Source organism: Pristiophorus japonicus, chromosome 17 (genome assembly GCF_044704955.1).
Source record: "Pristiophorus japonicus isolate sPriJap1 chromosome 17, sPriJap1.hap1, whole genome shotgun sequence".
NCBI classification, from domain to species: domain Eukaryota; kingdom Metazoa; phylum Chordata; class Chondrichthyes; family Pristiophoridae; genus Pristiophorus; species Pristiophorus japonicus.
In genome coordinates, this window is record NC_091993.1 from 9,963,958 (window position 1) to 10,218,269 (window position 254,312).

Genomic DNA, 254,312 nt, shown 5'->3' on the forward strand with positions numbered 1-254,312 from the left:
GGGCTCATCTTTTGACCAGCTGCGGATCAAAGACTTACGCGCTCATGAAGGACTTACTAACACCCGAAAAGCCGGTGGACAAAACCTTTGAAGAAATCTGCCCAGAAACTCAACCTCAGGAGCTAAGAACACACATTTAGACTTCTTGAGTCGCAGGCCTACCCGGTCCAGTCGGCGTAGCACCTCCTCCAGGTTGTGGAGGTGTTCCTCAGTGTCTCGACCCGTGATGAGGATGTCGTCCTGGAATACGATCGTTCCAGGAATGGATTTAAGCAGGCTTTCCATGTTTCGTTGAAAAATTGCGGCCGCTGATCGAATGCCAAATGGCCACCTGTTATAAACGAACAGTCCCTTGTGCGTGGTGATGGTGGTCAGTAGTTTAGATTCGTCGGCCAGTTCCTGGGTCATATAGACTGAAGTGAGGTCCAACTTGGTGAACAGCTTGCCACCTGCCAGCATGGCGAAAAGGTCCTCCGCTCTTGGGATATTGGTCTTGTAGGGACACCCGATTGATGGTGGCCCTGTAGTCGCCACAGATCCTGACAGAGCCATCCGCTTTTAGGACGGGAACGATGGGGCTCGCCCAGTCGCTGAATTCAACAGGCGAGATGATGCCCTCTCTCAACAGCCGGTCCAATTCGCTCTCGATCTTTTCCCGCATCACATACGGCACCGCTCTGGCTTTGTGGTGCACTGGCCTGGCGTCCGGGGTGATGTGTATCACTACTTTAGTGCCTTTGAAAGTCCCGACGCCAGGTTGGAATAGTGAATCGAATTGTTGTAGGACTTGTGAGCACGAACTTCGCTCCACAGATGACATTGCGTGAACATCCCCCCATTTCCAGTTCATATTGGCTAACCAGCTCCTTCCCAACAGTGCAGGACCATTGCCCGGGACAATCCAGAGCGGCAGCCGATTCACTAACCCATTGTGTGTGACAGCCAACATTGCACTGCCTAGCACCGGAATGATTTCTTTAGTGTAAGTCCGTAATTGTGTCTCAATATGTGCTAATTTGGGTCTATTGGCTTTAAGTGGCCATAGCTTCTCAAATTGCTGAACGCCCATGAGTGACTGGCTGGCCCCAGTGTCCAACTCCATGCGTACTGGGATACCGCTTAATAAAACCCTCATCATCATTGGTGGAGTTTTGGTGCATGAGGACTTTACATTGACTCCAAAGACGATGACCCTGCGTGGGACCTCCCTTTTTATACCTGTGTGATCAGGTAAGGAGTGTCTCACACAAGTTCACCCCTTGCGGTCAAGGTGTGCATCTAGGTTGAGTATATACAGTAATACAGTGGTGTTACATTGTGGTTACATACATGACAGAGATTAGTTCCTTGGTGTAAGTCCTTAGTTTGGTGTGAATGGGACTGAGCTTGGGCCTGTGTGCCTTTTTGCTCCACAGCCTGTTGAAAGCCATTTTACTCATTATGGACTGACTTGCTCCTGTGTCCAGCTCCATAGATACTGGAATACCGTCCAGTTCAACTTTCAACGTTATTGGTAGACATTTTGTGGTGAATGTGTGTACCCCGTACACTTCTACCTCCTCAGTACGAGTCTCCAATTCCGTCTGATCCATTGTGGATCGAACTTCCTCTGCAACGTGGTGGTGTGCAGGGTTTGCAGGGCTTGCAGCTCGCCTGCACATTCGTTGGAGGTGTCCCATTGTTCTGCAGCCATTGCACGCATAGTGCTTAAAGTGACATTGATGGGGCCGATGATCACCTCCGCAGCGCCAACAAGGTGTTACTTGCCTCGCATTAACAATTGATGGCGGACTCTGGGTTATCTGAGGTCGGGCCGCAGCAGCCAGCGTGTACATTCTGCCGTGTACATTTCTGCTCAAGACCCACAATACTTTATGCACAGTACTGGCCGAAGCTTCTTTATTCTGCGAAATCTGCTTGGTGTTATTGCTGGTGGACATAAATGCCTGGGCTATCGTTATGGCTTTACTTAGATTCAGGGTTTCTACAGTCAACAGTTTGTGAAGGATTGTCTCATGTCCAATGCCCAGTACAAAAAGTCTCTGAGCATTTGTTCTAGGAATCCCTCAAACTCACAATGTCCTGCGAGGCGCCTTAGTTCGGCGACGTAGCTCGCCACTTCCTAGCCCTCCGATCGTTGTCATGTATAGAACCAATATCTCGCCATCAAAACGCTTTCCTTAGGATTTAGGTGCTCCCGGACCAGCGTACATAATTCTTCGTAGGATTTCTCTGTTGGTTTTGCCGGGGCCTGGAGATTCTTCATGAGGCCATAGATTGTTGCCCCACACAGACGGTCAGGAGGATCGCCCTTCGTTTGGTAGCATTCTTGTCCCCTTCCAGCTCGTTGGCCACAAAGTATTGGTTGAGTCTCTCCATGAAGGCCTCCCAATCATCCCCTTCTGAGAACTTCTCCAGGATGCTGACTGTTCTTTGCATTTTCGCACGGTTGTTTGTTACCTCGTCACTAATTGATACACTCATAATAAAGGGTGAAACTTGGTACTGTGTACAATGAGCAAGTGTGACCTTAGCTCCTTTAATAAGATTCCAGAGTGCAGGTACCTCGTGGGTGGCCTGCTTATATACTGTGCTTCCAAGGGATGCTGGGATCCCTTGGGACTCCAACAGGTGGGCCCTCTGGTGGTCAGGTGTCATGCAGGTTACAAAGGGGTAAATACATAACAATAGTTCCATTGTATTTACAGCACAGAAACAAGCCATTCAGCCCAACAGGTCCATCCTGGTGTTTATGCTCCACACGAGCCACCTCCCATCCTTCCATATCTAACCCCATCAACATATCCTTCTATTCCTTTCTCCCTCATGTGTTTACCTAGCTTCTCCTTAAATGCATCTATACTAGTCACCTCAACTACTCCTTGTGGTAGCAAGTTCCACATTCTAACCATTCTCTGGGTAAAGAAGTTTCTCCTGAATTCGTTATTAGATTTATTGGATTGGACTATCTTATATTTATGGCCCCTAGTTCTGGTCTCCTCCACAATTGGAAACATCTTCTCTATATGTACCCTATCAAGCCCTTTTGTAACCTTGAAGACCTCTATCAGGTCACCTCTCAGTCTTCTCTTTTCCGGAGAAAAGAGCCCCAGCCTGTTCATTCTTTCCTGATAGGTATAACCTCTCAGTTCTGGTATCATCCTAGTAAATATTTTTGCACCTTCTCCAGTGCCTCTGTGACTGTGACCATGGTGCACTATCCCTCTTGATCCTGCTTGACCTGTCTGCAGCCTTTGACACGGTTGACGACAGCATCCTCCTGCAACGCCACTCCTCCAACTGAATGAGACTGCCCATGTCATACCTATCCAGTCATAATCAGAGAATCTCCTCAAATGGCTTCTCTTCCCACCCCCACAACATTACCTCTGGAGCCCGCTAAGGATCTACTCTCCTATTTTTCATTTACATACTGCCCCTCGGCAACATCATCCATAGAATGACATCAGATTCCATATGTACGCTGATCTCACCCGACTCTACTTTACCTCTTGTGACTGCCTCCGTGTTGTCAGACTGCTTGTCTGACATAAGCCCTGGATGAGCCAGAAGTTCCTCTAATTAAACATTGAATAGATTGAAGCCATTATTGCCGAACCACTGATTCCATTCCCTCACTGGCCACCAACTCAGGCTGAACCAGTCATTTTGCAACTTCACCGTCCTATTTGACTATAATCTGAGATCCCAACCCCGTAGCCTCTCTACCACAAAGACCAACTACTTTCACCTTTGTACCATCACCTGTCTCCACACCTGTCTCGGCCCATCTGCTGTTGAAACCCTCATCCATGTCTTTGTTAGCTCGAGCCTCAACTATTCCAGTGTTCTCCTGGCCAGACTTCCATCTTTCATCCTTCAAAAACCTAGCTCGGCCATAACTGTGCTTCCCATATCGTAACTTCTCTACTTCTTCTTAGGCAGTCCCTTGGAATTGAGGATGACTTGCTTCCACACTAAAATGAGTTCTAAGGTGGCTGATGAATCCAATGCGGGATCTACAGACTCTGTCACAGGTGGGGCAAGTGATGGTTGAAGGGACGGGTAGGTGGGGTGCTTGGGTTGTTGTATGCTCCCGACGAAGAGACTCAAAGTGTTTGGTGCTTTCCCAAATGCTTCTTCTCCACTTTGAGCGGTCATGGGCCAGTGATTCCCAAGAGTCGGTTGGGATGTTACATTTTTTCAGGGAGGCTTTGAGGGTATGCTTTAAGCATTTTCTCTGCCCCCCCTGGGGCTCGCTTGCGACGGAGCTCGGAGTAGAGTGCCTGTTTCGGGAGTCTTGTGTCAGTCATGCGGACCACGTGGTCCGCCCATCGAAGCTGATTGAGCGTGATCAATTCTTTGATGCTGGGGATGTTGGCCTGAGAGAGAACACTGACGTTGGTGCGCCTATCCTGCCAATGGATGTGCAGAATTTTGCAGAGGCAATGTTGGTGGTACTTCTCCAGTGCTTTGAGGTGCCTACTGTACATTGTCCATGTCTCTGAAGCAAAAAGAAGGCCGGGAATCACTACTGCTCTTTAGACCATGAGTTTGGTGCCGGGTTTGAGATCTTGGTCTTCAAACACTCTTTTCCTCAGGTAACCGAAGGCTGCACTGGCACACTGAAGGCAGCATTGGATTTCGTCATCGATATCTGCTCTTGCTGCTAGAAGGCTCCCAAGGTATGGAAAGTAGTCCACGCTGTCCAAGGTCTTGGATTTGGTGATCGGGGTTCAGTACTGTGAGGCAGGGGCAGTTTAGTAGAGAACCTTTGTCTTATGGATGTTTAAGGCCCAGACTCTCGTACGCTTTAGTGAAGGTGTCAACGATGGTTTGGAGTTCAGCCTCCGAGTGTGCACAAATGCAAGCGTGGTCTGCATATTGTAATTCAATGACAGAGGTTGGGACAACCTTGGTACTCGACTGGAGGCGACAGAGATTGAACAATTTCCCGTTCGTCCTGTAGATTAGCTCCACTCCAGTAAGCATTGCAGCGAGAAAGATTGAGAAGAGCATTGGTGCAATGACAAAGCCTTGCTTGACCCTGATCTGTACTTGTATTGGGTCAGTGGTGAATCCGTTGGTAAGGATCACGGCTTGCATGTCATTGTGAAGCAGGCAGAGGATGGTGACAAATTTTTGAGGACAGCTGAATTTGAGGAGGACACTCCATAATCCCTCTCGAAGGCCTTTGTGAGGTCAAAGAAGGCCATGTATAGAAGTTGGTGCTGCTTCGTACATTTTTCTTGGATTTGTCGCACGGTGAAAATCATGTCCATTGTGCCTCCACGTGGGCGGAATCCCTACTGCAGCTCTGGGAGGAGCTCTTCAGCCACTGGGAGGAGATGATTGAGGAGGATTCTTGAGATAATTTTCCCTGTTGCAGACAGCAGGGAGATTCCTCTTTAATTACCACAATCGGTCTTGTCACCTTTCTTGAAAATGGTCATGATTACGGCATCTTGGAGATCCCCCGGCATGCTCTCCTCCTTCCAGACAAGAGTGATGAGATCATGGATTTGCTTAAAGAGTACTTCTCCACCATACTTTAGTGCCTTGGCGAGGATTCCATCTGCTCCTAAGGCCTTGTTGTTTTTCAGCTGCCGGATGGCCTTTTCAACCTCATGCCGGGCTGGTGTTGTGCCAAGATGGTGGCGGGTAGCATGCTGTGGGATGGAGTCGAGAAGGCACACATCAAAGACAGAGTCTTGGTTAAGGAGATCTTCGAAGTGCTCCTTCCAGCGGGCACTGACTGCCTCTCTGTCCCTGATGAGTACCTCTCCGTTCTTAGCCCTCAGTGGCCCTCAGACTCCCATCTTCCACCCTACATAAACTTATCTAGTCTATAACTCTGCTTCCCATATCGTAACTTGCACCAACACCTGTTCACCCATCATCCCTGTGCCTGCCGATTTACATTGGCTCCTGAACCACCAATAATTTGATTTTAAAATTCTCATCCTTGTGTTCAAATCCTTCCATGGCCTCGCCACTCCCTATCGCTATAACCTCCTCCAGCTCCACAACCATCTGGCCTTCAACTCTGCCCTTTTGTGCATCCCTCACTGCCATTGCCCTGCCACTGGCAGCCAGGCCTTCAACTGTCTGGGTCATAGGCTCTGCAATTTTCTCCGTAAACCTCTCCACCTCTCTTTCCTCCTTAAGACATTCCTTAAAATCTATCTCTTTGACCAAGCCCGTCCTAATATCTCCTTTGGCTTTGTGTCAAATTTTGTCTGATTACGCTCATGTAAAGTGCCTTGGAATGTTAAAGGTGCTTAACAAATGCAAACTGTTGCAGTTTCAGATATCCAGTATCTGCACCAGAATATTTTGCTTTTTGTTCACTTTGCAACTCTATTTTTATGCATATCTACATTATACAAGATAATATTAAAATTATTTAAATTAGTTGTGGTAAACTATTTGATTAACTTAAACGGGAAGGAAAATGGAGTGGGGGAACTTTTTGTACAGTAGTGTTATTGGACAAACAATCCAGAGAATGTAAATTCAAAACACACGGTGGCAGTTTGAGAATTTGAATGCAGTTTAAGTACATATGGAAATGAAAAAAATTGTTATCAGTAAAAATTAGCATAAAGCGGTCAGATTGTCATTAAACACCCAACTGGTTTACTAAAGTCCGTTAGTCAAGGAAACCTGTTGCCCTTACATAGCTTGGTCTATATGTAACTCCAGTCCCATACTGTGGTTAGGACTGAAATTTCCCCCCTCCTCAAGCTTAAGCGGATAGGCCTTAATTACTGGGGCAGATGAATGGGCCAACCCATCCTAAATTGCCACTGGGCTGGGAGCGGTGGGAACGGGTTTCCACGCCACCCGTGCTGCCGCCCATTGGGTACACGCTGACACCATTTCGACTGGCAGCAACCCTCTTTCCACCCCGCCCAGGAAATTGCCCCGTGGGAGCGGTGCTGCCGCTGGTCGGTGTCACTGACAGATTTCCCCCGCGGGAAGCTGTGTGTGCCTGAGCGGCATGTCCGCCTTGAAAGGGGAGGGCGCGCTGCCGGCGCCTCCATTTTATTTTAATTGTTAGCCAACTCCGAGGTCGGCCCGACAATGGTGGCCATGGGTTCGGCCGGGCCGCCAACAGGCAGCCCGGCATCCCCTCTTGGGTACTGGGCTGCTGGCCCGGCCAAAACCCTCCCTGCTGGCCCAGTGGGCCTAACTAAACCCCATACAGAGCTCGCAGCGGCCCCCGCCTTTAACTGAAGGGGAGACACGTCCATGTTGCGCTGGTGACTCGTGGCAACGCCCGCCCCTCAGCACTGCCCCCAACCAGAAATGTACAACAAAGAGCTGAATAGCGGTGCAATCTCTGCCCCATGGATTGGGGCGGAGAAGAAACTACAAGATCGGTGAGTGCGCTTTTCTTTTGGTCGGGGGGAGGGCAATTTTGTCCCCGTTGGTTCTTAAATGGCCTCTAAGTGGCCTAGCAAGTCACTCAGCTGTATCAAACCACTACAATACCACACAGACTACAGCAGTTCAAGAAGGTGGGCCACCAGCACCTATTCAGGACAATAAATGCCCACATCTTGAGAATGAATTTTAAAAACTCCCCTTTTTACAGAAGACAATAATTGATTCATCTTAAATTTCTTCAACTTTTAAAAAAGCTTCTATTTTCTTGCCAGCAAGGAGATCCACAAGTTGGCCCTACCTCTCCTTTTATACCCCTCCAGTAACATCAATTGTGGTGCACGTATGGTTATGGTTAAAACTGCACAGAGGCAGGAAGGTTTGCATTCCACTGAATCTCACCTTCTAGTTAATGTTTGGATTTTCCGGAGTGCTTTTCCTAAACATGTGCAGGTGGCAGCAGGTCAGTGTCACCACTCCCTTCACCGCCAGATGATTGAGAGCTCCAGGACTTCTGACATCTGAATCCACCATCCACAGTACCAGTGAGACTGAACTGTTCTCCTTGATTGTCAGGTTTAGTGCCTTCAAGAAATAAAGTATTCCACTTCAAAATAATTGAGGAAAAACTGAAATTGCAGACTTCATGTACCATTAGGAACAGCTATGGAAAAACTTGTTGCCTACACTGATTTACACCCAAAGATGATGAAGGATGCAGGATGGTGAGAGGCTTTGTGGGGGACAACACAGAATAAATAAAGAACTGGGCAAGTCTGCTAATTATTAAACTTTTTGAGAACTATGGCATTTTATATAGCAGAAATGAGTTGTGATAAAAGACAGGTTGTGAGTTTTTGCTTCATAGACACAGATGCATGCTTAGGACCATAACTGTGTGTTAAATCCTGATGTGAACAGAAATTCAGTTTTCACATGCAGCACACTGCAAATTATTAAGCAGGCAATATGAATACCCCAGTGTTTTAATATACATTTATTTCTATCTATAATATATTAAAAACCTTCTGCACATATTTCCTGCAAACATTTTCCATTATCTATGTCCATATTTACAATGGAAACTGCTTATGATAACATCTCGTGCTGTATTTATAACTTCCCCTCCCCCATTGGAGATGCTGCATCATCTGCAATGCCATAGCAGATCAACTAATATATATTGTGCTCTATTAAAAACTGTTGTGTAAACATTTCCTTTGGAAATTCCCATGTTAAAATGTCCATACTTGCTTGTTGGAGTGAGCTTTTGCTTCGTGGTAGCAATACTGCCTCTGAATCACAAGGTGAAGGATTCAAGCCCCACTCCAGTCAGCACCAGTGAGGGGAGACTAGAAAATAGTCTTTAAATATTGGGTTGGCATCCAGCAGGGTACTTGTGTTCAGACGGAGTGGCCAGTGGCTCGGTAGTAGAATCCCACCACTGAGTCTGAAGGGTGGGGTTTGGGCCCCACTGAAGACAGCTCCAGAAAGCAGCGACTGAAGTGCCGGTTCTGAATACTGGATAGGCATCCAGTATTGGCACTTGTACCTGATGGGTGCGGGTGTCCCACTCATCATAAAGGGTAGATGGGGCTCTCTAGTCTTGGTTGCAGCCTACCTAAAAGAAGGTACTCCAAAGATATAGGGCTGGATTTTCAGCTTTTGAGATTTCGGGGCGGTAATGGCAGCACTGATACCGACTGGAAAAAGTTTGCACCCTCATCTGCAAAATTTGGCAAAAAATGAGGTTCCATGATCAGGAGCGTAAAATCAGCCGATACACAAGGAAGTTTTTGCGCTCCAGCCGAAAATCCCGGTGTTAAAAAAGTTTTGTTGATTTAAGGAACTTCATTGCTGTTCGGTGCCCTGCAACATAATGTTGTATATTGTATGGTTTTCTTTTGGTGGGGGGAGTTTTTGTTACTTTGTTGCAATAAAATTTATGATTCATCCTTTGCCATTGGTGTCCTTGTGTATCATTCCAACATTCACTGGAGATGTGCCTTTATGGGGGCACATAGTGTGTCCAGTATTAGCTCCATCCCTCAGTTTCCTTCATTTAGCAGAACCGGTCCATTATGAGCTGGCGACATGCAGCTCTTGGTCCGGCAGCATCTCCACGCTGCCTCCCCCGCGGATGGTGTGGCTATCCAATGGGGGCCTCGTCAGGTTCCTCTTCATCGTCCTCCTCCTCCTGAGGTGGGCATGCAATCCCCACTGGCAATGCCTGGCCCCTCATGATGGCCAATTTGTGCAACATGCAGCACATGACAATGAATTCAGATACCTGTTGAGGGGAGTATTGAAGGCTGCCTCCAGAGTGGTCCAGGCATCAGTCTGAGCGTCAGAGACGGCATATCTCTGTCAGCACTTCATTTCAGAAGCGCAGCCTTCTCACACACTACTCTCAGAGAGCTGGGGGTATGAACATTGGTGCATGTAAACCTATGCTGGGTAAGTCCTCCTCCCCAGATGTCTTCGGCTTCTGCTCATCCATGGGCCATCATGGCCAAGGGCCCTTCTTCTAGCTTGACGTCACCTGACAATAGCATGGCGCATGATACGCTGTCGAACTAGTGATGCCCCCATTAAATTCTCTCACTGAAATTGTAAGGGTACTGTAATGGCAGATAAAAGTGCCGTTTGCAAGTCGGAGCTTCACACAGCGTGATGTGCACAACCGTTGCAGTCAATGTGGCCTGCAATGTAGGAGTCTCATTCCTCCATTTAAATACGCTGCCAATACTGCCTGCTGTACCCTGGGAACACCTGTTTTTTCAGACGTTTCCTGGGATGGGCTTTAAATGAGACGTTAGGGCCGAATTTTGCATTCGAGGCGGTAGCAGAGCGTTGCATGATGATTGACGTCATGATCCCAGTGAAACTAGACGGCGGGGTGGTAAGTTTTTGCGCCACGGCAAACCATGAGCCGAATTTGCCAGTTGGGCGGTAAAAGCTGGATGCCCGGCGTTACGCCTGGACACACCATTTACCGCACCTTCGGGGTGCAAACTGAAGCCCAACCAAGCCGAAAATCCATTCTATCTTTGAGTAAGTTAACAGGAAACCACCTCAGGTATTCTTTCTTGGTAAATGGGTCAAGAAGCTCACGTGAGGATTACTACATCCTCAGTAAATGTGACCAGTTATTTGTAGATGACAAATTATTAGCGGTGTAATTTCTTCCTGGTGGACATGAATGAATTGAAACTGTCCACAGCATCTTGTGACTCCCCTGAGTCCAAGATCAGGGTGCTGCCCAACAGGCCTGATTCCTTGCATATCATTGTTTTACCTTGGGTCAAATCAAACAAAAAGAAAGCCTGCTGCACCACCACTGAGGGCTCTTCTCTGAGGAGCATCTCACCTTTGCGCCACACAACAACAGTGGTTGCTTCAGGGATGTGCAATTTGATGCCTGAATAAGAGGCAAAAATGTGACAGGAAAGATAACATTTTAGCAATTTCATAAATTACCTTAGCAGCAGAATAATAAATTCTGCATTGCATAGTGTAACACTTCTGTCCTTACAAAATAGCGTTAGATTCAACTTACTGTGAAAAATAATATAATGGTATATGGTGCATTTCCATGCCAGCCACACTTTCCTATGTCACACTTTTTTACAACAAAATTTTCTGCAGCTGATTTCTTCCAACAAACATTTCGAAAAAGAAAACCATTCATTTGGAAAGTACAGAGAATCCCCGTCCACCAACACAAGATATCTTAGCACAAGGAATCACAACGTCAGTACCCTGCAGCCCCGATTTTACAAGGCTCTGCTGACATCATGAAACCTTGTTGGTACAGGTTGTGGGTTATGAAATTGCACACAACCTCACATACTTAATTCACAGCACAGCAAAATTTGCAAGGCAGGGTTTTGCAGGGTCGGATGAAGCAGAAGCTTCATTTTAATTGTGTAATTCTTTATAGCAATACGATCATAGGCTGCATTTTACAACATAGCCCAAAGCTCCACCCCCAGTATGCACTTTGTCATATATAATGGGTGCATGGCTTTAGCATAACCTCAAAGCAAGGTTACTGTTATTGGAGTTCGGAGTGACCTTAATTTTTTGACGGTGAGTAATATCTTCTGAATTCAACGTACTGCATAACAGTTTTTTCTGTATTTTTTTTTTTAACGAGGCAAGACTTTCCTGTAGCCTTTTCATTTGCAGCTAAAAAAAGCTGTGAGGATGGGTATCCCTTTGGGTTGCACTGCATGAATTAAATGAGTAGGCCGATGTCACAAAGGTTCAAAATCTTTCTGTTGAACGCCTCAGGTGATATGTTCACTCTTGCCAACAATTAGGGACCAATATTTATAGACTGCACCATTCTGACCTGGGTAGGTCAGAAACAACATATCCTCACTGACTCCGCTTCACTGCAGATGCTGTGACTGAGCTGTGCTATTTGCTGGGGGGCTAACTTACAGACAACTTCAAGGATTGGGTTGGCTCTTCTAGTAACTGTGAAGGTCACAACAGCATGAAGCTTCTCTCCTGCAGGATCCTTCCAGGCCACTCCACTGCCAGATATGCCATTTTACAGTTTATGTATCTGTCTGAAGCAAATGAGTGACATCCCATTTCCCAGAGGAAACACCATGATAACTTGTAAAGGAACAATCTACTGGACAAGCACAGAACTTTTACCAGCTAGCAGGCTTTCCAAGAACATGACAGATGGAATCCATGTGACCATCAGAGATCCAAATATCTATCCCAATGCCTAGACAAACAGAAACAACATAAATGTTCAGCTGGTTTCCATCCATAGAAATCTGGCCCTGTATGTTTATGCCCATTATCCAAGAAGCATTCATGATGCTTTTACTGTGAAGCAGTCCATGACACCCACATTATTGGAAGATCCCGAGAGAATAAATGAGACTCCACGGCTGATGAGTCCAATTGCAACTATGGCTGATGACACTCTGCACATCAGAAAAGCACAAATATGAGACTCTTGCCACCACATGAAATACTGTGAGGCATACCATAAAGCAATCATTCTGTTGCTTAGGCTACTCCGTTGGGTTGGTGCGGTACTATGCAGGCAAGGTATCCAAAATCATCAGCTCCTGTGGTATGCTGGGCAATATTTCTATGCAATGACGAGTGAGAACATAGTATGGTTTTATATTATCTGCTCTACAAACTTTTGAGTACTCAATCGCATATATAAACATTGGAGTGCGAACCTTCGAGTATGAATCACATCACGCAGGCAAACATCTTAGTTTAACACAAACTCAGTATGACTGTAATTATTTACCTGGAATATCAGAACGCAGGGCTTTGATTAATTACAATAGTCTATAATCAAAGAAATTCTTTAACCAGTTTTAACAGAATTGCTGCTAATATTTCTTCCAACTGCATTAATAATACCCCATAATACACAGGATTGATATGGTATCCCTTGTCCCTTTCTAGTAAATGTTTTTTGGCCTCATATTAATCATTATGTGGGTCAGACTCTGAAACATATTGAAACATAAACAAGATTAAATAATATAGTAGCAAAACATCATACTGGGCCATGTTTAGTTATTAATCTTAGTCTGCATGATATCTCTGGGAAGAATGTTGCTGTCTTTGGCTGTACCGCAGGTCTTCTGTAATACTGTCCTTGTCTGTCCTTAGAATTGGAGCATCCTTCTACAAATAGCCTCACAAAGGAATCCTGTTATCCCGAGCAGGTATTTCAGAATCCCATCAGATTTGTGTTTTCTTGGCTCTACATCCCTTGATAAATAATCAACTGAGCTTTGGTTTGGTGTGAGACAATTTAGAAGAACAAAGTTAAGGCTAATCATATATGTTTCTGCATCTTGTGGATAAAATTGCTTGATCATTTGATGAAGTCATATGGCCCATCCTATAGTCATTGACATTTGAGACATCGTCCACCTTTGATTTGTATCGCAAAGCTGCTTTTTTTTGTATCATTAAACTGTTTTGTTGGAACTATACAAGTCTGTTAAATGATCTTTGGTCATAAGGTGATGGCTGTGACTGGCTACGGCTATGATTAATAATTGAAGCCGATCCTTGGATGTATGCAAGATGTCTGATCTATCCATGATCTTCAAGAGACTTAGAGATGTGATCCAGTTTGAAATTACATTTTTATTCCTGTTTCTTGCTGGCTATATAACAAATCAAACATATACCTCTGGCATTTCTTGTATCCTTCTCTCCTTAATCTAGTGGCATCATCTTATTTCTGAGGATGTTGAACAGGTCACCTGAAGGATTTCCAATCTGCAAATACACCTTGGCACAATGGTGATAGAATCAATAAATTTTGCAGAGGATGCCATTCATCTAATTGTGTCTCTGCCAGCACTCTGAAACTTCTCTCCACTTAGTCCCATTTCCCATGTTCTTTTACATTTTTCTTTTAAAAATATTGATTCACTTTCCTTTTAAAAGCCAGTACGGATTCTGCTTCCACCACTGTTTTGGATAGGACATCCATCTCCTAGCAAACTTAATTGAAAAAAGATTTCTCTTAATGCCTGATGCCATCCTTTTCATGATGATTTTAAATTTATGCCCTCTAGTTACTGACTTGTGGAAAGTTTTTCCTGAATTTACTTTATCAAAACCTCTCCAGATGTTTAATACCTCTGTCAAATCTCCTCTTTTCTGTTCTGATGAAGAATCAGATTTCCTCTAGTCTCTCCTCATAACTAAGACCTTTCATTCCTGCTGTCACTTTAGTGAATCTCTCCTGCACTTTCTCGATGGCCTTGACAGCCTTGCTAAAGTAAAGCATGCAAATCTGGATGCAATATTCTAACTCTGGCTTAAACAATGATTTGTATCGGTTTGGCACTACCTCAGTTCTGGCAACAAACAACAGTATTCATGAACCGACCCTGATTCTTCCCCGGGTCCAGAAGGGACCACTATGTTTACTTAATGAATTGTTTAAGCAACTAAAATTGATGGTTTCACCCCTGAGGAATTGGATCCAGAGTAACTTCGCAATATTTCTGGAATGTTTCACCTTCGTCCCATATGGACTTCCAATCAAGAATACACTATTTCTAGGAGACAAGGACGCCCTGATGTAGTCCACCCAACCCAAACCTATCCATTAATCTGAAAGGTATTAATAATTGCCTGAACATTTTGAGATGAAAATTCCTTTAGGCCTGTTTTCAGGCCTGAAATGAGCACCGTGGCCATGCATCCCAACGGGGAAGCCTGAGGCAGGCCTGAAATTGGACCTCAGGTCTCATTAATATTATTTGGGCACCTGATGCACCTCCACAGACAGCTTTCCTATTTTATTAAGATGAACATTTGGCAGTGACATGTAAAGTCCCAGGAGGGTGTGTGGAGTGGCAATGGGGGAGGTGCTGATCGGAAGTACTGTGGAGTCGGGGGCACACCTGCTCCTCCTGGGTCTGTGGGAATGATTTTTTTAAAAGTTTTGAAACAAAGAAAATGAACCTTTTTATGGCACCCGCTGCTTAGGCTTCAAGAGCTGCTGAAGAATACTGAGTGGAGAAGGCCTGGCTCTTGTTCTACTCGTCAATATCCAATTTCCCAGAGGGGGCCTGCACAAGCACTAGGCCCCTTATTTACACATGTATGGCGTTTAACACCTGTTTTAGGCCGCCATTCTTTGGGCACGGGACATTAGTCCCCAAAATTGGCCCCTGTTGCACCCATTTTACACCCGTAAAACAGATGCATCGAGGTCCAGTTTCAACCCCTTTAACTTTTATTTTGTTGGCTTATTTTCTATCCTTCATTAGATAACCCATACAATGAATTATTCCCTGACCCAGGTGCAGGCAAGCAACCTGCTCCCAGGCTCAAACAATAGTCCTAAAAATTCTGTCACAGATACTTTATTATTCTGCACATCTGGCTAATTGCAGTCGACTTCATATGGTCTGGGGTACTTTTAGACCTTACACTCTTGCAAACACAGAAGAGGAACATTCCAGCAGGGATTTCTAATGTTTAACCATGTGGAAATAAATTGGGTTATCACGCAAACAATTAGGCTCAGGAAGCCTTTATTTGTTTGCCTGCCTGGATTATCAGAACAGATTATCAGGCTATAATTAATTATAAACAACTATATAGAACTAAAGGAACTAACTAGTTTGACCAAAGAAGCTATTAATATTATTCACAACTGCAGTAAACAATGCGCAATAGCATACATTGATGGTTAAAAGACTTGAATACAGCTGCCATATCTGTGCAAGCTTTTTATAGCAACTCCCTCGCACTCTTGAACAGAATACAAGGAAACGAATTGTGCTTTGATAGATGATCTCTCTTCACTTTCAGTCTATAACCACCCTCCATCTCAATCTCTCTTGCCTTTCTCCATTTTATGTTCAGTGCTGCTTTGAACTTTGAAATTCTAAAAACGAACAAGTGTTGCATGTTTAAAATGGAACTCTGCTGCCGCAGGCTGAAAGGAACCCTTTTGTCTTTAGGGTTTGGGTTTAAGGCAATGCACAATATTGTCCAGAGTCAGTGATTAATCAATCTGCCTCTGCTAATGCCATTGTCTATAAACAGAATCTAATTAGAATAGGTTCTCTAGCTAGTAGCTCAGGTTTATGAAATGATTGTGTGTGCAAGTTTGCAACTGTAAGGTGAAGCATAGTTTGTTGTTTGTGATTGTCAGTTCCATTAAGGGGTGTTATGACTTACAGAAGTTCCAAAAGGCGTTGTTATATGCGTAGCCTAGTAAACATCTTTCCAGACAGCAATGGGACTGTTATCTACATCCTTTCAGGTAGCTTGTTGTAAAATAATTGCGGGTTTCTTCAAAAGGAACAAGTCAAATGTGTACGGTCTCCTTTCATCTCGAGTGTTGAAAGCTTTCTTGGATGGTATTAGTATGGCTTTTCCCCCATATTCTGAAGTTCTCTCGATTCTACCATATGTTTCCACATCATAGCAGTGAAGCAGAACTTCATGAGGGCAGAGGTGTGCAGCACATAAGGAGTCAAATACTCAAGTTTAAAGATTCTAAAATTAACTCCGACATTGGAACATCGTTATTACTGTCAGTTTAGCACTGAATTTTGTTCTGCTCTATTCACTTTGTTTCCATATGTATTTAATTCTTGTAAGAAATGTATTTTATAGTTTTAGCCTAAAATAACAGCCTGAGAATGTGGTGCTTTCTGCCCAATGGAGAGCAAAGGTGTATATGTTGGGCAACCTTTATGATTTCCAGTGGAAAATATTTCAATTGAAGAGTAATGTTAGCCTTGATGCACGTTACTCGTTAACGGCAAGCCTAAAGTTATAAGTTTAATTCATGGGGGATTCTGGTCAGTTTACAGAACTTGCAATTCACTATGACCATGAATAAAGAGAACGGAGAGGCAACCTGAACTGCAATGGTCAAGTCACTTTGGAATGTTCTCATATACCTCATGGGCAGTAAGAAATAAGAAAGAAAGACTTGTGTTTATATAGCACCGTTCACGACCTCAGGACATCCCAAAGCACTTACCAGCAAACAAAGTACTTTTGAAGTGTAGCCACCATTGTGAGGTAGGAAACACGGCAGCCAATCTTTACACAGCAGGGTCCAAAAAACAGCAATGTGATGATGACCAGATAATCTGCTGTAATGATGTCGGTTGAGGGATAAATATTGGTCAGGACATTGGGAAAACTCACCTGGTCTTCGGGGAGTGTTATGGGATCTTTTAAGTCAACCTGAAAAGATGTATGGGTCCTTGGTTTAACGTCTCATCCAAAGGAATAAATGTTGCTTTCGCCCTGGTGCCCAAAGAAGTGGTGCATGACGTGGAGCTGACCTTTAAAAAAAAGTATCCATTTAAAATAAGCAGAATTGATATAAGTAGTGTTATGTATGTAATAACTTGATAGACTGAATACTGTAAACTAATACAGGTACAAACCTGACTCTGCTTTATTAGGACCCAAAGTGATTACATTGCATGATGACTGGCCTTTTATACCTGGGCCACACACATGTGCGTACAGTCCAATAACCTCCGACAGTGGCACCACCTGGTGGTTAGTAACCCCAAGCATATATACATGACAAGTAGCATAGCTTATTTTAAATGGTTGTGAAATTTAACTAACTCACTAATTATCTTCACATAGTCACATGATACTGACAGCGATTACATCAAATATATATCTAACTTACTGTTGTCAAAAATTGGTTAAATGTTTACAATGGGTTATTGTGGACATCATCATTGTGCTGATATAGTTTTGTATTTGGGATTTTAATTGTGAATTAGGATGCAAACAGCACTGAATATCAGATTAGATGTCATTCAATTAGCTATTTGATAAGATTTTAAGCAGACTAAGATAACAACAACAACTTGTATTTATATAGCGCCTTTAACATAGTGAAATGTCTCAAGGCGCTTCACAGGAGTATTACGAGAGTTTAAAAAATTTGACACCAAGTCGCACAAGTAGAAATTAGTGCAAGTGACCAAAAGCTTGGTTAAAGAGGGAGGTTTTATGGAGCGTCTTGAAGGAGGAAAGAGAGGTAGAGAGGCGCAGAGATTTAGGCCAGGAATTCCAGCGCTTAGGGCCTAGGCAACAGAAGACATGGTCACCAATGGTTGAACGATTATAATCATGGATGCTCAAAAGGGCAGAATTAGGGGAACGCAGACATCTCGGTGGGCTGTGGGGCTGAAGGAGATTACATAGATAGGGAGGGGCGAGGGTCATGGAGGGATTTGAAAACAATGAGAATTTTGAAATCGAAGCACTGTTTAACCGGGAGCCAATGTAGCGAGCACAGGGGTGATCGGGACTTGGTGCGAGTTATAAGATATATGATAAGGTCTCATTATCATGTTAAAGCATTTCACTTCCATTTTTATGATATAAATATATTGGCCCAGATTTTGCTGTCAACATAACGGTGAGCTGAACGACCCCTGCTGTTATTAATGTATAACTTGTCAAGCAACTTGTGGCAAGGAAGAGATACCCTGTAAATTGCAAATCACCATAAGTTGCTGGATGATTTGCCTCCGTCATTCGCCTCGTAAGAACGGCGCTCGCTCTCAACCTCCCCGTGAGTTTCAAAAAATTGCTGCATTTGCAAATTGCCAAATAAACTCACTGCAGAAAGTTAGGGCTAGTACTTAACAACGCAAGTACCTTTTTAATGACGAGATTTAAGTTCCTGCAATGCCACTCAACCTCTCCGGCCCAGAGAGGGAACAACCAAGACTGTGGTGTCTCATTCCTACAGGTAGTAAATTGTTCTTAAAGATTTTTGATATTTAAAATTTTAAATGTTTTAATTTTTTTCTTCCTTTTCTCTCTCTCTTAATCCAATCGTACTTTCCCTCTTTCTCTGTACCTGATTTGACTCTAATTCACCCTATTTCCTTCTCTGTTGTTCCTCTGTTTCTTTTTCAACCCTTAAACCTAATTGGTTATTTGTAATGACTCAAGAGTCTGGTTACTGTAAACTCATTCAGGTGCAACCTGATCCATCTCTATTCCAGCCCAAGAGTGCCAGCGTGACAAAGACACCCAGATTACATACAGGTGACCAAGCACACATGCCACATGCGTACAGCCCGATGACCTCCGACCGCGGTGTCTGGTGACCCCCAAGCATTAATACATAACAACATCCCCCTTTTAAAATCTTAACAACAGTCTTTTTACAAATTAAGACGGTCTGTGGCTTTCCACTCACGAATTGATCGTCTCAGTTCAACTTTGTCACTGGGCGAGTGTTCTGAGTCCATTGAGACTGAGGGCTGAGTAGCCGATCTGATGGGAGTGGTCATGACCACATCAGAGACTGAAGGTTCAGAGTCAGTAATGTCAACAGAGTCCACTGGTTGGTTGGTCACTGACTGCATCTTCCTCACTCGGTTCCAGTTCATCCATGCGGCGCAGTTTAACCTGGTCAAGGTGTTTCCTACATGTTTGCCCATTCTCGAGCACAACAATAAACACTCTGTTACCCTCCTTGGCTATAACAGTACCGCCGATCCACTTTGGACCTTGACCATAGTTCAGTACATAAACCGGATCATTGACCGAGATGTCACGTGACACGGCAACACGATCATGACACCATTGCTGACTTTGACGTTTGTTTTCAACACGATCATTCAAATCAGGATGAACAAGAGAAAGCCTGGTCTTGAGATTTCTCTTCATCAGTAGTTCAGCAGGAGGAACCCCAGTAAGCGTATGAGGTCTTGACCTGTAACTGAGCAATATACGTGACAACCGTCTCTGCAGTGAGCCCTGAGTTACACATTTCATACTTTGCTTGATCGTTTGAACGGCATGCTCTGCTTGACCATTAGAAGGAGGCTTGAATAGAACTGATCTCACATGTCTGATGCATTTGAGTTTCATGTACTCCTGGAACTCAAAACTTGTGAAGCAAGATCCGTTGTCGTTCACAACAATGTCAGGCAAACCATGAGTAGCAAACATGATACGAAGGCTCTCAACGGTAGCTGTAGATGTGCTGGATGACATAATAACACACTCTATCCACTTAGAATATGCATCCACTACGATAAAAAACATCTTTCCTAGGAACGGGTCCGCAAAATCATTGTGGATCCTCTACCATGGTTTGGATGGCCACGACCAAAGACTCAGCGGAGATTCCGCTGGTACTTTACTTAGCTGCATGCAAGTATTGCACTGATGCACGCATGATTCCAGATCAGGCCACCATACATGAGACCTAGCAATGGACTTCATCATGACAATACCAGGATGAGTGCAATGAAGTTCACGTACAAATTTTTCTCTATCTTTCCTCGGTATGATTACACGATTACCCCACAGTAAACAGTCTGACTGAATGAACAGCTCATTCTTGCGACGGTTGTAAGGTTTGGTCTCCTCACGCACCTCCATAGGTATGGCAGACCAATCACCACTGAGTACACATCATTTCACAACTTTTGACAAAATAGGGTCATGGCTGGTCCAGATCCTAACTTGTTGAGCAGTGACAGAGGTTCCTTTACTCTCAAAATCATCCATTACAAACAGCTGATCTGCAGGTTGAGGTGTCTCCATTTCAGTTGTGGGTAAGGGCAGACGATTCAGTACATCGGCACAATTCTCAGTACCAGGTCTATGATGGATGACGTAATCATAGGCAGACAATGTAAGTGCCCACCTTTGAATGCGGGACGATGCATTGGTATTAATACCTTTGTTTTCCGCAAACAATGAAATGAGTGGCTTGTGATCCGTTTCTAGTTCAAAATGAAGACCAAACAGGTACTGGTGCATTTTTTTTACCCCATACACACAGGCAAAAGCTTCTTTCTCTACCATACTGTAAGCTCTTTCTGCTTTAGACAGATTTCTGGAAGCATACGCAACAGGTTGTAACTTGCCCAATTCATTTGCTTGTTGGAGTACGCAGCCAACCCCATATGATGAAGCATCACAGGCCAATACAAGATGCTTATGCGGATCATAATGAACAAGCAACTGGTTTGAACGTAGCAGATTCTGGACTTTCTCAAAGGCTCTATCTTAAGATGCATCCCAGACCCAGTTGTCGCCTTTTCTTAGTAACACATGTAGTGGCTCTAGTAAAGTGCTCAATCTGGGTAAGAAATGACCAAAGTAGTTGAGTAGCCCAAGGAACGAACGCAGCTCTATCACATTCTGAGGCCTGGGTGCATTTTTGATGGCCTCAGTTTTCGAATCAGTGGGCCTGATACTATCAGCAGCAATCTTCCTCCCGAGGAAAATCGACTTCAGATGCCATAAATACACACTTCGAGCGTTTCAGCCTGAGTCCCACTTTGTCCAGATGCTGTAGGACTTCTTCAAGATTGTTCAGATGTTCAGCAGTGTCGCGACCTATGACCAGACTGTCATCTTGAAACACGACAGTTCGAGGAACGCTCAGTAAACACTCCATATTCCTCTGAAATATGGCTACAGCCAAACAAATCCCAAAAGGACACCTGTTGTAGACAAACAGTCCTTTTTGGGTGTTGATGCAGGTGAGTTTCTTCGAAGTGTCGACAAGCTCCTGGGTCATATAGGCCGACATCAGATCCAGTTTTGTGAATGACTTTCCAACAGCTAGCATGGCGAACAGGTCATCAGCTCTTGGTAACGGATACTGATCCTGTTTCGAAAATCGGTTAATCATAACCTTGTAGTCTCCACAAATCCTGACAGGGCCATCACTCTTCAACACAGGAACAATGGGACTAGCCCACTCGTTTAACTCGATCGGTGATATGATCCCTTCATGCTGGAGTCTGTCAAGCTCAATTTCAACTTTCTCCCTCATCATGTATGGAACAGACCGAACTTTATGATCGACAGGCCTTGTATTGGAGTCCAGGTGAATCTGCACCTTGGCTCCTGTAAAATTACCAATGCCTGGTTCAAACAAAAAAGGAAACTTTTTCAATACTTGTGCACATGAAGTATCATCCACCGAGGACAACATCGTGACATCATTGCAGTTCAGCTTGATTTTCTCGAGCCAATTCCTGCCGAACAACGTTGGACCATTACCTGGGATGATCCATAATGGTAGCTTGTGAACCATACCGTCATATGACACCTCGATTGCTGCACTGCCAAGCACCGATATGAGTTCCTTAGTGTAAGTACACAACCTGGCATTGACTGGATTCAGCTTTGGTTTCACAGCCTTAGTGTCCCACAGCTTGTCGAATGTCCTTTGGCTCATTATCGACTGGCTCACACTCGTGTCCAGCTCCATTGATACAGGCACGCCTTTCAGCTTCACATTAATGACTATCGGCTGGCTCTTGCTCAGGAACGAATACAGTCCATTCATTTCCTCAGCGGGTTGCGTATCCGGGCCATCACTGAACTGGTCCTCATCAACCACGTGGTGAGCCGCACCACGCTTGCTCCATTGTGGACACATCCTGTGAAGATGCCCCACTTTTCAACATCCATTGCATGAGTATTGTCTAAACCGACACTGATGAGGCTGATGATTGCCCCCACAACGGCAACAGGGTGAAATCTGGATTGAACCAGTTGGCGGGCTCTGAGCAGCGGCAGGTTTCACGTAAGCGGCTCTGCCCGAAGATGACGCCATCTTGTTTACAGTACTTGCCGTGGAACTCCGACTCGTCGATGATATCTGCCTCAAATTATCATCCATTATCATGCATGCCTGGCAGTCGCGATGACCTTTTTCAAATCCAGCGTCTCTGCAGCCAACAGCTTCCTGAGGATCGCATCATGGCTGATGCCTATCACGAAGACATCACGAAGCATGTCTTCCAGCATGTTCCCGAACTTACACGGTTCAGCAAGACGTCGCAGGTCGGCGACAAATCCCGACACGTCCTGGCCCTCAGCACGAACATGCGTGTAGAAACGGTAGCGTGATATGATGATCCCCTCTTTTGGCTTCAGATGGTTCCCCACCAACGTACACAATTCCTCGTACTCTTTTTCTGCCAGACGCACAGGCGAGAGAAGATTCTTCATGAGGCCATAAATTTTCGGATCACAAACGGTGAGGAGAACTGCCCTGAGCTTAACTACATAGGCCTCTGCCTCCATGCCGTTGGCCACAAAATACTGAACCAGGTGGTCGACAAAATCCGCCCAAACCTCACCCTCCGCGAATCTCTCCAGGATTCCAACATTGCCCATTGTGCATGCGAAGGTTCTTAAATTACTTTGTCGCCAATTGTAATGACTCAAGAGTCTGGTTACTGTAAACTCACTCAGGTGCAACCTGATCCATCTTTATTCCAGCCCAAGAGTGCCAGCATGACAAAGACACCCAGCCTTATATACAAGTGACCAAACACACATGCCACATGCGTACAGCCCGATGACCTCCGACCGCACGCCCTCTGGTGTCTGGTGACCCCCCAAGCATTAATACATAACCGTTAAGGAGTTAGACTATTGGTCCCAGATGCTCGGTTGCTCTCGGTGTGCTGTTATCAGCTCGCACTTCCAGCAACTTGCAGGGTGAAATGTTTTGAGCTAGGGGGTGAAGAAAAAGCCTAACTAAGAGGGCACACCGTGAGATGCCCCGATCCAGCAAAATTTGGGCCAATGGCTTTCTTGCCCTGTTAAACCATCAAAAATATATGAAACAAAAATATTTTTTTTTTCTTATGACTAAGCTAATTGTCTCTCCTTATTTCTGTTCCTTTAGCCATCTGTATGTGCAGAACAAGTCAGTAAACATTTTATTTTAGGAACTGAAACAACTATGAAAGTGACTTGTCTGCTATGAAACCTTATAAAAACAGATTACAATATGTAGAAGTTATGATCAGCCAATAAATTAAATTCCTGTGTCATTTCTGCTCAAATTCAGGTTGTGTATCCCTCAAAGACCCTAAGTGTACCTTCCAGAGCAAAATGCACAGCGCCAGAGCAAAGGTGCTCACCTCGAAGTATCTTTAGCTAGTTGTACAGGGGAGAGACTTAGAGCATGGATACTGGGGCTTTGGCAAAACCCTGATCATGTTTGAGAGCTGGCAAGTTATCATCCCATAGAAAAGCCTTGCTGCAAGCTAGTGTTGATGCTATTCTATTTCTAACACTCAGAAGTAATATCAGATCATAGACTCTTACTTTGAATTCAGGCAGCATACCCTGAGGACATAGTTAAGAACCAAATGGAGAATAATACCTACATTAAAATATAGGAATGTTCAAGGCCATTGCAGTTGTGACTCATGCAAATCCCTCAAGAAGCCCTGTAGCACAATTGCAGATGTCTGTTTATTCCATGAGATTAATGAATGTAAATTCACAAATGCACTAAAGGTTGAGCGACAACACTTTCTAAAATGTTTGCTATTATTTCAAATGTGGCATTTATGTAAATAAATGCTTTTAACATGTTTGGTGCAATCAGTCCATTGCTAAATGATGCAATGGACTGATTGTGCATCTCCAATGGCATTGCTCATAGCTGGGCAATAATGATGTCACTCTTTCTTGAGCGCTTAATCTAGGGTGACACTATAATACAGTACTGAGGGAATGCAGCATTGCCCTTCAGATGAGACATTAAATTGAGGTTCTGCCTGTCTGTTCCTGGTGTTCAAGTGGATGTTTAAGATCCTGTGGGAATACTCCAAAAAGAGCATCCCTCCCTTAACCAATACCATCCAAAAACAAATAACTGGTAATTCATCTGACAGCAGTTGTGGAACACTGCTAGTGCAGCATGGCATTTGCTCAAATAACAACACTGCACTGCAAATATAACTTATTATGCGTGACGTTCTCTGAGACATTTCAAGATGATAGGGTGCTATATAAATCCAAGTATTTCTGGAACTATTTCTCTGCTTCTTTCCCATTATGTGATTCTTTCTATGCCCCTCTTTCTGTCATCTTGTTTGTGTTCTGCTCTCGTTTCATTTTCTTTTTATTGCTATTGTACACTTCATTTGCTATGTTTGAATGAAAAGGCAGCCATTGTCTTGTTTGAGGTCTAGAACTGGTGCTTTGGAGGTAATTTTAAACTAACCCATCTGGCGGGAAACTAACAGGAGTGGAACGGTTGGTATTGGTTGAGGGGGTGGCGAGGAAACAGAGGGGGTGACATCCTGAGGGAGGCCAACATGTGCCCCTCCTACTGCCAATCCCATGGGACTAAGGCTCAGTACTTCCACTCATCTTTGGGAGAACAGACTGTAGAAGATGAGTGATCCCTTCAAAGCCCTTATCCATTTGTTACATCAATCTGTCCAAGGTAGGCGCCTGCCTCTACAAAAGCAGAACACAAGTTTGAGCCCAGAGTCTGCATGGAAGCTGTTTGAGCTTCCACCAAAATGTAAAATTGATTCGTTTTGCGAGGGCCCAGTTTTATGTCAACTTATTCCATTATGAATTTCTATGTTCACATTTGTAATGGAGGAGGACGCTCAATAATTCCTCATGGTTGACAGTGTCAAAAGCCTTTGTGAGGTCAAAGAAGACCATGTACAAGGGTTGGTGCTGTTCCCTGCATTTCCCTTGTAGCTGTCGCGCAGTGAAGATCATGTCCGTTGTGCCCCTTAGTGGACGGAATCCGCATTGCGACTCTAGGAGGAGCTCTTCAACCACAGGGAGAAGACGATTGAGGAGGATTCTTGCAATGATTTTCCCTGTGGCCAACAGCAGGGAGATTCCTCTGTAGTTACTGCAGTCAGATTTGTCCCCTCTTTTGAAGATGGTCACGATTACGGTGTCCCTGAGATCTCCTGGCATGCTCTCCTCCTTCCAGATGAGAGAAATTAGGTCATGTATTCATGCCAAAAGTACTTCTCCGCCATGCTTTAATGTTTCGGCGGGAATTCTTCAGCTGACGGATGACCTTTTCTACCTCGTGCCGGGCTGGGATTGTGCTGAGATGGTGGCGGGTAGCATGCTGCGGGATTGAGTCAAGGACACTCGCGTCGAAGACAGAGTCTCGGTTAAGGAGATCTTTGAAATGCTCCTTCCAACAGGCACTGACAGTCTCTCTGACCTTGATGAGTACCTCACCGTTCTTGGCCAGTAGTGGGGTAGGGCCTTGGGTGCTTGGGCCGTAGGTGGTCTTGACTGCGATGAAGAATCCTCGCACGTCTCGGTTGTCGGCTAACTGCTGGATCTCCTGTGCTTCCTCCACCCACCAGGTTTTTTGTTGAACCTCGGCCTACAGCTGTCTATAGAGCTGCTGTCTTGCTCTCGTGTTGGGTTGCTGTTTTAAATTCAGAAATGCCCTGTGCTTGCGGCTAATTAGCTCCTGGATCTCCTGGTCATTCTCGTCGAACCAGTCTTGGTGTTTCCTGGTCGAGTAACCAAGCGTCTCTTCACAGGTGCTGATCATGGAGGCCTTGAGGGCAGACCAGGCACTGTGGGCACTCTGCGTCTCTGGGTTATCGAGGGTCGCCAGGTTGGCAGTGAGGCCCTGGCTGATTTTCCTGCGCATTGTTTTTGTTACCGTCGCTGTTTTGGGGTTACATTGATGTTAATGATGGAGCGGATTAGGCGGTGGTCCATCCAGCAGTCGTCAGCTCCTGTCATGGCGCGGGTGATGCGCACATCCTTGCAGTCCCTCGCTCGGACGTTGATCTAGTTGAGCAGATGCCAGTGCTTGGAGCAAGGGTGCTGCCATGATGCCTTGTACTTGTCTCTCTAACAGAACAAGGGTGTTGGTAATGACAAGGCCATGTTCTTGGCATTTCATCAGGAGCAGGAGTTGGAGTTGGTTTTCCCTTCCCCCTCTCTGCCAATCACACCTCCCCAGAGGTCTGTGTCCTTTCCGACTCTGGCGGTGAAATCGCCAAGAAGGATCAGCTTGTCATCCGTTGGGACTCGGATCAGGGATTGTTCGAGGCTGGAGCAGAACTCCTCTTTGGTCTCATCTGTAGTGTGAGGGATTATGGAGCATCCTCTTCCATTTCGGCTGCCCTCAAAAGTTTGTCACCATCCTCCGTCTGCTCCACGATGACATACGATCCTGATCAATGGATCCAATCCATGTCCGGACCGGGTCATCGCACCAATGCTCTTTTCGATCTTCCTTGCTGCAATTTTACATCTCACCCTTAGCAAGCTCCCCGCTGGAGTGGAGCTAAATTATAGATCAGATGGGAATCTGTTCAACCTCCGCCGCCTCCAGGCCAGATCCAAGGTGGACAGCACGTAGATGACGCTTGCGTCTGCGCACACTCGGAGGCCGAATTCCAAACTGTCGTCAACACCTTCACCAAGGCGTACGAGAGCATGGGCCTCACGCTAAACATCCGTAAGACAAAGGTCCTCTACCAACCTGCCACACAGCACTGCCCTCCGATTATCAAAATCCACGACGAGGCCTTGGACAATGTGGACCATTTTCCTCGGGATCCTACTGTCAGCAAGCGAAGACATTGACGACGAGGTCCAACACCGCCTTCAGCGTGCCAGCGCAGCCTTCGGTCACCTGAGGAAGAGAGTGTTTGAAGACCAGGACCTCAAATCTGGCACCAAGTTCATTGTCTACAGTGCAGTAATGATAACCGTCCTACCTGGCTCAGTGGACTATATACAACAGGCACCTCAAAACGCTGGAGAAGTACCACCGGCGCTGCCTCCACAAGATCCTGCAAATCCATTGGCAGGACAGACGCACCAACATCAGTGTTCTCGCTCAGGCCAACATCCCCAGCATCGGAGCATTGACCATGCTCGATCAGCTTCGTTGGGTGGGCCACATTGTTCGCATGCCCAACACAAGACTCCCAAAGCAAGCGCTCTACGTTGAACTTCGACACGGCAAACAAGCCCCAGGTGGGCAGAGGAAACGCTTCAAGGACACCCTCACAGCCTCCTTGACAAAGTGCAACATCCCCACCGACTCCTGGGAGTCCCTGGCGCATGACCGCCCAAAGTAGAGGAAGAGCATCCGGGAGGGCGCTGAGCACCTCGAGTCTCATCGCCGAGAACAAGCGGAAACCAAGCGCAGACAGCAGAAGGAGCGTGCGGCAACCCAGGCTCCCCGACCACCCTTTCCTTCAACCATTGTCTGCCCCACCTGTGACTGAGACTGTAGGTCCCGTATTGGACTCTTCAGTCACCTGAGAACTCACTTTTAGAGTGGAAGCAAGTCATCCTCGACTCCGAGGGACTGCCTATGATGATGATGATGTCAACTTACTCCATTATGAATTTCTATGTTCACATTTACAATGTATTTGCTTCATGGGTTCTTTGCTATCAAGAGCTAATTGGTTTATTAACAAAGGTTTAACAATCACACTACACATTACCAGTTCATCCACAAGGCTCACAGCTGCATACCTCATTGTGGATGACCTAGACCCAACTGACTGGGTAAGCCACTCACAATGCAACATCTCGAAACTCTTGTAAATTATAACTTTAAGCCACATGCCCCTTTACCAACGACCTGATCCCACAAATTAATAAACATTAAAGGGAACCTTAACAAATCAAATTAAAATTTTGTTCCCTGTTGTAATGATGCACTCCAGTCCCTCCGGAGCCCACCTGCCTCAGAAATCCTCGAGCGCACTGGTAGACACCGCGTGCTCCATCTCCAGAGACACCCTGGCGCGAACGTGGCCACAGAAGAGCAACAGGTAGTCGGGCTGAATGACTCCTTCGACCACCCGCTGCCTGGACCTGTTAATGGCCACCTTGGCCAGGCCCAGGAGCAGGCCCACCAGTCCTCCGACCTGCCCACTCCCCTCTGCACCGGGTGCCCAAAGATCTGAAGCGTGGGACTGAAGTGCAGCCTGAAATCGAGGAGCAGCCCCTTCAAATAATGGAAGAGGGGCTGCAACCTCACACACTGTATAAATACATGGAACACGGACTCCTCAGACCTCAGAGGCTTGGAACTCCATGAACCGACTTAAAAACTTATTGCACGGGACTGCCCCGTGTAACACCCTCCAGGCCACGTCCCCAATAGATAAAGGGAGGACTCCCGCAGAGAGAGCAACAGCTGTACAACTATTTTGAGCATAACGTTCAATCAAGTGCCCCCTTTTGGTAAGGGCATGAGAACCCACAAATTTCCGAATAAAACTTTAAAGTAAACTTAATTCAAATTAAAATTTGGTTGTCGGGGGTAACGATGCACTCCAGTCCCTCCAGTGCTCACCTCTCGCGGAAGGCCGCGAGCGTACCGGTGGACACCGCGTGCTCCATCTCCGGGGACACCCTGGCGCGAATGTAACCGCGGAAGAGAGGCAGGCAGTTGGGCTGAACGACCCCCTCGACCGCCCGCTGCCTGGACCAGTTAATGGCCACAATGGCCAGGCCCAGGAGCAGTCCTACGAGGAGGCCCTCCGACCTGCCCGCTCCCCTCCGCACAGGGTGCCCAAAGATCAGGAGCGTGGAACTGAAGTGCAACCAGAATTTGAGGAGCAGCCCCTTCAAATAATGGAAGAGGGGTTGTAACCTCACACATTCAACATAAACATGGAACACGGACTCTTGCAGACCGCAGAAATTACAGGCGGCCTGGGAGTCCATGATCCGACTTAAAAACCTATTGCATGGGACTGCCCCATGCAGCACCCTCCAGGCCAAGTCCCCAATAAATAGAGGGAGGACTCCCACATAGAGAGCACTCCATTGGGGACCCCCACCTCCTCCCCATCTCCTCCGGACGGCAAGATGGTGGTGCCATGCTGTGTCCGGACAGCAGATGAGGATGGCAACGTGGAAAGTGTGCAAGAGCAGCCCGTACAGGAATCCCCTCTGCGCAGAAAAAGCAGTCTACAACTATTTTAGCTGTATCAGTAATCAAGTGCCCCTCTGATTAAAGGGTGGGGGGGCTCACTGCAAAACCTTTTCAAGTGCCCCCTTGTTTTTTTTTTGAGGGCACGAGAAACACAAATTATACAAGTGCCCCCTGGCGAAAAGGGGTGGGGGGTGGGGCACTAAAACCGACAACTTAAGCAAATAAACTTTAGACATTAAAATCAAATTAAAATTTGGTTGCCGGGGGTGATGATGCACCCCAATCCCTCTGGCGCCCAACTCTCGCAGAAGACCGCGAGCGTACCGGTGAACACCGCGTGCTCCATCTCCAGGGACACCCTGTCTCGGATGTAACCGCGGAAGAGAGGCAGGCAGTCGAGCTGAACGACCCCCTCAACCGCCCGCTGCCTGAACCGGCTGATGGCCCCTCTTGGCCGTGCCCAGGATCAATCCTACGAGGAGGCCTTCCGACCTGCCCACTCCCCTCCCCACAGGGTGCCCAAAGATCAGGGGTGTGGGACTGAAGTGCAACCAGAATTTGAGGAGCAGCCCCTTCAAATAATGGAATAGGGGCTGCAACCTCGCACATTCCATAAAAACGTGGAACACGGACTCTTCCAGACCGCAGAAATTACAGGCGGTCTGGGAGCCCGTGAACCGACTTAAAAACTTATTGCATGGGACTGCTCCGTGCAACACCCTCCAGGCCAAATCCCCAATAATGAAGGGGAGGACTCCCGCGTAGAGAGCACTCCATTGGGGACGCTCGCCTCCTCCGGAGGGCAAGATGGTGTGCCATGGCGTGTCCGGACGGCAGACAAGGATGGCAAAGTGGAGAGGGTGCAAGAGCAGCCTGTACAGGAATCCCCTCTGTGCAGAACTGAAAGGACAACCACTCTACAACTCTTTTGAGTAAACCTGTGAGCATACTCACAGGTGCATACATTTTACAACATTTATAACAGAAACTGCCTATCACACCGCAATTACCCCTTCTACCAGTTTTGCAGCGACCAGATCCTCAGCTGGTAGTACAAAGACACTCTTAGGATCCATCTAAGTCTACTTATCTCTTTCCCAAATTGTTATTTAACAATAAATGATAATATAAAATAAAAGTATTATGTAAAAATAAGGACAGAATGTATGAATTTAAAATGGGGATTGAATTACATCTATACACTGTGGTCCAATTATCCCCTGCCCTGTAAACCTGCTTCATCTAAAGACTACACTTGTTCTTGACTCCCTGATCGTAATGCCATGGGAGATGAACTAGTGCATGTTAATTATGAATCATGAGATTCTGGTTATTTCTCCCTTTTTTATTAACCAGCTATTTTGCCAAGTTTCTTGGTTCCAGAAAAAAGGAACTGCTTGCAGAACGAAGGGCGTTAAAGTTCACACAGATAATTTTTTTTGCAGAAAACGGAGAAATATGAAAGGCTTTTTTCATGTTTGTGTTGCAATGGTGTTCTACATCTGAAGATAATCTTCAAATGAAAGAAGGGGCCAGCAAATTTTCCATCAGTCCAGTTTTGTTTCGTCTGGTCAGTTATCTCATCTGGCTTTATTCAGTGTGGTCCAATAAACTTCTAAATAGGCATACACATGCAAATTGCAAACACCTGAGACACAAGCAAATTTCATTTAAAGCAGTTGATTATTTTAATTAAACATTAGACACTTAACTGATCGTGGCTGTTGGTAATTTATTGCTAGAAGTGCGCTGGCCTATAGAAATGCTTATTTTTCTTTCACTTTCTATGATTTTAAAGGTCTTTATTGGCAGGATGGCACAGTGACACAGCACTGATTCACCAGCACACTGCACATACAGATGTGGGCATGAATTCACCCTACAGTTCTCTATACTTTAAGCTTGCATGAAAAAGAAGTTTGTTACCTAAGCCACTCACAACATTTGGAAATGGAATCCTTTTAGGTTCTCTGAATTTCACAGAACTCATTGGTCTAGAAATTCCTCGAGGAGATCATCCTGTTATTTACTCACATTTGCAGCCCTCCCCGCTGCCCCCACTCCCCTGCTGAAGGTACTAGAAACGCCGATCAAAGAATACCAGACGGAGGTGAGGGGAAGTTGCTGGGTCTCCTCGGAGAGGGTAAGGTGGCTTACTTTGTCAGAAGGCTTCTTGCAATATTTTCTTTTAAATTCCTCCCTCATCTTTGAGAGTCCAGGCTACAACTTCAGCCAATTGTCGTAAGAGCATGAGAAATAGGAGCAGGAGTAGACCATTCGGCCCCTCGAGCCTGCTCCGCCATTTAATAACATGGCTGATCTTCTACCTCAACTCCACCTTCCTGCACTATCCCCATATCCCTTGATTCCCTTAATATCCAAAAACCTATTTGTTGTGTATCTGTAAAGCATGCACTCCCATGTTCCATCACCAGGGAGCTCATCCCCTGAAGTCCCAAGGGATCCAAGCATCCCTTGGGAGCACTGTATATAAGCCAGCCCCTAAAGCCTGTTCCTCACTCTGGAGTGTCTTATTAAAGACTGAGGTCACTGTTACTTTAACCTCCCTGTGTGCAGCCTCATCTGTGTTAGGAACACAATAACTGGCGACGAGAATACGAATCCAACGCAAAGATGCAGCAAACTGTGGTCATCATGGAGAAGTTCTCGGAGGGTGAGGACTGGGAAGCCTATGTCAAACGGCTAGACCAGTACTTTGTAGCCAACGAGCTGGACGGAGAAGGAAGCGCTGCAAAAAGGAGAGCGGTCCTCCTCACGGTCTGTGGGGCACCGACCTACAGCCTCATGAAGAATCTTCTGACTCCGGTGAAACCCACAGATAAGTCATATGAGGAGCTGTGTACACTGGTTCGGGAGCATCTTAACCCGAGGGAGAGCGTGCTGAGGGTGAGGTATTGGTTCTACACGTGCCAGCAATCTGAAGGTCAGGAAGTGGCGAGCTACGTCGCCGAGCTAAGGCGACTTGAAGGACAATGTGAGTTTGATGGCTACCTGGAGCAAATGCTCAGAGACTTTTTTGTACTGGGCATTGGCCACGAGACCATCCTACAAAAACTTTTGACTGTAGAGACACCGACCCTCAGTAAGGCCATTGCGATAGTACAGGCGTTTATGTCCACCAGTGATAACACCAAACAAATCTCTCAGCACACAAGTGCTAGCAATGTTCATAAATTAACTGGAACTGTGTTTGCGAGCAGAAATGTACAGGGCAGAAACCACGAAACTGCAACTGCCAGCAGGCCTCAGGTGACGCAGATGACTCAGAGTCCCCAACAAAGGATGAATGCAAGGCAATTCACACCTTGTTGGCGTTGTGGAGGCTTCCATTCAGGCTATTCATGCTATTCAAAGGGTATGTTTGCAACAGCTGTGGAACAATGGGGCACCTCCAACGAGCTTGCAAACGAGCTGCAAGCTCTGCAAAACCTGTAAACCACCACGTGGCAAAGGAAGATCGGTCCATGGTGGATCAAAGCAATTTTGAGCCTCAGAGAGAGGAGGCAAATGCTGAAGTACACGGGGTGCACACATTTTCGATGAAATGTCCACCTATAATGTTAAACGTAATAGCCAAGACAGAGGCTATCAGGAACGCGCCCGGGCCACAGAACATCACGGAGCTGCGGTCGTTCCTGGGATTCCTCAACTATTTTGGTAACTTCTTACCAGGATTAAGCATCCTTTTAGAGCCCCTACATGTGTTATTGCGCAAAGGTGAGAACTGGGTATGGGGAAAAAAAAACAAGTGATTGCTTTTGGGAAAGCCAGAAACAGTTTATGCTCCAACAAGCTGCTTGTATTGTATAACCCGTGTTAAAGACTTGTGCTCGCATGTGATGCGTTGTCGTACAGAGTCGGGTGTGTATTACAACAAGCTAATGTTGCGGGGAAGTTGCAACCTGTCGCCTATGCTTCCAGGAGCCTGTCTAAGGCTGAGAGAGCCTGCAGCATGATTGAGAAAGAGGCATTAGCGTGTGTGTTCGGGGTAAAGAAAATGCATCAGTTCCTGTTTGGCCTCAAATTTGAGCTGGAAACCGATCACAAGCCCCTCACATCCCTGTTCGCTGAAAACAAGGGGATAAATACTAATGCCTCAGCCCGCATACAAAGGTGGGCACTCGCGCTATCAGCGTATAACTATACCACCCGCCACAGGCCAGGCACCGAGAACTGCGCGGATGCTCTCAGTCGGCTACCATTGCCCACCACGGGGGGTGGAAATGGCGCAGCCTGCAAACTTGTTGATGGTAGCGCAGCCCGCAGACTTGTTGATGGTCATGGAAACGTTTGAAAATTATAAATCACTTGTCACGGCCGCCAGATTAGAACTTGAACCAGCCAGGATCCTCTGCTGTCCCTAGTAAAAAACTGTGTACTGCATGGGAGCTGGGCCAGCATCCCCGTTGAAATGCAAGAGCTAATCAAGCCGTTCCAGCGGTGAAAGGATGAGCTGTCCATTCAGGCAGACTGCCTGTTGTGGGGTAACCGCGTAGTGCTACCCAAAAAGGGCAGGGAGACGTTCATCTCGGATCTCCACAGCACACACCCGGGTATAGCATGATGAAAGCGATAGCCAGATCCCACGTGTGGTGGCCCAGTATCGACTCTGACTTAGAGCCCAGTGAACGGCAATGCAGCGTATGTGCTCAGTTGAGCAACGCGCCCAGAGAGGCACCACTAAGTTTGTGGTCCTGGCTCTCCAGATCATGGTCGAGGATCCATGTTGACTATGCGGGCCCGTTTCTCGGTAAAATGTTCCTGGTGGTGCTGGATGCTTTTTCAAAATGGATTGAATGTGAAATAATGTTGGCAAGCACCGCCACCGCCACCATTGAAAGCCTGAGGGCCATGTTTGCCACCCACGGTTTGCCTGACATACTGGTCAGTGACAACGGGCCATGTTTCACCAGTGCTGAATTTAAAGAATTCATGACCCGCAATGGGATCAAACATGTTACCTCGGCCCCATTTAAACCAGCCTCCAATGGGCGGGTAGAGTGGGCAGTACAAACAATCAAACAGAGCCTTAAACGAGTCACAGAAGGCTCACTCCAAACCCGCCTGTCCCGAGTACTGCTCAGCTACCGCAGGAGACCCCACTCAATCAGAGGAGTGCCCCCGGATGAGCTACTCATGAAAAGGACACTTAAAACCAGACTCTCGCTGGTTCACCCCAACCTGCATGATCAGGTAGAGAGCAGGCGGCAGCAACAAAATGTAAACGATGGTCGCGCCACTGTATCACGGGAAATTGATCTGAATGACCCTGTGTATGTGCTAAACTATGGACATGGTCCCAAGTGGATCGCGGGCACGGTGATAGCTAAAGAAGGGAAATAGGGTGTTTGTAGTCAAACTAGACAATGGACAAATTTGCAGAAAGCACCTGGACCAAACGAGACTGCGGTTCACAGACTGCCCTGAACAACCCACAGCAGATACCACCTTTATCAAGCCCACAACACACACCCAAAGGATCAACGACACCAAGCCAGACCAAGAAGTCGAACCCATCACTTTGGTGGTAAAAACAGAGAGACAGACTATTATCTGAATGGTGACAGATTAGGAAAAGGGGAGGTGCAAAGAGACCTGGGTGTCATGGTACATCAGTCATTGAAGGTTGGCATGCAGGTGCAGCAGGCGGTTAAGAAAGCAAATGGCATGTTGGCCTTCATAGCAAGGCGATTTGAGTACAGGGGCAGGGAGGTGTTGCTACAGTTGTACAGGGCATTGGTGAGGCCACACCTGGAGTATTGTGTACAGTTTTGGTCTCCTAACCTGAGGAAGGACATTCTTGCTATTGAGGGAGTGCAGCGAAGGTTCACCAGACTGATTCCCGGGATGGCGGGACTGACCTATCAAGAAATACTGGATCAACTGGGCTTGTATTCACTGGAGTTCAGAAGAATGAGAGGGGACCTCATAGAAACATTTAAAATTCTGACGGGGTTAGACAGGTTAGATGCAGGAAGAATGTTCCCAATGTTGGGGAAGTCCAGAACCAGAGGTCACAGTCTAAGGATAAGGGGTAAGCCATTTAGGACCGAGATGCGGAGGAACTTCTTCACCCAGAGAGTGGTGAACCTGTGGAATTCTGTACCACAGAAAGTTGTTGAGGCCAATTCACTAAATATATTCAAAAAGGAGTTAGATGAGGTCCTTACTACTAGGGGGATCAAGGGGTATGGCGAGAAAGCAGGAATGGGGTACTGAAGTTGAATGTTCAGCCATGAACTCATTGAATGGCGGTGCAGGCTAGAAGGGCCGAATGGCCTACTCCTGCACCTATTTTCTATGTTTCTATGTTTCTATCACGCCCAACAGCCCAGCAAGGCCAGGCTCACGTAGCAGCCCTGCAGGGCTAACAACACGCCAGCCCAGTGAGGGCACAGCCAACACACCAGAACAGACATTTGTACCGAGGTGGTCCACCAGGGAAAGAAAGGCTCCCAACCGCCTCACCTTGTAAATAGTTTTCACTTTGACTTTGGAGGGGGGAGTGATGTTGTGTATCTGTAAAGCATGCACTCCCATGTTCCACCACCAGGGAGCTCATCCCCTGAAGTCCCAAGGGATCCCAGCATCCCTTGGGAGCACTGTATATAAGCCGGCCCCTAAGGCCTGTTCCTCACTCTGGAGTGTCTTATTAAAGACTGAGGTCACTGTTACTTTAACCTCCCTGTGTGCAGCCTCATCTGTGTTAGGAATACAATACTATTGATCCATAATAACAATAGTCTAGAATTGTGGCATGCAATATACCCATCCTGCATACATCCATGTACAGAAGAACACAAGACGATAAGAATTAGGAGAAGGAGTAGACCATACAGCCCTTCCATAAGGTCATGGCTGATATTCAACTTCAACACTTTCCTCCCCGATCCCCATATCATTGATTGCCCTCGAGTTCAAAAATCTATCTATCTAAGCCTCAATGTACTCAACGACTGAGCCTGCACAGCCCTCTCGGGTAGAGAATTACTAAGATTCACCACCCTCGGAGTGTCAGGGAGGTACACCTGGTGAGAGGCAGCAAACCTCTGCCAACACTACGTTATGTTACATAGAAACATAGAAAATAGGTGCAGGAGTAGGCCATTCAGCCCTTCGAGCCTGCACCACCATTCAATATGATCATGGCTGATCATGCATTTCAGTACCCCATTCCGGCTTTCTCTCCATACCCCTTGATCCCTTTAGCCGTAAGGGCCACATCTAACTCCCTTTTGAATATATCTAATGAACTGGCCCCAACAACTTTCTGTGGTAGAGAATTCCACATGTCCACGACTCTCTGAGTGAAGAAGTTTCTCCTTATCTCGGTCCTAAATGGCTTACCCCTTATCCTTAGACTGTGACCCCTAGTTCTGGACATCTCCAACATTGGGAACATTCTTCCTGCATGTAACCTGTCCAATCCCGTCAGAATTTTATATGTTTCTATGAGATCCCCTCTCATTCTTCTAAATTCCATTGAATACAAACGTAGTTGATCCAGTCTTTCTTCACATGTCAGTCCTGTCATCCCGGGAATCAGTCTGGTGAACCTTCGCTGCATTCCCTCAATAGCAAGAATGTCCTTCCTCAGATTAGGAGACCAAAACTGTGCACAATATTCAAGGTGTGGCCTTTCCAAGGCCCTGTAGAACTGTAGTAAGACCGCCCTGCCCCTGTACTCAAATCCCCTTGCTATGAAGGCCAACATGCCATTTGCCTTCTTCACCGCCTGCTGCACCTGTATGCCAACCTTCAATGACTTATGTACCAGGTCTCGTTGCACCTCCCCCCTTACCAATCTGTCACCATTCAGATAATAATCAGCCCTCTTGTTTTTACCACCAAAGTGGATAACCTCACATTTATCCACATTATACCGCATCTGCCATGTATTTGCCCACTCACCTAACCTGTCGAAGTCACCCTGCAGCCTCTGAGCATCCTTCTCACAGCTCACATCGCCACCCAGCTTAGTGTCATGTGCAAACTTGGAGATATTACATTCAATTCCTTCATCTAAATCATTAATGTATATTGTAAATAGCTGGGGTCCCAGCACTGAACCTTGCAGTACCCCGCTAGTCACTGCCTGCCATTCTGAAAAGGACCCATTTATTTCTACTCTCTGCTTCCTGTCTACCAAGCAGTTCTCTATCCACGTCAGTACATTATCCCCAATACCATGTGCTTTAATTTTGCACACTAATCTCTTCTGTGGGACCTTGTCAAAAGCCTTTTGAAAGTCTAATACACCACATCCACTGGTTCCCCATTGTCCACTCTACTAGTTACATCCTCAAAAAATTCTAGAAGATTTGTCGAGCATGATTTCCCTTTCATAAATCCATGCTGACTTGGACCGATCCTGTCACTGCTTTCCAAATGCGCTGCTATTACATCTTTAATAATTGATTCCAACATTTTCCCCACCACCGATGTCAGGCTAACCAGTCTATAATTCCCTGTTTTCTCTCTCCCTCCTTTTTTAAAAAGTGGGGTTATATTAGCTACCCTCCAGTCCATAGGAACTGATTCTATAGAATGTTGGAAAATGACCACCAATGCATCCACTATTTCTAGAGCCACTTCCTTAAGTGTTCCGGCTGTGGGACAGAGCGCTGAATCTCCTGATCTCAGGACTCCCTGCCCCAAGCCCCGACCCCCTAACGTTGATGACCTTTTAGGGCTGGTGGAAACACCATCCCCACAAAGAAATGCTGAAAACATTAACACAAGACCAGGGCCCAGCATATCCTAGTCCTGGTGGAGTTTGTGGCTGTTTCGGTGGATGTCCACTGATGTTAAGGAGAAAGTCCACCAGAATGTGCCAAGGAAATTAAGCACCTAATCTTAGTCCCCCTCCTGTAATTGATTGCTTTTGTTGCCGGTGCATTTCAAAGCACTGCTGGCATGGGGAACCCTTCCGAGGGAAGGTAGCAAATAGAAAATTGAGGAGAGGCCAAAGGAATCTCTCAGGAAGTGTACTCATGGACTGGCTTTACCTAAATTTTCCCTTTAAAATCTCTACATTAAAAAACATTGTTTTCAAAAATGATGTTTAAACATTGAAGCAATTTGTTCATACTTCCAATGATATTTCCAAGAAGTCCCACCCTCCATTCAGTTCAAGGTCTATTAGCATTCAGAAAACTCCCACATCCTCAAAGAAAACAGAAAAAACTGTAGCAGAGAGTTTAAGCAAAGGCAAAACATATTGTTCGATTGTTTAATTTATTTGAGAGAAAAAAGGCAGTGAGCTATTGCGGCATTATGTTTCTTCACAAATGTCAGCTTGCCCAACCTCCGCACTGTTTCTTGCCACTGAGGCCTCACATCAGTTCTAGGCCTTAAACAAGACAATAGCTGCCTTTTCATTCACTGCAATGACATATTTTTGTCTGAGCACTAGAGGGAATGATAGAGAGAGTTGCAAAAACAATGAGCACTTTTGAGCTGCAGAATGGAATATATCATGTACATTCTAGAATCAATGAGTAATTTTATTAATTTTTATTTCCTATTTCAAAAATACTCATTAAAATGAGGTGCTCCCAAAAATGTCAAGGAAATATAGTTCAGTTTTAAATGTATATAATTTTAAAGCAAAATATAATCATATTTTAATTATCGTAGATGGGTAAGAATGCCTTGGTTAAGTTTTGAAGAAACAAAGGACTATGGTGTACTCAATATGTCTCACAACCAACAGGCATTTGCTCCACATTTAGTGACAAACATATTCTGGTACAATGTAAATCTAATCAGCGACAGGCACATTTCTTGCAGTGGGCTATGAAGGAAGAGCTGCATATCTTTTATCTTAATGGGGGGAGAAGTTCATTACCGACCCGTTTCGGATTTTAATTGTGAATTAGGACACAAACAGCTGCCGTGTCCAAGGGGCCCTTTCCTCGCTGAAAGGAAAGGGCGGACACTGCAGGCTTTGCAAATTATAAAGGACCTACCTGGACCACCTAGGGAGCGGGGGTGCCGTGCGATCAGCCCAGCACTTAAGCAGAGCGCCGGGCTGAGCGATCGCAGCCAGAACCCCGCGAAGAAAATGGAGCAGCACCGTGAAAACAAAGGTAAGTTTTTAAAAAAACAAATCTTGGACACCTCGCCTTTAATTATCGCCCCGTTAGTGGCTGGCCACTCGATCAGCGCCTCCTACAGCTGCCGGTGTAGCAGGGGACGCAACTCAATTTTGGGACCAGGTGCGAATGGGGCGATGTGCACGGTGGTGACGTCACGGTCTCCCGGTGCAGGAGATCTGGGCGCAAAGCCTTATCGTCTCCTCTAAACACCTGTCCAATATGGCAGGAGTCGTTGTCAGCACCGCGCCTGGTCGGTAACGCATTTGCGCCTGCGGGGCGCTAACGGGAGACGCAAATGCATTGGATTTTTTCCCCCTTGAAATATTAACCCAAGAATTTAATTATTTAGGTTTACCCATTTTCTACCATTTCTGCTCCTCCTCTCTTGAATGGAGTGATTCATGCTGGCTTTCTAAGTGTCAGTCATTATAGGTGGTCCCTCAAACGAGGATGACTTGCTTCCACGAATTCACAGGTGTTTCGATGAAGGACCCGATGTTCCAGTCCTGAACTCCAATTGAAGGGGTAGAAGATGCCTGTGCATGAATATTTTTAACGTGTGGTGGCCGTTGCACACCAACCACCACACGGGCCCACTTGTAACTGATGCAAAAGTTGCCGCTCTTCATACAAGCCTCGATAATGAGTGTTGGCTGGCTATTTGACTGGGGGGCACCGCAGCTAATCCCAAATTTGTCTCCATGCAATGTTCACACATGAGCACTTCTTCGCAGGAATCTGTGACTAATAATAAAAATGGGGATCGCAGGCAGATTTTTCTTTCTGTTTCTAAACCAGGGCCACCGAGGCCATTCGTGGCATCCCTACCACCATCGGCTGAAATGAGTTCATGCAGGACACAGCGCTGTGAGAGATTGCGTGAACATTTTCATGTCCACTGTGCTGCAGAATATGGTGTGGATCAGTGGAGTACTTGTTACATATGTATGTTATGAAAATGTTTGTAGACTACAATAAAGTGAGCTGTTCTCCATGGCCTTACATCAACATATTTGAATTAAATAAGTAAAACAAAGTCTTGAGGAACTGAAAGTCGCTGTTCACTAATAATACCTTTATGCTGGTTTGCACACATACACATCGTCTCAATTATGTTTGCACACATACAAATTTCAGAGTGAAGGACAGCCTACAAGTTGTCCATGTGAACCAGGTTGGTTGATCTGGAAGTTAATTAGGATACACGGCTTTCTTCTCGGTGTAAGTGGAATTGTACCTAATCAAAGTAATAACAGGTACTCAGAACCCTGACAATGTGTTAACACCTGCACATCAACATTCTTTTCAATGATTCCTACCATTATGTTTTTGGATTTTGGATGATTTGCTTGCTCTGATTTCAGAGGCATTTGAACTGAATAAGTACAGTCCCCATCATTTACACCGTCCCCATATATCCCAGACAGCTGCCTATATCGGGCAAATCATTTACAATTAAGAACATAAGAACATAAGAAATAGGAACAGGAGCAGGCCATATGGTCCCTCGAGCCTGCTCCACCATTCAATAAGATCATGGCTGATCTGAACATGGACTGAGCTCCACTTCCCCGCCTGCTCCCATAACTCCTTATCTCCTTATCGTTTAAGAAACTGTCTATTTCTGTCTTAAATTTATTCAATGTCCCAGCTTCCACAGTTCTCTGAGGCAGCGAATTCCACAGATTTACAGCCCTCTGAGAGAAGAAATTTCTTCTCATCTCAGTTTTAAATGAGCAGCCCCTTATTCTAAGATCATGCCCTCTAGTTCTAGTCTCCCCCATCAGTGGAAACATCCTCTCTGCATCCACCTTGTCAAGCCCCCCTCATAATCTTATACGTTTCGATGAGATCACCTCTCATTCTTCTGACCTCCAATGAGTAGAGGCCCAACCTACTCAACCTTTCCTCATAAGTCAACCCCCTCATCCCCGGAATCAACCTAGTGAACCTTCTCTGAACTGCCTCCAAAGCAAGTATATCCTTTTGTAAATATGGAAACCAAAACTGCAATTACAAAGGCGGCACTTTAACCATATTCAGCGGTCCGGCTATTTTGACCGGTTAAAGTGCGATTACCTGTTATTTAGTCCCCACCCCATCCCCACCCGTAGCCTCTAGATCTCCGAAAAATTAACTCGAGTTCCTCCTCCATGTTACTATGTAGTGGGAAACTCCACTTGTACGGATGTCAAGTGAGAACACAATTAGGATCTACTGTGCTTTCTTTAATAATTAAGGCTTACACAGGAAGAAAGAACTTATATTTGTATAGTAACTTACATAACCTCAAGATGTCCTAAAATATTTCACAGCCAATTAATTACTTTTTCAAATGTAATCATTTTTGTAATGTTGAGAAATACAGCAGCCAATTTATGCAGAGCAAAGGCTCACAAACAGCGATGGGATAAGAATCATCGAAGTTTACAGCATGGAAGGAGGCCATTTTGGCCCATCGTGTCCACGCCGGCCGACCAAGAGCTATCCAGCCTAATCCCACTTTCCAGTTCTTGGTCCATAGCCCTGCAGGTTACTGTTGTGTATGCAATAATTCAATAGGCTTAGTATCATGAACTCAATCAGGTGCGACCTGACTCTACTTTATTAGCTCTCAAAGTGAGGATTAAACATGGAGGCTTTCTTTATATACAAGGGCTGCACGTGTGTGTCTGTGGCCCAATGACCTCGAAGGCCGCTCCCCCTGGTGGCAGGTAAACCCAGGCATACATACATTACATCATTCCCCCGCAAGATCTTGGTATCAGTCCTATTTACAAATTGAGACGATCCGGGGCTTTCCGCTCCCTAGTTGATCATCTCAGTTCAATTCCAGATCTGGGTGAGCTCTCCAAGTCATTCATGATTTGAGGCTGGGGAGCCGATTTAATGGGAGTGGCAGTGTCCATGTCGGGGATTGAAGGTCCAGATTCATTGACAAGCAGGGTCTTCTGATGGCTGAATATGAAACGGTTGGTCACTGATGGTGTCTTCTTCAAGCTGTTCCGGTTCGTCTGTGTGCCGCAATTTTGTCTGATCAATGTGCCTCCTGCATGTTTGCCCATTAGTGAGCCTGACAATATGCACCCTGTTACCCTCCTTGGCCATAACAGTGCCAGTGACCCACTTGGGGACTTGACCATAATTTAGCATATACACAGGATCATTAATAGAGATGTCACATGACACAGCAGTGCGATCATGATCCCACTGCTAATGTTGACGTTTGTTTTCGACGTGATCGTTAAGATCAGGATGGACAAGCGAGAGCCTGGTCTTGAGACTGTAAAGTCCTTACTCTACAATATGAAACCACAAAAGGCACATTCTGGGGACAAGGTCACTCTGTGACCTTAACTCTTTATTCACAGGACTCCAAAGACGATGACCCTGCGTGGGACCTCCCTTTTTATACCTGGGTGATCAGGTAAGGAGTATCTCCCACAAGTTCACCCCTTGTGGTCAAGGTGTGCATCTAGGTTGAGTGTATACAGTAATACAGTGGTGTTACATTGTGGTTACATACATCACATCACCTCCCCCCGAAGTCTTATTGGGATCATAGGTTTAGTCTTTCAGGTGGTCTACGCTCCGTCGTGGAGCGCCGCAGTTGGGGCTCTGGTTGTTGGACACTGACTTGAGTGTCTGTCACCTGTGGTGATTCCGGCCTGTCTGGGCTGACCGCAGGGACTGTGCATTCTTCTGATTGCTCTTGTTGTTCGTTCACTGGCAGTGTTGTGAGCTCCATCTCATGGTCTTCTTCAGGTTCCTCCGTGTTGAAGCTGAACCTTTTTTTTTTTACTTGATCCAGATGCTTACGGCATATCTGATCATTGTTGAGTTTTACCACGATGACCCTATTCCCCTCTTTGTCAATTACAGTGCCTTCAAGCCATTTGGGCCCCATGGCATGATTGAGAACGAACACAGGATCATTTATTTCTATACATCTCCCCCTTGAATTACGGTCACGGTACTCGTTTTGTGACTTGCACTTGCCCTCAACTATGTCGGCCAGGACTGGGTGGATGAGGGCCAACTGAGTTTTGAGTGTCCGTTTCATTCGTAGCTCTGCAGGCGGGACCCCCGTGAGCGAGTGCGGTCGGGATCTGTAGGCCAGCAGGAGATGCGATAGGCGGCATTGTAGGGAGGGTCCTTCAATCCTGAGCATACCTTGCTTAATGATTTGGACCGCACGTTCCGCCTGGCCATTGGAGGCCGGCTTGAACGGTGCAGTGCTGACGTGGTTGATGCCATTGCCCGACATAAACTCTCGGAATTCGTAGCTTGTGAAACATGGGCCATTATCACTAACCAGGATGTCCGGCAAGCCATGGGTTGCAAAGATCGCACGTAGGTTTCCACGGTAGTGGATGACGTGCATGAATTCAGAATTCAGAATGATGCACTCGATCCATTTCGAGTACGCATCTACCACGATAGGAACATCTTTCCCATGAACGGGCCCGCGTAGTCAACATGAATGTGTGACCATGGCCTGGTGGGCCAGGGCCACGGACTGAGCGGGGCCTTCCTGGGGGCATTACCCAGCTGGGCACACGTCGTGCACCTGCGAACACAGTGTTCCAGGTCTGAATCAATTACAGGCCACCAAACATGTGACTGGGCAATGGCCTTCATCAGCACAATGCCTGGGTGCTCGCTGTGGAGTTCCCTGATGAATGCCCCCCTGCCCTTCTGGAGCATAACTACCCGGCTGCCCCATAGTAGGCAGTCGGCTTGGATGGAGAGCTCATCCATCCGTCTGTAGAACAGTCTGACCTCCTCAGGGCATGCTCCGTGTGCGGGCACCCAGTCAGGACACATTTCTTAATCAGGGATAGGAGGGAATCTCTGTTTGTCCAGATTTTGATCTGGCGTGCTGTGATGGGGGAGCCTGAGCTGTCAAAGGCATCGACAGCCATGGTCATCTCAGCGCTTTGCTCTGCTGCCCCCTCAGTGGTGGCCAGTGGAAGCCTGCTGAGCGCGTCAGCGCAATTTTCAGTGCCGGGCCGGTGCCGTATGGAGTAGTCATAAGCAGCCAGCGTGAGAGCCCATCGCTGTATGCGAGCTGATGCGTTGGCATTGATAGCCTTGCTGTCTGACAACAGGGTGTTAATGCCTTGTGGTCCGTCTCTAATTCAAACTTCCTACCAAAGAGGTACTGATGCATTTTTTTACACACCATAGACACATGCAAGCGCTTCCTTCTCGACCATCCCATATCCCCGTTCTGCTTGAGAGCGCAACCTGGAGGCATAAGCCACAGGTTGTAGTTGACCCTCAGCATTGCCCTGCTGCAACACGCACCCAACCCCATAGGATGATGCATCACGTCAGAACCAATTTTTTGCAGGGGTCGTACAGGGTCAACAACTTGTTTGAACAAAGTAGGTTTTGCACCCGATCAAAAGCCCGTTCCTGACAGTTCCCCCAAAACCAATCGCAATCCTTACGCAGGAGCACGTGTAGCGGCTCCAACAACGTGCTCAAGATGTGTTGCAGGGCCTGGGTGCTCGTCGAATTGCCTCTGTTTTGGATTCGGTGGGCCGAATCCTATCTGCAGCAACCCTCCGGCCCAGAAACTCAACCTCAGGAGCTAAGAACACACATTTAGGCTTCTTGAGTCGCAGGCCTACCCGGTCCAGTCGGCATAGCATCTCCTCCAGGTTGTGGAGGTGTTCCTCGGTGTCTCGACCTGTGATGAGGATGTCGTCCTGGAATACGATCGTTCCAAGAATGGATTTAAGCAGGCTTTCCATGTTTCGTTGAAAAATCGCGGCCGCTGATCGAATGCCAAATGGGCACCTGTTATAAACAAACAGTCCCTTGTGCGTGGTGATGGTGGTCAGTAGTTTAGATTCGTCGGCCAGTTCCTGGGCCATATAGGATGAAGTGAGGTCCAACTTGGTGAACAGCTTGCCGCCTGCCAGCATGGCGAAGAGGTCCTCCGCTCTTGGGAGCGGGTATTGATCTTGTAGGGACACCCGATTGATGGTGGCCTTGTAGTCGCTACAGATCCTGACAGAGCCATCCGCTTTCAGGACGGGAATGATGAGGCTTATCCAGTCGCTGAAATCAATTGGCGAGATGATGCCCTCTCTCAACAGCCGGTCCAATTCGCTCTTGATCTTTTCCCGCATCACATAGGGCACTGCTCTGGCTTTGTGGTGCACTAGCCTGGCGTCCGAAGTGATGTGTATCGCTACTTTAGTGCCTTTGAAAGTCCCGACGCCAGGTTGAAATAGTGAATTGAATTGTTGTGGGACTTGTGAGCACGAACTTCGCTCCACAGATGACATTGCGTGAACATCCCCCCATTTCCAGTTCATCTCGGCTAACCAGCTCCTCCCCAACAGTGCAGGACCATTGCCCGGGACAATCCAGAGCGGCAGCCGATTCACTAACCCATTGCGTGTGACAGCCAACATTGCACTGCCTAGCACCGGAATGATTTCTTTAGTGTAAGTCCGTAATTGTGTCTCAATACGTGCTAATTTGGGTCTACTGGCTTTAAGTGGCCATAGCTTCTCAAATTGCTGAACGCCCATGAGTGACTGGCTGGCCCCAGTGTCCAGCTCCATGCGTACTGGGATATTGTTTAATAAAACCCTCATCATTATTGGTGCCGTTTTGGTGCATGAACTGTGAATATTCGCAACATGGACCTGCTGAACCTCGGCGTCCATCGATTTGTCCCAAAAGTCATCCTGCCTCAAAGAACCCTCTTCTGGTCCATCCACCTCATATATTAGTCTGGTTGCAGACTTCCTGCACATTCGAGCTAAGTGTCCACTGAGATTGCAGCTCTTGCAGACAAACTGTTGAAATCTGCAAGATCTGGCTGAGTGTTTTCCCCCACACCTCCAGCATGAGTTAAAGTTTCCATTGTTGAGAACAAAGGGACTATGGCCAGGCATCCCCGCTGACTGTCCCTTTGACTGTTCTTAAGTACCCTATTGGCGGGTGTCAATGGCCCCATCCCAGGCCGCATTGTCCACTGTGATGGCGTGAATGTCCGTTCAGCCTGCCATTGTCTCTGTTGAAGTTCTACTCTGGGGTCTATTGCTGCCTGGGGAGTGTCGGACTGCCCCTGCCTGCTTGCGGGGCTCTGAGTTGCATTGATGATGTTGACTCCCTGATCCATCGCCGTGTTAGAGGCAGAATTGCGCGCATATATTATTTTCGTCTCTTCCTCCCCCGCCATGAAAGTTTGAGCTCTCAATGCCGCCGCTTCCAAGGTCTCAATTAATTTGCGGAAAATTTGCGCATGACCGATGCCCCCGATAAAGAAGTCCCTCAGTATCTCCCCACTGCTGGCGTCTGTGAACTTACAGAGGCTGGCCAAACGCCAGAGGTCCGCTACGAAGTCCGGTATGCTCGGTCCTTCACGACGTCGGTGGGTGTAGAATCTGTGTCGGGCCATATGTATGCTACTCGCCGGTTTGAGGTGCTCCCCGATCAATTTGCGAAGTTCTTCAAAGGTTTTGTCTGCCGGCTTTTCGGGCATTAGTAAGACCTTCATGAGCGTGTAAGTCTTTGGTCCGCAGCTGGTCAAAAGATGAGCCCTTCGCTTGTCGGCCGCTGCATCCCCCAGCCAGTCTTTCCTAACGAAGCTTTGCTGAAGCCTGTCGACAAAATCGTTCCAGTCTTCCCCAACACAGTACCGTTCCTCTGTGCGACCCGTGGCCATTCTCGTGGGCTGTGAATTCCCGTTTCTCGTCGCCAATGTAAAGTCCTTACTCGACAGTATGAAACCACACGAGGCACATTCTGAGGACAAGGTCACTCTGTGACCTTAACTCTTTATTCACAGGACTCTAAAGACGATGACTCTGTGTGGGACCTCCTTTTTTTATACCTGTGTGATCAGGTAAGGAGTGTCTCCCACAAGTTCACTCCTTGGGGTCAAGGTGTGCATCTAGGTTGAGTGTATACAGTAATACAGTGGTGTTACATTGTGGTTACATACATGACAGAGACCTCTCTTCATCAACAGTTCAGCAGGGGGGGGGCCCCGGTAAGTGTGTGGGGTCTCGTCCTGTAACTAAGCAGTATGCGTGACAAGCGAATCTGCAAAGAACCGTGAGTTACGCGTTTCAGGCTCTGCTTGATGGTTTGGATGGCCCGCTCCGCTTGACCATCGGACGTGGGTTTGAATGGTGCTGACCTTACGTGTTTGATACCATTGAGTATCAAACACTTGAAACTCCAAACTTGTGGAGCACGATCCGTTGCTGCTCACGACTATGTCAGGCAGACCATGAGTGGCGAACATGGCACGAAGGCTCTCAATGGTGGCTGTGGATGTGCTGGATGACATGATTACACATTCTATCCATTTGGAATACGCATCCACCACCACTAAAAACATTTTGCCTAGGAAAGGACCCGCATAGTCGATGTGGATCCTCGATCATGGTTTGGATGGCCACGACCATAGATTTAGCGGAGATTCCACTGGTGCATTGCTTAACTGCATGCAAGTGTTGCACTGATGCACACATGACTCCAAATCATAGTCAATGCCAGGCCACCAAACGCGAGACCTGACAATGGCCTTCTTCATCACAATACGGTGATGGGAACTGTGTAAATCCCGTACAAATCTCTCCCTGCTTTTCTTGGGCATAACAACATGATTACCCCATAGCAAATAATCAGATTGAATGGATAGTTCATCTTTGTGACGGTTGTAAGGTTTGGTCTCATCACACATTTCCCTGGAAATGGCCGACCAATCACCACTAAGGACACAACGTTTTATAACCCATAAGATCAGATCCTGGCTGGTCCAGGTCCTATCTTGTTGAGCATTGACAGGCGACCCTTCACTCTCAAAGGCATCCATGACCAACAGTAGGTCTGTGGGCTGTGGCGTTTCCGCCTCCGGCGTGGGCAACGGTAAACGGCTCATTGCATCGGCACAATTCTCGGTGCCAGGTCTATGGCGAATGACATAATCATAGGCAGGTAATGTCAGCGCCCACCTCTGGATGCGGGATGACACGTTGGTATTGATACCTCTATGCTCTGAAAACAAAGATATGAGCGGCTTGTGATCAGTTTCAAGCTCGAAACGAAGCCCAAACAGATACTGGTGCGAGTTTTTAACCCCATATACGCAGGCTAAAGCTTCTTTCTCTACCATACCGTAGGCTCTTTCCGCTTTAGGCATGCTTCTCGACACGTATGCAACGTGTTGTAGTTTGTCCGACTCATTGGATTGCTGGAGCACACAATCAACCCCATGTGATGAAGCGTCACAGGCCAATACTAAACGCTTGCACGTGTCATAATATACCAGCAATTTGTTGGAACAAAGCAGATGTCTAGCCTTCTCGAAAGCCATGTCTTGAGATACACCCCAAACCCAGTTGTCGCCTTGTCTGAGCAGCATGTGCAGTGGCTCTAATAACGTGCTCAATTTAGGTAAGAAATTACCGAAGTAGTTGAGAAGACCAAGGAACAAACGCAGTTCCGTCACATTCAGGGGTCTGGATGCATTTTTGATGGCCTCTGCTTTTGAGTCCGTAGGCCTGATGCCGTCTGCAGCAATCTTCCATCCCAGGAATTTGACTTCCAGTTCCATAAAGACGCACTTTGAATGTTTCAGCCTGAGCCCCATTTTGTCCAAACGACGTAGAACCTCTTTGAGGTTGTGCAGGTGTTCGGCAGTGTCACAACCTGTGACCAGAATGTCGTCTTGGAACACCATGGTTCGAGGGACGGACTTCAGTAAACTCTCCATGTTTTTCTGAAATATGGCTGCAGCCGATCAAATTCCGAATTCTGAACAGCCCTTTATGCGTATTGATGCACGTAAGTTTCTTCGACGATTTGACAAGCTCCTGTGTCATGTAGACTGACGTCAGAACCAATTTGGTGAACAACTTTCCCCTGGCTAACGTTGCAAACAGGTCATCAGCCTTTGAAACATAGAAACATAGAAAATAGGTGCAGGAGTAGGCCATTCGGCCCTTTGAGCCTGCACCACCAGTCAATATGATTATGGCTGATCATGCAACTTCAGTACCCCATTCCTCCTTTCTCTCCATACCCCTTGACCCCTTTAACCGTAAGGGCCACATCTAACTCCCTTTTGAATATATCTAACGAACTGGCCTCAACAACTTTCTGTGGTAGAGAATTCCACAGGTTCACAATTCTCTGAGTGAAGAAGTTTCTCCTCATCTCAGTCCTAAATGGCTTACCCCTTATCCTTAGATTGTGACCCCTGGTTCTGGACTTCCCCAACATCGGGAACATTCTTTCTGCATCTAACCTGTCCAGTCCCATCAGAAGTTTATGTGTTTCTGTGCGATCCCCTCTCATTGTTCTAAATTCCAGTGAATATAAGCCTAGTCGATCCAGTCTTTCTTCATATGTCAGTCCTGCCATCCCGGGAATCATTCTGCCGAACCTTCGCTGCACTCCCTCAATAGCAAGAACGTCCTTCCTCAGATTAGGAGACCAAACTTGTACACAATATTCAAGGTGTGGCCTCACCAAGGCCCTGTACAACTGCAGTAAGACCTCCCTGCTACTATACTCAAATCCTCTTACTATGAAAGCCAACATACCATTCAGATAATATTCTGCCTTTCTGTTTTTGCCACCAAAATGGATAACCTCACATTTATCTACATTATACTGCATCTGCCATGCATTTGCCCACTCACCTAACCTGTCCAAGTCACCCTGCAACCTCTTAACACCCTCCTCACAGCTCACACTGCCACCCAGTTTAGTGTCATCTGCAAACTTGGAGATATTACATTCAATTCCTTCGTCTAAATCATTAATGTATATTGTAAATAGCTGGGGTCCCAGCACTGAACGTTGTGGTACCCCACTAGTCACTGCCTGCCATTCTGAAAAGGACCCGTTTATTCCTTCTCTCTGCTTCCTGTCTACCAATCAATTCTCTATCCACGTCAATACATTACCCCCAATACCATGTGCTTTAGTTTTGCACACTAATCTCTTGTATGGGACCTTGTCAAAAGCCTTTTGAAAGTCCAAATACACCACATCCACTGGTTCTCCCTTATCCACTCTACTAGTTACATCCTCAAAAAACTCTAGAAGATTTGTCAAGCATGATTTCCCTTTCATAAATCCATGCTGACTTGGACCAATCCTGTCTCTGCTTTCCAAATGCGCTGCTATTACATCTTTAATAATTGATTGCAACATTTTCCCCACTACCGATGTCAGGCTAACCGGTCTATAATTCCCTGTTTTCTCTCTCCCTCCTTTTGGTAACGGGTACTGATCCTGTTTCTAAACTTGTTTGATCGTAACCTTGTAGTCTCCACAAATCCTGACAGTGCCATCACTCTTCAGCACAGGAACAATGGGACTAGCCCATTCGTTAAATTCGACTGGTGAAATGACCCCTTCACGTTGGAGTCTGTCCAGTTCGATTTCGACCTTCTCCCTCATCATGTACGGGACCGCCTGGGCTTTGTGAGGGACGGGTCTTGCATCCAAGTCCAGGTGCCTCTGCACCTTGGCTCCAGTGAAGTTGCCGATGTACCGGTTCAAACAGCGAGGGAAATTTGCTCAGCACTTGAGCACATGAAGCGTCATCCATCGATGACAACGTTTTAATATCGTTCCAGTTCCACTTTATTCTTTTGAGCCAACTCCTGCCGAACAACGTTGGATCACTGAACATAAGAACATAAGAATTAGGAACAGGAGTAGGCCATCTAGCCCCTCGAGCCTGCTCCGCCATTCAACAAGATCATGGCTGATCTGGCCGTGGACTCAGCTGCACTTACCCGCCCTCTCCCCGTAACCCTTAATTCCCTTATTGGTTAAAAATCTATCTATCTGTGACTTGAATACATTCAATGAGCTAGCCTCAACTGCTTCCTTGGGCAGAGAATTTCACAGATTCACAACCCTCTGGGAGAAGAAATTCCTTCTCAACTCGGTTTTAAATTGGCTCCCCCATATTTTGAGGCTGTGCCCCCTAGTTCTAGTCTCCCCGACCACTGGAAACAATTTCTCTGCATCTATCTTGTCTATCTCTTTCATTATTTTAAATGTTTCTATAAGATCACCCCTCATCCTTCTGAACTCCAACGAGTAAAGACCCAGTCTACTCAATATATCATCATCAGGTAACCCCCTCATCTCCGGAAGCAGCCTAGTGAATCGTCTCTGTACCCCCTCCAAAGCTAGTATATCCTTCCTTCAGAAAGGTGACCAAAACTGCACGCAGTACTCCAGGTGCGGCCTCACCAATACTCTATACAGTTGCAGCAGGACCTCCCTGCTTTTGTACTCCATCCCTCTCGCAATGAAGGCCAACATTCCATTCGCCTTCCTGATTACCTGCTGCACCTGCAAACTAACTTTTTGGGATTCATGCACAAGGACCCCCAGGTCCCTCTGCACCGCATTCAAATAATATTCCCTTTTACTGTTTTTTTTCCCAAGGTGGATGACCTCACATTTTCCAACATTGCATTCCATCTGCCAAACCTTAGCCCATTCGCTTAACCTATCTAAATCTCTTTGCAGCCTCTCTTGTGTCCTCTACACAACCCGCTTTCCCACTAATCTTTGTGTCATCTGCAAATTTTGTTACACTACACTCTGTCCCCTCTTCCAGGTCATCTATTTATATTGTAAACAGTTGTGGTCCCAGCACCGATCCCTGTGGCACACCACTAACCACCGATTGACAACCCGAAAAGGACCCATTTATCCCGACTCTCTGCTTTCTGTTAGCCAGCCAATTCTCTATCCATGCTAATACATTTCCTCTGACTCCGCGTACCTTTATCTTCTGCAGTAACCTTTTGTGTGGCACCTTATCGAATCCCTTTTGAAAATCTAAATGCACCACATCCATCGGTACACCTCTATCCACCATGCTCGTTATATCCTCAAAGAATTCCAGTAAATTAGTTAAACATGATTTCCCCTTCATGAATCCATGTTGCATCTGCTTGATTGCACTATTCCTATCTAGATGTCCCGCTATTTCTTCCTTAATGATAGCTTCAAGCATTTTCCTCACTACAGATGTTAAACTAACCGGCCTATAGTTACCTGCCTTTTGTCTGCCCCCTTTTTTAAACAGAGACGTTACATTGCCTGGAACAATCCACAGCGATAGATCATGAACTGCCCCATTGTACGACACCTTGACTGCTGTACTGCCAATCACTGGTATGAGCGCTTTGGTGTAGGTATGCAATTTTGCATTTACTGGACTCAGCTTGGGTTTCACGGCCTCGATGTCCCACAGCTTTTCGAAAGTCCTCTGGCTCATAATTGACCGACTCGCATCCGTATCTAATTCCATAGATACTGGAATGCCGTTCAATTTTACTTCAATCATTATCGCTTGGCTCTTTGTCAGGAACGAATATACACGATACACTTCCTCCTCGGTTACCTCGGGTTGCATTGCCGGATCCGCTCCGGATCGGTCATCATCAACCACGTGGTGTGTTGCAGCACGCTTGCTGAGCTGCGGACACATCCTCTGAAGGTGCCCCATTTTTGCACGGCTTCTACAAATATACTGCCTGAAACGGCACTGATGAGGCCGATGATTGCCCCCACAACGCCAACAGGGTGAAATCGGATTCGTGCCCAATGGCGGACTTCGAGCAGCTGCAGGTTTCGCAAACACAGTCGGGTAGGCCCTGCCCGGTGCAGCTCTGCCAACCGACGACACAATCTGGTGCACAGTACTTGCCGTGGAGTTCCGACTCTGCGAGGATATCTGCTTTGTACTATCAACCGTGGTCAGACAAGCCTGGGCGATCCTGATGGCCCTGCTCAGATCCAGCATCTCCACAGCCAGCAGCTTCCGCAGGATCACCTCGTGGTTTATGCCGATTATAAAGATGTCACGCAGCATGTCTTCCAACGCGGTTCCAAACTTACACGGCTCAGCGAGAAGTCTCAGGTTGGCAACAAATTCCGCCACGTCCTGGCCTTCAGAACGAACATGCTTGTAAAAGCAAGATCTCGAGATAATCATGCCTTCTTTAGGTTTGAGATGGTCCCGAATCAGAGCACACAATTGCTCATCGGTCTTTTCCGTTGAACGTGCAAATGAGAGCAGATTCTTTATGAGGCCATAGATTTTTGGACCACAAACCGTGAGGAAAACCACCCTGCGCCTAACTGTACAGCGTCTTCATCCATCTTGTTGGCCATGAAGTACTGGTTGAGGCGATCTGTAAAATCCTCCCAGTCTTCACCCTCCACGAATTGCTCCAACATTCCAACGGTGCTAATCTTTTTTGTGCGTGAAAGTTCGGATTGTACCTCGTCGGCAAATGTTGTGTACGCAATAACTCAATAGGCTTAGTACTGTGAACTCAATCAGGTGTCACCTGACTCTACTTTATTAGCTCTCAAAGTGAGGATTAAACATGGAGGCTTTCTTTATATATACAAGGGTTGCACGTGTGTGTCTGTGGCGCAATGACGTCCGATGGTCGCTCCTCCTGGTGGCAGGTAAACCCAGGCATACATACATTACAGTTACGGCACTTTAAGTGCACATCCAAGTATTTTTTAAATGTGGTGAGGGTTTCTGCCTCTACCAACTTTTCAGGAAGTGAGTTCCAGACCATCACCACCATCTGGGTGAAGACACATTTCCCCTCATATCTCTTCTAAACCTCCCCCTACTTACTTTAAATCTATGCTCCCTGTTTGTTGACCCCCTCTGCCAAGGGAAACAGGTCCTTCCTCTCCACTCGATTCAGGCCCCTCATAATTTTATGCACCTCAATCAGGTCTCCCCTCAGCCTCCTCTGTGCCAAAGAAAACAGACCCACCATCTCCAATCTTTCCTCATCGTCAAAATTCTGCAGACCAGGCAACATTCTTGTAAATCTCCTCTGCGCCCTTTCCAGTGCAAGCACATCTTTCCTGCAATCTGGTGACCAGAACTGCACACAGTACTCCAGCTGTGGCCTAACCAGTACAATTCAAGCATAATGTCCTTGCGCTTGTATTCCATGCTTCGACTAATAAAAGGCAAGTATTTCGTATGCCTCCTTATCCACCTGGCCTGCTACCTTTAGGAACCTGTGGACCTACACTCCAAGGTCCTTTTGTTCCTCTTCACTTTTCAGTGTCGTACTATTTAAATGACTAGATGTTTTTTTAATTGTGTTGGTTGAGGGATAAATACTGGCCAGGTCATTGGGGATAACTTCCCTGCTCTTCTTCTAATAGTGCCATGGGAACTTTTGCATCCACCTAAGAGTGCAGACGGGGCCTCGGTTTAACATCTCATCCGAAAGACGGCACCTCCGACAGTGCAGCGCTCCCTCAGCCTCGATTTCTGTGCTCAAATCCCTGGAGTGGAACTTGAACCCACAACCTTCTGACTCAGAGGTGAGAGTGTGCTACCCACTGAGCTACGATTGCGTTCCTTGAAAAGCGAGGCACTTTAGTTGGGTTTCAGATGGTGACACTGGGCCATTTCTGGGTTGTTGTGGGAAAGGATGCACTAGGCTCAGGGCCAAGCCCCGCCCACTTGGTGGGGGGGGGGGGGCAGGTCTCGCGATCTTTCCCGATATGCTCGCGTCACCTTGGAAACCAGGCGGCCGGGACGCGATGGAGAGGCAGCGGCCGGTGGGCCTGGTGAGTAGCGGCGGGCGGGCGGTGGGGGGAGCGAGGGGAGCCAGGGAACCGGGAGAGTTGGGCCGCCGACAGGGTGTGAGGCCGCACTGGCCCTTTACCTTGCGGGGGTCCAGCGGCTGGGCCCCGCGGGAGATAGGCAGACAGACACCAGACCGGGCCTCAACCAAGGCTGGGGGCATTAGCCAGTTATCTCTGCCCAGCCCCAGGGGCACCAGACAGGGGTCACTGCCCAGCCTAGGGGCACCAGACGGTGGGTCACTGCCCAGCCCAGAGGCACCAGACGGTGGGTCTCTGCCCAGCCCAGAGGCACCAGACGGTGGGTCTCTGCCCAGCCCCAGGGGCACCAGACGGTGGGTCTCTGCCCAGTCCAGAGGCACCAGACGGTGGGTCTCTGCCCAGCCCCAGGGGCACCAGACAGGGGTCACTGCCCAGCCCCAGGGGCACCAGACAGGGGTCACTGCCCAGCCCAGGGGCACCAGACGGTGGGTCTCTGCCCAGCCCCAGGGGCACCAGACAGGGGTCACTGCCCAGCCTAGGGGCACCAGACGGTGGGTCTTTGCCCAGCCCAGAGGCACCAGACGGTGGGTCTCTGCCCAGCCCCAGGGGCACCAGACGGTGGGTCTATGCCCAGCCCCAGGGGCACCAGACGGTGGGTCTCTGCCCAGCCCAGGGTCACCAGACGGTGGGTCTCTGCCCAGCCCAGGGTCACCAGACGGTGGGTCTCTGCCCAGCCCCAGGGGCACCAGACGGTGGGTCTCTGCCCAGCCCAGAGGCACCAGACGGTGGGTCTCTGCCCAGCCCCAGGGGCACCAGACGGTGGGTCTCTGCCCAGCCCAGAGGCACCAGACGGTGGGTCTCTGCCCAGCCCAGGGTCACCAGACGGTGGGTCTCTGCCCAGCCCCAGGGGCACCAGACGGTGGGTCTCTGCCCAGCCCAGAGGCACCAGACGGTGGGTCTCTGCCCAGCCCAGAGGCACCAGACGGTGGGTCTCTGCCCAACCCAGAGGCACCAGACGGTGGGTCTCTGCCCAGCCCAGAGGCACCAGACGGTGGGTCTCTGCCCAGCCCAGAGGCACCAGACGGTGGGTCTCTGCCCAGCCCAGGGGCACCAGACAGGGTTTTCTTCACAGCCCAGGGGGCGTCAGACGGTGGGTCTCTGCCCAGCCCAGGGGCACCAGACAGGGGTTACTGCTCAGCCCAGGGGGCACCAGACAGGGTTTCCTTCACAGCCCAGGGGGAACCAGATGGGGGGTTTCTGCCCAGGCCAGGGAGCACCAGACAGGGGTTGCTGCCCAGCCTAGGGGGCACCAGATGTGAGCTTCAGCCCAGCTTCCATACAGGAATAAGCCATGTCTTCCAGGGATGGGGTATTGCGTTTCAATCCAAGCTAGTGAGCTCCATACAGGGGCTTCAGCATCAACCGGGGGTGGTGAGGTTGCGGTCATCAGACAGTGGCTCAGCATAGGCCAGTGGGTATCAGCCAGGTTTTGGTGCATGTTGGCAGAAATCAGATTGGTTTATGGTGCGTGATCATTAAAAACAAGTGGAGACTAGTTGTCACTGCAGCTGAGAATTCAGCAGAATTGACTTCAATAAAATAAGAACTTGAGCATAGGCTGACAGGCACCAGGAAGCATTTAGGGTTAACTGACACTATAGATTTAATTCTGGCGATCATGGCAGTAATTATGCCACAACTGTTGGATCATTATGCATTCATGTAAGCACATATTAAAAATATCTCTACTATTAGAAGGAAAGAGAGAAAGACTTGCATTTTATATAGTGCCTTTCATGACCTCAGGATGTCGCAAAGCGCTCTCAAGCCAATGAAATACTGTTGAAGTGTAATCACTCTTGTAATGTAGGAAATGTGGCAGCCAATTTGCACACGGCAAGGTGATAGTGACCCGATAATCTGTTTCAGTGATGTTGGTTGAGGAATAGATATTGGCCAGGACACCAGGGAGAACTTCTATACTCTTCCTCGAAATAGTGCTATGGGATCTTTTGCGTCCACCTGAGTGTAGATGGGGTCTCGGTTTAATTTCTCAGCTGAAAGACTGCACCTCCAACAGTGCAGCACTCCCTCAGTACTGCACTGGAATGTCAGCCTAGATTATGTGTTCAAGTCCCTGGAGTATATTTAGGTGAACATTCAAAATGTACAGTGGCCTCAAAAATATAGATGAATGTATTTTCTTGAATATAATAAAAGCAGCATTTTTGTCTTAAAGACATTGAAACATGTAAGATTCTGAGGGGGATTGACAGGATAAATCCTGAGAGAATATTTTGCCTGGCTGGAGCATCTAGAGTTAAAAAGACAAATTTATATAGCGCCTTTCACGACCACCGGATGTCTCAAAGCGCTTTATAGCCAATGAAGTACTTTTTGGAGTGTAGTCACTGTTGTAATGTGGGAAACTAGGGGGCATCATCTCAGGACAAGGGGTCGACCTTTTAAGACTGAGATGAGGAGGAATATTTCACTCAAAGGGTTGTGAACCTTTGGAATTCTCTACCCCAAAGGGTTGTGGATGCTGAGTTGTTGAGTATATTGAGGCTTAGATAGATAGATTTTTGGATTCTAGGGGGATCGGGGAGGAAAGTGGAGTGGAAGTCAAAGATCAACCATGATCTTATTGAAGGGCCGTATGGCCTACTCCTATTCCTAATTCTTATCTTATGTACCTGATGTATGCAGGATGAGTGTATCGTATTCCACAAATCTAGACTCGTTACTATAGATCAACATAAGTTAAGCCTAAAAGTGTGTCCTCAAATTATTTGTTTGTGTTTTCTTAATAAAAGTAATTAGATTTTAGTTATGGAAGTTCAAGCACAGAAGAAACAACTAAATATATTTCTGCATTTAATCAAACTACTTCCTTGTTTGTTACTGATACAAAAAAAAGTTCTATTATATCTTTTTGAAAATTATTTTCTTGGAATATTTTGGGGTTATTTTTATATCTAGGCAAAGAAGGCTCTGTCTGCTAGATCTGGCTCACTTCCATCATCAGCTTCAGCAAGGAAAACTCCTTCAAGAGATTTACTGGCTAAAGAAGAAGAATACAAGTATGCAAATTTTTCTACATTAAGCTATATATTGCATATAATAGTTTGTAATCTGAAATTTTGTCATTGTAGATGTGCAGTCAATATAAATACAGTGTGAGAACTGAACACCTTTTTTAAAAAAAAAAAACCTCCATATTTATTTAGGAGATTAAATGCAGAACTTGAAGCAAAAACAGCTGAGCTGGTCCGCCAAGCTGAAGAAGTTATGGTAAGTTCAGCTAATGAGTAAAAGACTATATTTTGAATGGCAGTGCTGTCGTTATTGGAAATATTCCTTACTTTTTCTGCTCTTCCCCAAATTTATCCTACCCTGTGTTGGTAGGAGAAGACAGTGCCAAATATAGATATCGCCTCAAATGCTATCTTCTTAGTCGACTCAATAAGCAAGCATCTACAGTGTGGAAAGGGTCTCGGGCAGTTTTCCATCAATCCAACAGACGAGATGTCTGAGACTTTGAAATTCATGCTCTAACAGAAATCCATGTGTGAATGTTGGTCAAGATTGAGATTACATCTTATATCTCAAAATAGGAGACCTTGCAGCATTATTATTGTATTGAGCTGCCCACAATGGAGGAATTGCTAAATAATGAATTAATATTCGCATTAAAGTATTTTATATAGCTTTCAAATATACACAACTTTAAGACATGTTTTAAAAGGCAGTGTCAATTTGATGCTCCAAAACACTGTCCCTTGGAGTAACAGTATGTGAGTTAGTTCCTATAATTCCCTGTGCTTTGATTTTCACTGTGTTATTGGGTAGCTGCCTAGATCGGGCTAAAGACTTGGGGCAGAGGAGATTTTAACCCTCCCACACGCCTGCTGCCATTCTTATGGCAATGGGTTTCATGCCTTGTCTATCCCGCACTTGAGAATATATTTAAATCAGGTTCCTACAGTGCCGTTGGGGCACTGTTGTAAATTTAGCACTGGCTGGCCAGCTTTCCCAGGGTTTTAGATACCCGGCAGTTAAATGTAGGTGGTTAACAGCCGGATCAAACAGGTAAATGCTTTTTATACCACTCCTTGTGGGCCAGGAGAAGCAGGAGTGCACCCCTTCCCCTCAAGCAAGCTTTCTGCCGCAATCAGCGGACGCCCCCCATCCCCAAACTTTATTCCCCGTGGATCTTTCCCTCCCTCCCAATTGCCGGTCTGACCCCCTCGCTCCCCATAAATATCGGAGCTTAGGTCTCAACATGGGAGGGCAATTAATCACACACATCGTTGTGAACCACCTATTGATTGGCTCAGCAACAGCATTGGCAAAATACTGGGAGTTGTGCCTGAAGAAGCTATTCAGATTTTTCCAGTGGTGTGGTTTTTATTCTCATATTGACGACCACTGCTCTTCTTCCCTGTGTTCCTGCTAATCAGAAAAACACAGCTGAAAACTGGAGGTCTGGAAATGACCCTTTTCCTGAAATTTATGTTGGTTGCAAAAACCCGGAATATCTTAATAACGGAAGATACCAGGAAGAACATTCTTTAATCTCTCTATCTTTATTGGATTTTAAAAATTGTTTTGGGTTAGCTACAGCTCTAAAGGGAAGGAAAGTCTAGGGAGGAATACATTATGTTCAAACCGCTACCTCCCCCACCCCCCCTTCCATTCAATGGTCCACATATTGGCAATAAAATTTAATGTTTTTTAAAAGATGAAAATTTCAATTTTTGCTATTAATAAGGTATTTTGAACAAAAAGTATAATTTCTATGTTTTCTTCCCTCTTAAATAAAGCGTATTTATACTGGGTTCATATTGCTTGAATTTTGTTTGCCCATTTTTTCAACACCCAAGTTTAAAATCAGATTTTCATGGATATCTTTTCTACAAATTTTATGTTTTGTTAAACTCTCTTTTGAATAATTTAATATGTATGTGTCTAGAAGGGGCAAGAGCAGATGCTATCTCAATCAATATCATATATTGGAACGGCTGTCAAAGTGGACGATGATAAACTGAGGTAAGATAATTACCTGTTGAACTAAGTTAAAAGATTGTTATGCACCAATATTGCACTTTAAATATTGCTTGATATCTTTATGCAAACTTTTTTCTCACCAATTATCAGCATCAAACACATTCAGGCTAAGCATAGCCCAGCAAGCTGCAATGTAAACATCTATAAATCTGCATTAACTCCAACCTCAACTGTACCACCTCCCAGCTAAACTATTATGATTTTTCCCCCTATTTCTTATGCCAACAATCCTATTTCCTCTGAGTGAGGTTGCCAAATTAGACACAGCTTGCGCTTTGGGTCATTGCCCATTCGAAACTTGTTTTAGACTATCCAAACTCATTTCTGGAGGAGATTTAATCCTAGCACTGCACGACTCAGACCTTCAAAGAAAAGCTTAAACTGGTTGTATGTAGTATTTTAGGTTTATTTGGCTTTTAAGAAACATAGAAGTTATATAATTCTGTAGGGCAGTTCTTTGATAAACTAATTAAATATTATGAATCTGTGACTACCGTTGACATTGAATCAAATGAGCTACTGTACCAGTATACATAGATGGTTTTCTGAAATCTTAACATGCGTTACTGGACATCAAACTGTATACCCGTTTACTTTTTGTGATAAATTGATAGCCAGAGTTTTAGACTATCAACTGAGATTTACATTGTGAAGTTGGTTTTATTAATCAAATTGTCTTCTACTAGTCAGTACTAAACAGTTAGACTTTTGAGAACGAATTATGTGTGCAAGTATTTAAAATTAATTTCCTCGAGCCACTTACTTCCTGAAGCTACCTCCTGTTCTAATGGAGTTCCTGACTACCCTTCAGTACCTTGCCCATAGAGCCATTCTTTATAAAAGCCGAGAAACTGAGTGCCAGTAGCTTACTTGATCCTGGAGGTCATCATTGCAGAGATCAATTCTCACCAATCCACACACCGATGCACTTTTTCAGCAGTGGCATTGAACTATGATCAGGTGCATGCATTCTGTCTGACTTTTATATTCATCTCCCTACCCCAGCAATGCTGGGGACATTTTTTGTGTCCACATTAGTGCTAAGACCAACTCACTCTGACCTGAATCTTTCTGATCGGTATGGCTCAGTAACACACCATAGAAACATTTAAAGAACAATTTTTAAAAATCCCCATCTCCCAGTCCCTTTCACTTTCCCTCCTCACCCCTAAGGATGTGACTGATAAAAGACTTGCATTTATATAGCGCCTTTCACGACCTCAGGATGTCCCAAGGTGCTTTACAACCAATTAAGTACTAAGTGTAGTCACTGTTGTAATGTAGAAAACATGGCAGCAAATTTCCACAACCAGCAATGTGATAATGACCAAACAATTTTTTTTAGTGATGTTGATTGAAGGATAAATATTGGCCAGGACATCGGCGATAACTCTGCTTGTAATGTATGCACCGGTGAGAATGCTCACAGGTTTAGAGTTGTTGAGTTGGGAGCGGCTTAGCCAGTCACATGATGTTCACAAGACTCAATAAATCCCCAGCCAGTTGGGTTCAGGGGATCCATGATGAGGCAGATGGCTGTGAGCCTCGTGGATGAACTGGTAATGTGTAGTGTGATTGTTAAATCTTTGCTAATAAACCAACTAGTTCTTAATAGCAATGTGTTGCTATGAATTCTTAAGTAAAGAATCCACAAAGCAAATACATTACACCACTCTTCTTTGAAATAATGCCATGGGATCTTTTACATCCCGAGCAAGCAGACCGAGCCTCGGTTTAATGTCTCATCCGAAAGACGGCACCTCCAACAGTGCAGCACTGCCTCAGTACTGCACTGGAGTGTCAGCCTAGATTTTTTTATGTGCTCAAGTCTCTGGAGTGGGACTTGACCCACAACCTTGTATGTCTGAGGCAAGAGTTCTACCAACTGAACCACAGCTGCCTCTAGGATACTGTTCCACAAGTGTTGGTGACTGTCTGATACCTTGCAAAATAGCCGTTATTTATCTGTCAACCTGAACATTGACTATAACTAGACTATATGACCATGGGTCATCACAGCAGAATTAAACCCTTCTCCAACATCCACTTCCAGCAGGAGTTCCTGGGTAATAGGGATACTGTGGCAAAGGTTTTCTCTCCCTTGTTCAGGGACATTGAGGCCAAATAAACTGTTCCTGCCCCCCAATTTAGCTGAGATGAATTAACTCAGCATAAACCATGGATCAAATCTGGAACATTCTGGTGTCTCAAATCTTTCTTCATAACTATAAGCTCCTTATCCGCAGTATCATTCTAGTGAGCCTATGCTGTATCTTTTCTATTGCTTTTATATCCATTCTTTAATGTGGTGCCAAAAACTACACAATTTTCCAGTTGCAATCTAACTCAGGTCTTGTACAAGTTCAGATTTGTCCCCTTGCTTTCACATTCTTTGCCTCTAAATACAAAACCAAGAATTCTGTTTGTCATCTTTAATGTTGTGTGTATCTATACAGCAAGATCCCTTTGCTCCTCTACTCCATTTAAATGTTTTTCCTTTCCTACTCTTACTTTAAAGTCTATTGCTTCACACTTTTCGATATTGAACTGCATCTGCCATCCTGCCTTTTATGTCCTCCTGCTGCTCCTTTCACACTCTTGGTCACAATTAACTGTGCTCCCACTTTGGTGTCATCAGCAAATTTCAGTATTATTCCTTCAATTCTGAGTTCCACATCATTTATGTTTATATTAAATAAGAACAGCCCCAACATTGGCCCACACCTTTCCATGCTCAGAAATAATGTTTTACTCCTACCCTGCCCTCCAGCCATCTCCCCATGCATGTGATCACATTCCCCTTAATTTACTGGACCACTATCTTTGGCGTAATTCTCTTTTGTGGTACTGTATCAAATGATTTTTGAAAATCCATGTGAACCACATCCACTGCATTTCTTTTAACAATCCTGATTTACTTCAAAGAATTCTTGAATGCATAACCTGCCATTTAAAAATTTGTGCTGACTGCTCATGATTCTCAAAGTACTCAGTAATTAACCCATATTGGCTTATAATTTCCTAGGTTATCCCCGTCACCTATTTTTGAAGAGGTGGGTCATGTTTGCCACCCTTAAATCCTGTGCCATAGTTTTCCTTTCCATAGAGTTTGAGAAAATTATAGTCTGAGGCTCTGCTATTTCTTCCCCAGTGTCTCTCAGAATCCTTTGTTCTACACACTTGGTGGTTTGTCAAAGTTAAGTTTGAGTCATTTCTTTAATACTATCTCTGTAAATAATAGCCCCCACGAACTGTTCTACGCCTATCTTATGCATATCAATAGTTTCAATTTCCATTTCCTCTGATAACTGAGGCAGAATATTTGTGTAGTATTTCTGCCATTTCCTTACCCTCCTTTACAAGCTTTCCTCCTTCATCTCTCTCTGACTCACCTAGTATGTCTCACTTGCGGTTTTGTCACACTGTCTGGGTCACACTTTCTTATCTTACCTCAGTGTACTTTTTTTTTACATATGCAAATTTCTTGTATCCAAATTTATTGCACCAAATTTCTCCAACTACATGACACTAATTATATAGGCACAAACTAGCTTAATTTAATTCTGAATAACAGTTGACGTTGATAGGATATTGATAGGTAATGAACTTGCCGTTTTCCCAGTTTTAAACAAATGTTTTACATTTATATTTCCACCAGGAACTGGTTTATGTTAGTGAACTTGAGTTTTAATGTCTGACAACAATGATAGGTTGCTTGTGTGGGAGGACTAATAAAATAACATATGACCTATTTATTGGTCTTCAAATGATAAAGTTTAGTATAATTTCCATCAACAATTTACCACGAGATTGCAGTGCCAACGTTTGCTTAGAAAAGGCATCGGATAACCTGCAACGTATGGTGACATTTATTTGGTGACATAAATTACATCGTTTCATCATCATTATCATAGGCAGCCCCTCGAAGTGAGGATGACTTGCTTTCACGTCAAAAAGGGATGAGTTCACAAGTGTTTCAATGAAGGACCTAATATTCCATGTCCCGAACTACATTTTGAAGGGTGGAAGATGCCTGTGCGCGGATTTTAACGTGGGGTGGCCGTTGTACACCAACCACCACATCGTTTACAATGTTTAAGTAAAGACGTTTATGCTCATAATTCTCCACACATTGGGCCCAAACTTGGCCCACCCGGTTTTTTTGCGCACTCACCGGATATGCGCCGACTTCCTAGGGTGAAAACGGCGCTGAAAATAATCTCCCTGTATTCTGCCCGCTCTGTGGTCTCTCCCATGGCTTGGCGCGGCCTGGTCTGTCCATTAGGGGTCGGAGCTAGGGCCCTGCGTGAAAAACAGTTGCCGGCAGCTCAGCGCATGCGCACTGGAGGTTTCGCATATGTGCAGTAGCTCCTGCCCGCAGCCGGAGAGTCCTCGGAGAGAAGTCAGTCCTCGGAGGGAGGGGTCGGTGTCCTTCCTCGGAGAGAGAGTCAGTGTGTTCTCCCGCCCCAAGCCCTTGACGAAGGACTTGCCAGTGCGTTCTCTGACTTCTCCTGCCTGCCGATGAGTTCTCCCGCCCCTATCCCCGGCCAAGTGGCCTCTGCACCGGCCGGCCCGGCTGCTGACTTCCCGGATCGAGTTATGAAGGTAGGACTTAAGTTTTATTATTTTTTTATTTATTATTGATGGTTTTTATGCTTCTTGAATGTTGTTGTGAAGGTGTTTAGTGCTTTGCAAGGTCCTCTCGCTTCCCTTACACCCCCTATCTCTGGCTACCTGTGCTGGTTTCTTAACTCTCTGCAAGGGTTTTCTGTGCGGCTACAAGTGGCCACATACGCTGGCCTCAGTTAGTTTGGAGCAACTATTAGCTGTCCAAACTGGCTTAAATGGCCAAAACAGGCGTCGATGGCTGGTACCGCCCCCTTTTGGAAAAAAAACTAAACTAAAAAAAATCCTAACGAACTCACTTACGCTGGCGCAAATTAAATGTGCAGAATGAGGATTTTTAAGATACTCCAGAAAAATCAAGTTGCTCCAAAAAAAACGGAGCAACTCCTGGGCAAATTTGGGCCCATTGAATTACTGATCTCAGAAATGCCCTTCTGTGCCGAGGTTGGGCAAAGACTTGGTGGTTCCCCATGGTGAGGGAGGGAAATTACAGGGAGACTTACACATCTTCTGTTGCACGCCTTGCAGTGACAGGTTTCAGAGCAGTACTGTTGAAAGCATCGGAGCAGGCCATCAGCCTGCTACTGCACAGCTGTGGATACTGATGTGTCTGTAGGGAGACTTACAGAAGGAAAAGGAAGAAACCACAACAAATTGCATTTATACAGCGGCTTTAATGTAGCAAAACGTCCTAAGGGGCTTCACGGGAGCGTTCGACAACAAAATTTGGCACCGAGCCACATGAGGTGCAATTAGGGCAGATGACCAAATGCTTGATCAAAGAGGTAGGTTTTAACAACAGCAACTTGTATTTATATAGTGCCTTTAACGTAATGCAACGTCCCAAGGCGCTTCACAAGAGTATTATGTGATAAAAATTTGACACCGAGCCGTATAAGTAGAAATTAGCGCAGATGCTTGGTCAAAAGCTTGGTCAAAGAGGTATGTTTTAAGGAGGAAAGAGAGGTAGAGAGGCAAAGAAGTTTAGGCAAGGAATTCCAGAGCTTGGGGCCTAGGCAACAGAAGGCATGGCCACCAGTGGTTGAGAGATTACAATCAGGGATGCTCAGAAGGGCAGAATTAGAGGAGCGCAGACATCTTGGGGGGGTTGTGGGGCTGGAGGAGATTACAGAGATAGGGAGAGGCGAGGTCATGGAGGGATTTGAAAATAAGGATGAGAATTTTGAAATTGAGGTGTTGCTTAACTGGAAGCCAGTGGAGGGCAGCGAGCACAGGGGTGATGGGTGAGCGGGACTTGGTGCATGTTAGGACACGGGCAGCTGAGTTTTGGATCATCCCTAGTTTACGTAGGGGAGAATGTGGGAGACCAGCCAGGCGTGCGTTGCAATAGCCAAGTCTAGAGGTAATAAAGCAGCGGATGAGCTAAGGCAAGGGTGGAGACTGGCGATGTTACAGAGGTGGAAATAGGCGATCTTAGTTATGCTGCAGATATGTGGTTGAAAGCTCATTTCAAATATGACCCCAAGGTTGAGGAGAGGGATGGAGTCAGTGTCCAGGGAACGGAGTTTGTGGCAGGCACCAAAAACAATGGCTTTGGTCTTCCCAATATTCAATTGGAGAAAATTTCTACTCATCCAGAACTGGATGCTGGACAAGTAGTCTGACAATTTAGAGACCATGGAGGGGTCGAGAGAAGTGGTAGTGAGGTCGAGCTGGGTGTCATTAGCTTACATGTGGAAACTGACGCTGTGTTTCCGATGATGTCGCCAAAGGACAACATGTAGATGAGAAATAGGAGGGAGCTAAGGATAGATCCTTGGGGGCAACCAGAGGCGATGATGTGGGGTGGGAAGAGAAGCTGTTGCAGGTGATTCTCTGGCTATGATTAGATAGACAAGAATGGAACCAACTGAGTGCAATCCCACCCAGCTGGACCACAGTGGAGAGGAATTGGAGAAGGATAGAGTGATCAACCATGTCAAAGGCTGCAGAGAAGTCAAGAAGTACAAGGAGTTTAAGGAGTGTCTTAAAGGAGGAAAGAGAGGCACAGAGATTTAGGAAGGGAATTCCAGAGCTGAGGGTCTTGGCAACCGAAGGAACGGCTGCCAATGATGGAGCAGTTGAAATCAGGGATCCTCAAAATGCCAGAATTGGAAGAACGCAGAGATTTCAGAGGGTTGTGAGGCTGGAGGAGATTACCGAGATAGGGGAGGGCGAGGCCCTGGAGGGTTTTGAAAACAAGGATGAGAATTTTAAAATTGAGGTGTTGCTTAACCAGGAGCCAATGTAGGTCATCGAGACTTGGTGCAAGTTAGGACACGGGCAGCAAAAACTAGCATCTCTGCCTCCAAAAAAAGTTATGTTTAACAGAATTTTTATCAGTTCCTGTGCTACTATATTCTTTCTCCCATGTTCATCACCACAGATCTGCCTTTAGATTAGATCGTGTGACTTAGAGTTCAACACTGCAAAAATGCTGGTTTATGTTCAGCTAATAAGAGGTGACATCTGAATGCAGAAAGCCAGATGGTGCTATGTTTTTTTTTCCACCTCCTGAGATATAGGACTTAACTTCCACATGATGTGCAACTCATCAGTCCAATTATGACCTAACTAAACTCGTCCAACCCAAGGAAAGCAAGTTTGAGTGAAGTAAAACCATGAACTCAAAAATAAACAATGACCTTAAAGTTGAGAGCTAAGTGCTTAAGATATCAGGTTGTTGCATAATTTACTACGACAACTAATATGCCAACTTGCATTTAATAGCATTCTCCATGTGCAGGTTGACATCTAAGAGAATAAGTCAATAATTATGGTCATTTAGTGTTTGGATGAAATCATTTGCCCTTTTATTTTTAACAAATAATCAATAGAGCATGTTAACCAGTATAAAAGTGTGTATTAATACATTGCTCTTTTCCAGAGAATTCCTTTCTTCTGATGGACCATCTTCTGAAAATAAAGTAACCAAGGTATTAACATAAATGTGCACCTAGCTTTTTCAGATATTATACATCACACTTATTAGGTCTGGAAACAAATGTAATTTAACCTGAGTATCTTGCGTTTAATTTTAAAGCTCAGTGATGTTCATCAATATTAAATGTGATTTGTTATTAAAGATTTGGAGAAACTTAAAATGTGTATTGAAATTAGAGACTGAAACTGTTTTTCATAGATTTCCTTTCACATACTGACATATGAAAAGGACAGGAAAAGACAGTCAGGCCCAACAAGCCCAGCCCACCCAGATATGGTGCAACCACATACACCATTTACTCACTTCTTATCCACGCAATCTCCTATGAGAGGCATAATAGTAGCCAGTTAAGGAAAATCACTGGGAAATGCTATTCTAACCTTCTAAGACAATCAGGCATGTCTTAATGAGATGATAGTAGTCCATTGCTAATCATCCAGCTAACTAACAACTTAACGTTCCATAGCTGGAAATGTCCTCTTCACTCAGGAAGATATCAAGTTCCCTTTTTTTTCGAGGATTACAACAATTCCGTATCCACTGCATGTTTTGGTAGTCAGTTCATTGATAATTGCTAACTGATCAGAAATGGATTCTTTTACAGCTCAATTCATCATCATGTTCAGCAAAAGGATTTAGGTCCCCAAAATGTCTTTATCAAAGGCTCTGGTTGGGTAACAGCACAGCTTTTAGGTGCATTGATAAGGATGAAAAGTAGCAGTAAACCGATAACAATGCTTCAAGTGTAACATTTTTGCCCTCGTCTTTAAATCCCTCCATGGCCTTGCCACTCCCTCCCTCCGTAACCTCCTCCAGTTCTACGACCCTTATTCCTCTGAGTTCCCTGTTTCTCTGATTCTGACATCTTGTTCCCCCTTGTCCCATGGTTGGTTTTAAGTTATCTCGTTCCTGCTTTCTGGAATTCCCTCTCTAAACTTTTCTCCCTATCCACCTCCCTGTCTTTTTCAGTCCTTCCTTAAAACCTACCTCCTTGATCAAGTTTTTGGTTACCCTCCCTAATCTTTCCTTCTTTGACCTGGCATCCATTTTTTTCCCGCTTCCGTGAAGTGCTTAAGGATGTGCCTTTAATGGGGGTATATAAATGCAAGTTTTCTAAATAGATAGCTTCTAATTTCAGCCAGGTTTTCCAGGGAGACATTGATATGGAGGGTACAGAAACTGTTGACCAACCAAAGCAGGAGAAAAATAATTTATAAAAATAGGAAGTAAAAAATAAAAACAAGCTGTGCAAGCATGCTAGTGAGCGCCTGTGTGTGTTCTATTTACAGCAGAAATGTGAACACATATCGAGCAGAGCATGCAAACTGCTCCACTCATCTGATTATCCCATTTTCATTTTTCTTTTTGAAAAATCAATGCAAGCATACAGAAAATTTAAATTCCAGATTTAAATATTTGCTGTGCCTGAATTGCCACAAATTTTAAAAATATCATCTAAATACTGAAGTTCTGGTCATTTGTTTGCATGCTGTCTTGTGAGCAAAATTGATTGCATACAGCAATCATAATTGACTGCAAAAGGCTTACTGTAAAGAGCTGAAAACAGCAAAAGTGATTTAGTTAATTGAATACATTTGCAATATTGTGATTTCATAGATTTAAGAATTTCTTTTACTTGTCTCCCAACTTCAAAAGTGGTTCATCGGATGTAAAGCACTTTGACACTTCCTGAGTGATATGATAAAGTCCTATATAATTGCAAGCTTATTTGTTCACTCCTTTCCTGAAGGTGGTGATATAAACTGGACATTGTTCCACAGATGCAGCATACCTCTGATACTCTACTTTATGGCTAACTTTATGTTATGTGAACTCAGTACTGTATTTACCTAATGTACATTCATACTTTCCAGCAGGCGTTATTAGATAACTAAGAACTTTAGCTTACTATTTTTAGTCCAGGGATTTTGACAAAGAAAAACGGATTTATATAGCACCTTTCATGACCTCAGAACGTCCCAAAACACTTTACAGCCAGTGTAGTACTTTTGAAGTGCAGTCACTGCAATAAGATAATGACCAGATAATCTGTGTCAGTGATGTTGGTTGATGGATAAATATTGGCCAGGCCTCCCCTGTTCTTCTTCGAATAGTGCCATGGGATCTTTTACGTCCACCTGAGAGGATAAACGTGACCTCGGTTTAACGTCTCATCTGAAAGACAGCACCTCCGATAGTGCAGCACACTCAGACTGTACTGCACTGGAGTCCTGGCCTAGATTTTCTGTTCAACCCTCTGGAGTGGGACTTGAACCCACAGCCTTCAGACTCAGGCGAGAGTGCTACTAATTGTAACACTCCTGCTCAGTACAAACTGGGGTTATAACTTGGTGCCTTCCTAGTTTGTATGGTTCATTACAACAGCAGCCATTGAGTTATTGGGGAGGGTCATGCTATGTGATTTTATCATTAATATTTTCTTAATGCAAATCAGTATTTAGAGCTTTTAAAATATTGTAAGCAAAAAAGGTTGTAGACTGCTGAGAGTGTAATAATAAAATTACTTTACTGCAATAAGATAAGGTGAATGCTTATGTTGAGAGAGAGAGGGAAGGCTTCTTTTCCCACGAGCGGGCCCACTGATATAGAGGGTCGATGCTCGCCCCAGCCCACGTAGCAATTCTCGAAGTTAGCAGACAGAGACGGATGGCAAAGTAAAACGATCTTTATTACGAACGTCTGGGAACAACCCGCATCACAGCCGCCTGTGAGTGGGGATGCTCCCCGAACAGCACAATCATACAACTTTTATACATTTCAAAAACCCCTCTGTTCCCGGACAAGATCTCCCTAGATCTCTAATTGGACTACCTTATCAGTACTACTCCGGATTGACAGGTCATGAGCTCTGACTGACAGGCCATGATCTCGTGACCATCTTAGACCGTTCCCAGAATGGTATCATTATGTTGGGATTTGTTATACATTTCCTTTGGTGCCATGAAGTCTCTCTGGTCTCTTCTCACCGTCTTATCAGCGGTCTGTTTAGGTTCTCTCCTATTGACATTCCATGTTGGAATACTATCTGGTATCCCAACCCATAACAGCACCTTCTGGAGCCTTGGAGCTGGAATGTACAAGGCGTGAGAAGAGATACAAGGCGTGAGAAGAAAAGCCTTTACCTTCTTATGCAGGAACCAGCACTTTAACCCTTGTCCCGCTGGTACCCCTAATGCCAAATTTCTCTTACAATTCCCCCCCTTTTGGCCCTTGGCTATACGCCAAGCTGGCCATAATTCCCGATAACTATCTCCCTGTAGGCGAGTTCCAGATAGGTTCGTTCACCTGGGTGGCCATCTCCCAAGCTTCGGGACCCCCTGAAACCTTCCCACAGAGTTATATAAGGTAAGTCCTTCCATTCAGACTGGTTAAATTTTCATCCCTTATGGCCTTAATCATAGTGCGTGCCCTGACGTGTCGTTTGGTCTGTTTTATTTTTGCACATGTTAATCCAATCATGACCAACAGAACAAGGCCCTGTATTACTACAAGTACGTGTGATATTATTCTTATCCATGGGTGAATTTGAATATTAAGTCCAATGTCCCACAGCTTTGAGTACCAGGGCTGATCAGCCAGCATTGCGTTAGTGTCTCTCTGTAAATTGTCTATTTCTTCCATCAGCCGGATATACTGTCGTCTTTGATTTTGGATTCCTTGCACCAGACGTAATTGTTCCTCATTTAATTCCGGTATCTGTTTGCCTTGCGGTTCCCATACCGCCTCTTCGTACCCTTCTCGGAAGGTATCCGTGGTTGTTCCGTGGATGATTTCCGTTGCCTCGGGATGAATATGATATCCGTCTATGTCTATTTCACCCTTCGGTCTGAAGCAGAAGTTAGGACTAATGAGGACACGGGGTAACTCCTCCCCTAGTCTTAATGGTTAGGTTGGCTGCCCCCGTGCTCACGCACCACTCTCCGTTCCCTTGCGGGACAGCGATGGTTTCCAGATCGTGTTCAAGAGGAGTGATACTCAGCATACATCCATTTATCTGGTGGAATCCGCACTCATCATTCGTCATTCGTGGCGTACCTCGACATAAAACCACTTGGTTATTTTTATAGCAGTCGGTTATGGCAATGCCTCTGGTACTATTAACTTTAATCGCCCATCTGGCAGGCTGATGGTAACGCAACCGAGTTTGGTTTCTCACTTCACCGATATTATCAATCTGGTATAAGGGGTCTTCCTTTGTTACATCATACTGTGGTATGGACAACACAAATCCAATCATATTCACTCGCCAGTAATACATCTGAATTTTGGCACCCATGCGTGGCTATTCCTTCGTACCTCGCATGTGTTATTCACCTTTTTATCGAGAGTCCAATTGTTAAGTATGCTGTTTGGGATCCAATCTGGTATGTCCCCATTTTGGAGTTGCTCCAAGTTATGTTGTACCTCACTTAATATCCAGGCCCCATACCCGGAGCAAACTATCTCAGCTTGTAATCGTTTACTTATAGCGTTTCCCATTGCATGGATCAAATTTATTGTCTTGGCATGTTTCTGCAAGGTATGGGCCACCTGTAACAGTTCCCCTTCCGCGCCATCTCCCAACCGCGCTTGTAGGACTTGGTTATCCATGTCCCTCCCCAGCACACCCCTCAAGATTTGCGTCAAGGTATTGACCCTGTCGTCTATTGCATACAGGTCTATGGTATTCACTGTTGCAAGTCCCGCAGCGTAACCCGTGCCCAGCATTTCCAGTATATCCCTCTTCGTTCGACCTCGTTCTATCCCTTTTCTGGTATTGAATCTCATGGTTGTGGATTCCGGGCCTTCAAGGATTCTCTGAGTTAGATTCTGGTACAGACTTATAGTCTCATTCCCACAGAAGCTAGGAAGGATGATATCCGTGAGGTTTAGGACCACCGTAAGTAGCCGTTGCCGCACCCCAAAATGTATCTTCTTAGATTTCCTTATTACTAATCCCCCTGTGACTCCCGTCTTTATGGACGGGCATGTGGGAGGGGGATATGTGGTGGTACTATAAAGAGTTGTAGTTCCCAGATTGGTTGTTGGAGCAATGGTGGTGGATCTATTCCGGACTCGAATGTCCCAACACCACTGATCTGTACCCACACACGGGGAGGCCGGGCATATTCTCCAACTGGTATCCCCTGGTTGAGGTCTCCCTGAGAATTGGGCAAAGACCGGCGTGCACCTTATTTGTGCCACCTCCCTGTGAGTACAACTTCCCCGTTTCTTCTCTAGCACGAAGCACACTGCGGTCTCGTTTACTATTACTGTTATGCCCTGGTTATTGGTCCACCCCCAATGTCGATTGTCATCCGGGTTGAATTGAGTTATGCCCGTTAGTCCAATGCTACAATTTAAATCTACTGTTGTACCGGCTACCACCACTAAGGCTCTCGAATCACAGTTAATAATTTCAGATGTTCTATAGTATAGGCCTTGGGGTCTGTAGCTTCCTTTGTCGGATGATGTCCCGGCTCCAAGGAGGAATAGGATCCTGTAAAACACAACGTTTCCGGTGTTCACCGGTCGGTTAAGATCCAAATCGTTTCAACTGGGTCCAGTGCTTCCATCTACCAATACCCCCCATATCTATGCAAGCGCATGTGTCGCTGATCATGATCACTTGGTGGGGACTGGTCCATTTTGGTGAGAGTCCGGGTCTCTCGGGATTCAACCTCACCATGACCTGGCTCCCTATGGTGGGTACCTGAACCCTTTGTTCCTTCGTATCCCTTTCTAAATCTTTAATGGCTTGTTGGTCCCTAGCTTGCGCTCGTAATCCATGCAGCTGTTTACATAGCTCCATGACGAACCTCTGTATCTTGTCCTTGTAGGGTCCCACGTCCTCACTCCCAGCTACTAATACTTCTGGCAGTCTCATAGCTCTGCCTGTCATTAGCTCAAAGGGGGTCAGTCCAGTGGTTCGGTTCGGGGTGGCTCTTAATTTCATTAGGATTCGTGGAAGTAACTCCACCCACCCCTTCCCGGTCTCCTCGATTGCCTTGGCCAATGCAGTTTTTAGGGTCCTATTCATCCGCTCTACTAATCTGGACGATTCCGGATGGATCGGGATGTGGAATTTTTGTTTAATCCCTAGCAGGGCACAGGCTTGTTTCATGACTTTCCCTGTAAAATGTGTACCTTGATCTGAGTCCAACTGCAGTGGCATCCCCCACCTGGGTATTATTTCCCCAGCCAGGATTTTAGCCACTGTATCGGCGGTGCAATTCCTGGTGGCAAAGGCTTCTACCCACTTTGTAAATTGATCTATTACTACCAGGCAGTACATTTTTCCCCTCTGGCTGGGCAGTGGCCCGGTAAAATCTATTTGTAGAGCTTCCCAGGGTCCCTTTGGGCGAGGTTGGTGTCCCAGTCGGACCTTTATCCTTTTTCCCAGGTTGTATTTTGTGCAGGTTATACACCTCCTACAATAGTTTTCTACGTCTCTCCCCATTCCTTCCCACCACCAACATCGTGACATGGAGTTTATCATGCCAGTCCTACCAGTGTGGGTGTACCCATGGTAGAGACCCAATAGATTCTGTCGGAGACATTCCGGGGCCACCACGTTGTCATCTCTCCTCCACACTCCATCCGCCCCCTTTCTTGCTCCGTTCTGTTCCCTATTTCTTGCAGGGTGGATTCTCCCTGTACCTTGAGTATGTTTATTTCTTCTGTTTGGGTGACACATGAGCCAATCGGGGTCCTGTCTGCTTCAGCTGCCTGTCTGGCAGCTTCGTCTGCCCAGGCATTTCCCTGCTGGTGCCTGTCTGTGATTTTTGAGTGCGCTTTAATTTTTATTACTGCACATTCCTGAGGGAGGAGGGAAGCTTCTACCAATCCCTTGACTATCTCTTCATGCCTAATGGGTCCCCCTCCCGAAGTCACGTATCCCCGCCTCCTCCAAGCAGTCATGTAGTCGTGCACCACTCCGAAGGCGTACCGGCTGTCAGTGTATATGTTGACCCTTTTTCCTGCTGCTAGTTTCAGTGCCTTGGTAAGGGCTACCAATTCCGCTACCTGAGCTGATAGATTTCCCTCTAGGGCACCCTTTCCCCTGTCTTGCCCATTGCTGTCCACGACTGCCCACCCTGTCCGGGGGGGTTCCGTTTACATATCGACGGGATCCATCTACATAAAGATCCATATCTGCCCTTTCGAGCGGGGTTTCCCTAATCTGGCTCCCTTCTTCCTCGCTCCCCGTGGGGTCACACTGGTGCTCCTTGCCATCGGTGATTATCCAGCTATCCTTTATGATAGTCAAGGTGCCATTTGGGGGCAAAAGCATTGCTTCCCAATTGGTGCGTCGTGCGTCTGATATCGTCCTTAGTCTCCCAGTGTTAAGCAGTTCCACAAGGGTATGTGGTGTATGCAGGATAATCTGCCCGGTCATTATGATAGGCTCGCTAACCCTCACGGCCCATGCTGCACAATCAAGGGCTGCGACACATCGAGATCGGCCCGCGGCCACTGCTCCTTGTTTCGTGGAGTAGTATGCGACGGGTCTTTGTCTATCCCCGTGTTCCTGGGTTACCACCGCATTGTAGTGGGTCTCACTATCGTACAAAAAAGGTGGAAGGGCCTATTCGGATCCGGCAACCCCAAGGCGGGTGCACTCAGAAGGGCGTGTTTAAGCTGTGTGAATGCCGCCTCTTGGGGGCGGCCCCAGTCTACAGGCTCCTGGGAGGGTTTACCTCCTTTCCCTAGATCCTGTATTGGCTGGGCCATTTCTGCATATTCTGGAATAAAGTTCTGGCAATAATTAAATAGCCCCAATATCTGTCGAACCCCTCTCACTGTCCCTGCTCTAGGCATAGTTCTAATAGCCTCCTTCCGATCAGCGGGCATCTGCCTGTTCCCAAGTATGTAACCTCCCTTCTTCCGACCTGGGCTTTCCTAGGGTTAGCCTTCAACCCCGAGCGCTGTAAGGCCCCTAGTACTGTAGTTAGGGCCACCAGGTGTTGTGCCTCAGTACCTGAGGCGATAAGAATATCGTCCACGTACTGTAGTACAGTGCTTCCTCCCCCTACATCCAGGGGTTCCAAGATCCCTGACAATGCCTGGTGAAATATTCCCGGGCTGTTGTGAAACCCCTGGGGCACCCTGGTCCACGTATTGTCTCCCCTTTATAGTGAAGGCAAACTTCTTCTGTGACTCCTCCTCCAGAGGTATGGCCCAGAACCCGTTTGCTATGTCAAGTACCGTGAAGATTTTATGTTCTGGGTTCAGGCTGTTGAACACAGTCGAAGGGCTTGCCACAATCGGGTATTCCCTTGGGGTGACTTTGTTCAGGGCGGTATAATCAACGGTGAACCTATAAGTCCCGTCTTTACAGGCCACACCGGTGAATTAGTGGTGGCTGTTACTGGCTTCACCACCCCTTGCGCTTCTAACTCCTGGACTATTTGGTGGACTGCTGCATCAGCCTCGGGTTTTAAGGGGTATTGTTTATGGGCCTTATGCTCCGGCCTGGGAACATTGACCTGGTTCATCCGGGCCAGCCCACAATCCTGTTTGTGCTGTGCCCAAAGTGTCGGGTATAGTCGGCAGACACTGCCCCACACTCCCTTCGTTTCCCATTCGGGCTGTATTGGGACTATCCTTGCCACTCGCTGCTGCGGATGTCCCGGGCAATCGAACTTCTGTTCAGTTTGATGTTTCCCTCCCCATATAATCCGATTCTGCTGGGGGTCTATAAGTGCCCCTACTTCCCTCAAAGTGTCTATCCCGAGTATGGTGCCTTCTGGGTTAGGGCAGCACCAGAATTGGGTGGGTATCATTATGCCCTGTATCTCCAGAGGTACTACTTCACTCAATGTTGCTTTTTTAAATCCCCCCCCCTATACCCTGAATATTGACCGTGGTCTGGGTAAGGGGGAGGTCTAGGTTGGTTATCGATACCGACGCTCCAGTGTCTACTAGCATATTGCACTGCCGGGCCCCTAACACCGCACTAATGAACATACGGGAATCGAGCGTTGGCCGTTCCCACCGTCCTTCGGGGGCCGGTAACCCCTAGCGGCCACCACTAGCCAGTTTGAGCAGGTTAAGGAGCTCTTCATTAGAGGGTGGCTCCGGCGGGGGCAATACCTTTTGCTGGAGGATCTCCACCAGTTCCTCACGGGTAATGGGCGTCCCAGTTTGTTTCCCGGTTTGCTGGGGGCCCTTCCCCGCCTCCCCCCCCCCCCTTTCTGTGTTCGGCAGTTTCTTGCCATGTGTCCCGGTTTATTGCAATTATAGCACCTAAACGTCCCCTTTCATGGGCATTCTTTGCTAGTGTGTCCGCCCTGATGGCACGTGTAACATGTCAAGGGGGCGGCGTGGAGGTCCCCATCCCCTTCCTTTCCTTCTGTTGCTAATGCTGTTGCCACCATCTTTGACACTTTCTCCTTCTGCTCAGCCTTTAGCTCCTCTACATTCTGTGCCCACTCTAAGATCTCATCATAGTCATCCCCAATCTTAAATCCTAGTTTAATTACCTTTTGATGCGCCTCCCCCAGCCCATCCTTAAACATTTCTAGAAATGCCTCGTCATCCTTCTCGGGGTCATTTACACCGGAGTGGTCCTCATACTCAAGCCATTTCCGCTCCCCATACTCGCCTGCAGTTTTGTTTGGCTTCTGGGTTATCTTTAATATTCTGCTCCAGTTAGTTCTTATAGGTCCCCAACATCCATCCATCCCGTGTTTTAGGTCTAGCAACCGCTGTGGCTTGGTCCGGTTCCCTATCGTCATCCAGCCACCATTTTGCACGTATAGGGTAGCCCTCTGCCAATTTACACTACCGGTTTTGGCTTTTTACCAAACTGTGTATGTCACCTAAGGTTAAGTTATGCGCATCGAACATTTCCTCAACCTTTTGCCAGAAGTCTGTATTTCTGCTATTGGGTTTGGGTGTGGGTAGATCCTTTAATAGTGTCCGTCTCTCATGCGGGGTAAGGGGAACTTCTTGTATAGTGACGTGAGCGTGTTGCTGTCTGTGTGCAGGGGTGGTAGTCGTGCGTACGGGAGCTGCCTGTATGTATTCATTATATGCCGGGGGCTCTCTCTGTGTTCCATCTGGAGGCTTTCCTATTGTTATTTCCTCCAGGGAGGGGTACAGTGGAGCGGCTATCGGGGCTGCCTTTGGGTTGGATATTGCTGGTGCACACTGTAGAGGTTTACCGTTCTCCTTTACGCCCCTTTCTAAGGTTGCTATTTTCGTGTTTAATTTCTGAATCAGCTCAACATGGGTATCTATTTCCTTTACTAGTTCCCGGTAGCAGGTGAGAATAATTGCCTGGGCCATTCTAACCTTGTTTTTGGTCTGACTATCCCACCATTTCTTCTGTCTATCGGGGGTATCCGTGGGCTGCCACCCTCTCCGCTTCATCCCTTCCATTAAGGTTGCATATTTGTTACTTAGTAATTCTAATAGAGATCCTTCGGGTCCCTGGTTACCCTCTCCCCTTTTCCCTTGTTTAATGGCCTGCGTCCCCATTCCCTCACCAGTTCCATTTGTTCCTTTACTTGCCGAGTTACCCATTTCTTCGGGCTATGAGGGTCGTGGGTACTCCCTTAAATTCGTGTCAGGTATGCAGGATGCTATTTATATGTCTTCCCTTGCGCCATACACTCGTACCACTGCACGCTTTGGGTCAATATATCCCGTCACTGCTCAGGGACGTTGTCTCTATTCCCTCTCTCTCTCGTCCCAGTACCGTGCGCTCGTACCGCTTCGGGTCAATAGAACACTCTCTCCCTCTATATCTTCCCTTGCGTCGTACCCTGATCGCACTGCCGTTCTCTCATCCCAGCACCGTGCGCTCGTACCGCTTCGGGTCAATAGATCTCTCTCTCCCTCTATATCTTCCCTTGCGTCGTACCCTCATACTGCCGTGCTACCTCCACGCGCGAGTTTTAGGATGCGCCTTTTGACCCCCCTTTCACCCCTAGATCGTCCTTGTCCTCCGTCTCCGTCCCTCCGGGACTCACTACAGATGGTTCTTTTGTACGGATGTCCTTCCCTTGTGGTTTACAATGCCAAATGTTGGGGGAGAGAGGGAAGGCTTCTTTTCCCACGAGCGGGCCCACTGATATAGAGGGTCGACGCTTGCCCCAGCCCACGTAGCAATTCTCGAAGTTAGCAGACAGAGACGGTTGGCAAAGTATAACGATCTTTATTACGAACATCCGGGAACAACCCGCATCACAGCCGCCTGTGAGTGGGGATGCTCCCCGAACAGCACAATCATACAACTTTTATACATTTCAAAAACCCCTCTGTTCCCGGACAAGACCTCCCTAGATCTCTAATTGGACTACCTTATCAGTACTACTCCGGATTGACAGGTCATGAGCTCTGACTGACAGGCCATGATCTCGTGACCATCTTAGACCGTTCCCAGAATGGTATCATTATGTTGGGATTTGTTATACATTTCCTTTGGTGCCATGAAGTCTCTCTGGTCTCTTCTCACCGCCTTATCAGCGGTCTGTTTAGGTTCTCTCCGATTGACATTCCATGTTGGAATACTATCTGGTATCCCAACCCATAACAGCACCTTCTGGAGCCTTAGAGCTGGAATGTACAAGGCGTGAGAAGAAAAGCCTTTACCTCCTTATGCAGGAACCAGCACTTTAACCCTTGTCCCGCTGGTACCCCTAATGCTAAATTTCTCTTACACTTACCTCTGGTACACTACCTACTTTCTGACACTTGGGAGCCGAAATTCAGGGTCCGTATAAGGCCCGTTTTCATCGTTTTGCGGCAGCCATGCGGCAGAATCGAGTGGCAGCCGCGTTGCAGTCCAAAGGCTGCCCCGACCCAAATTCAGGTTGGGGATTTTTCAGCCTGTCCCCACTTCCGCCCCACTGCTGCCAACCGGCGTAAGCACGTCATCATAATGCGCACCACCGCTCTACATCTCCAGAATACTGAGACCGAAATTTAGTGAAGAAAATCGTTGCCCTTTACACGGTGACCCCAACAGCTTTCTCTGTCAGTGCTCCTTATCTTGTGTGCGCACGGCCTGGCAGCGTGGTGGCCCTTCAAGGGGAGGGAGGGCACACTGCCGCAGCCGCCATGTCTTTATTTTTGCCAGCCGACTTCCCGATCGGCCGGCAAAATAGTGCCCACGGGTAGGTGCGCCAGCTTTCTGGCGGCCCTGAATTTCGGCCCCTTGACGTTAGCTGTATCCACCAAATAATACAGCAGTGTGTTTTTAAAAATGGCTTTTCACTGTGCAAATTCTTGCAAGTTTGAGGTAATTTTACCAAGGATGATATTGTTGCATAATTTAAAATAAAGAATGGCCAAAATATGTGCCAGATGCTGTGGTATTACTCAGATTTGTTTGAGCAGCTAATATATAACCAATATATTTATTATATATGACCAATCATAGATTATTTGTGTTACCTCTACTAATAAATGTTGATGATTTGTAACTTGATTTAGGATATGTAGCAGTTGCATGGAATTAATAAGTAAGCAGGTGGTGTATTTATCACAGGTTTCTAATTTCCATCAGATATTCAAACTCTTCCTGAATTCATATAGTTAAGTTAATGTGAGTAAGAGTTAAGAAAAAACAGCTCCCATGCAGTATTGTGTAAAAGTGCTATTAATAATGCTCGAGGACCAGTAATGTATACCACTCACTCCATTGTAATTTAAATATTGCAGTATCTTCTTTGTACCCAAGTGAGAAAACAACTCAAATTTATTTGATAACTGTTGAATAATGCCCATGAATATTTATGAGAATAATATTTGTGGTGAGACGATGGCATCATGTTAGAGGCTCCACAAAACAGCAGGTAATCCTGTTGGATGTATATGATGCTCGAATTTCTCCATGAATAGACTAGACAGGCAAGCATTTAAAACTCCTACTCCGGCATGCTTTCAATAGCTCTGTTTAAATGCTAATGGATATCCTGTGATATTACATAAATAAAGACAGGGTATTTGCGCATTGCAGTTGCATAAATAAAGGTGCCTTCTCTCTATTCTGGCATTGCACAAGCGAAATGCAGTGGGTGAAATTAAGAAACACACAATATACAATATAACACAAAATTGACAATATAGAAAAATATGCAATTATATATATAAATGTATTAAATCATATAAAATGTTAATTGGATATAAATATATCATGTATTAAAATATATATCAAATTATTGTCAACAGATATCTAATTGTAAATCTAAATGTATTCAATTACATATATATATATATATATATATATCACCAACTAGAGTTATAAGTATCTATTTAATTAACATTTTTGTATTTGGTTTTCATCCATAGAATGTGGGGTGTTTTTTCAAATTCCATAGGGTGTAGGGATACTGATTGGTTCAAGTTTCTGTTTTCTCACTACTTCTTTCCATTCACTAAAACACAGTCCATGAGTAAAGGCAACTACTTTAAAAACAATCAAATCAATTATTTTTATTTTCAAAGTCTTTTGAGGGGCCACATTGGTTCTTCATCCATCCCAGTATACACCCTTAATATAAATTTTATATAAATATTAAACATTTAAAAAAACAAGAATTAAACTTACACATTTCATATTAGAAATATCCTTCCTCTGCACAGACCTGTCCCTTTCTCAAGTTTGGAAACTTAAACTGATCTGAGTCCTGATATTTTTTGGGCCACTACACCTACATGACAATGTCATGCTGGCCTTTTTGCACGGACCTCTTGCTTATGAAGTTCACACTGTGATTTCCTAGTTTACTGAACTGTCCATACTTTCTAATCACAGTCTTGCTGTGGATAACCTGCTGTAAAGGCAACAAAAAACTTTTCACTTTGCATTTTTTTTGTCGAGGATTGCTACCATTTATAAGATAACATGGTTTGCTTTGCTGAAAGACGGTTTTTGTGCTGTTGGGAATGGTGCCCATTGCTGATTGATTAACTTATTTAATTGTTTTTTGTTGACTGCCAATATATCCGTCTCCACATTTCAGTCAAACTTTCATCGCATTTTATAAGATTAGAAATCATACATTTAAAAAAAAAGACGAGATACAAATTTAACATATTGGTGAAGAAAAGTGTCAGATTAAACACAGAAACATAGAAAATAGGTGCAGGAGTAGGCCCTTCGAGCCTGAACCACCATTCAATATGATCATGGCTGATCATGCAACTTTAGTACCCCATTCCTGCTTTCTCTCCATATCCCTTGATCCCTTTAGCTGTACGGGCCACATCTAACACCCTTTTGGAATATATCTAACGAACTGGCCTCAACAACTTTCTGTGGTAGAGAATTCCACAGGTTCACAATTCTCTGAGTGAAGAAGTTTCTCCTTATCTCGGTCCTAAATTGCTTACCCCTTATCCTTAGACTGTGACCCCTGGTTCTGGACTTCCCCAACATCGGGAACATTCTTTCTGCATCTAACCCGTCCAGTCCCGTCAGAAGTTTATGTGTTTCTGTGAAATCCCCTCTCATTGTTCTAAATTCCAGTGAATATAAGCCTAGTCGATCCAGTCTTTCTTCATATGTCAGTCCTGCCATCCCGGGAATCATTCTGCCGAACCTTCGTTGCACTCCCTCAATAGCAAGAACGTCCTTCCTCAGATTAGGAGACCAAACTTGTACACAATACTCCAGGTGTGGCCTCACCAAGGCCCTGTACAACTGCAGTAAGACCTCCCTGCTCCTATACTCAAATCCTCTCACTATGAAGGCCAACATACCATTCAGATAATATTCTGCCTTTCTGTTTTTGCCACCAAAATGGGTAACCTCACGTTTATCTACATTATACTGCATCTGCCATGCATTTACCCACTCACCTAACCTATCCAAGTCACCCTGCAACCTCTTAACATCCTCCTCACAGCTCACACTGCCACCCAGTTTAGTGTCATCTGCAAACTTGGAGATATTACATTCAATTCCTTCGTCTAAATCATTAATGTATATTGTAAATAGCTGGGGTCCCAGCACTGAACCTTGAGGTACCCCAGTTACAACCTCAAAAAAATTCTAGAAGATTTGTCAAGTGTGATTTCTTTTTCTTAAATCCATGCTGACTTGGACCGATCCTGTCACTGCTTTCCAAATGCGCTGCTATTACATCTTTAATAATTGATTCAAACATATTCCCCACTACCGATGTCAGGCTAACCGGTCTATAATTCCGTGTTTTAAGGATGCTTTTACACTGTCTATTTCCCATTGTTTCTGTCTAGGGAAAATTTCCTTTCTGGAGTTTTCAGACTTTTTGAATGTATTTGGTCAATTGTAACTTTAAATACTATTAAAAAAGACTTGCAATTATATAGCATCTTTCACAACCACTGGACGTCTCAAAGCGCTTTACAGCAAGTCTAGATGTACCTTTAAGTACTCGCCATTTAGTGATACTAATTGTGGTTTTTTTTGTGTACTTCAGAACAAAAATAAGGTTGGATTGAAAAGCACACAGCATAGCAGACCATGTTCAGCAAATAAAGGAAAGAAAATGACAAGGTAATGTTTTCAATATCTCTATACTATAAATTTCATTTATCAATGAGTATTTGGAAAACCCTACAAATAAAGTTTTATTTGTGCAGTGCAAATTTGATGCTAAAACATTTCATAACGCCACAGTGCTAAAAAAAATCTATTTTTATTTAACTTCTGGCTTGCTTTGTGCTACTTGTGTTTGAAACAGGTGCAGGGTGGGGAGGGGCGAGGTGGCTGCAAGTTGTGGGGATTAAAGACCGTTATCCACTATCCAAACAATAATCTTTCATTTTTGTTTTTAAAAAGATTAATCAAAGGCATCTATAACCACAGCCTCTCACCTTTCTGTCGTTTTTATACAAGGATTAGCAGTACAGCAGCACCTGAGTGTGTTACTTGTGTTGTTAATCTGAGGGCTATACAATGGCTAAACATTTTTTTTTTAATTAAGTGATAATGTTTTACGTAATGTATCAGGGCATTTCCCTGACCCTTATTTCTTATTGTATGAATTATCTTGACATACAATACAGATTGTTGTATTGATATGGATCATCATGACAGTAACATTGTTTGGCAGTGGCTAATCTTAACTAGTATACACTAATGTATTGTGTTTTCTCTACACTGGTCCTTTGCTTTTGTTTTATTTATTCTCCAGTGGTCTATAGATAGAACAGACTTTTATCCAGACCTTTAATCAATTAAAAAAAATATGTTCACGTGATGTGAGCATTTATTGCCCATCCCTAATTGCCCTCAAGAAGGTGGTGGTGAATCACCTTCTTGAACCGCTGCAGTCAATATGGTGTTTTATAGCAGTTTGATACAGCTGAGTGGCATGCTGGGTCATTTAAGGGCAGTTAAGAGTCAACCACATTGCTGTGGATCTGGAATCACATAGGCCAGACTGGGTAAGGACGGCAAATTTCTTTCCCAAAAGGACGAGTGAACCCCAAGATGGGTTTTTATGGCAATGGTAGTTACATGGTGACCATTAGTGCCACGTGCTAGTCAGAGTAGGAATAGCAGGATAGTTCAGATGGATACTGTTGTGTCCTTAGATGCTCTAACAATGACTCCACGAAGCAGTGTGTTGTACTTGAACTGTAGTGACCTTAGTCCTTTATTAGTTAACTCCAGAGTGAGGATCACACCTGGTGGCCTGCCTTTTATACTAGGCCCGGCGCACCTGTACAGGTAACCTACTAGTCTCCCACTGCTGTGCCCTCTGGTGGCACACCTTGATATAGTACCAACAGTGCCCATGTAAGATACATGACATCACTCCCCCCTGAACCCTCAGTGCACGTCGTCTCTGCATTAACTGTGCTCTGGACTTAGATCTATATGGGTGCTGTCTGGTAGACCTCTGGCAGGCCGGCTCAACCTTGGGTGGGTAGTTGGTGCAGTAGCGTGCTGGTGGTTGCTGTTTTTCTGTCTGTGTGTGTGTGTGTGTGTGTGTGTGTGTGTGTGTGTGTGTGTGTGTGTGTGTGTGTGTGTGTTCCTGACCACTCCATTCTCCCCACTTCCCATGTTGGTATGGCGGAGGCTCCTGGCATTCATGTATCGACAAGTTCAGGTAAGTGGGTTTTGCATATTTTTTTGTGTATGTGGTTCCATGGTGCGACAAGAGCTTTAGATGTCTTGTCGATGCGGTGACCGGTGCGTAAGGACAAGCTTTGTTCCGGAGCTGCTGGGTGGTGTCCCTGCAGTCTGGTGGTGGTTCAGTGTCCGGTGCTGGCAGTGGGAAGCCGGTTGGCTTGCATAGCCTGCTCTCGGGGCTGTTGCCGTGGTCCCTCGCAACAGGCAGGTGCACAGATGTCTGTGACCCCCCCCATCCTTTCTTTACACCCTGGGTCCTAGCTGTTCTGAGGAGCTGTCATCTAGCAGTGTACCGGGAACTGCTGACTCGCTGGCCTGAGCGTTGCTTGGTTCGTGATCCTGGCTGGTGCTTGTTTCCACTGGGGAAACCATGGCGGGTGACCCTCCATCTAGGGTTAGGGCCTTGGTGCAGTCTGCTCCTTCAGACTCGTGGCCGTTGGTGCCATCGGTTGCCTGAGAGATGGAGCCGACCCAGGGCATGGTATCACTACCCGTTGCCTTTGCCCTGCTGAGGTCGCTTGCCTCGCAGCTCGTGTGTATTGGCTGCTTGTGGCCACACTTCGTGGTGCCTGACTCTGGTCCCCGGGACGCAGGCTACAGCATTGGGTAGCCTGCTGGACCGGTATGCTCCTGATGGCTGTCTGCCCGCTGCATTGGCTGCGTGCAGTGGGAATCCTGCATCGCACAGCTTTTCCTTGCTTATGATGGACACTCTAGGGGTCCAAACACGATCGTGCGACTTTTCCTCGCTGGTTCACTATGCACAGTTCAAATCATCAATTGCACATTGTGCATAATCGTGCGACTTTTCCTCGCTGGTTGCATGTATACACTTCCGATCACCAGTTACACATTTTACATGGTCAGTTACACATTTCACATAATCCGTTGCACCTTTACTCTCTAACTTACAATTCTTGTTACATTGCTTAATTGTGTGGAACTGTCCCTTTAATTGTAGTGGGTTGCAGTCCTCCCTTAAGAGAGCCTTGCTTGCTTTACCCCAATCCGCTTCTCTGTTTGGTGCCACGTGTTGCTCAATCAGCGCTGCACCTCGTGGTCTGGTCGCGGCCATCTTTGTCTGCAGCGCATCGCCTCGTGGTTCGGGCGCCATCTTTTCTTCGTCCACGATGTCGACTGCGGTGATCCTCTTCTTCCCGGGTTCTGCCTCCGCAGTTGGAAAGTCGCTGCTGGATCCGTTTTTCTCCCTCCTGAGTCCTGCCACTGGAGCCTGGAAGATGCACTCGGGTTGTCTCAGCTGGATCATCTCCACGCAGTCGTGCTGAGCGACCTGTGCCTCGGGTGCCCTGCTGGGCAGCTCACCGGTGCTGGGTTCATCCTCAGGTGAGGGCTTGCTTTGCCTCTGACCGCAGAGGGCTTCGATCGCTGGAGGGGTGAAATCTTCCCATTTCCACTGGATCTTCTCCATCCACCTTCTGCCGAGCAGCGTTGGTCCATCACCTACAACAGTCCACAGAGGTAACTTGTGCACTGCGCCATCATGGAGTACCTTTGTATTCACACTACCAAAGACTGGGATGATTTCATTGGTGTAGGTGCGCAGTTTTGCCTGAACCAGAGCCAACTCGGGTCGTTCCGCCGGATTGTCCCATAGCCTGTCAAAGGCTCCTTGATTCATCACTGACTGGCTCGCCCCCGTGTCCACTTCTATGAAGACTGGACTTCCCTCGATCACGACTTCCATCTTCAGCAGGGAGCACTCGGTGGTGCAGGTAAACATGCCATGTACCTCCCCGTGGGACTGGGCTGCCTCTCTGTCTAACGATTCGTAATCCATGCAGGATTCATGGCCATCTGCAGACTCCTCATCGACACAGTGAGTCCCATTTCTCTTACACATTCGCTGGTGTTGGCCCTTTGTGCCGCAACCTTTGCAATCATAGTCTTTAAAACGGCACTGGTGAGCCCTGTGATTCCCTCCGCAACGCCAGCATGGTGCTACTCGATTAGCCCCCTTCGGCGGACTCAAGATTAAGGGACTCGGGGGGGGTCTGTTCTCTCTCCCTCTACAGTAGCGCTCTACAGTCCAGCTCCTGAACGGTGCCACTCTGTGCACAGTACCTACCAGGTTTGAGTCCGGAGGGTGAGACATCTGCCGAGAGCCGCAGGTCGAGGTTATGAATGACTGGCTCACCGAGATGGCCTTCTGCAGTGTGACTGTGGTATCTGCCGACAGTAGCTTGTGAAGAAGGCCCTCATGGCCAATGCCAATGACCTGCAACGCTTTGTTGAGGTGAGTGCCGAACTCGCATGGTGCCGGTAGCCTCCTGAGGTCTGCGGCGTACGTCGCGATTTTCTGGCCTTCGGGCCGTCAGTGGGTGTAGAACTGGTGTCTGGCTGTGAGGATGCTCTCCTTGGACTTGAGTTTCTCGTGGATCAGGGTTACAAGCTCCTTGTACGACTTGGTTGTTGTCTTTGCTGGTGCCAGCAAGTCCCTGACGAGGCCATAGACGTTGGGTCCACAACTGGTTAGCAGGAAAGCGCGGCGCTTTTAAGCCAGTGCGGCCGGGTCGTCTCCTGCCAGGTCGTTTGCTGTGAAAAAGTGTTCTAGCCTCTCCACAAAGTTGTCCCAATCATCACCATCGGCGAACTGCTGCAATGTACCAAGGGTAGCCATTTTCGCGTGAAAGTTCTATTCTTGTCGCCAGTTGTTGTGTCCTTAGATGCTCCAACAATGCCTCCATGAGGCAGTGTGTTGTACTTGAACTGGAGTGACCTTAGTCCTTTATTAGTTAACTCCAGAATGAGGATCACACCTGGTGGCTTGCCTTTTATACTAGGCCAGGCACACCTGTACAGGTAACCTATGAGTCTCCCACTGCCGTGCCCTCTGGTGGTACACCTTGATATAGTACCAACAGTGATCATGTAAGATAGATGACAAATATGTGGCTTGAGGAGTGGTGCAAGGGGAAGGGATTCAAATTCCTGGGACATTTGAACCGTTCTGGGGGAGGTGGGACCAGTACAAACCGGACGGTCTGCACCTGGACAGGACCAGAACTGATGTCCGAGGCGTAGTGTTTGCTAGTGCTGTTGGGGAGGGTTTAAACTAATATGGCAGGGGGATGGGAATCTACGCAGGGAGGCAGAGGGAAGTAAAAAGGGGGCAGAAGCAAAAGGTAGGAAGGAGAAAAACAAGAGTGGCGGGCAGAGAAATCAAGGGCAAAAATCAAAAAGGGCCACATTACAACATAATTCTAAAAGGACAAAGAGCGTTAAAAAAACAAGCCTGAAGGCTCTGATTCTCAATGCGAGGACCATTCGTAATAAGGTGGATGAATTAATTGCGCAGATAGCTGTTAACAGATATGATGTAATTGGGATTACGGAGACATGGCTCCAAGGTATCCAATGCTGGGAACTCAACATCCAAGGGTATTCAATATTCAGGAAGGATAGACGGGAAGGAAAAGGAGGTGGGGTAGCGTTACTGGTTAAAGAGGAGATTTAATGCAATAGTAAGGAAGGACATTACCTTGGATGATGTGAAATCTATATGGGTAGAGCTGCGAAACACCAAAGGGCAGAAAACATTAGTGGGAGTTGTGTACAGACCACCAAACAGTAGTAGGGAGGTTGGGGATGGCATCAAACAGGAAATTAGGGACGCGTGCAGTAAGGGTACAGCAGTTATCATGGGTGACTTTAATCTACATATAGATTGGGATAACAAAACTGGTTGCAGTACTGTGGAGGAGGATTTCCTGGAGTGTATAAGGGATGGTTTTCTAGACCAATATGTCGAGGAACCAACTAGAGGGCAGGCCATTCCAGACTGGGTCCTGTGTTACGAGAGAGGATTAATTAGCAATCTGGTCGTGCGGGGCCCCTTAGGGAAGAGTGACCATAATATGGTAGAATTCTTCATTAAGATGGAGAGTGACACAGTTAATTCAGAGACGAGGGTCCTGAACTTAAAGAAAGGTAACTTCGATGGTATGAGACGTGAATTGGCTAGGATAGACTGGCAAATGATACTTAAAGGGCTGACGGTGGATAGGCAATGGCAGACATTTAAAGATCACATGGATGAACTATAACAATTGTACATCCCTGTCTGGCGTAAAAATAAAAAGGGGAAGGCGGCTCAACCATGGCTAACAAGGGAAATTAGCGATAGTGTTAAATCCAAGGAAGAGGCATATAAATTAGCCAGAAAAAGCAGCAAACCTGAGGACTGGGAGAAATTTAGAATCCAGCAGAGGAGGACTAAGAGTTTAATTAGGAGGGGGAAAATAGAGTACGAGAGTAAGTTTGCAGGGAACATAAAAACTGACTGTAAAAGCTTCTATAGATATGTGAAAAGAAAAAGTTTAGTGAAGACAAATGTAGGTCCCTTGCAGTCAGAATCAAGTGAATTCATAATGGGGAACAAGGAAATGGTAGACCAATTGAACAAATACTTTGGTTCTGTCTTCACTAAGGAAGACACGAATATCCTCCCGAAAATAATAGGAGACCGAGGGTCTAGCGAGAAGGAGGAACTGAAGGAAATCCTTATTAATCAGGAAATTGTGTTAGGGAAATTGGTGAGATTGAATGCCGATAAATCTCCGGCACCTGATAGTCTGCATCCCAGAGTACTTAAGGAAGCGGCCCTAGAAATAGTGGATGCATTGGTGGTCATTTTCCAACATTCTATAGACTCTGGATCAGTTCCTATGGACTGGAGGATAGCTAATGTAACCCCACTTTTAAGAAAAGGAGGGAGAGAGAAAACGGAATTATAGACCGGTTAGCCTGACATCGGTGGTGGGGAAAATGTTGGAATCAATTATTAAAGATGTAATAGCAGCGCATTTGGAAAGCAGTGACAGGATCGGTGCCAGTCAGGATGGATTTATGAAAGGGAAATCATGCTTGACAAATCTAGAATTTTTTGAGGATGTAACTAGTAGAGTGGACAAGGGAGAACCAGTGGATGTGGTGTATTTGGACTTTCAAAAGGCTTTTGACAAGGTCCCACACAAAAGATTAGTGTGCAAAATTAAGGCACATGGTATTGGGGGTAATGTATTGACGTGGATAGTGAACTGGTTGGCAGACAGGAAGCAAAGAGTAGAATAAACGGGTCCTTTTCAGAATGATAGGCAGTGACTAGTGGGGTACCACAAGTTTCAGTGCTGTAACCCCAGCTATTTACAATATACATTAATGATTTAGACAAAGGAATTGAATGTAATATCTCCAAGTTTGCAGATGACACTAAGCTGGGTGGCAGTGTGAGCTGTGAGGAGGATGCTAAGAAGCTACAGGATGACTTGGACAGGTTAGGTGAGTGGACAAATGCATGGCAGATGCAGTATAATGTAGATAAATGTGAGGTTATCCACTTTGGTGGCAAAAACAGGAAGGCAGAATATTATGTGAATGGTGACAGATTAGGAAAAGGGGAGGTGCAACAAGACCTGGGTGTCATGGTACATCAGCCATTGAAAGTCAGCATGCAGGTACAGCAGGTGGTGAAGGCGGCAAATGGCATGTTGGCCTTCATAGCGAGAGGATTTGAGTATGGAAGCAGGGAGGTCTTACTGCAGTTGTACAGGGCCTTGGTGAGGCCACACCTTGAATATTGTGTACAGTTTTGGTCTCCTAATCTGAGGAAGGACATTCTTGCTATTGAGGGAGTGCAGCGAAGGTTCACCAGACTGATTCCCGGAATGGCAGGACTGACATAAAGAAAGACTGCTTCGACTAGGCTTATATTCACTGGAATTTAGAAGAATGAGAGGGGATCGCATAGAAACATGTAAAATTCTGACGGGATTGGACAGGTTAGATGCAGGAAGAATGTTCCCGATGTTAGGGAAGTCCAGAACCAGGGGTCACAGCCTGAGGATAAGGGGTAAGCCATCTAGAACCGAGATGAGGAGAAACTTCTTCACTCAGGGAATTGTGAACCTGTGGAATTCTCTACCACAGAAAGTTGTTGAGGCCAGTTTGTTAGATATATTCAAAAGGGAGTTTGATGTGATCGTTACGGCTAAAGGGATCAAGGGGTATGGAGAGAAAGCAGGAATGGCGTACTGAAGTTGCATGATCAGCCATGATCATATTGAATGGTGGTGCAGGTTTGACGGGCCGAATGGCCTACTCCTGCACCTATTTTCTATGTTTCTATTACTGATGCTAGCTTTTTATTCAAAATGTATTTAATTAACTGAATTTAAATTCCCCAGTTGCCATAGTGGGATTTGAACTCGTGTCTCCTGATCATTAGTCTGGATTACTGGTCCTATAACATAACCAGTATGCTACTGTTCCCATTATATTTATAATCATTTACTAAGGAATATGCAAAAGCAGCAGTGCCCGTTTTCTACCTGTGGAGAAGCACTTTTCTCTGTTGATAACCTGACTGAGATAAGGAATTCACCACGGATGGAATTGTTAGTTTAGATATACATCCTAACACTGTGTTGCAGTATGTTTGTACATCAGTGCACTGGGCCAGCAGGTTAATACTTTATATTAATTTTTTGCATACAAGCAAATATAATAGGCTAAGTTAGAAATGTATTGTCAGAGTCAAGGCCAAAATTAAGTTAATTAATTCATTTCTATGCCCTCCTGTGCATTGTGATTGTAATTTTGCATTTGTTATTAAATTACAACTGCTTTGAGTTAAAATTCTGTATTTTATGAACACCTGCTGCTTTTCTGCTCAATACACCTTTGCTTTAGAGTGTGCATAGTTTTGTGATTGGATATCACATACTATCTACTTTGCACTACTTTCAGTAAAGTTTCATTATAAATAATTTAAAGAGACATTGTTAGTTTAGTTATGTGTTATAAAATATCATTCGGCTTTTTTTGTGGGGAGGGCCGTAAAATTTGAATTTTGTGACAATTCTAATTTAGAGATAAAAGTAACATTGTTTAACTCGTGTAACTTTTAGATTAAAGTAGCATGCCCATTTAACCACTGTAACATAGGCAATAATTGCACAATAGTTCTTAGAAAAGAAAGTAACATTGTGGGTATTGCTACACTCATGGGATACAGGTTTGATCGCCAATTCCTGTCAATTCCCAGTCTCATCCAGTTGCTGGGGGAGATACCAAACACTGGCCTGATGTCTCCAATCGGGGAGGAGGAAACTTAGATAGGCAGCCTTCATTCGGTGCACGGCTCCAGTCAGGCGAGAGCAAGGCCAATGTAATAGGTACAGTCATTTAAAGAATTGCCAAGCATTATCAGTGCAACTCGAGACTTTCCTGAACAACAGTTAAACATTAATCTCGCATCTCTCACTTTTTAATTAACAACCTGGGAAGGCAAGGACAAGTTGTTTGCAAAGCTACAGTGTGCAGTATTTTTTAATACATGTCCCTGGCTTTGCTGGTTTCCCTTTAGTGGGACTAGTAGTTTGGAAAGGTCTGCTCCCATTGCTGCTCCTTCATTGGTGGATAAATCTTAAATGTATCAACGAGAGAGCAGCGACGAGAGCCAATTCAAACACACGATGGTATTGGCATGAAAAAATAATTCGATGCATATGCGACAACAGATTTTTCCTTAAATTTATTTTGTGCCATTGCAGCCTCTCCAGGCTGCTGACTATTTAATAGGAGGAAAAACTGGGCTAAAACAGGAAAAGGAATGGACGGGGTGGAATGTGGGGGAGTGGGGGGTGGAGGCGGGGGAGCTGCAAGGGATTGTAAAACCAGGGATACTACCATGGCTTTGCAGGCCAATAGCAAAAGCTTATGAGTTACACATGACCCATGGGCCATAGTTTGAACGCCTCTGGTCTATATGAAGGCAAGATTAATAGTTTAATGTTAATTGTAATAACACAAGTCATTGCATTAAACTCTGGATTGCTGCAATTATAGCAATTTATCCGTGGCCTGTAGCCTGAATATTTTGTTGGTGATTGTCCCACTGCCCTTAACAGATATATACATTGCTTGTAAAGCTAACCAGCCTTGGAAAAGAGTGTATTCAATTTGGGAGGCTAAATGGAAATATGAAATGACAGTTAGGATCATTTGTCAAAAGCACATTCACATGTGTTAGTGTGATTATGAACTTTTGAAACAAGTGAAAATATTGCTGATGTATATTTATTTTCACTCCATTAATTCAATCCAGATTTATGACAATTTGATCGTGAAATAGTGTGTACAATTGAATTACAAATTATATTCTTAGACTGAGTTTTTATTTATGTTTTATACTTATTCTATTGTGCATAGTTATAGTAATTAAGCCACTAAGGTCTATGGTGCATTATTTGCTAAACATTCAACATTATGCTTCAGTGACCATTTCCTGACGACATTTGAGCTTTATTTTTTCTTAATTTGTATTTTGAAGAGTCCTAATTTTAAATGTGTTGGTTCCAGAAGAGCTAATTCATATTCTGAACTGGAGATGAGAAATTCAATACTAAAACATTAATTTTTTTAATTTTAGTGCTAAACACAAAACTATTGAATTACATGCAGCTGATGATGTTGCAGTTCCAGAGGACTTTTCCAATTTCTCCCTTGCAAAGACAATTAGTAAGATTGAAGGTCAACTGGAGGATGGCTCATCTGCTACTGTGGAAGAGGAGGTCATGCCAAGCATTTGCAATGAAATGGCCACAGGTGGGTCTGAACTCATTGCATTGCTATTTGTCTGCATCATTCAATTCAGTTGTTAAAAGCTGCATTACACTTTCAAAAAAAAACTTGTAGTAGATTACACAGATCAAAACATTTCAAATAGTTACCAAAATAGAGTGGAAGAATTTTGATAGAATGCAAATCATGTGGTGTAATTTTGAGTTTTGGTTTTACGGAATGTTTTAGATATTGGGTCACATTTCAAGGATTTAAGAAATAACAGAGGCTTTGGGGGAAATTTTTACTTCCCAATGTACTGCAAGTGTAGGGGGTGGGTGGGATTCCCCATATGCTGTGTAGATTTAACTCCATGGGGGGTTCACATGGGGAGTTGAGGTCTGATTGTGCGGGAGCTTCAGAGGGTCGGGAGGAAGCACTGCTGCACCTCCTGGCCCACAAGGAGTGCTCCCCAAGGCTGGCCTTGCCTTGCTGCCGGGTTTCCAGAGGCCCAGGAAACCCAGCCAATTAAACCTGGAAGTAGGCAAGTTGGAGCCGACTTCCTGACAAGCTTTGGGTTTTTTTTGCCCATTGAAACCCACCTTCCCCCTGAAGCCACTTTTCCAAGTTAAAGTCTCCCCCCTTTATTCCTGCATTCACTCAGGTTCAGTTAAATGATTGAAGATTTGAGGTAATTCATTTTACAGTTGGACATCAACGATAATCTGAAGCGAGAGGGAACAAGAGACTGTTTTTGTTTTGCAGCTTCCGAGTCGGCAGCATTGGAAAACACATTTTGCCAATGTAATTGCTTAGGAATGAACAGCATGAGCTAAGTTTTTTATGAATTTAGTAACAGCTGAAAGTCTGTTTTGGTAGATAATTACTGCGAAATATAAAACTTAATTCTATTCTAACCCTCACTTCTGTAACCATTGCTATGAAAATTGACAATTTACCAAAGTGGATATAAAAATAGTTTAGAAGCGTCAGCAAGTGCAGAAATCTCTTTTGTGCAAGCTTGTCCAAACAAAACTCAAACCATCGTTATAATGTCCTTCAGCAGTGGGTTGTCTCAGAAAAGTATTTTAGTGCCCAGCTTTCTTGCAACTGTTCACACATGCAATGAGAAGAGGAACGTGAGTAGCAACAGAAAGCAGTACTTGCCCATGTTCTTACAAACACTCGAGCAAGTATAGATGATGAGAACTAGGCTACTTGCACACTGCAGTAAGTCCCTAGAATCAGTAATGTCATTTTTTTCTTAAAGCAAGTGTCTGTTCATATTGTTCAAGAGTTTATTACAGCAACATTGAATTAGTTAAAAACTATTTTTTTTCCTCCTTTCTCTGCCAATATTCCGTTCTAATCTTGGCCTCGTCTTCCTCCTCTTATAATGTCATTGACTTCTCGCTGGGGTATGATTCCACAAGCATTGCTTACCCTCCTCCAGTATCTCACCTGAGTGTTTTGGCGGAGGAGTGGGGGATGGAATTGCTCCCTTAAGGCCTGTTATCGCTGTTAAGAAGCGGTAACGGGGCGGTAAGGCCTTTCCACTCGGGGGCAGGCGGCAGGGCCAACCTATCCACAATTGCCCCGGGGGCAATGGATACGGGTTTCTGCCACGCCCTGTGTTTCCGCCCCGCCCGATGCGCCAACCCCTTAGCACCCTTTTCTGTCCCGTGGGGGAAATTGCCTTGCAGGAGCGTGGCCACCGCTGGTCAGTGCCCCCGACAGCTTCGCGAGGCGTCAAGCTGCCAGTGGCTGGGTGGTGCGGCCGCCCTTAAAGGGAAGGGCACACCACTGCGGCCATCATTTTGTTTGACTCCTGAGTCGGCCCGACAATGGCGGCTGCTGGTTCGGCCAGGCTGCCTGTTGGCGGCCCGGCCGAACCTCTCCCTGTTGGCCCAATGGGCTCCACGTCGGCCTCGCAGCATCACTCCCCTTTAAGTGAAGGGGAGGGACGTTGCGAAGCGTCAGTGCGACACGTCCGCATTGCTTTGACATCATCACTGGCGCAGTGACTTGGTCAGTGCGGTGGTGATGGATACCGGCCCACTCCCTCGCAAACCTGCCCTTGCACCGTCTCAAACAGTGTCCCAGAGCGTTGGGAGGTGATGTCCGAGTTAAAGAGCCGAATTTAACGTCTGATTCTGACTCCCACCGGGCAGTAAATTGCCAGGTAAATCGAAGTGCCCTCCCCAATTTCCTACTGAAGGCAATTTTGGCCCCTTGGTGTGCTATTTGACCACCACAGCCAAGCCTGATCTTGCCTTCCTCTGATGCCCATTCAATCTGTCCATTTTTCCTCTTTTTTTCAGGAATACTAAGTCCAGTTGTCACTTCCCCACTGTTGCCTTGTTGAGACCAGTTAACTCAGCACAGGCTAGGAACTGTCCTAGTATCAATGACTCAGACACTTAGGCCTAGAAATTCTGGTGCACCCCAAAATGGCCACGAGGGATCATTTTGCCTGAATGGTGTGGCCCAGAGGTGCAGCCAATATTGCTCCTCTGGCTTCATTACCATTGAGCCGGTGAGCTACGGACAGTAACAGTCAGCAAGTGATGAAGGGGAGGATGAGAGCACGAGGCACTATGTAGCCTAATTTTTAGGCCTTAATGCCTTCACTCGGAGAAATATCAGGATGTCTGATTCATAACTAGAATGGAAGCTTCCACCAGTTATAGTTAAGACTCTGATTTCACTTCAGTTACCTAATTTTAAAAAAAGGTTGAATTCTCACTTAACATTTCTGTAAAGAAATGTAGACACACACCAGTTCTAAAATGGCATATGTGTAATGATAGATTAAATTCAAGATGCTTGGCCAAATTGAACCAATTTATTTTTAACTATTTTCCATAGGGTTATAAAACTTGAAAAACTGATTATGATAAATGTTATAAATCTGTAAACTGCGAAAAATAGACAAGTATAAACCAGGAATCTTTGTTCCAGTGTTATGGAAAAAGAACCTATAGCCAAAAATGCAGAGGCAGAAAGGTTTTGCATTCCACCACATGCTCACTTGTTGATTTCCTTTCTGATTTAACATAACTATTCGTGTGGACGGCGGCTTGTCCAGCAAGATGAGAAGGAGATCAAAACCTTGGCTGTCATGCAAGAGGTGCAATATGTGCAGTTGTGGAACCAAATAGCTTTGGATAAGGCTGGTGGATTATTAGTGTCATCTTCTGTAACATCAGGCTCAGATTTACTGATCTTTGTTTGATGTACTGCCAGCGGGGTATATCCTTGCAGGCTGCACTCAGTGCTTAAACAAAAGCTGCAATCTTTGCTAATCTGAGGTTCATATTACAGCACGACATTTGTTTATTTGGAAAGATCAGTTCTGGTTCCAAACATTATATATGCATGTGAAAACCAGACTTTTGCTACCATTCCAGACCTCAGTGGGGGGGGCGCGGTTTGACCGTTTCAGGGTGCTGAGACTGGCAGCAGCTATAATGTATCAGATTCAAAATCCTCAGTCCTTGCGATCCCCAGTCCCCGCCTCCGCCACTCCTTTGGCCCCCTCCTCCTTCAGCTGCTCCCCGACCCGTGATCGTCGCAACCAGTGCAAAAGCTCACGAAATTGAAAGCGCAAATTGCATTCTGTGCAACTCCAGTTTCCACAATCTTTTATGGTCGTTTTAAAAATATTGTGCCCTACCCACAAAACTGGCCATGCCCCTAGGGAGAATTAAGCACCATTGGGTGTTTCTGCTATTTGCACTCGTTTGCAAGCCTTCGAGGAGGCTCCAAAAATTAAAGCTGAAACTTTTGGGCGCAAGGACACTAGTAGGTACTTATTGAAAGGTTTTGAATGATTTTTTTAAATTACTAAGGAACTCACTATTGTACCCCAATCTATCTAGAAAATAGTTTTGTATATTTTTTTAAAAGTCATTTTCAGTCATTTAAAATCAGGTTACAGGTGGTGGATTGACACTGAATTAAAATGCTTACTTTCTGAGATAAACCCATTTTCAGCTGTATTAATCAAACTTTACCAAGTTACCACTCCTAAATATATCAAGGAATATTTTTAAAGCATAATTTTAAAAAAAAATGCTGCCAGATTGCACCAGGCCAAGGCAGATTTTGCATTAGGCAATATGTAAATGAGCGGAAACTGGGAGGAAAAAACACTTTTCAAAACAGGCGCAATTTGTGCTGGAATCAGTGCGCCCAAAGTGGAAACTCTACTTCATAATGTTTTTTGTTTGGCTCAATGATGCACCACATGCTGCATTTACCGAGAGCCATCCTGGGCACCACAGGATAATGCTGTATTCTGCAAGCATACCTCTTTGGATAACCCTGACTGTTTTCTGATGTTTTTTTTGACGATACCCTTTTGGTTTCATCCTTGTTCAGAGGAGCTCTACTGATATTTGGGTTGAGCAGGAAAATGCTCCCCTTTTTTTTAGATCAAATTGTGCCTGTAGTTGCTGGTAGGTCTGAATTTCTTCCAGTTCAGAAGCTGCATTATTTGTTCCATCCTTTGCCATATGTGAAACTCCATCACATGTCAGAATGCCCAGGTTACTTTGAAATGTCTTGTGTTGGCATCCCAGGTGTTCTGAAGTATCTGCAGGCTTATTTTGTAAAGTGGGTGGTTCTGCTTTGGGGGAGGTACTCCTTCCATTGAGATGTGGGTTTTAGGGAGGCTTCCGCATCCTGCTTCTAGGGCAGCGAGAAACGATTAAAGAGGGTTGCTAAAGCCCAGATTTTAACAACTTATACTTTGACCACCTAGTAGAATTTACATTTAGATACCAACAACTCACCCTTGCCTGAATTCCTCTGCTGTCATGGCTGAAATCAAGAACTTGCTGCCTGGCAAATCAGAGGCTTAATGTGATCTTTTTAGGTTTTCTCCCTTTTTTGTTTCCTTTCCTTGGGTATATTTCTGATCTTGTCCCTGTAGCACCCTTTCTAGACGTTGGATTTTTAAAAAGTTATTTCTAAGGTAGTATGTACAAAAACCATAGTATTTAATGTACATATCTGATTCGAGCATTCATTTATTTATATTTCACATTTCATACATATAGAGATAGCCAATGTAGGTATGATTACATGCAACTCTTCCCTGGATGTATTACAAAGTATTAACAGCACAGAAACAGGCCATTCGGCCCACAGGTCTATACTAATGTTTATGCTCCACAAAACATAGAAAATAGGTGCAGGAGTAGGCCATTCGGCCCTTCGAGCCTGCACCGCCATTCAATGAGTTCATGGCTGAACATGCAACTTCAGTACCCCATTCCTGCTTTCTCTCCATACCCCTTGATCCCCCTAGTAGTAAGGACCACATCTAACTCCTTTTTGAATATATTTAGTGAAATGGCCTCAACAACTTTCTGTGGTAGAGAATTCCACAAGTTCACCACTCTCTGGGTGAAGAAGTTTCTCCTCATCTCGGTCCGAAATGGCTTACCCCTTATCCTTAGACTGTGACACCTGGTTCTGGACTTCCCCAACATTAATAAGAACATAACATAACATAAAGGCATCCTCCCTCCCACCCCTCTTCATCTCACCCTTTTAACATATCCCATTCCTTTTTCCCTCATGCTTATCTAGCTTCCCCTTAAATGCATCTATGCTAGTCGCCTCAGCTGCTCCTTGTGGTAGCGAATTCCACATTTTAACCACACTCTGGGTAAAGAGGTTGCTCCTGAATTCCTTTTTGGATTTATTAGTGATTATCTTATAGTTCTGGTCTCCCCCACAAGTGCAAACATCTCTATGTCTACCCTATCGAGCCCTTTCCTAACCTTGAAGACCTCCATCAGGTCATCTTTCTGTCTTTTTTCTAAAGAAAAGAGCCCCAGCTTGTTCAATTCTTCCTGATATTCTAGTAACTTTTTTCTGCACCTTCTTCGGTGCTAATGTGTTTGCTTCTCAAAATCTGTTTTTTTTTCATGTATGGTGGACAGTTGAAGGTGAGAAATTAACAGTTGCATGGGGCAGGAGGTGGGGCAGGAAAACAAGCCAATATGAATAGGGAGATCTCATTTTTTCTAGTTGCTAAGCTCATCATACCCATGTAACAATGGAGGAAAAAGACATTTACTATTCTAATTTTGCGTATTTGATAGTAAAGCATGCTATGTTACAAACTGATTTTTCTTTTGTAAAATAACCCTTTCAAGTAAGTGTTAATAGTACATGTACTATAACGGATAACAATGTTTTTAAAAGCTATTGTTTGCTTGAATTCTGTTGATTCAATTAGTTAGAGAGAGAATTAAGAAAATGTATTTCTTAACCTGAATTCAGAGGCCCAGATACGATTTCTGAAAGCGAAATTACGAGTAATGCAGGAGGAACTGGATAGACTAGCTCATGAATACAACATGAAGGTAAGGGTTTAAACATACAGTTACACAGAGTATCACCTAAGTACCACCACTAGCTGTTGTCACAGTTGAAAATATTTTCTAAATGTCACAATCAAATACTGATATTATCACTGTCAGTATCAAGTGTACAATGAATAGGTGATTTAAAAAAAAAGTTAACTGCGAGCAACTATTTGAGAACAAACCGGTTGTTATGTGACAAAATATGGGGGGGGGGGGGCGGGGAGAAAGGGGTGAAATAGGAAGAATATCCCAAAACACAGTATTTAGAGGGAAATAGAGTCACAAAGTTGTTGAATTACTGTTATGTATGTAATAAAGGTTCAAACTGAATACTGTTTAACTAAGCAAGGAACAACCTTGGCTCTGCTTTATTTCGGCCCAAAGTGCCTGACTCTCAAAATGGCTGGCCTTTTATACCTGAGCAGCACCATGTGTGTGCTGCTTAGTGGTCTCCAACAATGACGCCATCTGGTGGCTACAAACAGAATGTACATACATGACAATACCCCCCATCGAGATCTTATCACAGTCTTTCACAGGTTGAGACGGTCCGGTGCTTTGTGCTCCCGGGTTGACCGTCTCAGTTTGATTTCAGCCTTGGGTGAGTGTGCGGGGTCTGTTGTAGCTGATGGCTGGATGACTGACTTGTTGGGGGTGGCAGTGGCCACATCAGGAATTGCAAGTCCATTTTTATTGAACAGGTGAATGATGGAAATTCCGGTTTCACTGATGACCCTCGAGTCCTCTGAAGACTGCTGGTAGGTTGGTTGGTCATCGATGGTTTCTTCGCCTGACTGTTCTGGCTCGCCTGTGTGCCTCAGCTTTGTCTGATCCATTTGTTCCTGCAAGTTTGCCCATTCTTGAGCTTAATAACGAATACTCTGTTGCCCTCCTTGGCCATGACCGTACCAGCGATCTATTTGGGACCCTGACCATAGTTCAACACATAGACAGGATCATTAACAGAAATCTCGCGTGACACAGTTGCACGATCGTGGTACCCTTGTTGACTTTGTCTTCTGTATTTAAATCCGGGTGTACAAGAGATAACTTGGTCTTGAGATCTCTTTTCATCATGAGTTCGGCAGGCGAGACCCCTGTGAGTGTGTGGGGTCTAGTCCTGTAACTCAGCAGTATGCAGGACAAGCGGGTCCGCAGTGACCCTTGGGTTACTCTCCTCATGCTTTGCTTGATAATTTGTACTGCACGTTCAGCTTTCCCATTGGACGCAGACTTGAATGGTGCTGACCTTACATGTTTTATGCCATTAAGTTTCACAAACTCCTGAAACGACTGACTGGTGAAGTACGACCCATTGTTGCTCACCATTATGCCAGGCAGACCATGTGTCGCGAACATGACATTGAGATTCTCTATGGTTGCCGTGGATGTACTGGATGACATGATTCTATCCACTTTGAATAAGCGTCCACCATCACTAAAAGCATCTTGCCCAGCGAGGGACCTGCAAAATCTACATGGATCCTGGACCAAGGTTTAGATGGCCACGACCACAGAGTCAGTGGCGATTCCGCTGGTGCTTTGCTGAGCTGCATGCAAGTGTTGCACTGATGCATGTATGCTTCCAGCTCAGAATCAATTCCTGGCCACCATACATGGGACCTGGCGATGGCCTTCATCATTACTATACCCGGATGTGTGCTGTGTAATTCACGCACGAACTTCTCTCTCCCTTTCTTGGGCATTACAACGAGATTGCCCCACAATATGCAATCTGCTTGAATGGACAGTTCGTCCTTGCGACGAATGTACGGTTTGGCCTCCTCGCACATTTGCTTGGGTAGGGCAGACCAATCCTCTTTGAGGATGCAAACCACCGATACCACCAATAAAATAAGATCCTGGCTGGTCCAGGTCTTAACTTGTTGAGCTGTGACAGAGGTTCCTTCACTCTCAAAAGCATCATGATTAACATTAGATCCGCCGGTTGTGGCATTTCCACCCCCAATCTGGGCAACAGCAACCGGCTCAAAGCATCGGCACAATTCTCTGTGCCAGGTCTGTGGCGAATGACATAATCATAGGCAGATAATGTCAGCGCCCACCTTTGGATGTGGGATGAAGCGTTGGTATTGATACCTTTGCTCTCGGAAAACAATGAAATGAGCGGCTTGTGATCAGTCTCTAATTCGAACCTCAGACCGAACAGGTATTGATGCATCTTTTTAACACCATACACACGCGTTAAAGCTGCTTTTTCTACCATGCTGTAGGCTCTTTCCGCTTTAGACAAACTTTTGGATGCATACGCGACAGGTTGAAGTTTCCCCGACTCATTGGCTTGTTGGAGTTCGCAACCAATTCCGTATGACGATGCGTCACAGGCCAAAACTAAACGTTTACATGGGTCATAATGTACCAACAGCTTGTTCAAGCAAAGCAGATTGGTGGCTTTCTTGAAAGCTCTGTCTTGTGATGCGCCCCACGTCCAGTTGTTGCTTTTTCTCAATAGCATGTGCAGTGATTCTAGTAAGGTGCTCAATTTAGGTAGGAAGTTACCAAAGTAGTTGAGTAGACCCAGGAATGAATGCAGCTCTGTCACATTCTGCAGCTTGAGTGCATTCTTGATGGCATCAGACCTACTTACGTGAAAACCAAGGCCATCAGCGGCGATTTTCTTCCCGAGGAATTCGACCTCCGATGCCATGAAGACGCACTTCGAGCATTTCAGTCTGAGTCCCACTCTATCCAAACGCAGTAGAACCTCGTCCAGATCTTTTTCAGATCTTCCTTGGAGTCACGACCGGTGATCAGGGTGTCATCTTGGAACACGACGGTTCTGGGAACGGACTTCAGTAGACTTTCCATATTCCTCTGGAATATTGCTGGAGCCGAGCGAATTCCGAAAGGGCACCTGTGGTAAATAAACAATCCTTTGTGCGTGTTAATGCACGCAAGACTCTTCGACATCTCGACCAACTCCTGTGTCATATAGGCCGACGTCAAGTCCAGTTTTCTGAACGACTTCCCTCTGGCTAGTGTCGCAAACAAGTCATCAGCCTTCGTTAACGGGTACTGATCTTTTTTCGAAACCCTGTTGATCGCAGCCTTGAAGTTGCCACAGATTCTGACTCTGCCATTACTTTTCAGCACAGGAACAATGGGGCTGGCCCATTCATTAAATTCGACCGGTGATATGATCCCTTCATGCTGGAGTCTGTCCAGTTCAATTTCGACCTTCTCCCTCATCATACACGGCACTGCCTGAGCTTTATTATGGACGGGTCTTGCATCTGAGTCCACATGGATCGACACCTTGGCTCCCGTGAAGTTGCCGATACCCGGTTCGAACAGCGAGGGGAACTTGCTCAACACTTGGGCACATGTATCTTCCTCTGATGATGACACCTTTATGTCATTCCAGGCGCATCTGATTTTCTCCAACCAGTTCCTGCCGAGCATCGTTGGGCCATTGCCTGAACATAAGAACATAAGAATTAGGAACAGGAGTAGGCCATCTAGCCCCTCGAGCCTGCTCCGCCATTCAACAAGATCATGGCTGATCTGGCCGTGGACTCAGCTCCACTTACCCGCCTGCTCCCCGTAACCCTTAATTCCCTTATTGGTTAAAAATCTATCCATCTGTGATTTGAATACATTCAATGAGCTAGCCTCAACTGCTTCTTGGGCAGAGAATTCCACAGATTCACAACCCTCTGGGAGAAGAAATTCCTTCTCAATTGGCTGTGCCCCCTAGTTCTAGTCTCCCCAACCAGTGGAAACAACCTCTCTGCCTCTATCTTGTCTATCCCTTTCATTATTTTAAATGTTTCTATAAGATCACCCCTCATCCTTCTGAACTCCAACGAGTAAAGACCCAGTCTACTCAATCTATCATCATAAGGTTCTATAAAATCGCCCCTCATCTCCGGAATCAGCCGAGTGAATCATCTCTGTACCCTCTCCAAAGCTAGTATATCCTTCCTTAAGAAAGGTGACCAAAACTGCACGCAGTACTCCAGGTGCGGCCTCACCAATACCCTATACAGTTGCAGCAGGACCTCCCTGCTTTTGTACTCCATCCCTCTCGCAATGAAGGCCAACATTCCATTCGCCTTCCTGATTACCTGCTGCTCCTGCAAACTAACTTTTTGGGATTCATGCACAAGGACCCCCAGGTCCCTCTGCACCGCAACATGTTGTAATTTCTCCCCATTCAAATAATATTCCCTTTTACTGTTTTTTTTTCCCCAAGGTGGATGATCTCACATTTTTTGACATTGTATTCCATCTGCCAAACCTTAGCCCATTCGCTTAACCTATCTAAATCTCTTTGCAGCCTCTCTGTGTCCTCTACACAACCCGCTTTCCCACTAATCTTTGTGTCAACTGCAAATTTTGTTACACTACACTCTGTCCCCTCTTCCAGGTCATCTATGTATATTGTAAACATTTGTGGTCTCAGCACTGATCCCTGTGGCACACCACTAACCACCGATTTCCAACCCGAAAAAGGACCCATTTATCCCGACTCTCTGCTTTCTGTTAGCTAGCCAATTCTCTAACCATGCTAATGCATTTCCTCTGAGTCCACGTACCTTTATCTTCTGCAGTAACCTTTTGTGTGGCACCTTAACGAATGCTCGTTATATCCTCAAAGAATTCCAGTAAATTATTTAAACATGATTTCCCCTTCATGAATCCATGTTGCGTCTGCTTGATTGCACTATTCCTAGCTAGATGTCCCGCTATTTCTTCCTTAATGATAGCTTCAAGCATTTTCCCCACTACAGATGTTAAACTAACCGGCCTATAGTTACCTGCCTTTTGTCTGCCCCCTTTTTTAAACAGAGGCGTTACATTAGCTGCTTTCCAATCCGCTGGTACCTCCCCAGAGTCCAGAGAATTTTGGTAGATTATAACGAATGCATCTGCTATAACTTCCGCCATCTCTTTTAATACCCTGGGATGCATTTCATCAGGACCAGGGGCCTGTCCAGCACTACTCCCCTAGTGATAGTGATTATCTCAAGGTCCTCCCTTCCCACATTCCCGTGACCAGCAATTTTTGGCATGGTTTTTGTGTCTTCCACTGTGAAGACCGAAGCAAAATAATTGTTTAAGGTCTCAGCCATTTCCACATTTTCCATTATTAAATCCCCCTTCTCATCTTCTCAGGGACCAACATTTACTTTAGTCACTCTTTTCCGTTTTATATATCGGTAAAAGCTTTTACTATCTGTTTTTATGTTTTGCGCAAGTTTACTTTTGTAATCTATCTTCCCTTTCTTTATTGCTTTCTTTGTCATTCTTTGCTGTCGTTTAAAATTTTCCCAATCTGCTTGTTTCCCACTAACCTTGGCCACCTTCTACGCATTGGTTTTTAATTTGATACTCTCCTTTATTTCCTTGGTTATCCATGGCTGGTTATTCCTTCTCTTACTGCCCTTCTTTTTCACAAAAATATATTTTTGTTGAGCACTATGAAAGAGCTCTTTAAAAGTCCTCCACTGTTCCTCAATTGTGCCACCGTTTAGTCTGCGTTTCCAGTCTACTTTAGCCAACTCTGCCCTCATCCCACTGTAGTCCCCGTTGTTTAAGCATAGTATGCTCGTTTGAGACACTACTTCCTCACCCTCAATCTGTATTACAAATTCAACCATACTGTGATCACTCATTCCGAGAGGATCTTTTACTAGGAGATCGTTTATTATTCCTGTCTCATTACACAGGACCAGATCTAAGATAGCTTGCTCCCTTGTAGCTTCTGTAACATACTGTTCTAAGAAACAATCCCGTATGCATTCTATGAATTCCTCCTCAAGGCTACCCCGTGCGATTTGATTTGACCAATCGATATGTAGGTTAAAATCCCCCATGATTACTGCCGTTCCTTTTTCACATGCCTCCATTATTCCCTTGATTATTGCCCGCCTCACCATGAAGTTATTATTTGGGGGCCTATAAACTACGCCCACCAGTGACTTTTTCCCCTTACTATCTTTAATCTCCACCCACAATGATTCAACATTTTGTTCATTAGAGCCAATATCGTCTCTCACAACTGCCCTGATATCATCCTTTATTAACAGAGCTACCCCACCTCCTTTCCCTTCTTGTCTATTTTTCCGAATTGTCAGATACCCATGTATGTTTAATTCCCAGTCTTGGCCACCCTGCAACCACGTTTCTGTAATGGCCACCAAATCATACCCATTTGTAATGATTTGTGCCGTCAACTCATTTACTTTATTTCGAATGCTGCGTGCGTTTAGGTAGAGTGTTTTAATACTAGTTTTTAAACCATGATTTTTAGTTTTGACCCCTCCTGCAGACCCTTTATATTCATACATATTGTCCCTTCCTATCACCTTGTGGTTTACACTTACCCCAGTGCTACTCTGCTCTGTTGCCTCCTGCTTTTTGCATTCTTTCTTGGGGTCCTGTTCATCTGAGCTCTCACCCACTCTAACTAGCTCAGAGCCCTCTCCTGGGTTCCGAATACTCTTTGCATTGAGGCACTGAGCTTTCATGCTTGCCTTTTTATTACACTTTGACCCTTTAGAATTTTGCTGTACAGTGGCTCTTATTGTTTTTTGCCTTGGGTTTCTCTGCCCTCCACTTTTACTCATCTCCTTTCTGTCTTTTGCTTTTGTCTCCATTTTGTGTCCCTCTGTCTCCCTGCATTGGTTCCCATCCCCCTGGCATATTAGTTTAACTCCTCCCCAACAGCACTAGCAAACACTACCCCCTAGGACATGGTTCCGGTCCTGCCCAGGTGCAGACCGTTCGGTTTGTACTGGTCCCACCTCCCCCAGAACCTGTTCCAATGCCCCAGGAATTTGAATCCCTCCCTGCTGCACCACTGCTCAAACCACGTATTAATCTGAGCTATCCTGCGATTCCTACTCTGACTAGCACGTGGCACTGGTAGCAATCCCGAGATTACTACTTTTGAGGTCCTACGTTTTAATTTAGCTCCTAGCTCCTTAAATTCGTCTCGTAGGACCTCATCCCTTTTTTTACCGATATCATTGGTACCAATATGCACCACAACAACTGGCTGTTCACCCTCCTTTTTCAGAATGTCCTGCACCCGCTCCGAGACATCCTTGACCCTTGCACCAGGGAGGCAACATACCATCCTGGGATCTCGGTTGCGGCCGCAGAAACGCCTATCTAATCCCCTTACAATTGAATCCCCTATCACGATAGCTCGCCCACTCTTTTTCCTGCCCTCCTGTGCAGCAAGAGCCAGCCATGGTGCCATGAACTTGGCTGCTGCTGCCCTCCCCTGATGAGTCATCCCCCTCAACAGTACTCAAAGCGGTGTATCTGTTTTGCAGGGGGATGACCGCAGGGGACCCCTGCACTACCTTCCTTGCACTGATCTTCCTGCTGGTATTCCATTCCCTAGCTGGCTGTGGACCCTTCACCTGCGGTAAGACCGACTCGCTACATGTGCTACTCACGTCATTCTCAGCATCGTGGATGCTCCAGAGTAAATCCACCCTCAGCTCCAATTCCGCGGACCGTCAGGAGCTGGAGGCGGATACACTTTCCGCACACGTAGTCGTCAGGGACACCGGAGGCGTCCCTGATTTCCCACATAGTACAGGAGGAGCATATCGCGTGACCGAGCTCTCCTGCCATGACTTAACCCTTAGATTAACTTAAATTGGCAACAACAGTGCTAAAAGTTGCTCACTGATATAGAAGAGAAAAAAGAAAAACTACTTACCAATCACCAGCCAATCACTTACCCCCTTGGCTGTGACATCACCTTTCTATTTCTTTTTTGCCTGGAACAATCCACAGTGGTAACTTGTGAACCATACCATTATATGACACAATTTGTTCACTGCCAATCACCTTTATCAGTTCTTTGGTGTACGTGCGCAGCTTGGCGTTAACAGGGCGTCAAAATTGGTTTACTCTTGGTTACGAAGGAGTACAGTCCATACACCTCCTCCTCTGGCATCTCCGATTGCGCGTCCGGATCCGCGCTAGTCTGACTCTCATCCTCCAAGTGGTGTGTCGCAGCTTGCTTGCTTATCAAAGGACACTTGCGCTGGAGATGCCCCACTCTGACAGCCTTTGCAACTATATTGCTTAAATCGGCACTGCTGCTGCCGATGATTTCCCTCACAACGCCAACACGGAGAAGTTGGATACACTCCCGCTGGCGGACTTTGGGCAGCCACAGGTTTCGCGAATGCAGCGAGATAGGCCCTGCCATGTGCCGCTCTGCCGAACGCCGAATCAATCGCATTTACAGTACTTGCCGAGGTTCGGTTCTTGACCGCTATTTGCTTTAGACTCCTGTCCGTCATCACACATGATTGAGCGATCTGGATGGCCTTTTTTAAATCCAATTCCTCCACCGCCAGAAGTTTGCGCAGGATCATCTTCGAACATAAGAACATAAGAATTAGGAACAGGAGTAGGCCATCTGGCCCCTCGAGCCTGCTCCGCCATTCAACGAGATCATGGCTGATCTGGCCGTGGACTCAGCTCCACTTACCCACCCGCTCCCCATAACCCTTAATTCCCTTATTGGTTAAAAATCTATCTATCTGTGATTTGAATACATTCAATGAGCTAGCCTCAACTGCTTCCTTGGGCAGAGAATTCCACAGATTCACAACCCTCTGGGAGAAGAAATGTGGTTGATACTGATAACAAAGAAGTCCCGCAGCATGTCTGCCAATACCGTCCTGAACTTGCACGGTCCCTCTGATCGAACGTGTGTATAAAACCTGTATCTCAAGATGATGATGCCGTCATTTGGCTTGAGGTGCTCCCGTACCAATGTATACAACTCCTCGTATGTTTTCTCTGTTGGATCACTAGGCATGAGTAGATTCTTTATCAGACCGTAGATCTTTGAACCGCACACTGAGGAACACGGCCCGGCGTTGATCTGCATCGTCGCTCCCCCTTCATTTTGTCGGCCATGAAGTACTGGTTCAAATCGCTCACTAAGTCTACCCAATCTTCTCCCTCCACGAATCGCTCTAAAAATCCAATCGTGCTCATTTTGCAAACAAAGGTTCTTGTTTTCTTGTCGCCAAATGTTATGTATGCAATAAAGGTTTAAACTGAATACTGTTTAACTAAGCAAGGTACAACCTTGGCTCTGCTTTATTTCGGCCCAAAGTGCCTGACTCTCACAATGGCTGGCCTTTTATACCTGAGCAGCACCATGTGCGTACTGCTCAATGGCCTCCAACTATGACGCCATCAGGTGGCTACAAACAGAATGTACTCACATGACAATTATATTCAAAGATTTAGGAAAGCTATTGGTAATTTTGTGAGATGAGGCTTTGGTTTGGAGTCTTGCTAGTGAGGTATGCAGGCTATAGAAATGATGCTCTGATGTTATAGCCTTGTCTCCAATACACACTCCCATCCATTCAGGTTCCATGCCAAGGGTGATGCCTTTCAAAATGCTCTCTAATATGTTATGGAGATCAGCTAATAAATCCTTTTCAGTTAACACGGAAAATAATTATAAACATAATCCTTGATATAGCTTACTTAGCTTGGATTGTGACTTTGAGTGACAAAGAATGGTGAGCATAAATTATGATGGACACAACAGAGGTGGTTTATTTTGCTTAAAAAGAGAGTATATTTTTTGTTTTAATCAGCAAGTGGAACACTTACCCCTCTCCATTGTTTTGCTGCAAGTTTTATCAGCCACAAACCTATTGTGGGCCGTGACAACCTGCTTCCACACCTCTGCCACTGCTGCATTTTTGCAGTGCCTTACATGACATTGGGGTGTCCCAAAGCGCTTCACATCCAAGGAAGTGCTTTTTAAGTGCAGACACTGTCATAATGTAGACAAATGCGACAGACAATTTGCATACAGAAAGGTTTCACAAACAGCAGTGAGATTAATGACCAGATAATGTGTTTTTTAATTATGTGATTGAAGGATAAATCTGGGCCAGGGTAGCAGGAAAGCCCCACGGGCTCTTCTTTGAATAATGTAATGGGATCTTTTCCGTCCACCCGAGAGGGATGAGCGTTACTCTTTAACCCAACACTGGAACACTTGCAACATCAGCCCAACAGCAGCACTCTGAGGAGGTGTTGGCATTAACTTGGTTTGGAAACTCTGAAGAGTAGGTGGATTGAACCGCAACTGGTGGTTGTGAGACTTTGAGTTGGGTTGGAGTGCCAGAAGGGGAAGAAATGCTGATCCCCACTTAGATAACTAGAAGTCAGCTGGTGATATGTAATCTGAGTATGTTTTATTTGGGTGAGAAACCTCATGTAGGGAGTCTCCAGACTTGCAGTACTTTATATACCTGTTCTGAATTGTACAAAATGTATAGAAACATAGAAAATAGGTGCAGGAGTAGGCCATTCGGTCCTTCTAGCCTGCACCGCCATTCAATGAGTTCATGGCTGAACATTCAACTTCAGTACCCCATTCCTGCTTTTTCGCCATACCCCTTGATCCCCCTAGTAGTAAGGACCTCATCTAACTCCTTTTTGAATATATTTAGTGAATTGGCCTCAACAACTTTCTGTGGTAGAGAATTCCACAGGTTCACCACTCTCTGGGTGAAGAAGTTCCTCCGCATCTCGGTCCTAAATGGCTTACCCCTTATCCTTAAACTGTGACCTCTGGTTCTGGACTTCCCCAACATTGGGAACATTCTTCCTGCATCTAACCTGTCTAACCCCGTCAGAATTTTAAATGTTTCTATGAGGTCCCCTCTCATTCTTCTGAACTCCAGTGAATACAAGCCCAGTTGATCCAGTCTTTCTTGATAGGTCAGTCCCGCCATCCCGGGAATCAGTCTGGTGAACCTTCGCTGCACTCCCTCAATAGCAAGAATGTCCTTCCTCAGGTTAGGAGACCAAAACTGTACACAATACTCCAGGTGTGGCCTCACCAATGCCCTGTACAACTGTAGCAACACCTCCCTGCCCTGTACTCAAATCTACTTACTATGAAGGCCAACATGCCATTTGCTTTCTTAACCGCCTGCTGCACCTGCATGCCAACCTTCAATGACTGATGTACCACGACACCCAGGTCTCTTTGCACCTCCCCTTTTCCTAATCTGTCACCATTCAGATAATAGTCTGTCTCTCTGTTTTTACCACCAAAGTGGATAACCTCACATTTATCCACATTATACTTCATCTGCCATGCATTTGCCCACTCACCTAACCTATCCAAGTCGCTCTTCAGCCTCACAGCATCCTCCTCGCAGCTCACACTGCCACCCAACTTAATGTCATCCGCAAATTTGGAGATACTACATTTAATCCCCTCATCTAAATCATTAATGTACAGTGTAAACAGCTGGGGCCCCAGCACAGAACCCTGCGGTACCCCACTAGTCACTGCCTGCCATTCTGAAAAGTACCCATTTACTCCTACTCTTTGCTTCCTGCCTGACAACCAGTTCTCAATCCATGTCAGCACACTACCCCCAATCCCATGTGCTCTAACTTTGCACATCAATCTCTTGTGTGGGACCTTGTCGAACGCCTTCTGAAAGTCCAAATATACCACATCAACTGGTTCTCCCTTGTCCACTCTACTGGAAACATCCTCAAAAAATTCCAGAAGATTTGTCAAGCATGATTTCCCTTTCACAAATCCATGCTGACTTGGACCTATCATGTCACCTCTTTCCAAATGCACTGCTATGACATCCTTAATAATTGATTCCATCATTTTACCCACTACCGATGTCAGGCTGACCGGTCTATAATTCCCTGTTTTCTCTCTCCCTCCTTTTTTAAAAAGTGGGGTTACATTGGCTACCCTCCACTCTATAGGAACTGATCCAGAGTCAATGGAATGTTGGAAAATGACTCTCAATGCATCCACTATTTCTAAGGCCACCTCCTTAAGTACTCTGGGATGCAGTCCATCAGGCCCTGGGGATTTATCGGCCTTCAATCCCATCAATTTCCCCAACACAATTTCCCGGCTAATAAGGATTTCCCTCAGTTCCTCCTCCTTACTAGTATGACACTAGGTTGTAGTCTTCCTGTGATGTTTCCCTTTTGAAAACTGTAGTATGCATAACTTTCCATTTCATTTACAGAGAGCAATTTAGATTATTTTGTCCAAGATATTAAAATATTATTTGAATGATTGGACACAAACATAATCAAAGGTTGCTGAACCAGTGGAATTCTTGCCTATAAATAGTGGCACAAAGTTGACTAAATAAAAATGGTATATTTTCTTTATTTATGCTCCGCCCTTTGAGGACTAATTATTTTTAAATTTTTTAGAAAATGAACATTTAATTATCAACTGCACTAAATAAAATATTATCTTCCTCATATGTGATCAGCATTATTCCACAAATCTTTTAATAGGACTTATGGAGAATAACATGCTATTTTGTGAAAGTACCTTTGACACTGCATGCTCGTGTGTTTCTTTTTAAAAACCTCGAGACACAATCTCTCCTCGTAAGAAATAAGCTTGTCTAGTTAAAAGTACTGATATGGGTTAATAATTAAGCAAGAACATTTGTTATCCTTGAATGTACAATGCAATTAAAATGGATTGCATTGAGTAAATGCCACAATAACAGAGCAAGATATATGCTTAAGATGGTTGTAAATAGCATCTGTTACTATGTTATAAATAGATTTTAAACAATCTCTTATAAAAAAAATTAATTTCATATTTTTATTTGTAATTTAAAATCTTGCTGAGGGTGTAATTTTGACCTCAGCAACACAGGTCACTGTTTCACATATATGTTTAAACATATGTGGAATATGGAAAATATTCCTCATATGAAAGCATATGGTAGATATTATCTGGATCAGGACTAATTCTTTACACATTTGCCCCAACTGACATTTTTATTTTTAACAGAGCCAGTGTTTGTTTCCATGGACCGGTTTCTCTTGCTCAAAATATTCTTTCCCCGCACAGTGCTTAATATTCTTCCTCTGACCCATTTCAGAAAGGTTGCAAACTCTGGTTAAAAATATAAATAAAAAATAACTAAACATCCTATCTCTCTCCCACCTCCTGTATCATTGCTGTCTTCCCCAAGTTACTTGATCATCATAATTTTAACATTTTCAATTGGCTACGATCATGTCACTCATAATTTAAAAAATAATTACCTACATTCCCAATGTAGGATGTACTCCTGATTCTTACAACAATTAGTTACATCCAACACATATCTGATATTCAGCAACATGCCTCCAGTCATTTATTTGTGTATGCCAGTTTTACTTGAGTCAAACCTAAACCGTCACTGGACATGAGCAAAGTTAGAAGGAAAATGCTGCAAAATGCTATCCTAGGGTGAGGAACTAAACAGAAATACTCAGAAGCAACTTGGAGTTGTTGGTATGGGAAGGAGGGAAGATTTATAATAGTGCATTTAACGCGGTAAAACATCCCAAGGATTTTTAACAAGAGCGAAATCAGTAAAAACATTTTTGACACCTAGCCACAGAAGGAGATATCAGGATAATTGACCAAAAACTTGATCAAAGAGGTAGGTTTTAAGGAGCATCTTACAAGATGAGAGAGAGATTTAGGGAGAGAATTCTAGAGCTTAAGACAGCAGCTGAAAGCATGGCCGCCAATGATAGTGATTGAAATCAGCGATGCACAAGAGGCCAGAACTGGACTCATTTGTACTCATTTGCAAAGCATAACAAAAAAAGTTAGAGATGCTGGACTTCGATAATATTACTGGTTGAAAATGGGGGTATGGTATAGCCATGCTAAGACACAAGCTCCTCAATGTTGTGCTACTCTTCCCAACAATATCATTTCTGCAGAAATACATCTAGTTGCCCTTTGAACCAATTAATACTCTTGGCTTCACTGGTTTTGCATGTCTATTGTCCTTTGTGAAACAGTCAGCCCTAAATTCTGCTTTACTCTGACTCTCTAAATTATCTCCTAATTTTTGAAGCCCCTCCACTTCCTTTCATCAATGTGGACAATTTGTCTAGATCAACCTTAACAACCGCTTCATAAGTTTGAAAACTTTTATTAGGCCACCTCAACGTGTCCTGCTTTCCGACAATAAAAAGTGTAACTCCTTGAATCGTTCCAGATGGTGTTAGAGCATAATAGAAAGCACAACACGGAAGGGGGCCATTTGGCCTAATGCACCTGTGCCAGAGCTGGCTCTTGAACTGGAGCTTTCTAGTACTGTAATCCCATTTCTTTGCCCTTTTTCTTTATCCTTTTATACTTTTCCTTTGGAAATATGTATGCAATTCTATTCTAAATGATGGTATAGCATTGGCCTCAATAGGCAGTTATTGCACAACAGTCATGTCCTGATGACTCTGAAATTATTTTCTTATTTCCTCCTGTGTTATTCTAGTGATTATAATTAGTTTAAGCTCCTTTGTTGCTGTTCACCCAACAGCAGATACATTTTTTCACTCTATGCTCTCAGAACCTTTCATAAGTTGAAACTTGTATTAAGTCCCCACGAACCTTCTTTGTTCCAGTGGGGGGGGAAAAAAACATTTTTCTAGTTTTTCTTCATAACTATAATCTCTCTTTCCTGATATAATTCCAATGGATTTTCTCTGTATGCTTTCCATTGCTCTAATGCTCATCCTTTAATAGTGTGCTGAGAACTGCACATAATACTCTAACTGCGTACCAATGTCTTGTATAAATTGAACATCAATTCCTTGCTTTTGCACCATTGTTTTTTTTAAATGGTCTATTCTTCCTGTACTGTCACTTTTACAATCTGTACCTGCATCTCCGATATCTGTTTCTCCACTTTAAGAATTGTAAGATTTAGCAATTCCTCCTTCTCATTGTTATTTTCCTTAAAATGTACTAGTTACGTTGCTCTGCGTTGAACTGCACCCAGCACCTATCTGTTCACCCAGCTATCCCATCTATGCTCTGCTGTAATTTCCTGCATTCTTCCTCGCTATTTGCCATGCCCCCAATTTGATATCACTGGAAAACTTCAGCTTCATTCCTGTTGTGCCTATGCCAAACCAATTATAGAAGGGGTAAATGAAAGAGGTCCACCACAACCTGCATATCAACTTAAAAAAAAATCAATTTACCCTACTCTTTGCTTACTGTTCCTTCGCTACTTACAGCTGCACGCAGCTACATTCACTTTAATATCAAGTATCTTAACTGCTATAACAAGCCTTTTTAAATGGTGCATTTTTCAAACATTTTCTGAAAATCTACTGCATTCCCTTTATCTATTCTTGCTCGTAATTTGAAGTTGTTTAATTGGTGGTGATTTTCCGTTCACTTTGCATTACTAATCTAAATGTTGATTGTGTGAAGTTGAGTGACCATTTTCAGTTGCTAAGATTTGAATAATTTTATCCAACATCTATCGATAAGATCATTTTTCATAGTCTCTTTCATTTTTTCATTAAACAATAGGATGATGAAAATAACACTTTGAGTAATCAAGTAAAAGAGGTGGCGGAAGAATGTAACAGATTACAGAAGACAACCAGCATTCAGCAGACACAAATTGAAAAGTATAAAAGCCTGGCAGATGAGGCACACAGGAAAAGTGATGGATTGCAACAACAAGTGTCCTCTTTGCAAAAGGTATGTGTAATATTATAAGAAATCTGAGTAAATTCATATCCGATCCACTTTAATTGTAACATCCCCACTTAAAAAAAATTTTAAGTTGAGGATAAGTTTCACTTACTCCCTCACCTATCACTTGGTCATTACCAATTGTGGCGGAAAGGGCAAACAGGTGAACTCCTCCCTGGCCTCCAAGTTGCCCATCACTGAACAAGAGTAACTGCCCCTCTGATTTTCCTTGCGTGACTGTGTGCAAGTGTCTGGCCCTCACTTGGATCTCCACAATGGACGCTATAAGCGCTTGGTTGACTTGAGAAATGAAAATGGCATACCGACTGTTAATTGCACACAGTGTTTCTCCTGTATTTCAGGATTTTATAATTGTTGGTTCTTCTCAAACCGTTTCCTGGTTGATTTTCTGAGAATTTTAGTGTTCCTCGTGAGATTTTCCATCTGCCAACTGCTTAGTTGAACAGAATAGCTCCTTTTTATATCGCAGAAAAAAAGTTACCTAGGTTTTGGATACCATAATCTTTCCTTCAAAATGGAGCTGTCAGTTAAATTCATACTGAACCAATCATGAAATCTGTATATTTGAAAATTGTGTGTTACCAGGGAGACAGTGGCTAGAGTTTTCCATTTCAGTGCTTCCTAGTCCATGATTTTCCACCCATTAAAAGTTAATGGGAATAATTCTTGGGCTGCTGAGTACAGAAGTGGAAAACTCTGGTTTATAACTACAAACTTCGCAAAATTGCATTGGGAAAAGCCTGGCATAAGATTCTGCCTTGGCTGACTGTTAAACTCCATACGTATAATGACCAGCTTTTAAAGAGTCACCAAATCAAAGCCTCGACAAAAATATATAATTTACCACATTGACAGATTTTCCACCGAATATCAATCAGAACAAAATGCCCCTAGAAATGAATAATGTTCTGTGCAAACAAAATCCTCCCCAAAAAATCTACAGTAAATGGTTCTGAAAATCCAACTAGACTTCACCTAGACACTTCAAATAATCAGAACTATATGGTTTGTATGTGGACTAACAATACAAGGATGTGTAAAAATTAGCATAAGTGTTGCAAAGCTCATTCTTGCAAATTAAATGTGTAACTTGCGAGATTTTTTAAAAACATCTAACTGACAAAATAGATGCTTATTCTAAAGTTAAAAACTGTCCAATTCTAAATATATTATGTTTATTTTGTATAGATGTTTATTATTTATTAACAATAAGAACATAAGAATTAGGAGCAGGAGTAGGCCATCTGGCTCCTCGAGCCTGCTCCGCCATTCAATAAGATCATGGCTGATCTGATCTTGGCCTGAACTCCCTTATCTTTCCAAAATCTCTCTATCTCCAACTTAAATATATTCAATGACCCAGCCTCCACTGCTCTCTGGGGTAGAGAATTCCAAAGATTCACAACCCTCAGAGAAAAGAAATTCCTCCTCATTTCCGTTTTAAATGGGCGATCCCTTATTCTGAAATGATGCCCCCTAGTTCTAGACTCCCCCACGAGAGGAAACATCCTCTCTGCATCTACCCTGTCAAGCTTTCTCAGAATCCTATACGTTGCAATAAGATCACCTTTCATTCTTCTAAACTCCAATGAGTATAGGCCCAACCTGCTCAACCAACAATTAATGTGCACAAATGTGTTTCTTGCATTTTCTTATTAAGACTTCCATATTTGAAAAGAAGTATTTAAAGAAAAATCTTACAATGGAATACAACCAGTGAAACATCTCAGTAACATATCCTACAAACATCGGTTCACGAAACTACTGATTTTGCTTTAAGAATGTTGGAGCTGAATTTGCACCACCGCTTACACAAAAGTAGTCTTGGTACAAATAGGACGTATGCAGTTTTATTTTCCAGGAATCAATCAAAAAATACTTACTTCATCATCTCTGAACATCTCTCAAACTTCTTCCCTAATCATTTCAGCAGGAAATGTGTACCCCACCCCAGCACTCTCCCTTACAACAGTATAACCTCCAATTCACTGTGAACAATGCCATAGAGCCCTACTAATGTATTAAAAAGAATTGCAAACTTCTTTAAAAAAAAAAATAGGGTCTATTTGATTTAAAATAGGATGATGCTGTTTATTACACATATAAGGCATGCCTCCTCACTAAGCACATTTATATTAATAACTAAGTTTGTTCTTACAATAATGTTTTTATTTTGTGAGATGTTTGAATTAATTTGGTAGGCAGGTACATAAGTTTGGGTATGGAAAGATAAAATGGTTATGCGAATGTAATGATTCTACCATGGAAAGTGTTTTGTGCCTATTGTGTGAAACCTTTCAACTGGGAAACCTTGAGGCCTGTGTATGCTCCATTAAAGTAAAATTATACACCTATTTCAGCATTTGAAAAATATAAGCAAATTTGTATCTTTTGGAGAGCATTTTTCTGTGGCTTCAATGATTTGTGTGTTGTTTCAAATTTAAACAGGATAAAATATTTCCAGTTGAAATGTTATATATACGTGTAGTATATACAGTACCACGTTATTTTCCTCATCGAATTTTTGCCAGTTTTCTCCCCTCCTTGTCTGAAGGAGCTCATTGCAGCTGGGTTATAATCCATAGAATTATAGACTTATAGGTGCCAACAGATTTGTCCAATTAGCTATTCTTCATATGTAATCCCAGGCTGTATCATTGTTATTCGATAACGGAGGGCATCACAGTTGAACCAATCTTGTGTGCACACGTGTACTCTCTCTATTGGGTTGTTGTATAACAGTCAGGAACAAAAACCCTGGCAGATTTTTCCATTTCCAGCCCAGGGGCACGAAGGCCCTGGCTGAGATCTAAGCATGAACCAGGGATTCTGCGGGGTTTAGTACTGCACCAGACACAGCCTTTACTCACCTTGCCAATGTGTAAAGAAGTCAGATTAGAAGTATTACTTGTTGCTGCCACCTGATGGTTAGGAAGGGAAAGTTCGCTATCTATTTATGGCTTCCTGTATTTTTACCGGATTTCTGTACTCACTAAATTTTTACAATTAATTATCGGGATATGGACAGCGTTTGCAAGACCAGCATTTATTGCCCATCCCTAGTTGCTCTAGAAGGTGGTGGTGCGCTGCCTTCTTGAACAGCAGCTTGATACTGAGTGGCTTGCTAAGCCACTTCAGAGGGTAGTTAAGATTCAACCACGTTGGTGTGGGACTGGGGTTACATATAGGTGGAAACAGCAAAGGACAGCAGGTTTCTTTCCCTAAAAGGACATTAGTGAACCAGTTTGTTGATAACAACAATCCCAACAGCCTCATGGTCACTTTTACTGTCACCTGATTTTATTTCCAGATTTTTAAAACGGAATTCAAATTCTCAAAGTGCCATGTTGGTATATGAACTTGCATTCTCTGGATTATTGATCCAGGCCTCTGGATGACTAGTCTGGGAACATAACCACTATACTACCGTACCTGTACATTTCTACTATAGCTGATGTAGATTTAAATTTGGATAAGAGTGTAGGGTTTTTTTAAAATACACTGAAAATCAGTGTGTAATAAAGCACAATAACATTCAGAATCAAACTAAATATTCATTAGCTATATTAATCTTGCAACAAAGGATCGAGAACCAGAAGACACAAATTTAAGGTGATTGGCAAAAGAACCAAAGACGACAGAAGAAAAAAATCTTTTTACGCAGTGACCTGGAATGCATTGGTTGAAAGGGTGGTGGAGGCAGACTCAATTTTATCTTTCAAAAGTGAGTTGGGTAAGTATCTGAAGAAAAGATTTTGCAGGGCTATGGGGAAAGGGTGGGGAGTAGGACTAGCCGACAGTCGGCATAGGTTTGACGGGTTGAACGGCCTTCCGTGCTGTAACCATTCAATGGGCCCAAATTTGGCTCTCCGGTTTTTTCGGCGCACCTCCGAGCCCCCCGCCGACATTTTACATCAGAAGCAGCATCAAAAAAAATCTGTGCGATCATTCTCGGGCCGTCTGTGGAGCTGGTGTGGCGCAGGAGAGGGGGGATCGGAGCTAGGTCCCGGCGCTAGAAACAGTGCCGGGACCTCTGCACATGTGCGCTAGAGTCTGTGCGCATGTGCCGTAGGTCCTGGCAGGCCGTTTCTGCAAACTCGCACAGGCTGTGTGGGAGGGGCTGAAGCACGCTGTCCCGAGTCCTGGTTGAATGGGCTCCCTCATCGGCAGCCCGCTGCATTCCCTAAGGTAGCACTTCTATTTTTTATTTGTTATTTACATTGATTTTGGTGCTTCAGGTGCAGGGTTCCTTCTATTTTATTTGTTAATTAATTGCTTAATACTTTTTGTGCTTTGGTGCTTGGTGGTGCTTTAAATGTAGTACTTGCGCCGATTCCTTAACTGTAAGGAAGGTCTTTCTGTGCGGACAAAAGTGGACACATACGTTACCCTAAGTTAGTTTAGTACAACTTTTTTCTGGCCAAATTGGCATAAATGGTATAAGTGGCTGGGAACACCCCCTTTTGGAAAAAAAAACTGACCTAACAAAAAACCTAACTAACTCACTTACACTTGCGCAAATTAAATGCCCATATTTGCAACTAAAAAGATACACCAAAAGAATACGGTGCAACTCATGGGAAATTTCGGCCCTATGATTCTAACTCCAAATTCAGCATTTGTTATAGATAATAAGAATCAATGCTTGTTTTAGTACAAGTAAAGAAACTTTTATTTGCTGGTGAGTATTAATGATTCAAATGTAAGAATTCCTTATTGTAAACCCAATGCATTACTTTACTGAAGAGATTGTGAGGTAAAAAAAAACTGATCAGTTAATGCTGGAGGCAAAGGTTCTCTTAAATATGCAACTAGATTGCTTTTAGTAAAGGATCAGTAATGGTGAGATTAACTTATCTCAGGTGTTCCAAACAGTCAGGATCGAGTGCAAACCAATATGGTGGACATATGGTGATTAATCGGAATTTAAGACAGAATATAATACACTAGTTATACAGCAAAAACATACAACCGTGACAAGTAGCTGATACCGGCCCCGATCAGACAGATGAACAACTTTTGTTCTTCCTCTCTCTTTCTAAACTGCCCAAGAGTGTTCGACTGAGGTCAGCATCAAATCCACCTTTAGGAGTCCTTACTTCACCATCTGTGCTAAGGTCTCTTTAGTTCTTTTTATTCTCTTTTAGAGGTGGGCCTGGGGTAGAATATGGACTGGACCATTTAAACTATAGAAGTTCCCCTTACAACAAGGTGCTAAATAGCATGCTGAGTTCTTTGATTAAGCCATGAAAAAAGGCTAACTCTCCTGTTATCTCCCACCTCTCAGCGGTCTTCTCACAGCCATTACATATGCTTTCTGTAATTGACCAATTATAGCCTTACAGCATGCAGAGCACTGTCATCCCCTTATTTCATCCCAAGGCAAGAGTCCCTCATACTCATTTTCCAGAAAAATGAAAAGTATGCAGTTCCAGTAAGACATAACTTATACATTAACCCCCTATTTGTCTCGAGCTCTAATACAATCATTTAAACACAGTATTATTTGCGTAATAGTTTCATTCGCATAACCATATATTTTTTGGTATCTTTAATTTCTAATGGTAATTAACTGCTTGGTCACATAAAATCAGATAAGAAAATACATTGAAATTTTGAAATTATATTGATATACTATCAATATATACCTAATATTATTTCCATCTACATTATCCTTCATTACATCTCTTTTTAGACTGTCAGGTGTGAAGTCACTTCCGACAGGTCTGCAAATAATTAGTATTGACCTAATTTTCAGATTCATTGGTTTAACTTAGCACCAATGGTAAATTCAGCCAGCTAATCAGATACTCATGGAAATGGTTCAATCTTATTCAGACTATCGAAGGAAATGAGCCATTGGTCCGAGCAAATATAAGAACTACATAGACTGGTGGCAGTAGTGAAAAATAAAGAGTGAGACAAATACAAATGACCACATCAGTGAAATTAAAATTAAAATTTATACAAAAAAGATGCAAGAAGCACACAGCACGATCAGGTTTAACAACAACAGAGGGCTTTTGAAAAGCATGGCCCATTACTGAGAAAAATGATAGATACATTATATTTTTCAACACCAAGTACAATGCCATAGGAGATTTGTTAATACATAAATAAGAATGCCTGATTATAAATATTTAATGTCATTGAGGTTCTTCTGTGCCTTTAATTGTTTTTTTTTAATTATGTCTACTGAAGACAAATAGAGAGAGATAGTATAGAGAAGCAAAATCAAATTATTTACCTTTCTTTATTTCCATGAATTGAGTAAATAGTTTATGTTCTTGCAGATCATAATATTGCTTTAATTTTTCAGCCAAAAGTTTTCCAGCTGCAGGAGTTATTTTGGATCCAACTGAGAAGGCTGTAGAAATGCAATATACTAGGATTTTGGATATACAATAAGAAAAGAAAAAATGTACATTTTGTTGAACACCTTTCACGACCTCAGAATGTACCAAAGCGTTTCACAGCTAATGAAGTATATATAGGATATATTTTCTAATATACATTAACAAAAAGTCAGCAGTAAGAATGTCAGTAGTAAGTAAAGCCTGGTCCTAGTGGAAGTGGTGTAAAGGGTTTGTAACGGCGAAAAATTATGTATTTCTTAACTTATTTGGATCCACCTTCTAACAACTTGCTTAATTGATGTTTTCAGTCTCTTAATGATAAGTGATTACCATTGTTAAATCCATATCAAAGTACAGCTTGGCATTAAATCGCCAAAGTCAACATTTCTACCATGATTGTGCTTTTCTATCTGATTGTCAGCATGAAAATGAGTCAGCAAATAGGACAATGATATTTTCAGAAATGTTATGTCCAGAACATGAACATTGTTTGTGTAATAGTACAGTCTAGTACATATATTTTAACATCTTAGAAATTAATATTCTGTGACTTTTCCTCACCATGTAATCATCATCTTAGGAACTGGACAGCCAGAAAAGAACCCAGAAGCAAGCTGCCACAAACCACGGTGCCACAGAGGTTCGTCTGAACAGGGCATTAGAAGAGGCTGAAAAATACAAGATAGAGCTGAATAAACAGAAGCAGAGTAATAAGGTAAAGTACAAATATTTGGCTAAAATTACTGATCCCTTGTTCCTAGTGGAGAGCTATGCGTGAAGACTTGTTGTGACAACGTTGCAGCCCTATTTCCAACCCAAGATCCCTTTGTGTGCAGCTCCCCACTGGAAGGAAGGGATCAGTGAATTTTACCCTTGATTATTAAACTTAATTTCACAGTTAGCAACGTCCATTTTGGAAAAAATATAATTAAACGTTTGGTAAAGTTCCACTTGTGAAGTTTTTGAAGAAATGAATGGCAAATTATTTAGCTGATTCAAAGTTTGGCTTGGTAGTCGGAAGCACGAGGAATAGTTGGACAAAGTTCTGCAGATGTCTGCGGCACTGAAATAGTAAGGGTCCACAGGGTGGAGAAGATCAACACTAAAAATTAAGATATGGTTTGGTACTTATTAACCACGTTATTTGTATTTCATGGCTCGGGTGTCTATGTTACTCTGAAAATACTCTCCTCTATATACTTCTCTGAACAGCAGACATGCCCTACTCCTGGGGATCAGGTAGAAAATCAAAGGGAAAGGCTGCACCATCCAGTAATAGTGCTTTTGGATTACTCCTGTGGCTGGATTCATACTTCTGTTAATGGTTTACCCATCTTGGGAATTTGGGGTTATTTACCCAACCTGTCACTTTGTGCTCTGCCAATATGGTTTTCCTTTACCCAACCTATCACACACTGAAATAAAACTAGAAAAGACCACTTCATGTTAATGCAGCACAGCTCGTGATAGTATCTTCTGTATTTTTTTCTATTTCTTTGCTGTCTGTTTGATTATGCTTCATCCCATATCCTCACACCTCAGCAGCTCATGTTAATTTTGCCCTCTTGTGTCCTTGCTTATTTCTATCTGCTATTTCTACCTGTTGGATGTTAGAAAGAATAGTTTAACCAAAGATTGATATCAAAATTCAGCAGCAGCTCATATAGAATACTTAGCAACAAGGCATTGACTTGCATAATTTACCTGCAGTCGGGCTATCCCAGCAGCTGTGGGTTTTGTGCTTGCCTATCATATCAACTGGGGATGGTGTTCGACAGAGGAAGCCCAAAAAATAAATCTAGTGCAATACGAAGACATTGTTTTGTAAAACATGCTAATCATTTATCACCAGGACACAACTAATCAAGAGAAACTAACGACTGAACAGCTGAAGACCGAAAACAAGAAGTTGGAAAAGCAGAAAACTGAGCTCATGACTGGTTTTAAGAAGCAGATGAAGCTAATAGACATCCTTAAAAGGCAAAAAGTAAGATGGGATGGAAATGAGAATTTACTATCAACAGAAGCATTTTTTAAATGATAGTTTTTAATCTTGGTGTTTGTGAAAATTTAAAAGCGATTATGTTTTTTATATTGCACCAAAATAATGTGGTGATTGAATGGTAACCTGTAATATCAGATCACAAACTTGCTTGTTTGTTTTATAGATGCACATGGAAGCTGCTAAGATGCTCTCCTTCACAGAAGAGGAATTTATTAAAGCATTGGAGTGGGGAAACTGATTGGAACAGAAAACTTGAGTTACAGTTTAATGTTGTAAAACATAACCTTTGTTGCAGTTGCGTATGAATCTTTTTCTTAGAGTTCAGTATTTACATCTATCCTATCAATTTTGCAAAAATATTTTAAAGAAATAAAAATAATTGTTTTCTACCTTTTTGTTATTCTTGAATGAATTAACTTTGGGGTGATTACTGGTTTTTACCAAATGATTGTGTGTTTTCTCCTTCCTATTTAATCTATACAATAATTTTCAGCCTCACAACCCCACAAGATGTCTGCGCTCCTCAAATTCTGCCCTCTTGAATAGCCCTCATTATAACTGCTCAACCATCGGTGGCCATGCCTTCAGCTGTTTAGGCCCCAAGCTCTGGAATTCTCTCCCTAAACCTTTCTGCCTCTCTTTCCTCCTTTAAGACGCTCCTTAAAACCTACCGACTCGGTGTCAAATTTATCTGTTTTGTCTTGTAACACTGCTGTGAAGCGCCTTGGGACGTTTTATGTGAAAGGCGCTATATAAATAAAAGTTGTTGTAGACCTGACTCCTGAGATGCTACATTTGTTTTCATCAGCTTCAAATGTGTCACACATCTTGAAGCTACTTAGTAAAGATGATTGTGTAGCAGAAATTCTGCTCTTCCAAAAGTAGTTTTTGTTGGCTGGTTGATTTGTTTTATTTCCATTCAGTATATTTTCCTTGGAGTCCACCAGTGTTGGTACTTCTCCATGCCTAATTCAACTCTGGCCTTGAACCACTTTCCTGGTTTCAGTATGTTTAAATGTCAGTAGGGACAGCCACAAAATAATAAATAAAACTTGACTGGAGTCTCAAGCACCAAGATACAGCAGCGTAATCTCAGTCATCTTCACTCTACAAACAAGCACAGTAAAATACTAGAGATATGTAGATCTGGGAAACTTAGTTGACCCAGTGATCAGATGAAATTATCTCCATTCCATTTTTTTCAGCAATTAATTATGTCTAGGACTTCAGTATGATCAATCCTTGATTGTTGTGTCCAACCTTCTGTCTTAGTATACTTGTCCTTGGTATACACACCTAGGGCTAAAAAATGGTCTTTTGGTGATGGCGGTTTTTTCCCCAGCATTTTTTGCTAAAAATACCATTAAAAATACAACTTTTTGTTTTAAAAAAGGTAAAAATTGGCAATAAAATGTGACTGGTGGTAGAAATCTGTGTTGCAGGAGGATTCACGGTGGAAACCATGGTCCTCGCCACCTTTAGCCTGAGGCCTATTACTGCCAAAAAGACAGGCCCTGGGAGGGGAGAAAACACACCAAAAAATTGTAAAAATAACAAAAATCAGAAAACATTCACTTTACACTTAACTAACGAATCGTTGAAAAAGAATTAAAAAATAAATTAATAAAAACTTTAACTTGCCTTTTTTGTAGGTCTTCATACTTACCGCTGTTTCTGGAGCTTCAATGCAGGCTTTCCATGGGCGTTTTTTTTTTCATCCTGAGGACGGGTGCGCCGAACGGCCAATTTTAAAGGGTATTTCAAAACCGTTGGCGCAAAACTTTGGCCAATTTAGGCGAGTAGCTTTTACCAGCAAAAAAGGCAAAACATCCCCCAAAAAAACAGGCGGTAAGCTGGTCAATTTCTAGCCCCTATAGTCATGCTTAGGAGAGACTAACCTGGCACTAGCTAACAGTATTGATGTAGACTTCATGGACTGACACAATGTAGTTGCTACTGCTGGAAGGATTTCCTTTAATGAATTTGAAGTTAGTCAAAGTTTGTCATACCTACACCCATAACCAGTATATTTGAAAATAGAAGGAAATTGTCTCGAGATCAGCGTCAATGATCTGGTTATGGCAGAACCTCAAGTTTAACTTTGGATTCTGATTGGGGAGACTTTACTTCTGAACATTATCCTGCATGAAAACCCTGTTGAAAGGACCAGCGCAGTCAGAAGTCTCCTATTGAAACCCCCCGATTTACTTGACTTGAGCACATAAATCTAGGTTGACACTCCAGTGCAGTGCTGATGCAATGCTGGACTGTCTGAAGTGCCTTCTTTCAGATGAGATGTTAAACCGAGGTCCCGTCTGCTCTCTTACGTGGACATAAAAGAACCCATGGCACTATTTTGAAGAGCAGGAAAGTTATCCTCTGTGTCCACGCCAATATTTATCCTTCAAATCAATCAACATTGCAAAAACAGATTATCTGCTCATTATCACATTGCTGTTTGTGGGAGCTTGCTGTGTGCAAATTGGCTGCTGCGTTTCCTGCATTACAACAGTGATTACATTTCAAAAGGACTTCATTGGCTGTAAAGCGCTTTGAGACGTCCGGTGGTCGTGAAAGGCCCTACGAGAAAGAGCGGGGCCCGGGAAGGTGCAGCAAGGACGGGGCCCAGGAGCGAGGTCAGGAGGAGCGGGGTAGCGAGGTCGGGGCCCAGCAGCGAGGTCGGGGGGTCGTGGCCCAGGACTGGCACAGTGTGGACCAGCAGCGAGAGGAGGGCCCAGGGAAGGTGCAGCATATGCAAGCAGTGAGGTCGGGAGGCCTATAGTGTGTTCGCTAAAACCGAGGGAGAGAGCCATTGGACCAAAACCTTGCTGTCAAGCCCGTGTGGTAGCAGGTGTGCAACAGCCACCCCACATTAAAAGAATTCACGCGCAAACATCTTCCACCCTTTAAAATGAAGTTCGGGACCTGGAACGTCAGGACACTCATGGACAATCCTAACAGTGACTCATATTAGTGTGGAAGCAAGTCATCCTCGACTCCGAGGGACTGCTTAAGAGGAGAAGATATAAATGCAAGTCTGTCTTTCTTTACTTCTTTCCACAATAATGACTATTACAGAAGATGTGAGGAAGGATTGGGTGAATGGTCTATGCCCTCAGTTGTCAGAGGTAGAGGCTGTTAAATGCCATAGGTCCACACTGAAGGTACTCTTTAGTGGTTTTTAAGTATAGATGAAATTTGGTAAGTCTGTTTCAAAATAACAATCCTATTTTCTTACCCTCCCATTCTGCAAAATAATTTTCAGGCAAATATTTAAGTGAAATAAGAGAAATACATATTTGTATTAGAATTTATGGACTACCTTCACTGACATATGGTAGATCCAATTTCACATGAGACTCCAGAGTGCATTAATGTCATCCATATAGGAGCTGAATTGATTTCCTAGAGTATGCTGGTCCATAGACATACTATGAATAAGCCTCCTGTCAGATTTTCAGGCAAAGCTAAACATTTTTTGCACAAACTGCTGCTTGCAGAACAGAGAGAGACATTCGAGACCTCCAAGTAGCATGAGAAGAATCTCAAGCCTATCTCTGGCACAGCATGCAACAGCAAGGTTGCTCCTAAGTAAATCAACTATTAGTAAATCATGAACATGTCACCGAGAGCACCAGAAACATATTTAGAAGAGCTGACTTTGAGTTATTGGACAAATTCAGCACTTTTGTGCACAGGCATACACAACGCCGAGTGGGCAACAGTCTCGGGGCATCATCAGCCCCCTCGAGTAATTCTCATATATTCACTGATCACGTTTTGGGACAATCTGTCCAGGCAGATTGTATTACTGCCCCCGTTTCTAAATTGTACTGCTTTGGTAAAGTGTGTGGCGGATGCTTAATTAAGAATAAATATAAATGTTGATCACCAACCTTGTGCAGTATACATCATTCCATGAATGACGTGCATCTGCCACGTACCATGATCCTACCTCACCATCCACACAGGTCATTTGAAGTTAGTCAATGTTTGTCATAGCTGTAGCAGCTGACATGTTGCTTTCAACCAGCATATTTGAAAATAGAAGTGAATTATCTCAAGGTTGGTTGATCTGCTCTTAGCCAATGATCTGGTCATGGCAGAACCCCAAGACTGTACTTCTGAACATTACCCTGCAAGAAAACCCTGTTGAAAGGCCAGTTCAGGAGGGGGTTAAGGTTTTGTAGGTAATTAGTTTCTGTTTCCTTCCGATCAAAATGAACTGTTGCAATAGAACATACCGTTGTGATGTGGAACCAGGAGACCACATGAGACACTGCCCGTCTACAACCTCAACATTATGTGCTTGCTAGACATGTGGAACCAATCAAGCTAGGCTTTACTTCTAATATGTAGAGGATGCAGATCATTCAAAGAAACTAGGGCCCACATTATGGTAATCTATCATTACTCTATTGCACGATGCTCAGTTAATAATTCCTCCATTGGTCTAGTATCTTAATTTTTTTCCCCATTGCATGCTTTCAGATGCAGTGAACTATCAATTTACCAAATAAAAAACCAAGTATATAATACTGTACAGTATTGTAAAAATTGAAAAACTTAAATTTGTAAAATCCTTCAATTCCAGAAATTGCTGATCTGATAACTCGAGGGGCAAAATTCAGAGACTATATTCCACTGGTCTTCATAATGTATCTTCTCCATAAAGATGAGAAATTTCATAGTCATTTATAATATTTATTTGTGTAATATGTCATTAACAATCAAGTCTGTTACATTTTCAACTCTGATAAAAAAATTTATATCAATATAAATTTACGTCCAAAAGTAATTGTGTGCTGGCCAGTGCAGCCATATTTTAGACAAAGATGATATGATGTCAAACATGGCGATGGGTTCGGGTCTAACAATCCCAGCCTTCATCTGAAGACAGATTGGCACTTCCTTTCTTCAAATTTTCTCCAAAGGCATCACCAAACAGATCAAGTTCTTGTTCATCTTTAAATATGCCCTTTCAAAGATACATACAAGTAATTAGCTTAACCAGCAAAAAAGATCATGCAACAATAACCTTAGCTATGTTCAAACAATAAACTAAGAGTATTTAAACAGAAGTAAAATCATTTCAAATCATTCCGTATTAGCAGTTTTTTGGCCTTTGAATTTTTTTGTTAACTTTCTGTCCCTGCAGGGTGATCACCTGGAATCTACATTCCAGGAGCCCTCGCGTCTTCCATGTGCAATAGTCCTTAGCTGCTCCTTAAACTGAACTTCAACACAAGCAGTCAGCGGCACTTCTCATACGTGGTCATCGTGAATACACAAAACATGCAGGACTTCCCACATCACACAGGAAACACAAATCATTGACTTCAGCTGTGCCCCCTGCATTGAACAAGACCAATTTGCCTTTGTTTTAAAAAAAAGCTTAATAAATCAAACAGAACAATTTGATAATTTTAAAGTCTCAAATTTAATTTTAGGCCAGCTGCACATCAGAGTATAACTCCTGCCGAGGCTAAACTATTAGCGTTTTGCACTGCACTGGTCTAGCAACTATACTCCCGCCTTTCTCACTGCTCCTTGTACAAAGCCATAAAATCAGGCATGTTTCCCACAGCCCAAAGTCACCATCAATATATTTGACTAACTGTTGCTCACGGTCATTCTCCTTCAACTCTCCACTGCCTTCAACATCGTTCCTTCACAGTCCACCTGCATGGCACTGCTCTCCTACTTGTCGCACTTGTAGATAATGCATTGCCTCAAATGGTTTCTCCTCCTCTGCCCAGAGTCAGCTTTGCTGTACCCCATATGGTCCCTCCTTCAATATTTATTTTGATAATATCCACAAGCATGGGGTCAGCTGATGGCACCAAGCTCTACCCCACCACCTCCTCCTGTGACCCCTCAGCTGTTGCTACCACCTTAAACTGCTCATCTAAGATGACGACCCAGATGAGCCAATTTTTCTCCAGTTCAATGTCGTCAAAACCAAAGCCATTCGTCAAACTCCTGAAAATGTTTTTATGCCTCTGGTCTCAAGTCCATCTCCATGCTCAGCCGTAGCCCAGAGGTGCAGAACATTGGTACGTTGCTTAACCATGAGCTTATCTTTCTTCCTTGCATCAGATTTCTCATCAACATCATTTCTTCCACATCTACAACATCACCTGCCTCCTCCCTTTGTTCTGCTGCCAAAACCATAATCCACAATTGTGTCACCTCTCAGCTGGATTTCGTCAACCCTCTCCTTTCTTGCCTCCCACTTTCAGCATTCATAAAATAAAAATGATTCGGAATAACACAACCTGACTAAGATTCTTGGCCTTAGCTTCAAATCCCTCCATAGACTCACCCTCCTTATAACCCTGTGCACACCCTCCAGTTTCAGCACTAATCTACTTCTTCCCTGTTTCCTCCACTACACACTCAGTGACCCTCAACCTTTGGAACTCCCTTCCTCAGCCTCTGTGACTTTCTATCTCCCCCTATACATTTAAAAAAAACCCAAGACTCTTCTCTTCAGCTGAGCTTCTGTCCCCATGAAGCTCGGTTTCGATTTCCTCTCAGATTGTGAGGAAGTAGCAACAAATGTGTTAATTTGCTCAACTTTTTTGTCTCAGTAGGGCCTTTAAAAAAGGTGGAATTTAAAGTTATTTAAAATCAACATGTAAAAAAGGAGCAGGAAAAATTCAGACCTGATACAATAGAAGTAGAAATCTATAGAAAGTCTTCAATACAAATTGCCTGTCTACTGTTTCACCACACAGATGGTGCGTGTCGTGGAAAAATAACAAGGCAAAATAACAATATCAGGGTGCAGTTGGAGACACCCATCACAAAAACAGATGTCTCACAAATTTTATCCAGGTAGTTTGAGGACAGAAAGGCTCAGACTTCCATAACTTGTACATGTTCCAGTAGCGCTAGTGCTTAGCACTGCACTTCATCTCATACATGTAGTGACTGGAGTTTCAGGTGTCCAATGTCTGGGAGAAAGTTCCACAGTCAAGCAAAGTGGTGCATTATGCTTCACAGCTGCTCTTTTGTCAATATCTTTGAGTAATACAGTCTAAACACTAGAAATTCTGAAATTCTCCAATTCAGTTTCTAAACTGCTAAGATTTCTCACTTAACATACCTTTGGAAGGTAACCAAGTAGTTTATTGGCATGCTGTTTGAGAAGTTTCTGCCTTTCTTCCTCGATTATGGCTTGCAGAGCTGCCTCCTTCCTCTCTTCTTCACGACGTGCTTCAAGTTCCTGTTCCTATAGAATAAAGTTAATTAAAATTTATTGGAAGCCATGAATGCAGAACACATGAATTCTTGGACTTCTCTTCATGAAACAAGATTGTGGATCCGTGCAATTCGCTGCCTCAGAGAGCTGTGGAAGCTGGGACATTGAATAAATTTAAGACAGAAAGAGACAGTTTCTTGAGCGATAAGGGGATAAGGGGTTATGGAGAGCAGGCAGGGAAGTGGACCCGAGTCCATGATCAGATCAGCCCATGATCGTATTAAATGGCAGAGCAGGCTCGAGGGGCCGTATGGCCTACTCCTGCTCCTATTTCTTATGTTAATATGGAGCACTAGAGCCTCTACTGAACTTGGTCAAATGTTACACTCTTTAAATGAAAACCTACTAAAATGTAGGTCCTGGTATAAAGCAAGAAACATGTATTTTTACATTCCAAATGTGCAGACTATTTTTCTAATAATGAAATAGTAGCCTTGCTAAAAGAAATAAAATAGAATCACAAAACAGAAAGTTATTAAATAACAAGGTGTTACATAATGTGTTATTAATGAAATGGGCAAAAATGGGAGAGTGTAAACATTAATTGCATTTTAAATAATGCACATTACGTACTTGGTTTGCTGCAAATTGTTTGCGTCGATCTTCAATGATTTCCTCTACAGCCTTCTTATGCTCAAGCTGTTTCATACGTCGTTTCTGTGCATTCATCTGCTCAATACGGTCATCCTCTGCAAGTTTGGCCATCATCTTCCTCCGTAACTCATCTTCCTCCTCTTTCTCTGCCTGCATACGCTTCTGTTTGAAAGCCATTTGCTCCTGGTGGGTCTTCTGCAATTCCAGACGCTGCCGAATTTGCTTTTCTATCTCTGCCTGTACAAGTAAATGTTAAAATGTGACACTTCTTTGCATTACCTTTGAGTATAGTTTGACCTTTACTGTACAGTGAGGTGGAGTAGCAAGGTGTGGTACCACTGTAGTTGGGAATACAGGTTCCATCCTGCAAGCTCACCTGTTTTTCATCCCTGCATATAAATGAAGCAATTTTTAAACTGGATATGTTCTGAAAATTCACATTAAAAGATTAGTAAAGTAGCAGTAGTGTAGGCAATATTGGCCCAGATTCTGCAGTAATAATAATGGTGAGGCTATCAGCACTCACCGTTATTATGGGCTAAATTGGACAGCAACATCTGGCGTCTGCACACACAGTTAAACACAGAAATCCAGAAGTTGTTGTCAGAGATACCCGCTCCTCCACAGGATGCCCTGTTGCAGCCCTCGGCGATAGACTCGGTATTGAAATAACTGCAACAGCATGAACTTGGTGTTCTTGGCCACTAAAAACACTGAAAAAAAGTTAGGGCTGGTGTATTTAGGAGAGTCAGTTTTTAACGGCGTGATAATTACTGCTGAACATTCTCTCCGGCCCTGAAAAGATAATTTTACAAGTGTGAGACTCATTCCCTCAGAAGAAAATGTGTGTTGGAGATTTAAAAAACAATTTTTAATTTTTATTTTACTTTTTCTGTCTTTTTTATCTCTCTCCCTTAATCCCATCTATATTTTCCAATCTTTATTTTGCTTTCTGTACATCATTTAAATCTAATTTATATTTCCTGCTTTATACTTCCTGATTTGGACATTGCATGTCTGTGAGGATTCTAATCTGATTTGTTGAAAAGCTTCGCTGTTTCTAGCTTTGCTGTTTTTTCCTCTGCTCACAGATCATCTGTAGAGGGCAGCGCCAATGTTCCCTGTAATTCTTTTTGGGACTGAGCGGTCCTTTCAAAATAATGCGCATTCGCAGTTTTTCTATTTAAAAACCAGCAAGCCGGCTGCACGGAACCTTCAGAGTGCTGCCCAGCCAAAGGGAACATTGGGCACCATGCTGGAAAAGATGCCGGATTAGAGGAAATCTATGTTGAGAAGCCCACAGAAACTCTGTGGGCAGCTGTCAGCGAGGTGAACAATATTATTGCATTGATTGAATTGGCAGACATTGATGCGGAGATTCAACATCGCCTCCAGTGCGCCAGTGCAGCCTTCGGCCGCCTGAGGAAAAGAGTGTTCGAAGACCAGGCCCTCAAACCTACCACCAAGCTCATGGTCTACAGGGCTGTAGTAATTCCCACCCTTCTGTATGGATCAGAGGCATGGACGATGTACAGAAGACACCTCAAGTCGCTGGAGATATATCATCAACGATGTCTCCGCAAGATCCTGCAAATCCCCTGGTAGGACAGACACACCAACATCAGTGTCCTCGCCCAGGCTAACATCTTCAGCATTGAAGCACTGACCACACTCGATCAGTATCGCTGGGCAGGCCACTTAGTTCGCATGCCAGACACGAGACTCCCCAAGCAATTGCTTGACGTGGAGCTCCTTCATGGCAACCGAGCCAAAAGTGGGCAGCGGAAACGTTACAAGGACACCCTCAAAGCCTCCCTGATGAAGTGCGACATCACCACTGACACCTGGGAGACCCTGGCCGAAGACTGCCCAAGGTGGAAAAAATGCATCCGGGAGGGCGTTGAGCTCTTTGAATCTCAACGCTGCGAGCGTGAAGAGGTCTGGCACAGGCAGCGGAAGGAGCGTGCAGCAAATCAATCCCACCCCCACACTTCCCCCGACAAATGTCTGTCCCACCTGTGACAGGGTCTGTGGCTCTCGTGTTTGACTGTTCAGCCACCAAAGAACTCACTTTAGTAGTGGAAGCAAGTTTTCCTAGATTCCAAGGGACTGCCTATGATGATGATTGTTGCAATCTTTACACTGCAATTAATATTTTTGTTTTATTATAGAATGAAACTTTTTTTTTTTAAAAACAAACAGCAAATCTTTTCACCCATTTCCTGCAGGTTATAGCCTGTGCTTTGTGACATCCGTTGAAATCTTGCTTACTAATGTTAAATAATGGGCACTTATGGCAATTATTATCTGATGTTGTCGAGCTTTCCAAAGAATTATGTATGGAATTTAAATCCAGGTACTGGGATTCTAAAAAATGAATCATGACACATACATTTTGGTAAAAATATTTTCAAACTCTTAACTTGGCCAAGTTGAATTCAGATGAACAAAGCAATTTTCTTTGCCAAGGAGATGAAAATACCAAGGATAGCAAAAGATCAAGTGTATCAGGCTCAATTTGATAACTATTTTAACTGAGATATAATTATTGCATCTTTTCAGTGCACTGTCTCAATAGATGTACTGCCAGAAACAAACAAATCAACTTTTAATTTAAAAATAAAGTGGTGATGAGAGTTTACTGATACTAACTATTTCTTGCTGTCTGCGAGCCTCTTCTACTTTTTCAAGGTACAGTTCTTCTCTGACATTCTCCACTTCTTCACGATCGTGCTGTTTCTTTTCAATTTCTTCAGCCAACTATCGTGAAAAACAAGCCAGTTATTTGTTCGAAGTTATATTTTAAAGAGTCAAGAGTACTTATAATGTGTACATCATGATAGACTAAGCAAACTAATTTATCTTACCCTTTTGTACAATATTTTCTTCTGTTCATCTCGTTCTCGAACTTTGGCCATCCGGTCTTGTTCTCTGTCTTGTTGTGTATTAGCAAATTCCAGAATTTTTCTGTTCTCTGCTTCCATTCTTTCACGTTCCATTTTCTTCCATTCAGCTCGTTTCTTCTGGAACTCCTCAACGTACCTCTGAGTTTCCTTCATCTTCTGCATCTTCATTTCTTTGTCCCTATGGACAAAGAGGGAGTGAAAACAGTGATGATATGATGAATAGTCTTATCAAGAGGTATATTTCTAATATCACAAACAAAAATGAGGCAGCACAACAAATGTTTACAGTTTTTATAAAATGTTTAGAACCCGGACACTTCTACAGCACAGATTTGAAAAGTGCTGAACTTTTTATTTGTTTGTAACGAGTTAACGTGATCAGCTGTCGTGCTTTGTAGTAGATGTCTTGGTGAGGATTCTTTTGATCTTTCAATACATTACTTTTAAGATTGGGGAGAGGGGGTGTGGAAACAACTTTGTGATCTAGCTTCCCACTGACTGACGGCTACGCTATGCATCATCATCATAGGCAGTCCCTCGAAATCGAGGAAGACTTGCTTCCACTCCTAAAGTGAGTTCGTTGGTGGCTGATCAATCCAACACGAGAGCCACAGACCCTGTCACAGGTGGGACAGATATTCGTCGGGGGAAGGGGGGGGTGGCACTGATTTGCCACATGTTCCTTCCGCTGCCTGCGCCTGACCTCTTCACGTTCACGGCGTGGAGTTCTAGGGCGGAGAAAGTGCATCCTATGCTATGGCATTCCAAATGGCTGCCTGTTAAGCCTTCACTTACTAAGTATGAGAGTTCTGGAGACTTCATTAAAAATGCTTTTCCCAGAGTCTAAATCTATACTTAAGAAAGGGGCGGGAGAGGGTGTGTGATCTACCCTATTCATTACACTTTGTAAAAATGTAATTCATAAAAATATATTATTTTTTCAATGCACTTTTCTCCCTCCTCTGTTGAAGATGCTGGCTCAATGCTATAGTTATGATTCTGAGGTGATCATAGCCATGATTCTGAGGTGATCATAGCCTTCCAGTACCCGATCTGACCACTCGGCTATTCTTCATGTGCAAAGCCTGAACTTGTTCTCACCTGATGTCCGCACACACATTTTCAAGAAGTCATTGGATAGCAATCAGGAGGAGGAATCTTGGTTGACATTTTCCACCTCCCTAGCCAATAATTCTTGCGTTCAACTGGAGCAACTTAGCACAGATGATGCATTGGTCAATAAGAAGCTCACTATAAATACATTTGAGAGACGATATTGAAAAGAAATGCACAAGTGTTGACATTAATTTATGACCCTTTCCAGACACTATCAGATCCAATTTCTCCCACTAAATACACTGATCTCATTCTTTAAATACAAGTGACATCCAGAGGCAATCTAACAGTGCCACAGGCTTTATATGATCAAAACCTTATAGGAAACTACGTTCGGAAAAACGATTAGTCAAACATAGAAATATATCCTCATTTTGCAAACAAATCTTTTTTTTTAGATAAAATTCAAGAAACACTAATTAGTTTAAATAAAGATTACCTTCGATCTTCATCATAGATGTTTCTTACAATTTCATCAACCCGTAGTTTATCTTTTAGGAATTCATCATATGCTTCATGTCTCCTTTGTTCGTTTTGATCAAGCTGCTGTTGCAGATCCTGCTGATACTTTACGGCTTGTTCATGACGTCTTAGTTCCTCCTTGGTCCCCTCCAATGTGGCCTTTTCATGTTCTTTCTTCATCAATTTAGCAATCTCAGCCTCTCGTTTCTAGTTTAAAAGGACAATCATCTTTATTTCTCCAGAGGCCACTTTTTTTTTTGTACAGATCACACTTTAGTTCTTGGAAAACATTAAGATTTATTTTTCTAATATCATAGAGATTGTGCATTATCCAAAATGTTAGGCATTATAAAAGCATATTTTGCAAAAAAAAAACGGTGGCAGAGTTTTATTCAAATAATACTTGTGCACTTAATCAAACCATGGCAATTTGTAGGCTTCTAGTCCTGATTTACTAGAAGACTAGCCTTTGCAACCAGTTTTCAACCAAATCACAGGCTATTGTTGTATGGAAATGAGTGTTCCATTTCCAAAATGGATGGTAGATTTCTGGGAAGCAAAGAAAAACGTAAATATTTCAAAGGGTTCAGATAGTACAAGTGGAAAGTATGGTTAGAAATAATTTTAAAGTAAGGTTAAAGTAAAAAAAGACAAGTAAAGATATTGGGCCCAAATTTAGCCCACCCGTTTTTTCGGCGCACTCACGTGAGATGCGCCGACTTCCTCGGATAAAAACGGTGCCAAAAGATTGTCCCCGCATTCTGGCCGCTCTGTGGCCTCTCCCATGGCTTGGCGCGGTGTGGCAATTCAATTAGGGGGCGGAGCTACGGCCCTGCGCTCAAAAGAGTGCCAGCAGCTCAACACATGCGCACTGGAGGTTTCGCGCATGCGCAGTAAGCTATTCTGCCCGCCCCTATCCCAGGCCAAGTGGCCTCCCGCACCGGCCAGCCGGCCAGCTGACTTCCCGGGCCAAGGTAGGACTTGAGTTTTATTTATTAATGGTTGTGCTTTGTTTAGTGAGGAGAGTTTTGATGGTTGGGGGGGGGGGGGGGGGGAAGGAGAGTTTTGATGGGGGGGGGGGGGGGTAGTGCATTGATGATTATTGTTTTAAAATATCCAAATAAAAAAAGTTATGTAAATATGTTTTGTCTCTTCTTTTATTTTTGTGGTTTAAGTTTCCATGAATGCTTCTGTTGTATAGTAAATTAACTTTGCGAAGTTTGTCATATGTCCTAGATAGCTGTTTGATCCTATTCACGTTCTTTAGTCAAGTCATTAAGTACCTACCTGCGCTGATTTCTTAACTCTCCGCGAGGGTTTTCTGTGCGGCCACAAGTGACCACATACGCTGGCCTAAGTTAGTTTGGAGCAACAAGTAACTGTGCAAAGTGGCTTAAATGGGCCCCAAACTTGACCAGGAGTTGCTCCTGGGCAAATTTGGCGTAGGTGGCTGGTAATGCCCCCTTTTGAAAAAAAAACTAAACTAAAAAAAATCCTAACTCATTTACACTGGCGCAAATTGAATGTGCTGAATGGGGATTTTTAAGATACTCCAGAAAAATCCAGTGGCTCCAAAAAAAAACAGAGCAACTCCTGGGCAAATTTGGGCCCATAAAGGGGGCAAGAAAGTCAGGGTGAGCAGAATTATTGTCAAGAATTAGCATTTATTTTCGCTATATTTAGGATTAATATGGACTTTGTTTCATTGTCACAACCTTTTAAAAAAAAAACGAAGTCAGAGGCCAAGGAGGCGTATAATTCCCTGGAGCTGCCAGAAGTATAACAGGTTCATTAAAGCATGCAACATAACATGAATGCGTAAACTGGAATCAGTCTATTAGGGAATAAATACATGATTTCTGGTCTCCCAACCCAAAATCCTTATAGCTGTGCAGCACCTTCTTTCAGAGAGGTTTTTATTACTCACCTATGAACACCCATCTTTTAAGCACAGTACTTACTATCTTCTCAAAGCGATTTGCTTCTTTTTCAGCTATCTGGGCAGCTCTTTCTCTGTTCACATAAGCGGCTTTCAACTTGGCTTCCAACTCACGAAGTTCAATACTAATTTGGATATGCAGAAACACAAGAATAACTAACATAATAAGTAATCATATGAAAAGTAAACCAAGTAGCATAACAACACTATCAGAGTGAAATGTTATATTGGGCTGAATTTTGTCTGTCTTTCACCAAAAATGTTTTGGTCCCATACCACAATATAAAGCAATAGCCATGGCCCACAAGTCTTCACAGTGAATGTTTTGGCAAAGAAAGGAGAATTACTGACTGCAGAATTGCAAGATGATGTATAGTACTGGGTCATCGTATGTACAATAGGAATACTGGCAGCAAATACATCTTGAAAATTGGGAACAACCGTACATACTCGACCCCAATAAGCTAGGTGTTGTAAAAAGGACTGTTTCTTTTTTTGGGGGGGTGGGGGGGGGGCTGGCGGGCAGCAATATTTGTTTGCATATTGAGGAAGAAGCAACTTCACCTGATTTTGGTATAGGTTATACTTCTCCAGTCCGGAACTCTTTAGTCCGGAAGCATCCCTTGTCCGGCATCAGTCTTGGCGTGGGTGGCGTCCCGCGCTGTTTGTTGAGCTAAGCGGGCCAGACAAGGGAAGGGAAGGCGCTGAAGCTGGACCTGCCGTCCGTCCGTCTGTGTGTCTCTCTCTCTCTCTCTGCTCCACCCCTTCTCTCGTCTTCTGGACGACTAAATGCTGCGCAGTAGGCTTCTGCGCAGTGCATGCGCAGAACATGTCCGGGTCGTTGTCAGCAGCATTGCCACCTGTTGACCTCCTGTGGTTTGGCAAATTCTTTGGTCCGGCACCCAAGAGGTACAATCTGTACAATGATGCAAAACTATACTGCTAAAAAATTAAACTGCTTTTGATGAAATGTAAAGTAGAAAAGTACTGCAGATGCTGGAAATCTGAAATGAAAATAGAAAACGTTGGAAATACTCAGCAGGGTAGGCAACATCTGTGGAGAAGGAAAGACGGAAAGACTTGGATTTATATCGCGCCTTTCACAACCACCGGCGTCCAAAAACCCTTTATAGCCAATGAAATACTTTTAAAGTGTAGCCACTGTTGTAATGTAGGAAAGAGAGTTGACGTTTCAGGCTGATGACCTTGCGTGGGAACTAGAAGAAGTTAGAGATGTAACTAACTTCTTCCTTCATCAAAGGAGAGGATGACAAAAGGAAATACAAAAAGGTTAAGAAAGAAATCAAAAAAACAATTTCGAAGGTAATGAGAAACTATGAAATTAAATTATCAAGGAATGAACAAAAAACAAAAGAAAAATCACGATAGGGATAGATCCACTAAGGGATACACACAATAAACTCACAGGTAATGACAGTGGAATGGCATTTAGTTAGTCTCCCTGGTAAATAGTATTTACCAGGGAGACTAACATGGTGGATATGACATTACGAGAGATTTACAAAAAAGATATCAACACATTTAAGATAGAAAGGGGGTATAATTGAGAAACTAATCAAACTTAGAGAAGATAAAAACCCTAATGCGGATGGAATGCATCTGCGCATATTAAAAAAGTTAGGGAAGAGATAGCAGATGCACTATTATGAATCTGTAAAAAATCATTGGAAAAGGAAATAACTCCAGAGTAATGGCGGACAGCTAATGTGATTCCTATATTTAAAAAGGAGATAGAACAATTAGTTTAATGTTGGTGGTAAAAAGATAATGGAATCTTTATTCAAAGATGAAATAGAAACACAACTAGAAATTGAAAATATAATAAAGAGTAGTCAGTACAAATTTCAAAAGGGAAGGTAATGGTTGACCAACCTTATTGAATTCTTTGAAGAAGTAGAGAAGGGTAATGCAGTAAACTTAATATATTTGGTTCCGCAGAGTAGACTCATGACTACGGTCAGAACATGTGGAGTCGGGGGACAAGTAGCAGAATGGATAACAAGTTGGTTCCAAAACAGAAAACAGAGACGAGGGTTTGTAAGACTACAGCATTTTTTGTCGTCTTATTTTCTGCTAATAACTGTGCTTGCAAACTGCTCCAAGATAGCTAAAACGTGGGTTGACCATTTTTAGTGACCCAAAAGGCTTTCAAAATTCAAGACTTTCTCATGAGTTTTAACATCTCACAGCTGCAAGAACACGTCCTTGAATTGTCTAAAACTGCAACTATGGTGATAAGAAATGAGAAGACCTAATCATGGGAAGGATTTGTTTAAGAATATTCCTTTGTTCAAACTTAGACAATTATGTACATGGTGGACAAACATCCCAGAAAAGGGTTATTAAAAAATGGCTGTGAAACGTGAAGTCAGCACAGTCAAGTGAGTGGTGACCTGGTCGGTCGCCAAGAGAATCAGGGGATTAAGTCTTACAATCGCTAACCACGGCTGGAGTTAACTCTTGTGTGTCTTTTTAAAAAATCACTAAGGAAATAGGCAATTTTTAAATGTTAAGAAGTACTTTAACGGGATAGGTTGGGCTAATAATTCGAAATTATTGTGCATCTGATGCTATCATAATTACTTGTATTTCTTTTGATTGTAAGTAAAGATAACCCCTGGATTGGCGTGAGAAAAGAAACCACCCAAGTCTGTGTGTTGTTTTGTCTCATAAGTCCGAACTCTGTAAAAGGCAGAGAAAATACACAAATCTTACAGGCTAAAACCTGTCTTAATTAAGATATGTCTTGCAGATTAAATGTAGTTACTCAGACTGGCAATAGGTGGGAAGTGGTGGTCAATAAGGATTGGTGCTGGAACCACCTTTGCTCACTGTTTACATAAACCATTTGGACTTGTGAATCGAAAGTACTATTTCAGAATTTGCGGACACAACCACATTGGGGGGCGTAGTTCATACAGAGGTAGAATGCAACAAAATCATGGAAGACTTCATTAAACTTGCAGAATTGACATGTAATTGGCAAATGAACCTCAATATAGAAAAGAGTAAGGTGGAACATTTTGGTAGGAAGAATAAGGAAACAACATACTCGTTGGAAAATAAGGGGGCAAAATTGCCCCGTTTTAGAGGCCCGTTAGCGTCGGCTCCTGGGAAATTGCCCGTGAGTTTGCGGAGGCACTGCTACAGCCACGAGTCACGAAGCTGGCCGAAATCCGCTCTCGGGACGGAGGGTGCCAATGCCCAGCATTGCCATCTTTACTGGTTTGATGACTCTTGGGTCGGCTCCAGTATATCAGCCCTCGCGTGGTCTGGACCGCCATCAGGCAGCCTGGCACTCTGTTTTGGCACGCGAGATTGTGCTCCACTTCCTTTGAGGGTAAATAAATCCAATTCAGCGGCGGGGCGGAACTTCTGCACCAGGTATAGAAAGTCCCGACCCCAGCTGGTTACCGTCCCCAATCGGGGTAGAGGAGCAGAGGGATCTGGGGAGGGGGACAGATACACAAATCACTCAAAGTAACAACGCAGGTTTATAAGGCAATTAAAAAAGCAAACAATGCACTAGGGTTCATTTCTAGAGGGATAGAATTAAAAATCAAGTTTATGTTAAACTTGTATAGACCCTTGGTTAGACCACACTTGGAATACTGTGAACAGTTCTGGTCTCCATATTATAAAAAGTATATAGAGGCACTATATACTTTTTATAAATGACTTTATGATTTATTAGAATGTTACCGGAACTGAGAGGTTATACCTATCAGAAAAGATTATATCTATCTAGAAACTGGAACACTGAGATCATCATAGGCAGTCCCTCGAAGCGAGGATGACTTGGTTCCACGCCAAAAAGGGATGAGTTCACAGGTGTTTCAATGAAGGACCTAATATTCCAGATCCCGATCACTGAGAGGTCAACTAATAGAGGTCTTTAAAATTATGAAAGAGCTAAATAGGGTAGAGAAGATGTTTCCACTTGCGGGAGAGACCAGAACTAGAGGCCATAAATATAAAATAGTCACCAATAAATCCAATAGGAAATTTAGGAGGAACTTCTTTACCCAGAGAGTGGTTAGAATGTGGAACTCGCTACCACAAGGAGTAATTGAGGTAACTAGTATAGATGCATTTAATGGGAACGGAGCTAAACATATGAGGGAGAAAGGAATAGAAAGTATTTGGACTTTCAGAAGGTTTTCGACAAGGTCCCACACAAGAGATTAATGTGCAAAATTAAAGCACATGGGATTGGGGGTAGTGTGCTGACGTGGATTGAGAACTGGTTGGCAGACAGGAAGCAAAAAGTAGGAGTAAATGGGTACTTTTCAGAATGGCAGGCAGTGACTAGTGGGGTACCGCAAGGTTCTGTGCTGGGGCCCCAGCTGTTTACATTGTACGTTAATGATTTAGACGAGGGGATTAAATGTAGTATCTCCAAATTTACAGATGACACTAAGTTGGGTGGCAGTGTGAGCTGCGAGGAGGATGCTATGGGGCTGCAGAGTGACTTGGATAGGTTAGGTGAGTGGGCAAATGCATGGCAGATGAAGTATAATGTGGATAAATGCGAGGTTATCCACTTTGGTGGTAAAAACAGAGAGACAGACTATTATCTGAATGGTGACAGATTAGAAAAAGGGGAGGTGCAACGAGACCTGGGTGTCATAGTACATCAGTCATTGAAGGTTGGCATGTAGGTACAGCAGGCGGTTAAGAAAGCAAATGGCATGTTGGCCTTCATAGCGAGGGGATTTGAGTACAGGGGCAGGGAGGTGTTACTACAATTGTACAGGGCCTTGCTTGGTGAGGCCACACCTGGAGTATTGTGTACAGTTTTGGTCTCCTAACTTGAGGAAGGACATTCATGCTATTGAGGGAGTGCAGCGAAGGTTCACCAGACTGATTCCCGGGATGGCGGGACTGACATATCAAGAAAGACTGGATCAACTGGGCTTGTATTCACTGGAGTTCAGAAGAATGAGAGGGGATCTCATAGAAACGTTTAAAATTCTGACGGGTTTAGACAGGTTAGATGCAGAAAGAATGCTCCCAATGTTGGGGAAGTCCAGAACCAGGGGTCACAGTCTAAGGATGAGGGGTAAACCATTTAGGACCGAGATGAGGAGAAACTTCTTCACCCAGAGAATGGTGAACCTGTGGAATTCTCTACCACAGAAAGTTGTTGAGGCCAATTCACTAAATATATTCAAAAAGGAGTTAGATGTAGTCCTTACTACTAGGGGGATCAAGGGGTATGGCGAGAAAGCAGTACTGAAGTTGCATGTTCAGCCATGAACTCATTGAATGGCGGTGCAGGCTCGAAGGGCCGAATGGCCTACTCCTGCACCTATTTTCTATGTTTCTATATGTTGATGGCATTAGATGAAGGGTGGGAGGAGGCTCATGTGGAGCGTAAATGCCAACATGGACCTGTTGGACTAAATGGCCTGTTGCTGTGCTGTAAACACAATGTGATACAATGTAACAGTTTTTAAGTAAATACAGGGAATGGTCAGGGGGAGGGGCCGGTGGAGGAAGAGGAGGAGGGGAGGTCTGCGATAGGATGGAATGCAGGAATGATTAAATGACCAAAGGGACCAAAGTGCCACACAAAGGGGTTCGTAATGGAACAAGTAAAGAATCAAAAGATGGATCTAGTGGAGCTGTAAATAGCAGAACCATTACCAGCATCTGCTGCCTGAAAATTTACATTTAATACTTATTCGTGAATCAGTCGGTTACCTAATTAGCCTCATTTGTGACCATGACTCATCCAAAAAAAACTGCAGTTTCAATCTCTATACAATATTAACAACTTGTATCTGGTCATTCAATTTTTTTTTACATTTCAATTTCCTCCTTTGGGATTACCTTAGTCATCATAACAACAATGAACTACGCTTCAGAGGTAATTAATTCGTTCTGAAGCACTTCGAGAATGTGATGAGACAATGTATAAATTTTACATCTTTCTTTCCCTTACCTGTTTTCTCTGATATGCTGTCTCATTTTTTCATCTTTTAGTTTTTCATACTTTATTCTTTCTAGTTCCTTGGAGATCCTCTCCTCTTGTTCCAGCTGTTTAATCCTCAGTATTTTTCTTTTTTCGGCCTATGAGTCAGGGACAATAAAGCCCAAGAATCACATATGTAAAAACAAAGTAAAACAGGCTCTTCAAAATAAAATTTCTAATTATAGAATAGTACAGCACAGAAGGAGGCCATTCAGCCCATCGAGCTACGCCACTTCCCGTTCGTTCTCCATATCCCTGCAATTTTTTTCAGTTTCAAGTATTTATCCAATTCCCTTTTCAAAAGCTCCTGTTGAATCTGTATCCACCACCCCATAAGGCAGTGCATTCCAGTTTTTACTCATGTTGCTTCTGGTTCTTTGGTCAATCCCCTTAAATCTGTCCCCTCTGGTTATCAACCCTTGGAAAGAGTTTCTCTGTATTTGCTCTATCCAAATCCTTCATGACTTTAAATACTTCTATCAATCTCCTCTTAGCCTTCTCTGCTTGAAGGAGAACAACCCTAGCTTCTCCAGTCTATCCACGTAATTGTAATCCCACATCCCTGGAACTATTCTAGTAAATCTCTTCTGTATTCTCCCGAAAGCCTTCATGCCCTTCCTAAAATTGTACAGCTTTAATACCATTGTGGTCCTATTTGTGTAAATGGAGCATCAGTCTACGAGATTGATTCTTGGAATGAGATGGTTGGCCTATGAGGAGAGATTGAGTTGTCTGGGCAGATATTCTTTGGAGTTTAGAAGAATGAAAGGTGATAAGAACAAAAGAAATAGGAGGAGGAGTAGGCCATTTGGCTCCTCGAACCTGCTCTGCCATTTAATAAGATCCTGGCTGATCTGATCATGGACTCAGCTCCACTTCCCTGCCTGCTCCCCATAACCCTTTATTCCCTCATCTCTCAAAAATCTGTCGATCGCCGCCTTAAATATATTCAATGATCCAGCCTCTACAGCTCTCTCGGGCTGCGAATTCCACAGATTTACAACCCTCAGAGAAGAAATTTCTCCTCGTCTCAGTTTTAAATGGGCAGCCCCTTAATCTGAGACTGTCCCCCTATTTTTCGTTTCCCCCGTGAGTGGAAATATCCTCTCTGAATCCACCTTGTCGAGCCCCCTCATTATCTTATATGTTTTGATAAGATCACCTCTCATTCTTCTGAACTCCAATGAGTATAGGCCCAACCTGCTCAACCTTTATTCATAAGTCAACCCCCTCATCTACAGAATCAATCTAGTGAACCTTCTCTGAACTGCCTCCAATGCAAGTATATTCTTCCTTAAATACGGAGACCAAAACTGTACACAGTACTCCAGGTGTGACCTCACCAATACCCTGTACAGTTGTAGCAGGACTTCTCTGCTTTTATACTCTATCCCCTTTGCAATAAAGGCCAACATTCCATTTGCCTTCCTGATTACTTGCTGTACCTGCATACTCACTTTTTGTGTTTCATGCACAAGGACCCTCAGGTCCCTCTGCACTGCAGCACTTAGCAATTTTTCTCCATTTAAATTATAATTTGCATTTCTATTTTTTTTGCCAAAGTGGATAACCTCACATTTTCCCACATTATACTCCATCTGCCAATTTTTTGCCCACTCACTTAGCCTGTCTATATCCCTTTGCAGATTTTTTGTGTCCTCACAATTTGCTTTCCCACCCATCTTTGTATCATCGGCAAACTTGGCTACATTACATTCGGTCCCTTCATCCAAGTCATTAATATAGATTGTAAATAGTTGATGCCCCAGCCTCAATCCTTGCGTCACCCCATTCATTACTGTTTGCCAACCGGAAAATGACCCATTTATCCCAACTCTCTGTTTTTGGTTAGTTAGCCAATCCTCCATCTATGCCAATATATTACCCCCAACCCCATGAACTTGTATCTTGTGCAGTAACATTTTATGTGGCATATTAGCAAATGCCTTCTGGAAATCAAAATACACCACATCCACTGGCTCCCCCTTATTCACCTTGCTCGTTACATCCTCAAAGAACTCCAGCAAATTTGTCAAACATCTCACCGAAACATACAAGATGCTAAGGGGGATTGATTATCAATCCAATTCAATGTTATACTGGTATGCACTTGAACTACATTTTGTTTTATTGACTATTAGCAAGTTATATTGAAACATTTATATCGTGGAACCTCTTATCACCATTCCAATTATCCACCTTCCTGATTATTTGCTGGAATTTTCCCAGCACCAGTCTCCTCCTGTCTGAAATAAATCAACCTCAAAACTAAATTATGTTATTTATGCTGTAATTATCTTATTTCCTATGGCTAGGCATTGCTGTACCATACATGCATGACCAACATTTGGGGACTTTCAATTAATGCTTATTTCCAAAATCTACCAGGGAAATCCTTCCATTATGAAGGATATTGAAGGCTCCCCTGTAATTTATTTCCACTGACTTATTTTAAATTAAAAGAGGAAAAGTTATATAACCTTTAACTTGTAGTATTACAAAATATTTACAGCACAGAAACAGAGCATTCGGCCCAATAGAGCCATGCCAGTGTTTGTGCTCCCCACGAACTGGGATTGTTCTCCTTAGAGCAGAGAAGGCCAAGAGGAGATCTGATAGAGATGTTTAAAATCATGAAGATTTTAAATAGAGTAAATAAACTGAAACTGTTTCCAATGGCTGAAGGGTCGATAACGACATGGCACAAATTTAAAGCGATTGGCAAAAGAACCAGAGACAACATGAGGAAACATTTTTATGCAAAGAGTGGTTAGGATTTGGAATGCACTGCCTGATCGAGTAGTGGGTGTAGATTCATTAGTAGCCTTGAAAAGGGAATTGGATAAATACTTGGAGAAAAAGTTAAGGAAAGCTCCTACTCAAAAGGGCAAACTTGTATTTTAATTTATTTTCCCACTCCAGTGAGGTCTACTATTTCAGGCTTCTATACACAGCTGTGGAGTGCTGTACTGATGCTATAGTTAACTGTCAAGCAGCACCCCCAATGGAAATCCCACAGATCTCGACCCAGTCCTGTCCTGGATGCCCATCGGGTAGCATTAGAGACAAGAAGATTCAGTATCTGCCCATCACTGCTATAAATGGGTCTCTCCTAAATTTTCTGACAGTTCAATAATTAAAGTCCCTCCACACAGGAGACATGCTGAAAAGGGCAAAACATTAGCAGTTGGAGATATTAAAGATTTGAATCCATTTTGCAATATCAACCCAAAGAGCACATAAAAAAAAAACTGGAACACCCAATCAGCTGTGTCAGGAGCATTTGCAGCAGAGATGAAGGTCAATTTGCTCCAGGACATGTAATTAATTATAATAAACAGAGTCTACACAAAACAACAGGCCCTTTATAAAAAACACAGTTGGACCCATTGTAACCAGAGGAGTTAGGATAGATTGTAATTTTCTCGTCAATACTTTGGCCAAGGATTTTAAAAAGTGTTCACCAGAAAGATTAGGCTAACGTTACCAATATTCAAGACCACATTTTTGTGTAAGTCATCATTTCGTAAAACCTTTGTGCTCTGCACCTCCTCTATGCCTGCTCAATTCTTGTGTAACAAGGGCATTCAGGTTCAATATGGCAGTGATGCGAGTAATTCCAGTCTACTGCAAGAAAAAATAATCTAAGATTGTACAGGGTATTAACAATTAAGGGATCAGGCATGCATTTAGCTCCTAGCTTTATAATCGTATTTAATATCCTCTTTTTAATTTGGAGAACAGAACAATAACCATGTTTATTACAATTTTTTTTTGTTTTGTTTAATATTAAGGAGCTTTTTAATATTTAGGGTAAAAAAAAAGAGACAGAAGCACAGTCAGATCCCTGCAGAAATTAGTGACCTTTTCTATCCTAGAAAGCAAAGTTTTTGGCAGGAAAATGAGGCGTGGGACTTCAGTTATGTGGAGAGACTGGAGAAGCTGGGGTCGTTCTCCTTAGAGCAGCGAAGGTTAAGAGAAGATTTGATAGAGGTGTTTGAAACTATGTATGGTTTTGATAGAGTAACTAAAGAGGAACTGTTTCCAGTGGCAGAAGGGTCAGTAACCAGAGAACACAGATTTAAGGCGGTTGGCAAAAGAACCAGAGGAGAGATGAGGATTTTTAAAATAAATGCAGTGAGTTGTGATTAGGAATTCATTGCCTGAAAGAGTGGTGGAAGTAGATTCAATAGTAACATTACCTGGAATTGGATGAAACAGGGAATTGAATAAATACTTGAAGGGAAAAAAAGTGCAGGGCTATGGGCGCAGAGCCAGGGAGTGGGACTAATTGGATAGCTCTTTTAGTGATGGGCAGAATGGCCTCCTTCTGTGCTGTATCATTCTATGATTCTATGGTAGCGCCTTTTCTCGACAATGAAGAACATGCTAAATCTCTACCAATCCTAGATTATTTACCTGGGACATGGTTGGGTTGTGGCATTATAGTTACACATTTTTTTTAGAACTGTCAGAACTAGGTAAAAATTGTCTGGATTACAGCAGAGTGCATAATTAAAATCCTCAAGAATTGACTTTGTACTCAGACAAAATAACATATTAGACATTAAATTTAAATGCTCATCATTAGGGGCTTAAATGTTTGTGTTTCTGTGGTACAAAATATTACTGTGTGATCTGACTGTACGAGACGGCTTAATTGAAACAAAAGTTTTTTTCTCAATCCACAAATCAATCGGAGATTAAAGTCAATCTTTCCTGAATTACATTTGCAGAATTCCCCTTTTACAACCTTGTCAGCATTGCAGCAGGAAAGCACCAAACAGACAGTGGGCACTGCCATACTGGAAAGAAAAAAGCAATGTTCAGATGGAGAATCACGACAGCTATCGTATGCCGTATAGTGGCCAATCTCAGGATAACACAAGTGGAGCCAGGGAGCTAGGCTACAGATGGTGGTTGGCATGAGGAGTCCCACCAAAGAGTAAAAAGTACTTCGAAAAAAAAAATACAATAAATTCATATACAAAAAAAGTGTTTCTCCCCTCTACATTTTACTATCATCCTACAAACTCACAGGTGTAACTAAATTTTCCCCCCCACCCCCTATTTTCTCTCCTCTCTCACAAGTGCTGACATGCTGGGAATGATGCCACAGGTTTGGGAGCCCATCCATGTACAAGGCTAGACAGTTAGCACGGTCAGACTATTTGAATGCGGGGGGGGGGGGGGGGGGGGGGAATCATAAAGCCCAAGACTACCCTCACGAAATGTCCACTTACATGCACATTCCAGCAGGAGTCACTGGATAACAATCAAGTGTAGAAACACAAGGTGATTGTTCCCCTCTTTGGTCAAGAGACCCTGCAGTGTCTCTACCACTCATAATTAAAACCGACTACCTTAAACACTGACCATCTTAATAGTGAACTTCCTGAAAGCCAGAAACTCAAGTGAACTCAAAACAAGGATAAATCCAGTAGAGAATGGATTAAAATTAGGAGTGAAATCCCTCACTACGATTTCTAAAAAAAAATACACCAGGAATTGCCATGGTGTTTTCCCCGATCTCCCATCATAATCAGCAGAACTCCAGGAGATCATCATAAATGTTTAAAAACAACCGTTTACATGTTTCTCCAAGGGTTCTGCTATTCTCTCGTATAAGTTATGGAGGGAGATTACGAGAAACCCCACGGAAATTCTCCAACATTTGCGGTCAGCAGCTTCCTCTGGAGTACGCTACCAACCTGTGAAAATAATACATACCTAACTGCTGGCGGCCCACCTGCGTAAACTTGCCTTCCGACGCTGAGAGTAGGAGGGCAGCGTAATGGCCCACGGATCCCAGGAATGCAGCCTGTGCAGAGGCGTACCTGGGATCACGTGAGCCTGGTCCTCCAATCAGGAAACAGATTGTCTTTCATTCATTTAAATTACTACAACCTTTAAAATACATAGATTTAGCTTTTATCGCGGGAATTCAAATCATTATTCATAATTCCCACTTCTAAACAAATACTATGCACTGTGCAGAAAATTATGAAATGTAAATATTAAATAAATAAATAAACAAACAAACAGCAGCTTCAACATGCACTAGGATTGCTTCTCATTAAAGCCTTTAAATGTTCCAGGATGTCATTTAATTTTTAAAGAAAGCATTTTTTCCACGATGGGTATCCCCTTACTTTGTGGAAACAGGCCATAAAATTTTTGTTCATAATTGCTGGTCAAATAGTCCAACTATGCGGCAGCAATTAGGTTTTTGGTGGCGGAGAAGATGGCCTGTCAACGCATACGTTGATAGACCGCAAGTTCAAGATTTAGCACGTGCGCTTAAATCCCGAACTGGAGGTGGATTTCAAAGGTAGTTGGACGGTGTACTCACTGTCATACCCACGGCAAAATTCGGGCCAATGTCTAGCTATAAAATCTGAATCATGCTCTGCCTTATGGAGAAAATTATTTATTCCACCCATAAAGGTGAATGTATGAGTGCTAATGTTATATATGTACACTTGTATTTACTCTGTACAGACACCAGCGGGCTCATCCCCTGGAGTCCCAAGGGATCCTATAATCCCTTGGGAGCACAGGTATTTAAGGAGGCCTCACAGGTTGGTGAGGCACTCTGGAGACCTGCAATAAAAGACTTCGGTCACACTTTACTTTGAGCTCAGTGTTCAGTCTGACTCTTTCTCCATAAATAACAGCTAACATTAAGAACAGCTTTACGCATACAGACTAGAGAATGAAGTGTGTAATCTTAGAGTACCATCATTTCTTCTGAAAACACAAAAGTGTTTTCCTCAAATCCTAATTTTTAAACTGGTGCTGCTGGTTCAACATCGCTGACAGAAATAGACGCTATAGCCCTGCAGCAAGCAATGATATGCAATATTGGCACCATGTTTGATCCCAAACGGAGCTTTAAAGCCCAAACCCTATCCATCACCAAGACCACTTATTTCTGTCTCCCATCCTCCACCAGATTGTGCAAAACTCAGCCGTTTGTGTCCTGTCCAGCACCAAGTCTCACTTACCCAGCAGCCCTGTCCTTGTTAACCTGCACTGGCTCCCAGTCCCCTGACACATTACATTTAAAGTCTTGTCTCCTTTATAAATCCCTCCATAGCTTTGCCCTGCCTATTTCTGCAATTGCTACCAGCACGATATGCCCTCCAGAACATTCGGTTCCTTTCATTTCCATGCATCCCCACTTGCTTTGTCACCGTGGTGGCAAAGCTTCAACTATCTTGGTCCCACTGTCTGAAACTCCCTTCTGAAATCTCTTTGCTCCTACCTCTCAAATCCTCAAGAGTCATCTCCGACTAATATTTTGGCCGCTTTCCTAATCTCCTCCTTCTTGGCCTCAGTATTCCTTTTCCTTATGTATATTTGTGAAGCACAAGTTATTCAAGAGTGGAAGTACTTTTAAATGCACCAGTCTGATTACTGCCATGTGGCTGAATGCTGTGTAACACCAGAATGATAACAAAAGATAGTGTTTGCCTGAAGACTTTAAAAAAATCAGCCTTATTTATAGAATTCCTTAGAAAACACTAGGAGATCCTATTTCAGATAATGAATGCAGTCCTTACAAATCAAAAACTATTAAATAATGACTAATACATAATAAAATTCAAGTAAAAACTCTAGCAATTTGTTTACCTTTAAAATTGCTTCTTCCATCAATTTTTCATGTTCCATCTCCTGAAATTTCCTTTGGAAGTACTTCTTTGTTGCTAATTCATCACACTTCATTCTGGCAAGTACAGCCTTTTCTTCATTCAAATTTTTAATATAATCGTGAAACATTTCGTCCTTTTGTCTCATGCCTTCCATAATCTGATGCTGTCGAGTGGCCTCAAAATTAACCGGGCAAGCATGTGCCTGTTAATTACAAAAAAGAAAATATACATTTTAAAACATTGACACATGTTTAGCAAAAATAATTCCCTTTTCTAAAATGCAACCTGGGAGACAAATAAACTTCCGGTTTCAAGATTTATTTGAATATTATTGGTCATTCCAACAGTTCTCCAGACGAATGTGAATGTAACTGTTTACAAGAGGATATAAAGTTCTCGATTGGCATTAAGATGATTTTTTTATCCACATCAGTTTGACTGCATACCCTCCAAGCAGACAATGCACAAAGCTGATCTGATCATGGACTCAGCTCCGTTTTTCCCGCTCCCCATAACCCCTTATAGTTTAATAAATGTCCATTTCAGTCTTAAATGTATTCAATGTCCCAGCTTCCACAGCTCTCCGAGGCAGCAAATGCCACAGATTTACAACCCTCAGAGAAGAAATTCCTCCTCATCTCTGTTTTAAATGGGCGACCCCTTATTCTAAGATCGTGCCCTCTAGTTCTAGTCTCCCCCATCAGTGGAACCATCCTCTCTGCATCCACCTTGTCAAGCCCCCTCATAATCTTATACATTTCAATAAGATCACCTCTCATTCTTCTGAATTCCAATGAGTAGAGGCTCAACCTACTCAACCTTTCCTCATAAGTCAACCCCCTCATCCCCGGAATCAACCGAGTGAACTTTCTCTGAACTGCCTCCAAAGCAAGTATATCCTTTCGTAAATATGGAAACCAAAACTGCACGCAGTATTCCAGGTGTGGCCTCACCAATACCATGTATAGCTGTAGCAAGACTTCCCTGCTTTTATACTCCATCCCCTTTTCAATAAAGGTCAAGATACCATTGGCCTTCCTGATCACTTGCTGTCCCTGCATACCATCCTTTTGTGTTTTGTGCACAAGTACCCCCAAATCCTGCTGTACTGCGACACTTTGCAATCTCTCTCCATTTAAATAATAACTTGCTGTTTGATTTTTTTCTGCCAAAGTGCATGACCTCACACTTTCCGACATTATATTCCATCTGCCAAATTTTTGCCCACTCACTTAGCTTGTCTATGTCCTTTTTCAGATTTTTTGTGTTCTCCTCACATTGCTTTTCCTCCCATCTTTGTATCGTCAGCAAACTTGGCTACGTTACATTCTGTCCCTTCTTCCAAGTCGATAATATAGATTGTAAATAGTTGGGGTCCCAGCACTGATCCCTGCGACCCCCCCACTAGTTACTGGTTGCCAACCAGAGAATGAACCATTTATCCCGACTCTCTGTTCTCTGTTAGTTAGCCAATCCTCTATCCATGCTAATATATTACCCCCAACCCCATGAACTTTTATTTTGTGCAGTAACCTTTTATGTGGCACCTTGTCAAATGCCTTCTGGAAGTCCAAATACGCCACATCCACTGGTTCCCCTTTATCCACCCTGTTCGTTGCATCCTCAAAGAACTCCAGCAAATTTGTCAAAAATGACTTCCCCTTCATAAATCCATGCCGACTCTGCCTGACCGAATTTTGCATATCCAAATGTCCTGCTATCGCTTCTTTAATAATGGACTGCAACATTTTCCCAACCACAGATGTTAGGCTAACTGGTGTATAGTTTCCTGCTTTTTGTCTGCCTCCTTTTTTAAATAGGGGCGTTATATTTGCAGTTTTCCAATCTGCTGGGACCTCCCCAGAATCCAGGGAATCAAAGGATGGTACTGCACCAGTTGATTGTGATGAATGCCTTCTGTGCCACTGCAACATACTATCTTCAAAGGTCAGCACTGCAGCATGACTAAGGGCGTGCAGTAAAGTTTGAAGCCACAGCTCACCATTACAATCACTAACTGTGCAGTCCTGTCCAGCCCTATTGTGCATGGTGGCAAGACGCACAACACTGCAGCCGCTTCTTTGTGCCCCAGACCTTGAGAAGACAATTTGCCAACTAATCTCCACCATAACAGCCACGACAATACAAAACATTGCACCATCAGGAAAATTTCTGTTATGTCTTTATTAATAAGATTTTAGCAAAACAGTGTAAATATATTTTAAAAACTGGCTTCCATAACTTTCATTCAGAAAATCTAATTTATCTTTATGTCAAAAGAGCAGCCAAAACACGAAACAGCTCCCAATTCAGCGACATTTCAATCAGAGTCATCCATCCTAGATGACTTCCCTCGCTGATGTTACAACTGTTCAGAAATTATTTATTTGTTTTAGAAGATCACTCGGTCAATCGTTTTTTGAGGTGTTAATATGCATGAGCTTGCAAACTTTGGAGGGTCAATGAATGCATTAAATTCTAATCTGACCGTTGAAAAGAAGACAGTTGATGGCACAAAAGGTTTCTTTTGACATAAACAAGCATTATGTATCCTCAGTTCAGTGTTCAAATTCACCCCCAACCGCCCCCCACCCCGAGCCGAAACCAGCCAAGGGAGCAGTTAAAAATTGCTTACCCACACCTTTCCCACCTCAATTTTAAATTGCAGGCAGCAAAAGCCACCCAAAGCCAGCAGGGTCCTCTTAGATATGTAGATCAGGCACCAATTAAGTAATCGGGGCCCGATCGGTCTTTTATCCCGAGGCCTGAGCGGGTTGCAGTTGTGCTTCCTCGCCAAGCAAAATCTGCTGGGAACAGCAACAAGGGCCAGAAGAGGCCCAAGCAAGGTATGATTTTTAAATTTCCATTTAGTTTCCTTCTGGGCCATCGCTGCCCAGAGCTTTGCCCCTTCCCTTGACTGGGAAACCGCACCGGAAGCACTAATCTACCGCTGGGGACCATCAATCTGGGTCGCTGCTGCCGGTGGCCTCCTGCTGCCCGATTTTCACTGCTGGGCAACATCTTCGCACAATTTATAATATAAAAAATATAAAGGGGAGAAAGTTTATATTTACAATGCCTTGGTTAGACCACATCTGGAGTACTATGTACAGTTCTGGACACTGCATCTTAGAAAGGATATATTGGCCTTGGAATGAGTGCAGCACAGATGTACCAGAATGTTACCAGGGCTCCAAGAGTTGAATTATAAGGATAGATTACATAAACTGTTATGCTCAGAATAACTCCACAAGACTGTGTGCTGTAAGCTCAAACTGATGTGACCTTAGTCTCCTTAATCAAACTCCAGAGTGAAGGAGCAGCATGGCAGACAACTTTTGGTACTTGCTTGCACGAGGTGTGCAGGTGACCCTTGGGTCTCCAACAGGTATCGCCCCCTGGTGGCAAGTCTTACACTATTATAAAGTTTACATACATCACAAACTGTTATGTATGTAACTATGTAATACTTGCCACCAGAGGGCCCAACTGCGGGAGTTCTAATAGTCACCTGCACACACGTGCAGGGCCAGTATAAAAGGTTGGCTGCCATGTTGTTTAGGCACTCTGGAGTTGTAATAAAGACGACTAAGGTCACACTAAGCTTAACTCACAGTACTCAGCCTCGTGGAGTTCTTCTATACACAACAATTGGCGACGAGTAACAGAATACGAACCTTCACGCAACCATGGCTGCCGTTGGAATATGAGAGAGATTCGTAGTTAGTGATGAATGGAAAGCTTTTGTCGAGCGCCTCGACCAGTACTTCGTGGCCAATGAGCTGGAAGGAGTCACTAACGCGGTCAAGCGCAGGGTGGTTCTCCTCACCGACTGTGGGCCTAAAATATACGGCCTCATTAAGAATCTGCTAGCACCGACAAAACCAACGGAAAAGGAATATACAGAATTGTGCATGCTGGTTCGGGACCACCTCAAGCCGTAGGAGAGTATCCTCATGGCCAGATATTGTTTTTACATGCACCATCGCTCTGGGGGCCAGGACATGGCAGATTATGTCGCCGACCTGAGACGCCTCGCGGGACCTTGCGACTTTGGAGCTGCTTTGGGACAAATGCTGCAGGACTTTTTCGTGCTGGGCATCAGCCACGAGGTCATTCTTCGAAAATTGCTGGCTGCCAAAACCCTAGACCTGAGCAGGGCCATCGCGATTGTCCAGGCGTGCATGACCACGGACGATAACACCAAACAGATATCTTCTCAACATCGAAGCTCACCGGCAAGTACTGTGCATAAAATGACGTCGCTAGCAGGCCGAACTGCATGTGGCAGGGCCTATACATCTGCGGCTGCAAGACCTGTGATGACTCAGAGTCCGCCATCGGGGGTGAATGTAAATCCATTAGCACCGTATTGGCGCTGCGGGGGTAATCACCGGGCCCATCAATGTCGATTCAAGCATTATGTTGCAAAGGCTGCACAACAATGGGGCACCTCCAGCGAATGTGCAAACGTGCTGCGACATACCACATGGCAGAGGATGATCGATCCAGCATGGATCACGCAGCACAGGGAATTCAACCCGAGGAAGAAGTGTATGGGGTACATACCTTCACCATCAAGAGCCCTCCTATAATGCTGAAAGTCAAATTAAATAGAGTTCCAGTATCCATGGAGTTGGACACGGATGCGAGTCAGTCAATAATGAGCCAGAAGGCTTGAGAAACTGTGGGACAATAAAGCAAAAAGGCCCAAACTGAGCCCGATTAATGCAAAGCTGCGAACCTACACCAAAGAGCTCATACCAGTCATTGGAAGTGTGGCAGTGAAGGTATCGTATGATGGAGCTGTGCATGACCTATCATTGTGGATTGTTCCAGGCAATGGCCCAACGCTGTTCGGCAGAAGCTGGCTAGAAAAGATTAGATGGAATTGGAATGACATCAAAGCACTATCTTCAGTGGATGACGCCTCATGTGCTCAAGTGCTGAGCAAGTTTCCCTCGCTATTCGAACCAGGCATCGGCAACTTCAAGGTGCCAAGGTACAGATCCATCTAGGCCCCATCACAAGGCTCGGGCGGCTCCGGACATGATGAGGGAGAAAGTCGAGATCGAACTGAACAGATTCCAATGCGAAGGAATCATATCGCCAGTCGAGTTCAATGAGTGGGCCAGTCCAATTGCTCCACTGTTGAAAAGTGACGGCACAGTCAGAATCTGCGGAGACTACAAGGCAACGATTAATTGAGTCTCACTACAGGACCAGTACCCGCTGCCCACGGCAGGTTACCTGTTCGCAATGTTAGCGAGGGGGAAGTCGTTCACCAAGTTGGACCTAACCTCCGCCTACAGGAGCTGGCTGAATCTTCAAAAAGACTGACGTGCATCAACACACACAAAGGGCTGTTTATATACCACGGGTGCCCTTTCGGGATTCGCTTGGCTCCAGCCATTTTCCAGAGAAATCTGTTCCGCGCACCGTTGTGTTTCAAGACAACATCCTGATCACTGGTCGCGACACCATCAAACATCTACACACCTGGAAGAGGTTCTAAGTTGCCTCGACAGAGTGGGACTCGGGCGGAAATGCTCCAAGTGTGTTTTCCTGGCGCCAGAAGTCATATTTTTGGGGAGAAAGATTGCAGCAGACGGCATCAGGCCCACTGACTCAAAGACAGAAGCCATCAAGAATGCACCCAGACCACAGAATGTGACGTAGCTGCATTCGTTCCTGGGACTCCTCAACTATTTCGGTAACTTTCTACCTGGGTTGAGCATTTTGTTAGAGCCCTTGCACATGTTGCTACGTAAGGGTGATGACTGGGTTTGGGGCAAATCTCAAGACACAGCCTTTGAGAAGGCCAGGAACCTGCTATGTTCAAATAAGTTACTTGTACACTATGACCCATGTAAACGTTTAGTGCTAGCTTGTGACGCCTCATTGTACGGGGTCACCTGTGTGTTACAGCAAGCCAATGTATCGGGCAACCTCCAACCGGTTGCAAATGCATCAAGAAGTCTGTCTAAGGCTGAGAGAGCCTATAGTATGGTCGAGAAAGAGGCGTTAGCATGTGTATATGGGGTTAAGAAAATGCACCGATAACTATTTGGACTTCGGTTTGAGCTTGAAACTGACCACAAGCCGTCCATTTCACTGTTTGCAGAGTGCAAAGGTATAAATACCAACACTTCGTCCCGCATCCAAATATAGGCATTAACATTATTCGCTTATGACTGTTATACGCCACAGACCAGGCACTGAAAACTGTGCCGATGCTCTCAGCCGGCTATCATTACCCATCACTGGGGTTGAAATGGCGCAGCACGCAGACTTGCTACTGGTCATGGATGCTTTTGAGAGTGAGGGGGCACCCATCATAGCTCGCTAGATCAGGACCTGGACCAGCCAGGATCCTGTGTTATCATTCGTAAAGAGTTGCATTCTAAATGGGAACTGGTCGGCCGTTCCCGGGGAGATGCAAGATGAAATTAAGCCGTTGCACCGACGCAAAGATGAAATGTCCATCCAATCGGATTGTCTCTTATGGGGTAATCACGTGGTTTTTCCAAAAAAAGGCAGGGAAACATTTATACGCGACCCTCACAGAACCCACCCAAGCATCGTCATGATGAAGGCAATTGCCAGGTCGCATGTTTAGTGGCCCAGCATTGACTCCAACTTGGAGTCATGCGTGTATCAGTGCAACACTTGCTCGCAACTGAGCAATCCACCAAGGGAGGCTCCACTGAGTCTGTGGTCATGGTCCTCCAAACCGTGGTCCAGGATCCACGTATATTTTGCCGGCCCCTTTCTAGGAAAGATGTTTAGTAGTTATGGATGCTTACTCCAAATGGATTGAATGCGTAATCACGTCATCCAGCACGTCCACAGCCACCACTGAAAGCCTCCGGGCCATGTTCGCTATCCATGGCTTGCCCGACGTCCTTGTCAGCGACAATGGACCGTGTTTCACCAGCTCGGAATTCAATGAGTTCATGACCCGTAATGGCATCAAGCATGTCAGGTCTGCTCCGTTTAAGCCCGTGTCCAACGGTCAAGCAGAGCGGGCAGTCCAAACAATCCCTGCAGACCCGCTTGTCTCGCATTCTGCTCAGTTACCGGACCCGACCACACTCGCTCACCGGGGTTGCCCCGGCAGAATTGTTAATGAAGGGAGCCCTCAAAACCAGACTCTCCCTAGTCCAACCGGATCTTAATGATCATGTGGAAACCCGGCGATACCGGCAGAACATGTACCACGATCGCGTGGCTGTTTCACGTGACATTGATGTCTATAACCCTGTGTTTGTCCTGAATTACGTTCATGGTCCCAAGTGGGTTGCTGGCACTGTTTTGGCCAAGGAACGTAAAAGGGTGTTTATAATCAAACTGTTAAATGGCCAAATGTGCAGAAAGCATTTAGATTAGACCAAATTGCAATTTACTGACAACCAGGAACGATTTGAAGAGGACATCACCATCGACGATCCACCAACACACACCCAACCAGCAATCGACCTCTATGTCAATCACGAGGATGAACCCACCGTTCCTGACATTCCGGTCAGACCAGCCGCGGTGCAGTGCAGCAATGGTCCGGCCAACTCACACATGCCAGGGTTTGAACTTAGACGATCAACCAGGGAGCGGGGCCCCAGATCGCCTCAACTTGTACTGAAGACTTTGGGGGGTGGGGGGGTGTGGGGGAAGTGATGTTATGTATGTAACTATGTAATACTTGCCATCAGAGGGCGCAACTGTGGGAGTCCTAATGGTCACCTGCACACACGTGCAGGGCCAGTATAAAAGGTTGGCTGCCATGTTGTTTAGGCACTCTGGAGTTGTAATAAAGAAGACTAAGGTCACACTAAGTTTAGCTCACAGTACTCAGCCTCGTGAAGTTCTTCTATACACAACATAAACTAGTATTCCTTGGAATATGGAAGGTTAATGGGTGGTTTGATTTGAGATTTATTAGAATTTTGAAAGGAATTGATAGGGTAGATAGAGATAAACTTTTTCTGCTTGTGTGGGAGTCCAGGACAAGGGGACATAACTTTAAAATCAGAGTCCGGTCATTCAGGAGAGAAGTTAGGAAACACTTCTTCATGCAAAGGATGGTAGAAGTGTGGAACTCCCCCACAAAAAGCAGTAGATGCTAGCTTAATTAATCATTTTAAGTCTGAGAGCGACAGATTTTTGCTGCTGAAGAGTATTAAGGGATATAGAGCCAATGAGGGTAAATGGAGTTAGGATACAGATCAGCCATGATCTCATTGAATGGTGGAACAGGCTCAAGGGACTGAATGGCCTACTCATGTTCCTATGTTCCCATTACTGCCTAGTAGTTTTTGTCAGGAAGTCAGCAAGCAGCATGCTCGAAGACCAACAGTTTAAATTGGCTGAGCCCACCTGCTGTTGCCCCCAGTCGGGCTTGCCACTCACTTTGCTGCAATCCCGTCTGTGAGTTAAAAATTGAGCCCGTGATCTGCAGTCTGTACATGAAATAAGCTCTGAAAACTTATTTAAAGTCATGTTATTTGTATTGTCCCATCAGGATCTTGCTATGTTCCCTGATTTTAAGCAACGCCTCAATTTCAAAATTTAAATCTTTGTTTATAAATCCCTCCGTGGCCTCGCCCCTCCTTCTCTGTAATCTCCTTCAGCCTCACAACCCACTACCCCGAGATATCTGCACTCCTCAAATTCTGCCCTCTTGAGCATCCCTGATTATAACTGCTCAACCGTTTTGGTGGCTATGCCTTCAGCTGCCTCGGCCCCAAGTTCTGGAACTCCTTCCCTAAACCTCTCCGCCTCTCTTTCCTCCTTGAAGATGCTCCTTGAAACCTACCTCTTTGACCAAGCTTTTGGTCATCTGCTGTAATTTCATCTTTTGTGGCTCGGTGGCAAATTTTTTTGCTTTTTAAAAAAAACACTCCTGTGAAGTGCCTTGGGACGTTTTACTACGTTAAAGGTACTATATAAATACAAGTTGTTGTTGTTGCTTTATAATCTAACTAGTAAATCTATCTATCTAGAAGTAGTTGTTTGTCAATGTGGCATTTACCATACATCTGTGGGGGCGGGGTGGGGACGGGAGAGGAGGCTAGGATCTCTCTGGATGCATGAATTGAAATGGGCCAAATAGTCTTCCTTATCTGTAATTATTTTGTGACCCACATCATATTGAGTGAATAACAATATTTAAATTGTTAGTCCTGTGGCACATTATCCTATTCACTACTTGCATAAGGATAGTTCCTGGAATGAGAAATTATAGATATGAGGAGAGATTTGAGATATTGGAACTATGTCAAGTGGGTCAGGGTAGAGGAGATTTAATAAAGGCTTTCAAAAAAAATTAAATAGGGAAACATTAATCTTCTGATTGGGGAGTTGGCAATGAGAGAAATCTCTGCAGAGCACGATTGGGAGTGTGAAAGCTTTGCCACAGGGAGTGGTTGCGGCAGAGGCCATAATATCTGATTGGACAGCGTAAAATATGACCTTTGTATAAATTGTGATTGGATGCCTTTGACCTATCTGCTGCTGAAACCTTCATCCATATCTTTATCACCTCCAGACTCAACTATTCAAACACTCCTGGCTGGTCTCCCAACCTTTTTCTCATTAAAAAAACTCTGCTGCTTGTATCCTATCACACACTAAATCCCACTTGCCCATCACCCCTGTCCTCACTGACCTATTAAAGAAAACTTAACTATCCTAGTATGAGATGATAATGCATCAGTAGCAGCTGAATCGATTTGGATAGTTAGTTCATGCTGATGGGTACCAATAATTAATTTAGAACCATTATAGGTCTACAGGACAGGGATCATTTGGTAATTAAGTACTGGGGTCACAAATTGCTAACGCATCTGAATTGGGACTATTTTAATTGAACTAAAAAAGGTGGCACTGAGATTGCCCAATATCACCAAGACCTCATTGGCTCTCAGTCCACAAACACCACAAATGTAATATTCTTTTTTAAAAAACCCTCCATAGCCTCACCCCTCCCTATTTCTAACCATAGCCTCACCCCTCCCTATTTCTAACCATAGCCTCGCCCCTCCCTATTTCTAACCATAGCCTCACCCCTCCCTATTTCTAACCACCCCGAGCTTTTGATTTTGACTACACGTGCCTTCACCCTACCATTGGCAGTTGTGCCTTCAGCTACCTAGGCACTACATACTGGAATTATCTCTCTAAAACATCCCTTCTCCTTAAAACCCATCTCTTTGATCAATCGTTGGGTGTCTCCTTTCTTTTTTGTTGATTAAATGTCATGGTAAATGCAAGGAACGACACTGAGAGTAAGTACACCGTCGAACCCTCAGCATTTAATTGTAATGTTCAAAGTATTCACCAACACTCGCTCACTTGATGAATGTAGGTGTATCCAATGAGTAAGTAAGCTGAGCTTCTCTGAGGAGGAAGGGCCCCTGGTTCAATCCCCAATTCGGCTGGGGCAGCACCAGCAGCCGGAGGGTTCCCGTTCCTGACAGCTAGTCAGCAAGATGTTGCGAGGTGTGTGCCTGCTGGGTTCGGACCATGTCCCTCGCCACTTGTGGGTGCAACAGCCGGCTCATTTTGAAGGTTCACACATGAAGTTTGGCCGCTTGGCTGCGGCACCAGCGGACACTGGGTGCCTACTGCAGCACAGAGCAGATTAAAATATACTTCCTAATAAAGGGTTAGCACCGCGTTGATGACAATTGCATCTCCTCCGCATTTTGAAACCCTTGTTGTGCCACTCGAAGATAATTCTACCCAACAACCAGCAAGTCCCCGGGCTGTTGGGGAACTGACAGCCGCCAGGCCCGGTAACAAGGACCCGGTGTCAGCGCGCGCACACAAACACACACGGGGAGCTCGCCCTGCGGCACTTACCATCTTTACAGCAACAATATCAACGATAATATTGTGAGGTGTAATTGCGGCAGCTGGAAGCAGTTGGACGATCCCCCACCTATCCGTTACCCTGGAAACGCCGCCGCTCGGCGCCTTTCTTCACCGCTTAATAACAGCCGCTCTGATTGGCAGTGAGCGACATTCGACCTTTCGCGCGCCTTGGCAACCTGGCAACGCGATTCAACAGAAGTTTCTGGGAAGAGGTGAGTCTGAAACATAAAACATAGAAACATAGAAAATAGGTGCAGGAGTCGGCCCTTCGAGCCTGCACCGCCATTCAATAAGATCATGGCTGATCACCACCCCCCACCCCAGCCGCAACTCCCTCCCGAACACATCCAATGAACTGGCATCAACAACTCTGCAGCAGGGAACCCCACAGGTCAACAACTCCCCGAGTGAAGAAGTCTCTCCCCATCCCAGCCCCAAACAGCCCAGCCCCTACCCCAATACCGTGCCCCCCCACCCCCGGCTCCGGACCTGGACCCACCCAAAACCAGGAACACCCCCCCCCGCACCCAACCCGCTCCGTCCCATCAGAATCCTTCCCAAATGCCGAACACCCCCGGATGTCGAGCCCCCAGCCCCGGCCACCCCGGAGCCACACGCACGCGGCGCCAATCACACCACATGCACCAACCGCCATCTGCGCAGTCAACCCGTCCACCCCACTCCGAACACTTTCCCCGCCCCCCCCCCCCCCACCACCGAGGCACAGAGCCCCCAGACCTGCCCCTCCAACACACGTCGCCTTCCCCTCCCTCCGCAGACCTCCGCTGCAATGTGGCCCACTCCCGTCCCCCGCCCTGGGTTTCCCCCCCCACCTCCACCACTCTCCCCTCCATCCCCCGCCCCCCGTCTCCCCACCACTTCCCTCTACCTCCCCGCACAGACTCCCATCTTGGGGGCGATAACCTTCTGGGGCCAGGAATTTTAGCCCCCAGCGTGGAAGTCCTGCTCCCGCCGCAGAATTGGCCTTACCACCCCTCAATGGAAGCGGAGTGCAATTTCCCACACTCCACTTCCTTTGGGGGCAGTTACTGGGGCGTTTCAGTGGCAGACACAATGATATTGTACAATTTAAATATTTAAATTTCAGTTCAACACACGTCCCCTTATAATTTTGAAGAAAGAATTTGCCTTTATACACACCTGTCACATCCTCAAGCCAATGGATTGCTTTATTTGAAGTACAGTCACTGTGGTTGTCATCATCATCATAGGCAGTCCCTTGGAATCGAGGAATACGTGCTTCCACTCCTAAAGTGAGTTCTTTGGTGGCTGGACAGTCCAACACGAGAGCCACAGATCCTGTCATAGGTGGGACAGATATTCATCAGGGATGGGGGCGGGGCGGGATGGGGCGGACTGATTTGACGCACGCTCCTTCTGCTGCCTGTTCCTGATCTCTTCATGCTGGCAGCGTTGAGCTTCGAAGAGCTCAACACTCTCAAACCTACCACCAAGCTCATGGTCTACAGGGCTGTAGTAACACTGTGGTTGTATGGCCCAAGCAGCAACCAGTTTGGAAACAGCAAGGTCCCACGGACAGCAATGAGACGAATGATCATTAATCTGTTTTGGTGATGTTGGATAAGGGATAAACATAGAGCAGGACATCCTGAGAAGGTCGATAGAGAGAAACTATTTCCGCTGGTTGGGGATTCTCGGACTAGGGGGTATAGTCTAAAAATTAGAGCCAGACCTTTCAGCAGAGAAATTAGGAAACACTTCTACACACAAAGGGTGGAAGAAGTTTGGAACTCTTCTGCAAACAGCAGTTGATGCTAGATCAATTGTTAATTTTAAATCTGAAATTGATAGATTTTTGTTAACCAAAGTTATTAAGAGATATGGGGCAAAGGAGTTAGTTTACAGATCAGCTATTGACCGTATCAGTCATTGAATGGCGGAACAGGCTCGAGGGGCTAAATAGCCTATTCCTTCTCCTATGAGAAACTCTCCAACTCTTCATGGAATCTTTTACATCCACCTGAGCAGGCAGGCAGGGCCTCCGTTTAACAACTCTTTGAAAATACCGCATCTGTAACAATACAGCATTACCTTAGTTTGCACTGAAATGTCAGCCGAGAATATGTGTTCAAGTTCTGGAGTGGACATCGAACCTGTTAAGTTTAGAGTAACTCCAAGAGCCTGTGTTGTAAGCTCAAACCATTGTGACCTTGGTCTCTTTAATATAACTCCAAAGTGAGGCAGCAGTATGGTGGGCTGCCTTTTATACCTGCTTGTTCCAGGTGACCCATAGGTCTCCCACAGGTGTGCCCCCTAGTGGCAAGTCTGACACATAGGTTAGGTTCACATACATAACATCACTTCCCCCGCCTCCCCCAAAGTCTCAAGTACAAGTTATTTACAGGTTGAAGCGATCTGGCGCTCTGCGTTCCCGGGTCAATCACCTGAATTGAAATCCTGGACTGGGTCAGTTGGTTGGATCATTGCTGCATGGCAGCACGGCTGGTCTGATTAGACTGTCGGGCATGGTGTGTTCATCCTCGTCGTTGACAGCGAGGTCAATTGCTGGTTGGGTGTGTGTTGGTGGATCGTAGATGGTAGGGTCTTCTTCAAACTGTTCTTGGTTGTCCGTGAATCACAGTTTGGTCTGATCCAGGTGCTTTCTGCACGTTTGTCCATTCAGCAATTTTACAACAACACTCTTACCCAAGGAGGGGAATAGACAGTGCCAGCAATCCACTTGGGACCGTGACCGTAATTTAGAACAAACACCGGATTATTAACCTCAATGTCCTGCAATGCCGCCACGCGATCATGGTACACGTTATGCCTGTGCCGCCGGGTTTCTATGTGATCATTGAGATCTGGGTGGACTAAGGAGAGCCTGGTTTTGAGTGCTCTCTTCATTAACAATTCTGAAGGGGGAACCCCAGTGAGCGAGTGGGGGCGCGTCCGGTAGCTGAGCAGGACCCTGGGTAACCGGGTCTGCAAGGAGCCGTCCGTTTTGCGTTTCAAGCTTTGCATGATGGTTTGGACTGCCCGTTCCACTTCGCTGTTGGATGTGGGCTTAAATGGGACAGACCTGACATGCTTAATGCCACTGCAGGTCATGAACTCGTTGAATTCTGAGCTGGTGAAACATGGTCCATTGTCACTGACAAGGACGTCGGGCAAACCATGCGTGGCGAACATGGCCCTAAGGCTTTCAATGGTGGCAGTGGACGTAAATGATGACATTATTATACATTCAATCCATTTTGAGTAAACGTCCACTGCTACGAGAAACACTTCCCTAGAAAGGGGCCAGCAAAATCTACATGGACCCTGGACCACGGCTTGGAGGGTCATGACCACAGGCTTAGGGGGGCCTCCCTGGGTGTGTTGCTCAACTGTGAGCAAGTGTTGCATTGGTGTACGCATGACTCCAATTCGGAGTCAATGCCGGGCCACCAGACGTGGGACCTGGTGATAGCCTTCATCATGACTATGCCTGGGTGGGTACTGTGTAGGTCGCATATAAACATATAAACGTTTCCCTGCCTCTTTTGGGCAAGATCACGTGATTCCCCCATAGGAGACAATCTGATTGGATGGACTATTCATCCTTGCGTCGGTGAAATGGCTTGATTTCACCTTATATTTCCCTGGGAACTGCCGACCAGCTCCCATTGAGGATGCAACTTTTTACTAATGCACGGGGTCTTGGCTAGTCCAGGTCCAGATCTGGCGAGCCGTGACAGGTGACCCCTCGCTCTCGAAAGTATCCATTACTAGAAGCAAGTCTGCGGGTTGCGCCATTTCCACCCAGGTGGTGGGCAATGGCAGCCAACTGAGAGTGTCAGCGCAGTTCTCAGTGCCTGGGCTGTGGCGGATTACATAGTCATAAGCAGACAATGTTAGTGCCCATCTCTAGATGCCGGACGAAGCATTGATGTTGATACCTTTGCTTTCTGAGAGCAGTGAGGTGAGCAGTGGTTGGTTTCGAGCTCGAACCGGAGGCCAAATAGATATTGGTGCATTTTCTTAACCCCATATCCACAAGCCAACACTTCTTTCTCAACCATACTGTAGGCTCTTTCAGCCTTGGATAAACTCTTGGACGCATATGCCATCTGTTTTGTATGCATGCCAATGATGTAATGATGTACTGAACGCTAGACCTGAATGTACCTTCACCCTGTATATACCATACCTGTACACCAGAGGGTACTGCTGCTGGAGACCTAAGGGTCACCTGTACACTGCAGGTAACCCAGTATAAAAGGGAGCTCACCTCTTGGTGTCCTCACTCTAGGAGCTGCAATAAACGATTACAGTACTGGTGACGAGGTCACGAATTCCACGCACAACATGTCTAATCTCAGCAACTTCCAACAATTCACCGATGGGGAAGATTGGGACGCCTTCGTGGAAAGGTTAGAACACTTATTCATTACCAACGACCTGGATGGGGACTCACCGGCCACGCTGGCGAACAAGCGCAGGGCTATCCTGCTTAGTAGTTGTGGGCCCACTATCCATGGCCTTGTCAGGGACTTGCTAGCCCCAGCGAACACAACAACCAAGAGCTATGGGGAATGCGTAACCTTAATACAAGAGCAACTAAAATCTAAAGAAAGCATCCTCACAGCCAGGCACTGGTTTTACACTCACTGGCAACCCAAAGGCCAAGAAATTGCTAAGTATGCTACAGATTTAAGAAGGTTGGCTGCATCGTGTGATTTTAGCGATCACCTCACCAAAGCACTAAGGGACATATTCATTATCGGAATCGGCCATGAGGGCCTCCTCCACAAACCGCTCCCTGCGGACATCACAGTCACCCTGCAGAAGACAATTAAAGTGAGCCAGGCCTACATGATTTTGGTTGACGACTCCAAGAGAATGATGACCCACACCCAGGACTCTAAACCAACGAGCGCAGTGAACAGAATGGCGACTTTCAAAGGCAGAAATGCGGCCCCGAGTCCCACAACCCTGAGTCCGTCACATGGGGCCAACTGGCTAGCCCCATGCTGGCGCTGTGGAGGAAACCACAGGGCCCACCAGTGCCACTACAAAGACTATACCTGCAAAGGCTGCAACGCGAAAGGTCACCTTCAGAGAATGTGCAGAAAAAGCTTTACTCACTGCGTCGCTGAAGAGTTGGCTGATCACCTGGGCTCCGACACTGATGAAGACGAAGCTGCTCAACCCCTGGAAGTAGAGTATGGAATTTACACCTGCTCCACTGAGAGTTCCCCGTGGAAGATGGAAGTAGACATCAGCGGAGTTCCAGTTTGATGGAGATCGACACAGGGGCGAGCCAGTCTTTGATGAGCCAGACGACCTTTAAAAAAACTTTGGACCAATCCCGCCAAATGACCAAAACTGTCTACTGTCCAGGCAAAGCTGCTCACCTACACCAAAGGCAAAATCCCAGTCATTGGCAGCGTGGACGTCCAGGTCTTCCAGGGCGGCGTGATGAACAAGCTTCCCCTGTGGATTGTTGCCGGCGATGGTCCAACGCTGCTGGGAAGAAGTTGGATGAAGCAGGTCCAAGTCGGTCAAAGCAACGACGGCCTCCGGGCTCCAGCAATCGACATCCCACGCAGCCCCAAACTTGGATCCATTGCTGCACCTAGAAATCCTACCGTCCAGCTTGACTGCGCGGTGACGACTGCATAACACCGTGGCGAGATCACCCAACCGAACGTCCAGACCTCACCTGCCGGGCTGTGGCAGGACTCCGAGGGAAGAAGATCGGCGAAAAAGGTGGATTCCCAACATTTGTGTCCAAACCTGAGAAGAAAAAGATCACCGCGACCCACCTTGAGGAGAACGAGAAAATGACGGCCGCACCACGAGGCAAAGAACCTAAAATCAAAATGGCCGCGACCATACCATGAGGGGCAGCGTTGGAGGAGTGACACATGGCACCGAGCGGCGAACCGGATTGGAAGGTCCCCTTAAAGGAGACCAGTAGCCCAAAGAAATTAAAGGGACAATTCACTCTAAAGATGCCAAGGACTTTAAAGTTAAAAGTGCGGTTAGCGAATGCAGGTATGCTAATGTAACGTTGAATTGTGATGCCTGAGTAACTGATGAAAAAAATTTAATGAATGCTTGTGGAAGTGATGTTAAGAACAAGTTTGTACTGTTAAATGATGATGATAGAAATTTTAATATGACAAATGTAACCAAGAAAGTGATGTAAGTGTTGAAAGTAATAATGTAAAGAGAGATAACAGTGTCGTCGACTATGTATGATCGGAGCCAATGTGTCATGAATGCACAAGGTAGACTGTTAAAGGACACCAGGTTCTACAGGTGCAGTGTAAATGTCAGAGGTATCCCACCCGTGGGAGACCCCCAGGTCCAGCGGGCTACCTAACCATGCAGCCTGGACTTTTGGGACAAATGTGATGCCTCAGGAAGGGCTCACACACACCCAGTGGGAGCAGACCCACTGCAGGGACAGCAGTCAATGGGCAGCACAGCCACCACAACTGGCAACCTCCCCCATATTGGCCCTACACCCCCTGGCTACCAGGGCCAGCACCAGTAGCGAGAGGCCAGTACCCTCCAGCTTTCCTGGCAGTCCCTGGGATGATCAGACTTCCACCACCAATGGAGGACAAGGAACCCACACGGTCCTGTGGCCCTGCCCACCACCAAACACCACTACTGACCCACTCTACAGTGTATGTACCCTACCCATTGCACTGGCTCCACCACTGAGGAATCCTCCAACAGTGACACCCACATGGTCTGTATGTGAGGGGGGGGGGAAATGTATGAGGCCAGCCTCAAGCACAGGGATCACACCTGGCACCCACACAACCCTCACCACAACCTCCCACAGCCCACTACTGATCACCTCCCCAGATCATAGCAATAAAGACTTGGAAAAGGCTCAGCGGGAGTGTTGTTATGTATGCATGCCAATGATGCAATGATGTACTGAACGCTAGACCTGAATGTACCTTCACCTTGCATATACCTTACCTGTACACCAAAGGGTGCTGCTGCTGGAGACCTAAGGGTCACCTGTACACTGCAGGTAACCCAGTATAAAATGGAGCTCACCTCTTGGTGTCCTCACTCTAGGAGCTGCAATAAAGGACTATAGTCTATACAGTTCAAGTGCTATACCACTGCCTCGTGGGGTCATTAACAGAGTGCCTACGTACACAATACCACCGCTTGCAGTTTGCCTGACACATTTGCTTGTTGTAACACACAACCGACCCCGTACGATGATGCATCACATGCTAGTACTAAATGTTTACATGGGTCATACAATACAAGTAGCTTGTTAGAGCATAGCAGATTTCTGACCTTTTTAAAGGCTGTCTGTTGCGATTTTCCCCAAACCCAGTCGTCACCCTTGTGTAGCAATAGATGCAAGGGCTCCAACAGTGTGCTCAACCCCGGTAGAAAGTTACCTAAATAGTTGAGGCGTCCCAGGAATGTACGCAGCTCCGTCACATTCTGTGGTCTGGGTGCTTTCTTGATGGCCTCCGTCTTGGAGTCCGTGGATCTGATGCCATCTGCTGCGATCTTCCTCCCCAGAAATTCGACCTCTTACGCCAGGAAAAAACACTTGGAGCGATTCAGCCTGAGTCCCACTCTGTCCAGTCACTTTAGAACCTCTTCCAGGTTGTGCAAGTATTCGGTGGTGTTGCAACCAGTGATCAATATGTCGTCTTGGAACACCACGGTGCATGGAACCGATTTCAGCAGACTCTCCATGTTCCTCTGGAAGATGGCTGCAGCCAAGCGAATCCCAAAGGGGCATCTGTGGTACACGAACAGTCCTTTGTGCGTGTTGATGCACATCAACTTCTTTGATGGTTCAGCCAGCTCCTGTGTCATGTAAGCAGAGGTTAGGTCTAGCTTGGTGAACGACTTTCCCCCTGCTAGCGTTGCAAATAAGTCCTCCGCTTTGCGTAGTGGGTACTGGTCCTGTAACAAGACTCGGTTGATCGTCATCTTGTCGTCCCCGCAGATTGTGACCGTCCCATCGCTCTTTAGTTCCGGCACGATTGGACTGGCCCACTTGTTGAACTCGACTGGCGATATGATTCCCTCTCATTGAAGTCTGTACAGCTCAATTTCGACTTTCTCTCGCATCATATATGGGACTGCTCTGGCCTTGTGATGAACAGGCCATGCCCCAGAGACAAGATGGATCTGCACTTTGGCGCTTGTGAAGTTGCCGATGCCTGGCTCAAATAACGGCGAGAATTTGTTTAGCACCTGGGCGCACGGGGCGTCATTCACCGAAGACACTGCTTTGATGTCGTCCCAGTTCCACCGGATCTTGCCTAGCCAGCTCCTGCCAAACAGCGTTGGGCCATCGCCTGGTACAATCCATAGTGGTAAGTCATGCCCTATTCAGTCATACGATACTTTCACTGCCACACTGCCGATAACAGGTTATGAGTTCTTTAGTGTTTTAGCCTCTATGCCTTGTTGCCCCACAGTTTCTCAAAAGCCTTCTGGCTCATAATCGATTGACTCGCCCCCATGGACACTTGAATGCCGTTAAGTTTAACTTTTAACATTATCGGAGGGATTTTGGTGGTGAAGCTATGTACCCCATGCACTCCCTCTTCATTCTCTGATTAAGTTGCCTCTCCTGCTTGTTCAGTGTAATCCGCACTGAATCAGTCGTTCTCTGCTGACTCTGCCACGTCGTGAGTCAGAGGTCATTTGCATATTCGCTGGAGGTGCCCCATTGTTCCACAACCCTTGCACACATAGTGCTTGAATCGACATTGATGGGCTCTGTGACTGCCCCCGCAGCGCCAGCATAGTGTTAATGGATTCGCATTACCATTCCACAGCGGCCTCTGAGTCACCCTAAGCCTGGCCTCTGTGGTCGTATGGGCCCTACCATGGACAGTTCTGCCTGCTGAAGGCATTATTTTATGCACAGTACTTGCCGATGAGCTTCGATTCTGTGAAGATATCTGTTTTGTGTTGTTGCTCGTGGTTATGAAGGCCTGGGCTGTCGTGATGGCCTTGCTCAGATCTAAGGATTCGGCAGACAGTAGTTTGTGAAGGATGACCTCGTGTCCGAGCACAAAAAAGTCCCGCAACATCTCCTCCTAAGATCCTGCAAATTTGCACTGTCCCGCAAGGCGTCTTAGGTCGGCGATAGAACTCGCCACGTTCTGGCCCTCGGAGCAATAGTGCGTGTAAAAGCGATACCTGACCATTAAGATGCTCTTTTTCGGCTGGAGGTGTTCCTGAGCCAGCGCACACAGCTCTGTGTAAGTCTTGTCCGTTGGGTTGTCTGGGACCAGTAAATTTTTGAGGAGGCCATATACCGACGACCCACATACAGTGAAGAGAATCGCCCTGCGCTTGGTCTCCGTCTCAGCCGTGTCCAGCTTGTTTGCCATGAAGTACTGGTCGAGACGCTCAACGAAGGCTTCCCAATCATCACCCTCAACAAATCTCTCAAGAATATCAATGGCAGCTATTTCCGCGTGAAAGTTTGTGATCTGTAACTCGTCGCCAATTGTTAAGTTCAGAATAACTCCACGAGACTGTGTTGTAAGTTCAAACCATTGTGAACTTGATCTCTTTAATATAACTCCAAAGTGAGACAGCAGCATGGTGGGCTGCCTTTTATACCTGCTTGCTCCAGGGTACATAGGTGACCCATAGGTCTCCCACAGGTCTGACACATAGGTTAGGTTCACATACATAACAGAACCCATGACCAACTGAGTTAGAAGACAGAGCACTGCCAATTGAGACAAGTTGACAACAAATGCACTGTAAATTACATGAATGTTTGTGGGATTTAAATTTCGAGACTTTTTCATGTTGTCTCCTTTCTTCTCCCCTTTCCTGAAGGTGATGCATTTTCTGATCTCTTACAAACTTAATTTGAAGTTCTTTCAGTAGAGTTGTGCACCCCTCCCCCACTTCCACATCTCATCAATCTTGTAACTTATCCTTTACAGTACCACCAGGAGATCTGCTAGTATATAATCTTGTGCCTAATGTTCATCCATCATACTCCAGATTTCACACATCATATATCGACACTGGGGGGGGGAGGTGAAATTGCTCAGTGCCAGTAGCACAAAATGACTAGTAGCAAATTGGAGACAAATTTTTCACTATTATGTAGGGGAGGAAGAAAACCCCTCATTTTACCCAGAAGAAAAAGAGCTGTCGGATCTGTCTATGCTGCAGCAGGCCAGTATCCTGGAAGGAACAGGGAACCCAGAACCAGATGTGGATTGAAACCGAGACGGTTTGGCCTTGGCAGGGCAGTGATTGGACAGGGGAAGACACCGGAGGGCCAATGGTGGGACAGAGGCAGCCTGAAGCAAGGGACACCAAGCCAATGGGAGTGCCCTTGCTCGAAAACTCGGGACTGACTCATCACCGATACCAGGCTATTGTCTTCCCCACATTTACACTATGGAGGGATATTATGCCGGCCTTAAGAAAACTAGGGAACCCAAAACAAACCGAGGGCCTACACAATGGCTAAAGGAGGCCCACACCCTGCCAACCCTTGATTAGGTTAACATAAGGGATGGCCAGTGGAAATCCCCCCGCGAAATCCAACACTGCTGCATTTTTCAAAAATCACAAGCCCACCAATGGGAAGGATTTATTTCAGCACGAAAGTCTGGCTGGATAACTGGATAGAAGAAGGGGTTTCTGCCCCGTTTTCGTGTTCCAGCAAGCAGTTAGCCTTTTGACACAGAAGGAAGACCAGTGTCCAAAGACACCGAAGACAGAAGAAGCAAACTACCATCCCGAGACGGCATCAGTTCAGCCTCCATTCGCTACTGGAGACTGAACCTTTTCTTTTTCCACAAGGATCTTCCCCTGAGAGCTGGACTCCGGTAGATCCACAGCAACAACAACCAAGTTTCCAAGAAAATCACAACCAAAAAAGTAACTTCAAGATCCTGAAGATAGCAAAAAGCAAACCCCGAAACCGCGTTTTGACCTGGAAAGACTGTAAAGGCTATGGTGAGTATAATCTCTGGTCCCCAGAACTCCCAACTCAGTTAGATCAGGAAGGTGGGAGGTTGGGCATTGCACTGCTGTTAAACTTGTGTAAAAATTTTCGTTGTGTCCGTTTAGTGGGATTTAGGGAGATTGTTTTGTTGATGTATTGCTGTTTGTTGAGATACATCTTGTCAAATAAATTGGAAGCTTAAAGTTCCTCTTGGAATTGCCTCGTCTCAGTTCTGTTGTATTACATCTCCTGATCGTGAGTCTTGTGTCAGAACAGTGTAAGGAAAGCCAGGAGCACCTTGAAAATGCTCAACTGTATGCCACAGGCTAGGAAAGAAAGGGGTTAGGAGTGTTTGACACTCACAGGTGCCTCACAGGCTAGGCATAAGCTGTGGGGACGCACGAGTCTCAAAACCCCCTTCATAAGCTGTGGACACAGTCTCTCCAGGAGTGCTCTTGCAACACTCCGGGTACCTCACAGACCAGGCATAAACTGTGAGGGCAGAAGCCCAGAGAGAGACACCCAAGATACAACACTCCCCAGAACCCCTTCCAGCACCCAGATTTTTTTTCATTGAAGTCAATGGAAAATAAAATTTGGCATGTGTAAAACGGACTGCCAATTCGTTATCAACATGTTATACGTGACTGACGGTAAATAATTTCACCCCCAAGATGTCAGACACCAACGTCACATTTTAAAGTGTCACACTTCGTTCCAGATGCAAAACAATCTTTTTTAAAAAAGCCATATGCTGACCTGGAGCCTGAAATTCGCAACACTTTCCAATCTACAATTAAATGTTGACCTCACCTGTATTCACTTAATAGCAATTAGACATTGTGGCCTGAAAGGGATGTAATTTCACATTAGCAGCAGAATAGTACATTGTATATTACCCTCCTACTACCTGTTCACAGGGAGTGCAGGTTACACCATTGTTGCTCCATTTCTGGCCCATGTTCCCTCTGAACAAGGTTTCCCAAATAGAAGCATAGGAATGCAGAATTGATCCTAGTATATCATTCAACTCACAGTAGAGTAACACCACAGAAGATCCACCAGTATGAATAAAGTATTATTTCATGCGCTAAAATATATATTTTTAACTCATTGATGCAGCAATTGTTTTTCTTTAGTAATTTCTTTTAACCATAATACTCCAGTAAAATTTCCTGACATCAGAGGTTTCACATCATTTTAGAGCTGGAACATTTTCAGCTAAATACATTCTGCCCAATAAAATTTACTGATTTCTACTAGTTCCTTCAGATTCTGCACCCTCAGTGCTCACAAGCTCCGGTCCTCTCAATGAGCAATGCAAATCTTTTTTCTTTCAAGTCTTCAAAGGTACAGTTTCCCCTCATTAGTTTAACCGACAGCTACCATGTCTTACCCTTGCTGACTTCATCCTGAGTCTTTCTTCATCTAGTTACATTCCTAACAACACTATCTCTTCTGATCTCAGTGGAACTCTTCCATTTCTAAAACTGCTTCCAAGAACCTTAATTCCCTCTTTTGTGTCATACATTTATTTTGCCTTAAATAATTCTAAACTCTTTTTTTTCTTTTTCCAATCTACTGCCCACCCCATCCCTACCTCCTGCCATATTCTCTCATGAATCCACTGACTTTTTGCTGGTAAATGACTCAACAGGCATCAGGAACCTTCTGGACGCTCACCCAAGTGGCCATTATTTCATGTGTGAGCCTTGATAGTGTCGGCTTAACTCTTTATAAAGCACAAGCCTACCCAATACTTTAAGAATGCTTCACATCTGGAGAGGCTGTTCGAGCACATCTCTTGGATATGATACAAGAAAAAGCTTGCCACTCGATAATCAGTCCCTCTCTGATCTCTAGCTTCGAGCCTCTTTCTATCCATCACACTCATTCTTGTCTTTCTCTATTTTATCAATACCTCTGAAGTTTCCTTTCCTGTTCCTTTTGAGCTCCAACTACACTATACGACACAATCATCCTTCTCTACATGACATCACTGTGCTGAAATCAAAAATAATGGCATAGTCCACTACTCCAACTCATTCCCAAGACATCAAACTGTGGTGCTTTTTATTCCCTTCAACTTTTCTTCCTCCTTTAATATAATGGCTTCTAAATCCAAGCTTGGCATCACCTAATCACTACTTCCCTTATCTTCTCTTTTAATCTTTCCAACCTTGGTGGTGTCCAGCACTGTGGGATCATTCATCTTAGTTTCTCAATTTAAAGAAAAAATGTAAATCACCTGTACAAATTTTCATCTCCCAGCCATGTACAGAGTGCAAGAGATCAGTTCTTGTCTATGATTCTACCCATGCCAAGTTACCAATGTTGTTCAAGTAGTCAGGGCTCAGAGGTAAATACTGAGGAAATGGTGGGGGAGAGAATTGAAGGAAAAGTTTGTCAGTGAGTCCCCTCCAGTCATTCACAATCACCTGCTAAAAAAACAGACAGCGATGTATTGAAGGCCTGGGAGCTGGTTTATTGCTTGTCGTCTCAGATAGAGAATAATGCATAGTACATGGGGAACTAAGGAGAAGAAATTAACATAAAACAGAGAGCAGAAGATTTTTTTTTAAAAAGCAGTCTAGATTTCTGCTTTTGAAATTTAATTTACGCTTTGAGGATTCTAGAATTTAATGGTCATTAATGCCTGTTTAACAACTAATAATTTATGAATATTATTTACTTAATGTTTTATACTATTACATCACTTGGGATCTGCAAACATATTCTATTGATGTGATGAATTATGTCCATGTAATAATCTGAGAGAATTGCTTTTGAGTCTCCAGTAGACTTACTCAGTAACACAATATTGGTTTAAGTATATACAACAGTGATAAGCATTGTGGGTAGATATCTCTTCTGTAATGTTTAAATATCTGTGCGTAATATAGAGAACATGTAATGCTCACGAAGCAATTACAGTCACTCATTGTTTTGTAGATCGTAAAACCGGCCTGTGTATAATGTAGCCTGCAGAATAAGTTGAATTATCACAATAAACTTTTCTTTTTTAACATTAATAATGGCAATTTTTCACTTGTGTTACATCGAGTCCCACGGGGCACAGTTATGCTAATAAGCCTTAATGTTTCCAGCAAATGAATGATCACACTACATCACTCTTTTGATTTAAACTAATTGATGCTTAAAGGAGCATTATTATCACAAAACAACACTCAACAAATTAAAGTAAAGTCAATTAATCTTATTAGTTTATGCCCATAGTGCTGAATTGTAACTTGTGAAATGGACAATGTTAGAGTTTCATAAAATATTTTGTGCAAAACTCTTAAGATTCATAACCTTATACCATTTAGTAAATAATACAGAACAAGGCTGGATCAAATGAATTTTTTTTCCTAATAATACTACACTGCAGATTTTTTTTTAATGTTTTATACATACAAATTTGAAATTAATCTGGACAGTGTCAGGCTTCAAGTCATCATTATACTCCCTTGGAACTATATTACATGGGATCCAACAATTGCATTATCAGCATAACAATACATATTAATAAGAACATAAGAAATAGGAGCAGGAGTAGGCCATACGGCCCCTCGAGCCTGCTCCGCCATTTAATATGATCATGGCTGATCCAATCATGGACTCAGGTCCACTTCCCCATAACCCCTTATCCCCTTATCGTTTAAGAAACTGTCTATTTCTGTCAAATTTATTCAATGTCCCAGTTTCCACCTCTCTGAGGCAGCGAATTCCACAGATTTACAACCCTCTGAGAGAAGAAATTTCTCTTCATCTCAGTTTTAAATGGGCGGCCCCTTATTCTAAGATTATGCCCTCTAGTTCTAGTCTTCCCCATCAGTGGAAACATCCTCTCTGCATCCACCTTGTCAAGCCCCCACATAATCTTATATGTTTTGATAAGATCACCTCTCATTCTTCTGAATTCCAATGAGTAGAGGCCCAAATTACTCAACCCTTCCTCATGTCAACCCTCTCATCTCCGGAATCAACCTAGTGAACCTTCTCTGAACTGCTTCCAAAGCAAGTGTATCCTTTTGTAAATATGGAAACCAAAACTGCATGCAGTATTCCAGGTGTGGCCTCACCAATACACTGTATAACTGTAGTAAGACATCCCTGCTTTTATACTCCATCCCCTTTGCAATAAAGGCCAAGATTCCATTGGCCACCCTGATCCTATTCCCCTGCAGCATAACAGCAAAGCAGAGTGGAATTCCAATATGCAGCACCTTGGTGTGGTGAGATGCAGTTTTGATCCCCTGATCCCCTCTAATACTGAGTTCCCAAACTCAACCACATAGGAAGGTACTAGGCACCTTCTTGACTTCTAAGCTGTGGATGCTCATTAATTCCCCACAGACATGCTTCTTTACATCCTACCATTGTTGGGGGTGGTTGCCTAAGTATATAATTACATCATATTGCAGGGAGCGGGCCAAAGGAAATCAAAGGCTTAGATTTTGCGGTCAGCGGCGAACGAACGGCACTCGCCATTCATTATCCTTACAGCTACCCACAGACTTTTCGTGGGCTTTTGAGTGGCAACTTGCTGCCATCGGGGGCCTTCTACAGGGGATCTGGAACCTGTGCTCTTCAAACAATCAGATTGAAGAATCCTCACTGAGACATGCAAAGTTTAAACCAGGAAGTGTAAGTTAGAGTATTTAATTCAATGTAAAATCATGTTCAGAAAATGAAATAAAGAGACGAAAAGAAAGATGGGATTAAGAGAGGGAGAGAAAAGAGACAGAAAGAAAAAGTAAAAAAAAATGTAATTTAAAAAAAGTCTCCAACAATAATTTAAATCTGAAGGAATGAGACTCCACACTTAATTAAAAGTTAATTTTCAGTGCCAGACAGGTTGTTTGGCAGGAATTAAGACTTATCACACCGTTAAAAATTCACTTACACATGAATGAACAAGCCCTAACTTTTTCAGGCGTGTTTAGTGAGTAAGTTCAGCAACTTTATGCTCTTACATGTACAGGAAACTCTTGTTTATCCGGATCACTCGGGGATTCGGCAATTCCGGGTAAAGGAATTCTCCGATAGGGTGAGTTTACATTTTAAAGCTAATATTGGAAGGTGATAGAACCACCCACGCAGATTTAGTTCATGTTATTTCGATGCTGAGAATGACGTGAATAGCACGTTTAGTGAGTTGGTCTTACCACAGGTAAAGGGTCCACAGCCAGATCGGGAATGGAAGACCAACAGGAAGAGCAGTGCAGGGAAAGTAGTGCAGGAGTCCCCTGCGATCATCCTGCTGCAAAACAGATACACCGCTTTGGGTACTGTTGAGGGGGATGACTCATCAGGGGAGAGCAGCATAAGCCAAGTTCATGGCACCGTGGGTGTCTCTGCTGCACAGGAGGGCAGGAAAAAGAGTGGGAGAGCAATAGTGATAGGAGATTCAATTGTAAGGGGAATAGATAGGCGTTTCTGTGGCCGCAACTGAGACTCCAGGATGATATGTTGCCTCCCTGGTGCAAGGGTCAAGGATGTCTCGGAGCGGGTGCAGGACATTCTGAAAAGGGAGGGTGAACAGCCAGTTGTCGTGATGCATATAGGTACCAACGATATAGGTAAAAAACGCGATGAGGTTTTACAAGATGAATTAGGGAGCTAGGAGTTAAATTAAAAAGTAGGACCTCAAAAGTAGTAATCTCAGAATTGCTACCAGTGCCACGTGCTAGTCAGAGTAGGAATCGCAGGATAGCTCAGATGAATACATGGCTTGAGGAGTGGTGCAGCAGGGAGGGATTCAAATTCTTGGGACATTGGAACCAGTTCTGGGGGGAGGTGGGACCAGTACAAACCGGACGGTCTGCACCTAGGCAGGACCGGAACCAATGTCCTAGGGGGAGTGTTTGCTAGTGCTGTTGGGGAGGAATTAAACTAATATGGCAGGGGGATGGGAACCTATGAAGGGAGACAGAGGGAAATAGAAGGGGGGCAGAAGCAAAAAATAGAAAGGAGAATAGTAAAAGTGGAGGGCAGAGAAACCCAAGGCAAAAAGCAAAAAGGGCCACATTACAGCAAGATTCAAAAGGGGCAAAGTGTGTTAAAAAGACAAGCCTGAAGGCTCTGTGCCTCAATGCGAGGAGTATTCGGAATAAGGTGGATGAATTAACTGCACAGATAGCAGTTAACGGATACGATGTGATTGGCATCACTGAGACATGGCTCCAGGGTGACCAAGGCTGGGAACTCAACATCCAGGGTTATTCAGCACTTAGGAAGGATAGACAGAAAGGAAAAGGAGGCGGGGTGGCGTTGCTGGTTAAAGAGGAAATAAATGCAATTGTAAGGAGGGACATTAGCTTGGATGATGTGGAATCGGTATAGGTGGAGCTGCGGAATTCCAAAGGGCATAAAACGCTAGTGGGAGTTGTGTATAGACCACCAAATAGTAGTAGTGAGGTTGGGGACAGCATCAAACAAGAAATAAGGGATGTGTGCAATAAAGGTACAGCAGTAATCATGGGCTACTTTAATCTACATATAGATTGGGCTAACCTAACTGGTAGCAATGCGGTGGAGGAGGATTTCCTGGAGTGTATTAGGGATGGTTTTCTAGACCAGTATGTCGAGGAACCAACGAGGGAGCTGGCCATCTTCGACTGGGTGATGTGTAATGAGAAGGGATTAATTAGCAATCTTGTTATGCGAGTCCCTTTGGGGAAAAGTGACCATAATATGGTAGAATTCCTTATTAAGATGGAGAGTGACAAAGTTAATTCAGAAACTAGGGTCCTGAACTTAAGGAAAGGTAACTTCGATGGTATGAGGTGTGAATTGGCTAGAATAGACTGGCAGAGGATACTTAAAGGGTTGACGGTGGATAAGCAATGGCAAACATTTAAAGATCACATGGATGAACTTCAATAATTGTACATCCCTGACTGGAGTAAAAATAAAACTGGGAAGGTGGCTCAACCATGGCTAACAAGGGAAATTAAGGATAGTGTTAAAACCAAGGAAGAGGCATATAAATTGGCTAGAAAAAGCAACAATCCTGAGGACTGGGAGAAATTTAGAATTCAACAGAGGAGGACTAAGGGTTTAATTAAGAAGGGGAAAATAGAATACGAGAGGAAGCTTGCAGGGAACATAAAAACTGACTGCAAAAGCTTCTATAAATATGTGAAGAGAAAAAGATTAGTAAAGACAAACATAGGTCCGTTGCAGTCGGATTCAGGTGAATTTATAATGCGGAACAAAGAAATGGCAGACCAATTGAACCAATATTTCGGTTCTGTCTTCACAAAGGAAGATACAAATAACTTTCCGAATGTACTAGGGGACAGTGGGTCTAGTGAGAATGAGGAACTGAAAGATATCCTTATTAGGCGGGAAATTGTGTTAGGGAAATTGATGGGATTAAAGGCCGATAAATCCCCGGGTTCTGATAGTCTGCATCCCAGAGTACTTAAGGAAGTGGTCCTAGAAATAGTGGATGCATTGGTGATCATTTTCAAACAATCTAATGACTCTGGATCAGTTCCTATGGACTGGAGGGTAGCTAATGTAACGCCACTTTTTAAAAAAGGAGGGAGAGAAAGCGGGTAATTATAGACCGTTTAGCCTGACATCAGCAGTGGGGAAAATGTTGGAATCAATCTTTAAGGATGAAATAGCAGCCCATTTGGAAAGCAGTGACAGGATCAGACCGAGTCAGCATGGATTTATGAAAGGGAAATCATGCTTGATGAATCTTCTGGAATTTTTTGAGGATATAACTAGTAGAGTGGACAAGGGAGAACCAGTGGATGTGCTGTATTTGGACTTTCAAAGGCTTTTGACAAGGTCCCGCACAAGAGATTGGTGTACAAAATCAAAGCGCATGGTATTGGGGGTAATGTACTGACGTGGATAGAGAACTGGTTGGCAGACAGGAAGCAGAGAGTTGGGATAAACGGATCCTTTTCAGAATGGCAGGCAGTTACTAGTAGGGTGCTGCAGGGCTCAGTGCTGGGACCCCAGCTCTTTACAATATACATTAACGATTTGGATGAAGGAATAGAGTGTAATATCTCCAAGTTTGCGGATGACACTAAACTGAGCTGTGAGGAGGATGCTAAGAGGCTGCAGGATGACTTGAACAGATTAGGTAAGTGGGCAAATACATGGCAGATGCAGTATAATGTAGATAAATTTGAGGTTATCCATTTTGGGGGCAAAAACACAAAGGCAGAATATTATCTGAATGGCGGCAGACTAGAAAAAGGGGAGGTGCAACGAGACCTGGGTGTCATGGTTCATCAGTCACTGAAAGTGGGCACGCAGGTACAGCAGGTGGTGAAGAAGGCAAATGGCATGTTGGCCTTCATAGCTAGGGGATTTGAGTATAGGAGCAGGGAGGTCTTACTGCAGTTGTACAGGGCCTTAGTGAGGCCTCACCTGGAATATTGTGTTCAGTTTTGGTCTCCTAGTCTGAGGAAGGACGTTCTTGCTATTGAGGGAGTGCAGCGAAGGTTCACCAGACTGATTCCAGGGATGGCTGGGCTGTCATATGAGGAGAGACTGGATTAACTGGGCCTTTATTCACTGGCGTTTAGAAGGATGAGAGGGGATCTTAAGGAAACGTATAAGATTCTGACAGGACTAGACAGGTTAGATGCGGGAAGAATGTTCTCGATGTTGGGGAAGTCCAGAACCAGGGGACATAGTCTTAGGATAAGGGGTAGGCCATTTAGGACTGATATGAGGAGAAACTTCTTCACTCAGAGAGTTGTTGACCTGTGGAATTCCCTGCCGCAGTGAGTTGTTGATGCCAGTTCATTAGATATATTCAAGAGGGAGTTCGATATGGCCCTTAAGGTTAAGGGGATCAAGGGGTATGGAGAGAAAGCAGGAAAGGGGTACTGAAGGAATGATCAGCCATGATCTTATTGAATGGCGGTGCAGGCTAGAAGGGCCGAATGGCCTACTCCTGCACCTATTTTCTATGTTTCTCTATGTTTCCATGTGAACGTAATAAAATAAATGAAAATTGATTCATAACAATTCAAAATGAAAAATTATTTTATTCTGTTAAAACTGAGATTGATTTTTAAAATAGTGATCTTATATCTGCTTCTTTAAATGAATTCATTTTCCTCTTAATTAAAATGTTGTGGATGATATGAGTTTGCAGAACCTCATGAGAAGTAAAATGAGAATTCTCCTAAAAAAAAAACTGACATATTTCATTGCTTCTTCAGCAGTGAAATCTTTTTTTGTTTTTCTTCAATTTTATTGTCTGAATCGCTCATATCTTCATCAGATTTGCCTTTATTGGTGACTATGCTGATAAGTTCCTCGTCGGTGTAAGTTTGTGTTACATCTGTTTCGATGTCAACATCTATCCACTTAACAATGTCTTCTTCTGCTAAGGATTTAAGTGCGTTTGTTTCGTGTGCACTGCTGACAATCTCCACTATTTCTTTTACAGCCTGTTTTTTATTAGCCCTTCGAATTCTTCATCATCAGAAGCACTGTCTTCGAATATGACATTGGGCTACAACTTGCACCAACACCTCATCAATGTTGCGTTTTTTACTTCTCTCCATACCAGCGAGCATGCATAGATGGCATCTTTAATATTGTATGCTCTCTGGAAATCAGAGATTGATTGATCGCTATTAATCAATGTGCGCATGAAGTTATTCCTATAGTGCCACTTGAAGTTTTGTATGACACCCTGATCCATAGGTTGAATGAGCGAGCTCACATTGGGGGCAAATAGCATGCAAAGATGTTGCCACAACTAGACACTAATTTTGACTCCTGTGGGTGTGCTCTGCAATTGTCCAAAAGCAGCACACACTTTCCATTAGGTTTGCCTATTTTCTTCATGTTTTCTCGAGTTTGGGGGACGTGTGTGACAGTTGTTTTAAATTCCATTACGGCGGGTTTTCCATTACATTCGTATCCGGATAAATGAGAGTTTCCTGTATTTCAATGCTGAGTCTATCGGTGAGGTACCAGTGTAGCGAAGCTTGTAAAGGAGCAGAGTAAATTTTACAGAGTAAACTTCTGGATTTCTGCTTTTTACTGTGCATGTGTGGATGCCAGAAGCTGGTGTCCGATTTATCCCATAATAAAGGTGAGCGTGTTAGCCTCACTGTTACTATTACCATAAATCCGGCCCAAAATAATGTTCTAGGATAATATCTTGGAACAACATATGAAGGAGTTTTGTAATTTGTATACAGCTTGCAACCAGTGAGTTTCATCCTGATCCTGCTTACTTTCATTCAAAATATTTCATGTATTAAACTGATGTTTTTATACAAAGTAAAGCTCATACTTGTAATATGTCATCACAGAAAATGGAAACATCAGTACAAAACTGGAACAAATGTACCATCATTTCTCACACCACAAAATATTTAACCCAATTTCTTCTCTGAGACGTGAGCTGTTGCCACAATTTTCTTTAAAAATGCTTTGCCAGTTTGCACAGTTTAGACTGGGTTCAGCCAAGTCAGAATTACATACAACATCTGTTGCAGGAAAATTTGGCACAGGCCGTAAAATGTCCCTTCTTTATTTTATGTAGTTTATAATATGCTTTGCCTATTAATATAGACATTCCGCAAAACTGTAATCAGGCATATATCTGGACTGAAAATATAAATGGATGTATCCTCATGCATTCCACTACAAAAATCTTCCCTTTTGTTTGTGAAGGTGTTTTTTCTGCTGATTAATACCCAAGTAGAAACAAAAGAAGCAAGTATTAGTTGGAAACTATACAATTAGAGGAAGCAAGAGACTCTTGCGTTGTCCTTCAAGTAGGGACTAAACCATGAAATGCTTCATGGTATTGTTCAATGTGCCAGAAACAGTCCATTATTAAATCTGCACTGATCCTCAAATAGTTTTATGTCCTTATGGAATTTTGTGCTGTTCTAACAATGGAACAATAGTACATGATATTCAGGAAGGAATTACAATCACTAGAAGCAGCCATGATAAAAGTGCTGCATTCAAGATCCACAGAATCTGGAGGCTCTTATTTAACTTCACTGAAGCAGAAGCTTTCTCCATAAATTTTCCACAATGAAAACAGCAGATACCATTTTACCAGCTCTCCATTCCCAAAATCCTACTTCTGCTTCAGCAAGCAAACTTGAAACTCAATGGTTTTAATGTGAATAGCACTCTACATTCACTCAAGGGGAGCTGTGCTCACTGCAGATAAAGATGATCCATGTACATATTTTCCTCCTGAAGGAAGAAGCAGATTATTGCTATGGCATGTACCATCAGCAGCCTGGCAAAGTAATGTCAAAAATCATCATAACTTTGGCTAACGGGTTTGAAAGTCAACCAGCATGGAAACTTATAGATACTTAGGAAGTCGTAGCTCAAGATACTCTGAGTATCTTCCTGAAAATAAGGATTAAATCTACGAAGTGCTGGCAGTCACCTTGAGCGAGTCGATGAACACATTGTTGGAAATGGCATTTTCAGGCTATCTCTGGTCACTTTAATAATCAGGTTCTTTGTAAACCAATCTGGATAGTATCTTGTGTTTAGTCAGAGTTTAAGACAGAATACAACACATTAGTTGTACAGCAAAAACGCTGGTACCCAATCCTGATCGGACAAACGGCTGGCGCACGTGAGCAGTTCTCGGGCTTGTGGCCTCTCCTTCTCTTAGAGCCTCCTTTGGTAAAGCATGGGATTGCCAAAGAGCAATCAACCAGCACAGATCCCTGTAATTTCCCTCCATCGTTTTGCGCAGATTGGCCTGCAGGGTGTTACTTTTATTACATTCTTAGAGGTGGACCTGGAATGGGATATTGACAACACCTTTTGGCCCATTGAGGTTTTCTTTAAAATTCTATACCCAATCCTGCCTCGAGTTCTTTGTCTACACTTGCTGATGAAGACCCACCCTGAAAGAGATGTCTTTACAAGTGAAATTGTTTTGGATAATGGACCACAATTTTGTTCAGAAGAATTTGCACAATTCACGAGCAAAAATGGTGTGAAACATACCAAGGTTCCACCATACCATCCTGCTTCGAATGGTGCAGCAGAGCGCACTGTACAAATTGTAAAATGTGCCCCCATAAAACAAATATTAGATCCAAATCCAAGGAAATGACAGTTGTCATTGGATCACAAATTGGCTAATTTTTTGATTACATATCAAAATACTCCTCCTACAACTACTGGTAGAACACCAGCAGAGTTGTTTCTCAAACGACAGCCACGAATCAGATTCCCGCTGTTAAAACCAAATTTGGCACAGTCCGTAGAAGAGACACAATGAAGACAGAAAGAGAATCATGATAGAGGTAGAGTAAAAGAGAGAAGTGTGAAATTAATCCAGAAGGTGAGAGTGAAGAACCATCACCATAAAGTGGTTAAAGTGGTTACCAGGAAGAGTGGTGAAGATATAACTCCAACTTCTTCTTTAGCATTATAATTGGTTATTAGTAATAATGGAAGAAACATTGGCCTTCATTGGCCAAATTAACGACTAAGTCAAAATGTTATGCATTCTCCAATCTAACTCATTAAAAGCAGTGTCTGAGGAAAGCGAAACTTAAGCATTCTTGGATAAAACATAGCTTATACATTAACCCTTTACTTGCCTTGAGCAGAAACATACAATCAATAAACACTATTATTTTCAGGTAACCCTAATTTCTAACAATATGGATGTGACTGGATTGAAACTGTTGTATCTGTAAGCACTCTAGTAATGACTCCACGAGGTAAGGTATTGCACTTGAACTGTTGTGACCTTAGTCCATTTATTGCAGCTCCTGAATGAGGGTACAGTAAGGTGAGCTCCCTTTTATACTTGGTTACCGGCAGTGTGCAGGTGACCTCTAGGCCTCCACCAGTTGCACCCTCTGGTGGTACAGGCATATTGTATACAGTGTGAAGATACATTCAATGGTCTTATGTAACTGTACATTGAGTGTACAGGGTATATACATACACAACATCACTCCCCCCTCAGTCTTGTGTCACTGGCCTTTGCACTATGTGCTCTGGCCCTCGACTTGAGTGCCCAAAGCCCTTGCATTTTGTCTGTGCTTGGGAATGGGGCTCTCTCCCTGTGGAACCCCAAGTCCTTATTGCCACGACATTGGGAAATGGTCAGCAGTGGACAGTTGGAGGTGGCAGTGGGGTTTGAGTGGGTTCTGGGTGTGATCCATGTGTGCCCATGGCTACATACATCAATTTTCCTCCCCCCGTACATAGACCATGTGTATGGCTTGACATCTGCATTTACATACATGTACAGAGAATGGAAAACAAAAATTAGAATTGATTACATCATTGTTTGGGTTTTGCAGAAGTGGAACGAGTACATATGACAGGTAAGGTACATACATGGTATTACAGTCTTGCCCTGGGGTGTAGGTGCAAGTGGGTGACCGAGTAACCGGACTTTGTCCAGGTTGTCAGATGGCGGCGCTGCTCCCTCTGCCAGCTGGGTGGGCTCGGATCGCTCCCCTGGCTGTGTCTCAGGGCCTTTGTCGTCGCCTAGTGGTGGGCAGAGCCACAGGAATGTGAGGCCTCCCTGTCCTCCTTTGAGGGCTGCAGGGTCTCCCTGCTGCCCTTCAGCAGTAGTGGGAGCCTGGTCATCCCAGGTCCTGTCGGGAGGGCTGGAGGGTTCTGGCCTCTTGCTCCCGGTACTGGCCCTGGTGGCCAGAGAGGTAGGGCCGATCTGGGGCAGGGTGCCAGTAGTGGTGCCTGTGCCATCCGCAGATCGCTGGCCCTGCAGTGGGTATGCTCCCTCTGTGTGTGTCCACACTCCCTGGGGCATCACATTGGTCCCGGAGGCGCAGGCTACATGATCGGGTAGCCCATTGGACCTGGTTGCTTCAAACGGGAGGTTGCCCTTGGTTTTGTCGGCGTGCATATTGAACCCGGCATCGCACATTATTCCATCATTTACATTCATGATACAGTGGCTCCGATCGCACTCGAGTACTAATTCACATTTGTCAATTACATCTTTTCCCTCAATTACATCTTTTCCCTGTATATTACTGGCATCGTTGTACAATATTACATTTAGGTATTTGTATTCATCAATTACATCTTTTCCACGTATCCTACCGGCATCGATATTCAATGGTGCATTTAGATACTTGCATTTGTTAATTACATCTCTTATATTAGTATCACCGGCATCGCTGTACAAAAAGTGGAACTGTCCCTTTAATTGTTCTGGGTTGCCGGTCCCTTTTAAGAGAGCCTTGCAATCTTTACCCCAATCCGGTTCGCTGCTCGGCATCACATGTTGCTCCCTCAACGCTGCCCCTCGTGGTCTGGTCGCGGCCATCTTGATTTCATGCGCTTCACCTCATGGTGCAGGCGCCATCTTCTCTCTCTCCACGAGGTAGACTGCGGTGATCCTTCTCCCCAGGTTCTGCCACTGAAACCGGGAATTTACCTTCTACGTTGATCTTTCTTCGGAGTCCTGCCACTGGAGTCCGGAAGGTGAGGTCTGGTCATTCGGGTTGGATCATTTCGCCGTTGGGAGTGTGGACTGCATCGTCGCCGCGCAGTCGAGTTGGACGGTAGGATCTTCAGGTGCTGCAATGGATGCAAATTTGGGGCCGCATAGGACGTCGATTGCCGGGGCCTGGAGGCTTTCCCAGCTCCAACAGATTTGGATTTGTTTCATCCATCTTCTTCCCAGCAGCGTTGGACCATCACCAGCAATGATCCACAAAGGTAGTTTGTGCATCGCGCCGCCATAGGACATCTGGACATCCACGCTGCCAACGACTGGGATGGTGTAGTTTGTGCAAATGAGCAGCTTCACCTGGATTGGTAGCATTTTGGGTTGTTCGATAGGATTATCCCAGAGTTTCTCGAAGGCCGCCTGGTTCAGCAGCGATTGGCTCGCCACTGTGTCGACCTCCATCAAGACTGGAGCACCGTTGATTTCAACTTCTATTTTCAATGGGGAACTCTCGATGGAGCAGGTAAACACTCCGTATACCTCTTCTTGGGGCTGAGCTACCTCCTAGACTCTCTCTTTATCTTCATCAGCGCTGGAGCCCAGGTGATCGGCCAACTCTTCGTCGACTCAGTGAGTAAAATTTCTTTTACACATGCACTGGAGATGGCCTTTAGTGTTACAGCCTTTGCAAGTATAGTCTCGGTATTGACACTGGTGGGCTCTCTGATTTCCTCCACAGCGCCAGCATGGGGCTGACCGGTTGGCCCCCTGCAGTGGACTAAAGGTTGCGGGGCTCAGGGTCGCAGCCTTGCCTCTGAAAGGGCCATTCAGTTCACTGTACTTGCCGGGTTAGAATCCCGGGGTTGATCATCATCCTTCTGGAATCGTAGGTCGAGGCCATGAACGCTTGGCTCAAGTTAATTGCCTTCTGCAGGGTGACCGTGGTGTCCGCAGAGAGCAGCCTGTGGAAGAGGCCTTCGTGGCCCATTCCAATAACAAAAATGTCCCTCAGTGAGATGGTCGCCAAAATCACACGGTGCAGCCAATCGTCTCAGGTCTGCAGCATATTTTGCGATTTCTTGGCCTTTGGGCTGCCGGTGTGTGTAGAATCAGTGTCTGGCTGTGAGGATGCTCTCTTTAGGCTTGAGCTGTTCCTGTATCAGCGTTACGAGCTCCGCGAATGTTTTGCTTGTCGCCTTCTCTGGGGCTAGCAAATCCCTGACAAGGCCATGAACGGACGGCCCAAAACTGCTGAGCAAGATAGCTCGGCGCTTATCAACCAGCGAGGTCAGTATGTTCCCAGCCAGGTTGTTCGCAATGAAGTAGTGTTCTAGCCTTTCCACAAAGGCATCCCAATCTTCCCCATCAGCGAATTGTTGAAAGTTGCCAAGGTTAGCCATTTTTCGCATGGAAATTTGTATTCTTGTCGCCAATTGTTGTGTCTGTAAGTACTCTAGTAATGACTCCACGAGGTAAGGTATTGCACCTGAACTGTTGTGACCTTAGTCTATTTTATTGCAGCTCCTGAATGAGGGTACAGTCAGGTGAGTTCCCTTTTATACTTGGTTACCTGCGGTGTGCAGGTGACCTCTAGGTCTCCAGCAGTTGCACCCTTTGGTACAGGCATATTATATACAGTGTGAAGATACATTCAATGGTCTTATGTAACTGTACATTGAGTGTACAGGGTATATACATACAGAACAGAAACAAATCCAACATCTTTCAAGAAATATGATAAAACAAAACCAATTTTACATTAGTAACTGGAAAAATAACATTGATTAGAAACAAAGTTAACGAGCATCTTTGTGAAAGTAATCAAGTAAGTGACAGCCACCACAATTTCAGAAATGACGGATCCTGCCTAACCAATCTCCTTGACTTTTCTGAGGACATGGCATCTCAATTGAACATTCGAAAGCCCTGTGACATAGTGGAAGTGAATAAGAATTTCGCTGATAGAGCGAAAGCAGTGAGTACGAATTAGGGGAGTGATGAGGAGATGTACTAAGTGCAGTGCCCAGGGATCGGGGCTGTGTCCTATTAGTTTTAATCTATATAAACAACCTGGTTATAGAAATGCAGTGCAAATTGGCCATATTTCTAGATGATACTGAATTCGGGAGGTGCAGTAGAGTATAAGAAGCAGTGGAAGAATTACAGAAGAACCTAGACAATATTTATAAGCAGGCAGAACTATGCAGATAAGTTCAATGTCTTACACATTGGAAGAAATAAATTAGGAACATACTTAATGAATGGTGTTGCGTTAGCTCAGGGAGAGGCTAAGGGAGTTCTAAGAATGAAAGTAGACTCTACAGTGCATGTGTAGTCAGTATGGAGCAACGATAGGAGGTGTGTGGGGTGGTTTGACCCATCCACTTCCACGGAGGTGTGTGGGGGGCCTGACCCATCCACCTCCATGGCACGAACCTGGTATTGCAGTACTTCCAGGAATGGTGCAGTGGCTCTAGGCCTTTTGGCTAAGAGCATTGGCGCAGAGTGATCCTTGATGTGTGCAAGGTGACCTCTGGCGTTTGTAATCTGACAAGATGATCTGACAAAGAATTGGAAAGATTGGCAACGAATAAAAAAAAACGATGAACAAAGCAAAGCAAAATGCTGAAGCTGTATATTGCTCTGGTCAGGCCACATCTTGAATGCTGCATTTAGTCTACACTTTTCTAGCCTTTCCTCATAATGCAGACCCTTAATAGTAGGGATCAGCCTCATCAGTGAGGCTCAAGGGAAACATCCAAGGCTGGGATGTGCTGTGGAGAAGCATAATGAGACTAGTGTCAAAGGACTTGGTTATGAGGAAAGGTTAAAAAAGCTTGGACCTTCTCGTGGCATCTTAGAAAGAATATGTGCTAGCAAATGGGAGATAAATAATTAGTTAAAAACGCTATAAAATGTATTTTTTCCTTGGAATGTAATACAAGGACATTTTTGATATGATACAGAATCAGAAAAGAATTGTAGTCTGTTGGGGAGAGTTTAAACTAGATTGGCAAAGGGATAGGAACCTGAGAACAAATTCAATAGGGAAAGAAGTAAAGCTGAAATTGGAAAACAAGAATGTAGAAAGTGAATCTGTAAGACAGAGGAAACAAGAGTCAGTAAGTATTAATCAAGGCGGTCTTCCTGTGCTAAATGGTATACACTTCAATGCAAGTATAGCGAATAAGGCAGATGAGCTGAGAGCACAGGTAGACACTTGGGAGTATGACATTATAGCCATTACAGAAACATGGCTGAAAGAGGGGCATGTTTGGCAGCTCAATATTCCTGGTTACAGAATATTTAGACAGGACAGAGAGGGGGATAAAAAGAGGGGTCGCAGTATTGATTAAAAAAACTATTACAGCTGTGAGGAGGGATGATATGTTCGAGGGATCATCAAATTAGGCCATATGGGTCGAACTGAAAAATAAAAAAGGGGCGATCACATTGCTGGGCGTGTATTATAGACCCCCAAACAGTGGGAGAGAGATAGAAGAGCAAATATGTAGGCAAATTTCTGCGAAGTCCAAAAACCATAGGGCAATAATAGTAGGGGATTTCAACTATCCTAATATTGATTGGGACAAATATAGTGTGAAGGGTATAGAGGGTGCGTAATTCCTAAAATGCATTCAAGAGAACTTTTTTAGTCAGTTTGTAACAAGCCCAACACGGGAGGGGACGGTTCTGGATTTAGTTTTGAGGAATGAAGTTGGACAGGTGGAAGGGGTATCAGTGGGTGAGCACTTGGGTGCCAGTGACCATAATTGAGTCAGATTCAAGGTAGTGATGGATAAGGACAAGGATAGACCAGGAATAAAAGTCCCAAATTGGGGAAAAGCTAACTTTGCTAAGTTGAGAAGTGATTTGGCCATAGTGGACTGGAACCAGCTACTTGAAGGTAAATCAGTGTCGGAACAGTGGAAGGCATTCAAGGAGGAGATCCGGAGAACTCAGGCCAAACAGCTAAAGATAAAGGGTGGGAATAACAATTCTAGAGCCCCCTGGATGTCTTGGGACTTACAGGGGAGGATAAAGAAAAAAAAGGAAGCTTATGTCATATACCAACGGCTAAATACTGTAGAATCTCTGGAGGAATATAGAAAGTTCAGAGGTAAAATTAAAAAGGATATTAGGAATGCTAAGAGAGAGCATGAAAAATATTTGGCAAGTAAAATCAAGGAAGACCCAAAGATGTTCTACAAATATATTAAGAGTTAAGAGCAAGAGGACAACTAAAGAAAGGGTAGGGCCTATTAGAGACCATGAGGATAATCTGTGTGTGGAGGTGGAAGATGTTGGTAAGGTTCTTAATGAATACTTTGCGTCTGTTTTCACAAACTAAAGGGGCAATTCAGATACTGCTATCGAGGAGGAGTGTGAAATTCTGGATAAAATAAACATAGTGAGAGAGGGGGTATTAAAGAGTTTAGCGACTTTGAAAGTGGATAAGTCCCCAGGCCCAGATGAAATGCATCCCAGGCTGTTGAGCGAAGCAAAAGCTAAATAGCAGAGGCCTTGACCATCATTTTCCAGTCCTCTTTGGATTCAGGCATGGTGCCTGAGGACTGGAGGACTGCTAATGTGGTAACCTTGTTTAAGAAGGGAGAAAGGGATAGGCCGAGTAATTACAGGCCTGTCAGCCTAACCTCAGTGGTGGGAAAATTATTGGAAAAAATCCTGAAGGACAGGATAAATCTACATTTATTAATCAGGGACGGTCAGCACGGATTTATTAAGGGAAAATAGTGTTTGACTAACCTGATTGAATTTTTCGAGGAGGTAACCAGGAGGGTCGATGAGGGTAGTGCGTATGATGTAGTGTATATGGACTTTAGCAAAGCTTTTGATAAGGTTCCACATGGCAGACTGGTCATGAAGGTAAAAGCCCATGGGATCCAGGGCCAAGTGGCAAGTTGGATTCAAAATTGGCTTAGAGGTACGAAGCAAAGGATAATGGTTGATGGATGTTTTTGTGATTGGGAGGATGTTTCCAGTGGGGTTCCACAGGACTCAATACTGGATTCCTTGCTTTTTGTGGTATACATCAATGATCTAGATTTGAATATAGGGGGTATGATTAAGAAGTTTGCAAATGACAGTAAAATTGGCTGTGTGGTTGATAATGAAGAAGAAAGTCATGGACTGCAGGAGGATATCAATCTACTGGTCAGGTGGGCAGAACAGTGGCAAATGGAATTTAATTCTGAGAAGTGTGAGGTAATGCACTTGGGGAGGGCTAATAAGGAAAGGGTATACACATTAAACGATAGGCCACTTAGAAGTGCAGATGAACAAAGGGACCTTATAGTGTTTGTCCACAGATCCCTGAAAGTAGCAGGCCAGGTGGTTAAGAAGGCATTCGGAATCCTTGCCTTTATTGACCGAGGCATAGAATACAAGAGCAGGGAGGTTATACTTAAATTGTATAATACACTGGTTAGGCCACTGCTGGAATACTGCCTGCAGTTCTGGTTGCCGTATTATAGGAAGGACGTGATTGCACTAGAGAGGGTGCAGACCAGATTTACAAAGATGCTCCCTGAAATGGAGAATCTTAGCTCTGAGGACAGATTGGGTTTGTTCTCGGAGCGGAGGAGGCTGAGAGGAGACCTCATTCAGGTGTATAAAATTTTGAGTGGCCTGGATATAGTGGATAGCAGGGGCCTATTTCTCTTGGTGGAAGGGATAATTATGAGGGGGCATAGGTTTAAGGTGGTTGGTGAAAGGTTTAGGGGGGGATTTGAGGGGAGGCTTCTTCATGCAGAAGGGGTCTGGATCTCACTGCCTGGAAGGATGGTAGTGGCAGAAACCCTCATCACATTTAAAAGGTGCTTGGATGGGCACTTGAAGTGCCGTAAACTGCAGGGTTACGGACCTAGACTGGTAAGTGGGATTAGACTGGATAACCTCTTGTTGGTTGGCGCAGACACGATGGTAAGTACTTCAGGGAATCTAAGGCGGCCAAAGTGATCTCCTGGACTAGTTCTGATCACCTGGAACGGGTCGGAGAAGAATTTTCCCAGATTTTTTTCCCCAATTGGCCTGGGTTTTTATCTGTTTTTTTGCCTCTCCCAGGAGATTGTGGGGTGAAGTATAAAATGTTGCGATACATGGGTTATTGCAGTTATGTGGGGCGGTCCGGTTGGGCTGGGTGCTTGTTTCCTGTCCCCCATTGGAAATAGGTTTATATGTAACCTTCAGGCTGCTGACCAATGGCCGCGTGGCTCTTTGTTGGTCGTCGCCGACATGATGGGCCGAAATGGCCTCCTTCTGCGCTGTAAATTTCTATGGGGCTGATTTTCATTAAGGCCTCCGCGGTATGGAACAGTACTTTGGGCAGGATATTCATTACCGAGGTCCCTCGAAGCTCGGCGGGCGGCAAATTGATGGCATACACCGCCAATGTGGGTGGCAGCGGGCGGGAGATCTCATTCTCAGCGGCAGAGGTGCTTGCCGCCCAAGTGCTGCCGACGAGAATGGGTCCCAGCTCTGTGGGTTGGGCCCACAGAGGCTCGAAGGCCTGAAAAAAAATCAATACTAAAAATTTTTTTAAAACTATCCAAAGACCTTCAGGGGATCCCACTGAAGTAAGTCGCTGTTGAAAAATGTTTTTAAATGTTCATTTACCTTTTTTTCAGGTCCTTCCTACTTACTGTCGGGGACAGACCAGCCTCCTTACAGCGGTTCCCGGTGGCTCTCTCCTCCAGCCCGCTCCAGGTCACCTCCAAAGTGGCACTGGGCGGATCTTGTCGAGGAATGTCGGCGGCAGTCAGTGGCAGCGGGCGGTGAGGTGATGAATTTTGGCCCTTATGTTTCTATGTCTCTATGTGTGGCTGGTCACAGCCTACGAAATATCGTAGCTCACTATACCTCTCAGTACTCTCTATAGCAACATATGAAAGTCAGAGCAATAGAATTGGACTATGGTGAAACCTTTGTCGCTATTCTGGTATCACGCAGCAAACATACACTTGAGTATCCTTCTAGATGATACAGTAATGTCAATCAGCTTTAATATTGTATCTGAATTTTGAACCCGCTTCTATCAATAGCAGTCACAGACCAAATATTGCAGGATGCTAGAAAGAACAGGTACTTTTTATCCTGGTAGGGCAAAGGACAGGTTTTTAGAAGGGAAGGGTGGAGGGAGAAAGGCCAGACATTTATAAGCTGCCCAAACAATATGGTCTGATCAAGATTACCCTGGCTGCTTCTGTCACGACTATTCTGAAAGTCAAAGGGTTTATTGGAAAATTCAGAGAATTCATGGCAATATTTCCTCCACTCAGCCGTAAAGGCTCATTGAACACAATTCCAGGAGCAGAACATCTTCAGCATGATTCTGTGTTCTGCAGCAAACTGTTCTTTCTATATTCAGAAACTGAGCTAAGGGGCCAAAACCCATCCACAGGACATCGAAAGACTGGATAAGTCAGTAAGTACAATTAGGCGATACGAAGCTTTGCTTTGTAGGAGAAAGAAAAGTTTGAAGAAGGTAAGGAGTTCTACAGTTTTGGAGAGTCTGGGAAATAATAAATGACAGTTAGATGAGTTTTGATTTCAACACTGTGAGGATACAAGGAGGTAGAAGACCATATCGGGTGCCATGTTTGTAAATTAGGCGGAACATTCAGAAGAGCATTAACCATAGCAGTATTAATAAAGCATGCAGAAACCAAGCGCAGGCAGCGGAAGGAGCGTGCGGCAAACTAGTCCCACTCACCCTTTCCTTCAACGACTATCTGTCCCACCCGTATTGGACTGTTAGAGTGGTAGCAAGTCTTCCTCGATTTCGAGGGACTGCCTATGATGATGATGATTAATAAAGCACAAAGGAGAGAGTGACAAGAAAGGTTGACAGAGAGCTCTGCATAATGCTTAGGCATGAGTAAAAAGTGGTGCAATATTGATAGAAAACACATGGGAATATTTATCTGTGTTTAGTGCTCTCAGGATTCCTACCCATCCAAAACAGATTAACAAGTTCGGGAAAAAGGCAACTTTTAAGAACATATGAAAAATCAAGGATGCGAAAAGGCTGCTTGCTCCACTGAAGCTCATCCCTCCAGTACATTGGGCGAGAATTTGCTATCAAATTATTTATATGCAAATGGTACAGTAGTTTCAGGCGAGGGGCAGATGCGTGGTTAAATGCGGATATCTAAAAGTCCAAGTTGTGCCACTCTGTCGTTAGCTTCACAATAACGGCATCTCACTGCCTCACCACTGAAATGCATTGAATGGCGTGAAATTGCTCTATTTTCACGTAGATATGAACTAAACTCGCCGCAGAAAGTTAAGTCTTGACCATTTCAGTCTAAGTACCCTTTTAACGATGTGATAAGTGTTAATTACTGTCAGTCAACCTCTCTTACACTTTTATAAGTGTGAAGTATCATTCCTTCCGGTTTTAATTGTTGTTGGAGTTTTTTTATGTTTTAAATTATTTTGTTTTCTTTTTAGTCTTTCTTTTCTCTCTCTTAATCCAGTCTTTCTTTCCTTCTCTTTCCATAGCTGATTTGACATTGAATTCATCCACTATTATTTACACTGCCATCCCAGTCCTTGCGCTGTCAATTTCACAATTCTTCAATCTGATTGGTTAAGGAGATTCACAGTTGCTTGCTCTGTTCACTCAGGTCCCACATGCCCTGTTTCCCTCGCTGCACTGTTATCAACTCGCACTTTCAACAACTTGCCACGCAAAATTTACCCCAACATTGTTCCTACCTTAACATCCAACTCCATTTTAAACATTCGAATTTGTTTTCGCTACCACCTTGCTTGATAGATTATGGCAAACTCTTCATTACTCTTCAAATAACCAAGTTCTCCCTAACATCTATTTTAAATGAACTTTTCACGCATTTAAATCTGTGTCCTCCGATCCTAATTCCCTGCCTTACTTTGAGAGTACATTCTCAGTTTACTATGTCTGTACCAAGAAAATGAAAATCCACCACCACACTTGCATTCCAGTGTTCGCATACGCATTTTATCTTTTGTGCTGAAGTTCGAATGGTTCAGAGTTCCAAACAAAGAATCACTAACCCATTTTCCTTTCTTTCCAGACACTATTCCCAGCAGTTTTTGTTTTTATTTCAGATTTCCGGCTTTATTCTTTTTTATCTAATCATAAAATATGTATCAGGTGTCAACTAAACCACCCTTCATAGATGGACCCAGTACTTTTGATGAAGCAGTATCACTGTCGCCGGTGCTTGCTAGCGTTGCACTACATTTTGTAACAAAGCTCTCAAATACCAGTTTTATTTATGAGCACATGTTCTGTGGAGAGTCACATAGCGACACAATCCAAAATGCAATACATGGTGGGAATGCAAAGGGCAAAAGATTAAACTATTCTGGTTGCTTTTGTGCACAGTCAACGTTCATGCTATGCCGGAAATAACTCATTTTTGTTTGTGAATGAAGTATTGGAAAGTACAATTCTTAAAATAGAACCAAGCTCGCTTTTTAAATCATAGTGTGCAACTCCCAGGGAAGGACAACTTCTGTTTCCGAGTTTTAGTTAGTTCTTTATTTAATGGTAAATGTGGAACATCTCTTGTAGTTTTGATTGACCTGTGCTAGTGAAACCAAACTTGGCACCCAGCCAGCGAACTTTCTATCCTGTTTCTCGTTCTGCTTCGCTGTATCATTACTGCGGTAGTAAAGGACTCAATTATTTCATGTTCCTGTTGCTACCAAACTTATTTTCTGCCTGACAGGTCTTTTTCACAATCTGTTATTGTATTCTACTCAGGGACTTTTGAGGGAAGCTGTCCCCTTCCATCTCCTCAGATGCAAGACCATTCTCCTCTCAGCCTCAGTGCAAGTAACAGACCATTTATCAGAATGAAGGATGCTCTCAGGGGAAAGCAGACAGCAGGACACTGAGCGCGGCCTGAGTGACAGCCCAACCAGTCGAGATTGATTTTAATGAAGCCTGGAATAAACAGTGAGATTAAGAGGTTGCATAGTGGGCTGACAAGTTTTTACTTCACCTTCCTCTAGAAAATTGGAGCCAGACTGTGCAGCTGATGCCTGTCTCTGCTTTATGAATGCATTTAGCTGTCGCTCCGCAGTGATTGGCTATATTTCTGCACAGTCCTTGGGGAAAAAAAATTAAACCTGCAGCTCTTCTGATTTATGAACTTCTTTATAATAAAATGCTCTCTATAACCAGATTAATACCACTAGATTGCATAATTCATTTTTAGCAAGTGCAAATTAACTGCTTTGGTTCATTTTTCCATTTTATTACCAAGCAAACCTCTTGCAGACGATAAAATGTAAACTCCTCCTGTTTGCTTGTCATTAAACAAGGTGGTTCCTGGGCAGATTTTGCACTGTAGGGGGAATTTAAACCATATACAACGGCCTAAAATGGGCCGGCTTTACTACTACTTCTTCACAAGCATATTTTTTTTAATGTAATTTCCTTCAGCCCTGAGCGGAAGGAGTTCGGTCACAGAATTTTTCAGTCCTTTGTATAACTTGACCACCAGGTGGTGCACATAGGATGGTTGGCATGGCAGTTTCCCAAGTTCCAGGTGTAATCCAGAGGCCGAACCAGATTTCGGGAAAGATGGAGGGCAAATATCAGTGTGACTGGTATATAATGCCATTTGCTGCTAATACTGTACCTCATGAATGTACAACTTTGGCATGCTCCACTAGGCTAAGAAAGAGTCTCCAAGATCATCTGTGTCAGGTTCATCATCATTCTTCTTTAACGAGTTGCTAAACAAATAAATTGCTCAGTTCAGTGATGGAAATATCTTTTCAAGAATAATTCGTAACATATGCTCATACTTGAGAAACAAAAGTGAAATTAATATATTCAAAAGTTTGTGTATCAGAACCTACTAAATCTTTTAGGGACTTAAATAAAAAACAGTCTGGACAGGGGCATCCTGGTTAATCCCACCGTATGTACTGAAGTCCAAAAACAATAATAGAAATTCTGGTACATGAATAACCATTCCCCTCCACCGCCCCCACTACACACACACACAGATACCTATGCAAATTCTAGAAGCATTTGTAATTTGCTTGATACAATAAGAGTAATTTTAGGTAGAAGCCTTTGTCATAGTCCTGAAGAAATTGATTCACAAGAAAATATCGCAAGCATTGGATGCTTCACCAACTTCGTGATATGCCATGGTAGTTGAATGAGTGTCAGAAAAACGGAACCAGCTTACCTGTCTACCTTCCCACCCATAATGTAAATTAGATCTTCACTAACTCTCGCTGACCAAGTGCGTTTCAACAGACTTCTAAAAAGGCAATTATAGAGTGGGATAGGGCAGGCATTGCATTATCGCTACTTTCAAACATAAGCATAATCTTTAAAAAGAGCACTGTCTTGATTGAATGGGTAAATGGACCACCTCAATTGAACGTCCCACATCCATCTGCTAATTTCAACCGTGTAGAGATAGAGGACTCCAGTCGGCCGCAGTGTCTCTGTGCAGGGAACAGGAAGAAATTAGACAAGGTTACTATTGATGTGCCCTGTTGCAATTTGAGTGTGTTTGGACAAGATGTGGTTTGGCGGTGGATGTCCCCTGCAGTTGAATATCCTTACTGACACCCACTCACCAGGCTCACACTTGAAAGCTGGCCACTTGGCTGATGTACTGGAGAGTTACCAGCACCCATGCCATTATACCCCAGTAACTTCATATAGGAAGGGAGAAAAGGGGACAAAGTGTGAAAAGAAAATCATTAAGAAGTAACAGTGATGATGTGAAAGAGCACTGCACAGAAGAAAAGTCTGTTCCATCTCAGTTGAATCAAGCAGAAGATTAAAATTCATGCCCTCTCATTATGAGTTATGGACAGGGTAATCTTTGTAATATCTACTCACCCTGAAGCTGGGTGAAAATCTCTGGCATAGTTTATATGTCAACAATAGGATGGAAGGAAAAACATAAAATTGAAATAATTATCTGAATGGGATAAAGGAAAAAAAAAACAACTGAACAAACCAACATCACATCTGTGATGCCCCACCCATGTTCCAACATTTGAATAGCCAGCTAATACTTACTGTCTACATTCACACATGGAGAATGCCCAAGGTATTGGAGACCACCTGGTGCTCATGCAATCTTACCTCAGCATGACTCAGTGCCTTCCGAAGAGAAAACTGGAGGGAAAATAAAAGTTGTTTGAGAGTGTCTTGCATGAGAAAGCTCAGTTTGTTGGCCCATGGTGTGCAGTGCTTGACTATTAGGGGAGGGAATGTGATCAGACATCTCATTAAACCAAAATTGCAACTAAATAGTTTGGGTATTAATCCATAACTGGTGCTACTGTTGTGAGATGTAGACATGACATTGCCACAGCTATACATTTGCCTCCTGAAAGGTCAGGTGAAGTTCGTCACAATATCCATGAACCTAGTAATGCATGTGAATTGGCCCTTTCTCAATCTCTATTAGTGCCTGATGATTATGGCCCGATTTTTGCTGTAATAACAATGGCGAGGCTATCAGCGCTCACCATTATTACAGGGTAAATCTGACAGCAACTTTTGGTTTCTGTAAATGCGCAATTAAATGCAGAAATCCAGAAGTTTCTGTCAGAGATACCCTGCTCCTCCACAGGGTGCACTGTTGCAGTCCTCGCTGATGGACTCTGCATTCAAATGACTGCAGTGACGTGAACTTGGCGTACTTGTTCACTAGTTCTGCACTAAAAATGGCTGAAAAGGTTAGGGCTGTTGCATTCAGGAGTAGTAGAGTTTTTAACAGCATAATAAGTGATGCAAGATACTACAAATCCCCGGGGAGGACAGACACACAAACATTAGCGTGCTCGTCCAGGCCAACATCCCAGCATTGGAGCACTGACCACACTTGTTCAGCTCCACTGGGCAGGCCACATAGTTCACATGCCAAACACGAGACTCCCAAAGCAAGCGCTCTACTCGGAACTCGTCCATGGCAAACGAGCCAAAGGCGGGCAGAGGAAACGTTACAAGGACACCCTCATAGCCTCCCTGATAAAATGCGACATCCCCACTGACACCTGGGAGTCTCTGGCCATAGACCACCCTAATTGGAGGAAGTGCATTCGGGAGGGTGCTGAACTCCTCGAATATCATTGCCGAGAGCATGCAGAAATCAAGTGCAGGCAGCGGAAGGAGCGTGCGACAAACCAGGCTCCCTGCACCCTTTCCCTCAACGACTATCTGACCCACCTGTGACAGAGACTGTGGTTCTCGTATTGGACTGTACAGCCACCTAAGAACTCATGCTAAGAGCGGAAGCAAGTCTTCCTCGATTCTGAAGGATTGCCAATGATGATGATGAATAAGTGATAATTACTGCTGAACAACCTCTCTGGCCTTGAAAAATTAATTCTACAAGTGTGGAGTCTCATTCCCTTAGAAGAAAATTAATGTTGGAGATTTTATTTTTAATTGAATTTTTTTTTAGTATTTCTGTCTCTTTCATCTCTCTCCCTCCGTATTTGTAATTCTCAATCGTTCTGTACATCATTTAAATCTAATTTATATTTCCTGCATTATACTTCCTGGTTTGGACTCTGCATGCATCATTGAAAACTCGTCAGTTTGATTGGTTGAAGAGCCTTGCTCTTTCTTGAAACTGCTTACAGCCATCACAGATCCCGTTGCACAGAAAACAACGCAGATTTGGGGGAATCTCTGCTGATAAACCCGCGTAAATTCTGTGACAACTGTCAGTGAGGTGAGCGGCGAGAAATGAGAGCAAAACCCGGGCCTATAGTTTTTTTTCCCCCCAACCTGTTGGAGATTTCAGAATTTGGTTTCAATATATCATCTAACCAGACACGTCATTAGTGAGAGAGGATTTTGGAGCAATCCTTTTTCCAATTTTCGAGATAAAGTTCATTTCAGGTGCCTCCCCCCATTTCTGCTCAAATTTTGGATCCTGAAAGCCTTTCGTTTAGACCGTGTCTTCATTCCAATGCTGCAGCATGAAGACAATTTTAAAAGAGTAAAAAAGGAAATAGATAATATCTGTTATTAATTGTTTGAGTTATGCAATATTTGTTTATACAGCTTATTTTGCTTGTTTAACATTGAGACCCCAGCTGAACAACTGCCTGATAGCGTTGGTAGGACCCACACGGAAGAGACAAGTTATATAGTTGGCCAGGATTAAAGGCTTTGTTAGTGTCAGTGCCCATTAGAGGACTGGCATGGTAACAGCCATTACTGGACGAGGTATGAGTGGCAGCTACTGGTCGGTTCCTTTTACCGACAGGCATGCAAATCACTTTGAAACAAGTCCAGGGAGCAGTAGGAGGAAATACATCACAGGTGTCTGAGAGCTGAAGGCTGTTTAGATGTGAAGCTGCACCTTGAGAATTTCACCAGCTGTCAGCATTAAAGGTCCATTTGGGAAAGAGTGAAGGAAAGATTTTGACAAATCTCATAGGTTACTGCTACAAGACAGAGAGAAGGCACATGCTCTACAAAGCATTAAAATTAATGGGGTGAGGTTTAAATTCTTCTAATATTGTTTCAGAGTTAATGGGTTTTTCTTCTGATGATTGCATGTCCAATTTGATTAGTTTCTGCTTCCTTTCAGTCTTAATAACAGTAAAGGCAAATCTCTTCATCGAGAGGGGCCAGGACCCATCAATGTATTTCTGCTTGCTGCTACATTAATGTTTAGATTAATTAAGATTAACTCCTCTGATATTTGTTGGTATAAAGATTTTAAATTGTGCAGTATAATATCCTCCAATGTATGCTCAAAATAAATCTCTAACTAAGTGAGTAGGCCTTTTATGCCTTTGTGGGGAAAAAAATGGTCCAGTATTAAAAATGTGACATTTTATCTCAATGGCTCCACTTGAGATTATAGTGTTATTTCCCCATGACTAGTTATGTTGGATTTGAACTGTATTTGATTTTGTAATTTACATCCCACAATATGACTTCCACTTCCATCATATCAGTGTTGTGTTCAGAAAGTTAATGTCAGCACCATTAGATGTCCGGGTCAGAAATCTTGAAGAGGGTAATTATATCGCTCGTATGCTTTGGTTATTTGGGGAAATGCTGAAGCTGATTCACTTTGAGCCTTGAAAAGAAACTCCTCTGTGATTCCTGTTCTCAAATCTCTGCATATGCTGACTCCATGTGAGATGCCACCACTGGCACTTGTCAAAAGAATTAAATCCCTTTAAAGCTTGTTTACAGCTAAGCACTTGTCATACTGTTCCCCTGTGGTTCATGGTTGGTTGGCTTTTCTACTGCTCTGCATAAGATTTAATTTCTTTTTGTTTATGTATGTACTTACACACGCAGGTGCAGAGCAGAAAAAATGTAGCGCCCAGCTGTTGGGAACCTGCAATGGCATATGTAGAACACATAAAAAAAAGAACTGCAGACAGTCTTGCATTGAATGATACAAATTACAAATAGTATAGATTGTTATTATAAGGTAATTTATAGAGTGCGCAAGCTTTAGAAACCTCCAAGGTCTCTTCTTACGATGATAAAATGTTTGTGATTTATGCACTAAAAATACATAAACATACATAATGCATAAAAATATGTGAAGTATCAGATGCATCACTTTATACCACATTTATTTGATTTATGATGAGCATAATGACTGCGGCCACTATGCATAAATAATTTCTGATTTGCAGAATGGAAAGATACTTCAAAACTACAAGTCCTTGTAGTGTAGAAAGAAAGTAAGCTTTGCATTTATATTGTGCCTTTCAGAACCTTAGGTCATTGGAGAACTCCCCTGCTCTTCGTAATAGTGTCATGGGATCTTTTTGGTCCAGCTGAGAGGGCAGACGGCACCTCAGTTTAATATCTCATCTGAAAGGCAGCGCATCTGACAATGCAGCACTCCCTCAGTACTGCACTGGCAGCCTAGACTTTGTGCAGAAGTCTCTGTATGGGACTATGAACCCATAACCTTCTCATTCAGAGGGGAGATTGCTACCACTGAGCCAAGCTGATGAGTTGGGAGAAACCAAATGATGGCTAGTTTCCTATCTGCAAAACTATTAATGATCACAGACAGACAACCCCGTAGGCAGAAATATGAATTAGTACAACGACTTGCATTTATATAGCACCTTTAATGTAGTAAAACATCCCAAGAGGCTTCACAAGTGCGTATCAGACAAAATTTGATACTTAGCCACATAAGGAGATATTTGGTCAGGTAGCCAAAAGCTTGGTCAAAAGAGGTAGGTTTTAAGGTGCACCTTAAAAGGAGAGAGAGGTAGAGAGGTTTAAGAAGGGAATTCCAGAGTTTAGGGCCTAGACACCTGAAGGCATTCCTGCCAGTGGTGGGGTGCAGGAAATCAGAGATGCAGAAGAGGCCAGAATTGGCACAATGCAAAGTTCTTGGAGGAAACTTAATCTGAATAACTTGTTGTATATTAGTAATAATGAAGTAATGAAGTGGAGTAATTTTAATTCTTGTTATGTTCTGCTACATATAATGATGGTGTACACTGAAGCTCAGATCTTAGTATCTCAATGTCCAAGAAAAATGGTGCTAAATCCTGTTGCAAGGCTCCATGATTCTGCCCAAAATACTTCTTAAACAGCTTAATGAACGTTGTAAATGCTCGGCATTGGTTTTGCATCCTTGTGATTTTCCACAGACAAGGAATCATATCAAGATATAATACTGGGCTGCCCAGTTGTGCAGTATGATGGCATGAACAAATGAATAGGTGATAAGCAGATAACTGACCCAAGAAAGCATCTATTGTCACATGTGACCCTATCGATATTTATTTTTTGTCAATCAAAAAGAGAGTAGTTCAGAAGATTTTGCTTCAATCTTGTTCTGTTATTTACCCTAAAGATCAGTTGGAAGCGTGTCGATACTTTATTCCATGTGTGACTAACCCCAGTTAGAACCTGAGCTTTCTGTGTAATAATACAAGTGTGACAGAGGAAATGGTGCATGTTCAGGAATCTAAACCAGCTAGGCTGCAGCTATTTCTTTTGAGCTGCTCCGAGTATGTAATTAAAGATAAGATGGTCAAGCACTTGAGGTCCTTTATCCTACCAGACTATGAATCCACTAGCCCTACAGAAATTTCAGGTACAATTTAACTAGAATCTTTCTCACTATTCCACAGAGAATAATAGATACAATTTTCTCCCTTCTCCTCTCGGAAGGTGGTCTGGTGCTAGAGGTTTAGCTCCACTGGCAGCAGTAGGCCTCCAATACCAAACTCAAGAGGGCCATTTTTCCATTAATCTCAGTAGACTATTTATGCATAAGAGGAGAGAGCAATGCAGTCGAGCTTAAACCTATCCCTATTCATGTTCACTGATGCACTTTCCAGTAGCAGTTGGTCACGCTTGGAAGCTAAAGTATCAGTACAACCAGACTCGTCTGCAGGACAAATACCACAACTGGCTAATTTTCCTCCTGTCTAGCCCCGGGGCACTGAAACCAAATGTAATGTCTCCACACTAGCTTGTCTGGAAGCAGGTAATACAGTATGAAAATTAATCAAACCTGTGAACCCTTGGTCTAAGTGGCTCAGTACCAACTGCGCATAGAGCATTTGAAGAAAAGAAAGAATTTGCATTTATATCGTACTTTTCAGAACATCAGGATGTCCCAAAGTGCTTCACAGTCACTGAAGTACTTTTGAAATGTGGTTACTGTTGTAATGTCGGGGAATGTGACAGCTAATTTGCACACAGCAAACTCCCACAAACAGCAATCAGATAAATGACCAGGTAATCTGTCGTTGGTTGAGGGGTAAATAGTGGCCAGGACACAGAACGACAGGAGATCTCATTTTAATGATGTAATCACAGGGGAAGTACTGTTGGATGAGACAACAGATTTGTCCCTTGATTGTTAAATATAATCTTTCATGACACATAGAAGCAGTATATTTAAAACAGTAAATACGTTGCACCTCTTGAAAGATGTCAAAATACATACTTATATTTTTCCAAGTGAAATCTTCTTACTTTGGCACTTGCATTTTTTTAAAATATTTTTTTTTGTTCATTATAAAGTAAAAGTTGTTCAACCTGGAGACTGAAACAATGATGTCATCAGACCCGCTTCTTTCAATTGGCCGGCAAACACACTGGGTGGGTTTAACAATCCCAATCAGGGGAATATCATTTTAGCCAGCGTGCTGGAGCCGGCAACGAGGCCAGGTCCTGCCACCGTGTCACCCGCCACAGACCCGCCGAGGTTGGTAAAATCCAGCCCAGTGGTTTTTATTTTGTGCAGCAGTGTCGAGCACCCCCAGACACAGGATAGACTCTGAACAAAGCCCCTTCTCCCATGCTCCAACAAGCAGTGTATGCACTGATAGATAGGGATTCAGATCTCAGCTTCTGCCAACATATGGCCCCAAGTTTCCCCTGCAGAGTGAATTAGAATTTTAGACTGTGCTTAAAAGAGATTAAAGGAGAGATAAAGTTTCAGAGCACAAGAAGCCTCCTGGTCCGCATCAGACTTTCCATACAGCCAAAGCAGGAGTAGCATTAACATTCCCATAGAGACGTGGCAAAACATTCAGTACCTCCGGTTGGGAACTGTAAGTGGCACAGTTGCCAGAAGGGAGGCATCAAAATGGTATGGCAAAATGAAAATGTCAATAAAAGGTTTATAAACTGAAATTAAATCTCATGTTTCATAACAACATCTAACTCACTTGTTCAGCTAGTTAATAGAAAGTGGATATTGTAGCTCCTTTGCAGAATCCCACAGCAAGCTTGATGTTGTTTCAGTACCACTTGGGGTTTGAAGCAGAACAAAGTAGTCAATAAAATCACAGTAGTGTAAAAATTAATATTGATTCACTAAACAAATAATCCATAGATAAATCTGATAACTAGAAACTCAAATATGAAGGAATTCTCTTCCAATATTTTATCCATGTGAATTGTTTATTTTTTTTAACTAAACATATTAGCCCTAAAATTACTCGGGGAGGGGGGGAATTTTCCGCGGGTCAGCGGGCGCGATCAGTGGCGAGGCGGGTGGGAACGTGTGTTTTTTTTAACAGCGAGCCAAGACCTCGCTGTCAAACCACTGTCACGCACCTTTCCCAAATGTCGGGCCTGCCAGTACTGAGCAGACTCGACACACAGCAGCGGGGGAGGCAATTCAGCTCATTAGTGGCTTGTTTACAGCCACTTAACATTGCTTTTCCCCAGCTTTTTGAATTTGACAGGTCGCCCACAAGTTTCCTGTTGTGCCTAGGCCACGTCTGTGAAGCTGAGGTAGGAGGTCACTTACCATTGTTTCAGCTGATGAGTTGACAACTTCAAATGTCAAGTCAAAGCTTCCAGCTGATTAAGAAATGTTCGCTTAGCCACTAATATCTCTCACTAATATCTCTAAACTGCATTTCCGTTACAGATCCAGAATGCTACAAGTCTTTACACAAGTCTTAATCCAGTCTGACCTCATTCCCTCTCCCACCATTGACAGATCGCTTCTGTCAACTCTACTTCATCCGCCAGCTAGTCCATGAGCATCGGTGCACTTTATACTCTCTCACCTTGGTCCTTAGAATCCTATAACGATCAACCCAAACACCAGCAGCACCAGACGCACCATCAGCACCAACAACACAAACCTTCTCCACAATCAATTGAAGCTGCACAGGACAGAGGGCATCAGCACCCGACCACATTGCTGCCCTGGACGCCAGGGACGGCCTCACCATTGGCTGCTACATGATGCGCCAGGTTGACACCACCCCACACCAGCTCCATAAAGCATCCCTATAATGACTAAGCCATTCCTTTCACACTCATCACCATTTCAGGGGGTGCCGTTATGTCTCACCATTCGCTGCAACACACTAAGCCACTTCCAAAGGTGGACAGAAATCTATCCAAGAACGCAAAGTGTTGAAAATAAATATTTCAATGTTTAACACCACATTAACAGAAACTTTACATTGGATAAAACATACAAATGCCTTGTGTGTTGTTAATTGGTATGATTGGATGAGGATGAGGGAGAATGTGAGGGGTGGTTAGTAAGTGGGGGAAGTGATAATGTAGATAGAGGGGGATGAGTGGAGATGCAAGGTAAGTTGGTGTGAGTAAGGATGTGCAGGAGTAGGATAGGGAAGGCAGAGTGATGGGGATGTGATGAGAGGCACAGCAGGATGAGGTTGAGAGTGGCTTTGCAGTAACATTTTGTGATGTAAAGAGATCATTGAAAGATTTGCACCACTGCAACCTGGTCCTCCTGCCGACATCCCTGCTTGTGTTCTGTGCAACTTGCAACCAGGCTGTGTTGGTCTCCTGGGGAGGTCTCTTCCGCCCACTGGAAGGGAAGAGAACCTCCCTGCGTATTGTGATTCCCTGCATGAGTTATGGGAGAGCCTGGGTGCAGCCCTGCACCTCTGTGCAGTGATTGTCAGTGTTTGCAGCACTTCAATGCTGCAGAACACTGACAGCACAAATGTCAAAATTAATTTGCACCTGGTCCCTTTAAGGAAACCGGCTGATGACATGTCATCAAATGATGTCACCAGACCCGCTTCCTCTAATTGGCCAGGAAACACACTGGGCAGGCTTAACTAGCCCAATCTGGGGAAAATCATTTTAGGCAGCTGACTGGAACAAGCAGCGAGATCGCCCGCCTCGGACCTGCCAAGGTTGGTAAAATCCAGCCCCTGGTGTATGAGCACTTGCTGAATTGGTCTGAAATTCCTCTCTCTGTTTTAGTGGCTGTGTTAACCTATTTATTTTATATGCTACAATAGGCATACACATGGTTATGTAATAAATGTAATGTACTGCAGAATGTTCAAAAATGAATCAAGTTCAATCAAATAATCCAAACGGGTTGGGACCAAATACAGTTCTGACCAGTTTCAGCCTGGCGACCTGTTGCTCAGAATTTGACGTATGGGATTCCAGGGCTTTCAAAGAAAATGGAGGAGATGTTGCAGGAGCCCCTTAAGTTGGGGGCATGTTGGGGTCATTACTATTTAAATATGCCAAAGTACACTGCACTGGAGAAGTGAATCAGTCCAACAGTTGAAAGCAACAGCTGAAAGGATAACCCCCCACTCTTCAACACTGTGATATTTAAATGGTAACTCTTCTTCCCAACTTCAGTCACAGCTCCTGCTCTAAGCATGAGTGGGGAGAGCTTCCCTGCTGTCATATGAGTGGTGGGTCAGCCTCATTCCCACATCACCGATCCATAATGAAACATTTGTCCTCCTCTGAGGACTAGTGCTAATTTCCAAGTCCTAAAAAGATGAAACAACACTCAGGGCTAATATACATTTTATATAGTCTACAAATAAACTACTCAAGCTGACAAAAGACTGCCCAACACCTCCAGCCAATATGAAATGATCATTTTGCCAACAGTCTTTTCAAATGATCATTCCTGATTGGATTACTAACCTGCATGGACTGGCAGTGTTCAGATTAGTATCTTACTCATTTTGTTTCAACTTCGTCGAATGAACCAAGGTTTGTTTTCAAAAAAATTACCACTAGAAAGCTCTTTGCTATCTGCTTCATGCTTTTTCTTATGCCAGTACTCAAATAAAGGCTATTCTGAACAATAGGTGTCAAAAAATACCCTCAAGAGTACAAGGTGCTAATGAAATTCATCAGTGACATAGTTAATATTGTAGTCAACACCGCAGAGTGAGGGAAATTTACATTTTGCACCAGGCACAGAGTGAGACTCTATCCTTTAAGCTGTGGACATGTTGTGAATTAATTCTAATTCCAAATTTGCCTAATTAGCAGAATAAAAATGGCAAAAGAAATCCTAATGACTGCATCATCTCTGCATCCTTGTGTGAATATCTTTATCAAGGGCAAAACACCCACAGATTGTTTTGTTCAAATATCAGTACTATCCAAATAATGTCAATAATTCTTTAACCTCTACTTCACAGATAGTAATAAAGCACAATCTAAATGTTGCTTGCCACTTTAAATACAGTAGGTGAAAGTGAGGATGAAGTAATTCGACCCTTTTATCAACATAAACCTTTACTGAGGTTTGAATAAACTACCCTCCAGACTAAATGGACGCAATCGAAAAAGTCATTAAAATTGAAAGTTAGTTCTTAAGAATTAATAGCCAGTAAAATTGTAAGGTATTTCACTCAGCATGGTGAATAATGAGAATTGGGCAGTGGACTTTACATAGAATTTACAGCACAGAAACATAGAAACATAGAAAACAGGTGCAGGAGTAGGCCATTTGGCCCTTCAAGCCTGCACCACCATTCAATATGATCATGGCTGATCATTTTTGCCATTCAACCCAATTAGTCTACGCCAATGTTTATGTTCCACACGAGCATCCACCCAACCCTCTTCTTCAAAGCCAATCATAATACTCTTCTATTAATTTCTCCCTCATTTGTTTATTTATCTAGCTTTCCCTTAAAAGGAATCTACACTATTTGCCTCAACTTCTCCTCGGCCGGAATTTTACCGGCACTGAGGGTGTGGGGTCGGAGGTGAAAATAGAAATGATTGACAGTAGGCCAGGAGCTCGCTGTCAACCCGCCTTCATGCTCGTCTCCCATGTGTCGGGTCTGTCAGCGCTGAACAGACCCGGCCACAAGAAGTGGGGGAGGCAATTTAAGAGGTTGTTAAAAGCCAATTAAACACCATTTAGCTCTGCACTTACTATTTGTCGAGCTTTTTCACAAGGTTCATGATATTCGGGTCAGGTAAGTAGGTCGGTGTTCCATCAATATCCATTCTTCTGAATAGTTGACAGCTGCAAAAGTGGTATAAAAGCCACCATTTCACAGCTGTTCACTTTCTAATCTTAGAAGTTGGAGTTTTCAGAATTTGGAAGACACATCTGAACTTTGTGCAGGTTGGAAGTGTTTGGAGTAAATTCTCTATCGACTGTCATTGTTTGTGCCACTGCAGCCAGGTCCTCCCGACGATATCCCTGCTTGTGCCACCCTGTGCAATGTGCAATCCAGCTGTGTTGGGCTCCTGGCGACGTCTCTTCTGCCCATTGGAAGGGAACAGAAGCTCCCTGCCTGCTGTGATAAGCTTATGGAAGGAGTCATGAGAGAGCCTGGGTGTAGACGGCCTACAGCCAGGTACGTGCAGCCTGAAGCTGTCCCTGACATCACCTGGTGCAGGGGGTGTTCCAGAATTTTCACTCTGGGGCAAAAATGTTCGCTGCGCATGGCGATGACAACGCAGCGACAGGGGATGCTACTGGTTACCGCTGCCGCGGAATTTAGCGGGAGTCATTGGTGGTGCCATGCCCTGCTAATGGGAGGCACAAATGACCCGAATTTGTCCCCAATATATTTATTTAAAAACAGAAAGCTCACACATGAGATGTGACACCTTTATTGATTCAACAACAACAACTTGCATTTATATAGTGCCTTTAGTGTGGTAAATGGTCCCAAGGAGCTTTGCAGCAGCATTATAAAACAATTTGACACCAAGCTAAATAAAGAGATGACCAAAATCTTGGTCAAAGAGGCAGGTTTTAACGAGCGTCTTAAAGGAGGAGAGAGAGGCAGAGAGGTGGCGAGGCTTAGGGAGGTGATTCCAGAGCTTAGTACCTTGGTTGCTGAAGACACAGCGCCAGTGGTGGAGCGATTACAATTGGGGATGTGCAAGAGGCCAGAATTGGAGGAGTCCAGAGATTTCAGAGAGTTGCACACTGGAGGAGGTTACAAGAGATAGGGAGCAATGGGGCCATGGATTTGAAAACAAGGATGAGAATTTAAAAATCGACACATTGCCAGACCAGGAGCAAATGTAGGTCAGTGAGCACAGGGCTGGTGGGTGATGTGGATTTGGTGAGAGTTAGGATACAGACAGCAGAGTTTTGGATGAGCTCAAGTTTATGTAGAGTTGAAGCTGGGAGGGCGGCCAGGAAAGCATTGGAATAGAAAAGTCTAGAAGCCTTGAATGGAGGTGACAGAGAACACCTTAGAGACACAAACGGATAAAGTTAATTCCGAGCACTACTTCAAGGTGTTAAACAAAGGGTATAAGTTAAAACTGATTTGTCTTTTGATTTAAACTTTTTTCAGGTTTATTTTGCTAATGTAATCTATAATTGGATTATTTAAAACTACTCAAAAGACCATTGAAAGAGACGATTTTTTGTTTGCATCCAATTGAGCAAAGATACAGTGTCAGAAATTATAAGCAACTCTCTTGATCTTTAGGCAGAGGGAGGAAGCCATTTTATTGCAGCTTGTTAGAGCTGTTCCAGGAATTTTACTTTTGAGCGCTCCCTTCTGTCGGCAAAAGATTCTGTTACAAACATTTGCTTGGTTCACAATTAATCAGAGCCAACTATACTCTCAAAATCACACAATGTAAACTATAGTAACCTGTACTTCTAAATTCACACAAAGTTTAAATTTAAAAATGACAGATTTTCAATTCGAAAGGACAGTATTTCCTAGCCATGTCCATGAAGAAGAACAAACGTACATCTTTCTTGTGTCTAAGGACCTATGTGAGCTCTGACATGCCAGCTATACTTAGACACCAACAACAACTCTAAGATCTCAATTGCAGACATTGAGTTGTGGGACACATGAAATAAATCACTATGCAATGTCAGCAAGATGCAATTAGGAAGTCTGAAGGATGAGCAGGTCACATACCTCATGTCATGGGTTAAATTATTTTCCAGTATTGCACCGCTCACAAATTGGCAATTCTATTGACACCATGTTTGCTCAGCACATGAAGAAAATAAACACAAAGGTTTTTGTTGGTGGCTTTCAGAACCCAATGTGACAACAATAAACAACGACAATTAGCTGAATATATCTCCAACTCCATGTGGAGCTGGAATGACATTTCAGCATAGAGATAATTGTAATTATTGTCAGAGGAAACTGTCCTAAGTGATTAATGATGATGTACTCATCGTGTTTGAACTGAGTATACAGTAAGGCATTGCCTCATCGATGGCACCGATGTTTATACCTGCCAACATCTTTACCTAACAGTTGGAATTTGCAAGTGTGCCTCTTGTTTGTTTATTTGTTAATATTGTAAGCTACCTGCTTTTCATAAAGCTATTATACAATATTCTAAGTATGTAAGGAATAATTGTAGTTCATTATTTTTCTCTTGCTCTTAAAGTCATCCCCACTGCCCCCGTCAACCGTCCCAAACACCACAGGGTATATTTTCCAGTTGCCATCACTGGTAGCGATAGTGTAAATTGGGCACTGGAAGGTGGTAAAATCGGGTAGAGGTCGATTTTGCAGGGTCTCTGCCCATTCTGAAATGTACGCAAACTTCCGCAAAAACCTTCATTTTAGCATTTACATCTGTTGTAATGCGATGCAAATTCAAATATGTACAATTTCTCCTGAGTCTTGCTGGGAATGCATTGTCTGCTCTTTGCCAACTTTCCTCCAATTACACATTTGGAAGACTAAAACTGCCTTATTTGGCCCGTGCCAAAAGTTCAGTACCCTTGCCACTGACTCCAGCTCCTTAATCGGCTGTTCATTCAGCCTGAACTTAGTGTTGTGTGATCTTGGTGTCCTGTTTGAACCAGAGGTAAATTTCAAACCACATCCCATCCATCACCAAAATGGCTTACTTCCATCTTCACAATGTTATCCGTCTCAGTCCCTTTCTGAATTCCAGTTCCACCAAAAGCCTTATTCATATTTTTGTTACCTCTAGACTTAATTTGTCAACCGCCCTCTATGCTGGCTTTCCAAGCTCCACGCAAGAGAAACTCCAACCTGTCCAAAACTGTGCGGATCACATTCTGTCCCATTCCAAGTTCTGTGCACCCATCAGCCTGGTCCTCCCAAGGTCCATTGGGTACCTGTCCCCCAACATATCGAGTTCAAAATTCTTGTTCTCATCTGTACATCCTTCCATGGTCCCGCTCTACCCTGCTCCCTCAGCCTTATCCCGTCTTCCATCCTCCATTCTGACTTTGTTGGCAGAGTCTTCAGCCATCTCACCCTTGCTGTCTAAAATTCCCTTTCTAAACCACTCTACCTCCGTACGTCTCTCACCACTTTTAAAAGCCTCCAAAAAGCTAAGTCTTTGCCCATGCTTTCAATCACTTCTCCTAACTGTGCCACTGTTGCTTAGTAGCGTTTCGTCTTATGTGAATTGCTCAGTGACATTTTTCATGTTAAAAGTGTTATATAAGTGCAGGTTATTGTTATCTTAGATGGGGCCAGCTCATGCTGGGCTAACAGGAAGCCAGCATTTGAAGAGGACTCTCTGGGGTCAAAACTGGGCTTCTGTGTGCCTGCTGTAATGGGACACAAATGAGAACAGTGTCCTCTTCCGAAATTGCTTGGGGGTTTTGCGGAGGCGCTAAGAGGTAGCGCCTTGCTCCTGCCAGGAGCGTCCTGCTCGGCTGTGACCAGCGATGATAATGCCATCACCGTGTGCAGTACCCCGTTACTGCCCTGGAAGAGAAATTCAGCCACGCCCCCTCACTTACCGCCTGGCTCTGACAACAACAGCTTCAACTGTTACGTTGCAGTCGGGAGTCGATTGGAGGAGCGCTATTTAAAGGCGACATCTTTGCTAACAAATTTTCTTGGCCATTACTCCGTGCAGCTTGCGAACCCACAGGCAGAGTGGCAGGTGGACAGATTTCAGTGATTTTCATTTCAAGGACTGTTCTGCCTCCTAACTATTCCTTTGTTTCATTGAGGGCAGATTTGAAACAACAACATTTATATATTTAGATTGTTTCATGGGGGCTGTGTTGGCACTTGATGTCACTGTCGGAGGCTACTTAGGCGGCGACAGTGCAGAAAGGCAGAGAGAAATACAGAGAACACTGACAGGGAGCAGGACAGGGAACAGGACTGGGAGGAAGGCAATAAAATGTGGCCAGAGGGGAAAGGTCCAACAGGGATGGCAACAGGAGACTTTACCCTCCCAGGGTATTCCAGCAGCAGTTTTCCTACATCAATTTCACTGAGGAACAGTGTATTCGAAGGCTACAGTTCAGCAAGGACCTGGTCACAGAGCTCTGTCATCTGCTGCAACCAGACCTCGAACCTCAGACCAGGGTTTGGACGACTCTCTCAGTGGCAGTCAAGGTCACCATCGCGCTCAATTTCTACGCCAATGGATCCTTCCAGGGTGTGACAGGAGACATCTCCCAGTTTGCCGTCCATTGCTCCATCTGTGAGGTAACAGATGCTCTATACAGAAGGACAAGGGACTACATTTCCTTCCCCATGACCAGAGAGAAACAGTACGAGCATGCATGTGGCTTTGTCAGGATGGCGGGCTTCCCCATGTGACGGGTGCCATTGACTGCCCCTACAATGCTTTGCAGGCACCGCATAATAATCCTGAGGTATTCCTGAGGTAACTGCAAAGGCTGCCACTCACTAAATATGCAGTTGGTGTGCCACCACACATGTAGAATCCTCAACGTCAATGCCTGCTATCCTGGCAGCAGCCACGATGCCTTCATCCTGTGCCAACCGGTGTTCCAGATCTCTTCCAGCCACCACATCAATCTCGCGGCTGGCTTCTCGGAGACAAGAGCTATCCGCTCTCTACCTGGCTCATGACTCCCCTCCGCAACCCTACCACTCCTGCTCAGCACTCATACAATGAGAGCCATGCTGCCACCAGGAACATCATTAAGCAGACCATCGGAGTGCTCAAGCTTGTTTCCACTGGTTGGGGAGACTAGAACTAGAGGGCACAGCCTCAAAATACGGAGGAGCCAATTTAAAACCGAGTTGAGAAGGAATTTCTTCTCCTGGAGGGTTGTGAATCTGTGGAATTCTCTGCCCAAGGAAGCAGTTGAGGCTAGCTCATTGAATGTATTCAGATAGATTTTTAACCAATAGGGAATTAAGGGTTATGGGGAGCGGGCGGGTAAGTGGAGCAGTGGAAACAAGCTCACTGCCTCTATCTTGTCTATCCCTTTCATTATTTTAAATGTTTCTATAAGATCACCCCTCATCCTTCTGAACTCCAATGAGTAAAGACCCAGTCTACTCAAGCTATCATCATAAGGTAACCCCCTCATCTCCGGAATCAGCCTAGTGAATCACCTCTGTACCCCCTCCAAAGCTAGTATATCCTTCCTTAAGTAAGGTGACCAAAACTGCACTCAGTACTCCAGGTGCGGCCTCACCAATACCCTGTCCAGTTGCAGCAGGACCTCCCTGCTTTTGTACTCCATCCCTCTCGCAATGAAGGCCAACATTTCATTCGCCTTCCTGATTACCTGCTGCACCTGCAAACTAACTTTTTGGGATTCATGCACAAGGACCCCCAGGTCCCTCTGCACCGCAGCATGTTGTAATTTCTTCCCATTCAAATAATATTCCCTTTTACTGTTTTTTTTTCCAAGGTGGATGACCTCACATTTTCCAACATTGTATTCCATCTGCCAAACCTTAGCCCATTCGCTTTACCTATCTAAATCTCTTTGCAGCCTCTCTGTGTCCTCTACACAACCCGCTTTCCCACGAATCTTTGTGTCATCTGCAAATTTTGTTACACTACACTCTGTCCCCTCTTCCAGGTCATCTATGTATATTGTAAACAGTTGTGGTCCCAGCACCGATCCCTGTGGCACACCACTAACCACCGATTTTCAACCCGAAAAGGACCCATTTATCCCGACTCTCTGCTTTCTGTTAGCCAGCCAATTCTCGATCCATGCTAATACATTTCCTCTGACTCCGCGTAACTTTATCTTCTGCAGTAACCTCTTGTGTGGCACCTTATCAAATGACTATGGCTTGGAGTTCGGCCCCTGAATGTGCACAGACGCAAGTGTTGTCCACATACCTGTCTTCTCCCTGTGGCTGAAGAGCTCCTCCCAGAGTCACAACGCAGATTCCGTCCACCAAGGGGTACAACGGACATGTTCTTTACCACGCGACAACAAAGAAGAAATGCAGGGAACAGCACCAACCCTTATACATGGCCTTCTTTGACCTCTCCAAGGCCTTTGCGGGACTATGGAACGCCCTCCTCCATTTCAGCTGCCCCCAAAAATTTGTTACCATCCTCCGCTTGCTCCACGACGACATTTAAGCTGTGATCCTGACCAACAGATCCACCACAGACCTAATCTACATCCAGATTGGGGTCAAGCAGGGCTGCATCATCGCGCCAATGCTCTTCTCGATCTTCCTTGCTGCAATGCTCCATCTCACTCTCAACAAGCTCCCCCGCTGAAGTGGAATTAAACTATAGAACCAGTGGGAGCCTGTCCAACCTTCGTCACCTCCAGGCTAGATCCAAGGTTGTCCCATCCTCTGTCATTGAACTACAGTATCACCCAGTGGAGACCCATCTTCTAACCTAACCTCTAACCAACACATAGTGCCAGTATCTGAGCTGGTGCCTGCGGGTGGGAGAAGCGATGATGCAGCGCTCTCCTCCTCCTCCTCTTCCTCCTCTTCCTCCTCTTCCTCCTCTTCCTCCTCTTCCTCTTCTTCCTCTTCTTCCTCTTCTTCCTCTTGACTGAGTTGGGGGCGGGCTCAGGTACAGGCTCTACAGCTGCTGCCTGGTTATCTGAAAGCATAAATGACACAAAGCTCACATTAAGGTGAGGGCAGTGGGGCAAGAATGGAGCAAGGAATGCAGACAGTATCAGGAGCTGGAAAGTGAGAAAGCCTTCTGGTGTGAGGGGAAGTGGGATGAGAAAAGGAGAGGAATCCCTACTGTAAAACCCAGCGAGGTCAATGTCTCCGGCGGCCATGGCACCCACCACCTGCGGGCCAATGAGCTGCAGCACTCACTCCTCAAGGTCACTCAGCTCGCATAGTTCAGGTTACCCTCCTCCAGCCGCTGTTGCTCCCTCCTGTTATGTGCCATCTTGGCCTGCAAAAGAAAGGAACATGTGTGAGTAAGAGTTCAGCTCTGTATGTGGACGATATGCCTGCAGTGATTGAATAGATGTGATTGTAGGCAAGGCGTGAGATGAAGATGTGAGTGTGAGTAGATGCAGATGCTTGGTGGTTGAGTGGTGGGGAAGTGCTGGTTTGCACAGTGTGCATAGACAGAGGTTCAGAGGCTGGTATGTAGGAGCTGTGGAAGCATGTACTCACCTTGACCACCCGACTGAGGTCGTTGAATCTCTTTCGGCACTGTGTGAGGGTTCGATCTACCACAGTGCTGGCCGGCAGCTCCTGGGCCACCTCTTGGCACGTGACTCTGAAAACCTGTGCAGATGGCCACCTTCCAGATGGAGGGAACAGTGACTCCCTCCTTCTCTCCACTGCCCCTACCAATGTCTCCAGCGCCACATTATTAAATCGCGTGGCCCTCTCCCTTGAAGCAGGATTCGCACCAGCCATTGCACAAAGGTGTCTCAGTTGCTGAGATGTCTGACTCAAGTGCAGCAATGCTGAAAAGGAGCAGCAGCAGGTTGAAATTACCTCCCCTTTTAGAGCTAGATTGAGCTGGAGGCAAGGATTGAAGGCTGATAGCTGAATGCAAGTTAGCTGAAATTGGGTAACTCTCTGTCAATAGCGCCCCTGCTGCGCCCCACTGAGGCCATTAGCACCTCATTTACCGCCCCTTTCACTCCTGAGGTGAAAACGTCCCACAATTTTGCAAGCCATTTTGGCAGACACTAAATTTGAAAAAAAGTTAAAAGTTACACCCCAAATGGGGCGCTATCGAATTTCACCCCCATTGTGTTTTGAGAAGAATCTGAGAAAGTGACATTCTTCTCTGGACCCTGGGGAGGTACCAGCGGATTGGAGAGCAGCTAATGTAACGCCTCTGTTTAAAAAAGGGGGCAGGCAAAAGGCAGGTAACTATAGGCCGGTTAGTTTAACATCTGTAGTGGGGAAAATGTTTGAAGCTATCATTAAGGAAGTAATAGCGGGACATCTCGATAGGAATAGTGCAATCAAGCAGACGCAACATGGATTCATGAAGGGGAAATCATGTTTCACTAATTTACTGGAATTCTTTGAGGATATAACGAGCATGGTGGATAGAGGTGTACCGATGGATGTGGTGTATTTAGATTTCCAAAAGGCAGTCAATAAGGTGCCACACAAAAGGTTACTGCAGAAGATAAAGGTACGCGGAGTCAGAGGAAATGTATCAGCATGGATCGAGAATTGGCTGGCGAACAGAAAGCAGAGAGTCGGGATAAATGGGTCCTTTTCGGGTTAGAAATCGGTGGTTAGTGGTGTGCCACAGGGATCGGTGCTGGGACCACAACTGTTTGCAATATACATAGATGACCTGGAAGAGGGAACAGAGTGTAGTGTAACAAAATTTGCAGATGACACAAAGATTAGTGGGAAAGCAGGTTGTGTAGAGGACACAGAGAGGCTGCAAAGAAATTTAGATAGGTTAAGCGAATGGGCTAAGGTTTGGCAGATGGAATACAATGTCAGAAAAATAAACATTAAAAGGGAATATTATTTGAATGGAGAGAAATTACAACATGCTGCGGTGCAGAGGGACCTGGGGGTCCTTGTGCATGAAACTCTTTTGGAGTTTACCTGAAAATCCTTGTACATGAATCCCAAAAAGTTAGTTTGCAGGTGCAGCAGGTAATCAGGAAGGCGAATGGAATGTTGGCATTCATTGCGAGAGGGATGGAGTAGAAAAGCAGGGAGGTCCTGCTGCAACTATACAGGGTATTGGTGAGGCTGCACCTGGAGTACTGCGTGCAGTTTTGGTCACCTTACTTAAGGAAGGATATACTAGCCTTGGAGGGGGTACAGAGACGATTCACGAGGCTGATTCCGGAGATGAGGGGGTTACCTTATGATGATAGATTGAGTAGACTGGGTCTTTACTCGTTGGAGTTCAGAAGGATGAGGGGTGATCTTATGGAAACATTTAAAATAATGAAAGGGATAGACAAGATAGAGGCAGAGAGGTTGTTTCCACTGGTTGGGGAGACTAGAACTAGGGGGCACAGCCTCAAAATACGGGGGAGCCAATTTAAAACCGAGTTGAGAAGGAATTTCTTCTCCTGGAGGGTTGTGAATCTGTGGAATTCTCTGCCCAGGGAAGCAGTTGAGGCTAGCTCATTGAATGTATTCAAATCACAGATAGATAGATTTTTAACCAATAAGGGAATTAAGGGTTATGGGGAGCGGGCGGGTAAGTGGAGCTGAGTCCACGGCCAGATCAGCCATGATCTTTTTGAATGGCGGAGCAGGCTCGAGGGGCCAGATGGCCTACTCCTGTTCCTAATTTTTATGTTCTTATGTTCTTATGTTCTCTGGTTTTCTGTTAAGTGTTAGTGTATTTTTAGTGATAACTTTTGTCCTTTTTTAAGGCTTGGCCAAGAGCTTTGGTCACCAGGTTTTTAGTTGCTGCATTTATAATTTTGAAAGTTGGGTTTTACAATAGGGGTTCCTCAATTTTTGCATTGTTTGGAGGAGGAAGAAAAAGATGAAAGAAGGTCAGATCACACTAAAGGCATACTATCCACACCCATGATGCGATATCTACAAGAGGAAAACCGCCTTCACGGGTTCTGCTTCACTCATCTTCATCATAGACGGTCCCTCGAACGAGGATAACTTGCTTCCACGAGTTCACAGATGTTTCGATGAAGGACCTGATGTTCCAGTCCTGAACTCCACTTGAGGGGGTGGAAGATGCCTGTGCGTGAATTTTTTTAACGTGGGGTGGCCGTTGCACACCAACCACCACACGGGCTTGGCAGAGCTGGGTCTTGGTCCATTGGCAAGGATTAACCAAGACAACTGGAAACCAGCTCTGCTTCACGGACCTAGTGTGCACACATATCGTAGTGTGGGCTGGCCGTGCTGCCCCTAGGCCCTCGGCTCTTCTGGGCTCCGTACCTTCAACTGTCGCACCTCCGCCACGATCTCTCGCCGCTCCTCCGCCACAAACATTCACCGCATCTTGCCACAAGCACTCGCTGCTCATCTGCCCCGACCTTCCCACTCCTCTGTACTTGGGCCCGGCCGATGTTCCTGCCCACGCTCCAAAACGGCGCCCATCTCAAAATCGGCACTAAGGAGTTAGTGATAGAGTTGCATTATTTCATAGAATCTGGCCTTCAGCCAACATCCACTGCAAAGACAGTACAGCCAATAGGTGTCAAGGTCACGACAGCTCTGAACTTTTATGTGTCCGGCTCATTGCAAGCTGTCACAGGGAACATCAGCAATATCAGTCAATCCGTACCTCACTGGTGTATCATGCAGCCGACTGATGAACTGTTCACCAGAGCAAACAATGTCATCACTTCCCCCAGCAGGATGACAGAACTGTACAATTTGCTTTGTCTGGCATGATTTCCCAAAGTCCATGACACTATTGGCAGTACCCAAGGGGCTCTATGGATTCCTGCACACAATCTCAAACCCTTCATAAACACACAAGTTTCTACTCCAGCAACTTGCAGGTTATCTGAGTTGGTTTATGAGATGCCCCTTCAACTTCTTTTAAATGCAAGCCTGGATTCCAAGGCACTACAGCTGAGAAAATACGTGAACTGGGCTTTGGGCCAGCAGCTTTACTGATCTTCCTGTACCTTCACCTGCTCCTACTCACACAAGTGCATTGACTCACCCAGCTCATACTGATTACTTCAATTCTCTGAGTGCAGCTATCTATGTTGATGCTTGCTGTGGATGGGGCAAGTGGCCCGGAGTAGTGTGAGTTACTGACTTTGTGGGCACCACTGAGTTCTGTGCCTTCATCTTCAGGGACATCTTTAGAAACAAAACATGTGAGAGCAGAAGCTGAAATATGCCCTTCCAATAAAGCAGACACACAGTGTATGTCATGGTGGTTGGCTGCAATGCATGTGTGCGAGAGAGTGAAAGGGTAAGAGAGAGGAAGAATAAAAAGAAAACGATGCTTCCAACCTTTAGAGATATCTCTAGCTTTACTATGGGTCACGCCCTCTACATTCCCAGGTCCCACCATGGCTGGTTTATGTTGACTGATGAATCTAATATCTTGAGTCCTTCCCTACTCCCGCATTCTCTGGATATCTGTGACTGGATTCACTCTGGTAACCAAACAGCCTGCGAGGAGGGTGGCAAAGCAGCCCATTCTCCTTTGCTCCACTTTCTTCCAGGAATGCCTCTAAAATCCCATCTGAAATTCGTGGTGCCCCTTTGTCCAGCCAAGGTTCCTTGCCCTTTAAATAGCAGCCATTAAGAACGATCTCCCATCTCCTGTTGACTCCAATATCCTGTAAGCTGGGCAGTGATCTAATTATGAATAGGTAACGAGGCCTTGGAAAATCCTGGGAGGTTAGACCACCATGATACCAGTGAGCACCAAGCTTGATGGTCCATGGTCTTCACCCAGTTCTGAAAATTCACCCGATGCCATTCTTCAGCTCGCAGGGTGAGCAGGCAAACTGTTCCCACGAGTTGGCCAATGCACCTCTAGAGCTGGCCACTAGTGGGTGTGTAAGAGCAACATGCTTTGCTTTTCTCCCGTGATAAACGACTGGCCTCTCGTTGCTTCTACTGTCCGCCGCGTGGACCATGCTGAAGCCTGGAACTTGCCAATTGAGGTTTCCGAGGACAGGTGGTGCAGTTTTTCAAAAAGGCTTTTTTTTTTCTAAATAAAAGTGTGCAATTTAAATGGAGCGCTGAATACAATACTTAAACAATCATTAGCTTTAGTGACAGCACACTGGGTTGCAAAACAAAGTTCAGATCCCTGTCCACTCTGCTGCCTATCCTCGTTGGAGGAGTTTCACTTAACTGCCTCCTCAAACAGTACCGTACTGTTATTTCTGCAGTCAATATTATGCAAAATACCCATCCTTGTCAAGAGTGATTTATTACTGTGTTCTTCACTGCTGGATCGTCAGCTTGCATTTCCCCAACTGTGAGAAATATGACATATATACGTAAGCTTGTTTACCAACTGTACAATTTCTTCAGGTTCCAGATACAGTGAGCATTATAATTGCAACCTGTGTACTACAGGTACAAGAAACTAATTTTGTTCCATTAAATGATTCACTTTTGCTTTGCTTCAGTATTACTGCCTTTTGGTTATTTTATAATAACATGAAAAATCATTGAATGATCTGTACATAATGCCATATGTTCATTTTTTGTATTGCTGATAATGTAAATACACTGCCGTTTGATTGGTTAGCACTTAGTACATGTTATTGCTATGCACTACATATAGTAAAGAATTTAGAGAAAATGACTTTAATTCTTTTAATTTCATTTGATAACTGAATTAATTGAAAATTTCACAACTGAATAACTATAAACCAGAGGTCAGACTTCGAGAAAATATTAGATTGAATGCCTGTGACGAATTCAAATCATTCTTTCTCAAGATTTCATACAATATTTTGACCACAAGATGGCGAAAAAACCTTCAGCATTAAAACATGCAAAATAGGAGGGCACGCTTGTCCCTTTTCAATGAAGTTATTTTCAGGACATCTGGATCTATCTAGACCACATTGGAGGCACTGTCTGCTGTCACATGCTGAGATTGCAATTAAAAAAGAAGTTGCATCCTTTTGACTATAGTGCTGTCAGACCAGGGAGATTCACTCTGCTCCATATAATTAAAAAAACATATTGGGAAGTCAAGGGTTCCAAGTGACAGAAAGGTATATTGGGATAGACATAAGTAGGCCATACAGCCCCTCGAGCCTGCTCCGCCATTCAACAAGATCATGGCTGATTTGATCATGGACTCAGCTCCACTTCCCCGCCCGCTCCCCATAACCCCTTATTGTTTAAGAAACTGTCTATTTCTGTCTTAAATTTATTCAATGTCCCAGCTTCCACAGCTCTCTGAGGCAGCAAATTCCACAGATTTACAACCCTCTGAGAGAAGAAATTTCTCCTCATCTCTGTTTTAAATGGGCGGCCCCTTATTCTAAGATCATGCCCTCTAGTTCTAGTCTCTCCTATCAGTGGAAACATCTTCTCTGCATCCACCTTGTCAAGCCCCCTCATAATCTTATACATTTCGATAAGATCACCTCTCATTCTTCTGAATTCCAATGAGTAGAGGCCCAACCTACTCAACCTTTCCTCATAAGTCAACCCCCTCATCCCCGGAATCAACCTAGTGAACTTTCTCTGAACTGCCTCCAAAGCAAGTATATCCTTTCATAAATATGGAAACCAAAACTGCACGCAGTATTCCAGGTGTGGCCTCACCAATACCTTGCATAGCTGTAGCAAGACTTCCCTGCTTTTATACTCCATCCCCTTTGCAATAAAGCCCAAGAAACCATTGGCCTTCCTGATCACTTGCTGTACTTGCATACTATCCTTTTGCATTTCATGCACAAGTACCCCCAGGTCCTGCTGTACTGCGATACTTTGCAATCTTTTTCCACTTAAATAATAACTTGCTCTTTGATTTTTTTTCTACCAACGTGCATGACCTCACACTTTCCAACATTATACTCCATCTGCCAAATTTTTTCCCACTCACTTAGCCTGTCTATGTTCTTTTGCAGAATTTTTGTGTCCTCCTCACACATTGCTTTTCCTCCCATCTTTGTATCGTCAGCAAACTTGGCTACGTTACCTCAGTCCCTTCTTCCAAGTCGTTAACATAGATTGTAAATAGTTGGGGTCCCAGCACTGATCCCTACGGCACCCCACTAGTTACTGATTGCCAACCAGAGAATGAATCATTTATCTACCATGAGTGGTAGACAGTTGCAGCCTCACAGAGCTGTCATTCATGCCCTGATCATTATCCAATGGTCAGTCCATGCTGTGGCATCGTGTCTGAATGGCCGCATGTACAGTATCAGTGCCATTCCTCATGACCTGCTTCATTATTTGATATTTGATCTGATGACTTACTTTCTCTCCTTAGTTGAGAAAATCTGGCTCACCTGTGCCATCTGGTGGGCTCAACTGGCCAATCTTATTATTTATCTCAAAATATTTGACTAGATTCAGATACCCTGGCAATACTTACCGGTGCATTAAACAATAATATTGATACATTGTACAATTGGGTGACATGAGATGGTTATTAAGTCACTGTCACTAAGAATTCATCTCCTTACTTCCTATTTGGTTCTGCCCTAGTTTGGCTTATCCTGGTGAGGGTAATTCCATGCAGGTTTAGGGGCAGGTGGCACCATAACACTCACATATTGGATTCAATGCTGTCAATCCAGATAAGTTGCCTGACAGAGTGGCCGAGGACTCATTGCAGAGATGTGGCAAAGGGAAGAAGGTAGGGATGGTATTCTGGAAGGATGAAATCAAATGGGCTGAATGGCCTCCTTCAACTGAACCAGTCTTCTATCTGACTATCTTCTCCACTGGATTATCAGCTGGTCGACTGGATGAGTTCTCCCAGGTAGTGGCTTGACCATCCAGGTCCCGGAAGCTGACAAGAAAGCAGGGGAGAGCTTGTCTGGAATGTTTAGGAATAATCATTGTGGATGTGCAGTGGAACACTGTGCTGCTTTGGGAGTACACAAAGCTGAATCATTTTTCAGAAAACTGGTTCCATCACATTATTGAAATCATTGAACAGTTTGTCACAATTAGTTCTGCCTTTCTGGTGCTGGGCAGCTCCAGTGTCCCAGTCGCAATGAAACATCGATCCACATCTTTCTCACCTTCATTAACAGAGTGATCCTCCAGCAGTGGGAAGGAAGGGACTCCCTCCAATAACTATGTAGATTTCATTTGCTCCAGAGGTAGTAAAGGAATTTTAACCAGAACCTCTTACTTTCCAGGTCAATTGGCAGATGGTCATTACTCACCTTAGATCTTGACCTACATAATTACAAAGTTCCCCCTGTGCTTTTTTGATGATACATTAACCCACCTGCTCCTCATTTTTGTCACTGGGTCAGTTAATCATTCAATTTACAATAGGAGACCAGTAACACAGAAAGCTAGCAGCAGGTGCAGCAAGCAATAAGGAAGGCAAATGGCATGTTCTTTATTGCAATGGGATTGGAGTACAAGAGTAAGGAAGTCTTGCTACAATTATATAGGGCCTTGGTGAGACCACACCTGAAGTACTATGCACAGTTTTGGTCTCCTTATCTAAGGAAGGATATATTTGCCTTGGTGGTGGTACAATGAAGGTTCACTAGATTGATTCCTGGGATGAGAGGGTTGACATATGATGAGAGATTATGTAGAATGGGTCTATACTCTCTGGAGTTTAGAAGAATGAGAGGTGATTGCATTGAAACATACAAGATTCTGAAGGAAATTGACAGGGTAGATGCTGAGAGGTAGTTTCCCCTGACTGGAGTGTCTAGAACTAGGGGGAACAGTCTCAGGATAAGGGGTGGGCCATTAAGACAGAGATGAGGAAGAATTTGTTCACTCAGAGGGTTGTGAATCTTTGGAATTCTCTGCCCCAGAGGGCTGTGGATGCTGAGTCATTGAGTATATTCAAGGCCGAAATCAATAGATTTTTTGGACTCTCGGGAAATCAAGAGATATGGAGATCAGGCAGGAAAGTGGAATTGAGATCGATGATCAGCCATGATCTGATTAAATGATGGAGCAGGCTCGAGGAGCTGTATGGCCTACACCTGCTCCTATTTCTTATGTTCTTAATACTGATTATCCATTGCAATTAAAACTTTCTCCAATCAAACATTGCAAAACCATTTTATTTTGCTCCCAACAAAAGCTTACTCTCAACATCTTCCTCCCCAGCTATTCATCAGGCTGAATCAGACAGTGCACGACCTTAATGTTTTGTTTCACTTTGAACTGAACTTCAAAATGCCTATCCTACTCATTACCAAGGCCACTTGCTTCCATTTCTACATCACTTATCTCCATCTTTACCTCACTCCCACTGCCCCAAACCCTTTGTCCACACTTCCATTACCTCTACACTCAATTCTTCTAATGCCCACTTCCTGAACTCCACCTTACACTAACTCCAATTCATCCCAAACTCCACTGTCTCTTCTAGCAAACCTTCACTGACTCGTTGTCCCTCAATACATTCAACTCATAAATTTAAAATCCTCGTCCCTACTTACAAACCCCTCAGTGGCCTTGTTCACCGTACCCCTTCAATCTCCTGAAAACCTACACCACAACCTACGCCCTTTGCCTCCAGCCTCCACTGAACTCCTCCAGTTCCACCACTCCACTATCATTGGCAGAGTCTCAGCCATCTCAAACATAATCTGAATCTCCTTCCCCCTTAATGTCTTAACCCCTCAACCTAGTTATTCTCTGCCGGTCTTTAAAAGCCTCTTCAAAACCCATCTTTTCAACTGTGTTTTGGGTAGTCTAACTTTCCTACAACTGCACAGTGGCGGTTTCTCCTCTGTAAAACACCTTGGGGCGTTTATACATTCAAGGCTCTATGCAAATGTTGCATTGTATCGACCTTGATGTCAGTTTCACAGTGTTATGCATGCTTTGAGGGTCGAGACAACAGAGCTCCTCTCTGATCGTTTCTTATCTTCTTGTACTTGTCTTAGTATTTTATTTGTTGTACTTTTTCAGAACAAAAATAAAATCAAGCTCTTAATCAAAAAAGTTGGTTCATCAAAATGTTTAAACAATTACAAAATGTTTATGGAATTAATGGCTTAAGGGCAGCCTGTTGTTAAGTTGAAGCAGAGTTAGTGATTGTCAGATAGTTAGAGCTCTAGAGCGTTGGACTCCTAACGGGAGGGAACGGTAGCATAGTGGTAATGTTACTGAACTAATAATCGTTACTGAACTAGACACGAGACTCCCAAAACAAGCGCTCTACTCGGAACTCCTTCACAGCAAACGAGCCAAAGGTGGGCAGAGGAAACGTTACAAGGACACCCTCAAAGCCTCCCTGAAAAAGTGCAACATCCCCACTGACACCTGGGAGTCCCTGGCCAAAGACCGCCCTAAGTGGAGGAAGTGCATCCAGGAGGGCGCTGAGCACCTCGAGTCTCATCGCCGAGAGCATGCAGAAATCAAGCGCAGGCAGCGGAAAGAGAGTGCGGCAAACCAGTCCCACACACCCTTTCCCTCAACGACTATCTGTCCCACCTGTGACAGAGACTGTAATTCCCGTATCGGACTGTTCAGTCACCTGAGAACTCACTTCAGGAGTGGAAGCAAGTCTTCCTCGATTCTGAGGGACTGCCTATAATGATGATGATGATGACCTCTAGATCTGACTACCTGATGTTGATGCAAGGTTGATCATCATCATAGGCAGTCCCTCGGAATCGAGGAAGACTTGCTTCCACTCTTAGAATTAGTCCTTAGGTGGCTGAACAGTCCAATACGACAGCCACAGTCCCTGTCACAGGTGGGACAGACAGCCATTGAGGGTAAGGGAGGGTGGGACAGCTTTGCCGCATGTTCTTTCTGCTGCCTGCACTTGTCTTCTGCATGCAGTCAGCGATGAGACTCGAGGCACTTATCACCCTCCCGGATGCACTTCCTCCACTTCGGGCGGTCTTTGGCCAGGGACTCCCAGGTGTCGTTGGGGATGTTACACTTTATCAGGGAAGCTTTGAGCGTGTCCTTGTAACCTTTCCCCTGTCCACTTTTGGCTCATTTACCATGAAGGAGGTCAGAGTAGAGCGCTTGTTTTGGGAGTCTCATGTCTGGCATGTGGACAATGTGGCCTGCCCAGTGGAGCTGATCAAGTGTGCTCAGTGCTTCAATGCTGAGGATGTTAGCCTGGACGAAGACACTGATGTTGGTGTGCCTGTCCTCCCAGGGGATTTATAGGATCTTGTGGAGGCATCATTGGTGGTATTTCTCCAGCGACTTAAGGTGTCTATTGTACCTGGTCCATGTCTCTGAGCCATCCAGGAGGGTTGGTATTATTACAGCCCCGTAGACCATGAGCTTGGTGATAGATTTGAGGGTCTGGTCTTCAAACACTCTTTTCCTCAGGCGGCGAAGGCTGCACTGGTGCACTGGAGGCGGTGTGTAATCTCCTCATCAATGTCTGCTTTTGTTGATAAAAGGCTCCCAAGCTATGCGAAATGTTGATGCAAGGTTGATCAGTGTTCATACAAAAAGCAACATTGTTTCATCAATTTATTTTCAAAGTCAACTTCATTGCATATGTTAAAAGGTTACACAGTTCATCCTTTGCAAATATAAAAGTTAGTCATCATAGGCAGTCCCTCGGAATCGAGGAAGACTTGCTTCCACTCTTAACATGAGTCCTTAGGTGGCTGAACAGTCCAATACGAGAACCACAGTCTCTGTCACAGGTGGGGCAGATAGTCGTTGAGGGAAGGGGTGGGTGGGACTGGTTTGCCGCACGCTCTTTCCACTGCCTGCGCTTGATTTCTGCATGCTCTCAGTGATGAGACTCGAGGTGCTCAGCGCCTTCCCAGATGCACTTCCTTCACTTAGGGCGGTCTTTGGCTAGGGACTCCCAGTTGTCAGTGGGGATGTTGCACTTTATCAGTGAGGCTTTGAGGGTGTCCTTGTAATGTTTCCGCTGCTCACCTTTGGCTCATTTGCCATGAAGGATTCCGAGTAGAATGCTTGTTTTGGGAGTCTCGAGTCTGGCATGCGAACTATGTGGCCTGCCCAGTGGAGCTGGTTGAGTGTGGTCAGTGCTTCAATGCTGGGGATGTTGGCCTGGTCGAGGACAATGATGTTGGTGCGTCTGTCCTCCCAGGGGATTTGTAGGATCTTGCGGAGACATCGTTGGTGGTATTTCTCCAGCAACTTGAGGTGTCTACTGTACATGGTCCATGTCCCTGAGCCATACAGGAGGGTGGTTATTACTACAGCCCTGTAGACCATGAGCTTGGTGGTAGATTTGAGGGCCTGGTCTTCGAACACTCTTTTCCTCAGGCGGCCGAAGGCTGCACTGGCGCGCTGGAGGCGGTGTTGGATCTCGTCGTCAATGCCTGCTCTTGTTGATAGGAGGCTCCCGAGATATGGGAAGTGGTTCACATTGTCCAGGGCCGCGCCGTGGATCTTGATGACTGGTGGACAGTGCTGTGCGGTAAGGACAGTTAGTGGTTCTGTACCGACTGGCTTATAGCTCAATATACAACAAAGACAATCCACATTATCTTCTGATATCTAGAAATTGCTTTCAGAAATACATCATATTATAGCAGTTAGAAAGTGATAGAAAGAGTTGCTTGGAGGTCAAGTCCTTCACACATCCCAGTGGCTTCAGTATCACAGCTGCTCGGGTTAGACTACACCAACGACAATGACAACTTGCATTTATATAGTGCCTTTAATGTAGCAAGGCATCCCAAGGTGCTTCACAGAGTGTTATCAAACAAAATTTGATACTGAGCCACAAAAGAATCTTAGTTAACGTATCAATTTTAAGGCTCATGTAATAAATAACCAACAGAATAGCACCTCTTTCTACAATAGGATTTAATATGCAAGATAAACCTAAGTATAAACCTAAGTGATGACCACCAGGGCATATTGACTCCTGGGAATGCCTAGCGCAAGACCGCTCAAAGTGGAGGAGAAGCAGCCGGGAAGGTGCCGAACACCTCGGATCTCTTCGCCGGGAGCAAACGGAAGCCAAGCGCAAACAGCGGAAGGAGCGCACGACAACCCAAGCACCCCACCCACCCGTCCCTTCAACCACCGAATGCCCCACCTGTGACAGTCTATAGATCCCGCATTGGTCTCATCAGCCACCTGAAAACTCATATTAGTGAGGAAGCAAGTCATCCTCGACTCTGAAGGACTGCCTAAGAAGAAGATTTTGGTCATCAGTGCAGCAAAGAACTGTATTCTGTGTTGACCACTGTCACAACTAGTTTTCCATGTTCAGAAGTTTTACAGTATTAAAATATTGCTTACATACCAACTATAACTACATTTCAAAAGTAATTCATTGTCTGTAAGGTGCTTTGGGACTTCATGAGTTTGTGAAGGCACAATAGACATGCAAGTTTTTTTCATTCTTCTTTCTCAAATATTATAATACATTTTAAAATATGAAACGGATATTGGCAATCGCAAAGCATGGAAGAAGATGCATTATCTTAGAGGAGCCCTTCAAAGAGGTAGACTGTGGGTCAACATCTGCAATACTCCACATTGGTGAGAACTTGATCTTCTCCATACTCTGAGAGCGATGCCGAGAAGGCCAGCTACGTTTCAATGGGAAGGCAGAAAAAAAAATCAAAGGTGAAGTATCCCCAAGATGTATCAAAAGCAATATTGACAAACACCTAAAAATATGTCACCTTCCATGCCCTCTGAACTGGGGGCCATACGTGACCGAGATTTATGGGAGGGATGAAAATGTATTTAAAAAGTAGGAAGAAACAGAAACCCGAGAGATAATGTCAATTCAAGTCCTTTCACATCACAGTGCAAACAATCAGAAGTCAATATTGTGAATTTTCCCTTTACTGTATTCATTGTTCCAATGTGGTTTGGGAAAAGGCTTTTGGAAAACAGGCCTTTTCAGCTCGAGAGGAAACATCTCTGACTGGCATTGTGTTCTAAAAAGAGAAAAGTGGTTCCACATGGTGCCACATGTGGATTGGATTGCAGTTTAACAGTAGAGCTTGCCTTTACTTACACTAGCTCCAGTGCTCAGTGAATTTGAAAGAAAACTCTGTGTCATTATATAATAGCCACACAAATTGCTGTGCAAAATCTGTACAAGACATTTTGAATAATTGCACATTACAAGCTTGCCATGTTTCTGGAGTAAGCTTTTTAAACTTACTATACGCATAACTTGTATCAGATTAAAGTAAATGTTATCTTCTAAGTAAGTGATTATTATTCTTTATAAGTAACTTAAGTTCAAACAAACCATGTATTCTTCTTTCCATGTTTCAGTATTCTCAAAATATAGTACCTGACATGATCTCTTTCCACCTTTATTGTCTTCAACTTATAGCATGAAACGTTAGACATTTGTATCTGCTGCCAGTGTCGGTCTGTAATTGGCTAACAGGAAGAGTGATGCCAGAAGGACAGGGCTGATCCTGTCAGTTTTCCTCCAGCCCCTAAAATGAAATGCCTGTCGCTCCATCCAGCAGTCTAACGGAGAACTGCTGGAACCAATCAGGAGGCAAATGATTTCAGGGAATAGGCAGCTCTGGGACACAATCTCATCACCATCTGCCCAGGAGTGGGCTTGTTGTACTTATATGTTGGGGGCACAACAAATACAGCTGAAGGCAGCTGTAACATGGACATGTGTCTTCTGAGGTTGACCCAGGCAGCTGCTTGGAGCACATGGAAATTTGGAGCTGTTGTAATGAGGCTCCAACAAGCAAGTCGCAAACCTCTCCAAATCATTTGATTGTTATGGCAACCTTACACCCACAAGATCTTTCATTAAACACGTGGGATACCAAGCTGCCCAAAAAGAGCATTCTTTGAATTCTACCTGATTAAAAAAGACTTGGATTTATATAGCGCCTTTCACAACCACCGGACGTCTCAAAGCGCTTTACAGCCAATGAAGTACTTTTGGAGTGTAGTCACTGTTGTAATGTAGGATTAACAATAAGAGAAACCCCCAAATAATAAGGATACAATCATACAGCAGGGTTTAGTCCATGACAGGAAATGAATGGCTGTGTCCTGTTGCCAAGGGAGAGTAGCACCAAAAGCTACTGTGTAATTAATTGTTAGGGATATTAAGAGACAGTCATGTGCTGACTGGACTACTGAACTGAGTTGTGATTTGCTGGCAAGGTTCCAAGGCACTGACAGTTAAAAGATACAGGGAATACAACTCTGTGCCATATGATTGATACCAGGGTTGCAGCACCCAAGAGAGCAACCCTGCTCCTCTGCCCTGGAAAAGAAATACAGCCTTAATCTGACAGCATGTCTTGGAGATATTGAAGATCAGAATGACTGAGCCTTCACAGTCCCTGTGGACAATACCACTGGTTCTAACCAAGAAGGATGACTTGTTCCCAATGCCCTGCATAGTCTGTCACTGCTTTAATAAGGTGATGAGAGCAGAGATCCACGCTGTTTCCCAAAACAGGTTTGTTTGCAACAGTCTGTGCAGGGATTAATACTGTGTACCCTGTGACTCGAGGATAAAATATTAAGATATGAAGCTTAATGGTAAAGATCAAGGGAAATATATTTCTGAAAAATGTTTATGCTATGATTTTGATTTAGAAATAGAATGCTAAAATGGACTGATTTACAGAAATGATTTGGTATATCTCCACCACCTTGTTTTTCCCTTTGAAATAGTTCATTTGAAATTTAAACGCTGAGCTCCTCAATTGGGAAGCAAGAAAACAATGAAGAGAAACGTGTTTCAGAAATATTGAAAGGGAGACTGTATGTATTTAAGTATTTAGGGTTTCACAGCCCTGAAAATATGGAACAAGGATTTTCAGTACTCAAATAGCATTAAAGATACTAAGAAATATCAAGGGAAAATGGTGTAGATAAAGAATTTATAATGAGGACCAGCAACAAACAGAAATACTCCTGTGAGTAACACTGCATTGTATAATTCACAAAGTGCACCATATATGACTTCACCAAGCTCTCCATTCTATTTATAATACACACAGTGCACGGTGCTAGTGGAGCATTGGAGTGATGCCAGCATTTCAGGTGCATCGTCAGTTCTGTGCACAGCTTTGAAACGACTGAGAAAGAAGGATCTAGACACATTTGGCCCACCTCAGAAAACGATGTTACAGCAAATTAAGAACTGCTTGTAATTTGACACAGAACTGGCAGCTTCAAACAGGTCCCTAGGATGGCTTGTGTGGAAACACAGGCAGTGTTGGCGGAGTTTAGAGGGTGGTTTGCTCTGCACCTTGATAAATAAAGCAGGAGGAGGCCATTTGGCCCATCGTGTCTGTGCTGGCCAAGAACGAGCTATCCAGCCTAAACCCACTTTCCAGCTCTTGGTCTGTAGCCTTGCAGGTTATGGCACTTCAAGTTGAGAGGTCTACATTGGACATTGGAACATTGGACTAACAACAATTCTTATCAAACCTCAACAGATCTCACTCCTTGCCTTAAAGTTTAATTTTCTTTAACCTTTCCTTCAGTCATTTCCCGCACCTACGATTTTCTGAGCTCCGATGCACGTTTATGCTTTCGTCACTGAATCCAACAGTTTCACTTTATAACATACACACATTTTTTTCTGTCAGTTGACATCTGCAAAGTTAATTTTCTGTACAGCTCTAATTGTGAATATTGTAAAGCAAAATCAGTAATATGTTTTGATTACTGGATATCTGAGGAGATCTGCTCTGCGCCCCTCTATATTAAATACAGACTTGATACAGAAAAGTATATGCCGTGTAATATTACAGACTTCCCTCGTGACATCCAGCTGTCTGCTCTGGGGACCAGTAGAAGCGAGGTTGATGCCATCAGAGATCTGGGTCAAATAGAATACATAGATAGAAGAATAACAGAGGCCATAATGTAGATAAATGTACAGTTATGTTCACTGGAACATGAGATACTTATGATGAAAGGATGCCCATTAGCAAAAGTGGAAAAGCAAAAGGTTTTGGGTGTGATTATTGATCATTCACTGGAAACATCCTGTCAATATGAAAGTTTCATAAATAAAGCTAATCGTGTACTGGGTTACATCTCAAGGGCATTTGAGATTAAGTCAATGTAATCCTAGTGAAGGTCATTGGTTAGCTTTGATTTGGAATATTGGATGCAGCTGAGAAAAACTAATACTGTGACCAAGCTAACATGAAGTTAGATTAATGGCATTAGAGATACAATGTGACATGCCACACATATTGGGTTATTTTTGCAGTCTCCTTTTTGAGCTATATTACTGAGTCAATTCAATTAGTCAAATTTGAAACCATTTCTTCTCGTGTTCATATACCAATCATCGTTGTAAATGGCCCCTGCTGTCCCATTCTCTTTATATAGGACGGCATGGAGTGAGTAATAGGACAATAATTAATTCCAAGAAGTCAGATAACCTTATTAACCATGAATGGTGAAGCTTGATAGATTCATAGATATCATTTGAACCCCAAGATGAAATTGCAGTCTTATGCTCTCTATGTATCAGTAATTTATGCCATAATAATAAATCATGAATTAAAAATCGCATCACCTCAATAAAACAGGCACATTACCAATGCCAAGTAAAAGTAATTATGAAGTTACATTGGTTAAAGGCTGTGAAAGTAGAATGAGCAGAGGCCTGAGAACAGACATCCCGCCCATTCTGTCAGCCAAGGATGGCAAACCATAATGGGGCGAGGGACAAAACAGTACATGAATAAAAAGATTAAAGTTTCACACAAAACTAATCGCGTGTTTTGTTCTGGGATCGGTTGGCTCTGGATCAGCTCCCAGTTGCACTGGGACACAAGTAATGTCATTGGACTGGAAGTGAAAGTACAGAAACCCATTGGATAGCAAATGTTAATGATTCACTCAAGGTACAAATATACTTGCTGACCATATTTATTCCCCATAGATATTGGGAAAGTACTTTAAACAGGAGGTATTGCCCCCAATACTTCTTTCTCCTTTAATTACCTGAAGACTAATGTGACAAAAATAGATATAAAGTTCAAAGAAGCCAGAATTGCAGTGGCACTAAACTATCAATCAGCCTGCCTAGAAATCCCAAGACAGATCATGACTGTGACAACTGAATTGGAATCTAATGACAGTTTGCAGTTGTTCTGTTCAGGAATTTTTTTTTTTGATGGATCTGATCAAGGTCTGTATTTATTTTAATAAAAAATAGATACGGTTGAAATAAATAATATTTTAAGAAGTGGTGATCCATTTATTTTGAACACTGCAGTGATAAACCAATAACAAAAGAACTATAATATGACGTTTTGACACAAATTTGTGAAATTTTTCAGATATGAAAATAATCCAATATCAAATTGTGTTTTAGGGAAGCAAAACTTTAGTGCTGCTCTGGGTTTGCGGTTTGCTTTCAGTAGGTGATTGCTTTTCAACCAAAATGGCAGCCAGAGATAAGACTTTTTTACTGTTTGATATAAAACAGGAGACTTAGTTTGTGAAAGGGCTCATAGTGTCAATGCCAGAAAGAAAGCAGGCTCAAAGGTAGAAGCTACAAAAGCAGAGGATCACCCAAAGGTTGATCCTGGGATACTGCTTGTAGGACAGTTGGTACGTGATAACATGGGGCAATATATCATTACAGTTAGACCTGAAGTCATTCTTATTAAAGGACAGCTGCGGTGTGTAGGAGCGCAGTTTACTCCATTACCTTATTTATTATGCAGAAACGAGATCAGATTCATATGTTCCACATAGCTAACTGGCAAAATCCCAATCTCGGAACTGGGCTGGGCAAACCACAGCCTCCGGAATGAATTGAAGGCTCAAGGATAAAACACATAATCAATATCTGAATCTGGCATGTCTGAAAAAAAATGCCTGCTACTCCACATTCTCATTATTATTTAAAGAAAAAGAAAGACTTGCATTTATATAGCGCCTTTCACGACCACCAGATGTCTCAAAGTGCTTTACAGCCAATGAAGTACTTTTGGAGTGTAGAGACTGTTGTAAACGTGGCAGCCAATTCACACACAGCAAGCTCCCAATAAAACAGCAATGTGATAAATGACCAAATAATCTGTTCTTTTGTTATGTTGATTGAGGGATAAATATTGGCCAGGACACCGGGAACTCCCCTGCTCTTCTTTGAAATAGTGCCATAGGATCTTTTACGTCCACCTGTGAGGGCAGACGGGGCCTCGGTTTAACGCCTCATCCGAAAGATGGCACCTCCAACAGTGCAGCACTTCATCCACTGCACTGGAGTTATAGAGGGAAAACACTGGAGTGTCAGCTTAGATTTATGTGCTCAAGTGGGACTTGAACCCATACATAACCTTCTGACTCAGAGTCGAGTGTACTACCCAGAGCCACAGCTGACACCAAGGTTTTCTTGTATCTTGTGAACTCTGCTGCACAACTGATTTTTCCCCTTCCTGCCTGTTTCGCTACAGGGTAACTCAATAAACAAAACGGGGAAAGAATGCACTGTGTGCACTGTGTATGACAGAATTGATAATAAAGCACTGTCTCCATCACATGATGGTTTGAATTTGTAGCTGGCCCGAGAACTTGCAGGCAGATATATAATTATGCACTAAATAGAGTGTTGCAATATATCACCATCTAGTTTATTATCTGAAAGGCTCTTATAAATGTGAACTACTGCAAATGTTCGGGGCTGATGCTTATGCCATCATAACCTAATCTAATAAAGCATTATTCTGATCCATTCACTAATTTTAGCAAAAAGTTGATATGAATGACATTTGATTCTTAAAATGATCAGATTGAGGTAAATATACCTCAATATTTCCCATTATCAACCATTATAAAAGTCCCCTACCCATAGTATGTATTTATACCACTCCCACTACATACCAGCGATTAGTGATAAAGGTTCACATAAAATCTGTGTCAGTTTTTATAGTAGAAACTATTGATTTTATCAACAAAGGGAGCTGTCACATAGCATTTGGACACAATTAGTGCTTTCCCTTCTAACTGTTTCTGTGTGTCTAAGATTGTTTCTGAGCATTACTGTTGATAAGATTATCTCACATCCTCTAATGTTGGTGTTGATTGAGACTCACATCGAATGTCTGCTACACTATTTGAAGGAGGAAAAAAATGAGGAACAAGTTACAATGACTAGCATGTAATTTATCAGCTTATCTTAACCAAAGGTGGCTTTCTCTGGATTACAAATACACCCATCTGTTTTGTCTGACATGCCCTTTAACAGCAAATGCCCCATAGTCAAAAGAACCATTACCCTTTGAGAACTTCTGTAAGAAAGATATTAGGCATTCAAAGGGATTTGGACAAATTAAGAGGAGAGCAGGCTAAGGAATTGAAGATAGATTTTAATGTGGATAGATGTAAGATAATGAGTAGTGGAATAGGAAATAGAAAATATGGGTATGTAGAATGGAACATGATTTGGGTGTAATTATTGACCATTCATTAAAGGATTCATACAATATAAAACTTAACAAGGCTAAACAAGTGGCACTTTGACATCAGCATGTATAATACTTTATACATGCTAACTTCAAAGGGTTTTATAATGAGAGCCCTTTAGCTCATCATCATCATTATGGTAAATATCCATCATGGTGTGGTTAACCTAACTACAAGTTAGTTCACCAAAATTAAATTTCAACATCCCAAGGAATGAAGAAATCATGGGGGCTAGACCCATTTAGCGGCAATATAAGCGGCGAGATGCTGTTTATCACCCATATTTGATGATAAATGGAAACTAGCATCCGATTATCGCCGTTTTATCGCCAGCACAACTTCTGGCATACAGGAATGAGCTGAATCGCCCGGCCTATTTTTTTAACTAAAATTTGATATCATCACTTGTGCAAGGCCCAGAATACTGTTTATAATGGAAACTAGCGCCCAAATATCGCCCAGATTATCGGTGAGTGCTACTTTCAGCATTTTGCCCATATTGCACCCAAATGATAGCTCGCCTAAAAAAACGCTCAAGAAAAGCTGCACTCACCTGACCGTAACCCTGTGGTATGGACACAATTTTGTAAATCGGAGGAAGTTTAATAAAAGGCTGCTTGAAGTGGATGGGAGCATTGAAGTAATTCTTGAGTGATTTTAAGGGCGTTTTAGAATTTTGCCAATCATCTAATCACATTGTGGTCAATTTCGAGTTTGTTGAGAATATTTGAAGACAGATTAAGGCACTTATAGTGATGGGGTCTGTAATTTCTCAACCAGTATTGATAACTACTCACGTGCTGCAGAATAGAGATGGGAGAAGGTTCAGTGAAGAGCATTCCCAGTCAAAGAGGTGGCAGACTGCTGAGGAGGAGGAGACCTTACACCCAATGCATTTACAGGGATAAGCGATCATTCCTGGACTTGTCCGATATCACGTGCGTTAGAAGGCTGCGCTTCCAAAAGGAGGTCATCAGTGAGATATGCCATCTAATTAAGGGAGATCTGCAGCCTACCAGCACCATCAGGACTGCACTGCCATTGAGGTTAAGGTTGCTGCGGCGCTTTCCTTCTATGCATCGGGCTCCTTTCAGGCTTCAGCTGGCGACATCTGCTGCATCACTCAGCACGCCACACATTGCTGCATTCGACAGGTGACTGAAGCCCTTTATGCACGCAGGGTCGACTTTATAAACTTCCTTATGACCAGGGAGGTACAGAGTGAGAGGTATTCTCGAGAATAGCAAACTTGTCCAAGGTGCACGGAGCAATAGACTGTATGCACATTGCCCTGTGAGCACCTTTACAGGACGCAGAGGTGTTTCAGAACTGAAAGTTATTCCACTCCCTGAATGTGCCGCTCGTTGTCAACCACAAGCAAATAATCATGGCAGTAAATGCAAATTTTCCAGAGAGCATCCATGATGCGCACATCTTACGTGAGAGCACTGTCTCTGACCTGTTTAAGAGTTAGCCACAAGATTACAGTTGGATAGTGGGGGATAAAGGATATGGCAATGCCAGCTGGCTCATGACCCCCGTGTAAGCCCCAGATAGAAGCCGAGAAGCGCTACAATGAAAGCCATATAGCCACATGCAATATCGTTGAAAAGACTACTGGAGTTCTGAAGCAGCGCTTCAGATGCCTGGACCACTCGGGAGGCAACCTACAATACCATCCTGAGCAGTTCGCTGAGTTCATTGTGGTGTGCTGCATATTGCATAACCTAGCTATCAGGAGAGGACAACAATTGCCAGATGGGACCGCCGGTCCACCTCAGGAGAGAGGGGAGGCAGAAGAGGAGGAGGAGGAGGATGAGGACCTCGGGGAGGATGAACAAATGCCGCCCCCCCCCCCCCTCCCCCGCCACACCACTGGAAAAGCCCCGTGGTAGTTATATAGCTGCAAGACTGCTGCGTCAGCAACTCATAAATGAACGCTTTGCGTGAAGTTAGGTTGGTGACAGTTACAGTTGCGTTACGTTTCAGCCTTGCCTGGCCTGGCCTGGCCATTGTTTGCACCCCTTGTATTGATGTTTAACCTTACGTTATTAGAAGACACTGCACAACAAGTGTAAAGTTCAATACAAATTTTTAATCATTTAACAATTGATGTAAAAAAATTTATAAACAAACTGTAACAGCCATCTTCCCCCCCCCCCACCCCCAACAGTCAACAACATTTTTCACCCAACAATAAATTTTAAATAGCGATAACATTACGAAAACACCCTCCCACCACCCCCGACATTCAACACATTTTTAATAACAATAAGAACAGGCAACAATTTTAATTAAAATAGATTAGCCCCCCCCCCCCCGCCTACCTGCAGCCACACTTCCCTCCTTTACCTTTACACCCCCTCATCATAACCCCCCCCTTCCCCACTTACGCCCCAATAACGGGGCCAAGTCCTCTTGCAGCAGAGCACCTCAAGGGCTGCTGCTGTGGGGGTTGGTGACGTTGGTAGATTTAATTCAGGGGGCCGAGGAGAAGATGTTTCCGAGTCAGAAGCAATTGCTTTCTCCTGACTCGCATCTGGCGATGTTGTTGGTGGTACGGCACCTTGGGGTGCAGTGCCATATCCCGAAACCATCTTCTGCCGCGTGGAATCGACGGAGTCGGCCGTTTGCCGCATTGCCGCAACCGTCTGCCCCATGTCCTCCGAGATTCCAGCAGATAGTGTGGCCGGTCAACCCACCAAGAGCTTGGAGGAACTCTTGACCAATGCCGACGCTCGCCCTCGACAGAGACACCGTGCCCTCGTTCACATCTGCCCGTCGCTGCGCGTGCCTACCTCGCCGACCCAACCTCCGCGGGGTCGGCACGGGCACCGGACGACTCGGAGTGCCCTGCTGCAAGCCGCTTGGCCCCGCTACTTCATCCATCGAGGATGACGTGGCCGCAGGTACTGCAGACGACCCTTCAGGCTCATCATCCTCCTTGGTTGTATCTTCTTCTTCCCCCGTGGTCAGCACGACCCGCAGCAATTAGGGTGATGCTCCAGGGGCCTCCCGTTGCACCAGAGGAGCTGGAAAACATCTCTGAGGTTAGTCGAAGAGAAGGGGAGACATGAGAATTATTGCACTGCACAGACATATATACGAGGAGCAACACTACTGCAATAAATGTGAATGAGAGACGTTACATATAATTAATATGAGAGTACAGAGGAGTACAGAAGCTGCATGCATAACATTACATCATTCATATATTATAATCAAATGGCATTAAATTACTTTAAATTACCACTGGTTGACACATTATTAACGTGGCACAACAATGGGATCTGCACCACTACGGGTGGCAGTACGATTATGCGCCCCAACAAGGGCTGGGGCATGTTCCTCCAGGTCGGTTAACTGAAAAAGATCTGCAGACCCTCCTCCGGTTCGCCTTTGCTCGGCCCGATTCTTAGATATCTTCTTCTGCAAATGGGACAAGAGCATGGCATAATCTAATTGCCTAGGTACTATTACAGAAACACACAGATATTGTAATCTGTAATTAGTCATCGCACGTGCTATTCATCGTTAACATTATATGCTAATATGGTTTGTATGCAATTGAAGCATGGTTATAATATCTACGTTCACAGAAGAAATTTAATAACATCATGGTTCGGAACTAATGCATAACACCAACCTCCTCGCGTACAATCCTCAGGAAATGCCCCATCCACGGGCCGTACCATTCTGCGTCTGAGGGGAGGGAGCTGGGTTATTGCAATCGATGGAGGTCCTCAAGAGGGGGGAATCAGGACCACTGGTGAGCTCGGCAATGACCGGACCATGAGGGGAGGGGCACCGTCTCCCTGGGCTGTGCTCGGAGACCTCCGTGTGGCCGGAGCTAATGTCCCAAATGTCCCAGGGCAGACAGTAAGCCAGGGAAGCTCTCCCCCAGTCCAAGTTGGGTCACTGTGTGACTGACAGCAGCCGGAGCTGTCTGGGCAAAGCTGAGCGGCCCCCTCAGTGCTCAGTCCTGCCCCCATCCACCAACCTAACCAAAAAGGAGACGGTGCCCAAGTTAAAGAGTTACTTACAGCACTCAAGCAGTGATACAATTTAATAATTATCCTTCTAAACTAAAGTGGTAGAAATGCCGAGTGTTTGCGGTCTGTCTGTTTCCAGTCATTCCTTTGGCCCCAATTTTCGATCAAAGTGTTTAAATAATAATTAATACTGTCGATTCAGTTTAAGGCCTCTCAGCAAGATTCCGAATGCACATTTACACAGAATGGTTCCTGTGACACCTGCCCTCCCAGAGTCAGAGTCCTGGGCCCTGCCCTCCCAGGGTCAGAGTACTGGGGGCACAGGTTTTGACCCCAATCCAAATCTTAACAGGGATGCTACCCAAGATTACCCAGCTTAATTACAATCCAGTAGATTTACATTCTAATTAATGAGTTAGTGCATCATTACATTTATAAATGTAATAATTTAATACTTGCAGATGCCACCAGACTGTTCCAGCGCTTGCGGCACTCGTCTGGCTCTCTCACGTCGTGAGCTGCCAAAGTTACTACTTCGGCGATGCCCGCCCATATTCACTGGTATATCCGAGGCAGAGGTTTCCCACGCCCACCCCGGGTTAATTGGCCCCACCAAATCTCCACCTTGTGGACCAGAGCTTCGTTGGCTTCATCAGAAAAGGCTTTCGCCCTCCTCCCAGCAACCTCCGCAGCATTCTCTCCCGACTCATGTTCCATCTCCATTGCCTCGACACAACCTTCCTTCTCACTCTCCCTCCCTGATGACCCCTGACCTCCCGAATCGCGGGAAAAGTTAATTGACTGATTAAAAAAAACTGCACACGCGCAGAACAGCCGTTGCTATGGGTGCTGGCCTTGCACGACTGAATACATCGCTATCGCCCATTTCACATCGCTAAGGCTAGCGCCCAAATTAAAAAGGCGAAACTAGTGGTTTTTAAAATGGCCGATATTCCAGTGATCCTGAAAAATAAAACAACCACTAACGCCGGAAATATCGCCCAAAAAATAATGGAAAGCCTAGCCCCATATGTTTAGAAAAACAGTGCTGAAGAGTAGAGGCATTGTCAGCAATTAGCAATGTAATGTCTTCATTTTGTATTCTGTCTTGAGTTTCTCTCAACTGTAAAAGCCTAATTGTCTCTCTGAAGCACAATTATCAAGAGGTTTATTGTAATTATAAATCATATTTGCTGATTCTTAATACACCAAATAACTTGGCATCATGCTTGAAAACCCAGATCTCTGATTACAGAGCAGCAGAATGCATTACCCTTAAAAATGTGTTTAGTCCATCTTGTGTCAGCTATTTTCACTATTCCCTTTGTGATTTTGGTTGTTTTGAGCAGCAGACTTTCAGCTTCAGTCACTTAATGAGTTTCCATAAGCTGCAGGTTACATGAATGCCTAGTACTGATAAATATGTCCCTAGATAGAATCCTCCTCACATAAATCTGCATCCATGTGTCAAACAACTGTGCACAACAGGTAGCATTCGACTAAAAGCAATTATGTTCCAAAGGACACCTACATTATCTAATATTACATGCTGACACGCATGCTTTGTGCTTTCTGAGAGTAGCACAGTCAAATATTACAGTCACTGATGGTAACTCTCCCCACCCTGCTGGTTAAAATATATGATTGTATAATTCAGCTGTAGCAGTTTACAGCAAAATATTACCCTTGAGGGTGCAGTTTAATTTGAAGCACTGTGCACTTCTGGGCTTCCCTTTACAGATGATGAAATATTCTTGCCTGCATGCTTGTAACCAATAAAACATAGTGATATTTGCATTAAAAGGTGATATTCTCATTTCAGACTACCTTGTTTCACAGTGCACACGAGCTTTAGATACGGGAGAAGTTGACAAGTTATTGCCTCAGAACTTAAATTGATCTTTTTTTTTAAAGTAGTGAAGTTTTCTAAGACAATGTACAAAACAAAAAATGATCCCGTATACCAATTAAAAAAACCCATCTATCTTAGCTTCTTTCCCTGCGATTTCTGTCTTCATGATTTTGTCCCTGTAATTTCACTTTCTTTTTCCTGGGAATTCACCTGGCGAAGGGCAAAAACAAAGGTTGTGGTAGCATTGTGATTATGGTACTGGACTGGCAGCCCAGAGGTCATGAGTTAAAATGCCACCCATGGATCGATTTTAAACTGACCCTACCCACAGAAATCCCATAGAAACATATAAAATTCTGACGGGACTGGACAGGTTAGATGCAGGAAGAATGTTCCCGATGTTGGGGAAGTCCAAAACCAGGGGATGCAGCCTAAGGATAAGGGGTAAGCCATTTAGGACTGAGATGAGGAGAAACTTCTTCACTCAGAGAGTTGTTAACCTGTGGAATTCTCTACCGCAGAGAGTTGTTGATGCCAGTTCGTTAGATATATTCAAAAGGGAGTTAGATGTAGCCCTTACAGCTAAAGGGTTCAAGGGGTATGGAGAGAAAGCAGGAAAGGGGTACTGAGGTGAATGATCAGCCATGATCTTATTGAATGGTGGTGCAGGCTCGAAGGGCCAAATGGCCTACACTCCTGCACCTATTTTCTATGTTTCTATGTAAACTGTGCTTGTGGGCAGTTAAAATTGCCCAGAATACTTGTCCATCCTGGATCTGCTGCAGGAAGACCCATCACAATTTTAACCCGTTCAACTGAGTAGATGGCAAGGACACACAACCAAGGCCAGCAGGGTCTTTTTTTACATATGCATGAAATGTCAACTCGCCGACCAGAGCGGGAAGCCGCAGTGAGTTTCCCATCAGGCCAACCCAACGGTGAAGTGGATTGGGGTGAGAAGAGGCCCAAAATGGTAAATTGCCTTGTGGTGCCAGGAGGAGCAGAATTGCAGGTTTTACCTGCCGAAAACAGACCCGGAACCAAAATTGGGCCCGTATACATCACTGACATAGTCTAGCATGCCATTCAGTTGCTGCAAAAAAATGTTATGAGAATGTTGAGAATGCCCACCATCAGCAATATTCTTGGCAACTAGGATGGGCAATAAATGCAGCATTACTAGTGTCATCACATCTGGAGAGAACCGATAGACAAGAGAGTGGTGTGGAGTATTTAGGACAAACTTCTGTCCAATGGTAAAGCTATTTTTCCCCCCAATTTGGCCATGTTCCACAATGCCTCAAACATTTTAGTCAGTTAACCATTGGTCCCAATTTTGCAGTCAGCGGCAAAGGGAAGGTGCTCGCTGCTGACCTCAAAGATTTACCAGGCTCCATGGCATCGATTTCCCTTTCTCCGATGTGACTTTTCATCTGGTGCCATCTATTGGGGGTCTGTGGTGTCTAGCAACAGTGAAGTCATCAAGCAGGCCGAGCAGCCAATCCGATTGAAGAATTCTCACAGACAGCAAACCAGCAAGTAAAAAGCTGGTTTTTATTATTGTGTTCCTAACACAGATGAGGCTGCACACAGGGAGGTTAAAGTAACAGTGACCTCAGTCTTTAATAAGACACTCCATAGTGAGGAACAGGCCTTAGGGGCCGGCTTATATACAGTGCTCCCAAGGGATGCTGGGATCCTTTGGGACTTCAGGGGATGAGCTCCCTGGTGGCGGAACATGGGAGTGCATGCTTTACAGATACACAACATCACTCCCCATACCAAAGTCAAAGTGAAAACTATTTACAAGGTGAGGCGGTCGGGAGCCTTTCTTTCCCTGGTGGATCGCCTCGGTACAAATGTCTGTTCTGGTGTGTTGGCTGTGCCCTCGCCGGGCTGGCGTGTTGTTGGCCCTGCAGGGTTGCTGGGTGAGCCTGGCCTTGCTGGGCTGTTGGGCGTGATGGGTTTAATTTCCTGGTCCGGGGTGGTGTCGTTGATCCTTTGGGTGTGTGTTGTGTGCTCGAAAAAGGTGGTGTCTGCTGTGGGTTGTTCAGAGCAGTCTGTGAACTGCAGCCTCGTTTGGTCCAGGTGCTTTCTGCAAATTTGTCCATTGTCTAGTTTGACTACAAACACCCTATTCCCTTCTTTAGCTATCACCGTGCCCGCGATCCACTTGGGACCATGTCCATAGTTTAGCACATACACAGGGTCATTCAGATCAATTTCCCGTGACACAGTGGCGCGACCATCGTTTACATTTTGTTGCTGCCGCCTGCTCTCGACCTGATCATGCAGGTTGGGGTGAACCAGCAAGAGTCTGGTTTTAAGTGTCCTTTTCATGAGTAGCTCAGCCGGGGGCACCCCTGTGAGCGAGTGGGGTCTCGTGCGGTAGCTGAGCAGTACTCGGGACAGACGGCTTTGGAGTGAGCCTTCTGTGACTCGTTTAAGGCTCTGTTTGAGGGTTTGTACTGCCCGCTCTGCCTGCCCATTGGAGGCTGGTTTAAACGGGGCCGAGGTAACATGTTTGATCCCACTGCGGGTCATGAATTCTTTAAATTCGGCACTGGTGAAACATGGCCCATTGTCACTGACCAATATGTCAGTCAGGCCATGGGTGGCAAACATGGCCCTCAGGCTTTCAATGGTGGCGGTGGCAGTGCTTCCCGACATTATTTCACATTCAATCATTTTGAAAAAGCATCCACCACCACCAGGAACATTTTACCGAGAAACGGGCCCGCATAGTCAACATGGATCCTCGACCATGGTCTGGAGGGCCAGGACCACAAACTTAGTGGTGCCTCTCTGGGCGCGTTGCTCAACTGAGCACATTGCTGTACACAGGACTCGAAGTCAGAGTCGATACCGGGCCACCACACGTGGGATCTGGCTATCGCCTTCATCATTACTATACCCGGGTGTGAGCTGTGGAGATCCGAGCTGAACGTCTCTCTGCCCTTTTTTGGTAGCACTACGCGGTTACCCGACAACAGGCAGTCTGCCTGAATGGACAGCTCATCCTTTCGCCGCTGGAACGGCTTGATTGGCTCTTGCATTTCAATGGGGATGCTGGCCTAGCTCCCATGCAGTACACAGTTTTTTTTACCAGGGACAGCAGAGGATCTTGGCTGGTCCAAGTCCTAATCTGGCTGGCCGTGACAGGTGATTTATCATTTTCAAACGCTTCCATGACCATCGACAAGTCTGCGGGCTGCGCCACCATCAACAAGTTTGCAGGCTGCGCCATTTCCACCCCCGTGGTGGGCAATGGTAGCCGACTGAGAGCATCCGCACAGTTCTCGGTGCCTGGCCTGTGGCGGATGGTATAGTTATACGCTGATAGCACGAGTGCCCACCTTTGTATGCAGGCTGAGGCATTAGTATTTATCCCCTTGTTTTCAGCGAACATGGGATGTGAGGGGCTTGTGATTGGTTTCCAGCTCAAATTTGAGGCCAAACAGGTACTGATGCATTTTCTTTACCCCGAACACACACGCTAATGCCTCTTTCTCAATCATGCTGTAAGCCCTCTCGGCCTTAGACAAGCTCCTGGAGGCATAGGCGACAGGTTGCAACTTCCCCGCAACGTTAGCTTGTTGTAATATACACCCGACTCCGTACGACGACGTGTCACATGCTAGCACAAGTCTTTTACACGGGTTATACAATACAAGCAGCTTGTTGGAGCATAAAATGTTTCTGGCTTTCTCAAAAGCAATTACTTGTTTTTTTCCCCAAACCTAGTTCTCACCTTTGCGCAATAACACATGTAGGGGCTCTAAAAGGGTGCTTAACCCCAGTAGGAAGTTACCAAAATAGTTGAGGAGTCCCAGGAACGACCGCAGCTCCGTGATGTTCTGTGGCCTGGGCGCGTTCCTGATAGCCTCTATCTTGGTGTCTGTGGGCCGAATGCCGTCCGCCGCGATCTTTCTCCCCAAAAATTCCACTTCTGTTGCCATGAAGACGAATTTCGACCTCTTCAGCCGCAGCCCTATGCGATCCAGTCGCTGGAGGACCTCCTCCAGGTTTCGTAGGTGCTCGACGGTGTCCCGACCCGTGACCAATATGTCGTCCTGAAAGACCACCGTGTGTGGTACCGACTTGAGTAGGCTCTCCATGTTTCTCTGGAAGATCGCTGCAGCCGATCGAATTCCAAACGGGCAGCTGTTGTAGATGAACAGTTCCTTGTAGATGAACAATCCCTTGATGTAGGTGAGGCCCTTCGAAGACTCCTCCAGCTCCTGCGTCATGTAGGCCAAAGTCAGGTCGAGCTTGGTGAACGTCTTGCCTCCTGCCAGCGTCGCAAATAGGTCGTCTGCCTTAGGTAGCAGGTATTGGTCCTGTAGCGAGAAACGATTAATAGTTACTTTATAATCGCCGCAAATCCTGACTGTGCCATCACTTTTGAGTACTGGAACAATTGGGCTGGTCCACTCGCTGAATTCCACTGGGGAGATGATGCCCTCACGTTGCAGCTCGATTTCCACTCTCTCCCTCATCATGTGAGGTACCGTTCGCGCCTTGTGGTGAATGGGTCGTGCCTCTGGGACCAAGTAGATCCGTACCTTCGCCCCGGAAAAGTTTCCAATGCCTAGCTCAAAAAGGGAAGGAAATTTGTTAAGAACCTGGGTACATGAGGCCTCATCGACATGTGATAGTGCTCGGATGTCATCCCAGTTCCAGCGGATTTTGCCCAGCCAGCTCCTTCCAACCAGTGTGGGGCCATCGCCTGGGACAATCCAAAGTGGCAGTTTGTGCACCATGCCCTCGTAGGTGATCTTGACCATGGCGCTGCCCAGGACAGTGATAAGCTCTTTGATGTACGTTCTCAGTTTCGTGTGGATGGGGCTCAGGGCTGGTCTGAATGCCTTGTTGCACACAGTCTCTCAAACATCTTTTTACTCATGATGGATTGGCTCGCGCCAGTGTCCAGTTCCATGGCTACGGGTAAGCCATTCAATTTTATGTTTAGCATTATAGGTGGACATTTTGTCGAAAATGTGTGCACCGCGTGTACTTCAACATCTGCCTCCTCTCTCTGAGGCTCGAAATTGCTTTGATCCACCATGGACCAATCTTCCTCTGCCACGTGGTGGTTAGCAGGTTTTGCAGAGCTTGCAACTCATTGGAGGTGCCCCATTGTTCCACAGCTCTTGCAAACATACCCTTTGAAGCGGCATGAATAGACTGAATGGAAGCCTCCACAACACCAACAAGGTGTGAATTGCCTTGCATTCATCCTTTGTTGGTGACTCTGAGTCATCTGGGTCACCTGAGGCCTGCTGGCAGTTGCAGACTTGTGGGTTCTGCCCTGTACATTTCTGCTCGCAAACACAGTTCCAGTTAATTTATGAACATTGCTAGCACTTGTGTGCTGAGAGATTTGTTTGGTGCTATCACTGGTGGACATAAACGCCTGTGCTATCGCAATGACCTTACTGAGGGTCGGTGTTTCTACAGTCAAAAGTTTTCGTAGGATGATCTCGTGGCCAATGCCCAGTACAAAAATGTCTCTGAGCATTTGCTCCAGGTAGCCATCAAACTCACATTGTCCTGCAAGTCGCCTTAGCTCGGCGACGTAACTCACCACTTCCTGACCTTCAGATCGCTGGCATGTGTAGAACCGATACCTCGCCATCAGCATGCTCTCCCTCGGGTTAAGATGCTCCCGAACCAGTATACACCGCTCCTCATATGACTTATCTGTGGGTTTCACCGGAGCCAGAAGATTCTTCATGAGGCTGTAGGTCGGTGCCCCGCAAACTGAGGAGGACCGTTCTCCTTTTTGCAGCGCTTCCTTCTCCGTCCAGCTCATTGGCTACAAAATACTGGTCTAGCCATTCGACGTAGGCTTCCCAGTCCTCACCCTCCGAGAACTTCTCCAGGATGCCCACAGTTTGCTGCATCTTTGCGTTGGATACTTATTCTCGGCGCCAGTCATTGTGTTCCTGACACAGATGAGGTTGCACACAGGGAGGTTAAAGTAACAGTGACCTCAGTCTTTAATAAAACACTCCAGAGTGAGGAACAGGCCTGAGAGGCAGGCTTATATACAGTGCTCCCAAGGGATGCTGGGATCCCTTGGGACTTCAGGGGATGAGCTCCCTGGTTGCGGAACATGGGAGTGCATGCTTTACAGATACACATTTATCATTCACTTTTTAATCATTTTACAGAAAGTGAAATAAAGATAGAGACATACATGTGGGATTAAGGTAGAAACTTAAATAACAAAATATAAAAAAAATTAATTTTATTATTTTAAAAACATATGGAATTTTAATCATGGAAAGGAGATAATGACGCTCTACACAAAATTAATTTTTCAGGGTCAGAGAGGTTGTTCAGCAGTAATTATGAATGAGTACATCGTTAAAAACTCAGTTCCACCTCATTCAACATGGCTTAACTTTTCAATGGTTTTTACAGCAAGAATAGTACTTAAAAAATTGGAGTTCACGCCAAGTCACTGATTCTGTGTTGATTGCATCTGTAAAGACTACAACAGCACACCTTATGAAGGAGCAAGGTATCACCGACTCTGATTTGAGCGTTTAACTTCGCATGTGCAGACCCCAGAAGAAGCTGTCAGTTTTACACAGTAATGATGGCGAGCGTTGACAATTTTGCTGTCATTACAACTGCAGATTCCGGGCCATTATCTGCCATCAGTTCAGACTGCCAAACCACAGCTTGGAAGTTTGCCCATTTTGCATATCTATTGAGGTTACGATAAAAGTGTCAGGAAGAAACATGCTGGTTTTAGCTCAGTGAAGATCTGGTCATTGTCTTTTCCCTTCTTGATTCCAGTAGAACTCGATCACCTTCTCATCACTGCTCTAAGGCTTCAAGGTTGCAAATGTGCAATAAATATTGTGGGATGTTTTGGAATGTCTTTGAGGGAAGGGTAGGAAAATCCCCAGTGAGTGAGATGGTGGAAAATGTGTTTGAATTATCAGTGTCAAAAGAGGTTGCTTTGGTACTCAGAATTAAGGATCCTGGGCTTTAGTGGACCTCATGTTGAGTGGTAAAAGCCTTTTTATACCATTCCATGTCATGATCTGAACAACCGCTTCCAACAGGGCTGTCAAATTGTGGGCAGTTTTGTGCTTGTATCAACTTACACCTGGGTTAAGACGACTCAAATTCATTTCAAATAAGATCTTTCCAGCTGGCAGTGAAAGAAGATCCATAGCCACTAGCATCTGTATTGAGACTGCCCAAACTCTTTTCATATTTGATCGCTGCATTAAAAAGATAAATTAATTAATTCTAAGCTTCCAGTAGAAAGTTGTTCTTGAAGGGATTCTCTTCACCTGTTGGGTTAACCAAGTAGCAGCTTGATGACGTATGTGTAAATATCGATTTTGCACCACCAGACCAAAAGGTAGTGTCGGGTGGGAAAGAAATGTACTAGAAAACATGTAGATTATTAATTCTCATGAATAAAATTATGGTTCCAGCAACATGTAAATCCCTCAGAATCCTGTTCATTGTTAGAATCAGTTTCAATTGAATGGGCAGGATGGAACCAAGTTTGTCATCTTTAACTTTAAGTTTGGTCCCGTATAGGGCTGGGGAAAATAGTTCTCCCTCTACTCAAAACAAAAGCCATTGGGGTGGAAATTCGGTCGCGCCTCTGTTGCGGCGTTAACCCAGACGGAGGGGTAAATTTTGCAGCAGGAAATGGTTTGCGTCTTCAGCCACAAAATTCACCAGCTAGACTTTGAGTGTGGAGCGGGGTGCTAATGGAGGTGTTCCACACCTCTTTTAGGGCGCTAGGCCGGCTGAGCAAATGAAAATCCCGACGTAAACAGCCAGCCTTGGAGAGGCTTCCGTGGAAAAAAAATCTGAAAAGAAAACACCAAAAACATTCCCAATACACTCCTAACATCCACATGAATCGCAAAAATAAAAACATTAAAAACAATCACCATTCCTTTCCTCACGTCGGCCGTTGCCACCTTTCACAGGCGGTCCCACGAGGGCACACTGCGGGGCGCTACGGGTCAGGCGAGTTTCAAATTTCCAGCCGGTGTCGCAACCAGGGACATTGCACACCGGCCCGCCTCTCCCGGGCGGTACTGCTCCGCACCCCCCCGCAAACCCAGCACTGAATGTCCCGGCGGGGCGCTGGAAGCTGGCTACCTGCCCGGCAATGCTTTCCGCCGTCATTGCCATCCCTCTGGGGCAAAAACAGAGGCAGTGACATGCCGAAAATCCAGCCCAATGATTAACTTTACTGTATATTTAATTTGTGCATCACGTCAAAACCTGTGGTGATCTCAGAATGGCGGTGTTTGAGAGTTCCATAAGGAGGAGCTGTTTCTTTACCACACTCGATCAGTTCAGGTTTGAAGTCTTATGACTGCAACTCTCTGCATTTCCTTGGGTTCAGTTTGGAAAGTATCAGTATCAATACGATATCAACATAAAGTGCAGAAATATAACTTAAACTTGTCGGTACAATACAAAAATACATACACGATCCAAGCACATGGCTCCAATAGTTTAAAATGCTTCCTGTTTACTCCTATTATCTGGAACTCCTGATCCACACAACAATTACATGCATAATCCTGATTCAATTATAAAATACTCCAATTATTCATTTTTTTATTACTCAGCCCACTGAATGTTGTTGCATCAGCACGTCGCTGCCTTTTGTACACTGGTCGCGTTTTTGTAAAAGATACATTTTGCACAGCAAAGTGTTTTAGTCTAGATTCAGGTACAGCATGAATAATCAGCTGGGCTGATGTGTAAACATTATCAATTGGTCATTATTATTTATTTATTTTCAACTAAAGACCTTTGCAAAAAGGATAATCAGGAACAACATAAATATAAATGATTAATCACAACGGATAAAAGCAGAAGCAAACCACTTACAACTAAATCACATAGTCCAATGTAAACACACCATGAAACAATACAGTAACAGAGCTGAGCAGGTAAAAAGGGAATCAATGGACAAGTGTAGGTACAGCAACTCTTTACCCCTTTTCTGAAGGACAAACAGTTCAGCTCTATCTCGGGACTATCGGGAAGGGATGTGAAAAGAACATGCAGAGACATGTGACAATGTTCAATAAGATGGCCCAATTTAAAATTTTCATTTTATTTTGCTCTATAAGCAGTCAATCTTCATTAATCTAATTAATTGTTGGGAAACTGATTGTGCATTTATCAGGAATCTATTATCCTGCGCTCACAGGGACTAATTATAAGCCAATATTAAATTATTCACAGTCAGGTATTAAAGCATTATCTTCCATTTACATGCGTTGAAGATTTTCTTCACTAATAAGTTAACTTTTTTCCTCTTTAAATTCACTGACAGAAGGGATTTATATTTGGCAACAAATCATCATCATAGGCAGTCACTCGGAATCGAGAAAGACTTGCTTCCACTCTAAAAATGAGTCCTTAGGTGACTGAACAGTCCAATATGAGAACCACAGTCCCTGTCACAGGTGGGACAGATAGTCGTTGAGGGAAGGGGTGGGTGGGACAGGTTTGCCGCATGCTCTTACTGCTGCCTGCGTTTGATCTCTGCATGCTCTCGGCGATGAGACTCGAGGTGCTCAGCGCCCTCCCGGATGCACTTCCTCCACTTAGGGCGGTCTTTGACCAGGGACTCCCAGGTGTCGGTGGGGATGTTGCACTTTATCAGGGAGGCTTTGAGGGTGTCCTTTGAGGGGCAACAAAACCTCTAGATAAAATAGGTTGCTATAGTGCCAGCAATGTATGTGGAATAATTCACTGCATAGAATGATTAAATAAGCAGAGGAATGGCTATGTAATTGTATAAATAATAATTTGGTCAAGGGCACAAATATACTTCCACTGTAGAATCAATCTTTGTATTGTGGCGGGGTTGGAGTGAGGATTGGGAGTTACAAGAAATCAAGCAAAATTATTTATCAGTACAATGGCTTGGTGCTTCATGACTGATCACTCCTAATAAAGTTGCAGTCCATCCCATAGAAAATGGGATTTCTGCTGGTGTCCTGACCCACATTAACCCATCAACCAACACCAAAAACAGATCAACTGGCCATTCATCTCATTGCTATTTGTCATCAGGATGTTGACACCGCACTCGCAAACATAATGGTGAATTGTTTGCTTTTGAGGAATCGTGGTACCTTCTGTCTATTAAATCCATACGTAACAGTTGTCCAACAATCAATTAATGACTATCCTGGTGGAGAAAGTAAAGGGAAGTTGACTCCCTTTGAAGCCAAAGTGGCTCTAAGGTGACATGCTTGATGCTGAAAATCTAGAAAATCCCTTTGGTAATCTGATACCCAAGTCACGCAGGTCCACAGTATGTGAGCGCATTGTTGATGTGTGATTAGCCAGCTGGGCTCACTAATGGAAGCTGAAGGAGTAGCTGTATCACTG

General features: G+C 44.3%; 2 protein-coding genes and 1 long non-coding RNA gene across 3 annotated transcripts; 2 read left to right on the forward strand and 1 right to left on the reverse strand.

Moving 5' to 3' along the window:
• Nucleotides 1–55,272: 55,272 nt before the first annotated feature.
• tex9 (testis expressed 9) lies at nucleotides 55,273–124,752 on the forward strand. The gene is made up of 12 exons (XM_070859306.1): nucleotides 55,273–55,374; nucleotides 58,354–58,454; nucleotides 58,602–58,665; nucleotides 60,347–60,423; nucleotides 67,955–68,003; nucleotides 83,428–83,504; nucleotides 93,538–93,713; nucleotides 99,966–100,048; nucleotides 115,425–115,598; nucleotides 122,550–122,684; nucleotides 123,822–123,956; nucleotides 124,138–124,752. Exons 1-12 carry the CDS (start codon nucleotides 55,309–55,311, stop codon nucleotides 124,210–124,212), a joined length of 1,212 nt encoding a protein of 403 aa, XP_070715407.1. The 5' UTR covers nucleotides 55,273–55,308; the 3' UTR covers nucleotides 124,213–124,752.
• A 3,918-nt stretch (nucleotides 124,753–128,670) lies between these two features.
• Nucleotides 128,671–162,894, reverse strand: mns1 (meiosis-specific nuclear structural 1). Its single transcript, XM_070858336.1, has 10 exons — nucleotides 162,772–162,894; nucleotides 151,892–152,113; nucleotides 144,227–144,354; nucleotides 138,281–138,383; nucleotides 136,297–136,526; nucleotides 134,703–134,919; nucleotides 134,488–134,595; nucleotides 131,815–132,072; nucleotides 131,086–131,211; nucleotides 128,671–128,952 (listed from the first exon to the last, which is right to left on the reverse strand). The coding sequence occupies exons 1-10, from the start codon at nucleotides 162,772–162,774 to the stop codon at nucleotides 128,845–128,847; spliced, it is 1,503 nt and encodes a 500-aa protein (XP_070714437.1). The 5' UTR covers nucleotides 162,775–162,894; the 3' UTR covers nucleotides 128,671–128,844.
• Nucleotides 162,895–162,944: 50 nt separating this feature from the next.
• Nucleotides 162,945–183,982, forward strand: LOC139227532 (uncharacterized). Its single transcript, XR_011587438.1, has 3 exons — nucleotides 162,945–162,995; nucleotides 178,734–178,799; nucleotides 183,183–183,982. It is a non-coding gene; the product is annotated as an uncharacterized lncRNA (long non-coding RNA).
• The last annotated feature ends 70,330 nt before the right edge of the window (nucleotides 183,983–254,312 follow it).

Bases quoted from the DNA above. Each gene is read 5' to 3' on its own strand.
- tex9 (XM_070859306.1), top strand. From the start codon at position 55,309: ATGCTCGCGTCACCTTGGAAACCAGGCGGCCGGGACGCGATGGAGAGG. The intron at 100,049-115,424 runs GTAAGGGTTTAA...ATTAAACAATAG, and splicing joins CTCATGAATACAACATGAAG to GATGATGAAAATAACACTTT. The intron at 122,685-123,821 runs GTAAAGTACAAA...ATTTATCACCAG, and splicing joins AACAGAAGCAGAGTAATAAG to GACACAACTAATCAAGAGAA.
- mns1 (XM_070858336.1), bottom strand. The intron at 134,920-136,296 runs GTAATCTTTATT...CTTTGTCCATAG, and splicing joins ATCTATGATGAAGATCGAAG to GGACAAAGAAATGAAGATGC. The intron at 132,073-134,487 runs GTTAGTATCAGT...TTACTTGTACAG, and splicing joins CTCGCAGACAGCAAGAAATA to GCAGAGATAGAAAAGCAAAT.